Source organism: Phasianus colchicus, chromosome Z (assembly GCF_987193195.1).
Source record: "Phasianus colchicus chromosome Z, bPhaCol1.hap1.1, whole genome shotgun sequence".
Taxonomy (NCBI): domain Eukaryota; kingdom Metazoa; phylum Chordata; class Aves; order Galliformes; family Phasianidae; genus Phasianus; species Phasianus colchicus.
In genome coordinates, this window is record NC_143476.1 from 56,033,465 (window position 1) to 56,319,309 (window position 285,845).

The following is a 285,845-nucleotide window of genomic DNA, read 5'->3' on the forward strand; positions in this document are numbered from 1 at the left end:
GATCATTTAAGAAATTGTATAGTCTTTTTGTACTACCTGTCTGCAAGCAAAAACAAGACTTCCAAAGTGTTTTAAAAATTTTCCTGAATGTTTTGAGTATGATTCCTTTGAACAAATGTAGCATGCAGATTTTCTAAACACATAATTTACTGAACGTATCTGAATTCTGTGGAACACTTGTTCAGTGATTTTTTTTAAAAAAAAAAAAAGAAATGAATGTTTTTCACAAAAAGAGAACACTGAAAATATATTTGCTTCATCCACTTGGCAAAAAGGAAGGCAAAAGGAAAGGTAAGGATTTTGAAATACCTCATTTACTTTTAGTTGATAGGAAAATAATCTCTTGCTGATTATGACAAAACTACTCTTTGTATTCTAAGAGAATAAGCACTGAAGTGCTAAGTTTTATAAAGCAGATATTTGAGGCCTGTATTTAGCAGTGTTTCTCAGGGGTCAGTGCTGGGTCTGGTCTTGTTCAACATCTTCATCAGTGACCTTGATGTCCATCCTCAACAAGCTGATGATATGTAAGACATTATTCTTTTACATCATTGCTCAAAGCTTGCTGGGGACACAGATGAACAAGTCCAAGCAAGTCCTGAGCAAGGGCTGCGAAATCCTTTGTTTGAGGGGCACAGATGGACTAGGCCAGAGGCAACCAGTCTTTTGTGTGGGCTTATCTCAAGGAAGATGGCCATTTCAGGGGATGCTGCACTTGACTCTTACCCAAACGCCCACGCTGGCAGAAGAAGGATAAAAAGGAGACTTAGAACCATGAGGTTAGGTTTTCTGGCAACAGATTCCTCATGAAAAAGAAGAGGTTTCTGACATGAGAAGCCTCACAACCTGCCCCTCTCCCTCCTGGACTTACTCTGCGCTCTACTAGCATTCTGAAGAAGAACAAAGGTGTCTGCCATCATATTCCTCACTACGGAATTCCTGCATGCTGACGGACTGTCCTGGGCCTGCTACCTGAGTCCTGCTGCTTCCTCCTGGACTGGGTCTGCAACTTCTTCCTGCTACCTGCTTGCTGCCCAAGCCCAGCCACGCTGCTGCTGCTCTCCCCCTGACTTTTGCCTCAGATCTTCGAAACAGCATGCAATGGGACTGCTGCTGGATTCTGGTGATTATCCCCACTTCACGCAATCCTTGCTTCTTTCCTATCTTTTCTATTGAGCTCCTTCCCTCCTCCATCTCCCTGATTTATTTATAATAAACTGGTTGGACCAACATTTGAACCATTGTTTCTTAATCTCACACCAGGTATGTTATATTAAAAGAACCTCCTCTCCCTTCTATAAATTGGAGCAAGACATGATACAAAGCTGAAAGGAATGGCTAACAAATCAGAAGGCTGTGTTGCCATTCAGTGAGTTCTGAATAGGCTGGAGGGTTGGACAAAGAGGAACCAGATGAGGCTTAATAAGAGCAAGTGTAGTGTTTTGCACCTGGGGAAGAATAACTGCATGCACCAATGCAGGTTGATGGATGACCTACTGGAGAGGAGTGCAGAGGTAGACCTAGGGGTCCTGGTAGACAACGGATTGGTCATGAGCCAGTGGTTGCCAAGAAGGTCAAGGGATGCATTAAAAGGAGTCTGGCCAACAGGTCAAGGGAAGAGATCCTCCCCCTCTACTCTGCCCTCACCATGCCTCACCTGGAGTATTGTTTCCAGTGCTGGGCTCTCCACTATGAAAAAGACAGGGATCTCCTGGAAAGAGTCCAGTGAAAAGCCACAAAGGTGATCAAGGGACTGGAGCATCTCCCTTCTGGGGAGGAAAGGCTGAGCGACCTGTATCTGTTCACCCTTGAGATAAGAAAACTGAGAAGGTGGTTGTAAATATCTAAGGTGCAGGAGACAAAGACATAGTCAGACTCTTTTCATCATTGTGTGGCAACAGGACAAGGGGAAACAGCCACAAACTGAAGCATAGGAAGTGCACAAATGTGATGAGATCATCTTCACAGAGAGTGTGATGGAGCACTGGAACAGGCTGTCCGGAGAGGTTGTGAATTCTCCTTCTCTGGAAATGTTCAAGACCCTGCCTACCTATGCAGCCTGCTGTAGGAAGCCTGCTTTGCAGGGGAGTTGGACTCAATAATCTCTAGAGGTCCCTTCCAATCCCTACAATTCCATGATTCTGTGATATTAGCTTGATAGCATCCCAGCAGTGGGTTATGCTGTTTTGTTGCAGATTTAACCCCCATGCCTTGAGAATCTCTGAAAGGACTTTAAATGCATTTCCTTAAACTTACTAAATTTTCCCTTTTTCGTTAACATTTTCTTCTTTCTTCTTTTAAAGAGTTTATCTAGTCAAGATTTATCTGGATCTTTAAAAAGGCTTTATCTAGTAAAAAAAACAAAACAAAACAAAACAGAGACTCATTCCTTATTTGAGATTTAAAATACAGTTTGGTGTTTTGTTACACATCCTACTCTCTTTTGGTTAAGTCATTGCATAAGAATAGCTTTATGTTTGCAGAGATGATCACTTTTAATGAGCACAGATGCAATTTTGTAGTGAGAAAAATAAAAATTTGATTAACAGCTTTAGTGAAGAGAGTTTACATTGCAAACTGTTTGGTCTAAGATTTAGTAATTTAAATTTGTCCAATTAAAATATTTTGATTCCTGTTCTAGTGATATGAGATAATGGCTTATAGCAATTATTGACTACAGATTACATATTGGATTATTTTTTTCTAATCTAATTCCAGGCAAGAGAGGGAGAGAATGCTATGGTTACTCACAATGATTTTAAATGTTGAAGTATTTAAAGCTCTGCCTGCAGCCATGAAGAGCTGGAAAGGGGCAGACAAAAAAAGACAAAAGATAAATGATAAATAGAATTTATTGCAAATATCATTAGTTACTGCATGATGTAAATGTACACATAATAATAAAGACCTTAGAGTCTTTTATTTATTAAAATTAACCACAAGGTTTGGAAATTCTTCTTGCCTGTGGAACTTCCAAATAAAATAGCCAATATTTTTTTTAGTGTGCGTACTTGTGATATTACCCACATAAAGACGTGAAATATCTTCCAACAGCCAAGAACAACAAAAAAGTTTCAAATAAACTGTTATGTTCAATGTACAATTTCTTTTTTGCTGTTGTTGTTGCTAACATTTCAGAAGATGTGACTCACAGCTTTCTGTGACTATGCATTGCAGCTGCAATATTCTCTTTCAAAGGAAAAAAAAATCTAATGCTAAACACGATAAATTGTTCAGATCTCTGAATAATTTCAAGACAGAGATGTTCAGATGCTCCCTGGGCATTTAGGGATCTGATATTTATTTTTTCTGTGAATTACTACTGTTAAAGCCAGACATCTTTTGGTTCTTTACATGAACTTAAAATCTTCTAATAATGTAAATACAAATAAATACTCAACAGTGAATGCTTTTACTCAAATATGATACAAGTTGCCATCAGAATCTGTAATCTATGGTACAGTCTTATCACTCAACCTTTAGGCAATAAGAAAAAAATTTTTTGTCATACAAAAAATATCTTTTTCATAGTTTTGCTAACAAAGATGCATGATTTTCCTGTGTAACGCTGCGATTTAGGGAGATGTCTCTCCTATTTTAATTTACAATCATTATCCCTTGTTCCATTATTATTAGAGCATGTAATAAGTTGGTCTCCATCTTGTTTATAAGTTCCCCTTAGATACTGAAAGGCTGCAACAGAGCCTTCCAGAAACTTTATCATCTCCAAGCTGAACATGCTCAGCTTTAAAAAAAAAAAGTGGAGGTAAAGTAATTGAATCAAAGACTCAAAATATAAAAGGGCTGGAGAAAGGATTTACAGAAAGGAAATGAACTTTAAAACACTTTCAGGTTACTTTCAACAAGTAACCAACATCTTTTCCTAAATGTGGATTTAATATTGAACATTGAAAGGTATAATATCAGATCTTGTCTGTTAAATCCATGTTATTTTATTAATAAGATGTCAATCAACTAAACAGAACTAAGCTAGAAAGCACTGAAAGCAAAGCTTCATAAAACGGTGACTAAAGGTCTTCACTTAGGTACATTAAGGAATAAGAATAAATATTTTATTTACAGTCACTGCACCTTGATGCTGATCACAGAACATAAGAAACATCCATCCTTGTTATTGTTATTCATGTTAGCTATTACAAGATCACTGCCTTTTCAGAGAAGACATTTGTTGTTGAAAATATTATTGAAAAATATGTATCACTGTAACAGAATAATTTTAGCATGCGGACTCTCTCTTTCCCATTCATGATGCAAAACAATTCTGCAGACTTAAAGACTAAGCAAAAGACACACAGAAATTTTTCACTCCTGAAGGAACTAGATATCCTTATTAAGGCCTCTATGTTTCATGGAACCAGTCTGCTTCATAACCAGTTTGTTACTCTCACTTATTTTAGCAACCTTGAAAAACTATTCTTTTCTCCTTTGTATGAATCATCATGTCACAAAGAATATTTAAAATTAGTTTCTTCACCTTTTCTAAAACAAGGATGTAATGCATGGCCTTGCTTGCAGGTAGCATCTTCTTTTTTCTAGGGAAAATTCAGTGTTTTCTTATATGAATGTCTGTGGCAGGTGTAAAATTCTCAAATCAATACTTCATGACAAGCATTTCCTTGTTTTTTGTAAAGCTTGTTCTAAATCTATGGATGAGGCAAAACCCTAGAGTACTGAGGCTTACTTTTAGCTTACAATCTAGTGTATTTCTGGACTGAAGTGTGTTCACATTTAATATTTGAATATTTCACATTTTTAAATTTCTATACTTTCTGAAAATAGATTAAAAATCTATTAGATTTAATCTATTATAAATAGATTAAAAATCTGTACTTTATGTATTTTAAATTACAAGAATCATTGTATCCCAGATGCATACCTTGGGATCCACTCTTAATCCATTTGTCCACTCAGTTAGTAGCAATGCCATTCCAGTTTGTCTTCTAGGAAAGACCTCCCCATGTGCTTATTGCAATGCAGTTATCTCTTGATTCAATTAGCACTGTTTAGTGTTTGTACACAGAGAGCTATGCTGATGCTGGCGAAAGATTTTATTGATCTAATGTCCTATCACTATCTGATAACAAATGCTTACAGAATCAGTACAAGAATTAAGTATGAAATGAACTTTTCTTTAGTTTATCCCTCTAGCATGTGGCAATTGATTTATAGACTGTATTTGGCAGTCTATATTTAAAAATGTGAAATATGCAGACCCTATAGTTCCACAATCTGATTAAATGGACTTTATTTTGTGTGTGTGTATGGTACCACAGACTTGTGGTATACTGATAAACTTATTTCTATGGTACAAAATGGACCCATTTTATACAGAAAATCCCCAGTAGAATTGCATTTATTTTTCAGAAGACAGTCTATTGACTGTAGAGTTGTTATTTATCTTCTGAGTATTAAAAGAAGTATCAAAGCCCAAAGTATGGACAGCTTAATAAAATCAGAACATAAAAATATGACTGTCTCATTGGAACAAGTAACAAAAGTTTACAAATGAACATGCATTTATCCTGTGTTTCTACTATCCTGTCATACTAAGGATCTGTTCCAGCCTGGACTCTCTAGATGTCAATACAAATTTACACCAATAAATTCACTGATCAGATCAATAGCATATATTCTTATACAGTAATAAAATCCTGGTGAGTATCTGGGGAAAAATATGGAGTAACAGTCTTCCCTATATTCCTCAAATTCATATTTGCATATGTATGCATAGGAAATATTTCTTCACCACTTTATTATTTTAATTCATATTTAGTCTTTCAGAATACGATAAAACTCACTATTGCTGTATTAGCCAGAAGTGGTTCTGCAATAGGAGTTAAATTTTCTTCATAGCAAAATATTGCTTTTCTTTTACCTCTAGAATAATTTCCCAAAGTCTTTAGAGATAATAACTCAACTTCTGAAACGATCAGAGTTTCATCATGCAAAATCAGAACTCTTTGAGTAAGCATAACTCAGTTGCAGAGGTCAAGCCATATGCAGTTTTTAAATATAGCTGACTCCAATTTATTAAGAAGTTATGTTTTCAGCAAACATGTTTGAGGAAAAGAAAAAGGTATTAGAGGTACTTTTGCAAGCTTTTAAGAAAACAACCAACAAAATACAAAATATTTTTTATTTTCCTAATAACATTTTCCAATATATATCTTAAGTTTCATGACATTTTGACACAGCTAACACATTTTTTGCAATATCTTTAAAAGCAAATAGACAGATGCATTTTTTTTCTGCTGGAAAGTTCCATCCCACAAAAACTGAAGCACATGAATTTGCAGATGAAGATTTATAATAAACAGAGCAGAGTCCTGCACTTCAAGGAGTTTTTTTGTGAGTCAAGACCACTCCTTTCTCCTTCGGTGTCCTGCATCTTATAACGTAGCAGAAAAGGACAGACAGCTTCCTTATCTGTAGTGGGGAGGGCCTCTGGGCATTCCTGGCTGTATTCCTGGAAAGCGTGGGTGCCCAGGTGGATAGCCTGGTGCTGCATATCCTCGTGGCCCCGGTGGCCGAGTCACAGCAATGGGTGGGGGAGGAAGGTTTCCTCCTCTGCCCTGTGGTGGATAGTGGCCATTCGGGGCAGCGCCTGGATGCTGTGGTGCCTGAGAGGAACTTGCTTCCTGTGGCTGACCTGTTGTTTTTGCTTCATTGCTACTCTGTTCTTTCTTGTTATCTGAAATGTGTTAGGAGAACAGAGTTAAGGAATGAAAATATAGAGCAGAAAACCTCTCTGAGGGAAAATCTGCAGCACATTATCTATTCCAGAACATGATGGAAAGTCTAGGGCCTAAAGCACCAACAGCTGTGTGAGCTATGAGTAGATCTGCTCTGCCTTGTGGCCAGGCTTCAGGATGAAGTATATAGATTAAAAGGTGTCATGGGGTACAAACAGAAGGAACAGGGAAACCACAATTCACCCTTGCACAGATAGGTTATTTGAAGGAAAAACACAAAACCCAAGGCAGCCTGTATCACATCAGGCTGTGGAAAAGAAAATTGAAAGGCTGGAGGCAAGAATTCAAATGAAAGGAGAGGATGGAAGCAAATCTGCACTCAAAGTTGCAAATTAAAACCCTCCTTGCCTGCTCCACCCCATGGGTGCCTCTTTACAACAGGTCTAAGGTACTTGATGTGCTTGATATATAATGTTCAATTTATTTCAAGAATCTAAGGAATAGAATGTGAAGGGCTGTCTCTAAAGAATAGTCACGAGCAAGTTAAAAGCTATGGGTGATGAAGACTGATGCAGCAAAGGGAGCCTTGCGATCGATGTCTACTACAGGCCACCCAACCAAGCAGAGCCTGTTGATGAGGTCTTCTACCTCCAGCTACAGCAGGCATTGTGATCACAAGCTCTTGTCCTCCTGGAGGACTTTAACTAACCCAAATATGGAAAAGTAGCATGGTGAGCTGTAGGCAATCCAGGAGTCTCCTGGAATGCATTGAGGATAACTTCTTAAGTCAAGTAATTGAACCAGAGGTAATGCAATGCTGCACCTGTTGTTCACCAGTGCAAATGAACTGATTGGTGACATCAGGATTGGAGGTTGCTTGAGCTGTAGTGTACAGCCTATGGCTGAGTTCATGCTCTGGATGGACATGAGACAGGAAAAGAGTAGAAACAGGACAGCCTGTACCTCAACCAGAAGAAGGCTATGATCCACTGTGCAAGTATTCCTCATCTTGAGAAATTCGAATCTGTATTTACCTTGATTTGCAGTAGATTCATCTTGCTTGCCTCCTTTTTGCTTTGACTGTGGTGGCTCTGTCTCAAATGGATTTTCCTCTTGTTCATTTGATTTTTGCGCCTTTTGTTTATTTCTTCTTTTATTTTCTTCTGCTTGCTAATGATGGAGAGATAGACAGGGCATCTTTCAGTAACCTGAATGTATTCTCTAACAATTGTAATAAACAGAAATAACAATTCCCCATTCCTTACACTTTGTAGTTTCTTTTTAAGTTCCAGGTTAGCTTCCTTGTAAGACTTGGATGTAGCATTGAGATAATAAATACTCAGGCTAAATTTAAAGAAAAAGAATATATCTTGTTAGATAATAGTTTAAATGCAAAGATTCTTGCAAAATTCCTATAGCAATAACTATAATTGTGCTAATACCAAAACTGTATTTTTCCTCATTTATTAGGCCTAATCAGAAGAGATATTTTGACAGTGAACAATGAAATATGAAGAAGGCATACTTATCTCAAGGGAAATAATAATAATAATATTTTAAAAAACAGAAATAAATATGGCAGCTAAGGAAAATTCTGCATCAAGCTATGCCTCACTATGAGGCATGTTCCAGAGACTAAAGTTAAATAAGTTATTCAATAAAATTTAATTACCTTATATCACATACTCTAAAAGTGAATAAACCATATTTAGAAGAGCTTTAAAACTAATACAACAGACAAGCTCAAGTGCTGGTAGAAAAATAGCCAAAATCATACATTTTATTTTTTTCTCTAAATCACAATCCTATTCTATTAAACAATATCACTGCATAGTGACTTTTCACTTTTTAATGAATTGTATTTCTTTCATAATAACTCTGTGAGATGATTATTATTTTTTACTATCTTAATTAGTGGAATTCTGATACGAAATCTTTTACTGAAGTAAGCAGTAAATAATCTTCATATCCCATTTTCACTGCTTTTCCTCTTTAATCACTTCCCTTCTCCCCCCCAACCCCCTAAATTTTATTTTTATTTTTGCCTTGGCCCACAGCAAGATAGGAATTGTGCTCAGAATAATTCATTGGGAACAAACTGTATAGTTCAGAGGACAATTTAGGCTCTTTGCTTTTCTAGCTAAGAGTAAAACAGGATGAAATACTAAGTGAACCTTCCTAAACTTTCATCTCAGAGTCTCATTTGTTTCATGTAAAAGCCTTCTGCAATTTTTGTTCCATTCTGTAGTGTTCTCTGTGTTTCTGGCAGTTCCACAGTGTAGGGTCAAGCCCCTTTCCATTTCTACCTCAATAAAATCTTTGAGAAACACTATTCAGGTTCATTATTCTTTATCTGCTACAGACCTATTAAAAATCCATAACAAGAAATTGAACATAAGAGAATTTTAGAAATCTACTTGGGACTGGAACATCTCCATAGTATATCTCCCTAACTCTCTCTCTCCCTTCAATTCCATCTCAAAGGGTACAATTTTTATCAAGGAAGGGCTCTGGCACTCAAGATCAGACACACTGAATGTTAATGAGAAATAGTTCAGCTTCTTGGTAGCCATCATTCTAATAACTTTGTACTGAACTTGTTAAGGATTTATGAGATGTAGTTCTACCTCTTGGACAAGCTGATCAAGGTCACAGCACTTCAAATCCCATAACCCTTTGTATTTTGATTAGGGTTTCTCCATTATACTAGCAAAAGCAAAAGCAAAAAATAAAAAAATAAAAAAAAAGGTAAAAAGTAAAAAAGAAAAAAAAAAAAAAAGAAAGCTGCGGAACAAAAAAAAAGAGAACATTGTCTGTGGAAAAGTACATTAATTATGACCAAATAGAAGACTTGAATTCTTCATCACAGGAGAATCAGTACTCTAATTATGTACTTAAGCAATAAAAACTCAGACTAAAAGAAAATGAACAGACTTTTCATTAAGTATTAAGCAAGATGTCAGTTAATATTCTATACGTACACCATCAGTAATATAAAAGGTAGGATGAGTCCAGGGTTAGAGGCATAACCAAATACCTTCCCAAACCAAGAAGGGAAGTCATGCTCCAGAGTTTCTGATATGACTTCAAACATTCTTGTTTTCCCACTATTAAACAGAAAATGTGAAAATATGTGAAAAATGAAAATATTTTGGCAATGTTAATACAGTAGCAAGCACATATAAATTAAACATATCACACCAAATCTGGGTAAAAGGCCAAAAAAACCCTGCATTTTGGCATTATTTAAAACTTAAAATTCTGTAAGCATCTTTCACACTAGAACCCATAATAGTCTTCTCCGTAACTTTGCCATATAATGCGGTTAATGTAGCAGGTCCGTATTTTCCAGGGTTTTCTCTCATACACTTCATGGGTATAATACTGTTTAGCTTCCAGCTGGCAGGCATCTCTCCAGTCTTCCAAGACCATTGCTAAATCGTTGATAAAAAAAACCATTAACTGCTTCAGTACTTGGATGAATCCTGTCAGGCTCTACACTGTGACTCAAATAGTAAGAAACCTTACTTTGCACCACTTGCTTTGTTATCATCACTTCTGTAAAATCTAAGCAACATTATGTCTCAGTAAACTTTTAGAATGTCATGCTATTATCCCTTTAGGTCACTGTGACAAATGCAAGTGGCTAGATGAATATACCAAAATAAACCAAAATCAGAATTTCACATATTGACGGTTGTGTGCTCATTAAAATCATATGTCATGCTAACTACCAATTAAAGATGCTGAAAATGGTCTTGAACTTTCCAATTGAAAGTATGGCTATATTTAAACTAGCTTGAATAGAAAGCACACATTTGCACTCATGCGGCATGCCTAAGTATTTAGAGAAGACTAGTGAATACAGAGGTCCTGAGAACTCGAGGAGCATATTCAGGATCCCAGTGGAAATAAAAGAGCATGAAATATAGTGTCAGCTAGAGGTGTCATAGCAGTCAAAGACTGTACCACTACTTTGAGCTCAAGCACACCAGTATACATTCTATCATGCCACTATTACAGTGATACATAGACATTTACTGAAAATCACCACCCTCAAGCCAGAAGACCACAGTGGCATAACTGTCCCCCGCTCTACTCCTCAAGAATAATTTCTGGCTTAATTAGAGCAAGAACAACAAATATTTACGCTACAGCTAACTAAAAGAAAAGATTTTCTGATCTACTCTCAAAAAAAAAAAATATTTTAAATCATTAATCAGTTTTTTTGGATTCCAGCTTCAATAATTATTATAGTAAGAAATGTCACACAATAAAAGTTCAGCAAATCAGGTGCTAACACTTATTAAGGAAGCTTATTTTCATTACTGGATCATTCACTGATGAGGCAGTACATCATATCATTAGCAAAAGATGTACATAAAATGCAAAAGACCTGAAAGGGCCACAGTCAAAAGATGGTGGAATGGAGACAATGGTGTACACAGCAGGCAGTGTAGAAAGAAAGAGAATGAAAAGCAACATGGCCATGTAGAAGTTGTTTGATCTGGAGGCTTTGAAGACTCTCTCCTGGGGAACATTGCAGCACATCACTGCCCAGCATTGCAGGTACATTGAAGTATGAAGTCGGAACACATTGATTGCTGGGAGACATGGAGCATAAAAAGATCCCATCCTAGAAAGAAAAGCAAAAAAAACACAATCTCACAACATTTTCTGGTAGAACTTCTGCCAGGATATACTGCCTGTTCTCTACTTCATTCTGCTTTGTATTCATGTACACTGCACATTATTTCATAAAACTTGTTGACACTTTTTTTTTTTAATGGTCTTGTCTCTCCTTGCTTTAAGAAATACTGGAGGCACACGGACAGAATTCTCCATATGTAGTTTTTGTTTCAAAATTCCAAAATCATCTTTCTCTGCAAATGAGATCACTTAATGAAACGTTACTCATTCTTACCTGGTACGGTTAGCTTAGGTAGTATTAGGTTAGTCTAGGTTGTATTATATAAACATGGACAGCACAAAAGCCAAGTATTACCATAATAATCTAGTTTATTATATTTCTTAATATTCTAGCACCATTTTAGGAAAGAATTATTGTTGCTACATTGACTACGTCCGGAGTACAGAGACGTCATTTCAAAGTACATGATATTAACATTTCCCTCTTCTTTTCATGTATATTCAGTGAAAAGGAAAGATAAAGGCTTTTCAGATATCATTGAAGACAGAGAGCACCTCATGGCCCTACCCTTTACCCACATGGAAGTCTGTTGCAATATACTCTTCAATTTCAAGAAGATTCTCAGTAATCTATATTTTTAGTAATGTATATTTTAGTTTTTAGGTATAACACTTTTAACAGGTAGACAAAAATTTGCCAATAGCTTTTTGATACAGAGAAGACTTGCAAATGATTCGTATCCCAATCATTTTGTAAATACACAGGGAAAGAGAATAAAGGAGCTTTTCATGGTCTATCTCATCTACAGAAATAATACACACATACATGTCTCATCCCTTCTATTTAAGTGGCAGTTATAACTGCACCTGAGGCTCTTTTTATTATGTTTCATATGAGCATAAATTTGTAAAAACTGAATTTGTGACACCAAAACAAAACAGAAATGAATGTATCCTATGTACATATTAATGGTAAATATGATTTTGGCAGTGAAGGTTCATTACTGTTTGTTCAATTTTTTTTGCCATTTTGATGTGTTCAATTCATCAGCCTGTAAGAAGCAGTTAGCAGGAAGAAAGATTCTATATCAAAATGACATCGGAAACACACAAGTCACAGATTCTGTGAAGCCCTCATTCTACTGAGAGTAAAGACAGAGCCATTGTAATGGTATGTGAAGTGTCCAGCTCAGCCCAGAGAGCTGCCTTCAGCTGCAAACCTGTACTCAGCCCTTCCTCTGCCACCACATCCATGCTGGGACCTGGCCTGAATCCAGGGACCACGTGAACCACCAAGGATGTATTCAAGTTGCTCAAGAGGGACAAGCTTCTGTGGCTGGACACTGGGATGAGGAGCCTGAGCAGGAGAGGTGCAGTGGGAGTGCATGGTGCCAGCGAAAACTCACTTCCCCAGATGCTGGAAACTGAGCACTCTCCTCATTTCTAGCAGTGCCCAAGGCAGGACTATGCCTGTGCATGCACAGGAAGGAGGGTATGTACAGCTCTGTTCATGCTGCACAGGCAAAAAATAAATAAATAAAACAACATCCTGGGAATTATAGATGTGAGAATTTTTACTCAAGCAAAAACTGTAATTCACAGAGTACTGTTAAAGGCAAAAAGCTAGGCTCTAGCAAGAATAGAGAAGTCAGCGATGCTTGAGGAGGGCAGTTCTGAAGAAGGCACAGCATCTAATATGAGGATAGATGTTCTTTACCCCTGAGCTACACTCCAAGAATGGGATGAAATTTAGATCTTTCCTCCTTGAGGGCTACTCACTACCACTGTAGCAGAAACATTTGATGCACACTCACGTTCATACAGGACATATTTAAGGCACTTTTGCACATTATGCATTGGAACAAACTAGAAGATATTTCCATTTCAAAGCATTCAAATGACTGGAAAACAATCAACAGTAAGACAGGATTTCACCCAGCCTTTTACTGCAAAACTCTACAAAAGTCTGATGCATCTAGTCCCAGAATATCAGCACAGAACTAGTTTAGAAATACTCCCACTTATTTCCCTGTACTGGAGTACTGCATTACACTGGCATCAAATGAAATCAGTGAGACAAGATTGGCATTTCACAGATTCTGTTAAGTCCTGCAGTACTCAGTGAGTGCTGATGCACAGAGGTACATTACAGGCATAGCACACATTGCCACACTTACCAGATCATGCCTTGATTAAATATCAGTCCAAGCACATTCCCACTTATATCAAATTCTGAATATGATGGCTGAAAGAAATAACACAAATGTTTTCATTAAATTTGCTCAGAAGTTTCTGAGATGATTTATCTAGATTAAAACTGTCACTTCCAACAGCAGTGCAATACTTGCACTGTGTTGTAAAGATGTTCATTGCATATTATCAGTGAATAATGAGACAAATGAGGATGGCTGAAGGCCAACAGACAGACTTTAATACCGGTTGCAGAATTTTATTGATGATTGCTTTTGGCTCTTTGCTTAGAAGAAGATGCTAGTGGAAAATTAGATCTCTGGGTACTGGATAAATTTTAAAACAATAATACATATTTTATCCACTGGAGTGGACTCAAGATTTGGTGGTCCGCTCTCCCTCCCTCCTCTCCCCGCTCCCCCCCAAAAAAGGGGGCTGTTAAAATTTAATTCCTTTTCAAATTATAGAACTATGTTTATATTTTAAATTTAGAAATTGCACTGTTGAAGAATTAATTAATTAATTAAGTGCCTAGTGTTAGATTTTAATACGCATAGCAATTCTAGGAATATAGGGTACTTCACAGAAATAGTGTGAATATTCACATGTTAAAATGTATCAAATCTATGTGTTTTAGCACCTGGGGTGCATACTAGGAGCAGTGATCCACCATGTACCCAGTACAGCAGAAATGTAATGCTGGCTTCCTAACTAGTCATTCATGTTAGCAAGTGTCATTCACAGATTCCAGTGACATTTCCATGTCTTCACTCACTCTGTTAACCAGTCTCTCTTTAATTCATGAACATTTTCAAGCTGCAAGCACTGAGTACACTGAATATGAGCAACAAATTAAGTACACACTTATCAGTATGTACGCATGTGAGTGATGATCTGACAAAGACAGTTAAAATAGCAAATCAGATACTTACAAATCCATATTCCAAGTCCCAGCACCAGCAGTAATTGAAAAACCTAACAAAGACAGCTCTCAAGAAATCACCAATTAGAATTGTGATATATGTTGTCATTGTGTCAGAGACTGTCAGCCGTACAAATTCCTGTCAAAGCAATATTTTCTTTTAAGAATACATGTATGCAACAATAGTTACAATAATAATAAAACACCAAACTAGTGTGTAACTGAATATGCTTCCTCTGCTCAATTTGGCAAAGACTCTCTTCTCCCAGTCCAACAACTGAGAAATCTAGGAGAAAGACTGCCCTACATTTGTTACAGATATCCTCTGCTTCTTCTTATGCTCATAACAAATGACATTTCCCAGAGCATGATTAGTCTGAAAGATGTTTTCAGACAATACTGCTTCTATATAAGAACTCTAAAACCCCTTCTGATTACTATAACTTTGGGGAGATTCAAAAAAAAAAAAGAAGAAAACCCTGCAATACTTATTCCTCTTATTTTATTTCAGTAAGTTCCACTAAACTCTACTGTATCAGGGCTTACCCTAATTGCCCAAAAAACTACTATTATTCTCTCTGATCTCAAAAGACATAGCAAATCAACACAGTAATGAAACCTGGGTGTTCTTAGCTAATCATTCCACATCAGTGAAAAGAGTTCAGTGTTTGTTTTCTTCCCGCCTTTCTGCTCCCTGCTGCCACTCAAGAGTGTACATTGTAAGTGAGGAGACTGCCACAATGAGGGAGCAATAGCAGAAGTTGTGATTCAGTGGTGAATTCAGTCTCATGGCCAGGGAAAAAAAAAAAAAATAGAAAGATGATCAATCGGAGAAAAGAAAGATGTTGGGAAATTCTTTGTAAGTATCATATTATATGAATACAAATAATTATGAATCAAATAAAATGAGTAGATTTACTAAACTGATGTTCTTTATTTTACATGATATTACTTGGCTAAAGATAAAAATGCTTTCTCAAATATACACTCCTAACAAGAGCTGATCTCACATATTTCCTTGTTGAGATATTCATCAGTCTGTTCTAAGTGTGTTGTCTTCAGAAACTGATTTGGTTTGATACAAACTTTAATCAGAATTACTACATTAATTAATTGTTACCACTGATCCAACTTTTCATAGTTGCAGGCTTTGCAAGACAGAGATGAGATTAAAAAAAAAAAAAACAAAAGAAGATGAAGAAAAAAAAAGAGAAATCCTTTTCTGCTGTTAACTATGCAGAGGGATCTCCCTACCAGATAAAATTCAAATAAATTAAAATAGCTCTTTCTGAGCTTTGCAGCTTGGGAAAAAATAAGTCTTAAATCTTCATTTCCTCATGTTTTCACAACTGAATTTAACTTGTCAGCAGGAATAAATAGAAGTTTGATATGATTTCTTGTAATAGACTATGTTTTATTTTCAAATATGAACTCAAATTAGTTACATTACCTGGCCTACCATTGTTTCCCAACAGGGTCCTCTGGGAACATCTGCAGGGTCCACCTGTATTGGAGGAGCAGTTGAATTTTCTGGAATAGTGCCATTGTATAGACTGGCTTCCCATATTGTCATGTTATACTTGACTATCTTTTCCTCTTCCAACTAAATATTTAAATTAATGAGGGAAAAAAAAAAAAAAAAAGGAAAAAAAAAAAGATTATGAGGTTATACTACCAACTTTTAATCCTTTCAAATCCAAGACTCCCTCATCTTTCACTGATACATCTGTGACACAGCCATAAACAGATATCTTTGACCTGCTGTATATTAAAAATAGTGAAGAGAAGTAAATAGCTTGCCTTGAGATTGATTTCATCCATTAGGGCAATAATGAAAGTGTAGAGATTGCCAAGAAAAAGAGCAAATATGCGTCCGAGCTGCCATCTTAGAGCTATTCGAGGATGGTAGTTTTCCAGAGAACTGATTACATCAAATAAGGTTGGACAGAACATTCCCAAAAGTGACATGACCATGTTTACCTAGGGAGGTGGGAGAAGAAAAGAGAAAAAGTATTATTATTAATTGTAGCAGTGAGTATATTTTCAGTGCTACTTTTCATTTGGTATTTGGTTGAAATGAGTGAAGAGCAGAATACACACCGAGAGTTGCAAGATGCTTTCACGAAGAACAAAGTGAAAACTTACTTATGATCTACTGTAGACAGATATATGGAGGCTTTTTTTTTTTTTAATTTTATATTTTCCTTCAATCTCAGAAAAAAATCAAGTACTAGATTTTTAGCTACCACCTATATTTTAAGCAAAATTCTATCAGAGAATTTAGCAAAAATTATTAGTTATGTGAAAAATTTCTTTAAAAATACAATGTTAAATTAATGTCTGAGACATCACCCATATACTCACTGAATAAGTAAACAGAAATTAGTCCTGATGCTTTCTGCATATATTTTTTTATGCCTCTAACAAGATTAATTCATCAACATATATGTATGGGAATTGAATAAGTTCACTGAAAGCAAACTGAGAAAAATAAGCTTTAATAGAAAGTTTGAAATTCAGCATAGATTGTGTATGCTACTGACAAGGGAGGCATTCCAAGGATCTAACATTCTTAAGTGACTGATAAAATGTATTGCAAATATGCTTGAGTCTTTTGGTGAAATAACACAAAATCTAATTGACTGTATCAGTCAAAAATGAAAATCAAAGAAGTTTAGAAGTTCATTTTTAAATTTCAATTTCAAATAACATTTCCTTACCAAAATTTCTTCCTTAAGGGACTATAAAAAACCAAGTAACTGAAAACATTATCTCAAGTTAAATCACAAACCTCTGTGGAAAACACAAAGATTCTCGGTATAGATGACTCATATTAAAGGCACTGAGTAAAAATAAATTTATTTAGTCACAAAAAAAAACTTAAATACATAAATGTCTTCCAGTTGCTCTGAAAATAACATCTCTTAAATATCCTGGAATCCACTTTTCTAGAACAATTTAATTTTTAATATGGTCTTACTTTCCTGATACCAAGAGAGATAAGATGTGTTTTTGTTCTCATAAATAAGAACATAATATGGTAACAGAAAAGCACTATTTAACAAATAAATTCACTGTCTTTTTGTATTTTCACACTCTTACAAATGCTAATTTTCTGAACTGGGCTTCTTAATTAAAATAAGTAAATGGTTTGATGTATTTCTTTTGTTGTTTTTGTTGGTTTTTAATGTTCAAGAACAAATTTCTGGATTTTTATATTTCTATTCCATATTCATAGGAAATCATACTCCACACACTTCTTGTAGCACCGCAGAAGAAGATTTTTTGATTACAGTAATCTACTCTTTCATCTGTATTTGGTGCTATTTCTGATACTTGGTTTGGGGTGGTGGTGTTTATTTTATTTATGTTTTTAAAACTAAAATTTCACAAAGTATCTGTTTCTAACACATACACTCTCAATCATCATTAAACAAAAGACTTCATAAACAGTATGAGATGGCTGGAAATGGCAAACCTGCTGGAGACAACTACATCCAACACTGCAAATAATGAATTATTAAGACACAAAATCATCATAACTGGCTGAGTATCTAAGTTATTATTAGACACATAATGCTGTCAATTTTAAATGCTGGAGAGTGGAAATGTAAGCATATCAAGAGATGCCTTTGGTCACACTTGACCTAGCCTAGACCTTGGGCCTAGCCCAGTTGCAAATGAGGAAGAACAAGAAAAATGTCTATGAGTCTCAACTCCAACTGGGACTCCAACTCCAGTTTTCACTTGAAGTATTGCTTTAGTCAGGTTTGCTTTTTTTTTAATCTTTAGTAGCTCCCAGACAATCTGTCTTATCTTAAACAGTCTTCCTTCAGACAAACATAAATTTCAATATTCACAGTATTGGCATCCATCACCCATGCATTCCATTTCTTTTGCTTTTTTTTGAACCTTGCTCCTACTTGACTCATTTGTTATCCCCTACTTCCTTGATTTTGGATGATAGAAGAAAATATGGCCTTCTTCTATGGATAGAAGAAAATATGGATGATGGAAGAAAGTATGGTCTTCAAGTAGTTTTAAATATAGTGTTTGTTAATGTAATTGAAAATTAAGAAGTTTCCTTGTTGCTGTACTGTTGGAAAGGCAGGAACAAATCACTGGTTTTCTTTATCATTCAATATTTTGTATATTTTTATTATGTTCTGCTTTTCTTCTTATTTGTAAGAAGTAAGAATATTATTTCTCATTTTCTTTTTATCTGCATTGTCCCATGCCTTGACTGTGCTCCCCACCTCAAAAACATTTCTAGTTCTGGGACAAAGACATTAAGATAAGAGATGAAACAATGCACAGAAACCTGTAAACCTGAGAAGTGAGAAATGAAATGATTACAGCCAAACATGCAAGTACTCACTGAAAGAAAATATGGAATATTGAGCTTTCAAAATTAAAAAAAAAAAAAAAAAAAAAAAAAAAAAAAACCTAATGGATTCCACATTGCAAAAGTTTAAAAATTCCTAATTTAGTTTCACAGGATGTTATCATTATATTTTTTAGTTACTTATAGAATTTTTCTGAGTAGAAGGAAATATGTCATTCATTGAATTTTATCATTTTAGTTTGATTTCAGAAGGGAATGGGTTTATGTTCTGAACTTCTTGTCAACTTCAAGTTGAAGTGCTGGAGCAGATTTTCTTCCACTGTTTATATCATGGACAGTTCCACTGTGAATGATGTTTTCTGTGATCTGGAAACTGCAAGCTGGATGAGTGAACGGTGAGGTGGATTGAGAACTGGGTGCACTGCAGGACTCAGAGGGCTGTGAGCAATGACACAGTGTCAAGCAGCTGGCTGTGTCCACCAGGGGTCAATACAGGATCCAGTATTGTTTAACTTACTCATTAGAGACTCGGATGTGACATATTTCTTTAAGCAATACAGTTTTGTACATGACTTTTCCAAAAAGGGAAAAATAAAGTAATTTTTTTGTCAACTGATTAAATCCAATTTAAGAAGGCCCATTTTTCTGCATTTTAAAGGCAGATTGCTGAAGTTTGTATGTCAATTTCTGTGTGAAGTTTTGGTGCTCTAAGTTAGAGAATGACTTTCTTCATAACATCATCATCCATTCCCATCTGCTCTGTGAGGCGGGCATTTTTTTGCTTTGCTGTAAATCAGAAATCAATTTCACACTCTCACTCAGAGCTTTAAATAACAAACAGCTAGTTTTACAACATACATAACAATGTGTTTGTTAAGAAAGCAAAGCCTACCCAGGTTTTTATACAGCACAGCTGACTTTAGATGCTTACTGTTCTGTTACAGCAAACACAATCATTTTCACTATTTCTCTAACAAGCAAAGCTCCATTTGCTCTAGATGAAAGCAGATTAAACAGAAGAAAAGAAAGACAGTGGACTCCTAGACTGGCAAGTGAAGCTAGAAGGCATGTTTCGTTACATTGCAGGCTTGTATCTTTGAAGCCTCAGTTAACTTTGGACATGGTCACATACAAGTCACTTTCCTTGTACAAGTCTCAACAGAAAAGCAGCACGAGAGCACACTTCTTGAAGAGATATTGTGAGACCATAGCGTAGCAAGAAAAATAGTTTTAAAAGCCCCTCCAAAAATAAAGGTTAAGTCCATAAAGGAAAACTGAACATGAAGAAGCATTTGAAAGAACAAACCAAAGAGTATTCCTTTCATGAATTGGGAAGCAGAGAGACTAGAAGAGTTCTTTTGTTACAAATTTACCACCCCTTATTACTTACTTATTACAAGTACTTAAGTTCTCAAGGGGAAAAAAAAAAAAGAAAGAAAGAAAAGAAAAAGAAAAAGCAACATGCAGAGTAAAGGAACAGTTTCAAACCACATCTATTTCAGAAATGTGCTAGCACGAACTTCATTTCTTTCCCACCACCCGTAGTTCTCCAGACCTTCCAGGGCAAATTTCTGGGATCTTCTCACAACAAAAAATATGAGGTAGCCACTCCCAGCAAGTGTGCACAGGGCTAAGAAGTTAGCAAGCACCCTCAGGAACCGAGTCAAGTGAATATTTTCCTCCTTTCGGCTCTCCTGCTCCTCCACAATAGCTTCCTGCGCTTGTTAGAAACAAAAGAATATTATCAGTACTTTAATGGTCAAGACTCTACATTGCTTATCCAGTTAGAATTTAGTTAAATAAGCTATGACAAAGCAAATGCACACCTGGGCATCATGTTTTCAGGCAAACACATATTGTATCAGAAAATTCGTTTTGGATCTTTATGGACTCTGGGGTTTGGGATCCCCAGAACCCACTTTGCTTTGATTTAGTGTATCCCCGCTAATTCTCATTACACCTTCACTCATGTTTCAGTATGAAATCAGCACTGTCCGCTTACGAGGTGCTGTGAGATTGAGTCACCAGCAATGCACACATGGTTAGCTGCCAGAAAAGGAACTGTCACACTAAAAAGAAATGCACATTTGTGATAGAACAGCAGTATGAATTGAAAATCAGAAAATGAGGAGGAATGAAAAGGCTGTTTACACTTAGAATTGCAGGAAAACAAACAAACAAACAAACAAACATTACACAGCTTCAGACTGTAATATGAAATGTTTGCCTAGTATATACCGTTGGCCATGACTCTGCTGTAAATGAAATCTCCAACTTCCTGCTTTTGCCAACAGAAAGACTTTTCTCTCTGTAATGTCTTCATGAAAAGGAAGTTTGGTTACAGCTTATTTTGGTATAGATATCAGTCATATAGAAGGGAAGCTGGATGCCTGAATTGTAAGAATTTTTTTTTTTTTTTAATCTTGGTTCCACTTTTCCTACTGCACATGTTCATTATGTAAAGGAAAGGAGATTGCAGAAGTTCTTAAGCAAAACCTCAAGAACATCAGCCAAGTTAAGACTTCACATTTTCCTTGTTGGCAAAAATTACAGTAAATGTTCATGAGTGTTTTTCTCAAAAATAAGTCTCCATCTCAACTGATTTATGTTCTTCTCCAAATGTCATAGCTGACTTTCACAAGCAGGCACGGAAGTCACACAGACATTCGATGCTTAGTATTTCGTGTCTGTTTTCCAAAGACCTCTTCTTTCCACTTACCTTACATGCAGATAAATTTTATGCCTACAGTTGGGAAGGTGGGCAGTATGGAGAAACAAACTGGTTATACCACTGCTGCAGAAAGGAACAGTGTTGTGTATGATAGGACATTATATTCTACGCTTGGTCCTTCAGTTCCTATTGCTGTTTAACATCATGACTGCAAATCTAGTGTCCTATCATTGTAACATGTTGCCAGTGTGTTCTCCAAATGTTATTTGAAAGCTAAATTATCATTTACATGACATACTGGCATTTCCCTATATAGAAACACTTTATTTAGCATTCAATAGGCAAAATACTTCCCCTGTATTGTTTTTGCAGCATTGCATCTCACATAGCACCCTAGATTACCCACACAATGACTGCTGAAATCATCATGCACTTCAAACTGAACAGAAGCCTGGCAAAATCTTATATTCTACTGCAAACCGGGCTACATTTCATAATTGATTTGAATATAAAAATTTTCTTATGAAAAGTAAGTATACACTCAAAATTTTGATGAAAATTCTTATATGATGAATAGCCTGTTTTTGTTTGTTTGTTTTTTGATATTGCAGTCTTGTGGTATCTCTTGAGTAGCAAGAGAAGAATGAATAAGCCTTTTTTAAAAAGTTTTTCAGGCATAAGCATGATAGAAACCAGGAAAAGGCAAGGATTATTTTTTCAATATGATCATTTTTCTACAGTTAGTTTTGCAGTCACAGATGACAGAAAAACAGGATGGAAATGCATAAAGACTCAGAACCAGAGGCGTATAGAACTGCCCACTTTGGTTAAGCATCTAGGTTCCAGGTAGTTTATACTTGGCCTTAGTTCCATCTGATTCACAATAATGTGAAAGATAAATCAAATTACATCTCTCTAGTGATCTTTGTTTTACCTTAAAGCTGGTAGTGATAGAAGCAAACTTATTATCTGCTGTCTCAGGATTGCCAATCAGGTAGTCCCAGCTTGTGAACATTTTCCAGCTGAAATTAAAGCTAGTATCATCCCCACCACCGTCTTCATTTGCATTCCTTGCCATTCTACAAAAATCAGAAACATGCAGAAAGGCTCTATTAGAGCTAGTTTTGCTCTGTATGCTTTTTAAATTCCACCTAACGCTCTAATTTTATTCTGAAAAACATATATATTATTATTACAATCAGTCATGAAAAAAATCTGCTTTAAACAAGGGAAAACAATAGAGATTTTGATATTTTTAGAGAATTTATCAGATAAAATGTACTCATTTTCATGAGAAAAAAAAATCAATGTATCTCTTGAACATCTCAAAGGAATTCTGCTGAATAAGAAACTCAAACACAATGTTAGGTAGATCGCTCAAAGAGGAAGTTGCAGTAGATTTGATTAGAGACTTCATTAAGAGGAAGAAAAGAATTCTAAAATAACCAGTCAAAACAAAATAAAAAAATCATTAATAAAGCTCTTAGGCTTGTCTCTCATCACACATGTATTTTTAAATGAGATTTGTAACAGTATCCACAAACATCAAATTCCTTCTTTATTGATTTGATTTCATCTTGACTACTAAATTTACTCATTTAATCTTGGACATTGCATTGATTTTTTGGTCAGGGAAATGCAATCCTTTTTTTAAAGCTGACTAATGTAGTAGATTCATTTTGTTAATATCAATACATAGCATATAACACATTTCTAACTGTTCAGTGAAATGCATACTCTCAAATAGAGAAATAGAATTATAAGTCAGGGACACAGCAAATGCTTTGGAACTGGCATAATCTAATACCAGTTTGTTGTTGTTGCTACTGTTTATTTACAGAAGGGCGTATTATGAAACACTCTTGATAGGATCTGCCCTGCTGCTGATTTTAGACTAAGGCAATTTTAGACTAAGCTAATTACTTTTAAAGACTTCCTAACAAACTAGAGAACAATCCTGTGCTCAGAATGTCATTTTATTTGAGACCAGAAATGTTTCCATATTGTTTCCGTAGGATGAGTTGTAGAGTGAAGAGTAATTCTAGGTGTTTCCCCTAAATATAGTAACACCACTTATACTCCTCACCAACTCTTCCATCCAGATGTCAATTAACAGGACAGCACACGCGTTGCACTACTTTCTGGAAAAACAGCAATAATCAGTAGATTGCAAGAACTGCTCTAAAGATCACCTAATAATAGACCAGCAGTAACATCACATGGCCAGAGGGAAGGAAGATACTACATACAGCATGATTTCCTTCTGTTTTGCACTCAGGAATTCTCTGCTAGAATAATTTTTAGTTTTAGTTTTTATTTGTCTGCGTGACTATCAAATATTACTCTCTGAAACTTAAACTTTTCTAATCTTCACAAATACATAATCAAATAAATATTTTGAAAGATGCTTTCAACCTAAATTAATTACTTTTATTATTGAACAAGTTTTTTGTTCGCCAAAATACAAATGTGTAATTGAAGCTTTTTTTTTTTTTTCCTTCTGGAATGCTTTTGCTTCTTCCCTATGCAAGAAACCATGTAATAGTTGAAAAACTGAACATGATTTAATCTAGTGCTTTTGAAAGTGGAAAATGTTGGCTACATCACAGAACACTGGAATATTTTAACTGTGGTTTTCTTTAAATTGACAAATGTCCTTGAATCCTGACCTACAATGCTCCAATTATTCCAACCTAAGAAACTTCTAAATCTGCATTTCTAGCTAATGACATTTGTTGGGGTAGGTGATCACTGTACTTGAATCAAGGTTATTTACACTATATTTACTAGCAGCGTATCTCCTCTGAAACTATTAGAATCATCACTGTTTATATAAATAATACTGAATAATAGTGAATGAATATTCATCTAATGCTGCTCGTAAGACAAAATTCATGTCCAGAATTTGAGAGCCAAAAGCCTAATTCCTCACTAATTGTACTGCCTAGGCCCAGTTTCACTCACACACATGTTTCCCATTCATTTAACTTTATGTTTACTGCATTTTATTAAGCATAGTTTTCCTGAAGAAAACACTGCTGGAGATAATTTTTTTTTCAGGACATTAAATCTTTACTATGATCAATATTATTCTGTGATACTACTGTGTAAATTTGACTTAACTGCTATAGACTTGTGGACAGTCATTTATTGCTGGCTATATAGAGAGAATTATTTTCCACATGTTTCTTTCTTTTTTGCCTTCTTTCTTCTTAAAATAATTTAATTCACATAAGATATCACCGAAAAAAAGAACAGTTGAGTTTCCTGAATGTTAACTGCCATTATGCTAGATGCAGAGCATTATGAAAATATGGTCTGACGGTTCTGTTCCTTACTTTATGCATTCATTTTACACTTTGAAGTTGCAGGAGGAAAGTACTGGTATTTCAGTAAGGATTTTTCCTAGTGACACAACACTGAAAGACAGCTGCTGCAAAAATAAATAAGAATGGGCCCAAGGAATTATATACGACTTTAACAGAATTCAGCTTTTTCTTGCATTTTTGCTCCAATGATTTTGCATTTGTCCTGCTCTTAAGACTGCTACATTCCAAAGTGTATTTTCTGAAAGAAAGTCTGAGTGATTAACATTCATATTACTTGTTTTTATAAATGTGAACTTACGTTCGAATGACAATCATAAAGCTGTAGCCAATAGTTCCAACACCAACAAGGAAATAGGAAAGAGGCATCCTGAACTTGAGCCATCCAATTGTCCTCTGGTTATTGTAATAACCATAAAAAAGCACAGAATACTGTGCAAAGCCCTGAAAATTCAACAAAAAGATGTAGCATCACACATCTGTTAGATATGCACATAATCAGAATCCTACCAGTATCAACATGATGAAGCGTTATTTTCAAGTGTGTTCAAAATGGCCATAAGCATCACGGTAATAAAGCTCACAGGAAGTAAGAAAACCATTTTTGTAATATTAAAAAGCATATTTAATGTAAATTTTCAAATATTTTACCTTTAGAACTTTTCACGGCAACTCTATCTACAATAAAAAAAAATTCATCTTCATATTTTGTTTTATAAATTACTTGCAACAGAAATGAAATATTTTTTGCTTCATTTCCACATTCTTGCATAACTTATTTGACATAAAATGCTCATGTAACTTCTTTGTCTACTAACACTCTTTTCTGTTCACTGGGTGATCATTTAATATGTTAATTATATGTTATATAACTACATTTTTTTGGATGATTATTCACTATGTGAATTCACTACCCACTATTTTTAAAAACACTTAGACTCCAAGGCTATACAGTGTGAGGTAAGCATAAGTTTCTTTTCAGCAGTTAGGAGATTTTTTTTTTCCTAAAAGCAATGAGAATCCCCTTCTCTTCTACAGATCAGTTTGCTGATTTTTCAGAGTAATTTGTAGCACATGGTTAACTATAAACAATTGCTGGTGTCTAAAATGATCCAAATAAATGAGGCTTTCTGATAATCCTCAGGTTACAGCAGGAATCTCTTCCTAGAAGACTGTATGCAGAAACTTTCTGACAGCAGCTCACCATGGCTACAGCTCCAGCTGAATGCAATGAATTCAAGTCAAATACAGTGTTCTGTCAAAATGCAATTGGTGGACAGATCGTTTTGACACTGATTCAGTAATCTGAGGTTTCTGTTAGTTGAAGGAGCCATTTACTTCCCTTCTGGTATTCAGTATCTCATACTATTTAAAAGACATCTCTCCCTTACACAGTGTAACATGCACTTTGTCTATAGTAGCTCTTGCTACAAATGAAATGAATCATGGTATAAACTAAAAGAAAATAGATTTAGCAATTATTAGCTGAAAATGAAGTATATGCCATAAATAATTATTAAATAAATAAATTATATAAAATAAATAAAAAAATACTCATAACTTACTTAGTAACACTCCATAACTGCTACCAAATCAAAGACTGCTTAATTGAAGATATCACTGTCTTCAGGCAGCATTTTTCAATCTGACATTCCTCGAGAAAATTCTTTTTTACCCTCAGTATTTGAGAGGATTCGTTCCTTTCACTGCCTTATTCAATTTTAATTTCCATTGCATTTGCTCCTTCTGTTAACTGCTGCTTTTATTTACTAAACTTTCTACGTAGCTGTCAAATCCTATTTCTCTCTGCTCTTATAACTTCCTCCTCCTTCTACCATCTGTCTACATTCATCATGTCTCAGCTCTATTTATTTTTAAAACTTTATTCCTATTTGCTGCATAAGCCTCTTTTAGTCTGTATTCTCTGTATAAAGGTTTCAACTCACTACACAATTCATATTTCTCCAATAGCTCCCTGACATTTTAATATCTGTTTAAAATGTCATCATTATCTAAATTCCCAGCTACATGTCTAGACATATTCTTCCTGTCATTCAAGTATGTAACTCCTGATGAACTAAACATAATGTCACCTTATGCAGTAGTCATTGGAAAATATTATACAGATGTTTTCTTAGAAAAGTAATGTTCATTCACTTCTATCTGTATCTATACAAAGAGGGACCATAAAATGTGGAATTAGTAAAGCAGAAGTCATGTGATCACTTAATATATATTTAAATCAAAAGAGAGTCAATCAATGTATTTTCTACATATTATTACATTAGTTTAACATACAGTGTTTTGCAATTAACAAGCCTGAAAGACTTTGCTCATAAATGAGAAAATGTGTTTATCAAGTTAAGTATTTTCCTGTGTTTAGTGGTCTTATTACCAGATTCTTCTTGCACTATTGGCTGAATATTTAAAATAAAGCCAAAAAAGAGCCAAAATGTGAAGGCATTGTAGGCACTACATAAGACTACTGAGCTACAAAGAACCCTGAGATCTAGACGTTAGAAGATTAAGGATCTCTATACACCTGAACCAGAGTAAAAAATGGTAAGATTAAGGAGAGGCATTATCATTCTACATTTCTATGTCTTTTTTAGGGAAGATCAGAGATGGTTTAATGCTGGATAAATCCAAAATTTTCCTGTGCCCTGATGAAAATGCTCATTCAGAGCTTAGCTTCCAGCACTGTTCCATGCCACCAGCACAGGTGGGACAGGATCTCAAAGACACCAAAATCACACAGAGAGGCTGTTTCTAAACATAAGTCAGTATGCTAATAATTGGATGCACTGAGCTGTAAGTTGGAGGAATTTGCACTTGAGTTTATTTCCCTAAGAAATTAGTTTGGTTGCAACAATCATATTTGCGTTTTCTATTGCTGCTAAAGCTAAAGTGCTAGAAGATACATCTTTATAGTATTGGTGCTCCTTAGAGAAAAGGAGTGCAGCAGATTGAGGTCGATTACTCACTCTTATCTCAATAGATGCTGCTTCCATCAATATGAAGGAAAATCTTAACTAGACTCACACCATTTCACAGGTGAAAAGTACCTTTCATTGACCACTGTCTATAAAGAACTCTAACAACCCTCTAACTAATGTGCTGCAATACAAAATTTATGATCAGCCGACTTTATACCAAGTTGGATCATCTTTATACAAAGAGGAGAACTGCAGAGACACATCATATGCAAAATTAGACTAGCTGTTTTCGGGATGAAAAAGGAGAATGACACCTTTCAGAATAAACTGCTAAATACAGATGATCAATTTCATCCTTAATAGACCCTCAGTATATAGAGATGTAGATCCAATACAGAAAATTTTTCCAGTGAGTCTTTGTATTGTTTAAAATACTGAAATGTCTGAGATTTGTCATAAATTTTACCTCTGTGAAAAATTTATGCTCAGAATTTGGGTAAAAAATGAAATAAATTACTTGTACTTCAATTTTCTCCTGAAATATTCCACATTAAATCTTTGAATATTAAATAATGAATCCAAAAAAGTCATGTGAATATGCATCATTGTAAGATTATGCACTTACACTAAAATCCCAAAGAGTAGCAAAGTTCATAGCCGTTGCTTCTTCAGCTCTTGGAACAGTTTTTCTAGGTAAAGAGCCATATGGCTTTCCCATCAAAGCCTAGAAACAAGAAATGATAGCAATTTACATTTTAAAGCAAAATACCAACAAAGGGAAGGGATAGTGATCTGTCAGTTCTTAGCAAGACTCTCCTTGTGCTCCTTAGCGCCTTAATGAGAATGACCTACTTCCCCACCTTCTCACATTAATATTTGAAACTATTCCTAAAGTATGCATCAACGATATTTTCTACATTTAAAGTGACATTTCACAAGCATGAATGTGTTACCAAGATATGTCACAGTCAAATGCAATAAAGTTCAAATTCAAAGCAGAGCTTGTTTTAAAGACAAGACCAAAAGATTAGTTTTTCTTGTAAAATGGGATTTCATTGGTTACTTAATTGAAATACGTGGGAAGATGCAAGGGATACCATTTTTGGATTCTGAGTCCCAGTGTTCTGGCAAGATGCCATGAGTATACATACTCGTGGGGTACTTTCCAGATAACTCTCTAAAGACAGCCTTCTACGAAGAAAGTATGCCTTTATAACTTTGGTACATCTTAATAGTTTTTAATGGCACATAAAGAGATTACAAAATTATTTGAAGGTCAGGTCCTATGAAATGTCACAGCAAAGACAGAAATTCACACACCAATCTTCAATGAAAATTTTTAAAAAATCACACCTCAGGAATCATTACAAGTCCAAACGTCAGCCCAAAGAGAATCATGTTTATTCCATACATCCAGCGTAAGAATATGAAATAAGATGCTACCGATGAGCCAAAGTGACCTATGAAAATGTAAGATGTGAAAAAAGGGAATATCAGTTAGTCTCTATATGATCCTTTTCCTTAAGATGAAGGACTTATCTTTCCAGAGAAAGAAATCCCTCTCTTCACAATCACAGCTTATTCATGTCATTGCTTTTTGGCAGTACACACATTTATGAAAAAAATATTTTTGTGGAGGAAGCACAGGATGAGAAAAATTGCATTTAAAACCTCCAGTGAAAACCTTAAGAGCTCACTAAGAATTGCAGTCACTTCCATTGAACCAGACTGATGTGCTAGTTTCACAAAAACAAGGTCAAATATCCCACTACTTTTATGGTTTTGTTCCTCTCTCTGTGTTTTAATAAAAGTATATTTTAAAAGTTAGGTTTTGTACATACATTATGTGGCCCAGGCAAGCCATAAGGTTGGACTCACATGGTCTAGAGCTCTGCCTGTTTCATGAGTTCTTTTGGGCCAGTCTTAATATCCTCATTCTTTTGGGAATGATTTCAGGAAGCAGAAAGCAACATGGAACATGGTGAGAACAAGGTCCTTATTCACTACAGTGGACAGCATAAAACTAAGCAGAGTTTAAAATGAAGTTTTATTTTCTAGGGCTTATAAACTGCAATTATCTTTTTCTTCCTCTTCCTTACTCTGTTTCCTTATTACTTCATTTCTTAATACTAAATGATGGTGGTGATTATCACAGAAAGGACAACTCTTTCAAGATTTTTTGTGTGTGAACAGTGGTGGTCCACCTATTGCTTGTCCACAGGACGAGAAGAAAAGTCTCTATAATTTTTAAATGTGTGGTTAATGCCAGTCTGCATTCAAAATATGAGTGCTGATCTGAAAGTAATGCCTCCTATTTTACTATGCTGGCCCACAATGTCAAAGACAAACAATTGTGGTATGGAAGTAGAGGTTGAACCAGGGGAGGTTCAGGTTGCATATTAGGAAAAATTTCTTCTCCAGAACAGTGATCAAGTGCTGGAATGGGCTGCTTAGGGAAGTGGTTAAGTCACCGTCCCTGGAGGTGTTCAAGAAATGTTCTTTCTACTAAAGGACGTGGTTTAATGAGAAAATATTGGTGGTAGGTTGACAGTTGGATGATCTTGGAAATCTTTTCCAACTTTGCTAATTCTGTGATTCTATGATTCCATGATTTCCATCAATACCCTGTTACTTTTTGTTGCCATGAGACAGACGGCAACAGAAGGGCACTCTGACAAAACAGTGTCTGACATGGAAGTGAGCATGAAGCAAAGGTTTGTCATTGAATGATGCCCACTGACATTCGCTGATGCTTGATGGACATTTATGGAGACCAAATAGTGGATGTGAGCATGGTGAGGCAGTGGGTGGTACGTTTCAGCAGTAGTGACAATGATGTGTAAGGCAAGCCACAGTCTAGATGACCATGCACAGATGTCACACCACAAAATGAAAAGTGTCTCAGTAAGTTAATCCACGCAAATCAGCAGATTAAGACCAGGGAACTGTATGGAATTGAATATCACCTTCAATGTGTTGAAAACGACTGTGGCAATGTTGGTACATCAGGTGGGTCCTACAGATCAGGGTCTTGTTCTCAAACAAGAACAGAAAGAACATTTTATGGAAGTCAATCAGGGCCTATATATGAGTGCAGCATGCAGACTCCTGTTCATCACAGGAGAACAAGTGTAGTTAATGGTGGTGGCTACGTTGAAAAACAGTGTTCTGTTATTGTGCTCCTTGTATCTCTTATAGGAGGCTTTACTTTCAGAGCAATCATTATATTCCTGCATTAATTCTAATCTATAAAGCAAAGACTGATTTGAGACAAGTCATACTTTCTTATTCAGCTGCAAGTTTTTAGAAGGACTGAAGAATATGAATTAGTGTTTCCCAGTGGTAAGAATATTCTACTTTCTGCCAACTGTTAACAGTTACTGCCTCACCTGCTTGGAATTCTTTTATAAACAACTCATTTTGAGACCAGAAAATGAAAATTGTCTTCATGTAATAGCACAGAAATGACTTATGCTTAAAAATAACTAGTTAGAAGCTAACAGCTAAGGAGGTTTGCTGAGTATTAACTGCTCCCTCACATGAATGTATTCAGACAGATAAGGAAGTTTCCTAAAAAGAGCATTCTGCATGTAGATGACAGGCTTTTATTTCATTCATGAGCTTTCTACTTACATTTTCTATTAGTTAGGATCAACACTCAGAAACAGAGTTTGAAGTTTCATAAATTTTAACTCTTTTAGGTGCTGCTGACATCACCTACTGCATTTTGTTGGTATTTATACCTCTGTGCTTAATGGCCACTTTTGAGTTCAAAGAAAATAGCTCCTAGCATAATATTAGCACTTACCCTGGAGGATTACTTTAAAATTTTACCTCTGGTTTCTTTGGAATAAGAAGCTGTTTGTCTATTTATAATTCCTTGTTCCTTCTGTTGGATAGAGCAGATGCTACTTAGAAACATTCATTTTCATGTATGTTTATCTAGTGAATAAAATATACCAGATACTCTTCTGATGGTAAAAAATTATCACAAAATAAATTTTAGTGTGAACTTGCACTACTGTGTAGTAATATGGAAAGCAGTTGTACAGACACAGTTCTGAAGCAGTGAACTGTGCCGATGCATTTTGTATGCATTTTATATAGTGCATCAGGTTTCTAAGACTGGTCCAAACAGTCTATTTTGCCTGTCACAATCTGACATTTTGCTGCATATTTTACTGTACTGCCTCCTTCAGAAATGAGCAGTTGAGTAGACGGTGGTTGACTTCTTCAATGCAACTACATTTTGCCACAAAACTACAACCCATTGGAGCTGATGTGGCTGAGAACTCACAGGCACAGCGGTGCCTAATGATGATATCTGTATGCTAAGCATTGATTCTGGAGTACAATCCTAGTGTTTGACCGCTTTCTTTCACCTCTCCTCATTCTTTTGTGCATTCAGAGGGATCCAGTGTTTAAGTGCAAGGTAACTTCTGCCAACAGGATTCTCTGAATTCTTCAATGTGTTTCCTTTAGCAAGACCTGTTATGTACTTAAGTCAGTAATATTACTGTTGTTTCACAAGTAATTAAAGTTAGCCTGGAAAGAGAAAGCCACTGGCACTGTGACATAGGAGTCAAAGGGCAACAAGGTCTTTGTTCAGTTTGAAGCCATCTAGAAGCACATTTCCCCCTGCAAAGTTGCTTCTGCTGTGTCTTTAACACAATTGCACTGCTGCAGACAGCAACAATTAAGAAAATTTAATTTCGTGGAGTTCACACATACCAGCTTGAAGCTGTGTGGAATATATTCTGTATTTGATTTCTAATTAAATCTGGAGGTTTTGACCAGAGTTTGATAACAAAATAAGGGTTTTTAAAAGTGATCTCATACTATCTGCTAATCCGAAATTTAGACTAAGCTAATTCTTGATTCAGCATGATGGGAACTAGTAGTAGAATTATCAGAATCAAGCAAACGGTGATTTAAAACTATTTTAACTATTTTCTTATTAAATATATCAGACTTGTACCCTTGAGCCTTTTTCCAGGCTACATAGTTCTGGATCCAAATGTAGTATAATTGTACTTCTTCAATTACTAATATTCAGACAGAGGATTGTTTCTGAAAGTAAAAGCAAGTTGCTTTGACAATGAGATAAATGAATTAAAAAAAAAAAAAATAGTAACAGAAAAAAAGTAAACTTTACAATCTTATCTCCTGAAATTATGAAAAAGTGTTATCCTACCATGATTTTGAGAGCTTCCAGATGACAGCAAAAATTCTACTCATTGCAAATGAAAACAGTATATTGATACAAGAGCAAGAATGGAGAGATCACCCCTTTCTACTTTTGTATTCATCGTTTATAAGGAAAGAGAAATGCAAAAAGCATTATTAGCAGAAGAGCTTGTATCAGGACTCCTTTATGGAAAGTAGTAGAAACACTGTTCACACAAAACCTCAAAATGTCTATTACATGCCCAGATCAGTAAATTACTATGTGTACCTTGCTGCTGAGTTTGATTTTTACTATAGCAGCTTCTTCTAAACTTCACTCAAATTGAATATGTAATCTATTCACTAGTCTGTACACTAGATGTTAAGGACATTATGAAAGTTCTCAAGAATTATTTTGCTGTCCAAAACTCCACAAAATTCACAATTTCTCATTCCCTATTCTTCTGCTGTTCTGGCAATTACTTTTAGATGCAACTCAGAGTTCCTTCAAAAGTCAGGCACTATTGCAAATTCTCAGCTCTATTTCATCTGCAGCAGGTCCTCACTCAGGTACTCATGAAGTCAGATTTCCTTCACAGAAAGGAATACAGTTTAAATTCATCACTGGAACTCTCAAACATAACAGAAGTACTAATCATACTGATTTATTTATATTTATGGCTAATACATAGTGATGTCCAAGACCACTAGTTTTCGATCTTTATAGATAACTTTGCAACACTTCTTAAATAAATCTAAAGATTATAAAAAAACATCATAGAAATAATTATGATATACAGACAAAATAAAGTGGAGGCAGACAACAACTAAATCCCAATATCTCTTCTCCAAGTTTAACTTTGATACTGGGTCTTATTAGCTGTAAGGTGCCTAACATTCTCTCAAGGATATTTTGAACAGGTTAAAAATCAAATTTAATAATTATTAATGAAAGAAGAAATATTCATGTACCTGTATGTATACCTGTATGTATGAACAAGAAGGTATTTCTAAAGTACTGTAAAGTAATTTAGAATTTTGGCATGCATTAGAGATACGATACTAGATAGTACTTTTCATTAGCATTCACAAATACTTACTTTCAATCTCTTTAATTTTCATCTCCCAAGGTATGCAGGCTGTCTTAAAATTCTCAAAATCTCTTTGGAATTTCATCCATTTCTGAAACGTTCATAGAGTTTAAAAAAATCATTTCTGATACCTGATGTTCAATTTCCCCTTGAGCTAACTAATATAACCCCTTAGTCATACATACAATTCTTTGGCAGAACACACTGCAGCAGAAGCACTAGCTTATGAAAAGTCATCTCTTTTTTTTTGTTCTGAATATGTCTCCCACTGCCTTTATGTAAAGTTCCTATTTCTTCAGCAAAAAAATGATTAAATAATCCCTTCCTTTCATGACATTCAGTTTTTGGAATTGTTTCTAAGAATTTAATTTGTTCTTTCCTTTGCTATACATAATTCAGATTTGGAGCTCAAGCTGTGTCATTTAATTGCAATTACTCTACTCACTACTTTATCTATCGGATAAGTGGAACTTCTATAATTGAGCTTCTTGTGCACAGCTGAGTTTTAAAACCTAATCCCTTTAATATTAATGTTAATGTTAATAAGATGTGACTACACAGCTGCCCGCACAAAAGCCAATCTACCTAAGGGTAAACCTGGATAGATAAGTAGTCCTGCCAAACATTTGTAGTATTATTCCACAACAGCATTTTATTTTGAGCAGGAGTGTACTTTAGAAGTGAATCTCCCAAACCAGCCAATTTACCTGATTCGCTTTAAAGATCTATCAAAGTATAAAACTCATATAAAAATATACTTTAGAAGCGTACTAATCCATATCCACTGCTGCTGTGTATTTAGTTCATGGAACCACACAGGACTTGGATCAAAGTAAAACTGACCAGAACACATATAATGTGGACATGGAGTCCTCAGCAATGATTTTTCAACCTCTCAATCACCCTCCTACAGTGTCACATAGCTTCCTAGAAAATATCCGAGATATTGTTTATGTTTTTACTCAATGGAGGTGCCTCTGGTATTTTTACAGCAGGCAAAAAGGCACTTTCTGATTCTCAGGATCAAGGGAAAGACTAGGCTTAAGATCCAGACTATAGAGAAACATCTACACCAACAGAAATTTTTTTCAAGAGATGTGTCCAGATATGAGTCTTTATAACTCTAGCAAAACAGTTAATTTTTCTATTGATAGAGTCTCAAACACCTGATAAGCAGATCATAAGTCCCAATCAAACTGTGAGCTTAATTAGAAATTGTTCCATGTGCAAGCAGAGGAAACAAAAGCATAAAAAACCAGATAAAGACAAGAAAATTTGTTTTGAAAAATGAGTACATATAGCAGTCCAAGGCTCCACTTTTCTGTTACATGAAGTTAGTGAAGTAATATACTTACCTTGGTCATCATAACTTTGTAAGCATAGAACTTTTTTCCCTTTCCTTTTCCAAGAGCACCTTCAAATTTTTCAACAAAAAGCTGTGCTTCTCTGGAAAATAAGGTAAAAAGAGAGGTATCAATGATTATGTTCTTTTGTTTCAGTACTTCCCAAGATTATGCAGACTACTGAATTCAGCTTTCACTCTTTGAGTCCCATCTGAGCACTCTCTTTCCAAATGCTCACACCTAAATCCAGCTAAGGTATCAGGACTAGTGCCAATTCTCCTGATATCCTCAGGATTACAGCAGGCTTTTTCCTACCAATTTTCCGTTTTGTTGTTGTTGTTGTTTTTCTTTCAAAGATTTGGGTTGGTAGAAGGAAAAACTGTTATACATTTAGACATGAATCGCAAGACAGCAACTTTTCCTCCCTACCCACCCTTTTTTTCCCTGTGGCAAAACGCACAGACAGACTCAGAGAAAAAAAAAAAACTAAAATAGCCAACCACCACCTCAGATACACAGCCACACATACCATCTCTTCACCACTTCAAAGTGTTCTTCAGGATCCTTTTAAGACTCCAGAGATCTCTTACTCTGTGCTGCTGGATCTTGGCATCTGATTTTTTTTTTTTTTTTTACTTTAGCTGATTCTGACATCAAATTGAGCCCTTTGCATTTTTCAAATCACCCAAGTTCTTCTCAGGTATTCTGGCTCACATCTCATTCTTTCCTTTTGACTCTCAAAAGACTTGTGTCCTTACTACTACTACTTATCTCAAATAAGTGTGAGAAAACAGGTTCTTCCTCTTCAGGAAAAATGGCCAAGAGTCCCATTTAAACACACGTTCAGGATTTAAAATCTTATTGTACCATCTGGAGAGATATAAGGCACTGTTAACAGCAGGTGGCAGCGTCTTCACAAAGCTGCACTTGCAGAATCAATTTGGACACATACCTACCGATCCCCTAAGTCACCATATCATATTTCTCACTTAAGAGTAATACCTTTTACCATCACTTCTCAAATAATCAAAACAGTGGTCTATTTCAAGAAAAACTGCTGAAATTGAAGCCTACAGATCTGTAGAAAGCCTATGCTTTAAGTCAAAAACTACATAGAGTTATAATGCAGAACAAAAAGATTTCAAAATATAGGTATTGGGGAGCATTTCATTCATTTGTTTTGTGTTGTTGTTGTAATTCGTCTTTTTAATGAAGCATTAAATTAGAAATTTAAAGGGGAAAACAACCAGTAACACTTTAAAAATCCTCCGTATTGGACAGTTTGCATCTGTAGCTGAAAAAGGTACTGAACAACAAAAAAAAATCTACAATGAAATTAAGACAGAAAAAGAATGAATTTTATGCAATGTAAATCATAGAAAGACTTACTTTAATCTCAATCAAAGCCTTCTGTTTTCTTGTTTGATATGTCTTATTGAAATTTTTCTTTAAAATTTAAAAAAAAAAAATTATGTCTCTCTGCTCCCTGGACTCTCTATCGAGCAACTTTTCAAGAGTTTTAGTACTATTTAAGCTTTTACTCCATTTCTGACTTTCTACAACAAATGAAAACTAATTTTTGACGCGATGATCCAAATCTCAAGGACTGACGTTGCCTGACGTCCCTGAGCATATCCTTTGTTTTCACTTTGCTGGTGGCTGAGATTTTTCTGTCTTCTCTAACACTGTCCTATGCCCATTTGAACCTGATGAGGTTCAACAAGGCCATGTGGAAGGTGCTGCACTTGGGCTGGGGTAATCCCAGGTGCTTATACAGACTGGGTGAAGAACCACTTGAGAGCAGCCCAGCAGAGAAGGACTTGGGGGTCCTGGTGGAAGAGAAGCTGGACATGAGCCAGCAGAGTGCCCTTGCAGCCTGGAAGGCCAACTGTGTTCTGAGCTGCATTAAAAGAAAGGTTGCCAGAAGGGAGAGGGAGGTGATTGTCCCCCTCTACTCAGCTCTTGTGAGGCCCCATCTGGAGTACTGCATCGAAACCTGGGGCCTCCAGCATAGGAAAGACACAGAGCTCTTGGAGCAGGTCCAGAGGAGGGCCACTAAGGTGATCAGAGGGCTGCAGCACTTCTATGAGCAAATGTTGAGGGAACTGGTCTTGCTTAGCTGGGAGAAGAGAAGGCTCCCCAGAGACCTCATTGTGGCCTTCCAGTTCTTGAGGGAATGTATAAACAGGAAGGGGAACAGCAGTTTACAAGGGTGGATAGTGATAGGGCAAGGGGAAATGGCTTTAAACTGAGATAGGGGAGGTTTATGTTAGATATTAGAAGGAGGTTTTTCACGCAGAGGGTGGTTAATCACTGGAACAGGTTGCCCAAGGAGGTTGTGGATGCTTCATCCCTGGAGGCATATGAGGCCAAGCTGGATGTGGCTCTGGGCATTCTGGTCTACTGGCTGGCGACCCTGCACATAGCAGGAGGGTTGAAAGTCAATGATCTTTGAGGCCCTTTTCAACCCAGGCCATTCTATAATTCTATGAAAGATGATTGAAATAACTTTTTCTGCATGTCATCTCCAAGCAATTGGAAGAGAAGATGGTTATCAGGAGTAATCAATATGGATCCACCAAGGAAAAATCATGCTTAACCAACCTAGTAGCTTCTGTGATGTCATCACTGGCTGGGTAGATGGAGGGAAAGCAGTGGATGATATGTTCCTTGATGTTTGTTTTTTAAATACAAGACATTTAACAACGTTTCCCACAGCATCGTTCTATAATGAAGTGTGAGACAGATGAGGTGGGCTAAGAACTAGCTGACTGGCAGAGCTCAGAGGGTTGGCATCAGCAGTGCAGAGTCCGGTTGAAGGCCTGTAACCAGTGCTCCTCAGGGGAACACCTGGAACTCTTCAGCCTGGGGAAGTTTGAGGGGCATCTTACCACTTTTTATAAATATCTGAAGTGCAGGAGTCAAGTGGGTGGGGCCAGGCTCTTTTCAGTTGTGTGCAAAGACAGAACAAGGGGCAATAGTAATAAACCGAAACACAGGAAGTTCCATAAAACACATGAAAAAATGTATTTACTGTTGGACTAGCAGAATGCCAGAACAAGTTGCCAAGATAGGTGGCAGAGTCTCATTCTGTGGTGATACTCAAGACCCATCTGGATGCCTACCGAGCTGCCTGCTGAAGGGAACCTGCTTTAAAAGGGGATTGGACTTAATGACCTCTGGAGATACTTCCCAAACCCTTCTGTGATTCTGTCATTATGCAATTGAAATAAATGAAATTATTCTGTAAAAATCTTGGAAAGTTCAGCAACAACACGACAACATTCAGTCAGGGAACACACTTTCACTGTATTTTTCAAATCTCTGCTACATGTTCTTTTTTGTTAAGTATAAACCAATATGTTATTTAATTCAGCTTTCTACCTTGATATTTAATCCTCCTCACTTAAAAGGCCTCCATTTATACATCCTAGTAGGCTTTTGCCACACTTTGTCATTTTCTCTTTTTCTTTTATTCTAAAAGTAGAATGTGAAGAAACATGGAATAATCAAGCAGTATAAATTAGTCTGAAACCCATAGAATTCTTTTAGAAACCCCAACAATTACCAAAACCACACACATACACATGCACACCCCCTTGGAAGTAGTGCAACTTTACTAACATGAGGACGTGTCAAAAGCAACACAGGGCAACAAAACTGAGCTTTGTAATCGCTGGTATCATGTGTTATAGGTAAATTATCTATATCACAAGATAGGCCAAAGTGTGCCCTGTTAGCTAACTGTGAATTTAAAGAAGCTTCAGAGTAACCTTATTAATTGAATTACAGACACAAGGAACTTATAAATGTTGCATAGAGTCCAGCATTATTGTCCCAGAGAAGCCTGAGCTAATTATTAATAAGAGGTGTGGAGTTACAGCTCCCAAAGTGCTAGGTGTACGGTACTTCGAGCACTTCAGTGTTGCAAAGAGAGGATAAATTACAGCACTCAGAGGTTGCTGCTAATGAACAGGATTCAAGCAGATTGCTCACATTTTTCAGTAACAGTTCAGGAAGGTCTAAAAACTCATTAAAAACAAATGTTGTATAAATATTGATCACCCAGGACTTTTCCAAGTCTAAAAAGACTGGCTTAAAACTGAATGTCAAACAGCTGTTGCTGGGTCCATCTCACTTGAAAGCAGTTCAGCAGTAATAATGAGCAAATTATAGTGTTATTCAATACCCAGCTGGCCTTCAGGACAGCCAGGCTGTCCTCCAAGACTGCCAATATGTCCATAGTAAGGCACATGAAATACAGATTCATTGGACTGCAAATAGCACATCCAAAGTTACATATAGTGCAACTTTATTTATAAGTTTGTATATGTAGATACACATATATAAGGAGGTGCATGTATATACATATATATATCCTTGGGTTTTCTATGCTTAAAAAAATATTATATTTTCACTTGATCTGTGTTGATGTGTTCTGTGATGAAATAAATGACGCTTTAAAAAGAAAGAAAGAAAGAAAGAAAGAAAGAAAGAAAGAAAGAAAGAAAGAAAGAAAGAAAGAAAGAGAGAGAGAGAAAAAGGAAGGAAGGAAGGAAGGAAGGAAGGAAGGAAGGAAGGAAGGAAGGAAGGAAGGAAGGAAGGAAGGAAGGAAGGAAGGAAGGAAGGAAGGAAGGAAGGAAGGAAGGAAGGAAGGAAGGAAAAGTATAACCTGTCCCCAGCATATAAAAATAAGAATGCTTTTCTCCTTGGATTATTTTAAAAAACTAAGTTCTCATAGTTCTCTGTATAATCTGTATTTAACTGGAATTTCTTTGAGAGGCCAAAACCTTTCAAAAGCCAGTTGTAATTTTTCTTGTTTTGATAATTGTTACAGTTCAAAACTGGAGTCACTGATGGAACATTTCTGGATTCTTGTGTATAATCCTCTGTCTATATTATAAGCATCTCAATAAACTTCTATACATAAACTGCATAGCTATTAATAATGTTTACTATTTTACAGCACAAACATTTGTCTATACAAAGTGCAATGTGCTCTAATGAGGGGAGTACTCCAGACCCTAACACAGCAGCTCAGCTTTTGAACCTTCCCTTTCCTTCATACTCATGCAAAACCCAACAGGGAGAATGCACAGATAGATGATTAAGTTCCCAAAATCAAACCCTCAGCTGTAAATTGGGATAGCCTTCCATGGAGTTCTTACTCCTTGCAATGCTAGAAGCTATGGCCCATTGGTTTTATCTTTTGTATCTTTTTCTAATTCAAAAATCTTTCTAATAGTTTAACACCCTCTGTCAAAATCTCAGCATCATAAATAACAGCTGATGGTTGTTATAATCTAATGGCTCTTATAATCTATAATCTTATAATGTAATAGCTCCAGCTACATGAAGGCTGTCAACAGCAAGGACTACTACATCATCTGCTCACAGCCATGCCTACTAATTAGGTGAGAGAAGCAATGCTATTTGCCACATAGCATCCTTTCATTCCTCTCCATGTCTTCTCTCCCTTTTTCTCATCATCAGACTTACTGAGACCTAAACATGATATCTGAAGATCCAGCGAGGGTCAGAATGTGCTGGTACAGCTCAACTCCAAACGCCAGAGGGACACTCTGCTATAGAGGAATATCATCAGTCACATTTCTTCAGAGAACAGGCAGAGGCTGTTGAAATTCATCTTTCAAGGCTCAAGGATAAAAATTAGAAATTAGAGCTAGTCTAATTGTGTACTGCATCCCAATTAAGAATGCTATTTCAAAAGTGAGTGTAACAGTCAGGTTTTGACTGAAGGCAACAAAGCAACCAGTTTTGCTTCTATGTTCTAAAATTAATTCCCTAATCACACAATTCTAGAAAAAAGAGTGAATTAATGTAGCCTTCATGTGTGTCACCCTTATGGAAAACACTGAACATTTAATTCCAATGCTTATTTCTTTAAAAAAAAAAGTAATAACATTTTTTTTACATTTGAAAAATAAGCTGGGTTTGAACCAGAAAAGTGAGCAAGTTGTTCAGTCTTGGAAATACTTAAGCAAAATGTTTCAACAATTTTTATTTTTTTATCACTTTTTAAAAGCAGGCGAATTAGTAGAAATTGAATAATTCCTCAAAAAAGTTTTTTGTTTTTTTTTTTCAAATTAACTTTTCTTAAATATATACATAGATAAAGAACAAAAATTCATACATAACCTTCATAATTCTCTTCCAAAATACTCTGAAAAGTATTTTCTTGTTTTATATTGTCATAAATATCATTCCAAGCAAGCACGGTTTTTCATTCTTTGAAAACAACAGCTACTAAAAAAATGCAATCAGGAAGTATTGTTTGGCTGACAACAAGCACTTTTCCTTTAATGTTGAGAAGAAACCTGAGTTTCTTTACTGTGGAAACTGAAAGACAAAGAATCAGGAATTCTGTTCTTCTAGCATTAAGTAGATAGGACATTTTTTTTCTGTGCATCCCATAGTACTCAAAAATCTACATAGGGAAAGAACAAGATGACAGTCCCAGGTGCTAGCTTTTCTTTATATTTCTTTTCCAAAAGTTTGTATTGATAGTATAGGAGTATACAAAACTCATTAAGGTACTTAGAGTCAGTTTTTGTCCATTTTCCATATATATAAGAACAATGTCAATATATCAGGCTATTGATTATGAGACTACAAATCTGAAACAAATATATCAGTATACTAAAATATGTTAATACATGTGCTCATAATTAATAAGATAATACGAGTAGACTAAAAGAAGCTAATCTGAAGAACTGACATTTTCTCTTAGAAAGCATTCTCTTCTAGGGCAAATAAAGTAAAGTGCCAATAGTTTGTAAGCCTACTCCAAAGAGGGCTATAGCAAAATCCAGAAGAATAAAAATATTGTTTTACAGCTCCTGTAGAAGTTTGTTGAAGAATAATTTTTACTAAAATAATCCCTCTGATGGTGACAAATAAAACTAAATGCAGGCCTTGTCTCCCAGTCTAGATTTCATGAATATAATAGTATAAAAGTTGATTAAACTGGTTGACATTTGGATAGAATTACTGCCCATGTTAAATGTACAAAGCCAAATTCACACTGAATATTAATAAAGAAATAATTCTCATTACTTGGGCAGATAACAAGAATAAGATTTTGAAAACATGTTATTGGTGTAACTGGGAAAGTCCACCTCATAATACTCAAAAGCTATGCCATTTTTCAGTCACTGAGGATGACTAGAAGTACTCGTCCAACTACAAACATTTCATAGTAAGGTAGATTTTTAAGGTAGGAAAGGACTAATATCCCGTCTCCCTCTGAGCTGGGAATGACATAGGCTGCAGAAGTTCACAAATAGATAGCAGCTATTCTAAAACATAAAACACACAAAAATGTTTAAGACTTCTGTCTCTAGTTAGTCACTATTTACTCTCACCGTAAGTACATTTACTAGTTATCTTCTGTTTTTATGTCATATAAACAAACAGAGAGAACCAGCTGATGGCACTGCTGGAATAGGATAACTATAAAAACATAGGCCCTCTACATTGGCACAATAAAATTCTAAGATTTTAATTTTATACACGTTGGTTCTTTACTTACAGACTATGCAAAATATAGTAACTGCTGTCTGATTATATAATCTGGTCACCTAATTCTCCTGAAATTTCCCTGACTTTCATAATACTTCCACTTTACATCTCCTAGGTACTCGATTCTCTTTTGCTTTGTCCCATGTATTCTTTTTTCACAACATGCCTTCATTATGTTCATTTGTAAACGTTTCCTCCCCAGAATAATTTTACTTTACAAAAAGAAAAAGTCATAGACCTTCCACAACACTTTTCATATGCTCTTTCATTCCATTCATGTTTTCTCACCATATCAAAAACCGTCTGGAGGAGAGTATTCTGTTATTCTGTTACTTGTGCCTAATTCAACACAACCATACATTTTGCTAATGTTTGGACAGTACTGCAGTGAATGAGTTATTGAAAACAGAGTACAGCAGCTTTGGCAAGAGAATAAAGTTCGATTTGTTAGCCCAGTTTCTAGTGATTGGTGAAAATATAACTGATAATTTAACTGAAATTTAACTGACATTTTTGCACTAATGAAAATGTAATGATAGACTTGCTGGCAAACTTATAAGTGGCAAACTTGAAAATGCGTGAGAAATCAAGCTCAATTTTCATTCATGTTTCCTTTTCTGTAACTCCAAAAAAATCTATTCTTCTCTAGAGAAAGTTAGAATAAAAAGAAAATTCTTCTCTCCTCACTACAATTACCCTGTGTTACTTCTTAAGTTGCATCATTTTTCCTTAAGAAGAGGTTAAACTTATCATTTGAAGCAATTGCCAACATAAATTTAGCAAACATAGAGAACAAAAGATAATAGAGGTTTCAAGGTTAATTGTGTCTGTAGGTCTAGAAATAAAGTGAAACTTCAGAAAAATACAACACAGTACATAGAAGAATGACAGATAGATATTATGAAATTCAAACCATACTTTAGAACTGACAACTTCTTTTTCATCTTCCACGGCTTGTTTCGTAACGTGGCAATTAGCTTCTTTTTTTCTTCTACCTCTTCTTTCAGCTTGGCCAATTCCTCCTCAGTAATCGGCTCCTCTTCAGAGTCAGAACCAGAGCTTCAGACAAAAATGGGAATAAAAAACATCACCAAAAATTAGGAAGGACATAAGTTTTCATGGAGCACATACATGGTATAAATTCATCAAAATTCTGAGACCCATAACAATGCCTTCTCTGTTGCACTGAAGGGAAAATAGACTCACTGTTAATTTTAGTATCAACACAAAGGCTGCACTGTGCTTCACCAGCATTACACCACAAGCAGTCACACTACAGATGAAAAGCAGCAGTCATTCTGGGATGCATCCTGCAGGAGTAACCAGCCCTCTGGGTCCAATCCAATTCTGCAAATGAGGACTATAACTGGAGCCATAAAAAATGAACTTCCTCACCATACTTCTGTGTGCCTCAGAAGAGAGGAGACAGGTTTAAACACCAGTTGACAGTCCATCACCTAATCAAAGCTGTAATTTTTCAGAGATGGGAAAGATTCAGAAAACCACATGGGTCTGCTTTTCTGTGAGCAATCTAATCACATGCAGTGGCATACAGCACATCTCTAGCAACAAGTGTGACTTCTTATGTCATCAAACAGGAAAATAATAAGTAAGAAATCACCAGAATTTGATTTCCTGCTCTAAAAAGCTAACAATGATGACTACCACAAACTGAGCTCTTAGAAAAAAATTTGATGCGTTTCTATTTTCTGTTGTCTTTGCTTTTCTTTAATGTTTCGAAATTTTGAAATATACTACTTAAAAAAAGTTTCATGTTTTGTTTTGTTAACAGTAATTCAAACTTTATCAAGTCTCAGAATCAGTCTTCTATGACATTCAAAATCCAGTGTCAGAGCTGACTCACTATGTAAGCCAAATAACAATATAGTTTTAAGTCCTCTGGAAACCTAAAGAACTTTTTCTTCTGCTCTCACTGAAGACAAAGACATAGTCAAACTTTATGTGATCTAAAGAAAGTATCTGAATGCATTCTCTCTCGTCACAAGTGCTTGGCAGCAAGAATATTTATGAAGTTTCAAAACAAAAGCAAAAATATTTGGTAATGTAGACACGTGAATTTCTCATTATTCATCTACCTTAAGGTTTTATAAAATAGACAACATTACATCAAAAACTGCAGGAGGATAATTTAAAAACTGCAGGCATACAAAAGTAAATAAACGGAGGTGAGAGACTCTCAGAGTAATCAGATGTAGCAACATTAATGACTCAACTGTTATTTACTGAACATTAAGAAGTTGAATTAATTGGCCTTCAAATTTCAGGATTCGTGTTATGAAAAACAGCTCCACAGAAAATATAAATCTAGAGATATCAAGATGTTTCTGAAGAATTTTGATACAGACATATATATGGTTGTTCTAACGTTGCGATGAAAATGTGAATAGGCCAAATGGATAAAGTCAGTAAAAGCATACATACGTACAATTATACAATTCTAATGCATTATAAAGAAAAAAGAAAAAAAGAAAAGACAAAACAAGTGATGTATTTGAGAAAAAAAAAAATAAGAAAAAAAACTCCTTTAGGAAAAGCTTTAAATCCTTGTTTTTTACAATCAGCTGTTTAGCATTACACAAAGCTCAGTACTGAGAACTTCCTTTGACAGAAGAAAAGAAGATGATAGCAGAGCTATGCAAAATTGAAATATACAGATGTACAAGGTTGCAGTGAAAGTAAAGGGAAATATGGTGGGCAGGTGTTAATATAGTTATCTTACTGAGGAGAGGAAGCCATGAAGAACACAAGCATAGTTATTAAAGGATCTTTTGCCCATTGCTCACTACTGCTTTATTTTCCATTTTTAAGTTTCCTTTAGAGCCAGAAAAGTATTCAAAATTCAGGCTTTTTTACCCATCTTTAAGAAATCTAATTGATTTTATTTACTTGGGTTTTTCAAGACTCTTTACAAAACACAATCAAACTTTGTGCAATTGTAACTCGTTTAGTGGTTGAACACTATGAGATTCAATCCAGGAAATTAGAATTTTGCCTTCTGCAAGCAAAAGTGTCAATCTTTCAAAAAAGGCAGTGTTTCACACTTTTAAAGGGTAGAAGAGATCACCATGACCTTCAGGCTAACACAGAGCAGAAAAGATTGCTCAATAATTCCAAAATAATCCTTGTTTTCCTTGACTCCAATTCAATATAGACAGGGCATCTTTTCTTAAGTCTGTAAAGCTCTTGAAATCAATGACACTGCCTTATTTTATTATACACTTGATGAACATGTCTGTAATATTCAGCTGTGTTCTGGTTTTAGTCTTATCTCTTTTATACGGATTTAAATTATATTTATTACTGTAAAAGCTATTTTGTAGAAGTAATATTTTATTTTATATATTTTATTTTATATATTTGGATATTTTCAGGGAAAAGAGCAGTAGGACTCTGGAGTGGTAACTGAATAAATTTGACTACTTTTTTCTTTCTGTGTGTGTGAGAAAATTCTACTGCTTAATGATAATCCCCATAACACCCCTTGGCACTTCCTAGAACCAAGAAGATGCCGTGCCAGTACTGCCTTATAATTCTATGTACCTCTGGACTCCCGCAAAAACTCTGTATCTTCCAATAATTCAACTAAACTCTGATTGATTTGCTCAGAGTAAAAACAGAAATGCATAGACTAAGAAGAATATAATATTACTTTTCTACTTGTAGCTTCAACAGTTACTACCAGGTACACTAGTTATTGGAGACAATTAGACAAGTCAATGAGGAACAAAAATCTAGCTTTTGAACCAAGGAGTATCACAGAAAACAACAAATATCACAGATCCTCACAAAGAGACTATATGGAGTAATTTGTCAAAATATCTTGGGGATGATATAGAGAGGTCCTTCTCACACCCCAGTAAGAGATATCAATAACTGAAGTGATCATGAAACAACTTCCATAGAATTGCCATAGAATTAAACCCTGAAACTCACTATAGGACGATCAAAACTTCAAGCAGATTGAAAAAAAAAGAACAAAAGATTTAGAATATGTATAAGTACAAAGTTCATCTAGGATTTCTTTAAGCAGAATGATTAGTTTATAAAGAGTTATTTCTGACTAAGGGGAAAGGCAGGATGTAGGAAAATGGTAAGCGAAGCAGAATCCACTGACTTCTGATACCTAGCCAAAAAGTATCTGTTCATTATTTGTGGACAACAAAATCCATAGAAACAAGTACAATATTCCCCTATGGGAATCTTCTGTATTCTCTATATTAATTTTACTTTTTATTTGTTTTGCTTTATCTCTACTTTTGGCTATTAAAAAAAGTACATCTTACATCAGTAAGAGTGGTGAGGCACTGGAACAGTTTGCCCAGAGAGGTGGTGGTTGCCACATACTGGAGAAATACCAGGTCAGGTTGGACAGGGCTCTGAGCACTCTGATCTAGCTTCGGATTTTGTTCATTGCAAGGTAATTGGACTAGCTGACCTTTAAAGGTCACTTCCAAATCAAATTTATATGAGTCTATGAGATACTTTCAGAGAATACTTAGCTTTTACTATGGTAGGTCCTCACAGACTTGTTAGATGGGCTACACTTCTGTGCTCACATCATTCTCTTCTGTTCTAAGATCTGCAAATCATTCACGTGAACAATAGTTGAATAGATCACCATCATTTTTCCCTTTGTTGTTGTTTTTTTTTTCTTTTTCTGTTGAAAATCCTTTTAAATATTCTTGTATTTACTATCACATAATTTTGTCAGCTGGTCCTCTAAATGTCTAAGAATATAATGTTCTTCCAGTATCTTCCAGAGCATCATCAGATTTTCTCAAAACATGCTGTTTACTTTCAGAAACAATGTGTTGATCTGGATAGAAACTAAATTCTTCAGACTAAACATGTGTATTTCACATATGTTCAGAGTATTGGAATACAATTAAAAACATCATATCTTCATTTAAATTTATATTTTAAGTGGCTTTTTTAAAAAATTAACACTCAGTAAATGCTTGCAAGAGAAGACAACAGCAATAAACAAAGGAAGATGGATTGGCAGATTCAGGCCTGTTGCTTATGTGAGTACAGGAAATTGCACAGTGGGGAACAATTGGCACCACAGAAACAAGCCAGTACAAAGGAAGATTTTAGATATTCTTGTAGGGAAAGGAAGTAAACTAGAAGTGTACTAAATGGGAACATGAACAAATTAATGCAGCAGCATATCTCATTGTATTTTCTTTTCCTTCTGACTGCTGCTGTGCTCTCTATTGCTGCCTTTGGGAACATAAACGGCTGTCGCAAGTGCTGAATGGAGGAAAGAAGACTTCTGTTCCTCTCCTCCGAGATAAAACATGCTGAGCTCCATTAGCTCTTTTGTACGCTGTTCTCAGGGACTGTTTCCTCAAAATAGGGGTATGCTGCCAGAGAACACCAGGATAACAGAAAAAGAATAAAAAGAGTTTTCAGAAGTGTTCTGCGTCAGAGCAATTTTCCAAAGACCCCAGATTGCACTAAATGCTCTGGAAAAGTGATAGGGAAATTTTCAGCGGGAGTTAAGTGGTAGACAAACTTTGGAAAATTTTATCTTCATTCTTGGTTCTGAACTCTTAAAGTTTTCATCTGTTACAAAAAAAAAGCTAGTTCAAGCCTGGATAGGAAATAAGAACTTGATCTTTTGGAAAGCGTCAAGAATTTGATTCTGCACTGGAAATAGAACTAGATCCTGGGATTATGGAAATGATTGGTTCTGGCTCTTGATTTGGTTTTGGTTGTTTGGTTGCTTAGGAAAAAAGTAGGAGATTTCACTCACTGTCACTCTGTCACTTATTCCTTTCTCTGTCACTCCAGAGAACAGCTCAAGAATGTGGGACACTTAACTACAGTAAGGGGACCCCAGCTGAGGTTTCTGTTCTGCTTTATGAAATTTGTCTCTAATGTCGGGATACTGGTGGTGTCAGAAGTGTCTGTATGGTCATTTTCAAAAGTTCCACCCTGGACCCATGACAGCCCTGGACCACATTTCACTGTGGTGGATTTGGCTCTATGGACAGTTTCCACTTCACTCAGTCAGAATTTCCTCACTCCAGAAAAAAAATAAAAGAAAATAAGACCTCCTTTTCAGCTTTGGCAGGGAATCATGCCAACCCTTGGCATTTCACAGCTATAAATGAAAACAGGTTTTACATAAGGCAACAATTGTTTTATATTAATACATATATATATATATATATGTATAGAATTACCCAGATCCTGATTTCTTTTTGTCCTTTTTCTTCTTGTTGGCCTTTTCTTTCTTCCCTTTCTTATCAACCTTTTTGTCCTGTTTCTTCTCATTTTTGCCTTTTCCACTCTTACCCCCTTTTTCATCTTCCTCTTGTTCATCATCTTCCTTTGATTTTTGATTTGCCTGGTTCTTTCTGGCTTTTGTAGGATCCCCCTCAGAATCACTGCCCTCATTTCCTGCTCGGCCCCGTCCTCTCCGGTTTCTCTGCCTGCGTTGCCCAGCTCTCCTTGTTCCATCTTCATCATCTCCATCCTCCTCACCACCATGCCTGGCTCTTCCTCTTCCATGTCCCCTTCTGGTTCTCGGTTTTGCTCTCTTCCTCTCTTTATCTGTGACAGAAATGAAAATATGAGGGAAGGTAGTATTTTAGAGAGAGAGACCTTCCCTCTTTCATTTAGATAACTGAACGTGGCCTCAAAGTTATCCACACCTACTGACCTGCTCCTCTGTCATTTTCTTGATTCTCAGCTGCACTGTCTTCTTCATTGTTGACTTCACTGACATCTGTAATTAGAAAACGAAAGCAAGTGCATGTGAAGTATGGATTAGTCAATAGGAACAGGGTGTTTACGAAATTACCACATTGTGCTCCATTACATCATTCCACAAATCCAGCTTTTTGAACAAGGAGAACAGCTTTCAAGAAATCAGATGAAAACAGAAATAAAAAAAGTTTTATCTTCTTTCCACACTAAAATAAGTAAAACTGAAAGTGATGGCACTGAGAACTTAATCTTACAGAGCAGATATGTAGGACAAGAGGACCTAAAAAAGGAACACTGTAAGCAGCAGCACCCTGTAACTGAAGGAATAAATGAAGGAAGATGAAGATGATTCTCAAGCAATTCTCAGATTTTCTTGGACGTGAAAGATAAGCACTGGCTGAGATTAAAGATGAAAAGAGTCATTAAATGATTTGACAGAATGGAGAGCTATTTGACGAAATTTTATAGCTGTAGCACTGCTGAAGAGTACAATCCCAGAGAAAAGAAGAAAGTTGCTCTCAGATCTTCAGTTTCAGCAACCAAATCTCTGAGCATATCATAAAAGTTGACACAGCTCTCTTGTATTCTGTACATGGTCCTCTTCTGTCCCTCAAGAGATGACAGAAATCTTGGAGACTTTGGAGGGAGAGCCTACTTACAGAAGCCAGTAGTATTTCTGCAGAGATGTCCTTGTTTTGGAGTGAATCCATTGCTTATGTTTGTTAGTCTCAACAAGTTCAACATGAGAGGTTGTTTCTGCTGTTTATCAGTATCCAAGACAGTGGATCATATATTTATGGAGAAGAAAAACACTCCTCTCTATCATGTCCATTATATCCATCATATCATATTCATATCATAATACTACATATTCCATATCATGTCACTACCAAAACTGGTAGTTCACCAGCAATGTACCTTCAGAAACAGTCCAACTAATACCTGAAAAACTAGGAGCTGAAAGGTTTTCTTCAGGTATCCTTGTTTAAGTTTGTAGGTGTGGAACAGCATGCCAGTGGAATATGTAGAGATACATGGCAGTAAGAGATCAATGACAAAGAAATCATGCCTTGAACAGAAGTAGACAGCTGTCATTAGGCTCCGATATAGCATGTATGTTCAGACGTATATGCTTGATATGTATAAGTATGTATAAGCCATCCCTCGTACAGACAGGATATGTGGCGTGTTGTGATCTCTGTGCTACAGTTTTCAGACAAGAGCAAAGTACAAATATTTTCCTTCTTCATTCATGCATAAGTCTTTTGGACTCTTCTTTACATTCTGTCTTTCTCCACCCATTCTCTAGTTACTTTTATAGATTTTATGAAGCCACAGAGATTAACTGAAAAATTATAAACAAACTGATTTATCAAGGAATTGTTACAGCTGTCAGGATCAATTTCTTAGTTCTATCTAGTATCAAAGAAAATATGGAAGACTGAAAACAAGAAAGAATCTAGAGTATTGTTTTACTGTATACAGTAACATGCAAAGTATTACTACACAGAATTTGACTGGCATTTTAAAACTAGGACTGATGAAGAGAGCTTAAGTTCCTTTCACAAAACATTTTATTGTAATTACAATTACTATCAAGTCAACAGCACCTGTACAATATTTTTTTTAAGACAACACAAAAAATGTTATCATAATATCATCGGTGGAATGTGAAAATAAGTGCTCCTTTGTTCTCTCTGGACATATGCCTTCTGTTACTGACAGTAACTAGATCTCCATTAGACAAAGATCATTACGTTGCTATTGAAAGTCTGCAAAGATGACAACAGGCACTTCTGAAGGGATACTCTGCATGCCACAATGGGGCATGGTTTTTTATTTGCAGCTAATGCTTTTGCTGATCTTCTGTAGCCAAAAAGAGATTCCCAGGGAAGCACTTAAAGATACAAGATTGGCCTCACTGCATATTCCCCAAGTACATACAACAAGCAATCAGATGGAGGTTTATCATGCACACTGAAATGTGCATTACCAGCCAAAGTGTGTCAGGCTGGAACTAACATAATATTGACATAATAGTGACATTAACTATGAACTATGTAATACAAGATTAAATACAGCCTAGTATAGATGTTGAACTTTAATTAATTTTTAAATTTTTAATTAATTTTCTTCAATTAATTTTATCATAAGGGTAAAAAATGTGATAGCCTGAATCAAGTATTTCAGAAAAATTAAATGTGAAAATAATCGATTCTTGAAGAAAGTATCAGGCATGCTGTTAGAAGGGAGAATAGTGAGGCCTGTGTGTTTAAATCTTTTTTTCATAAAAGTTCACAGACACAAAAATAATAACAAGTTTTCACAGAATTGAGAAAAAAGAAAAAAAGAAAAAAAGAAAAAAAAAAACAACGTGGAATTAAATGAGAGTGGCTGTTTCCCCAAAATGCGTCTAGAAAAAAACAACCAATGATAATAGATAATCATGTGGCTAAAAGAGTAGAGAGTACTACAAGCATCCAAAGAAGCATCCAAAGTACATCTTAAAAAATTATTTTATCTCCAAACTTCAAAACATTCCTGTCTCCACAGACCCATGCTCACCTACAGATACAAACATACCCAATTTGTTTCTGAGCTTACACTGAAAACAAAACAAAACATAACAAAAGAGCCTCCTATTCCTTTTATGATAAGTAGACAACTATTGTCAGCTGTTCTGAGACTCAATGGTATGCACAGTGCTATGATTCACACAAAAAGCACTTAAATGTTGCCTGTGCTGCACTCAGCTATAAAGATTTTGGTAAATATTCAGAAAGAAAAATGTCTGGGGTTTATCACTCTCTTTCTGCTGTATATATGAAATGAGAGCTCTCTTCCAGGTTGTGGGGTGTCATGCTGGAAGCATTGCACAGAATTTATTTTTGAAAGGCAGAATTCAGACAAAACTCTGTGTTGCATTGTACGTCGTGAACTGTGTGATAAGAAAAGCTGAGGCTCAGAGTAGAACTAGAAGTTCAAGAGAACAAAACTCACTAAGGAAGGGGGCAAAGGTTCTTTGCTATTCCTCAGGTCAGGTCTTGAATAGCATGTATGCACGCATTCATATAAGCTACATAGCTATCCAACCCTGCACTCACATTGCAGCAATCTCTGAAAACCTGCAATTCAGTATTGTATTACCATCCTATAGGAAAAACAAAGAGCACAAAAAATGCTCTAATTAAAGTAGGAATGTAGAGTCTTTGATGCAAAAACAAAATCATCACTGTGTAGGATCCTTCTAGGTGTACAGCTTGTCTTCTACATTTTTAAACGTATCCACATGGGATCTTACTTATCAAAAGTTCATCAAAGCATTGACTGACATACATGCTGCAGCAATATCCAGAATTACTCGAGGTTCCAGAAAAGTGTTTATCAGACCTTATTTCCTCACAGTAGTAGCTCTCATAGAGCTCATTTCAGGTAATTGTGGTTTGAGTCAGATAACTTGAATTTATAAGAAATCAGAGCAAACTGTTGCTCAGCTGCCACATTTTCTAGGATACTGCATCCAACCCTGATTAAATGTATATTATCAGGCATATTTCAATCTATATTCCATAACTCCCTATGCTCAAGGAAAGCCAATTGCTTACGGATTTCTTTTACCTAAGAAATCTAAGGGAAAGTTTGTCATTATTCTAGACTAAGGGCAACAGAAGTCTGATTTGAGTAAGTTATCACATCTCTTGAAGTCTTATTTATGTTTTGAAGTATAGCTAGATATGAGACAGCTAGAGTAGAGAGTGTACTGAATCTCAGTTCAAAATAATATAAAGGTCAGAGACAGAACAGTCTCTGACAGAACATACAGTTAATCTCAGAAGACAGTTCAGGAGAGAGCATAGAGTGCTGGCTGGCAAGGAAATTAAGGGCAGAATTCAATCTATAAAACCATAGGAGTCTTTGTTGTGAAGTGACCAACTAGCATAGTGAGGAAATGTTTTATTCTTATCTTCTCAAGTCCTTTGCATTTCATTACCAGAGGACATCTGCCAGATCTCATGCTTTTCTATTAGCATTTTTTTATGCCACAAGGTTGCCTTAATTTCTCATTATGAGAGTGATAATGATTCTTGGAACTACTCCATAGAACATGGCCTGCTATTGTAATATTGCTGCTTAAAATGCGACTGTGGAAAACCGACTGCTGCTAAGCAATTCTGAGTATCCATGCCTCGAAAAAACATCAGTGGAGACCTGTATATGAATCTAAAAATGTTATCAGATTCTTTGCCTATTTTTTGTCACAAAATAGATGTATATTTATTAATTAATTGTTAAGCCAATTAGATGGATCATATGCAGATAGTGTTCTGCAAGCAATTACTATCGTATCTTCCTCTCAGCTTAACCAAGCTGGATTTTTTCCAGTGACAGAAAGATAAACAGCTAATCAACTGGGTGACTAAAAAGCAGAAATAGAAGCCATAAGGGACAGCAAACTCTTGTGAAATTTCAGACAAAAAGAATAGGCACATCTGTATAAAACTCAGTTATTGGAATTTACATAATTTCCATAATATTATTTCATGTAAATAATGCAGTTCCTCACAATACTTCTGAGAGGAAAAATATCTCTAAAAGTAACAGCTGTAAAGCACACCAGAAATAATAAATCAAGAACTTAAGGAAAGTCTACGAAAGTGTGAACTGGTACAGTTATCTACGATTTGAGACATTCATATTAGAGAGCTACTGCTCTCAGTGTAACTCCAAAATGCAAGAAACAGAGTTTGGTTGAAGTACAAGGCAGTATAAAGCCTGCCTACAGTCTTACTCTTTCTCCCAGTAAAGGGTGTCACCATCAATGAACTGTAGAATACCCATGGCTAAATACCATAAACTTCAGCCAAAAGTCCAGTTCCATTTCTAGCATTTAAAAACATAGTAAAAAGAGACTGAATGTATTTGTTTCATCTTTTTATTCCACTCCTCACATCATCACATAAGTTTTTCATACATCCCCAAGTATGCCTTTCAGCAAAAGTTTAGACCCTTGGAAGCTTTATATTTTAATAAGAGCCCAGTCCCATACTTGAAACACCAGATAGATAAAAGTTGCACAGCCAACAGGAGCTAAGGAAAACCAACAGATTTCCATTGTGATTTGGATAAAAAGTTATTGACAAGAGAGCTGAGGTTTAACAATAATGAACTAATTGCCTCGGAAGACAGTGGGCAAAGTCCCTCAGTATGTCCAAGGCTGCTGATATGCAAAATGTTTTTTTGTTTTGTTTTGTTTTGTTTCCAAGCACCTGTGTATCTCTTGTGCCAAGTTAAAAAAAAAAAAAAATTATTTGACTAATCTGATAAATATTCTTGAGTATATTCTTTTTTTTTTCTTTTTTTTTTTTTTTAATACTATAACACCTCATCAAAGGCTAAACCAAGATTCAGATTTGATGGAGTAACAGAACTTGGAAATGGTGAATTTTAACAAATTACAACTGCACCAATACTGAAAGCTTAACAGCTAGCATGTGAAATTTTTCTCTGGAGCAATCTAGAAAGACTGGGAGAAACAGAAGGGTTTTATAAGTATCAATCAATGTATTCCAAATTCAATTACATATAATTTATATCTGTCATTGTCTGTATCACAGATGTGGAAGCACAGCATTTTATCGTGTACAAAAAAAACAAACCAAACCAAACCAAACTGAAACAAAACAAAACAAAACAAGAGGAGTACATGTCAAAGTCCAAAACCATACATCAGATTATTTATTTCTTGTCTAATAAATATCATGCTTCTACTTTATTTTCAGATTTGTACCAGGAATCTGATGTAGTGTTAACATTGCAGTCATATTTCCAGACTTAAGGCTTCTTTGAACCTGATTGATAGTTCAGAATTGCTCTCTGCTCACTTCTACAGCAAATAAAAACACCGTAGAGACAGCCAAGTAAGTTATTTGCATCTTTCCAAAATGGCTTAACCTTAGGCCTTTTTAATGACTTTCTATTTCCTGCAATTAGATTCTGACAACTAGGTGAAACATAGTTCCTCTTTCCTATCTCTATCCCCAACAAAATAATTGCCATGTTTTATAACTAAAAGCATTTTAGTATTACCTAGATTCAGAATGTTATTATTAGGAATTCTCATTAGCTAAACAAATTATGAAAAGCAAACATAAAGAATCTGCTTGGAACTTGATAGGTTGTATATGTTCATGTTCCTCTCATGTTCTTCATTACATTTCATTAAATAACAGAATCAACAGAGTTGCCACTACAAGATGTAAAATTATTTAGATATTCAAACATTTTTGCCAAAGCTCAAAGCCTTCCATTTGTATTTTAATTCTTGGAGGCAAACGAGATAATAGTTACATGCCACGTATTGCTAAGTGCTAAATTTAAAGTCTGAGAATGGCTTCAGAAACACAGGAGAGAGAATCCTATTTTGAACATACCAGATTTACATCTTGTATGAAGTGTCCTATATAAGCAGAAGCCAAAACCTATTGTTGAAATTTTTTTTTGTTTCAGAATTCATTTATCTCTTAGTTTTCCAGCAACTTTGTTTGAGAAGGAAAGATAATTTCATAGTCATAGCAATGAAAAGCAAACCTTCATACTGCCCTTGAAAGTATCCCAGAATTTTTTTAAAACTAAAATATGAATTGAAACACAGACATTATCAATAAGAATTGCAATTCTAGAGTTACTAGAACACTTAATATTTGAGACCATGCCTGAATTTTTTCACAGATAGAGTTGTGTATTTTCTTCCTGTGGATTAAAATAAAAGTTACTGTCTGAAAAAATATCAGTAAAAAATATGTCCAGCGGTAGCTCTGAATTGATTAAGTAAAACAATAATTCATATTCAGTCACACAAGCAAATATATTGCTTATTTTTCTGCATCTAAACTGCCAATGATGCAGATACTAAAGTAGACAGAATACTTGTAGTATCAAGTGAGGGAGACACCAGAAGTCTGGTAAAGCTAACTATAACTAGTTTTAGCCCAGTCAACATTTGAAAATTACAGATAGGAACCACAGGGGATAAATCATTTTATTTTGATTTACATCTATGAATTGCTCGTTGATTGGTAAGGAAAAATGCCAAACGTTTTCTAAATGTTCTGCTGAAACAACAGAATGAGGTAGCATAGATTAAACAGGTATGGAAGGCTGGCAATATATAATCCATCTGACTACAGTCTGCTTTTCCATTTTCCTTTTGAGCTGTACTTAAATGCTACAAAGTGCTAGAATTGTTTCTCGCAGAAGGCAGGGGAAGTAGATAATTCAAAGAAGAACCCCTCAGAAAATCATCCCCTTCATGAAAGCATAGATAAAATTTTCCAGGCCACTATCTCTGTGGATGCACTTCCGTTTCCCTCCCTGGCTTGACTATGGGCAAGTTTTCATTGTTTTCATTGAAGTCTTTACTTCAAGTACTAGGACAAGAATATTAGATGTCCAATGCTTCGCACATGTGAAATGACAGTAAATGATACTGATCTGACCTCTTTAGGTTCTGAAATGTGATTTACTTAACTTATTCATTCATTGTACTGTTATCATGAGTCTATATAGAACATGGATTTATATGAAAAAAAATAGCCTATATTCAAGCAAGAAGAAAAATCTTACTTATGCTGATAAATATTTTGCCTACACTACACTAAATTTTGTTTTTCTTCTTTGATAAAAGGAGCTCAGTTAGAAAGTACTGCTTGGAAAATGTCAGTATCGCTATTTGTGAAAAAAAAAAAAAAGGGGGGGGGGGGGAAAAATGAAGATGCTCATATAGGAGGAAAAAAAAAAACATTATCACCACTAACTGTACTATGGGTTATATTCTGATAAAATTCTAAGTCCCTTCTGAATTTTTCTACAGAAGCATATCTTATTGTACTACTGTTTCATATAATGAGTGTGGATTAAAAAAAAAAAATAAAGCACAAGCACTTTTGCATAGCTTCAGCCCTGGTATTTAGCAAAACCTAGCAAGAACGAATTCATTCATGTTCTAACATTCTGAATGTCGTGCCAGCCTTATATTTAAAAAAGACCAATATTCTTGATCCTTCCTTTGAAAGAATGGTGTTGTCCATGAGAATTGAAACACTTCCCACATTAACAAGATACTTTGCACTCTGTCAGAAAAAAATCACATCATTATAATCCTACAAAAATGTTTCTTGTATCCAAATCATTCCAGTATCTGAACAGAATTATTGTTAATGTTTTATCTTGATTTTAACACTAAATGTTGAAAGGAATGAGCGAAAGAGCCATTGCATTCATGTATCTTACAGAAGCCAAACAATACCCTAATTTCCTCAATCTTTCCATCCAACTGCATATAAATGTATAATAAGTAACTGGACTGTGTTTGGACTCTTTTGATTTACTAACTAGTGGAGAGCCACACTGCTATCCCATAGCTAACCAACTTACAGCAAAGCTGTCTTCGAAGGGGAAGTAAAACACACATTTGAACAAAAGATGAAGAATTACAATAAAAGCAATTTTGCATCAAAAGAAACAAGAGGAAAACAAAACTTTCACATTGTTGAGCTACATGCAGAAAAAGAGTATATGCTTCATATATATAATTATAGTTGTAATTACCATTTCCTTCATTGGTGGCTGGCTTTTCATTTTTAGGCATTGTGACTGTATTTCACAGGGCTGCTCCAGATGCCACCAGTATTGGAGACTGTCTGAAGGTTGAGCGGTCTGCGATAAAGTGCTATCCACATCAACTTTGTCCTGTCTGTCACTGCACGGATGGTGCTGGTGAAGTTTCACCGACTGAAATATAAGAAGATACTAATTTCCTAAGTAATTAATCTTTCATGAATGTTTAGTTTACTACTTAGGTTTTGCATGCTAGGGTCAAAAGAATGGAAGAAGTTGTTCATCTTCTTATTACTGAAAAAAAAATTAAAAAATTCTGCAATGTACTCATCTATGACTAACAGCAATGTTTAAATGTAAAAGTGCACTGTTAGGCACAGATGTTGCATGGTGTTCACTTGGGGAAACTTTGACACTGTACGCAGGTCTACACTTCAACAGTGTTGCATAAGGAAGACTGCATACTAATGTTTTTTTCTTATGAAAAACAACCTTTGTTGTAGATACATATTTAGATGGCTTATCTTTACCAAAAAGAAAAAAAAAAAAAAAAGAAAAAAAAAAGCATCCTAAAATACATTTACAATAGAGCAAATGGAACTAGACACTGATATATCTGTTGGTTTGTATTTGCATCACTGGATGTAGAAATTCCCTTAAGATTCTCTGCTTTTCCCAGTATACAAATATTAATGCAGTATGCAGTATGTATGTGTATGCAGTAACAGATTTACCCTGACTCACCATGGACTTACAACACTAGAAAGTCTTTATGATAAACAAAGCAAACATTTTATTAATGAGATACAAGTCAGGCGTGGAAATAAAAGATTAGAAATAACGTGTTACAAGTATCATCTTTGGAAGAAGGGACAGGCAACTTCAAGATAGTACAAGAATGTTGCAAAAAGAAAATCAGAAAGGCAAAAGCCAAGCTAGAACATAATCTGGCTACTGTTGTGAAAAATAACAAAAAATGTTTTCACAAGTATGAAGGCTGTTCTGAAAGTAATGCTTCCTATTCTATTATGTTGATCAGCAATGTCAGAGGTAAATGTTGGTGGTATGGTAGTAGAGGCCAAACTTTCCAACCAATATTTTCTTACATTTTGTTGCCGTGTATTTTCCACAGAAATAAACGGGAGGGATTACTTTTGGGACAACCTACATACATAAACAACAAAAGAATGCCAAGGAGAATCTCCATTCTTTATTGCATGTGGCAGAGAATATTACCACCAAGGATGAGGAAAAGGCTAAGGTACTCAATGCCTTTTTTTGCTTTTGTCTTTAACAGTCAGATCAGTTACCCTCAGAGTACTCAGATCCCTGACATGGAAGACAGAGATGGGGAGCAGAATAAACCTCCATAATTCAGGAGGAAACAGTTACCTGCTACTCCAACTAGACTATCACAAGCATTTGGGACTCGATTAAATCTACTCAGGAGTACAGATGGAGCAGGCAGAAGTGCTCGCCAAGTCACTTTCCATCATTTATCAGCAGTCTTCATCAACTGAGAAGGTCCCAGAGGACTGGAGACTCACTAGTGTGACACCTGCATACAAGAAGGATGATGCAGGAAATGACAGGCCCATCAGCATGACTTCAGTATTAGGGAATGTTATGGAGTAGATCATTTTGAGTGCAATCACATAGCATGTGTGGTACAACCAGGGGATCAGGTTTAGCCTGCATGGATTCATGAAAGGTAGATCCTTGCTTGACCAACCTGCTCTCCTTCTGTGACCACGAGACCTGCCTGGCAGATAAGGGAAAGGCTGTGGACATAGTTTGCCTCAACTTCAGCAAAGCCTCTGGCACTGTCTCCCACAGTATTCTCCTGAAGAAGCTGGCAGCTCATGGCTTACACAGGTGAAGTCTTTTCTGGGTAAAAAAAAAATGGCTGAGGAGCTGGGCCCAGAGTGTGGTAGTAAATTGAGTGGTAAATCCAGCTGGGGAATAATCAAAGAATCACAGAATCATAGTCATATGTTCTGTAGGGGTCAGTACTGGGGCCTATCTTTCTCAATAACCTTATTGATCTGGATGAGAGTATTGAGTGCATCCTCAGTAAGAATGTAGATGACACCAAGCTGGGAGGAAGTGTCAATGCCTGGGAGAAGGAAGGCCCTACAGAGCAATCTGGGCAGGCTGGATAGCTGGGCTGAGGCCAGTGGGATGAAATTCAATAAGACCAAGCCCCAGATCCTGCACTTTGGCCACAACAACCCCAGAAAATGTTACAGGCTTAGGACAGAGTGGTTGGAAAGCTTCACACAAGAAAGGATAACAGGATGTGGGTCAGTAGCCAGCTGAACATGATCCAGCAGTGTGCCTAGGTAGCCAAGAAGGCCAAGCATCCCGGCTTGCATCAGAAACAGCACAGCCAACAGTACCAGGGAAGTGATTGTCCCCCTGTACTTAGCATTTGAGACCATACCTCAAGTACTGTGTTCAGTTTTGGGCCCCTTACTACAAGAAAGACAGTGAGGCCCTGGAGCATGTTCAGAGGAAGGCAGTGAAGCTGGTGAGCAGCCTGCAGCAGGTCTTACTTAAAAGGAGCAGCTAAGACAACTGGGATTGTCTAGGCTTGAGAAGAGGAGGCTCAGGGTAGACCTCATCACTTTCTTTAAATCCCTGAAAGGAAGTTATAGTGAGATAGACATCAGTCTCTTCTCCCACATAACTAGCAATAAGAGGTAATGGCTTCAAGTTGTGCTAGGAAGGTTCATGTTGGATATTAGGAACTAATTAATCTCTGAAAGTGGTAAGGCATTGGAACAGGATATCAGGGCGGTGGTTGAGTCACTATACCTGGAGGTGTTCAAGAAAGGTGCAGATGTTGCAATTAGGGACATGATTTAGCAGGCATGATCAGTTTTCATCTTCTTTACGCACATCAGTCTTGCAGAAAAATAAATAAAGACCCTAAATTTAATTTATCTCTATGTGACAGCAATCAGAACAATATGGAGTTACTGAATTCCATAACAACTGATAGAAAAAAATGGAGACAGGTCAAGGGAACTTTGGCTCATTTCTTAAAAACTTCATTGAACAACATATATATATATATATATATATATATATATATATATATATATTTAGCAAATATGCCACACTTTTATTTGTTCAAATCTGTACCTCCTCATCAGGGAAAATTTCTACACAGTAAAAATGCAGTTGCATGCACAATACACAAAGGCTGAAGATCAAATCAAATAATTATCCCTTTACCATAGCCAAAACTGATAAAACACCTGCAAAGAAGGAAGAGTAAACATATTCTTCCTCATATCATTAAATGGTAACTTGTTTGATAGCCAAAGGAGACAAAGTTGACATCAAACAATGACAACATAACTATGGTTAGTACAAATATTTGAGTTCCGGTAAATTTCTCAGGCTCAATTTTGCTTGTAGTCAGCATTTAAGTTATAGTGACATAACCTACTAACTGTAAAATAACCACTTTCCTGATGTTTCTGCCCATCTGTCCACTTCTGCGCACTGTCAAGGTGTCATTCTAGTAAGATGAAGATTTTGACTTTCTGCAGTTCAAGATGCATTTTCCATTGATTTCCATGTACACTGTAAAACCTAAGGCAATAAATAATTTTCTAGGAGACCTTTTCTACTGAGATTACTTTTCAGGATGGAATTCTAAAATGCTGTTTTGCTTTGGGTGCACGAAATGCATATCCTGATCTGTTGAATCAGATGGTAAAATCAGGCAGTTCTAGAAGTGGGTATGAAAGCAAGCAGAAGTCACTGCACTGCTACTGAAAAGGCCTTTTTTTACTATGTAAGGTAATACCAATACCTGCATTGATCCTTCCCTAACCTACTGCATCCAAATGAGTCAGACAAGCCTGAACAGCATTAATGGTAAGTCTGCACCTAACATCCTCATTATCCCACATCGTTTCACAGCTCAGTGGATGGTTACACAGATCATGTCTGGGAGCAAAAGGAGACTGCAATGGGAGGGCCAGGGCAGAATGCTGGTGACCCCAGGAGGGTCAAAACATCCTTAAGGGACACAACCCTACCGTATGTCAAAAGCAGGGTAGTGGTGGAAGCACCAGTAGTCCCTGTTGAGGCTGGGCAGGCACCGTGTCAGGTGACAAATCCCATTAATTACAAATCCCATTAATTAATTTCATGGAAGAAACATAAAAGCTGGCTTGCACCAATATTGACTCCCAAATTAGCTTTTCAGCTCCTGAACACTGATCAGGCACTATTGTGTAACAGAAACACAAGTAACCTTGCTCTGATGCCACACTGGTATTCATAGAAAAAGAAAAAAACACAGCTACTTCATAAATTGACATGCAGACAAAATTTGTGTGGGTAGAGGTCTCTGAACATCAAATGAAAAGATAAATCTAACACTTGAGCCAAACATCTGTATGAAATTTAAATAAAGTTTAGCATGTATTTTTTCTGGAGCCAATTGAGGCTTTCCTAGCATTTCTGAAATAATGTATTACAAATATTCTTGAAAATCTGGAAGCTGAACCAAAAGAAAAGCAGCTATATTATTAACTGTATTTAGGTACCCTATGCTCTACTTGTAGACACTATAATTGGGTTCAAGGGAAAAGCATTTGAATCATAAAATCACTGAGGTTGGAAAAGACCTTAAAGATTATCAAGTCCAACTCTATGGACCTAACTCTATCCTAACTCTAACAACCCTCCACTAAATTATGTCCCTGAGCACCAGATCCAAACAGTTTTTAAACACATCCAGGGATGGCAACTCAACCACCTCCCTGGGGAGCCTATTCCAGCGCTTAACAACCCCTTCTAAAGAAGTTTTTCCTGATATCCAACCTAAACTTACCCTGGCACAACTTGAGGCCATTTCCCTTCGTCCTGTCACTTGTCACCAGTGAGAGGAGACCAACCCCGCTCTCGCTGTAAGCACCTTTCAGATACTGGAAGAGAGCAGTAAGTCTACCCTCAGCCTCCTTTTCCCCAGACTGAACTGTCCCCAGTTCCTTCAGTCTCTCCTCGTAGGGCATATTCTCCAAACCCTAGAAGTCTTATGAAAAAAAAAAAAAAAACCACCACATTTTTAAGATTTTCTAACATGGATCACAAGAAATCAGGGTGGTATACATGGTTTAAAGGAATTTACCCAAACTGCTTTTGATCACTAAATCTGTGTCACTTCCATCAGTTAATCAGAATCAAAAACAGCTTTAAATTCAGGGAGAAAAAAATGCCAAATGAATTTGTTTTTATAAAGAAAAATATTTATTAAAGTTTCTACATATCCATGTTCTGTTTTTTAGATCAGTTCTGAAAATGTGAAAGCAGAAGTACTTGGAATTTTGTATGAAAATGTGTACATAAGTTTCCTTCAGTGATAATGCTTCTTTCTACTTCAAATTCTATTCTTGTTCTTAACCTAACCAAAATGAATGTCTGGCTGCATGGTCATGAATACAGCAGCTTTCTTCAATAATAACATCTGATATGACACACTGCTACTCTGCTCATAGCACCTGCTACACTGATGAAAAGGCACACTGCCTCAGATAATTGTTTTTGCTGCTTAGCTGCGGCTTCAGTGAGAGGAGGATGGAGGAATTCTCTGTAGATTTACACGTTGGTGCAACTATTTACTGCTTATTTGTTATGAGATTTGGAACCAGTGCTTCTTACCTAATCATTACATGTCTTGAAGTATTTATTATTAGTATCCTAAGAGCAACTGGAGCAGACCAAAAGGGGAGAACAGAACTTCTAGCCTGCACAGATTGCTTTAGACAGGATACGTTCAGGGGCATTAAAATCCTCAGACTTCATGACTCTGCAATCCTCAGTGCCATATGCAAATGACAGATTAAGACCTGCTAAATACTATACCCACTCAAACTACAACGAGCATCCTACAACAGACAAAATTTACTCAGAGAAAGTACCATTCACAGTGTCTATTTTCCACCACAAATTTCACTGCGTTTTTCAGGCAGCTTGTTTGCTAAAGACTGAGCAGGCACAGGTGGCGCAGCTCAAAACTCTCCTCACACCTGTGCACGCCAGAGGAATTGAAAGGTTGTAATCAGCTTTAAGCATTCCTCCCTGTGGACTTTCACCACAGCATGTTCTTGGAGCAGACTAGTCTACAACTCGTGATGGCATTAAGCGCCCCTTGCATTCCCTAGCTAAAATCCATAACCAGCTCTGGTTCTTCTGCTGACATAGCAAATGACAACTGCTATAAAAGTAACAATGATCCATTTTATTTTGCAAGGAAAAGCATCGAGCAAGAAGCACTAGAACCAGGTTCTAACATGGTTAGGAAAAAGAAGTAAAACCTTAAATATGAAGCTCCAGCAAAGTAATACAATTCTGAGGTACAAAAGCAAATTCAGCATAATGGTTGAGAGCGTGCTGTCTTCAGCAAATGAAGCGGTCTATTCACACCTCTTTGCTTCACAGTGCTTGGAAAATCAAGTGGATATCATACAAATGAAATGCAGGAGACTAGGAAAGTATAGTGCAACTAGTAGTTTACCCAGTGACAAATTCTGCAGCTACCAAATGAAAGATTATTGATAGTACTGCCCATGGTCTTCCAACACACTCAGTCAGAACCTTCTCCTAGGAGAAGGTATCCTGAGAGGACAAGGTTAAACAAGAAAAGTATACTGACAGCCCTTATGTAAGTTCTGGGAAAAGTTCAACATTAGAAGAACAGAATTTTCCCATTAGACTGGAAAAAAAAAAAGCATAGCACTGTAGAGTCATTTCAACTACCAGTAAGGCAAACTTCCCGTTAAGACCCATTATGTTAACTGAAACATACGAGTGAAAAGCTATTTTAACTTTCATACGCATTCAGCATTAGTTTTCTGAACTGACAGGCCAGAATAGAGGTCAGTGTCAATGATAATTTCAGTTTCTGATATGTGGACATCCCTTCATTTGTAAAATTTTTTGAAACTATGAACCCCATTCTCTACTGACTTCTTGAATAGCTGCTGAACAGCGATAATTTTAATAATTTGGCAAACCCAAAGATACAGCACAATTTTCTAACAGTTTAACTGCAAGATAGGAGTTTCCTCCATTATTGCCGATGTCTTGAGACGCAATCCAATCTTTCAACTTATAAGGGAAATAAATATACGCATATTAAGGGAAGATAGCTAGCTTAGCATAAAATAAAGTGGTTTGAAAGCAAAATTTGAAAGCCTACAAAACACAAATATGCAGAAAGCAAAAATGACTGGAAATATACTAGTATGCTCCAACCCTAGATATACAAAGTTGTAGCTTGAAATAAATGCTTATAACCATAAAATTACTTTCTCATTAAAACCAAAGTTGTAAAGCTAAGCCCATAAAGAGAATGATTTGCAATATCAAATATGTTTATGAAAAGAAAAACAGCAAAGGTAGCAGAGAGTAAAGCTTGTCTTAAAACTACTATGATTCTGGCAAAACAGAAATCATCAGCTACAGAATTATAGAAATTATAGAAAATATATAGAATATATATAGAAATATATAGAAAATGTATAGAAATTATAGAAAACTACCTAACTATGACCTGCCAGTGAGCTTTCCAGTTTACATAGATGTTGAAAGATGAAGACAAGTTTGGAAGATTTTTTCAGATTACATCCTTTTTCCTAAAAACTGCAGCATTGTGTCATCATTTATCAAGGCAAGATCCTTGAAAAACAGCTTCCATACCTAAGCAGAGACAGTTCTAGCACTGCCATGATATGATGCCACAACCAAAGTTTTAACATCAGAAGTGATGCTCATGCTCTAAATTCTGTGTCGGATTTTCCAACCATCCCCCAGAGGAGGCAAGGCATTTGAATATGAGGCATAGAGAGGACTTTCTTTTTTTTCCTTCCCAATGTTTCTTAATACTTCATAATGTTTTGGAGGCTTCACTGCTTCTTTCTGTGTCTAATGTGCTTTGTCACACGTTTTTGACTAAGGCCACTGTGTCAAACACAGAGAAAGAATATGTGTACTTCTCTATTTGATGCAAAATTCACCTATAAATTCCAGACCTCCACATATAGATACACATATCTGTCAAACTGCATTAATTGACTTGCTTAAATATTCCTGATTTCTGGAGAAGTAGGGAAAGATTCTTAGTTTATTATTTCTGTGATTCTTTGACTATCACAGTAATGAAAAGTGTCTTTACACAACTAGGATATCAATCTGTAACAATGTGAAAAGCTAGAAACACGGGCAATGTTGATGAATTATTTCATATAAATAGCCTCTAGATCTGCTACCCTATGCACAAATTGAGCCTTTGCTAAATTATTTCTATTATAATTTTCTGTAGAAATTCCAGAAAGTCCAGTCAAGTCCCTTGAAAAGCTGCAGTTTTAGCTCCTACCAGCAGATGGCAATACATTTGATCTAGTCATATGTTAACACAAGAGACCCATTCACCACGAAATCTGCAAAATATTATGGTCTTACTACTTTAGAAAGCTGATTACTCAAGCAATAAAAACCAGGGAGAGTGGCAGAAGTTCACATTAGCATGAAAGACCTCTGTTGGCTGGAGTGATGGGTTGACAAGAACTACATGAAGGTCAACAAGTAGCGCAGAGTCCTGCTTTTGAAAACGAACAACCCCAGCCACCAAGACATGCTTGGGGCCACCCAATTCAAAGACAGCTGTGCAGAAGGGTACCTGATGGTCCTGAGAGATATCCAGTTAAGCATGAGTCAGCAATGTGACCTTACCACTAGGAAGGCTAATGGTATCTTAGGTTGGCAAACTATTGCAGGCAGATCAAGAGAGATGATTCTTCCATCCTAATCAGTATTAGTCAGGCCACACCTGGAGTTCTGTGTTCAGTTCTGAGGTCCTCAGTAGAAGACAGATATTGCAATACCAGAGAGAGTCTGACATAGGACCATTAAGATTATGAAGAACTAAAGCATTTCTGCATGGGAAAAGGCTGAAAAGTCTGGGACTCCTTGGCCTGGAAAAGAGAAGTCTCAGAGAGGATTTCACCAAATGTCCATAAATACCTGAAGGGAGAATGAGGCTGGAACCAGACTCCTTCCATTGGTGCCCACTGACATGATAAGATGTAATGGACATAAACTGGAACACAGGAGGACAAGTCTAAACATCCAGAAGCATTTGTTTAATAGGCAAGTGACTGAGCATTGGCATAGGTTGCAGAGAGGAAAAAACATTCCACAATTCTGTGAAAAGAGATAGCATGATATTAAACCATGTTAGTCTTGTGCCATGTCTTTTCATTACTTGTTCAGATTTCAATTGATCTGTCATTTGGAAGGCAGAGATTAAATGTGATTCTTAGCTGATATGACAGTGATATAAATAATATCCTCACCATTTTCAGTATGTTTGTATGCTTAAAATGAAACAAATATCAGAACAATATCCAGACTGCAGTTAACTGCAGGAGATAAAAACTCTGAAGATAGTCAAATTCTGGTGTTACTTGCATATTGCATTTTTTAGTAGATGTTTCTAAGATTAAATGGACACCAATGAGTAGAAAATACACTACTTTCAGATGTTAACTAGAAACATAAGCAAGAAAGATGCATGCACTTGAGACCAGCTATTCTTCCATCAAAGATAAAAAGCAGGTTTTGAATGACAAATAAATTCCAGTTTTTCTCTAGAATCAGTCACATTAAATTACTTAACTGAATCGTCCTTCCACATCTATGACTATTACTCTAATCATCACCATCACCTTTGAAAATTTCTATTTGAGTATATAGAGGTATTAGCTGTTTTCCAGTAGCTATGTATACATTGTTTACATACTTCACAAGAGACACTTGAGCTTCTATCCCAAGATATACCTGCAAAAGGCAGCAGAAAAGCAGAGATAAAGTGATTATAACAAGCAAGGAAGAGGGATGAAGAGATAGGTTTGGTGTTTGAAGCCTGGTTTGATGGCTTTGTAGAGCAAAGAGCTGGGTGCGGGCCTCTGTCCTAGGTGTAGTGGGAGATAAGGGGATCCTCCATGGAGAGCACGGTGAAGAATCTACCTTGCAGTCTTGGATAAAGGGATCTGCACCACCAAACTGAAAGTTGTTGTGAAGAAGCGGATGTGAAAGTACTTGTGAGAAAATGAATTAATTAATTAATTAATGACATGATAAATATGTATATATGTATATGTATATATATATATATATGTATAGCTGTAAATATGATATATGTAAAGTGCCAATAAGTGGCACTCCAGAGTACATAGCATCAATACATCTTCCTGAAATTTTCAAGGACAGCTAAAACTTGCTACTGTACATACATACAGACAGTTGTGCACTGCTCTTTACACACAGGAAAAGTTTGAATCTTTAGGGATGTTGCAAATGCAAGTGAAGGAACTGAGCATCTCCATACCAGTACATATCAGGAGCCCAGAGATGTCTAATCTGCACAGGTAGCCCCCAGGACTTACCATTCTCGGAGGTCAGCTTCCGCCCACTGGCACTGGAAGGACCTTGCTGCCTTTATCCTTAATGCCCTGGGCAAGCTGCAAAAGTCAGTCAGTCAACAGGGAAGTCATGCAGGCCATTTAGATGCTAATACAGGAAAGTGGTTTACAAAAACAGCAGACAACTGTTGTCTGAATACACAGACCCTTACTAGTCTTCCGAGGATTCAACTTTTCTAAGACCTCTTCATTAAAGACTTATTTTACCAACAGTAATGGATTTAAAACTACAGCTGACCGTGTTTTTGATTTTGTTTCCCATGAGTTGAGATGTATCAAAATGGTTCAAGGGGCAGGAGTGATGCAATAAGGATGTCACTTGCAGTGCCTGGACATGTACAAACCTGGAGGTGGGGGACAGCACTGGAAAAGCCAGAAGATGCAGTAAAACTTTCCAACGAACCAGTGAACTTCTTCACTGAAGAAATGAGCACTGAAAATCTCATGAAATCCAGATATTTCCTTAATATTACGATTCACACAGTAGCTAAATCCTAAACTTGAGGGTTCACTTTTTCAATGATGTTTGGCGATAGACTACTTTATAAAATTATTTCATGTCCCAGCCTCTTTTTGTTTTGGTGGAGATTTTTTGGTGGGGTTTTGGGGTTGGTTTTGTTTTTTATGTTTGTTTTGTTTTGTTTGAGGAGAGAGGAGCATTTGTTTTGTAACGATGAGGTTTTTTTAGAACTTTAAATTTTAATTTTCATATTCTTCTAATTATGAAGAATAGTTTTCATTGTTTTCAATGTATGTAAATACAATACGTGAATTTAAGAAGCACAGCAGAGGTATGGAGACAAAGCATTTTTCTGGAGCCTTTCAGAAAAGTTCTGCAAATAAAGTATGATTAAACTATTCTTTCTTCTAGCACAGAGTGGAATAAAAGTTGTTTCCATTAGTCACTATTTGAAACATGGTCTAAATCTTTCAGAGATACAAGGTATTTGATGAAGGGAACTTAAATGCATTTTCAATGGTGTAAACTATAAGTGCCTTAAAGAACATATTCCACCAAACTGAGCAAATGAAATCAGACTTTCGTCATGGGAACGAAAGACATGAAGTTCAAAAGCCTCCAAGCCTCAGTAACATTTCTATGATATTCAGGACTTTCAATTAAGTCTGCTTTGTATTCATATTTATGGACTCAATCCCCTCATCCAGGTCATCAATAAAGACATTGAGCAGGACAGGCCCCAGCACTGATCCCTGGGGAACACCACTTGTGACCAGTTGCCAGCTGGATTTAACTCCATTCCCCGCCCATCTCTGGGTCTAGCCATCCAGACAGTTCTTTACCCAGTAAAGAGTGTACCTGTCCAAGCCATGGGCTGCCAGCTTCTCCAGGAGAATACTGTGGGAGACAGTGTCAAAGGCTTTGCCGAAGTCTAGGTAGATTACATCAACAGCCTTTCCCTCATCCACTAGGTGGGTCACTTAACTATAGAAGAAGATCAGAATGATCAAGCAAGTCCTGCCTTTCATGAACCCATGCTGGCTGGGCTTGATCCCCTGGTTACCTCACAAACAAGGGGACCATCCCTCAATATGATCTGCTCCATAACCTTCCCTGGCACCGAGGTCAAGCTGATAGGCCTTCCAGATCCTCCTTATGACCTTTCTTATAGATGGGAGTCACACTGGCAAGTTTCCAATCCTCTGGGACATCTCCAGTTGACCAGGAATGCTGATGGATGATGGAAAGTGGCTGGGCTACCACCTCTGCCAGCTCCCTCACCATCCTCAGGTAAATCCCATCTGGTCCGATGGACTTATGACAGTTCAGGTGGAGTAATAGGTCTCTGAGTGTTTCCACCTGAACCTTGGGGGGTTTATTATGCTCCCCATCCAAGACTTCCAAATTAGAAGCTAGAGTACCCTGAGGATAGCTGGTCTGACTTTTAAAGATAGTCATAAAGAAGGCATTGAGAACCTCAGCCTTTTCCTCCCCATCCAAGACTTCCAAATTAGAGGCTAGAGTACCCTGAGGATAGCTGGTCTGACTTTTAAAGATAGTCATAAAGAAGGCATTGAGAACCTCAGCCTTTTCCTCAGTGTTCATGGTCCCCTATGCATCCCGTAAAGGATGGAGATTCTCATTAGTCCTCCTCTTACTGTCAATATATTCATAAAAATGCTTCTTATTCTCCTTTACCCCAATGGCCAAGTTGAGTTCAAGATGGGCTTTTGCCTTTCTAATTCTCTCCTGCACATCCTCTTTTCTGTAAATCTTTTTCTGTAAATCCTCTTTTTCTCCTGGAACCTCAGGAAAAGCTCCGTGTTCATCTATGCCAGTCTTCTTCCTTGCTGGCTCATCTTACAGTAGAGGTGTACAGGCTGCTACTGTGCCTTTATGATTTCCTTCCTGAAGAGCATCCAGCCTTCCTGGACCCCTTTACCCCTCAGGACTGAATTCCAAGAGACTCTCCCTACCAGAGTCCTGAACAGTTCTAATCCGCCCTCTGGAAGTCCAAGGCAGTGGTTTTGCTGCCTCCCCTACTGACTTCATCAAGAATTGAAAACTCTACCATTTCGGGATCACTCTGTCCAAGACAGCTGCTGACCACCACATCTCCCACCAGTTCTTCTATGTCTGTGAACAGCAGGTCTAGTGGGGTACCTCCCCTACTAGGCTCTCTTACCAGCTGAGTCAGGCATACACTCTAGAAACCTCCTAGACTACTTCTGTGCTGCACTGTTTTTCCAACAGGAAAGTTGAAGTTCTCCATGAGAACAAGGACTGGTGGTCATGCAACTTCTGCCAGCTGTTCATTTTAGGCACTTCAAACTCACTTAGTGCTTACTATGTAAGCAGATTTTCCTGGTAAGTCACAAATGATCTTTCCATTGCAGGATTTTAGCACATCTCTATTTCTGATAGATCATTGTCAGTTTTCTTAAAAGTTGTTATGAAACTTTTGAATGATACGAGTTTCACTTGTCTCTTTTGTAGAACAGAACAGGAAGCTGAGCAGAGCTAAAAACTGAGGCTCTGCTTCAATGTTATTCAAACTCTCTATTCAAATTCAGGAGTAAAATACAGGACAAAAATCTTGAAATAGCGCATTTTTCTGAGCTATACAAAACCCTGACATCAGCAAAGAAACCTTAGCTATCATGAGAGCAGATTAATTTATAGGATCTCCAGTTCTACAAGCCAGGGCAGAAAAACTGTGGTCTTACTGCTACTATATTAGTATTCTGATCAGACCAGGTAAGGAATGCAAATAAAACCAAATAGCAGTGATGCATTTTGGAACTCAGTATAAAAGCTTTGTTCAATTTGGATATAGACACAATGAAAAATTTTGCATTGCTCGTATTTCTTCCATCCCCACTTTTTGTTAGTAGCCAACAATAACACTGTTACTCGAGAAATTTATTTCAAAGTTTTATTCATACTCTTAAAGTAGTTCATCTACAATCATTCAAACATTAACATAGATAGTCCTTATCAGTACTTACAAATACATCCTTTAAACTTTAAATGCTAAAAAGCATATAAAAGCATTTTGTATTTTGTAATTTAGACTTAGCATTTCTGAACAATTGTGGCTGGCATATATTAATGAAATGATGAAGGGTTTTTTGTTGTTGTTCTTGTTTTTTGTTTTCTTGTTTTCTTTTGTTTTGTTTTAATTTAGACCAAATTCTATACACATATTACTGCTTCTTACTTTTCTTAACTCAGAATTAGCATGACAAGATTGGGCTATGCCTAGGAAATGGCTGCAATTAATGTGTGTTGCCTTCACCTTCAGTCAGAAAAAGAAGTTCAAAGACAAACAGAAGTGAAAAATCACAAAGAAGAAGATAGCTGAAACTATTCATAGGAATAGACAGAAAAGTGACCTCAAGTGTTTCAGACTTTCAGAAATCCTGCTAGTTTTTATCTACTGATCTTTACAGTCCCCTGAATGATCTGAGAGTATCTGGAGAGTATTCTGAGAGTATCTGAGAGTATTCTGGACTTCTTCATGGAGAAGGAACTGAGACTTGAGACTACTATCAGTGTATTGGGTGATTTTAGATTGTACATCTCAACTGTCTGTGCTCTTGCTTCCTCACTAGTTACATGGAATTACCATTGCCTTGAGACCTACTGAAAGAAAACTACATAGATGAAAGCTGGGTTGTAGCACATTTGTTACAGCAAGCATTTCTCCTTCAAAAAATTAGCAGCCTTGTTATGCTGGTGCAGACTAAGCATGAGAATTTTATAGTTCTTTTGTTTCTTTTATTTCTACTTGTGAATTCTATTGCTACCTGCTATTGGGTTTTAGGAATTAACTGAAGCATCCAGTACAGTAATATTGCAGGGGTTACTTATTGTTGGTAGTTTTATGTGCTGTTTTCTTTTTCATGAGCTTCTTTGTGTGCTGAATTAAGCCTTCAGAAATTATAGTCACTTCCTGTGGGCTACAAAGAGACACTGATGAACAGAACCGGAAAACTGCAGCAGTCTGCCCAGATGACCAACAGAAGCCTTGGATCAGATGATTATCAAAGCACATGCTTGCACGGGAGCAGCCTCATCCATCAAAACACTTAGCCATTAGATGCTTAAATGACTAATCTTACTCCTGCTTAACAAACAGCATAAACATGAGGTGTTTCATTTTCAGCAAAGGCAATGCTAAACCTCTCATGAAGAACAGATCATGTCAAGCCCAACCAAATGCTCCAGAGTCCCCAGTTCAAACAGTGGAGATTCATGGAAGCCTTCCCACAGATGATCGATCTGGCACAGTTGTTGCAATTCACTATTTGACTACTCTGGTTTCACATATGAAACTCCCCTGAAAACTGTTTTTACACTTATAAAAGTAATGCAGCACTGAGCAAATTTCATCTCTTTTGTGAATTTTTTCTTATCTTAACATTGTACTTGGTTAAAATCAATGATAAACCTAATATAAATTTCTCTCTTCTTTTCAGCTTATTCTCTTGTAATAGCAATCTCTGTTTTTCTCCTTTTGTTTTCCCTCCTATTTCTTGCCCTGATAATCTAATTAAAAACAAAATAAAACAAATGGATTATATGTTCTCAACACAATATATTTTGATAAGATTGAATATTAACAGATTTCATTATTGAAAGATCTGAAGAAGCTGCTTAATTAATAGGGCCTGTTCAATCATAAATTACACCTTCAAAGGAACCTTGCAAATTTTAATTGTTATGTTTTACATGTACGGCCTAGTGCAGTTGCTCAGGCAGAATGATGAGTTTGAACAGGCAAATAACCAAGAAAAAAGTATATCAGTTAATTTTCACAGCTAGAATTTTAAAGTAAGGTAGACTAGTTCTCTTCTGAAAAGTTACTTTTGTACTAATCTGTTTTTTCTTTTGATTTGATTTGTAAAGTCAAATGTCATTAACATACTCAGGTAATAAAAAAGAGAAAAATATATGCAAAATCACCTACAATGTACGTAGGTATATTTCTGCTTATATTTTTACTAGCTATATTATGTCACATAATCAGTAATCTCTCTAGCTTTTTTTCTGGATGAAATGGTTCTCCATAAACAGAATATTAATCAGTGTATTTTGACTTGGTTAGATTTAGTATTATTATTGGCAATTATGTTAGTTTGTTTTGCGCTAGCCATTGAAAGGCAACTCATTCTTATACAAATACTATGTGCAAGGCTCCCAGGATAATTAAATCGCTATTGTCAGTAAAATCAAAAGGATGCAAGGTACACAGACAGTGTAATATTGCCAGTGATGGACTTCTGTATGGTCTTTAATACCTTCCCACACAACGTTTCTTGCCTATAGATTGGAGATAGATGGATCTGATGGATGGACTATTCAGTGGATAAATAAATAGGTGGATATATCTAAAGTTATCCACATACAAAGAATTCCAATCAATGGCTACTGTCCAAATGGAAACTAGTAGTGAGTGGTGAGCCCTTCAGGAGCATTTTGTTAATGATGATGGGCCAACTGCACTCTTAGCAATTTGCAGGTGACTCCGAGCTGAGTGATGCAGATGACACCAAAATGAGTGGTGCAGGTGATAAAACAGCAGGAAGAGATGTCATCCAGAGGGATCTGGACAAGCTGGAGAAGTGGGCTGATGATCACATAATGAGGTTCAACAAGGCCAAGAGCAAAATGCTGCACCTGACCTGGAGCAATACCCATTATCAGTGTAGTATAGGCCATAGACTGATTGACAACAGAGAAAGACTGATTGACAGCAGAGAAATACTGATTGACTGTAGAGAAACACCTCAGTGTTTGAAAAGCTCAACGTGAGCCAGAAGTGTGCTGTATCAGAAATGTGATGAGCTGGATTCTGATTCTCCCCTCTACTCCATTCTTGCAAGACAACATCCAGCACAAGACAGACTTGGAACTGTTAGAGTGAGTCCACGAGGCCAAGAAGATGGCTGGTGCACCTCTCCTACAAAGAAAGGCTGAGGGACCTGGGCTCTTGGAGAAGAGAATGCTCTGGGGAGATTTTATTCACATTTTTCAGTATACAAAAGGGAGTATGTAAGAAAGATGGAGAAAGTGTTTTAACCAGGATTTGTAGTGACGGACAAGATGTAACAGTTTTAAACAGAAAGAATATAGTTTTAGTTTGGATCTAAGGAATCAATGTTTTACAGTGAGGATGGTGAGGAACTGGAACAGATTCACAAAGAAGCCATGTATGTCTCCTCCCTGGAAGTGTTCAGGTCCAGGTTTAATGGGACTTTGAACAACTTAACCTAGTGAAAGATGTCCCTTCCTATGGCAGAGTGGTTGGATCAGATGATCTCTCAGCTCCCTTCTGGCCCATACCATTCTGTGATTCTATGATTCTATGAAATCATATGAATCCTCAGTTATTTCTATGCTCAAAAAAAAAACCAACCCAAAGTTATGTCTTGCTAATTAGCTGAAAGGTCTAGGATAAAATTATAACCAGGATTTACATTGTGCTATGCCTGCAGTTTCTTATGGAGTGAACAATCTAGTATGTGAGGTTTGTTTTGTGGCAAAATAAAATAAAATAAATAAAATAAAATAAAATAAAACTTTACATCATAGTTCTCCCATTATTTGTGCTCTTTTATCGTGAGCCAACATAAAGAGCACTACAACTGTAAAATGTACTTCAGACTAATTATTAACTTGGGACAATACGCCAGTTACAGTAATTAACTGCATTGATCAGTGCTAGTTATAAAAATTAACATGTGCTATTGTTTACACAATACCCAGTGATTTAAAATTTGAAGCTGTCCTTCCTGTTTTTAACGTCACTGCTCTGTCCTATGAGAGTTGTGCTATTCTTGTAGACAATGCCAAGTCTACCCACGTTATTCACTGCCTCATGATCTAAGAAAAGATTGCAATAGACTATCAGTGCCCTCCCAAAAACCTTAGGTAAATCCATTTTTGGTGACCAAAGACCATGTAAGAACGGTTTCCAGAGAAACCACATATATAAGGTCAAAAACAAATGTCACTAGACACTGTTTTTATCCTTTGGAGAGGGCATACAGCATAAAGGAAGATATTTGCTAAAATGCAGAAGAATAGCTGGTGAGTTTCAGAAAGGATGTTTATGTGTTTGGGCACTTAATCCTCACTGAAGTTAGTGGAACTTAGTCAGTTAGAGGCAGTTTCCGATGACATCTTACTTTGAGCACCCAAACATTGAGCCACTTTAAATCAACGTGTACTTAAGAAAGCATTGGCATCAACAATTAATATCAGCCTCCACAATGAGTCACAGCTACTGAAATGTGTGTGGGAAAGCTTGCTGCAAAGGCAGAGACTGCCTCTGGAAACCATTCCACCTACACTTTTTATTTTAATTTCCTCTGATTCCACAGAATTCCCAAAAAATATATACTACTAACCACTTGAAACTCTATGCTAAAGGTCTATACAGAATTTTCTGAGTTAAAATAATTTTACATTACAAAGGCCAGCACCAAACTGACAATAGTCCCACCAGCAATGTTATTATTCGTTGTCCACAGGCTAACACTTTGGAAAGTCTGCTCCACTCTCCTCCTCCTTTTTGTTCCCTTTGTGATAGTCTTCACTGTTCCAAGAGTTAGCAAGTATTGGACTGCAACTATAAGACACTGGATAGAGCCATGCTTGTTCACATCTGTAGCTGCAACCTGCATAGCTGGACAGCTCAACAGATTTTTACTCTGTAGATGTTCCAACAGATGACCAGTAAGTGAGGAGGAGAGTTACCAAAGGAGAAATATTTTATTAAAAAATCGAAATTTACAAAGTATGCAGGAAAATCAAAGTCCTCTAAAATGTTTGTCATCTTCAAAAGCATTCCTAAGCCATTTTTGAAACTAACACTCTGCAGCTTATTTCAAAATATGTTAGTACTTTTGCATCTACATAAATATGAACTAGATGAGAGGTCTATCAAGCCTAAAACCTGCCAGCAATGCAGCTCTCAGCATCATTAGGGAAGGCAAACATTTCTGGCTCTTGCCTCTTGAACTTTCCTTGCAGCTTCTAACTCTCCTCTTTTAACAAAACTCCTAATTCTGGCATGGTTTTGGTGTATTAACCAATCCTCAGGGGATTTTTACTAATTGAACCAATTCTTCAGCTCATTACCTTGGCCACACCCTGACTGTTTTCTGCTAGGCAAAGCTCAGCTCCTTCGCTTGTGCTGAGTCCAGCTCTCATTTTGGAAGGGAGGACAAACAAGTGATCCTGTCTGACTCATGACATTCATGATTTTATTGACTCCACTGCACATCCGCCTGGGCTTGAGCGCTCAGGCCTGGCTTACTTCAACCACACACTTCTAACAGAATTGAGGACCATACTTGTTTGCTTGCTGATAGCTCGATGTTGAGCTGCTGTAGAGCAGCACAGGGCAACATAGACATGATAGGGTGTACCTCTACTCTCTTCACAAACATTAGCTTCCTGAAAGTCTTTAATTTTTTAAGTAGCTCATTTAATTTGCATGTAGAGTTGATAAGGTCTAGAGAATAGCTGTCAGCATAGGTGTGAAAAAATTTTACATGCCTCTCAGAACCTATAGGAAAGCTAGGGAGGGACTTTCTATGAGGGCATGTAGCAACAGGACAAGGGGATATGGCTTTGAACTGGAAGAGGGTAGATTTAGACTAGACGTTAGGAAGAAATTCTTTACTGTGAGGGTGGTAAGACACTGGAACAGGTTGTCCAGAGAGGCTGTGGATGCCCTGCCTGGAAGCATTCAAGGCCAGACTGGATGTGGCTTTGAGCAACCTGGTCTAGAGGGAGGTGTCCCTGTCTATAGCAGGGGGTTGGAACTAGATGATCTTAGAGGTCCCTTCCAACTCAAAGCATTCTATGATTCTATGATTCTATGATCTCTGCACGGCGGTATGAGCAATTCCTAAAGCAAAAGCCACACATTTCCACCAGGAATGGAAAAGTCATATATTATTTGATTGTTTATTTATTTGCTAATACTCTATTTTTTTCTTTCACTGATTACTAAAAAGGAAAGAAAAAAAAAAAAAAACATCTACTGAGCCCAATGAACAGTGCTCTTTTCTTTTGTAAGGGGTGAGGGGGAGTTTGATTTTCTGCATGCAAAAAAAATAACTAACGCAATCTACTTCACACTGCAACTTATCTGTGCTGGCACTGTGGTTTTCTTAAAGCTCCCTTCTGAAGCCCCAAGCTGGAGCATGCTGAGTAGAAATGTTGTCTGCTTTTCAGGGTGCTCCTGCTGCCAACCCTGCTCTCTCCCACCCAGTGCTACACAGTGCATCACTGTGGCTCTATTCAGCAGGCAGCTTGTTGGACCTTCTTAGGGTGAAAGATGTACTGAGAGAGATGGCAGATGCATTGCAATAAGTGATCTCTCCTTCAGCAGTCTCTGACCTGCACATCCCCAAATCCATCCAGTTCTCCTGTGTTCACCTGGACACTGGTTTGTGTAACAGTCAGGAAAGAGGCAGGAGACACTGGAATTATCTCTACACTTAGGGAATGTTTCTAGTCATATACTTTAGGCAGCCCCTAGCTCCCTCGGTGCCAGCTAACTCTGTAGCTAAGGGCAACAACGCTCCAAAAAATGTACTCACTCTCTGTAGATCACAAAACCTCTCGTGACACATTCCAGCCAGCAAAATGCAAAAACATGAAGCTTAAAAAGGCCCCTCTCCCTTTGAGTGGCTTTCACCATACATGATAAATAAGCATAGTCCACAGTTCCAAAACTGCGTGTTTAACCAGACTGGTTCCAATGGTGAGGTGATGGCACAGCTGCCCAGAGAAGCTGTGGGTGCTCCACCTCTGGAGGCACTAAAGGCCAGGTTGGATGGGACCTGGGCAGCCTAAGCTGGTGGAGGGCAGCCCTGCCCATGGCAGGGAAGTTGGAACTGGATTTTAAGACCCTTCCAACCTAGGCCGATCTATGATTTTATGATTCTATCTATGAAAATCTTTCTAGCAGAAGCTGCTGCTGACTGCGGTAAACAGAAGGCATTAATTTCCTGCAAGACAAAGACAAAGCCACACCGGTGGCTTCTTTTTCTTGTGAAGTAAGACACATTCTGTTAACAGGTCAGGTTTTGCCTTAGGGCATGGCAGCCCAATCTTTTGGCTTGCCTGGGCCACACTTGGCAAACAGGAACTTTAATGTATATAAGTAACAAAACTTTTTTTTTTTTTTTAATTAAAATATAAAAGCCAGAGAACAACAAAAACACAAAACTAGTTGGATGCTTGACATTGTTTTTGAGAAACTGGTGCACCTGGCTGGTTCAATGGTAGTGGTTATCTTTCCTAGTGAGTTCTCAAGATGCTCGTCAGAGATTTCTGATGAAATATTACTATTCCTGTGTTTCATCCTTGACAATAATTGTTTACAAATGTACATACTTCCAAAAAAGTGGTCACATGAATAAGGTGTGACTTTGAAGTGAAGGATATTTTTCTCTAGTGAGAGAGGTCTGGTAATAAGACGTGATTCGAACTGCCTTAGAAGAGGAGTGGCCAGCAGGCAGAGGGAGGTGATTGACTCCCTCTACTCAGCTTTTGTGAGGCCCCACCTGGAGATCCATGTCCAGGCGTGGGGCCTCCAGCACAAGAAAGATGCAGAGCTCTTGGAGCTGGTCCAGAGATGGGCCACTAAGGTGATCAGACGGCTGGGGCACCTCTCCTATGAGCAAAGGCTGAGGGAACTGGTCTTGTTTAGCTTGGAGAAGAGAAGGCTTCCCAGAGACCTCATTGTGGTCTTCCAATACTTGAAGGGAGCATATAAATAGGAAGGGGAATGACTGTTTACGAGGGTGGATAGTGATAGGACAAGGGGGAATAGTTTTAAACTGAGACAGGGGAGGTTTAGGTCAGATATTAGGAGGAAGTTTTTCACACAGAGGGTGGTGACACAGTGAGACAGGTTGCCCAAGGAAGTTGTGGATGCCCCATCCCTGGAGGCATTCAGGGCCAGGCTGGCGGTGGCTCTGGGCAGCCTGGTCTGGTAGTTGGTGACCCTGCACATAGCAGGGGGGTTGAAACTAGATGATCATTGTGGTCTTTTTCAATCCAGGCCATTCTGTGATTCTGCAATTCTATGATCCTGATTCTGTGATCTAGTTTTTCACTGATTAAATGTCCAACTGTAACTCTCTACGCACCATGTGAAAATTTGCAAGCAATGTATTTATGCTGACTGAAAACAGAGTTGCAAATATTCAAAAAAAAAGGTGATTTTTTTTGAAATCTTGAAACATATTCTCAAATTTCTTTATTAAAATGGAAAGCATAGTTGTATATTTTTCACTCTTCATAGGACTATGTTTGTCCAGTGTATCAAAATGCATGACATTATCTGCCATAACTCAAGCTTTCCATAATTTGTTTCATTTCAAAAACTGTTATTTACCAAAATATAACAGAGATTATTTTGACTTTGAAGATGCACTTTTAAGTCATTTAAATGAGCAGACAAACCCACTAATGCTAAAAAAATGCTAAATCTGTGAGCCATTTTTAATCTTCATGATCTGGCACAAATTTTCATTTTCATTCCATTATTGCCTTGATTTCACTTTTCAAATCATAAAGCCTTTTTAGAATTTTACCCAGACATAGACACCTTCATTCAGAAAAGCAAGTGATGACCCCATAATCAGCATCCATACTTTTAAGGAACTCCTAGAATTGGTGATGATTTGGTCCTCTGGACCTTATGAAATTCACAGCTTTGATAACAATTTGCATGAACTTATCCATATTTAAAGCTTTTGCACATAAATCTTCTTGATGTCTGATGCAGTGAAATTTCATCAAATGGGAATTACCTGCAGAAACTGTATCATCTCATATTAATTTTATAAGTCCCTCTTTTTTCTACTGTGCACCAGGGCACCATCAGTAGCTATACCAGATTTGTTGACAAAGGTTAAAGAAAATTGCTTTAATATAATTCCTACTGATTCATACAGATCAAGAGTTTAGTTGTGCCTTTTAATGGCACCAAGAAAGCTGTTTATACAGTGATATTCTATTCATTATCAATACCTCTACTGAAAATGGCAAGTTGAGCTGTATCTGTAGCATCAGTGTTTTTGTCTATCGCCAAAGCATAAAATTTAAAATCAGCTTTGCTCGCCAATTTTTTTTTTATAGATTTTCCTGTTTCTCCAGTTCACCTCGTTATAGTCTCATGAGGCAAACTGATTTTAGAAAAATCTTTTTTTTTTTTTAACCAGGACACAGTATTTGTTGTGCTTTCTTTATACTGTTTAACAAATTCACCATCAGAAAACAGTTCTGATTTTTTTGTGATCAGATCACCTAACTACCCCTTATAACAAAGTCCATTTAAGTTCTATTTTTTTTTTTTTTGTTGAAATGACAGATTATTTTACAGTTCTGTTATTTTGTCTTTAGAAAACATTCCTTTATATCGATGCTGTTGCATCGAATTCAGCAGTATGTTTCTGTATTTAATGTCTTTTCAAATTGTAATCTTTGAAAACTGACACAATTTCCTTGCAAATTAAGCACAGTGCCATATTATTTGTCAGCACTCTAGTGCACCTTCCCCATGTCCCAGGGCCAGGGTGAGCCACTTGATGGGCAGATTTGCTGCCATGATGATGCAGTATTAAGGGTGCAGGCCGCAGTGTGAGCAGTGCTGGACCGCATGCAGCTGTGGGTAGGTCATGGCTGCCTTAGGGTATGAGCCTCATCCCCTTCAGGGATCCTCTTTTGTAAAGCACAGTTTCCTTCATCCATCCGAAGCAGCCTCAGTCCAGCACGACAAAGTAAGCCCAGCGAGTTTAGCTGCAGAGCAAAGCACTGTTGTGTTCTTAGCTGTCACAAACACCTGTCTTCGCTTTAATCCCCTTCCCTGGGCTGCTGGTACTTGCTGCTGAGCACTGAAAGCACGAGGGTGGCAGCTGGATCCCTCTTCGGGCACACATGGCAGCACGTGTCAGGTGCTGGGCAGCTGCAGGATCAGAGTGGGACAAGTCAGCTGCCAACCTCCTGTGATTTCGAATCTGTCATCTAGTGTCACCTGCTTATACTGCATGCAGGGGAGAGTGAAGGGAGGTAATCCAATACAGACCAAAGAGAAAGCCCGGGAGATGTAGAAAAAAAGCTGTCCTGATCTGTAGGCCTCCAGACCACCTCTTGCTAAGCACAGATCCATCTTTATCGCAGTCTTTGTGCACAACTGGTTGAAGCCTGCTTCTTTCCTGCTATGCCAAAGGGAGGTGGGTTACCCTGAGGATTTGGAATTTGAAACTTTGCAAGGCTTCCAAAATCACTTGCTGATGCCTAACTATTTTAAGAAAGCATTTGTTGCAACAGCTCAAATAGGTACATGCTTATGCACAAAAACAAGTCTTCTGCCTATTTGTTTGTGTGCACTGATCTTGCAGTTCTGCATGCATCAAGGCCTCACAGTTCTTCTGAGAGTCTAGCCTGAGCCCCCCCTCCAGCTCAGGGTGCACTGAACACATAAATCTTCAAGCTGTCACAGAGATCAACTCTATGCTCAAAAACACAGACCCATTTACCTGGTGAAACTTCTCAAGCCAAGTGTTCAATCAGTCTGTGTTTTTACAGCTAAGTCATTGTGGAAGGAGGAGTAGCCCTGTTCTCAGGTCTGCCTCAGAATTTCAAAACAAATAGTAAGCAATGTGAGACGTGACTCATTCATGTTATTGCAGGGTTTTTTTTTTTTACTGACGCAGATGGTATAGAGAACGAAAATAGAAAAAGCAGCACAAGCTGCTTTTGCATGACTTCTTAAGCCTGGTGACAACAGGAGCTTCTGCTGAGTCACCTTGCTGTATCTCCCAGCTAGCACCAAGCAGGCCTCTCCCACCAGACGCTTCCCCGTACTGCTCCTGGTTACTCGAGAAATTAATCAGACAAACGTCTGCACAGCAGCAGCAAAGCCTGAAAGTCATTTATTCTGAGGAGAAACCTGTAAATGACTTTAGCAGAGTCGGGACTCACAGCTGCTTTGCCAGAGTTTCATTTCTCATTCCCAGCAGGTACGCTGAGTAAGGCTGCTTGGACTAGTGAACATAGCAGGCAAGTACGCAAGGAAATGCCAGGTTTCCTCCTGACCTATTTTTGAGCAAGGAAAGTGTCTTTCCCCAGAGCTGATATCAGATGATGCTCCCAGTTAGCTGCATATTAAGTAAACAAGGCGGGGGTGTGGGGTGGGGTGTGTGTGTGCAGGGAGTGGCTGCGGAAGTAAAAAGTTTCTGCTTTCCAGTCTGCTATGACTGTGTTAACTTCATGTTTCAGCCAAAGCTGAACAACTGCATAAGCAATATGCTAGTGCTCCCTAGCAGAGCAGCTGTACAAAATGGGCCCCCTTTCCACCACACCAGCTTTACACCTCTGTCATTCCACTGATTTCAGTCAAGGTAACAGTAGGATTCTTGGTTTCAGCATGAAAAGCAGCTCTGTAGTTTGGAAAGATCCATAAAGAAAAACAGAAAAATTCAGTGAAAAAATGTGCTTGAAGAAGCCTTCTCATAATGTTCTTAAAATACTTCCTGATTTCATTGAGACAAAGCTGACAAATACAGCAAGATGGCATAAGGTGCTCAGGCACAGACGTAAGGGGCTTACAGATATGTACACAGTACTCTGTAGTTCAGAGTCCACCTTATCCTTCAGACAATTCCAGTTGTCTCTCATCAGCAATGTAAGAAAGCTGACAATGAGTAAAGTAGTTGGCATTCCTGAGTGTGCAGAAAAAGAACATCAAGAGGTTTATCTCATAATGTCTTCCATCCTCCCTTTCAATAAATGCAAGAAAATGTGAAAATTAGCAAACCATACTACTTTGCAGTTTCAAATAAGTAGAGTTTCCAGTAGTAAGTAGTTAGGTTTCTGCTTTCTTTTTGCTCTCTCACATCATTCTCCTGAGAAGATCTTCCAACTACTAGTCCAAAACAGTTCGCATTTTTCTGTAAAATATCCTACCAATATTCTACCTATAAAAAAAATTGAACTACACAATTCTGTATCTTCCTGTTATAGTTTTTATCATGTCTCAGTTATGGAGGTGAAATTACCCCAGAAATGTAAGCTAGTGTTAAGGCTGTTTATATTGGAAATCATGTAAGTTTCTGTTGCTCGAAAATATTCATGCAAGCAACTTGTCACCATCTGACAAAATGGTGTGACCCTCAGATAGCAGTTCAAAACAGCTTGTCATACCCCTTCCAGACATTCTCTGGAAGTCAGAATGATTTCTGATTATAATGGCCAGAATTACTTAGCAATCTCATTTATTAAAAAAACAGGCACAGATTTGTGCCTCTCTCCACATGCAGCGAAATGAGTAAAAGCTTTTCTCTAGGACTTGCACTGCTTCTACTACTCTAAGATTTGTGTCTTGTGATGTACAAGGATCACACAATCAAATCTGAATAAAACTAGTCTAAATGCAATGCTTTATGACATCATATGTGTGACAAAACAGACTTATTAATCATGAAACAGAAAAATTCTTGGCAGGGTTTCAAAGCTACTTCAGAAGTTGTTAGAAGTCAGTGTTGAGTCATGAAAGGGAGAAAAAGTCAGAGACAATAGCAGCACTGCTCAGCTATGTTAATCATTCCTTTAGTATGCTATGTGGTGGACAAAAATGGCAAAGAAAAGCAGGTAAAATTAATGTGCTACATGACTGCTAGCAGATCAGCTCTCATTTTATAGTTTGCTGAGAATATATTGCAGAGATGGCTTTTTTTTTCTTCTTTATTTTTCTCTTAAAAGAAGTTACAGAGATGAATTACAGGTTGTTAAGTTTTACACAGCACGAATAGTCTTCACGATTACTACGTTTTCTCTATATTTCTTGAGGATCGTCCATTCCAGCGATCACGTAACATAATAAATTGAATGTATTGATACATTTAATTATATTTATTGAAGTGCACCATGTTAATTTGGCATTTTGCCCATGCTTGTGTCTGTGGTGTGTAATACCATTTTTCTCGACCTCACTTGAGGAGAGGAAAGAGAGATTATTTCCCAGGCAGGTGGAAGTCTGTCCATTCTCTTTCCGCTCACAAAGACAATAGATGCTCTGGCCCCCGTGAAGAGACCTGTCTTCCAAAGATAGCACAGAGACAATGGGGCACACAACCACAATGTTTGAAAAAATCCTGTTCACTCCTGGTTACACTGGAATATGTCTGCTGCAGTCTTGTGAAGTCTGTATTATCTACTACCTTCACCATACAGACAGACAAAAAGCTATAAGGAAATGACACAACCATGTATGTCAAAACATTTGAGTTGGATACTCTCAGTTGACAGTGATATGCAGTTACAGTTATTCAGGCATACTGGGATAAGAATATATGCAAAAAGTAAGAGCCTCTAACAACAATACTGGTGCTAAAATAAATGCTCATCAGGTTGCAGTATAAATTTCCGTACAAATATGGCTTTTACTAACTGATACGTCTTTCTTCATTCTCTAGATCTATTCATTAAAAAAAAATTTGGTATGCAAATGTATTCATGACTGACTGGCTAAAGGACTACATTATTTTTTACATTGTTTACTTGAGTTTTATAATGAATGATATAAAATTAATACAACACTGGAAATGTAATATGAGTATATACCACAAGACAGCATCAGTAACAATGAGCTCTGATCTCCTAATCTGACCCTGTGAATTAGTCAGTACATGTGCTGAAGATGTGTACATGTTTCTCCAATTGGTAAAACTGATAATTTCATAATTTCAAACTGATAAAACTCAGTAATTTCAAGTAAGTGATTGTCTGAAATGTCATATATATATTTTTTAAGTTGAAGTGTTAAGTTATTTGCAGTTTAGGTCTTTTTAAAATATATACACAGGACAGAGAGAGAAGCATAATCTCTTGATAGGGTGTTATTTATTTACTCTGCAGGAAAGAGAACTGTTAAAGAAAAATGATCATGATAATATTAGGAAAGCAAAGCAGCACCTTAGAAAGTTTAAAAAAAAAAGAAGAAGAAGAAGAAGAAGAAACAACTTCTGAGAGAAAGCTAGCATTGAACAATAGGTGTGTAAAAGCTATCCTTTCTTCATCCTCCATGAAGCAATAAAACAAGTTAACACATCTTGATGTGGTTCTGGATTAAACAGACATAACTGCTGTTTTGCCTTGGTTTTGTTGTTTTTTTTTTTTTAATTTTAAGAAATATTTTAAACAACAAATAACAAAATTGTGCAGCAAACACAGCAAAGTATCAAGCTGACACAGAATGAAACAGGCTAATACTAGCAGCAGAAGTCCATGCACTGCCCATGGCTGTAACAATCACCAAACACATTACGCTTCCTATTCAAGATGAATCATTTATATCCACCTTGTCTTTATAAATACTTTCAAATATAACCTCCTTTTGATTGCAGATGGCTTACCAGGTCTGAACAATGCTGAACAATGCATCTCCTTATAAATGCTGACAAGAGAATCTATATTAATAGAAAGAGGCCCAAGACTGAACTCCTGGTTATTACTCTGCATTTAATTTATAAGCCATTGTGTTAACATGAGCCACTTGAGCCACTCAGATTTCATTCTCAGCTTGGCTGACTATAGCAAGTAGAATTAAATATGGCATGAGGACTGCAGGAAATTCACATCATAAGGAGATGGTTTATAAATTATAGAATCATAGATAGAAGGGACCTTAAAGGTCATCTAGTTCCAGCCCTCCTGCCATGGGCAGGGTTGCTACCCACTAGAAGGAAGGTTCTATATGATATGGAAATACATACGTATGGAAGGTTCTTATTTGATTATCTGACTCACAGATTCACAAAAAGATAAAAACCCAAATAAATTAAATATTCAGCTAGATTACTGATATTCTGTTTGAAAAGACTTCCCTGAAGAGCATTCCCTTGTTAATTTCAAAATCGGTTTAGCCAGCAGAGTGACCTAACTTCTCCTGATATGGATACTTCACACCTCATGTGATCTCTTCTGCTAGAACAAGCCCTGGGGTGGTAACCTTTGCTAGGCAGATGATAGCAAAAAAAAAAGCTGCTAATGATAATCTCATCTGGCAGAGAAACATTCAGAAGTGGTCAGTCCACACTATTGCTGACCCATAGTTCAGTGTTTAAGAGGCATTTGAACAACACCCTCATTATTATGCTTTATCTTTTAGTTAGTCCTGAAGTGGTCAGGCAGTTGGACTTCATGATCTTTGAAGGTCCCTTCCAACTGAACAATTCTATTCAGGTCTTCTAAAGAATGATGAAGCCTGAAGCTGCTGGATGTGAATGTCATGAGAAAAAAGAGTCTCCCTGATCATATAAGCTCATTTCCTTTAGACGCTTATAGATTAGCCACATCCTTAAACTAGATCATAGAAAGATAGAATCATAGAAAACTTAAGAGCTGGAAAGGACCTTGTAAGATCATCTATTCCCAGTTCTCTGAATCACAGAATCATAGAATTGCTTAGTTGGAAAAGACCTTAAAGATAATCAAATTCAACTAAAACCGAACCGTACTACCCTAACTCTAAGAATCCACTGCTAAATCATGTCCCTGAGCACCACATCCAGACAGTTTTTAAACACATTCAGGGATGATGACTCAGTTGCCTCCCTGGGGAGCCTATTCCAGTGCTTAACAACCCTTTCTGTAAAGAGGTTTTTCCTGATATCCAACCTACACCTCCCCTGCAATGAACTGGTATATCCACAGCTAGACCAGGTAGCCCAGCACCTGGTCCAGCTTCACCTTGAAAGTCTCTTGAAAGAGCAAGGCAAAAAAAATTCTTAAGTCCTCAACCTTCTCTTTGTCTGCTTTTACCAGCTTGCCTATGTCACTCTGTAGAGAGGGATACACACTCCTGGACTTTCCTTTTCTGGTTGAGGTACCCATATAAGCCTTTCTTATTCTTCCTGGCATCCCTTGCCAACTTTAGTTTAAGCAGGGCCTATGCTTTCTGACTCCATCCCTACACAGCCTAGTAGCTTCTCACCAGCAGATCAACTTCTGACAGCCTTACTCCTAGCAAGAAAGAAAGCTCATTTACTATTCCAGTTCCTCCATTCATGCCAGCTATTGCCCACTGGACTGAAAAAGTCACGCAGACTCACCAGGAGGTCAGGTTTTGCTCCTAGCAGCCAATAACTCCCCCACTAATATATAAGAACTCTCAAGTGGTTACCAAGAGTGGTTACTACTCATGGCAAACTCCTGTTTCCTGTTTTCCTGACAGCACCGTTAACCCAATATTGTCACACAGCAAACACTCTAATAATCAAGGAAGCACACAGAAATTATAATGATATTCCACTGTAACTCCACTGTCTGCCTTCAGTTCCAATGTGTTGCTCCTTCCAAATGCCAATAGCTCATCTCACACATTGTGACTTGTCTATAATCATATTTAATCTATCTGGGAACTAAATGCATGAAGAAAAGTTCATTTTTTCCATGTGCAAGTGTATGCTAATCAGGGGAAGACTGTTCTGGAAAGGAATGCATACTGTAGCAGATGAAAAATGCAATCCACTGTGGGCAGATCTTATTGCCACAAATGTAAAAGGCAGCATAAATAATTAAGACTTTTAAAACTACATAAAATATATAATATATAAATACATTATATTATATATATATATATAAAATATGTTGTAACGGAAAAATATATATGAATATTGGAAATCAAGCAGACAGCAGAAGTCTTTCCTCTGACAAGGGAAAGGGTAGGAAAAAACTACATCCAAATCGAAATAGAAGAGCATCAAAAGCAGTAGGCAGCTTTGAAAATATCTGGGAAGTGGCTTTCGATTACAGAATGTCACTTAATTGATACCAAGCAAAGAACTTAATTTAGATTTGTTTTCGATAAAAATGGCATAACACTGCTGTTGTCATTTGAGGTACAAGCTAGGTTAGGTGTGGCAAAAGACTTTACTGTAATTCCTTTTTTTGTGAACAGTATTTGGTTTTGAAATTGTGGTTTCTTTTTGAAAAAGTAGCTGATTCTTGCCATTAGCAGCATTTTTTCCATATCAATTCTATGCAAAGTGACAACTTCAATGTTTAGCTTATAAGTACTTGTCAATTATAATGTTAAAAATGGAATGAATTTACCTGCTTATATCTGGAAATGACAACTGATAAAATAGCGGCTTCAATAGGGCAGGTAGAATGGTAAATAGTCGTGTCATTGTCTTCTGACTTTTGGATCTCAGCAGGAGGAGAAATGTGCTTTTTGCTAATTACATAGAAAACTCTAGTCTTCAAAAAATTAAAAATTATGAGACTATAAAAAGTGCTCTTGCATGAAACTGTATCTCCCTGTATTAAAGAGAAGCAAGGAGTGCCCACCTGCTTTTTCAACTGGTTAAATAATTATCAGAACATTACTAATCTATTGCATTTTTTTTTCCATAGATTTCTGATCTGACCACAATATCTTGATTGTGTTCTTCTGGACAGCCATGCAATGTCTATAAAAAGCTCAGCGAGGTCTCAGACTTCTGCAGTGGCAGGATGCATAAAGAACAGAAATACTGATGCACTGGGAAATTATTCTCACTTTAACTAGTACAAGAGAGGAGAAGATGTGTCCCAGTGACCTTTCCAGTCCCTGGACTCCAACTTGGATCATGCTCAGAGTTATTCCTGTCACTCCATAACCATGGGAACTTCCCACGTATTACAGAAGGCTTTGGGGCTATTCTTCACTTCCCCATCCCTGTCAGTTGATTACCCCTGCCAGATCCAACATGATCTTTCGGAGCACGTGAGACCACTCCCCAGCATTTGCGGCCTCCTGATTGTGTCTCCTTATGACAGCTTTCCCATGCTTTCTACTGCTCAATTTGCCCAACAGGATTTCAACCAGTACTACATTTGATTAAATAACATTATTTCACCTACATTCTAAAGTTAGAGTCTCACTGAGAATAGAATAGAGGAATAGATTTCTTGATACACACTGGCCCAGACAAGTCTTAATAAAACAACAGAAAGTATTTGTAACTCTTCTGACTACTTTTTGCATTCACTGGCAAAAATAAAAGTATGTTCTTTCATTTTAAACCTTACCACCACCACTCTTTAATCTTGTTCACTGTTTATGTAATTGAGTTCTTATCTTGATGCCCAACACCAAAGCATCTGATGTCTCACAAGGATTAAATTAACAATAATAAATCTCTCATCTTTCCCATCAGGTAGAAGTTAGAACTTGGTTAGGAATAATTTAAGCCATTGTTACTCTTGCATTCCCCTCAGGCAGCAAACAACTCTTGTTGACTGAAACATTAGTAAACAGGAACATGATGAAACAAATCATCAAAGTGAAAGAACCTGGGTGTGAAACATGAAGCATTTATAGAAATGGATTAGTCATATCTTGGAAATACATCAAGAATTTGGGGAGAGGGGCAGAAACCTAGAAAGGCCAAGAGGTAGTCAGATCTAGCTATAAATAACTTCCCTGAAGACAGCTGACTAATATATAGTGCATAAGTTGAAACTTCTCTGTTTGTTTGAACCCTGAGAACCCTGTATGGGTTTTTCCTGGTCAAATGTCTTGGTGATGGAGGAAGATATAAGTGACAGCAGTTATCCTCCAGTTACCACACACCCTCCTGCAATTTTCCACCAGGGCTGGTGTAGCAATGGCTAAGTAAAGTGACCTGTTCCTTCACTTCAGGGAAACACATAGGTGGTTCTTTCTTTCCTCACATTTCGGTATCGCCTCATCACTATTTTCTTCACTGATGCAAATAAGTACTTCCTTGTATATATGTGAAAATTGCATTCTAAAACTTGTTAGAAGGAATGTTTTAAGCAGTTTTTAAAAGCATACTATCTAATTACTTTACCAGTACTTTACCAGTATACCTCTGGGTGGTGGGGGTTCAAATGTCTCATCACTGCAATTCATTCTTCTGCAGATACTACCTTTCTTTTAACTTGTCTCTATTATAAACAGTAAACATTAGAACTGGGCACCAGCATAAAAGTATTTCATAGCATTAATTCATCTCTCACATCCTGGTACTAAGGGTGAACTCTAATTGATACATCAAATTATTCAAAACTCCTGTTATAAGTTTTGTCTTCTGCTGTAGCACAGGTTACCTGGGACCAGTCTTCTGATTTCTGCCTCACTTCACAACTGAACTAAGACGGAATTCAAATTAAATGCTGAATGAGTTTCATTCCAGCTATGTAGGACACATCTCTGCTTCCTAAGACCAGAACATCTCAAGATACATTCCTCTGCTACAGAGGATGCATATTTATTCATGCAGGAAAAATCATGACCCAGAAGACATAGTTTTAATGGGATGGGGATGAAGGTTGTATGTAATTGCCTGCTGAAGTGAGAATACTCTGAGTTCAGTGCACAGCAGGATCAATGCAAAACCTCTTTTTCACACAAACTCTCTTATCACTTCGGTAGTGACTTCTTTCCTTGACTCTTGTACTTACACGTATCAGTATAAAGAAGCTCACTAATGCCCATTTCTTACTGGAAGAGAAAGAGGAGAACACAAAATTTGATATTTTTACAGCTGATCCACATTTCCAGCTAAAAAATTCCCAAAGTATTCATTTACAGTGGCGTTTTCTCCAAATAAAAGTATCAGTGTCTGACTTTTTTCCATAAGAAATTATGAAATGACATTTTTCTGTTTGAACTACAGTTTTGTCATGAAATCTCATTTGAGCATTTCTGAACAGCAACCCACAGGAGTTCCAGCATAGCAAAAGCAATGAAGCGATCTTTGAAAAAAAGATGTTGTTTTGGACAGTGAACAGGCTCTTCAACAACATCAATTACAAATTAGCATTCATCACAAGACTGGAACTTTGTTATTGCTATTTCAAGGGATAGTATCAGTATTAGAAAAATATCAGATTAATTTGCATAAAGTAGGCTAATTCAATGGGTTGCTCCAGAAGGAATATGATAAGGCACAAGCAGGTTTTGACTACTGATTAACTAAGTTAACATGACATATTGTGTGTGCATGTTGGATGGGGATATTACTCTTTATGAGGTATTATGAATGTGTCATATCTGCAGTAGTAGTTACTCATCTCTGCTTGCAGACAGCCTGAAAGTACTTGCTGTTAGGTGTATGGATCGATTTAGTCAGCACACCCTAATGCATTATGAGGAAAACATTGTCATACAGTGTGCTGGTGACTCAAATATTGCAGTTCAGTGAATGAATTCTGATTTATTTATTTTTTAGTCATCTTCTGTTCCCTTGTGTTACAGTAACTTCAACTTCTCAAAAAACTGGAGCATGAGCTGGAAAACTGTTTGCATGATGTGGCTAGTATTAGCCCTGCATCACAGTTCTGAGTTTCTCTCCAATGCTTTTTGTGTAAAATTCACAGAATAAATGGATTTAGCAGCAATCTGAGCCTACAACATCACATTCATTAGTATTTTCTGTTTTTTATCCCACAAAAGTCAAGCACTGTCATCTGGATGCTGCTCTTTATGTATCAGTCTGCAGTCACTGAACTGAACTGAAATGCTGGCAACCCTTTGCCACATAATGCACTTGGAAGGGTAGAAGGCAAGAACTACACCTCTTGCCTCACATCATCGTCAGTCTTATTCTCCAATCAGAGACAAATCACAGCGCTCACAATTTTAAGAATACTTTTCATTTCCACTGACAATATAGAGAAACATCACAGAATCAGATTGGTAGAATTTTTGTTTCTATTTCCTGTGGTAGGAGAACACCCACATTTCTATGTGGTTTCAAAACTACTGAAAAATTTTGTATAAAATAATTCTAAACAAAGTCAAGGCCATGACCCTATGGATCCTAACAGATGTTTTCTTTTTCTTCCTAAGAGCCATATGTGAATAAAAAAATGCCGGTCCTTACAAAGACTGGTAGCTAAGAGCAAATTAGCAGTCTTGAAGTTTTAAGACCCTCAAAATCATACCTGCAGATAAAGAATTTGAGACATCAGCTAGAAATGCAATTCTTCCACTTCTGCAGAGAGCTCCTACAAATTAGTTTGGCTTCAGGAAAAGCACTTTCCTTCTTCTTGCTGAAGCAAGCTAAGGCTAGAAACTGAGATGCCCCTGTTCTGGAGCAGCATTCCAGGAGTAGGCATTCCAACACCTTGGAGTCCTTGGCCTCAGTGCCACCTGCAAATAGGTTTATCAGCAGCCTCTCTTGTTAGTTTGAAATTTATAAGATATTTTTGCAATGGATCTTGATGAGATTTCACCTGTGATTCATATGCTTTTCTGAAACAGTTTTGAGTTTCAATGAGTTTTTTTCTTTTTTTTTTAACAAAGCTCATATTCTCTGGTTTTTTCCTAAACAGTTTATCTCCTCGTTTTCCTGCCTATCTACAGAGATGAGGGTTAACTGAAGACTTAGATAAAGGCATTTTTAAATTTTATCTCAGTATTTTCTTGCTGTTCAGTTTCTCTGTTTGGGTCTATTTTACCTAGTATTTTTCCTAAGCATGAAGTATGGATTAGGACTCCTTAGTGTTCACAGCTGGACAATTTACACTGCAGTCTAGAGCATCATTTTTACTAAATCTTTTTAAATAGGAAAACTGCTACTATAGCTAATTGAAGATGGCAAGTAATTTCTATCAAAGGGCGAGCTCTGTTGATAGTTCATAAGGCCATTTTAGAGGGTACGACCTTGCCTTTATATTTAGTAGAAAAGCTCTGGATTTTGGCAGACTTCCAAAAATATTTAGGACTTATGGAATACTTACACCGGCTGAAAATGACCTCATAAACCCCAGTTTTGTTGTGGATGAATTGCAAAAGAAGTGTTCCAATTATATAAGTGGAAAGATATGACTGAAGAGGTTTTCTTGTAAATTTCATAATGCTTTTCAATACAAGCAAGATGCTGCCAAAAATGCTTACCTAATGTTCTAGTTCTCATGTACTCTACTACACTGGGGACTACTAAAGACCAGTAAAAATTAAAACAAAACCAATAAAACTCTGTTCTCAAAAGTTATCCCATTAAAATCAACAGCACTCATTTCCAACGATGTTCTATATTCGAAAATGTTTTAGAGAGATTGTGTTAAAATATCAAAGCAGAAGTAAATTATTAGTAAATAAAAAGCCTCAATATGCCTTCAGTATTCCACAAGATTACCTGAGTTTTAAGATGTAGCCTTCCATTTTGCTTATGGGGTAAATTATTTCCAAGGATGTAGTATGTAGAGGGACACCCATAGATCCACAAAAGAAAAAAATCAGAGAAGAAAAATAAATACTTCCTTGCAAAAATAAGGGAGTTATCACGTTTAATTTTTAAGCACAGATCTTAGTTAATATTTATTGATGTTTTGTTCCTTGTATAGGAGGTTTCTTTGCCTGGTTATTTCTCATCATTCTCTTTTCCTAGATGAATTTGATTGAAATACTAACTGTAAATGCTTGGAAGGTAATATGTACTATCCAGGTTTGGAATTAATAAGAAAACCCATGAAATTTAACATTTGTATCTGTTGTGAAATGAATAGAAGAGGTAATCTACAGATATTAGAGCTTACAGAAGACTCATGAAACTAATTTCATTCCCAACTAGAAAAGCTGGTGGCTTGATGGAAGGGTAGGACAGAAGTCATCTCCAGCTTAGTGACCCAGCTAGCTTCTTTTACTTCCTTACTTGCTCTTTATCTACTCAAACACCACATCATAGCAGGATTGTATGAGCAGCAGAGAAACCCTGGAACTACAAAGAAAATACTCTTCAAGCATACACATTTTCTTAATATCAGCAGACTAGAATTTCTGGAAGTGAAAGAGAAGCATTACATGGGAAATACTGAATTATTACTATATCAAACTTAACCTTGTCTTCTTTTGTCTCAAATGATGCAACACTACCTGTCTGTCTGGTATCTCATGTTAACAGATTAAGAAGTGTACTACTGATGCCAGTCCAAAGATTCAGCGTATCCACCCAGGGAGACATGACTAGAGTTATGCTGCACAGTACCTACTGCATCACATCCCACACTGAGCCTTAGGGGCTTTTCTAACAGGTGGTTAGGAAGCTGTGGTTGGACTTGCAGACCCACAAGGTATCTTGTAGATGAACATGGGGTGGCAATGGCTTCTTTGAACTCTAGGTGCCTTCTGTACAAATGGCAAGTAACTCTGCACACTCTTACAGACTCTTATCTCATCATATGACTTAATCCTTTCTTCCTTATTCCCAGATTAGCTTCAGTGATCCAAAAGATTGCTGTTTCTTGCTCTCATTACATGTTAAAATACATGGTCCGGTAGAGCAGTCCATGCTCCAAATTACAGCTTTTATTCTGAATTTCTGTATCAAGTTTGGCCACTGTGTAACAGTTTGGGCACGCAGGTACCCAAGATATACGTCCAGAATCATGCTTCATTTTACAATAAATCTGTAATTCCTGGTGTATGCATTTAGTATGAGAACCTTTGGTATTTCTTACAGATTTTACAGCTGTTCAAAGAATCCAAGCAATTTTGTAACTGCTTAGAGATTTCTGAATTAGTAGGAGTAACACAACAGGGCTTGTACAGCCACTTGGCTTACAAAGTACATCACCATCCTTCAGGAGGGAGAACAAGTTCTTAAAAAGGTGAGTTGTTTTCTCCCTGGTAAGTATTTACTGAAAACAATCAATTTGTAAAACTGTACCAAACTGGCTGGCAGGGACTTTCCTCTCCCTGTACTGAGTGCTGACTGATAGGATATGAATCATAAAAGTTAAAGACAGAAAAGATCTATTAGCTCATCTGTTCTTCTCCTTCCAGGACAGACTTATTCTCTGTCATATATCTGGCACTGCTTTCAAGTTCTTTTATGAAAGATCTTCACACAGCCTCCCACCATATCTTTGGCATTCAACATACGTAATGGATATCAAATTAGAAAACATTTGCTTGTGTATAACTTTTGCCTAATTTCATGGCATTGCTTCCACTGCACGCCTGGCAACTTCTCAGTATGTTTGTCTTTTTCCACTCGCTTTCAATCCTGCCACATCATTCTTGTGTCAAGTGCAACAACAAAAAACCATATTTGCAAAACTGGCAGTTTTTAGCATCAACAGTTTTCAAAGCAGCTCTGAACAATACTCCGGCTGCTGATGTGAATGGAGAACAGCTATTAGAAGGAAAGGCAGAATTACACTAAAGTATAGGAATAGACCTGCTAGTGGAGGCACAAGTGAACCATTAATGAGGAACAACAGGCCTTCCTGCATGTAGCTACCTCTCATGCAGTCTGTTCATGAAATGCTAAGCAGCAGCTAACTGTAATACAAACTGAAAGACTTCTCTGCCGGGGCAATTCTAATGAGTTCTTAACATGTCATATTCATCACTGGGCATTTGTATATGGTGGTTACAAGATCGTAAGTAGCTTCCAAACATAGCCTTTCTGTATAAAGGACATTCTATTATTATTTCTACTTATTCTTCAGACTGAATTTGAAGGTCCTGCATTAATACCTCATTTCAGAGCATGACGGTTGCTTAAAATGCTCAAAGCCTGGGTTACATGACTAGAATTTTGAGGTTGTGTGCTTGTATTCACTACCTCCCTTCCTTCACTCCATTTCTTCCACTACAAAGGTGACAGTATCAGAGAAATTACATTTGTGACAGTTGTCATCTGCTCTGAGGTGATTCAGCTTTGACTTAACTGATATGTTAAGATGTCTTTATCTGGACAATAACTGTCCTACCTGACACATAGGAATGTAAGAAAAGAAAAAACAAACCAAGCCTAATTACTCCAGGAGCTAGTTCCTAGATTACATGGTAACCTCGAGGAGAGCCTCAGAATGTTAGCTCTTCATCTTCTGATAGTGCCAGATCACAGCCTACCCACTAGTGCCAGGCAGCAGTCGGAGCATGAGTAATACCGCTTGTTTTGTTTCGAAGAAGGGTCATTTTAGTTCACCTACTTTTGGGCTTGCTTGTTCCATAAAATATACTTCCTAGGGCTCTGTTCCTCCTGTTTGTGATTTTCTTGAATCAGTTTCTTCTACTGTCTTTGAAATATATGCAATCTATCATCACTGCTGAATGTCTGTCAATGCAGCAGTCATCACCAATACTGAGCAGTGTCAAGAAATTAGGTTTCATGAAGGGTTTTCACTTTTTTACACCTCAGTAATCAGTAATTTAAAATTTCCATTTTTTTTCTTTTTTTTTTCCAGGAAGAAAATTTTAACACCTGTGAAGAAAAGGGACATCTTGGTACAGTGCAAATACCTTAAAATCATCTCTTATTAATGTAAAATTTTCAGCTGTTATATTGCACTACATTGAAGACATACTGTAGACATAGCTAATAATTGGAATGAAACTCATTTCAATCTTTTAAACACAGTACATTTTCAGCCTAAATAGCAAGTGGGAAATGTGTATATGATTCTAATATTTTCTGTTGCATTTTTAAAGAAGTTCCATTCAGTAAAACAGGCTTCATTTCTACAGAATTCTGATATACTTTTGCTGTGCCTTTTCAAACATAAGTCTTGCCAGAAAAAAATAGTCTTGCACATTTATTTTTGTTTCATTCAGTCTCAGTAAATGTCAGTCCAGAAGCACAGCAAGTATCTTCACATTTTGTTCCTTTAATTTCTAACAAAGTACACCATATATGTACAGTGGAGTTACCCGGGGAAACTCCATCATATTCTAAATATCAGTATTTTCCAATTGCATTTAGAAGATTCAGCACATGCATAAGCCTCTTGTGCACACCTCCTCAAAATAAATTTTACTCAAGAGAGAGCTTCCTGGTGCTGTGCACCAGTTAAAAAGCTGGAAAAAGTTGTGGAGCAAGAAGGAAAGTTTTCTAATCAGCTCTGAATGGAAGAGGGATGCTCTGCTGCCACTTAAAAGACACCTGTGCAAAACTGCCTGTAATATTGTACTACATTATAGAGATTTCTCATGGTTTTAAGTATTAAGCAATGTTTATGTTTTAATAATAGTTCCCCAAGGGACTGTGACAACTACTAGCGTTGACAAAAGAACTGCACTGTCAGCTGTAAGAAAAGCTCAGCATTAGCACAGAGCCAGCCAGCTCTGATGTGGTAGGGTGGACCCAGCTTCTAGTTCTTTCTACAAAGAGTACTTTTTTAAAATGACATATTCCTGAGAGCAGAGTATAACAGCCTCAGAGAAGAAAACTTACCTAAGAGGTGGGGTACTTGTTGGTTTGGTTTGGGCATGGGTTTTTTTTGTTCATGTTTTAGTTCAAGGAAGGACAGTAAAATGACAATAACTGTCCTATCTGACACATAGGAAAGTAAGAAAAGATGTGTCCTACCTGACACATAGGAATGGAAGAAAAGAAAAAACAAGCCAAGCCTAATTACTCCAGGAGCTAGTTCCTAGATTACATGGTAACCTCGAGAAGAGCCTCAGAATGTTAGCTCTTCATCTTCTGATAGTGCCAGATCAAGCCCTGAATGGAAGTAGCAGAGCATCCCTCTTCCATTCACAGCCCTGTCAAAGGACAGGACTTTTGAAAATGTGTTCAGAGTTAAATAAATAAATACTTTCAGGATTAGGGCTGACATCGAATATGTCAGATATGTCTGATTTTTAGGCGATGTATTTCTCTTTCCTTCTTGAGCAGAGCTACTCATTACTGCAAGATCCTAATTGTTACACGTGCTCTCATTTCCCCAAGGAACCTCAGAAGAAAGATACATGCAGTCTGTATGTTGTGCAAAATTTAATAACAAGGCAACAACATATAACCCCGCCTACATAGCTTTGTGTGAAGATATTGTAGAGAGAAGATATTTAGCTTGATCCTCCATGCTCTGCCATTACAGTCTGCACACATACCCTACACACATGTAACAGCTGCATTACATTTTAATATTTCTATTTGTATTCTGGTAACGACAACAGTATGCTTGGCATTCTCTCACTGCAAACAAAGACAAGACATTTCTAACAGACACATACATGCGCACACACATAGTCTTTCATACAGTTTAGGAAAGGATTGAAACTGCAGCCTAATGTCATGTACGGCAAGCGACTAAGTAGCAGTGAACTGTAAGACAAAACATAATTCTGTCCTGCAATAGACAGTGTGGCTTGTCCTTATTAAATTTTGGATTCCACTAAAAACGTGGGGAAGACAATGAAATAAAGACAGAAAACTGCAAGCAGAAGAATGGAGCTTTTAATCCTAGTTTGAACTCACATCAGCACCTCAGCATTGGCTCTATTAGTGTTCAGAATGGCAGCCTTGTTTTACTCTCAGGCGCTTAAATTATCAGAGCTGCTGTAGGAAAAGAATTCTGACATTTGCACTGCAACAATGAAGCAGTGAGATAAATGTCCTTCATTACCCAGCCATTTGCCAACAAACTTTCTGAATTGGTGTTGAGGGAAATGGCAGTCCCGTGATGGCGTTCAGCAGGCTTTGTTGCCTGGCCTCCATGCCCTTACAACTTTGTGACTCTGGCCTTTAGCATTGCATGGCTGCACACAAATCTTGCCTGCCCATAGTCAGGCCATAAACTGGAACAAAACAAGAAAGACATTGCAAATTTTATTTGACATAATTAGATTTTGAATGGTAGATGATTCAAAGTATTTTTGTATTTTTTTCCTTACCACTGTGGTAATGTTGTTAGACTTCACTACCAGCTTACAGCTGGAGTGTCAGTGCAAAAAACAAAAAAAATAAAGAGTACTGCCAGACTGTTGAATGTTAGTTCTAGTGTCATTCTGGCTTTTGGATCATGTCTATCAAGTCAACACCTCTCTAAAAGTTGGTCTAAAGCTCTTGCAGTGAAGAAATATAGCTCATGTTTCAGTGACGTCAACTGAAGTCAGATCAGTGTACAGAAAAATTTGGAGCTTGTTTGCGGTCAGGTTGTGTGAAGATGTTTAGGTGTACCATCTAAGCAAGCAAAAATCCCAATGGCTTTCATTTTACAGTGAGTTAATGCTTTCAGACAAGGAAGGTTTCCTCTGATGGCTTCATTTGTTTGTAATGCTGCTGACCTCCATTCACTGTGGCATTCTTCTGGGAGACCATGGATGTGGGCAAGGAAGTAACCAAGGACTGCAGTTCATTACCACCATGCATCACACTGAGAAATCCTCAGCTCTCTCATCTTATAATCTTACTATTTGGAACAGCCAGCATCCATGAATAGCCATGACCACTACAGAGGCAACATGTGTTTCAGTCTGATACTTAGACACACAACACACACTGCATGTGTATTTGTGTATTTGTATATGATGCTGATCCCTGCAAGCTGGCTGCAGTCCAAGCATTGTGCTAGCCAACATCTATGACAGTGGTTTTACTGGCCAGTCACATTCCTCTGTCTCATATGGAGCTGCTCAGGAATGAGAACAAGAAAAAGGGCAAGAAAGAGGAGAAGCAAGAACAATGCTTAGAATAGCTTTCTTTAGTGTACTTTTGTTATGGGAGTGATAGAGGCACTGTCAGTGAGAAGCACTTAGTGCTGCAGAAACAAAGTCATGGCTGTGTAAAATGGAGACCCATGTACTTCAGCAAGAGAAACATATACACAGGAGACCTCCTTCAAGTACCCAGAGTACCTGGAAGTTCATGATGCTGAGTTGCTGCCTGCAAACACAAACCAACACAGAGCTGACAGCCCCACAAGCAGAGCTGCTGTGATGAATGTTGACACAACTCCTAAATACAGATATTGTCAGTGACTCACCTTTCACAGTCTTCACTGATTATTTGGACATCACAGTCTGTTTTTTTTTTTGTTTCTTTTTTAATCTTTTTCTTTTTTTTAATCTTCTGAGTCTTTTCTCTTTTACCATAGTTGACGAAGACTTTTGCATACACCAGGAACAGTGCAAAGCTGTTGCCCACTAAAAGCAGAACATGGCTTTAGGAAACAGTGATCCCCGGTGTTCAGTATCAACTTCAGAATCCAATTTTGATGCAATCATATTTGGCTGCAGTATTGTCCACAGCAGCATAGGAAGCACAGCAGAGAGACAAAGCTATCAATTTTCCAGGCAGTCTGAGAGTACTAAGAGATGCCACCACCTACAGGAGAATTGCCAGGGACACAGTATCAGGCATGTCTCCTTCATGAAAGAGGCCCGTCTATAGTACGTAGGCTTTGATTAATGTATTCGATCACCTGTCCTAAGTAAGGGGATGTGGTAGAATTAGCCAAGACCCATGCACTCCTGGGATCACTTCTTTGCTGCAGCTGCATGCCTTATTGAGGGCGCTGTGGTATAAAAATGCACTTATTGACAAGAAGGTAGTAAGCATACCACTACTGTGGCCCACAGCTTAAATAAACATTGGCTGTTTTTGTAAGGAGTACCATCTCAAATGTTTTGTAAAAATGTGTTTGTTTGTTTTTTTAATAGAAGGAGAGATGGGTCTTTTGCTAGCAGCATTTTGTTCAGTGGTCAAAAGGAGAAAATCGGACTCCATTTAAACAGTCTCTCTCTCTTGCCTAAACTGCAACATGCTGTGCAAACAGTGGGAGATTGACCTCCAGAACCACAGACATCTCAGCCTGGAAACTTTAAGTTAGACTCACAGTCACTCACTGCCTCTTCCAGCCCTCTTGAGAAACCCAGAGGCTGAAGTAGTTCAGCATCAGCTCTATGTTCAGAGGAATCAAAGCAACTCAGCTTCTGTGGGTCACTGATTTCACTATGGAAGAAACCACCAGCACCAGTTAAGACACTTTAAGCTATATTCCTTGGAGGAGACACAATCATTCAAAGAACTGTAGAACTGTAGAATCACAGAACTGTGGGATGGAAGGGACCTTAAAGACCATCCAGTTCAAACCCCACTGCAGTAGTCTAAGATCTAGATCACAGAGTCAGGATTTGGAAGGTAAAACACCAAGGACATTTGCTCTGCAGTAAATACATGATCTGAGTTACACTTGCCTCAACTCAGAATGGTATGCTGTCCACACAGGCTGTCCACACTGTATGCATCTAGATGGGATATCAAAGACATTTCTCATAAATATTGTGCATTATACATAAAACTATGAGTTTGTGTGTACTGATGTAGTACCAGTTCCCATCAAGGGTCATACATAATACATAAGAAGAAAAATATACACTTTGAAAAAAAAGAAAAAAAAAAAGAAAACCACCAAAACAGTGACAGAAAAAACACCTTCCTTCTTTTTCCCAACTATTACTGGAACTTATTTGTCATAGATTGTTACTGGCAGCTGTTCCTCAAACATGGGCTTTTCAGAGTTTGTTGCTGATAGAATTTCATGCAGTCCCATACTGTACCTAGTATAGACAGTCAGACACCAAAGATAAAGAGGTAGAAAAAAAGCAACAAGAAAGCACACTTTATCAGTTTACACACTTTGTTTGTTTACACCTTCTCCTGTAACTACTTTCCAGTTCTGGGATTACAGCAGTTTTCCTTCTTCAGCAATTCTTTGGTTTTGCCTTGTTGCCCTGCTGCTTTTAGATTATCCCCTTAACCTAATCCTCTTTCCTTTTCACTGTGTTCACACAGGTTACCAAAAATTTGTTAGCAGATGTTGTGCAGTGTTTAGCAGCAGTCTTCCTAGAAAGCTTTAATGTCCTTTTAATGTAGATTTTCTATAAACAGATAATAACATCATAATAACAACAGCAAAACTAAACACAAAACCCAGTAACTGTTAGTTATGGTTAAACTAAGGTAATGTGCATTCACGCAGATTCTATCCTGGTTGTGGGCTGTGGGTTGCGGGTTGCATCAAAAGAAGCGTGACCAGCAGGTCAAGAGAGGTGATTCTGCCCCTCTATTCTTCTCTGTTGAGATTCCACCTGGAGTACTGCGTCCCATTCTGGGGCCCTCAACACAAAAAGGACATGGAGCTATTGGAGTGGTCCAGAGGAGGGCCACAAGACTAATAATAAGAGGGCTGGATCACTTCCACAATGAGGACAGGCTCAGAGAGTTGGGGCTCTTCAGCCTGGAAAAGACAAAGTTCTGATGGGACCTTATAGCAGCCTTCCAGAACCTGCAGGGGCCTACAGGAAAGCTCGGGAGGGACTTTTTATAAGGGCATGTAGCAATGGAACAAGGGGAAATGGCTTCAAAATGGAAAAATGTACGTTTAGACTAGATACTGGGACGAAATTCTTTACTGTGAGAGTTGGTGAGACAATGGAACAGACTGCCCAGAGAGGCTGTGGATGCCCCCTCCCTGGAAGGATTCAAAGCCAGGCTGGATGGGGCTTTGAGCAACCTGGTCTAGTGGGAGGTGTCCCTGCCTACTGCAGGGGGGTTTGGAGTTTAAAGATCCCTTCCAACCCAAACCATTCCAGGATTGTATGATTCTATACCAATGCTTGAATTCTACCAAATAAATAGAAAACATATACAGAAGTCACCAGGTATAATCCTAGAACAAAACGATGGGTAGCTGAGCTGCTCTCAAGTACCTCACTGTAGATAGCTCAAAGGCTTGTTATGTACTGGCTGTGGGTGACTGACATTTGTACTAAGGATTTTATCTAGAAATTTATAGGTCAACCAACACGGGTATAATTATCTCCAGAGAGTTAAAACTGCATAGATTTTTACATGAATACTCTCTTTCCTAAGACTGCTCACATGGGAATTTATTCAAGCATAACTACTGCACTATAATGAGAGCAATATAGTTCTACTGGTATAAATTCTAATCTAGAAAGTCCTATCAAAACTGCTACAAGAAACAATACTTATTCACCTTGATTTGTTTTGCCACATTCCTCCACTTCCATTTTTGTATACAGGAAAAGGAAAATGCATGCATTATCTGGATAGTGCAGAAGAGACTTTTTTTTACGTTCTCTGGTATAGTATATCTTTCTGTGTCAATAGTAATCGCTATAAAACTTCATATCAGTCATATGGTAGCACAATGTGTCTCTGAAGCCAGAAAATCAAAATTCAATAGAGTTTGTTGTTGTTGTTTTTGAACCCCTCAAAAGGCTTGACAGAAATCAGTGAGCTACAACTAAGGGGAAAAATGGCAAATTTCCCACTCGCACTAATTAAATATAATCACAGATGACAAGTAACTGTTCCCCTGAGGGGCTTACCAAATCTGTTTGAAAGCATTTAATCTTATTCAAGATTAAACCAAAGTACAAGCAGTTCCAAAAGGCATCAGAGATAACACAGTCACTACTGGGATATTAAACTATAACATCAACTCTCTGACATGAATCAATTGATTTCTTATCTGTCTAGTTCTCATTGTGATGATAACTCCTGTTCATCCCAGTTCAGCACCATTCCTCTCTTCTGCCTGCATGCAATAATTTACTCCTTTCTCCACAGGCAGCAACAAACTGAGGAGGTGAAACAATGAACTTTTTCATGGAAAGAGAGAAGAAAATGAAGTGCCTTTCACTGAAAGTCTTTTGCTCTTAGTTTCTTTTCCTAAGACGATGGCTGCCTACGCATTTTCAGAGAAAGCTGTAGCAGCGATTATTAAAGTTGTAATGGTCAAAGAAGATATCCTTTTCATAGAGAAGTTCTTATCTACACAATTTCAACATTGAAAGAGCTAGACTTAGATCAGTTGTAGGCTGGTACTCATTTATAAGTACCAGAGAATTTCTGCAGGTAAATGTAGAGATTTGACTCCATCTCTTCATGCGTGGTAGCAGGCCTCCACACTGCAAGTTTCTGCACAGGAAGGACAGTTGTCCAGGCCCCTGAGCTGCACTACTGATGCTGGCCATGCTCACACAGCTCCAGAATTCCACTGGCCTGGAACGGCGGGTGAAGCTAGTGTGATTCCCAAAGCCTGTTCTTCTGGCCACATAGTGACCTCCAGGCTTCGACTCCTGGTTCAGGCCCACTCCCCACTTGCACACACACATGAGAAAGCCAACACAGCCCCACTATATGTGCAACATGTGTTGTTAGGTAGATGGATGCACTGACCAGACACAGCACCACATCACCTTACATGGCATTAGGCTGGGCAGAGCTCTTCCTCTTACCTCAGAGCTGCCTGCTGGTCTGCACAGCTGGACCTATGCTAGTGATGTTGGTATCATAAATAACCCCCAGTCAAACTAGGTAAAACCATAAAGAAGAGACCTAGCCAAGTACTGAGCTTCCCCAATACTGCCAGGTGGTCTCTCCCTTTAGGAACCTACCTTATTAATTAGTAAAATCAATGGAGCTTGTGACTGGTAAAAGAATCTGCTCCCATGGAGCAATTTGTGACACTGGAGCTGTCTTTTTTTCTTTCAGTGGTGCATCAGGAGGTCAAATAATAATTTCCATAAGGATTCCTGGATTTTTTTTAATAGGATCCCAACAGAACTTTATGGTATTAATTAAAGCTGGTAGAACTGAAATCTGTATTCCATCCGCTCAACCCCAAAGATCTTTCTTTCATGAAATTTTGATTTAAAAAAAATGTTCTTATTGTTCCTCTGAGTCTTTAAATATGCCTGCCCTTCTTCAAGAAGACAGTCTTAAGCTGTCTCCAGGGCTTTGTTTAAATATTATTTTCTCCTCCAACATATTCTTTTCATTAGAAAAATACTTTGTCATTTACTGCATGGTCTCTTCCTCTGAGAGGTTCAGCAGCTCTTGAAAAGTGGGAGTGCTTAGCTTCTCATAGGGAAAGCATCCCTTAGGGAGCACTGACAGGGAACTGGGAAAAGACTGAATGCAATTTCCATTCAACTGAAAAGCAGATGAATAGCTGCCCAGAGAACAAAGGCTGTATGAGCTGACAGTGAACTGACACTAATCCAGTATTATGAGCCTGGAACTTGAACTCCACTTGGAGCATCTTCACATTTGTTTCAACCTCTCCGGCTGGAAGAGGATAGGAGAGAGCCTTATATTGTATACCATTCAGGAAGAGAGGTCTATGGCCCAGGCTGATTTACATATTTCTTGGTTTACTGCTTAGCATTTTAGGAAACTTAAGTCACCTGAGCTGCTACACCTATCAGTTACTCTCTTAGCTCAAATATGTGAGAAGAGTGTTATAACTCCTTATCGCTCTCTAGAACTGATATGAAAGGTGGTCAGCAGAGCTCATAACAGTATGATTTCTTCAGCTAAAACAGTGACTTCCATTAAGTTTTAAAAATTTAAGGAAATTACATCCCCACATTTCCTCCACACCACAAGCCAGATGCTAGATAAAAGTTAATAATACAGAGTGTGATGCTGAAAAGTTCACAGATGTCAGTGTTAAGGAATGCAAGATTTTGAGAAGAAACACATACAACAAGTAATTAAAGCCTTTAGTGTAATGCACAATCTCAAGGAGCCTGAACTAAGTCCGCCCCAGCAACCCTGACTTTTAAATGCCATGTTCACTACATTCAGGTTTCTTTCTCAGAGGTTTCTAGAGTTTGCTTGTGGCTGAATGGACAGCATCATTTCTTTAAAAGCCTGTTTTAAAAGACAATTTGAAAAACATGTTCCCAGAATAATCAAGCAAAATACTGTGATCACAGTGACCATGAGAAGGCACATCCATTAGCACTTGGTTTGGAATTTCAAAAAACAACACCACCTTCTTCCTCAAAACATGCGTCTGACTCTTAGCTCTTACACTGAAAATGTAATCTAGTTGCTGGTACTCTGGTACTTATTTAGCAGATCCCCACAATAATAACAATATCATGGAGGCTGGGAACTGAAAACATACAGCACAAAAATGAGAAAGTGATCATGAAACAAGAAATACTGCTGAAGCAGCATTGCTGAGCCAAGAGAAACCCTGCTGAAGATGATGCACTGATCATTTGCAGAAAAATGTGTTAAAAAAGGATGCTAATGTTCTCCAGTGAGTGATAAGCATTAGCAAATATACAGTTCCTGTCCATTTCCCCAACCAGTAAGAGTGAATTTATGTGTGGATTAATCATGTCCTGACCCCAGAATCAGAATAAACTGTAAGGTTTTATCACAGTTTTTCATTTCAATGATATAAATAGCAATGCTTGCTGAACATCCCAAGTACGTATATATACATATTAATATACTTTTAAAAATAAGGGTTGGCCTTTGGGGAGATATAGATGAAAAATGACAACATTAAAATCTGAAGTCTTAGACACTCCAAAATTTAATCTGGGTTAGTAATTTGCATTGCACATTGAACACACACTGACTCATAGTAATTACTGATCTACTTAGACATAATTTGCAAATAGGTTGCATATTAAAGATGAATTTTGCAGCTGATTTGTTCTCAGCACTTTAGAGACTTTGAGAAATGCATATTTTAATCATATAATGATTTCTAGTAAGATGGTCCACTGGATTATTTCTGCACCAGCTCCTGTGAGTTGCCAGATAACTCATATGCAGGGTGTGACCAAAAACCCAAACAGCCCTTTTGTCATCCTTGTTTCACCATGAAATACGCTGGCTTCTCCTGTTTTCCAACTACAGACTCTGATTCTTTGTTAACATGATGTAATTCAGAACATTTCTGAGCTCAAAATAGAAGAGACATTTTACATTCTGTAGTGAGAAGAAGAAATAGTTAGATACAGGAGAGGAGCTTGATGTCCAGACTGGAAAGCAGGGAGAGGGTAGCATGACAAAAGTTCCCAAAAAGCGTTACAGATGTGAGAGTACTAAGTTGTATCTTTTTTTTCCAAAATACCACAGCAGGTAAAAGGGAGACAAAACAAGCAACAAATTATACAAAGTCTACTGTCCACATTGTGAGAATTCATTTGAATTTTAGGGGAGGGACAGTGTCCAGACAGTGGCATCAGACCAGAAGTTGCCCAAAGGCAAAGAAACACAGCCAAGTGCCCTCTGCATATCCCTTCTCAGCACCTTTGAGCCTTACAAGCAGCCAGCAGCCCTTTAGTCTCATTTAACGAAAGCCATCGTTTGTGACCACAGCCTCTCCAAAGTCACCAGCCCACTGACTTGGCACAAGAATTACAAGCATGACTAATTTCAGAGAAACAACCACAATCTTTGCACAAAGGGTGATGGGAGCCTGAAGCATGGAAAGCCTTCCACCACATTTCTGCCCAAATACAAACATGAGAAAAGCCAGTGGCATAGAGACATGCACAGCCCTTGTCTGCTTTTGTTCACACAGCACACACCATCACCACCTGCAAGTTGGAGAAGGACTTGCACATTAAGACTGCTCCACCAGGCATCAGGCATAAAATGCTAATTCCTGGACATTTAAGTGCACTGAAGCTGTAAGAGAAAGCTGGAAACCAGTGGTAGACTTGACTGTAGGCTGGCTCTGTCTTCATAAAGGGAATGGTAAAGTAAATCAGTAGTTGATTTTCCATAAAAGTTTTCAAGCCATAAGCTGTAACATTTTCATGCAATATGGCTGATATTTAATTTCACTGTATTTCTGCTAAAGGCTGCAAAGTCACCATCAAGTTCAAGTATAGATCCTTCATACTAACATAAATGAAAGCCGACGCATTAAGTATCTGTGTAAAGTGGCAGACTTGAGATATCTGTACTGTGGGAGGGGGACCAGACTGGATTCATCAAGACCTCCTACTCCCAACTACTGCACTACAGAGAGAAAATGATAGAAGATGGTTAAAAAATGCTCAAGCTACCATACACAAGGGAAGCAAACTCCCTCGCAGGCCTTGGTCCACGTGAGGAGGCAGATGCCTGAGCCACATCTCTGCCTTCTCATGTTCCTATTTTCAGTAAGGATGTACAGGAGAGCCATCTTAGGAAACTTCCATATAGCATCAATACAAAGCCTCTGGTGCAATCCAGAACACAGAGGTTTCATTTGACCTGAGACATTTTCTTTACAGAGATATTGTTAGTATGATAATTGAAACTTTTCCCTACTTACTCTTATCCCTGTTTGTATATCTGATAACATACCAAGCACAACTGTATGCCTCTATTGGCGTCATCTTTATTACCTAACATCAGTTATACATCTGCTTTAGGACCATCATACAGATAATCTTGAATGAGATCACACAGCATTTGTGGGACAGCAGAGGGCTCAGGCTCAGCCAGTACAGGTTCATGAAAGGCAAGTCCTGCTTAACCTGCTTCAGCTCTTTCAATGATAAGTGATCTGTCTGATGGATAGGAAAAGGTGCTGATGTTGTCTATCTAGACTTCAGCAAAACCTTTGACACTGTCTTCCCCAGCACTCTTCAAGACCCATGACTTGGACGGGTACACTCTGTACTGGGTACAGGAAATGGTTGGAGGGCCAGGCACACTGAGTGGTGCTGAATGGAGTTATATCCAACTGGCATCCAATCGTGAGCAGTGTTCCACAGAGGTCTGTATTAAGGCCCATCCTGTTTAATATTGTTACTGATTACCTGGATAAGAGGATTGAGCCCATCCTCAGGAAGTTCACAGGCGACACCAAGTTGGGAAGAAGTGTTGATCTGCCTGAAGGTAGGAAGACCCTACAGAGAGATATAGACAGGCAGGATCAATGGGCTGAAGCCAACGGGATGAAGCACAACAAGACCAAGTGCCAGGTCCTGCACTTTTGCCACAACAATCCCAGGCAACACAATACACTTTGGACAGAGTGGCTGGAAGACTGTGCAGAGGAAAAGGTCTGGGAGTGATAGCTGTCAGCTGGCTGAACATGAGTCAGCAGTGTGTCCAGGTGACGATGGCCAATGGCATCCTGACTTGTTTCAGAAATAGAGTTGCCAGCAGGAGCAGGGAGGTGATCATCCTTCTGTACTTTGCTCTGATGAGGTTGCACCTCTTGTACTTGTTAATTTCAGGGCCCCTCACTACAAGAAAGACATCAAGGCCCTAGAGCGTGCCTGAAGGGCAGTGAAGCTGGTGAGGGATCTGGAACACAGGATGGGGAACAGCTGAAGAAACCAGGATTGCTTAGTCTGGAGAACGCTCAGGGAAGACCTCTACAACTCCCCTGAGGTTGTGGCAAGGTAGGGGTCCGCCTCTTCTCCCACATAACTATGAGCTGGACTCAAATTGTGCCAGGAGAGACTCAGGTTTGATATGAGGAAAAATTTCTTCTCTGCAAGAGTAGTAAGGTGCTAGAATGGGCTGCCCATGGAACCAGTTGCCTCTGGAGGCATTCAATAAATTTTTACATGCTGTACTAAGGGACATGGTTTAGTCAAGAAATATTGGTGGTAAGAGGATTGTTGGACTAGCTGATCTTGAAGGTCTTTTCCAACTTTAGTGATTCTATGATCTTTTTGAGACTAACAACCTGATGTATGTTTCTTTTGATTCTTTTAATGATTCTGCCAATTTCTTGCTCACACTCTTCTTGTTCCCCTATTGTTCTCCTTGGTTACAATTTCATCAATAATTGGCTTCAATACTGCTTTCATCATTACAGCTTTGATATTAATAAGTATGCTGGTCAGATAACTGAGCTATGCACTTAAGTCTCCAGTGAAGCACATCTTCAGACTAAATTCTGGATGTCAGCATATAGTCCCCATTTGTACCTGATAAGTTGCCCCAAGGAAGAAACAAGCCAAATACATTCTGTTAGCTGGCAAATGCAAATGTTTAATTAGTGGGTTTACTGGTAAGAGTCCCACTGCCTCCATGGCCTCAGCAGTACGCAGGGGCCTGGATCTTCTGTCTGATTTCTTGTGTCCCCATGCCAAATGGCAGCACTTCAACTTTTAATTTTGGTTTCGGTGAAAGACCGTGCTGTTCCACAAACATTAGGAAAGTACTTCTACTCTCTCTTAGTAGGTCCCCTACTAAGTGAGGGGGGTGTTCTGGTAACGGGGGATGCTGAGAAGGCGGAGATACTGAACACCTTCTTTGCTTCTGTCTTCAGTGAAAAAGCTCCCCCTCGGGAATCCCAGGCCAAGGTGGTTAGTGAGAAGGTCTGGGGAATGGAAGACTTCCCTTTAGTCAGGGAAGAGGTGGTCCGAGAGCGCCTAGGCAACACCAATGTTCATAAATCCATGGGACCCGATGGGGTGCATCCACGGGTGCTGAGGGAGCTGGCAGAGGTGATTGCTGAACCGCTCTCTATCATCTTTGAGAGGTCTTGGAGAATGGGGGAGGTGCCTGAAGACTGGAGGATAGCCAATGTCACTCCGGTCTTCAAAAAGGGCAAGAAGGAAGATCCAGGGAATTACAGGCCAGTCAGCCTCACCTCTGTCCCTGGAAAGGTGATGGAACAGCTTGTGCTGGATGCCATCTCCAGACAACTGGAAGAAAAGGAGGTTATCAGGAGTAGTCAGCACGGGTTCACCAGGGGGAGGTCGTGCTTGACCAACCTGGTAGCCTTCTATGATGTTGTCACTGGCTGGGTGGATGGGGGGAGAGCAGTGGATGTAGTCTACCTTGATTTCAGCAAGGCATTTGACACTGTCTCCCACGACATCCTTATAACGAAGCTGAGGAAGTGCGGGATAGATGAGTGGACAGTGAGGTGGGTTGAGAACTGGCTGACTGGCAGAGCACAGAGGGTTGTCATTGGCGGTGCAGAGTCTGGTTGGAGACCGGTAACCAGCGGTGTTCCCCAGGGGTCGGTGCTGGGACCGGTCCTGTTCAACATCTTCATCAATGACCTTGATGAGGGGGTAGTGGCCACCCTCAGCAAGTTTGCTGATGATACGAAGTTGGGAGGATTGGCTGACACGCCCGAAGGCTGTGCTGCCATTCAGCGAGACCTGGACAGGCTGGAGAGCTGGGCAGTAAGGAACCAGATGAGGTTTAACAAAAGCAAGTGTAGAGTCTTGCACCTAGGGAGGAATAATTCCATGCACCGGTACAGGTTGGGGGATGACCTGCTGGAGAGGAGCTATGTGGAGAGGGACCTGGGTGTCCTGGTGGACGACAGGTTGGCCATGAGCCAGCAGTGTGCCCTTGTGGCCAAAAAGGCCAATGGCATTCTGGGGTGCATTAAAAGGAGCGTGGCCAGCAGGTCGAGGGAGGTGATCCTCCCCCTCTACTCTGCCCTGGTAAGGCCTCATCTGGAGTACTGTGTCCAGTTCTGGGCTCCCCAGTACAAAAAAGACAGGGATATCTTGGAAAGAGTCCAGCGGAGAGCCACAAAGATGGTGAAGGGCCTGGAGCATCTCCCCTATGAGGAAAAGCTAAGTGATCTGGGTCTGTTTAGCCTTGAGAAGAGAAGACTGAGAGGGGACCTGATCCAGGTCTATAAATATCTAAGGTGTGGGGGGCAAAGTGGCGAGGCCAGACTGTTTTCAGCAGTGTGCGGAGACAGGACAAGGGGAAATGGCCAGAAGCTGGAGCATAGGAAGTTCCGCACCAGTGTGCGCAAGAACTTCTTTACGGTGAGGGTGACAGAGTACTGGAACAGGCTGCCCAGGGAGGTTGTGGAGTCTCCTTCTCTGGAGATATTCAAGACCCGCCTGGACGCCTACCTGTGCGACCTGGTGTAGGGATCCTGCTTTGGCAGGGGGGTTGGACTCGATGATCTCTGGAGGTCCCTTCCAACCCCTGTGATTCTGTGATTCTGTGATATCGTATCTCCATTCTCAGAGGGTATTCAAAGAAGATTAAGACTGCAAAGCGAACCTAAAGAAAGTGCAGAGTGTCAGTACTCATGTTAACATCTGCAAACTCATTACAGTGAAAACACCTCCGTCTAATAGAGCAAGGTTCCCCTTGCATAAAGCCTACTATATCATACTGCCAAATCACTTTTATTCCAGAAAAGTATCTCAGGCACTAGTATAATAAAAACCTACCCTTTTTCCCCTTACAAGTGAAAGAAGCTAAGCTGATGAAAACACAGTTATACAGACTTGGAGAGCCTGTAGCACAGTCAGTCTCAGATAGCAGCACCAAGACGTATCTGTAGCATAAATTTGCCCCACAGGTATAAAATCCCAAATTTGGTAGGAGGCCACTGAAAAGCAGGGCCTTCACACTAGCAGTTGTACAAATATTCCCCTATTGCTTGTATTACTTTCTGCAGACTACAGCAGTGAAAAATTTGAAAAAAATCCCAAGTATAAAGCTGCCAGTTGTAAAAAATTTAAAATTATATATATAATTTTAGATTATTAGTTGTACTTTTGCAGTAAGTTTCTTTTCAAGCTAACAAAATCAGATTTCATGGAAGTCATTTATCCTGATCTTTGTTTCATATTTTATGAGCTGTAGTAATTATTTTATTCAGGACGCAGCTCATAGGTGCGTCTTTAAGACTGCCTGTCTTTAAGTTCCAGTCACAAGAACAGAAAGAAATGTTTTAAATATTAAAAAACACTATTTGGTGTTACGTTCTACCGTGCATTTCCAACGTTTAAGTGATAAATCAAATGAAGTGGAAAGATCTTAGTGATATAACCCACTTTCTTCCACAAACTGCTTGAATAAGAGAGAAGGAATAGGGCTGAGATGATATTTAGTTACTTTCTGAAAGCCACAAATAAGAAACGTATCTGATCATTTGATCTCTTCCTATGGAAAAAAAAAAGTTAATCTCATACGCACCTTATTAGAATACATGGAAAAGAGAGCTTTCTTCAGTGTGTAAAAAAATCTTGCACAACTTAACAATGAGATACTTACAGTAGAGTGAAGGCCTTGTGAAAGAGCACTGCAAATGTACTAAAAATGCTGTCATAGTGACTTCGTGGACACAGAACTGGATGAACAATTAAGGACCTCAGTTCCCACAGGGCTGAGAATCCCAGTCCTGAAAGTTCTGTGAAATCACTGGTAAATTCCTCCATGGACATCTAGCTTTAAAATCTTTATTTAGAAACTTTAAGTCTTTAAAAAAAAAAAAAAAAACACAACAAAGTCATCTTAAAACCAAGTGATAACAGGAAAGTTATCAACAGTAGAAACCTCACAGAAGGAAAAATTAAAAAAATAAAATCATATGTGCTTGAAAGAAGTAAGTTGTGCCCAAGAACTTAAAGTCTAAGACAACAGAAATATAAGTAGCATATTCAGGATGCTTAGATTTTGTGCAGAAAGAGATAATTATAGCTTGAAGAATGTATACTTCCTTGAAGTTCTGGTAAGCAGTAAAATATTTTTATTAGATGGAAAAATCTGTATGACACAGCTTTATTAGTTTTATTAGTTTTATTTTTTGTTGAAAATTTTATTAAAAAAAAAAAAAACACAGGGAATTTCAGACCCCAGATGACAGAGTATGCAAGATTACTGATAGGTGAACTAAGCTGAAGTGCTTGGAAGGTATCAACAGTGCTCAGTGCAACAGTGCTCAAAATGTCTATTAGTACACCCAGACTGAATACCATCCCTCAGCAAAAATTCTCCCTACCTCTGCTGCTTTTAAGCTCTATTTCCCTTTTTTTTTTTTTTTTTAATTATTCCAGATCAGAATGTGAGGGAGCATGCAGCATTATCCAAAATGGAAGGATAATCTGGCAAATAAATCTGGGAAGACAGCTCTGTCTGTAGTGTGCGTTTCCTTCTGCATCATCATTGCCATATATACAAACCCAGTTAAATAGTGTTCTTATTCTTTTAGAATATTTGTTTATATCTGTATCAAAGACTACCAAAGGGAAAGGTATATATAGAAACTGATGCTGTCAAAGACCTCAGAAGGGTCAGGAACACTTGACAAATTTCATGGTGCAATGGTAACAGATAAATGAAGTCTGTAAGCTCATGGTACTTTGCAGTGTAATGACAGAAATGCCTTCTCTGCTTTGCCAATTGTGTATATTCACTGTGTTTCAATCTGCATCTGTGGCAGCAGCTGCAAGTCTTCCCCAAAAAATATCTTACCTCTGGAAATGAAACGTGAGTGACAAACTTACAATTTAATGAAAATTACTTGCATTTGTCTACACTTCCAGTACTGTCAAAGCAGAGTAAGTAAGCAAAGAGTTAAAAGACTTGCCAAAACAAGCAGACTGACACTTCTGAACAGCTCGTGACAGAAAGATCATCAGGCATGGTTTTAAATTCACAACTTAAGTAAACATCCTCTAAGGCTCTTTAGCAAGAAGAATGCTACATGCATAGAAAATGCATGCAAAAAAATTTGTTTGCAGAAGTCTGAACTGGCTACTACAAGAAACCAGAAGCCATGAAGATAGATTAATTCACATTCTGGTTTCAATTATCTGCTGCATAGCTATTAGAAATACTTAAGTAAATATTTTTGAAGGCTTTTATGAATTTTGTCTAGATTGCCTGCTAGGTGTCATACCCATGATGCCTTGAAGGAAACATTAAACTTATGTTCAAGGTGTAGCTTAGAATACCTTTGCCATATTATCCATTTATTTTTCTCAGTCAAAGTACACATCAACCAGGTAGCTTCTCTTGAAAGTTGTGTTTTAACCTCAGTGAGAGCTATAGCACAAATACCAGGAGAAAAAAAAAAAAGAAGAAGTGAAAGTGAATATAGGCATTACATTTAAATCTTATGTTACCAATTAATTAAATGCTATTAATGAATAACTATGTGGTTACAGGGTAGTGCCTTTTAAGTCACCTATAGAACTATACAAGGTACTACCATGCCATTTCACACAGCACACTGCATCTTACACATGCCACAAAAAGATTTTAAAGGTCAGAATAATAACCACAATCTTATGACAGTATTTATACTTTAAAATTAAAGAGTATGTGTACTTTTGTTAACACTGAGAAACTCTTCTTGTAGCACTTTCTGAAGGGAACAATCTTGACAATATGGGCCAAATCTTAATTTGATCTTAGCTCTCTCAGAAGAGCACACATAATATGGAAAATTAGGTTTGCAGAGAGAAGTTATATGTATACTGATCACTTTTCATCCAGTTTTTCAGGCAAATACTTATGGTTGTCATCTTTAGGCATCTGAGATCTGAGTCACAGCTCAAATAAAGGGATTTTAAATCCCCAATATTCAAATAGTCTACCCTCATTGCAAAAGGCTATAGAAATACCATAACAGAAGTTCAGCTCTAACTAAAGCATACTGTTTCTATTTAAATATATACGCTTCTAAAGCATCTCAATATTTGTTGTGTTTATTTAGTTTATTTTGAGAGCACACAAATACTGCTTTTAAATGATTCATTCTCCTTTGAAGTCAATTTTTGAAGTAGTGGACCTTTTCTTGCTTTATCACATTTAACAATAATTATTTACTTTGGTCTGTAGATTACATTCATTTTTGTTCACCCATATCTAGTTTTGAAGTCAAAATATCATAAATAATATATAATGCAAATAATGCTAGAAAAGATTATAATAATACAACTAACTCTTAGAACTGGATTCTATCAGTAGCTCATACCACAGAAGACGTATTTCAGCAGAAGGTTAGCATAACTCAAATCCTTTGAAAATTTCAATAAGAAGTACATTTTCAAAGACCAGTAATTCTGAATAATGAGTTGTATGATGAATAGCATTCTCAAGTTATCAGGACTCTTTTCAAAGACTATATTTCTCCTTTTATATAAGAGTTATGCCTTACAGACTTTTAAATGTTCCATCTTAGTCATAAAATAAATTTGGTTTCTATACATACAACACCTTGGAAACACATTAACTACAACTTTGCTAGATTGCACAGGTCTCCATATGGCAGTATAAGCTTTTTCCTGTCCCATTCATTGATCCAGTAATAGCTTCAAGGCAAAAGAAGTCTGAGAGCTTTTTTCTGTAAAGGATCTAAGCAGCTTAAAAGGGTACATTTATTTTATGCCTCTACCAATCCATACTCTTCCTTTCTCTGTGGAAATGTACCGTAACTGAATTTGACCCAATACTATGCTACTAACAAAGTTCCCACAGAACATCACATGACATCAGAAAGTATGTTCTGAGCAAACTCAATTATCCCTAAATTCTTTCCAGCACCAGAGAAAACAAAAATAGCAAGTCCCTGAAAAGTCCCATGAGGAGAGATTTAAAGTTTTTTAAAGTTTCTGAGGGTCCTATGATTCTTTGATTCTAAGACAGTCATAGATCACTACCAGTTATATCTCTACCAAATGTCTCAGAGGTGAGCAAATTATAACCCATATCCAAACTCATAAAATCAGAATCATTTGAGTTGGAAGGGACCTTTAAAGGTCATCCAGTCCAACTCCCCTTCAATGAACAGGGACACCCACATCTAAACCAGTTTGACCAGAGCCTGGTCCAGCCTGGCCTTGAGCATTTGCAGGAATGAGACTTCTACCACAACTCTAGGCAACCTGTTCCAGTGCTTCACTATCCTTACTGTAAAAAAAAAAATAAAAATAAAAATAAAACAAACAAACAAACAACAACAACAAAAAAAACACATCTTCCTTATACCCAGATTAAATCTCCCCTCTTTAAATTTGAAACCATTTATAGAATCCTAGAATCCTACAACAGTTTGGGTTGGAAATTATATTTAAGATGATCTAGTACCAAACTCTTGCTATAGGCAGGCACAGCACATACTGGATAAGGCTGCTCAAAGCCCCATCCAGCCTGGCCTTGAACACCTCCATGGTCCCTTTGTCCTATCACAACAGAACATGCTGAACAGTCTGTTCCCTTCTTTCTTATAGCCCCTCTTTAGAAACTAGCTTAAAAAAAAAAAATCAATTTGTGAAATGATAGAAAGATGGCCTGCCCCAAATGAAGGCCTTGCCTTATAAAAGGATCTTATTATCTCATACAGAAATGAGTAATTTCTGTGCCCTGATGAAACGATACTTCATATTAGATGATATATTCTCATATTGGTCAAGAAGGGCTACTTTGCTACTTCAACTCAATGAAGTGTATTACAAGGCAAATTCTCCACAGAGCTGGGTAGACCAGCAAGTTCTGTACAACTGCACAGGCACAGCTGAAAGAAGGTACCATTATGAGAACAAGGACACAAATATGCTGTATTAAACCTGAAAATAAACCCGTTTTCATAACGCAGTTTCTTCGCTCAACTAAAGCCTCCTATCTCATTATCTGTCACTATCCTACAGGAAAATCAGACACGACTGAACAGTATGAACAGTTTGTCTTTCTGTCCTACTAAGAAAGAAGTAAACAAAAAAATAGCAGCTAAAATTTTGGCTATAATTTGCTAACACCTCAGCATGACATCTCTAAAAGTGTCAGCATTGCCATAATTCCCCTCTCAGTCCAGCTTACAGCAATAGTACATAGAAGCACCTTCAACTGTGATGTAATATGAATTAAAACCAGAGATTTACTACATTTCAAATGCTAATGTTTTTTAATCACTGTTTACCAGTCATCATGCAGCTATTCCAAATCTCTACAGAAGTAACTAAGACCAGAATTATGTCCAAGACTATGAAAAATGGAAGAAGAAATACTTAATGGTTCTATACCTATCAAGCCAGCTGAGATGAAGGTCCATCATCTATGCTGATGAACATTTTAAAATGTAACATGCTCCTTTTTCATAGAAGTTATAGGCAGCCAAAACTGAAACACAAAATATGAAAGAGTGGGATACAAAACATGAAACAACTAGGTGTTTTGCTATTGGACAAGATCAGCAGAAAAGTCACAGACAACTAGTTAAACTAGTTTACTGAAGTTTAAAGCAATGAGATAATAATACAGCAAAAATAACACAGTTAGGCAATGCACTAACCATTACTAACCATACATGAGGATAGTAACAGTGATTAAGAAAGATACATCACCAATTGCCCTAATACCTTACCATCATCCAGATCTGCAGTTGCTGGGGAGCCCTCGTTGCAGCAAGAATTTGGAGAGCCTTTCCCAGCAACTCACATATACGCTTTGGGACACATGACTGGAAACTGAAGTAGAAAAATTACGACATAACTTTTGGTTTTTTTGTAAGGCAATAGCTTCTGATGAACACTTCTGGAAAGTTATAGTTTTGCGTTTTCATTAAAAATATATCTACTCATGTTACATTCTACAAATTGCATACTTTCTATATTTAAAACATGTAGGCTTTAAACAGACTGAAATACAAACAGCATATCCCCAGCTCATACTGCATACTCATATTTCTGCACATCTTAACTGCAAAGGCGAGCAAAAGAAGAATCAGGAAAAGGTTCAGAAGACACAGACAAGTGTCCATTCTGATCTGCTTAAAGTTGAACAATCAACAATTAGTATCACATGAGCACTGTTCATAACACACGTGAGTCTTGCTTAAAAAGCTCCAGCGTTAAGATATTCTTTCAGATAACTAGATACATATGAGAACTGAGTTGCTTCTTGACACGTAAGAGTTTAGTCTATGAACACCATGAAATTCTTTTCTTGCAGTGGACAAGACTTGATGGGACGGACATAGTTCAAATCAGGGGTATCCAAACATTTTGGTCATGTACCCCTATTAGAGAAAGACACAATATCTAACACACATCCTATATATGTATACTTATGAAGACATTTCTGAAGTTCTAACATTTTTCTCCTGCACCCTAAAAGCAACACAATTTGGAGACCACTTATTTTTAGATTATATGAGTGACATAAACACTAGAGGTGCTCTGGATGACACAGACACTTAGGCTTCTTCAGTGCTGTGCTGTAGAAGCCATTTCAGCGTAGAATTCTTTAATACTTGTGCTTGGATTCAGTTTGCCAACCACAAGTATAGGCTATCAAGCTCTACAGATTAGATTTTACCTTATGATTTTGATTTTAAAGGAAATTAAGTTAGTAGCCACTAAGCAAGCCATTGAAACAAAGCTACCTAAAGCACCATCAAAAAGCAGTTCAAAAGGTTATTACAGTATCAAATGACTCATGTATAATCAATGAATATAAAGATGTTATAATTATGAAATAAACCAGAGTTTGGCTAAGCAGATTACAATAACAAAAAGAGAATAGACAGAATGCTTACCCATATCCTGGGCTCGCTGCAAAACTCCAGAGGAGGGATCTCCAGAAGAGATCCTCCCCCTGGTAGACAGCTCTTAAATGTGTCTAGGAGAGGTGAGGCCAAGCTCCATCCCTTCCGGCAGCACAGGTGAATTGCCTTCACCTGTGCTCTGTGGCTGACTCGTTGCTCGCCTCAGGTGATCAATCAGAGGTTCTGGCCTCAGCGGTTCCCATACAACTCACAAGACTTAAGGAAAAAAAACGAGAGACAACGGCATATTGTGAGATCTCACCCAAAAGGCAGGCAGGTTATTCAGAATAGCCCACGAACTGATATATCTCTGGGAGCTCATAAGGTTCTGAAAGTTGAAATGAACCCAGAGAAGACTGGGACACCATTAGTGCAATGAGTGAGGGAAACTAGAAATACTGCTTAGGATCAGCACTGCAAGCCAAACTGAGGCACTCATCTGCCACACTCAGCAGTTCACAACTCTGCATGCCTCAAACCAAGGCCTGCTCTACAACTCATAATAAAGAGCTGAGACATTTTTGTCACATCAAGGTTTTGTTACACCAAATGATAAACTTTCTTCATTTTATTTATATTAACATAACATTGTCCATGTTAGAGCTACCCAGGATTTTAGATTAATATAAAATAGAGAGCAGGATTTTCCTGCAAGTCCATTACCACTGCTGTATAACTCAAAGAAGCATCTGATCAAGCAGCAGTTAACAGATGTTCAATTTAATAATTAAAGCCTGAAAGAAACCTGGGACCTGATCAGCTGAGAGGTGATGGCTTTTGCCATGCAGCACTTCCACTGATCAGAGTTTAATGAAGACAGGAGACTTACATGCTCAAACAAAAGTGCATGCAACAAGCTATTTTCACGAAAGCACTCTGTCGTGGGACAGCTCACTTTACTGGAGTGCTGTGATGGATGGACAGAGTGAGATGAGCCCTTCCTGAAAAAATGGCAGAGGAGATGCAGATCATCCCCTGTGGGAAAGAGTAGCTTAGACATGTGGGGCTCAGACCAAAGTAAGAGCTCTCAAGTCAGGCTGGAGGAGGGTCACCAAATGTGGTTGGAATCTGCTACAGATCACTTACTAGGTAAGAGAGCAGATGCAGCCATCATTAATGATTTTTGGAAGTCTCTGTCAAGCACCCACATCCTCATCCCAACTTTTAACATGTCCAAACACAGCCCATCCAGGAGATGTCTGAAGGGTGTTATAGGTTATTTCTTGTCATACAGGCAGTAGGTGTGCCAGCCAGAAAGGACACACATGCTGTAGTAACCATGGAATACTAGAGTCAGGTTCCTGAGAGGAGCAAGGGAGAAAACAGAAGATAGAAAAAGGAATAAGAGCTATAAGACAGAAGAAGGTGTGTGGGTTTTTTTTGTGGTATACACCAGCAAGCAACTAAGCATGACACAGTCTTTCCCCCAGCACTCTCTCCCCAGCTAGAGAAGAGAACTGGAAAAAAAAAAGACATAAATAGAACTCACAGGCAGAAAGAAAAACTACTTACTAAGACAGAAGATGATAACAGAAATAATGGTAATAATATGAATACTAACATGTTTACAAAGTAAGTGACGCATAATGCTCACTACCCGTTTACTGATGCCCACCCAGTCCCCGAGCAGTGGCTCTCCCCAGTCCAACTCCCGTTGGTCTTACAGTCTGGCAGGATGCCAGTTTGGGTCAGTTCTCATGGTTCTATTCTCTTCGGCTCCTAGTGTTCCCCACTGGCAAGACAGTACAAGAAGCTGAAAATGTGAAAAGCCCCTGGCTTTGTGGAGCACTGCTCTGCAGCATCTAAAATGCCCACCTGTTATCAACACTGATTTTTCTTCTAAAACCAAAACATAGTATCATATCAGACTACTACAAAACTACGACAGAATCAACTCTGTCCCAGTTGAAAACAGCATACTGTTTTAGCTACTAATGTACAATGAGGATATTTGGCTGAGTGGACTTCTTTAAAATACTCTCTCTAAGCAAATCCACCTGCTTTCCCAAATATGCACAGCTTACCTGCAGTGCCAATGAGTAGACAAACATGAAGTCCAAAACTACTCCCTTCTTAAGTTGTGGCTTCTGAAGATGGAAATACTCTTCTGCCATCTCAGCTCTTTATTGGATAATGTACTGGAGTTACTCTGGTCTCCTTTTAAGGTCCCCAACATTCCAGATGAGTTAGGAAGTAGCTTACAGCATTCTTAATGTGCTAAGCTTTTTGAGTTAAGTAAAATGCATTACTATTTCATTATTCCTCTTTTTTTTTCAGTTGTGCTGTGGTTTGCTTTGAAGAAGGAGACTATGATTCAGTCACTTAATACAATCAGCAATTTAAACAGAAAGTTCTCTTACATATTGGGGAAATGCTTCAGCATGTTTGCATTCAGTTTCATAAGACACTCAGATCCTGTTGGTAGATTAAAAAAAAAATTATAAAGAAAAAAAATTGTATTATCGGGGCTATCTATTTCCTTTCATACCCTGAGCAGAGTAGTCAGACCTGAACAACTAAAGGAAACAGATGGACCTGGAAAGTTTAAGCCTTGGAGGAAGAAAATCTCCGGTAAATAAAAATGCTTAGAGTCACAGAGGCAATTGTTCCATAGCTTGTAAAAATAGCCTCCCAGCTCTGCAGCTTCAGCAGAACTCCATATCTAGTGATGTCAAACTCTCAAATGCCAATGCCATCTCCTGTTTTCCATGCCTACTACGTTTTTTAAATCAACTTATATACCAAAGTTAATAACTGGAAGACAAGCATGCTTGCAAAGGTCCTTTGTAGCAAATTCTCCCATTCTTCTGAGACTCCTTATCTCTGAGTGGCTCCTCGCCACTGAGACAAACTTTGCTAAAAAATCTACTGAAAAACCACTCTGTTATTCAAGAAGAAGCCTTTCCTGGAAGAAGCCAAAGAAGTTGACAGTTTTCATCTGAAATTGTTATGTCCTCTGCCCTGCCATACTATGAGAGGTGGTGATTGCTCTCCAGCACTACTAGGAGATCAGCTTTTACTTTGATATTGAGACTCTAAAAATCTTCAGCTTTTGTCACAAAACCTCTGCATAGGACAAGTAATACATGCTTCAACTTCCTTTCCCACTTTTCCCCTCGAAGTGATGAAGTTACTCACCCCTTGAGAGCACTGCTTTCAAGAGTTCTCTTCTTCTGCACTGTAAGTCAAACAGCACTTACATTTTTTCCTCATAACAGATGGAATTATTTTGTACTACTGACATTGAGGCCAGCCCAAATGTTTCAGATAACAGAGGAGATACTCCAAACACTCATCACTGTTCTGTAGCAATAAGACTTCTGCAGCAAACGCAGTGCCAGTAGCCAGTGCTACTTCTGCAGAGTACTATACTGCAGCACAGCACAATTCCATCTAACTGAAAGCAATACGTACCTCAGAAGATTCTGGGCCTCAGGAGACATCTTTCCCACAAGCAAGGAATATCAGCTTCTAAAGGTATGTCAGGCCAAAAAAAAAAAAAAAAACTGTATGAATGTAATGCATTTTCCACAGTGCCATGCATTTCAAACCGAACCATATTCTTCGGGTTAAGTAGTTAAGCAAAGGCCCATAAATATATCTAATATACTGATCTCCAAGTATCTCAGTATAGGTGGAAGCTGCATTTAAAGCTGAATTGCTCAGAATATTTCTCTAAAGCTACTTTGTGTTGTACAGCTGAAGATCTATCTCCAAGTATGTAATGCCTGGATGAACAGAAGTACTTTCCCCTTCATAGACTTCCTTAAAAAAAAAAAAATAATAATTTTGCCCTTAGTTTACAATGATAGAGCAAACAACGATGGCACTCAACCTCCCATATGAGGCATAACTACCCTGTGCTGCTCTCTACGAGAGCAGGAAGCCTAAAGAAATAAGATTCTCAGAAACACGGCATTGCTGAGGTTGGCAGGACCTTTGGGACCACCCGGTCCTACCCCTGCTCCAGCAGGAACACACAGAGCAGGCTGCCCAGTCTTCTGGAGACCTCCGAGAAAACCACAGCCCCTGTGCAGCCTGCACCAGGGCTCCCTCGCCCACAGTAAGCAAGCATCTCTTCTGCTCACACGGACTTTTTATTCTCTTTCCTTTGACTTTTGTCCCAGTCCCACAGTGCCCACAGCGCTGCCACCCTCCCTCCCGGCTGGATGCCACCTCCTCCGTTCACGAAGGCGCAGCAGCACCCAGCAGGCGCGGCTGTGCTCTCGTCTCCCTGGAAACACACGCTGGGCGCAAGCCAGCACAAAAACGCGTTATCTCGAGGTCCGATCACGCACAAATTCACCAGCCAGGACCTAAATTTCAATCCCTCCGTGCCGGGAGGTAACACGGGAGCGCCCAGCAGCTTCCCCCTTTCCGAGGCGGGAAGCCCACGCGGGGTCCCCAACGGCCGCCCTTCCTCCTTCCCGCCCGCGGCGGCGGCCCTCAACCTGTGACGTCACCGCCACCCGCCGGGGGGCCGGACTCCGCGCGCAGCGGCACCACGCGCCCAACGCACGCGTCGGCCGCACAAAAGCCAACGCAGGCGCTCTGCCGCACTCCTGCCCGCCGCTCTTCAGTCCGCTCTTTCTCGCAGGAGTACGCATGCCCCGACAGCATGAGGCGGAGTCGAGGGGGAGAAGGAAGGCGAGGGGAAGAGGGAGGAGCCGGAGCGGGAGCCGGAGCCGAGGCGAGGGAGCGGGCTCCGCCTCCTCTCCTTCTTCCTCCTCCTCCTCCTCCTCGCCGATCCGCGACTCCCGCCTGCCGCTGCTCTCCGCCCTCCCCGTGTGCAGCGTGCGGCTCGCCTCCCGCCGGCGCCGCCGCCACGACGGCCGCGGCAGCCGCGAAAACAAAGGAGGGAAGCGGCGGCGGCTCTACGGCCCGCAGTCCCCGGACCCTCACTATCGCGGCAGCGCCCCGCAGCCCTCTCCGACACCCGACGCGGAGCTTCCGGCCGCCGGCACCAGGTGGGTGGGCGCGGGGAGGGCGGCGGGGCCGGCTCCGAGGGCGTCTCGCCGGGGCCAGGGAGGCTCGGGCCTGCCCGCGGCGGCACAATGGGGGGCGCGGGGCCGGCGGCGTCCGGGCCGTGACTCAGGGCTTTGCGTGCGGCTCGGGCGAGGGCCCGCCCCCGGGGTTGGCCTCCGGGCCCGGCGGCCGCGGGGCTCCTGCGCGCCGGTACCCGCGGGGAGGGGGGCAGAGCGGGCAGGGAGAGCGCGGCGCGCTCCGGGCGCTCGGCAGCGCCGGCCTCTTTGTGTGGCGCCGCGCTGGGCCCGTGCCGTGCTCCTCGGCGGCGCCGCGCCGCCGGGACTTGGCTTGTTCTTTGTGAACGGCCGTCCCCCGGGCGGCGGGGTGCGCAGGCCAGCGGGCCCCGGGTTTCGCCATCGGTTTGAAAGCGATCTCTTTGGGGCGCTGACGTTAAAATTCGAACCGGCGGAGCGCGGTGTCGGGACTCGCAGCGGGACCTCAGAGCTGGGCCGAGCCTCCCCGCCCCGCCGCCCGGCCCTGAGCGACCGCCCGGGGCGACGCGCGGGGTGAAACGGCGCTGCTTCCGTGCTGCGAGGGCGCGGGGTGAAGCAGCGGCACGCCTCGGGGCAGGGCTTACCCCTCCGGGAGGCAGAGCGAATTTTACTTTTCCGCCCCTCCAGAGGGAAGCGGTCCGGCCGTTGTAGCCTCCTGCCCCCGAGGACGGGGGCCTTACGGTGAGCTGTGAGGCCCGTTGTGACACCCGCCGTGTCTGGGGCTGAAAATGGCTGTTGGGGATGACGAGCCGGTGATGCTGCGCCTCCCTGATTGAATTTCAGTCTTCTCGCTCTCTCTTCCTTTAGAAAGGAAGCCGCGGTCCTGTTAATCAGATTTCATATCTTCCTCTCGCGGTGGGTGTATGCGCGGCTGCCTCGGCCTTGTGGGCTGTACGGAGCTGTCAGCCCTCGCAGATATAAATAGAAGCTGATTTCAGAGGCCCCTGTTGATGGGGTTTTGTGTCTGAGCCTCCAGCTCAGCCTGTCACATTGCAGCCTTGTGACAGGCGGAAGCTAATGCGCTCACCCATGTGACCTGCGCTTCTGAGAAATATTGAGGAAAGCAGTGCACACGTGATGGCATTTGGAGCTGGCTTTCCAGAGGAGTGGAGCTGTATCTGTAGGAACACTTTAGTTAGCTGCTGACATTCTTAGGTGTTCCAGTAGGGAGGAATTGGAGAAGTCTGTAATTTGTCTGGTTTGAAGATCTTGTTTTTTCTGTTGCTGGTTCAGAACTTGATAGAGCGAAACTTAGCGTACTGGATAGTGGATTCTGCCTGGTAAGTGTTTTATAACTGTTTGCCTAAGTGTGTGATAAATGAAAAGAAATGGTTAGACCTGGACCTTCTTCAGAAGCCTGAAAAACACTGTTTTTTCTATTAGGGGTGTGTATTTCAAATAATGGAAGAAGCTGCTGACCAAGCAGCTGTCAAGGCTTGTTGTTTGTAGTATTTTAAAAACGGTGTTAGCACCTAAAGCTGGATACTTTAGGTGGTAAAATATGATTCACAAGACGAATCCAATTCACAGCTTGACTCTAATCTGAACTGGAGCATGTCAGTTGAGATTGATGGTGGCAGCATATTTGGTAGTGTTTTGAGCTTACCTACTTAACAACAGGGCAGAAATGGGCTCTTTATTTGTTTTTCTCTAAGCGTAAACCTAGAATGTAGATGAGAGGTTTTAGATTTGCATATTTTAGTCACAATTTGCACTGACTTCCGTGTCTGACATGTAGGGCTGTAGAAATGCAGTGTTGTTGAGTGTTTTATCAAAGTGTGAAGTTACGTTCTCCTGAAATGACTACCTGTACCAACGAAGCTATATTTTTAGCTGGGGAAAAAAATCAGGTTCCATAATCACCTGCAGGAAAAAAAAAAAAATTATCTCCTGTTTTTGAATTACTTTTCTTTTAGAAACTTAGTTTAATTAGGCAAAGGCTGCTGTCAGCTGCAGTTAGCAAGCTATTGAATTTACTGAGTTTACTAATTGCCGTTTAGCATTTATTGTAAAAAGTGTTTTTCTGTGCAGCATTATGCTCCCAGCGTTCTTGAGTTCTCACAAGCTTCAGCTGTGAAGTATCTCTTATTTGACTTTTCCTGAGTAGGAAGGCTGTCATCTAGAGAAGGCATGAAAATGTCTCCACATGCTAAGTATAGTGCTTCTAAATCCTGTGAAGACAAGTGCAATATTCTTACATGTCCTCAATTTGTATTAGGTTGCTTGATTTCAGTGCTCAAGTTTTGTTGCCCCTGCAAATCAAGGGTTTTGTTTCTGTACCAGTTTTTCTGCTCACCTTGCTTTGCTGAGGCTTACCAACAGGGGAAGTATTGTTATTCGTAACTACTGCAGTTTGCGTTATGGAGTTAGGTATTGTCTATTAGAGGGTTCAGAAGTCTTGCTATAACTTCATTAATACAAAGAACTTAAATGGCTCTTATGAAAAGTGTCAGCAGCATGATGTGTACTTGGGAAAGCAAAGTCAGGTCTAATCTTATTACAGCAGTACTGTTTAGATTCTGTTGCAGGGGCTGTTGTGCACTTGTTGTTGCCAGTTAATACTCAGTATCAACTTTCATACACAGCCGGAGCAGTATTTGACGCCTTGTTTTGGAAACAACTTCTAAAGATACAAATACATGTTTTAAATGGCTGTTGCCTATACTTCAGGGATCTTTATTGTTCTTTTCAACAAATGGACTGTGGAAGTCAATCCTGGTAGTAATAGAATAAATGTCAAAATGTTGCAAGATCAACATTATTGGAAAAAGTGGGATGGTTCTGAATGGGATTTGGCAAAATAAGCTGCTAGTTACCAAAATGGTACAGCAAACATACGTAATGATGTTACTTAGCAATACAACTGCAGTATTGAATGGCTCATTAATGTCCATGAATCTCTTTTTAAGAATGCTGATATCATTTTATGGGAGCGGGGTGAGCAGATGTGCTTTAATTCTGTAACCCTGTAATTGATTTTGGTGACATGTCTGCTCCTAATGCAGTTCTTGCTTTTATTTACAGCATCGAGATGACTCAGGAGACAAACCAGACCCCAGGGCCTATGCTGTGTAGTACAGGATGTGGATTTTATGGAAATCCTAGGACAAATGGTATGTGTTCTGTTTGCTACAAAGAACATCTTCAACGACAGCAGAACAGTGGCAGAATCAGTCCAATGGGTAAGAGTTTACAATATTTCTGTTTTCTTCATTTTTGTTTTATTTTATTTTGAATTAAAACGTACAAGTGACGAAGAGGAATCCCATAACAGGTTTTGGGAGAACTTCTGAATGCTGTATACTGAAATAATGAATTTCAAAGAGTATACTTCTTCAAAACCCAGTAAAAATAGGAATGTGTTTCTGTGTAGTATGTTGTGATCCACCCTTAATTTTCTTCTCCACTTATTTCTAGTGTCAGTATATTCTTACATGATCACTTACATGATATTTCAGTTGTTAGTAATATAGTCTGTCTTTTTAAGTAAGAAGTAGTGTGCAGTATAATGAATAATGTATGCAAGTTCATAACTATATGCAAGAATATTTGACTAATGTATTCTACAACTTGTTTATAATGACTTCTTAAATTCTTGTTTTGTAGGACCAGCCAGTGGTTCAAATAGTCCTACCTCAGACTCTACATCTGTTCAGAGAGCAGATACTACTAGCTTAAACAACTGTGATGGTGTTGCTGGCAGCACATCTGAAAAATCAAGGTAAGATTAAAGTATTATTTTGAGTTTCAGATGAGTTGTGAGTATGTAGCAAGTTAATGATTGGCAGTAACTTTGACCCACTTCACTGAATTTCTTAGGTGCAGAAGGCATACCTGACAGTGCTTTTCTTTATAAATCTTTGTAAATGTCTAGTGGTTAAAATGTTTGGTGTTGTACTTCTGCATTTGCAGTTTATCTGGAGAAGTGTTTGCTCCATATTTGACTATTTTCTTCTTTGGGGAACTAAAATAGAATTAAAATGTATTTTGAAGATAGTAGAAGCAGGAATAAGGAACGTGCATTAGGACTAATTAAACAAGTAGTCTATTGATGGATTTGGACATTTTAAGCTTTTATTGTGTACTTATAACTGATGTAAAATTACATGTTTCACTGTACATGAACAGAAATGTGCCTGTTGCCGCTTTGCCTGTAACGCAGCAAATGACAGAAATGAGCATTTCAAGAGAGGAAAAAGTAACACCGAAAACAGAGGCTGAGCCAGGTATGTTTGCAGAGTAACGCTGGGTGTGCTGGTGACTTAACAGAAGTTGACAAAGGAGACATCTCCCATTATGATGGTGGTCTTCAGGAATTGTTAAGAAAGTAAATGATGTTTTCCCTTGGAATCAAGGAAAAATGACTGGTGCTAGAGTATAGCTTTAAGTTGCATGTTCAGTGTTGGTTAAAAACAAACTGACACCTCTAAAGATAGTTCTGACTCCCAATCCTTTTTTTCTTTTTTGGCACTCTACAATTGCATTTAGGGTAAAGCGGTCAATTTTGAAGTCAAAGATTTCTATGCATAATCTAGCAACACAACTCCTGCTGACTCATGGTAGTCAAAATGGCTTGGTGGGTTTAAAGAATGGAATTCTTACAAATTCTGTTCTACAGACAAACAAGAGTGGGGGAAAGACTGACAAAAACGGTTACAGGTTCTTTAAATAGTTGAGAAATCAGTAGATATAATTAAAGCATTGTTCTGTGGATGTAGGATACTTAAAGCTGGGAATTCATCTTCAAGTAAGATGTTTTGTTCTTGCACTGAAAGGTTGTAGCTGTAGTGGTTAAACTTAAAACTGCAAACTGCTTGGAGGGAGGCATGAAGGAAACTGCTTCCTTAAGTGCAATTGAGTGGTTGAATTCATTTATTAATCTACTTGAATGAATACCTTAATGCATTCATTCTGTACCTATGTGTATCCCCATTTTTTTAAGTAACAGTTATGAAGTATTCTTAAAACAAGCTGATAATTGGTAAATTTAAGCTGAAGATAAAATTAATGTTTTTCACTTATGAAGTCAGATATAAAATGCAAAAGATGCTACTCAGCACTGGATAAAAGTGATTTTTAAGTAGTTCTGGCTTTGCTCTAACAACTGATATTGCTCATTTTTTCTACATAGGTTTTTACCGTTTGCAACTGTTCTTGCTGAGTTGAGATTCTGTGGCAAGAGCTAAAGTCCATTTTAAAAGTGTATTTCCTCTTGTTCTGTACAGAGTAGGTTTCGTTACTAATATTAATTATAACTAAAGTCATCAGAAGAGTATTTTTTTTACATAGCTTAAAAGCTCAACTTTGGTATTTATGAACCTGTAGTGCTTTAAGATTTCCTGCCTGAAATGGTGTCAAGCAAGGCAAAGAAATGCATAAAATGGTAGCAGTGGTGAAGTACTAAGTGAATTTACTCTTACTGAAACTGCCAATAGTAGCCTGTCATTTTGCCATGTGTAACAGACAACCTTCAGTTTCAGACCCTATACCTGTTTTTTTCCTTTAACAAGTGAGTTATATGATAGCTGGTGTCAGGGGGGAGGGAAATCCAAAAGCAGCTCAATATACTGTTGTATTTTTTCTAAGTAATCTTGCAGGTTGAAAGCAGTAACAGTTGTTGCAAGTTGTTGTGGAGATTGGTGAGAGAGCTGCCACAGAACTTAAATGTTTCTGGGGAAACTTCTAAAACAAAACTGCCTACATTAGTATGCCTTGCAGCCTTTCAGTGCTTTAATAAGATTATTATAAAGATAGAAAGAGACATTGTAAAAAGTTGGGTATTATTATTTTAAACTAAAAAAGAGTAGGTAGAGGTTAGACGTTAGGAAGAATTCTTCAATTTGAGAGTGATAAGGCACTGGCACAGGCTGCCGAGAGAAGATGTAGATGTCTCATGCCTTGTAGGCATTCAGAGCTAGGTTGGATGGGCCCTGGGTAGCCTGAACTGGCAGCCCTGCCCTTGGTATGATTGTTGGAAATGGTGGGCTTTGGGGTCCCCTTCAACCCTTTCTGTGTGTTTATAATACCCATAAGACCTTCTGTCTCATGTGCAAGAAAATATGGCCTAGGCTTCAGAATCCCTGTTGAGTCTGGACTGGTTGCATTTTTCCTATCTTCCTTTTTCCAGTAACATTCAGTGTGTGATCTCTCCTCCTGAGGCGGAGTTGAGACGGCAATACACAATAATTCATAACAACAAAGCTGATACTTTCTATGAGTTGTAACTGTCTGAGATAATACCACAGTCTTGAAGTCTAGTTATGAATACAGTCTGACCCTAGAAACTGAATTTATAATTGTTTACAAGTAGTAGTATAGAGCATGAACAATATAACCTTCAAATAAAGTACGTCTCTCCTTTTAACATTTTCAGTGACATAAAGTTGTGTTCTTTTCTGCCAGAACTTCATTAGGAAGAGAAATTTTCAGTGTTTGCTTTGCAAGCCAGAAAGCTATAAATAATTACATTGGCAATTGATATAATTTTTAGCAATGTGTATTTTAAATTAAGAAGCTGCTGAAATTTGGAACAGTCAAGCTTTACGGGCTTATCTTCCTTTATTTTTGTTTTAATTTTTTCCCCAGGTTGAGGTTGCAAACTGGATTCTCATTCAGACAAATCAAGTTTTAAAATAGTTGTATCTTTACAGTTGAAGGAAAAGATGCGTGCCAGATGTAACTGACCCAGTTGGTTGTAATTGACATATCTAGCAGACTGTATTTTCTTCTGACCTGTAATTTTGTGGTTCAACTCTATTTCGTATTTGAACAGTGGCATATATTGTATAGTTCCTTCTATGATGAACTACTCACAAGTCAGAAATCTAAAGGCCTCTGTGTCTAAATTCCACTTTCTAAGTGGGCACTATTTACATAATATTCATAGGCCTTTGACCTGCTTTTTACACTTAATAATAGTAAGGATTGAATTATAGTACAGAATTTAGCCAAAGCATTCTAGAAATTATTCATAGCTATTTGTTTTTTCATTTTGTTCTTTTCCTTCTGTGGATTACAGGAATTCAATGCCAAACCTAGTTGAGTTCTTTCCCTCCTTTGTATTATACTATCAGAGCGATATACCAGGAATTCAGCAAGTTGGTGAGGCATAGCGTAGCCCTTCCTTATGAAACCTGTTTTGTTCTAGCAGGCATGCAAGTACTAGTAAAAGTTACTTACAAAAGAGAAAAATGAGTTGTATATTAGGCATAAAAAAAAATCTGTTTTGAAAACACGTATATTTAAACATGTTATTTCAAGTTACAGTATGTTTTTAGCATTTTTTGTGGTTTTGTCTGTGTCTTTCCATGGTTCAATTATAAGACTCCTGTCAAGCATCTGTTACCAGACATGATTGGCATCAGCATGCATGTTAGTGACTTAGCTTTGCTTTGTTTTTAATGCATTAGTAACCCAATTTTAGAGAGCAGAGTATGATGCCACAGCTATGGAGTAGTATGGTGTGTAATGAAAGTGAATGCGAAATTGAAATGTCTGTGTTCTCATGGAATGTATTTTAAAAATACTCAAATAACTGCTAAACTACGGCCTAATTCCATCCATGTTGCAGGCTGTTTCTGTTATTGAAGTAATATTTAATGAGCTTCAGAAGGCAGTGGAAGATGGTGTTTGACTCGTCCTCTGATGTACAAAGCCAATATGATTTTTTGATGTTATCTTGCATTCAGGTTCAGACCATGTTACGAGGGTTGCTCTAACTTAATTGTAGATCTCGTCAGTGTGTATTTGCAGGTAATAGCGTAAGATACTCAACAGACTGCTTATGAGATATGGTAGGTTTGAGATGATAACTATGGTACTCGTTGGATTTTTATGCTGTAATAATTGCTTTGTTAGTTCTGATTTGGTTTTGCATGTTATAATATTTAACCATGTTTTTAATGATAGCAGTTTGTTTGTAATCATTAGTAAAGTCATCTGATACAACTTGCTTTCAAAAGAGTCAGTTTATCTTCATGTTACCCTTGTCTACTGTAATATCTGTAGATAGCCCTGCTTTATATAATTCTGAAATTGGATTGGCTTGAAGTCTTGGAAAATAGAACTGAGGGCCCAACCAGCAGTCCTGTGCTTGTTGCTGATAGAATGCTATTTTACCTTCTTAACTGAAACGTTTATGGTAGATCATGTCTTCATGGTGACCAAATTTAACTGTACTTGTGTGATGTGTAAACCAGGATGTCTTTACACTAATAAAATATTTAAAATATTTTATATGCTTGTTAGTTGGGCGTGTGGGAAATAAGTTATATGCTGCAGAATATATTCATTCTCTTGCCTGTGAAATTAGAAGTGAAGTTTTGTTTTTCATTTTTTGGCTTCTAGATTGCCATAGCAGTTCTGGTTTCTGAAAAATAAAGCATTTACTTTCAAGAAGCTTGACAAAGCATAACAAGGACTGTTCATCTTTTCAAATTCCAATTTTATATACTAGTCCATTGTGTTTAAAATGAAATAAGAGGACTTGGTAATCTGCAGTTTCTGCTCTGGTACTGCAGATGTTTAGTCTGATTACTCCAGACTTTACATCCATTCTTACCTATTTTGGTTTTACCAATTCTGTGTTGGCCAACGGAATTGGTTTTATGAAGTCAAGTTAAGATATTTGTATTTTTATGCTTTCAAGACTGACTTTGCTCTTCCAGCATGTTTATGATAGTTGTGCAATTTGAACTGCTGGAATCCTGTGCTGTGGTTAACTTCTACTAATGAGGAAATAAGTTTCTAAAATGTTGGTGTTAGTTGAGTCGCCTTTTTCTGGCTACTTTTAGTATAGGGAGGGTTGAAGAACTGAAAATTATCAAATGAATACCTTTCTGTGTGAAAAATCTGAAAAATAACTATAGTAGGCATGTTCTTCTGCAGCAGCTATGTTTGCATAAGCAAAACTACAGTCAATTTTGAAAATGCAGTTGCTACAGTGTTGTTTTTGAAAAAGTCACTAAGGCTTAATAGCTTGATCAGATAAGTGCTTTGTTCTCTTTAGGATCTGTCCATGTTTGGTTGAGTAGCTGTTATGCTGTAGCATGTGGCTGACTTCATTCATCAGTAGCATGCTTTTTGTGAAGATGCGTCTTCAGGTTATACATGGAAAAAGCTTTCCCAGAGTCTTGATGCAATACCTGCACTGCTGGGTTTTTTTGGACACCCCTAATACTTGGATTATGCTACTCTTTATTACCTCAGGAGATGTGTGGTAGATTTCTCTGTGCATGATGATAACGCAGCTTGTAACAGCCACAGATAACTATAACTTTGGTCTGAAATGATTAATAAGGTTCACCCAATTCTGAAAATCTGTTATTCCCAAGTTTTTTCAGCCTTGTAAGGGAAGAATTGGTCTGATAAAATTCAAGTAGAGTAAACCTGATCAGTTAGCTGTTTGAGCCAAAGCTTAGGGAGGGAAATGACCACAGTGATGGTGATGGCTTTGTGCCAGCAGGAAGTCAGCTAAAATGATAAAACATCTTTTAGTAGTATGGAGATTAATTCATCCAAACAGGGATATTGTTACTGAGAAAGCTGGTCTGCTGGTAAAAGTAACCATGTTTTTTCATACTTGATTGTATTGCAGTTATTTGAAGCACTAATTATTTTTGGATAAATAATACTAGAGCACTTGCCTGATGGTGAGGGTCCTCCTTTTCTGAAGGAAAGTACTTCTAAAAGAAATAAACTGTATGTTTCAATTTGAATTCAGGGAGCTCTGCCCCATTTATTAAGTCTTTACTGCCTTTTCTCTGCGTGTTTTTCCTTCTTTACTGAGCACATTTTAGTTGTGCAGGAAAAATACTGTTCAGCAGCTTATTTAGGAAATGGGCCTCTGCAGTTTCTTAGGACTATTTTCTTCACTTCCTGGTTCCTGTGCTGTTACGTGGCAGTTGTGAGCACTTAGTGCAGGTTCCTTGAGCAGAGAAAGAACATCACAGTTACTGCAGGTACCTTCACTGAGATGGATTTGTTCTCATTTGCTTCCTTGTGAGCATGTTAGGCAGTGATAAAGGTTGTTTTTTTATTCTTGCTTTAATTTTATCTTAGTGCATGCTGTGAGTGACTTCAATTATTTAGGTCATTCTTGATTTGCCCCTTCTTTTATCTATTTTCTCTTGCATCTAACTGGAACAGCATGTAGCCTCTGAGGGCTCATACTGTGAATTGGTTCTCATGCAGATGAAGCTTCCCTCTGGCTAGTTGTACAGCAAATTGCAGCGTGCAGAAATATTTCTGGTTCCTCTTTTTTTTCTGTCATGGATTACATTTATCATTACATTTTTAAACAAATTAACAGTGTAGCATATTTAAAAGGAGCTTGACTGTGTTTTTTGGATGCTGCCCGTTTTTTTTTTTTTAATGCCATACTGGTGCTTGATAGCACCCAAGAGTTGTATGCTATTTGTCATATCAATGTACTTTAACCTGTTTTGGTCAGAAGCTCTTACATGGATTGACTGTTACCAATTATGGCTTTCTTTGGAATTGAAAAATAAGCTCAGAGCGTCATAACTGGAGATCTAGAAAATGTTAATAAATTATAAATACAAAGAAGTTGTCTCAAAAAACAGTAGCAGAGGTTACTCCAAAAAGTACTGACAACAATAATGATTCTAATGCAAGTCCTGTAATATTTTGTTACTCTTGGACTAAGCAACATACCAAACCCTTCACCATTTTTTTAGAAAAAGATCTCTACAAGACAAGAAATATAGTAAAGGGCGTTTGTAAGTTATTAGGACTATTAAACAAATGTTTAAGAAAATATTAGCAGCTATTGTCTTAGTTATAAAATCTTGGAGGTTTGAATAGTGAATACTTCTTGTTACCTCTGAGGATTAGAACTTGTCACTTCTAAATCTTTCTTAAACCCTGGTCAGGAATTCACAGCCTGTCTTCTAAATTGTAAGGCTTCCAAGATGTTGGGGATAATAGTGATCTTTTATTTTTCATAATGCATACAAATATGATAATATAAATGAAATTAAATAACAATTTTTTAAAAAATTGTAAAGATAGGAAAACAGCATAACTCACTCTTTTGTGTCTGAAAAATCTAAATTCTCACAGGAAGTAAAAAATCTGAACTCAAACCTCACTTGTATGCATAAATTTCATTACAAATATGTTTTTAAGGTGAAGTGTTTTGTAGTTTGTTCCTTGTATTTTAAAATAATGTGTATCATCAGACAGCTGGGAGTTCTCAGGAAAACTGTGCTAGGAATAGGGTCCATTGGTTATATGTGTCAGAGATGGCATTAAAATATACATTCTGAGCTTTCTTCCATGAGGGTTGTGTATAAATAGAGAATATTAAAGCAACAACAAAAATACTTTTTAATTTGATGAGAATAATTTTTTAAAAGAAAACAAACAGATTCATGCAAGTTCTGTGAATGACAGTTTTTTTGATAACTTGAGTAAAATGTCACTGACTCATTTTTCACTTGTTTCTGTCATGAACAGAAGTCAACTTTTGCTACACCTGCTTGCACCTTAAAGCCAAGTGCAGCACAAGAATACAAATACTTAATGTGAAAAATCCATACTTCATTCTTAAATTACTGAAAGCGTCTTAATAAGATTCTTTTGTATGATGTGCTTTATAGCAGTGTTCTGGATCTGTCCCAAAATCAGTAGTTTGCTGTGAGTTGTCTTGGTGAATTGTTTCAGGTTTTTGTTCTCTTGATTGCAATAGTATATAGTGGCAGAGTAACCAGTACTATGACAGTGACATACTACTGACAAATTCATTTTTTATCTAAAGTATGTTCCAATTAATTACGTTTTCTGTAGGTATCATCTCTGTTCAACTACTTTGCACGTGATAATATTTTTACTATTTTTAAAAAAATTTTACTTGATTATGTGGTTGTTTTTAGTATTGAGTGTACATGCTACTCTGGGTGTACATTAAATATACCTTAGATTTTGTGACTAGTAGAACTGTAGAGAAAATCTGACCCAAAAGGGGAACTTGCAGTGTACTTAAGAATCTTTGTGGTTTACTTTTTCATAGTCTAGTCTGTGCAGTACTTCAGAAAGCCTATTTAGAGTCTTAAGTGGGAAGTAATCTTTCAGAAATGCATGCTTGCTACTGTAGAGTTACATATGGTCATGAAAAGGAAGAAATTTAACCTTTCTATTCTTTCTTTGCTTTAACAGTTGTTACTCAACCAACCCCATCAGTTTCTCAGCCTAGTACTTCACAAAACGAAGAGAAAGCTCCTGAACTTCCCAAACCAAAGAAAAACAGATGTTTCATGTGCAGAAAGAAGGTTGGCCTTACAGGTAGGCGAACACTTAGATGCTGAACAGATCTGTATTAATATAGTTGCCTCTTAAGAGATTTAACATAATGAAGTTGATCATGAAATCCAAATTACTTAAAAATGACATGTTTTGGAAATGTTTTTTTAAGCCTTTGTATGTCAGAAGAGTCAAACATATGACTTTCTTCTGTAGTAACTAAGCCATTAACTTAGAGCTTACTTAAATACAAAGCTTCCTAATGATGATGCATGTTTTTCTTTGTGCAGGATTTGATTGCCGCTGTGGAAACTTATTTTGTGGACTTCACCGTTATTCTGACAAGCATAACTGCCCCTATGACTACAAAGCAGAAGCTGCAGCAAAAATCAGGAAAGAGAACCCTGTGGTAGTGGCTGAAAAAATCCAGAGAATATAAATGGAACTGCTTATGAAAAGACTGACTTTTTGGTTTTGTTTATAATATATCCTAGGAAAACATTGAAGAGCAGGTGCATGGCCATTTTCCTTTGATGTTCTCCAAAGTTGTTTTGTTTTTGTTTTTTCAGTCTTGTCTGTCTTAATGATATTTCAGAATGTTTGGGTGTTTGTTACAGGCAGGATTGGATAGGTACAGTCCTTGAAAATGTGTATGCCCTCCTTAGAATATAGCTGAATGATTAGAAACCTGCACAGGAATACACATGCACAGAGAACAGTCTCTTTAGCTCACGTGTGCCAAACAGCTGTATGCTATCTGCATGTTTGCAGCAGATCTGCCTTTTGAAATGTCTGAGGTATATAATCTTTGGCTAGTGTTATGTGCCTGTTTTGGAGAAGGATACATCAAAAAGGCTGGCAGTCTACTTCTGTCATTAAATATCTCATTCTGGTTTTAGTTGCAACACTCCATTGTTTTCTACCAGAATTTAAGCTATGTAGAGAGGTCTGCCTTTCCAGTAAGATGAGTGTTGGTGCCATATTTAAGAACTTTTCAGTTGCATTGAGGAAAAAGAAGACACTTGTGAGAACACTGTTTTGGAATCAATTATATTAAGTTTAGAACTATGAAAATTATTCATGGCAAGGAAGTGTCCTGTTGGGGTCTTACAAAACAGTCTGCAACAGAACTGTCTGCTTTTTCTTGCTTAGCGAGAACTGTTGTGTAGCACAATGTTGTAAGATTAGTTCACAAAACACAGGTTACATATGTTTTTAGACATACCAGAACAGCTCTTATCAAGCAACATGTATCTGAGTAAGTTGCTGAAGTATTAGAGCAGTTTATCACATGCTATTTACATTCAGTGTCTTCTGAGTTCACAACAAAATATTACCATTTTTTTTCTAGTTTTAATGTAACGGTTGCACCACTTTGCATGGAAAACCATACCTGACATAGCTACTGTAGACTTAAGTGGTAGCTGGAACCACTCTCGAAGGGCTGCTTTATCATTTTTAATTGTACTTGGGTGTAGGACTGTAGTGTTCTTGGGTGTATTGCATGGGCTGCATTATCTACAGCATTGTACAATAACAACTCTAGAAAAGGCAGTATACTTCACTGATGCTTGTCTGGTAATATCACTTCTGTGTTATAATGGAAGGTTTTTTTGTGATGTATGAAATTTGTGTTTTTTATATAAAGTACAGTTTAGACTAGTGTTGTGGTAATGCCTGTTCTCATGTGTAAATAGTTACATATGTACACAAGATACTACTTTTGAACTTCTGATTTTCATTGCAATGTTCAGTCCTAGTTCTTATTTCACTATTAAAAAGTATGTTTTTGCTTTAACATTGTTCAGTTAGTAGATATGCAAACATGTACAGATAGTTCATATTTATGTATGGCATATAATCACACTACTCAGCAGCTATGCTTTGTTGTATTATGTAAATAATAAAAAAATGTACAGAAGGAAATAATTTCTTTTGTGATTGTTCATTGGTTTTAGTTACTGCTGTAATCTAAAAGTGACCTTGTTGAGATTGGATGTGCAATTAATAGCTTTGCTTAGATGTCCTCTTTTTGCTTAAGCCTGACTGTATCTCACTTTAATTTGGATAGACTGGCTTTTTTAACATGCTTCTCTCACTTCAGCAAGTCTTAAACTACTTGATGGACAGATGCCAGCAAACTGGTGTGCTTAGAGAGAGGGAACTGTTAATGATTATCTCCAAAGATTGTAAGCTCTTTTTTTTTTTCCTCCTAGAAATTGTATTTCCAGTGATCTGTGGTAGGTAATAGAACCACAATAATGACAATGTCATTCAGCAGACCCAGGCAGGGTTACTTTCAGGGCTGGCATCTGAATGGAGTTGTTAAATAAGCCAGATTTATCCTTCTTCATTAGAAAGTGCAGAACACAGAGTATGTGTTAACTTGAAAGAAGTCTTCACTGATGTGTATGATGTATAAAAGTTGCTTATGTTAAAATTGAAGAATGCGCCTCCTAAAAATCAGCTAATGTTAATGTTCATGGAAACTTAATACTACAGTATATGCCATCAATATGTGAGCAGTAACATGTTCTGGGACTCCATTTCTTGGAAAGAATTTTACAACTTAATCAGGGAATTGCTTTAAACCATTTTTCTACCTTCTGTAGGAAATTAAATACTCCAGATGCAGCTTCATTTGTGTGTGTGTGTGTGTACATATATATTTAAAGCTACAAAGTACCTTATAACTGGGTGTTTGAAAATAATGTCTGTACTATCATGGTCATGTCTTGAGTATTTTAAGAAAGCTGGCCAAAGACTAACCATGATAATACCACTAGGAGATTACTCTGTTAGTCTCAGCCTTGCTATCTGTTTTATCATCTGAATGAAGGCTTTATTTTGGGAAGGCTTGTTGAAATAACTGATCTCAGTAGATCTGTGAATGAAAGTATGGAATGAAATATGCCTTGTAGGATCATGAATTATATGTAAATGCCCACAAGTGGAGTATGAACATGTACATAAAAGTGTAAGATCCACTGAGCTTTGTTCTGTGCTAATAACATATACCATTCTGACCTGCTGAAGAGGTGCTCTGAGAAGGACTTGGGTGTCCTGGTAGCCCACAAGTTGGCCATGAGCCAGCAGTGTGCCCCTGTTGCCAGTGGTATCCTGGAATGCTTTAAGAAGAGCTTAGCTAGTAGGTCAAGGGAGGCAGTGCTCCCCCTCCACTCTGCCCTGGTGGGGCCACACCTGGAACACAGTGTCTGGTTCTAGGTTCTCCTGTTCAGGAAGGACTGTTTGAGAAAGTCCAGCAGAGGGCCACAAAGATGATCTTGGCCCGGGGTATCTTCCTTATAAGGAGGGGCTCAGAGTCCTGAGGCTGTTCCATCTGGAGGCGAGGGCTGAGAGAGGATTTTATTAATACTTATATAAAATGCGGAAGTTAAGCAAATGGGGTCAGGCTTTTTTCAGCAAACCCCAGCAAGAGAACAAGGAGCAACAGGCACTAACTGGAATGCAGGACGTTCCATACAAACATGAGGAGAAACTTCCTCACTGTCAGGGTGACAAACCTGGAACAAGATGCCCAGAGAGGTGGCATTGTCTTCCTCTTTGAAGAAATTCAAACCTGCCTGGATGCTTTCCTGTGCAACCTACTGTAGGATACCAATTTCAGCAGGTGGGGTTGGACTAGTTGATCTCCAGAGGTCAGTTCCAACCCCTATGATTCCATGATTTACAGTTATTTAGGAGTCCTAATTCCTTTGAGCACTCTAAACACCCAAAGGTGGAGAAAGTTGTTTTAAAAGAATATGTACTGCTAACTAACTGGTTTGTTTGCACCTAAATTAGAATACTCCTAAACAAATATCAGTATAGAATCACCAACATTGAAAAAGACCTCCAAGTTCATATAGTCCAGCTGTCCACCTTTCACCAATATTTCCCTCCAAAACCACTCTTCCAGAGAAGAAATTTTTCTAACATGAATCTCCTCTGGCACAACTTGAGGCCATAAACCTCAAACCAGGCTGGCTGAAGAAGTATGCATATAAGCACAGACTTGCAGATTTGTTCTCATCCCTCTATCTATAACCATGGAGACTAGTTTATATATTCTTAAATAGCTGACTCCTACTGCACTGTCGTTTAGTTTTAATGCAGTGGTATTAAAATACTTTGAAGAAGAGTGTCTTCTATGATATTTAAACACAAGCCATCCATCAAAGCTGCTCTCGCTTGCTCTTTTGGTTTAAAGCAATAAATTTGTATGAATAGTATAACACCATCACTTCACATGAAATTAGTTCTCATTTAACCTATGGCTGACATGTTTCTAACTTACGCGTAAGCATGCCATTCTTGAAAGAATCTCCTGACATCACCAACTCATGTACTTGTTGATTAGAATGTTTTTTTGTTAGGGAATAAAGAGAAACATACAAATTCATAAAGCCTTTGGTAACTAGAAGAGATTTGGTGATCTTCAGTTTATTAAACATGTGTCTAGATGGCATTGTGGCTGTGGTAGTGTGTGCCACAAGGTTCTGCTGTTATCTGAAAGATAAGCTCTCTATGGTTTGTTTCCAACCTTCTGCTGTAAAGATGACTTGATGAGCAGCCCAAAGACTTGGTTGGTTTTGGCTTTTAAGAATACAATGGATTTCAGAAGCCCTGACTACATCCTGTAATCTTTCTGGTACTTAGTCCTTTGAAAATATATTTCAAAAATGAATTATTCATCCAAACATTTTGGAAGGTCACTTGTTCACAAGTGTCAGGGCATGCCTTATATGCTTAGCACTTGTCACGTTTATTAGCACAAGAAAGGTGTGAAGCTGTTGGAGTAGGTCCAGAGGAGTCCACAAAGATGATCAGAGAGCTGGAGCACTTCTCCTATTGGGACAGGCTGACAACAGGGCTCATTCAGCCTGAAGAAAAGAAGGCTGCAGAGAGACATCATGCCTAGTACATAAAGGAGCATGCAAAAAAGCTGGAGGCACTCCTGTCAGGGAGTGTAGTGATAGGACAAAGGATAATGGCTTTAAACTAAAAAAGGGTAGACTTAGATTAGGCATTAAGAAGATTTCTCTATGAAGGTGGTGAGGCAGTGGCACAGGCTGTCTAGGGAGGCTGTGGATGGATCCCTAGAGCTGTTCACTTCCAGGTTGGATGAGGCCCTGGGCAGCCTGAGATGGTGGGTGGCAGCCCTGCCCACTGAAGAGGGGCTGCAACTGAGTGGTCTTTAAGGTCCCTTTCAAGCCAAACCATTCCATGAGTCTATTACTGAGTTGACAGCTTCCTAAAGGAGATGTGTTTCACTACTGCATTTTGTATTAGATGATGAAACACAGAAGAGACATAATTCTTAAAGCAGTAATGCAATAATGTGATGGAAAGTACAGTGATAGTAGCAGGGTGGCACAATCCAAGGCTGCAGCAAATGAGAGCAAGCCCAAATGCAGCAGCTGTGCACACAGAAACAAAAGAAGAAAAACTGCTCACCTTTGGAAGACCTCCAGTAGGCAGGGATCTCCAGAGAGATACCCTTGCCTCCACTGCCAACCCTTAAATGAGGTCTGGGAAGACCCACTTCATGCACCTCCCCTGGGTTGCCCTTTCTTCCCACTGGGTGCTCAATGACTGTTCCAGGCAGTGACTTAGCATTTCCTCTACAAGAGCCATTTCTTGTGGTAAGTGTGTAGTATTGTTTAAAGTTACATTCCCCATGTTGATGGTATTTTGGGTTAAGCCTCCTAAATAAGATAACTGTATCTTTATTAATCTCAAAGCCATGCCTTTTTTTTTTCCTTGTTGTCTTTAAAATCAGTTTGCAGTGTATATATTCCCAAGTGTGAATAACACCTGTTATCACAATCTGATATTTAGCATAGAAAGAAAATCAAAAGTAATTATGATGACTATATACACTCTTGCGTCTAAGTGCAAGCATGCAGAGTAGAACATCTTGTGTAACTAATCCTGACCGAAGTCAGATTAAGTCTTGTATTTAACTGATTCTACAGGCACCAAGAAGGGTTCTGTGGGGTCAATGTCCTCCCTTCTGCAGACATTTCACACTGAGGTTACCTGTAGCCTATGCCAAAAGAAAATATTTCCACAGCCTGGCTATTGTGTGCGCCTCCTGCAGAATCCACAGGCTCCAGTCAGGATATCTTTGATGCTAAATAGTTAGTACTGATGTTGGATGCTGGTACACAGCTGAGAGCATTTCACAGTTATATTCCTGTAGAGAAAGTTCTTACTTTGTTTTCTGCTTGCTTCTTTAATTGGTGTGTACGTATTTTTTAAGTATGTGCGTATTAAGAAATTCTACATTTATCATAAAAAGTTACTCATTTTTAAAAATTTTTTGGAGCTAATACTCCATGTCTCAAAGGCCTCAGTTGAACAGAAACCTCTCTTTTGCAGTTTGTATACTGTATTTTGAAAGTGACCACCTCTCCATAAGGCTTACCTTATCAGTGTAATATGACCTTTTCTAGCAGTAGACCAGGGACATGTTTACTAAATGAACCACCAAGACTAGGTCTCTCATGAAAAATGTTTAAATCCAAGGTAAGAGTTTAGAGGCATTGTGCAACAGCCAAACATACTTACTTAATTGGACTCAAGATACCTCACCTGCCAGGCACTCCATTTCCTCTTCCTCCAGCTACTTGAAAACGTGGCTGCCTCTAAGTTAATGTTTCTCTTCTCCAGCCCTACAGCCAGAAAGCTGCATCATAATTTAGTTTACTCATAGGGAAAAATCTATTTTAAAATGTTTACATCAGGGGCTGTTTTAGGTTTTTGAGCTTGTTTTGATCAGGCTGTGAGAACTCTTGATGGTACACCACTTTCAGCATGCTATTCATGGTTCAGGTACTTTCAGATTCTTTCTGACGGTACAATAATGAAATCAATATAAATAGACAGAACATAAACCAAAGGATAAACTGAAGCCATGACTCAGGACAGGACCCTTCTCAGAGCAGACCTTTTCTTTCAGCTTCATTATTCCACTGTAACCATAATGATTCTCGGGCCTTTTATCTAAGGTACATCCAGAATCTGAAAGCCATAAAAATGCCAGGCAGATGTATTTAGATATGTGTATTTGGACTCCTCCTTAATGGTTGATTTCAGATTTAATTGACCTGCACAATTGGCCTGTACAATTTATTTCCTCAGAGCATTCTGGTGATTCATGAGTTTCCTGGCGTACTCTTTTGCAAAAGTGGTATTAGAAGCTAAAGCCTACCCCTGCATGGCAAAAACATAGGTGGAAAGATGCTTGCTACAGGTCAGACATTTCATCTTTGGAGATGTGCTATGTCAATGTTTTTGCCTCATTGCTGATTTTACAGTATAGAGAGACAGGATGAAGACTTACTGTGAATCTTCACTTGCACTGTCACTAAGATTGGAATACAGACCTGAGGAAATGAGAAGCAATTTAATTCACTGTTCATTGTTCCTGTTTATCTGTTCTTTACCACAGTGAGCAGTTATATTTACACTGGTTAAAAAACTGCTAAAGCCACCCATCCTGCCTCCACTTTCTAGAACTGACTCTTCTGAGTACACTTGATACTTCCCTGAGTATCAAGGAAAGTCATTGTCCTTGAACAGACAGCATTTTTACTGTAGATTTGAAGTTTAGTAGATCAGCAGGAATTTGGACATGTGAGGAACACAACAGCGATTCCCAAAGGAGCCCATGAAGTTGTTTGTGCACCATTTCTTTTGGCTTTGGTAGTGCCTTTGGGACACCAGGTCAGACTAAGTTTAAACAGGATTAAACTAAAGTAGATTTTCCTGAGTTGTATTTTAAGTTCCATGGAACTTACATGAAAAGAAAGTAGGTTTATGGCCCTGGAAAAATCCTGATCCCTTTCAGTTTAATTACAAGCTTCACTGTCTGAAGGAGACTTAGTTCCTGTGATTGCTGTGGTGGACTTGTCTGATGGACAACATCTGTATAGATTTGTGCTTTTCCACAAGAGGCCCATCTTCTGACTGAGCTCATAAGACCCAGGACTTGGATCATTTTCTGGCTGGACATCACCAGTACAGCTCTTGGAGAAGACAAGTGGATTTAGCGTGAGGAGGAGGAAGAGACAGACAAGAGTTGAGACCACTGCAACAGGCTGCAGTGGAACTGCAGTTTCCATTTCAGTGCCAAGATGAATTGGCTGGTAGCTTCTAGCATATAGCAGTGATGCGAAGGTTGCTATTTGCCAGCATAACTTCAGGGTTTGCTAGGAGAGACTTGTTCTTAACATGCAGGCAGCAGAAATGAGTTTACATTTGATTTAAGGTGAGATTCTTGGAGTACTATTTCGGTCTCTTATATGTAAGTACTGGACAAAAAATCAGTGATCAGCAGTGGGAACAGTTCACTGACTCCGCAGCAAGATTGAGTTTGGAAATTATTTGATGTAAGGAAACAGCCTCAAGGTCCGTCTTAATTTACTCAGCATTTAATGTAAGCAGAGGCTGTTGTGTTTAACGATTCGTCATCTGGTGGGGGTGAATCACAGGTCAGCAGAGTCATCAGCCCTCAGTAAACAAAGGCATTTAACTTTCCTACACAAATATCTGCTGGAGAGCAAAGGTTACACTGGTAAATAGAACACTAGTACTTATACAGTCCCTTCCTTGATTCCCATAGCACATCACTGGATGACGCTCGCAGGAGTGCAGGGCTGAGGTACAGTTCCAGGGTAAGCCTGGATACAGCCCCTCAACCTGACTCCCGCCAAGCCCTGTCATTGTGTGCTGCCCCAGCTGCCAGACTCGTCCATGGCCCCAGCCTTCCTCCCTCTCCACACCAAGATATCTGCAGGGCATTTCTGTGAAGGCCAGAATCCCCGCTCCGCTGTGCCTTGGCATGCTCAGCAGCACATAACCTTGCTGGCATGTGCTCCCCTCTGCTGTCACTCCCATTTTCCCGCACTTGAGCAGTGCCTACCAGAGCCAACTTGCTTGCAATTTCCTCAAAGCAGTGCATATGATTTGTGAAGCCACTGAGTGGGATGGTTTTTAAACAGCAGAGGCTGATGATCATACCAAGAATGTATGTTCACAGAGCTGATAGGTACTGGCGAAAGAAAGCGAATATATGACAGCCAGCTTCTAAGTATAAGTAGTGTGCTGTTTGGGGTTGGAAATAGAAGGCTATTTTTCAAAAAAGCTGACACAAGAATATCACTGCTGACTACAAGGCCTAAGCAGTCAGGGTAACTTCTACTTTTTTCTGCTAACTATACCTTTTTATGGGTCATGTTTCACTAACACCAATCAGAGTGAAATGTCACTAGACCCAGAGCTCACCAACCCAGAGGAGATCATTAAAGAGGTTAAGACTGGAGGCAGTCTGGATTGTAGTGACCATGCCCTGGTTGAGTTTTGTGATCTCAAGGAATATAAGCCTGGCAAAGAGCATAGTCAGATCCCCGAACCTCATGAGAACAAAGTTCCATCTGTTTAAGGAATTATTGGATGCGATCCCTTCAGAAACTGTCCTTAGAGACAAAGAAACTGAGCAGAGCTGTCAGCACTTTAAGGACACTTTTCTGAAAGCACAAGAGCTCTCCACCGCTCCACATAAGAAATCAAGCAGAAAAGGCAGGAAATGGACGTGGCTGAGCAAGGACTTGCTGAGGGAAGAGAAGGAAAAGTACAGGTAGCAGAAGCAGGGATGGGTGGCCTGGGAACAATATAGGAATGTCATCTAGACATGGAGAGATGGGATGGGTGAAACCAAGGTGTGGATGGAACTAAACTTGGTGAGGGATGTTAAAAATAACAAGAACAGATTCTTTAGGTACATGAGTCAGAAGAGACAGGCAAATGAGAGTGTACTCCCCCTGATAAATGAGACAAGAGAATTGGCTTCAACAAAGATGGAGAAGGCTGAGGCACTCAGCAACTTATTTGACTCAAGTCTTCACTGGCACTTGTGCTTCCCACATCTCTCATGTGCCTGAACCTTTAGATGGGGATCAAGGGAGCACAATCCCTCCCTCTGAAAGACTGGAGTAAGTCTGAGAATGCTTCATAGGGCTGAATGCATGAGTCTGTGGGACTGAACAATGTGTATCCCAGTATCCTGAAGAAACTGACTGATGTCACTGCCAAGCCACTCTTCATCATATTTGAAAAGTCATGGTTATCGGGTTAAGTTCCCAGTGATTGGAGAAAGGGAAACAACATTCAATTTTCAAACAGGGGGAAAGGAAGATCCAGGAAACTACAGACTGATCAGTCTCACATCTGTGCCTGGGAAGATTGTAAAGCATGTACTCCTGAGAGACATAGTACATACATATGATCCAAGGCAGCCAGCACGGCTTCACCAAGGGCAGATCATGCCTGCTCAATCTGGTGGCCTTCTATACTGGAGTGACAGCATCAGCATACAAAGGGAAGGCAACTGATGTAATCTACCTGGACTTCTGCAAGGCCTTTGACATGGTCCTAACACCACACCTTTATCTCTAAATTAGAGAGATATGGATTTGAAAGCTAAACTATGCAGCGGTTAAAGAATAGGTAGGACTGTCATAGTCAGAGGGTTGTGGCTTTACAATCAGGTGGACGCTGGTCATGAGTCGTGCTCTCCAGGAACGTGTCTTGGGACTGGTACTCTTCAACATTTTTATCTATTACATAGACAGCAGCATTGAGTGTACTCTCAGCAAGTTTGCAGATGACACCATCCTGAGTGGTGCAGTTGGTACAATAGAAGGAATGGATCCTATCCAAAGGGACCTGGAATCATAGAATCATAGAATCACAAAGTTGGAAAGGACCTACAAGATCATCAAGTCCAACCGTCCTCCCATTACCATTACTACCACAAAGTACTAAACCATATCTCGTAGCTCCTCATCCAGACGCCTCTTGAACACTGCCAGGGACGGTGACTCCACCACCTCCCTGGGCAGGCCATTTCAGTGTCTGACCACTCTCTGAGAAAAAAAGTTTTTCCTTATGTCTAACCTAAACCTCCTCTGGTACAACTTGTGACCATTTCCTTAGGTCCTGTTTGTTGCCCTTGAGAAGAGGCCAAAGACAAGCTTGAAAAGTGGGCCCACATGAACCTAATGAGTTTCAACAAGGCCAAGTGCAAGGTGTTGCACTTAGGTTGAGGCAGTCCCAGATATGCGTACAGACTGGGAGTAGAACACACTGAGAGCAGCCCTGCAGAGAAGAACAGGATGAATTCATTCATCCTGATGATGAGCCAACACTGTGCTTGCAGCCTGGAAGGCCAACTGTAATCAGAAGAGAGGTGTCCAGCAGAGAGAGGAAGGTGATTGTCCCTCTCTGCTCTGCCCTTTTAAGGCCCTATCTGGAGTACTGTGTTCAGGCCTAGGGCCCCCAGCACAGGAAAGATGCAAAAAAAAGGATAGTAGGTCCAGAGAAGAGCCACAAAGGTGAGGGAGGAAGCACCCCTCCTATAAGCAAAGACTGAGGGAGCTGGGCTTGTTCAGCTTGGAGAAGAGAAGGCAGAAGAAAAGGCTCTGGGGAGAACTCATTGCAGCCTTCCAGTAATTGAGTGGAGCTTCTAGGCAGAAGAGAAACTGACTTTTTATGAGGTCTGAAAGTGGTAGGACAAGGAGGAATGGCTTTAAACTACAAGATGGGAGATTTAGTTTAAATGGTAGGAAGAAACTCATCTAGAGGGTGAGGTACTGGAACAAGTTGCCCAGGGAAGCTGTGGATATGCTATCCCATGATTTATTGGGTGGCAACCCTGTTCATGGCAGGGGGTTGGAACTAGGGTGATCTTTAAGGTCCCCTCCAACCTAAGCCATTCTATGATCCTATGATCATCATTTCAGCTGTCACTTTGTATTTTTAACCAAATAACATTTATCTAGGTGCAGCAAGGTCAAAACGGCTATGCGAAATTCCCTGCATTTTCCCAAAATTAGTGCTTACATTTGAATGCCTGCTATTCAAACACCTCTTTTCTGTGTGTGGCTCTGTTCTGGATGAGAGCTGGATCTGAGCGTCCTTATCCCTCCTTGCTTTTCCATCTCATCTGAGTGCTGAGAGTAGAGAATCAAAGCTCTACATTTTTCAAAGACCAAGTGCCTTTTAAAAACCTTTCATGTACACAGTGTTACAGCCACAAGCACAGCGTATAAAGTTTGGGGTTTTTTTTTCTACTACAAGGACAAAGCCTTTTGCAGCCCACAAACACAGTGAAAAAGCCACCTCAGGAATCTGATTCAGCTTAAAATAACCTGTGGCTAACCAAAGCCTTGCTTGTGCCATGGCCTCCCTACAGATACATCTGAAGATGATTGCCTAGAGTCAGTCCTAGCACATCCCCAGTTTCAGTGCAGAAGAAGGACTGGCTGCAGGAGCCCCATGTCTCAGGCTGTGCTCCCTGTCCATACCCCTGTCCCATCCTACAGGGGCCTCTGCAGCCACAGCGAGGGCTGCGCTCCTGGCAGAGCACCAAGGGCTGTGTCTGTACCTTCTGCTGCACTGAGGCCAGGCAGGGATCTGGCAGTGTGTGACAATGGCAGCTGCCAAGTGCCCTGTGAAGGGGCTGAGCACTTATTCCCATTGTGCTGCCTCAGCCAGCCCTGCCACACTGTGATACCAAGCTGAGTGGTGTGGTTGACACAGTTGAAGGACGGGATGCCATTCAGAGGGACCTCGAGAGGCTAGAAAGGTGGGCCCGGGTGAACCTGATGAGGTTCAACACTGCAAAGTGCAGAGTTTTGCACTTGGGCCGGAGGAATCCCAGGCATCCCTACAGACTGGAAGGAGAGGTCCTTGAGAGCAGCCCTGTGGAGAAGGACCTGGGGGTCTTGGTAGACGAAAAACTTAACATGAGCCAGCAGTGTGCCCTTGCAGCTCGTAAGGCAAATGGGATCCTGGGCTCCATCAGAAGAGGGGTGGCCAGCAGGGACAGAGAGGTGATTGTTCCCCTCTACTCTGCTCTTGTGAGGCCCCATCTGGAATACTGCGTCCAGGTCTGGAGCCCCCAGTACAAGAAAGACAGGGAGCTGTTGGAGAGGGTCCAGAGGAGGGCCACAAAGATGATCAGGGGACTGGAGCACCTCCCCTATGAGGACAGGCTGAGGGAGCTGGGCTTGTTCAGCCTGGAGAAAAGAAGGCTGCGGGGTGACCTCATTGCAGCCTTTCAGTACATAAAGGGAGCCTACAAAGAGGAGGGGAATCAACTCTTTGAAAGGGTGAGTGACAGCAGGACAAGGGGAAATGGTTTTAAGCTGAGGGAAGGGAGATTTAGGTTGGATGTCAGGGGGAAATTCTTTACGGAGAGAGTGGTGAGGTACTGGAACAGGCTGCCCAGGGAGGTTGTGGATGCCCCGTCCCTGGAGGTGTTCAAAGCCAGATTGGATGGGGCCCTGGGCAGTCTGGTCTAGCATTAGGTGGAATGGTGGTGGCCCTGCATGTGGCAGGGGGGTTGGAGATTCATGATCCTTGAGGTCCCTTCCAACCCTGGCAATTCTGTGATTCTGTGATTCTGTGATAAATAACCGAAAGCTGGAAAAAACACTTGAAGTTGGCTCGGCCAGCATGGGAGCAGGAGGGCATCATCTCTGCCAGTACTGCTCCAGCCCTTTCACACCCCCATGCTCACCACAAGTGCCAGGGAAGACTGAAAATATCCAGGGAATGTGGCCTCACTTCTAACTGTGCACAAATGTGGGCCACTAAGTCTCCACAAAGCTGCACACACTGCTGTAAGGCTCACTCCAGTGAGCTAACATCTCTTTATTTGATTTCCAAGGTAGTGTTCTGCTTTTCAAAACAATGAAGACAGAATTTCTTTATTGTACAATTATTCCTTGTAGATCCTCAAATTTAGCCTGTGTACAATGGTGAATTGTGAGAGGTTGAAGCAAAATGCAAGGGGGACAACAAGAAAATAAACAAGAGTGCTAAGGAGGAAGGGATTTCTTGGCAGAATAGAGGAGTAATTTCTTTTTATTGTCTGTTTTGTGATTTATATGTCAGGATTTATATGTCATCTTTAGGTGATCTGAGATGCAGTAGCAATTAATAATAGCATTTGTTCTATTTTTATGATGACAGGATATACTGTTAATAAAAATCTCAAAGTTCAGCATGCAAATCTCTGGTTTCACGTTCAGTTGTTACTGTAATATTGAAAAGACCACGATTCCCTAAAGGTGACGATCCCTTGTGAAATAAATGGGCAAGAAGAAATGCAAAGGTGAATGCAAGAGCTGTTTATGCCACTGAGACACCACATTAATCAGGCTTGTACTTTTTTTTTTTTTCTAATTCTTAGCCTGTGCATGTGTGGGCAGTGGAGGAATCTGCTTATTAAAAACCTTTTTGAAATCCATTAGCTCAGCCCCCATATTTTAAAGTTAAGCATATGTAGAGACACAGTGGACTCAGTGAGTCATGATCTCAGCAAACACAGAAGCCAGCTCAGTGCATTTACCACTGGTATCGCTGTACAATCAGCACTTCAGAAGCCTGAAGAAATAGCAGAAATATCCAATGCAGCCACTAAGGGGATATTAGAAAGCAAAGTGTGGCTTTCTTTGCTGAATGGGAGTCCTCTTTATAAACATCTTCCCATGCTGCTGAGTCTGGAAGTAGTTGGTGAACTTATGCTTGCAGAAATGTTTAACCCCTGCAACACAGGACGAACTTTGTTTTGGAAGCAAGAAATGTGGAGTTTCACTGCCTATCCGAGCAGGTTTTTTAGACTTGTGATAGCAGACAATTACAGCTGTTTTTCCTACAAAGAGAGACAGAGCTGGCAGGTGAGACCTTGAGGTGCATATCACTATCTCCCCTCGTAGAGGATCAGCTGCCCCATCCAGCACATCTCACCAGTGCTGAAGTGAGGAAAAGCAATGGGATGATTCTCATTTTCTTGCTTTCCAGTATAAAATTAAGAGTAAGTCTTATTTAAAAACCACCATAACATTGCAAATAAATTATTGGATTTGGTTCTGCAAATTTTTTCCACAGGATCAGCTGAAATTTTCATGGTCTTTGTGTGCATGAGAAAATCAGGGTTGTAGGGTAATCTTAGATTTAGAAAATGTTACAAGCTCTTACCCTTATATACTACATCATGCTGTTCACCCATTCATTCCACATTCCTTACCCTGGTATCAGAATGTTACTGTACTTGGGAAGGCAATTTAGAAAACAAAATGTTATTGTTCTGAATGCCTGTACAAGCAATTATAGCGATTTTGAATAATGATCTAGAGGGGTACTCTGCACTTCGTGCTTCTACTTGTAGTCAGGATGCTCTGTGGGTTTGCTGAGGTTAGAACTCAAACCTTGTTGTGGTTTGATGCAAGGTTTGAAACTTGATCCAGAAACAGAACCTGCATAGTGTCTACAGGCAAAACAAATCTGGAAGGATGTGCGTATGATGACACACTGCCAACTATGTCATCTTCTTCTCTTAGGTCTTCACCTGGAGGATAAAATAACCATCCTCTCCCTGTATTCCTGTTCCATTGGAAAGGATCTCTTTTGAGAATTTGATTTTACATACATAAAAGCTAGTGGAGATGAAGGAGAAAACATCATCCTCTTGCCTCTCCCTTCTCTTTATCTGCCATGCATATAGCAGCTTTTTCCCCAGACATCACATGTGGAGGATGAAACTATGGACAGCTGATTCTGTTAATCTTTTCTTGTATCAGGATAAGGACATTAGCTGCATACTATTTTTTCTAAAGTCTGACCAGCTCTGCATCTGACGCCGTCCTTCAATGATGTCTAATTAGGCTGTCTACAAACCATGGCTGGCTGACAGCCAGTGTCTCTGTGGTAACAGAGACAGCAGCCAAACAGCAGGCAAACCCTAGGTTGTTTCGCCCTTTCACAATATGTACAAAACGTTCTGCTGCTCTCAGGTCTATGAATGTCCTCTCCTGTTTGGGGCAGGCAGAACTGCCCATTACTGCATGTGTTCTGTGAAACCATTACAGTCCATTTCATGTTCGCAGTCCAGCTCAAGCTTTCTCTGTCAAACCGAAGTGCAAAACTAATAAATGAAAACACTGTTTTGATAAATCCAAGACAAAATGATAAAAAGTATCTAATGTTCCTAATTTTTCTTGAAACCAATTTCAAGAACAGTGATGCTCAAGGTAAACGTGACATTATTCACTACAGAATGCAGTCCAGGTACCAGGGGTACAGATGACACCAGGGGTAATCTATAGGCAGCTGATTTAAGACAAAGAGAAGAAATGACTGTGTCACCCGGCACGTAATCAATCGGTGTGACTCACAGTCATTGGATATGACAGAAAATGAAAATATAAATGGTTTCAGGAAGGAATTACTCAAACTGAGAAGCTAATTCAAACTTTCCTGCTGCAACGTTGTCTTTAAAATTCTTTGAGGTCCTGGCCAGAAGCAGGAGGGGCTACCAGGAAGGCTCAGGTCACACTGTGTCACTGGGGGGTAATGTCTGGGGTGTGGTGTGGGAAAAGATGGGAAATCTCAGGCAGGAGTGGGAGAGTGTGGGGATGCAGAGTGACTCTGAGCGGGGACAGGGCGGACCTGAATGGGGAGAGGGTAGGCCTGAGGAGCCCAGGTCTGCCACCAGCACTTGCAGAGCAGAGTGCTCTGAGAAGAAGCACTCAGAGCACCCAGGATGAGAGTTAATGGCTTTAAGTTGTGCTAGCAGAGGTTCAGATTGGATATTAGTTAATATTTATTCTCAGAAAGAGTGGTCAAGCATTGGAACAGGCTGCCCAGGGAAGTGCTGGAGTCACCATCCCTGGAGGTGTTCAAGAAGAGGCATCAGAGGACACAGTAGGCACAGGGATGGATTGATGATTGGTCTAGATATCTTAGAAGTCTTTTCCAGTCTAGTGATTCTATGATGATTCTATGATTTTTGTCACGGAGGCCACTACACAACCCATAGCATGCAGTAACCTCCCACTGCTGGCACATGAACTAGATTTATAGCTTACCCAGAAGTGACTATTCATGTTCCAATTATGGGAACTGAATACATTGCATAAAACATATTTTGAATCAAACTGGGATGGAGTGCATTAACAGTTCGTTTTGGCTTTTCCTCACTTGCTGTGTTGTTACATCACCACAAGCAGAGCTCAGCAGCAGCAGCAGCAGAGTGGGGTGGGCTTTGGCAGGAGCTTTGGCGCATGCCAAGGGCTGCCACATTCCAGGCACCACCAGGGCCAACTGTAAGTGATGCTATGAAGCACTGGGTAGATGTCATGTGATAGAGTGGCTGGGCAAAACAGTCCCAGGTCTCTTGGCCTTTCCTCATAAGGAAAATGCTCCATTTTTGTAGCCCTCTGCTGAACTCTTTCCAGTAGTTCCCTGTCTTTCTAGAACTAAGAAGGAGGAAATGCTGGAAAAAAGCACTTCCATCAAAAGACATTTTTCCACCAGCAAATGCTTCATATTGAGCAGCTCTACGCAACATATCACAAGCAGGGCAATCACTTGTCTCCTTCTTCAGAGAAAAGTGCAGCTGATGTTGGCTGTGTGGCAGCATCACTTCCCACTTTCACTATTTGTACTTGCAGCAGCCAGAGATGGGCACTGTGTGGTGACGGAGAGCTGAGCAACTCTGCCTATGCCTTTCCCTGGTATCCTCTCCCTCTGCAAACCCCCTCCACCAGTCCATTACCGTGGAGGGCCAGAGTGCTCCACACCGCACAGTTTGTACACTGCCTTTACAGCCCCTGTGCCTGAAATCACCCATCAGCCTAATGTGGGAACGTGACAATGAGGCAGTGTCATTTCTTTTCTTACTCCTGAATTTTGCAAAGTTTCAGTTTTTACTGGATCCATCATTTTTTTCCCTCAGCTGTGCCTGGATGCATGCATCTCCCACTGCTGTTTACTAGCGTAGGCAGAAACAAAGACTGCCCCTGCCAGCTTTAACAGCAGATGCTCTTTAGTTAAGCAGGGATTAATAATGCTTCTAAAAGCATATTTAGAATAAATTCCATTGTAATCCATTCTTCTTTCCTGTTGGACTTCATCTTTCTTCTTTGAGGTTTAAAGGCAGAATGTTAGTATCAAAAAAAATCCCTCCTTGAAGAACACAGTCTCACCAGATAAGGAGGACTACAACAGCTGACTTTCCCTCATGGAAAACTCATGCTTTTACTGGATTAGGTTTTGGGTTTTATGCTTCCCCATTACAGAGATAGATGTCCATGTACAGCAAGGGACATGCTGCTATCACTCCAGTGGCAGAAAGTTTCCACCACGCTTCCTAAGCCAGACATGGAAGAATACGACCAGCTCCTACTGGCACTGCACCCAGGGGTGAAGTGAGAGAGGACATGGGCTTCCCCAGGCCTCACAGCCACGGCACAGCATGCACAGCTCCTGCCTGTTGGTGGGCACCACTTGCTTGTGATTTATTATCTGGTGCCACCAGCCACCGTTTGACTTCATTTACAGCAGTCATTAATCCATAGAACACTTCAAAGGAGACTTTTACCTCATCATATTTCCACAGTATTAGTAGCTCAAGTCAGAGTTTTTCCTCTTAGAAATACACAGCATTAATTCTTCTGACAGAGCCTAATTTGGGAGTGAGTTATCTCAGCTGTGACTCTGCAAAGAACTTCCCCGCATTCACAGGCTGTGATTAAGCAGTCTTTCAAGGCAAAAATAATATAAAATTACACTTCTTGGCACTGTGCTTGTGATGTATGCCGATGAGGAAAGGATGGGGCACCCACCCCTTCTCCCGCTCCTTACTGCTTGCCCCTCTGTCCACCACCATAAAGTAACATCTCGTTTCCTTTCATTTGGATTGCCAAACCAATTCCAGGCACCTAAATTACATCATCCATTTGCATGAAAGACACAAGAAATCACGATAAGCACCAGTTCCGAGCAAACCTGCACCTGACTGCTACGCAGCCTCCCGAGGGGCAGCTTGGCCACAACACACGGCACCGAACCGTGCACCCCCCTTCCCTTTCCCCTTCCTCCCGCCGCCGCTCCTCCCGCACCCGCTGCTGCCGGCGCAGAGCTGCCTCGCCCTCTGCCGGGCGGCGTCGTGCGCTGCACATCTCGCTCAGTTCGCCTCCACCGTCGCTTTTCTTCTTGCGCTTTGAAGGGGAGGGACTTCTCTCGCTGTTTACTCTGCACAAAAACAAAACAAAACAAAACAAAATAAAACAACAACAACAAAAAAACATCCGGAGGAGGGGGGAAAAAAAAAACAAGAAACCAAAATGTCAGAGCAAACCTGAAATACTGACATTAAATTTCCATCCGTTTGCTAGTTTTTACTCAAGCGCAAAACTCAGATTTATTCAGCAGCTCTGTGCCTGGCTCGTGTGGGAGAACAATCTCAAACCTCACATGACACCGAAGAAGGACTTAGTGCTGACGTTACAAAACTACAGACTTTGTACCAGAGCTAATGGGAAAGTTTATATTTTTTTTCAGTCTCTAAAAATCTCTGTTAATATACATTTAACATATGAAATACTCATGATATGTGTGCCCTTATAAGCTCCATCTTAAACATTTTGTAGTAATGAAACATAAAAAGTCAGTACCGTCTAAACTTTCTGCTCTGTCTTAGATTATGATTTAAACAGGAAATTTTCCAGAGAGAAAGTACTGCCACTTCTCTGCTTGCTTTCCCCATGTAATCAAGAACTGCTAGCATCACTAGAGGAAAATGCGTAAGAGAAGCCAATCTGTCTAAGCTAAATGAAAAAAAATAAAATAAAAAAAAAATTAAGTTGTTCCTTATTCTCCACCCTTCGAAAGAAAAGCCATGACAATGTAAGATTGCTTTCATAATCTTAGTGTATTTAATGGTAAAAAGTTATAGGCAGTGACATAGGAATGTGGTGATGGGAGTGCCAAAGGTCCACCTGACAGGACTGAAAAATGAGGGGCAAGAGGGTTGTACACACAGTGGGCAGGCTCATTGGAAAGACAAAGGCCTGTACATTTCTGTAATTGCACTACTAGTGTTTGGAAAGAGACAGAAAAGCAGCCAACAACAACAACACTACAACAACAAAGAAAGAAGGAAAAAGTCTATTCAAACTAAATGTCTGTTAAAGTAAATTTAATAAACTCAAACTGTGTGATTTCTGCTATGTAACTTCATTACCAGCATGAATCTGAATGTGAAAGCAAAACGCTGTCTCCTCTGTGAACTAATCCTGAAGTAAGAGCAGGCACAGCCATGTCTTTTTAGGAGAACAGATTATCTTTTTAAACATTTTGGCATTACTTAAATTCAGATTTACTGGGACATCTGGTATAATTAGCATATGAGGTGAAGGGTCTGTGAGTCTTGCACAACTGTGCTGTGCTAAGGGCTAGGAAACAATACTGGCTTCTTTTCTCTTCATGGGATGATGATATATTCTGGGCTCTGATATTTAGTCTGTGATGACTGGAAATATATTCTCATTACTATTCCATTTCTTTCCATTTATGTAATGATTTTACTCCAGTCTTTCATAATATTCTGCCAGTATTTTCTCACTTGTTAAGATCATGAAGAACATTCTGGATAGAATAATGTGAGGGAAGAACAAACATATCTTTAAAGTAGAAAATAACATAAATTGATATGTATCAATAAATTAACAACAGAATTGATTCAAGGGATGAGCTTTATATCTCAGCATTTATGCTATCTTAAAATTTTGTAATAGAAATGTATTTTACAGTCTGCTTCAAGTCAGTATTAGCTATGCTGACACTAGCAAGAAATACTGTGCTATATCAGCAGCTCTGTACTGCAGAACAGATATCGCTGGGGAGCTGACTTCTGCATTATGCATTTTGAGCATTTTATTGTCGACTAGCTTCGGTCCAGCCCTGTGGATTCCATGTCCGTTGAGTATTATAGGTGCAATTCTAACATAGCATCATAGAATGACTTGGGTTGGAAGGGACTTTGAAAATCACTCACTTCCACCCCCTGCCATGGGCAGGGTTGCCAACCACTAGATTCGACTGCCCAAGGCCTTATCCAACCCCAGGGATGGGGCATCCACAGCCTTTCTGGGCGACCTTCTCCAGTGCTTATCAGCCCTTAGAGTGAAAATTTTCTTTTTAATATCTAATCTCAACCTATCCTCTTTTAGTATCAAATCATTACCTCTTGTCCTATCACTAACAGTTTATGTAAAAAGATGGTCTCCATCTTGCTTATAAGCTTTCCCTTCAAATACTGGAAGTCTACAATGAGATCGCTCCAGAGCCTTCTCTTCTTCAGGCTGCACAAGCTCAGCTCCCTCAGCCTTTGATTATAGGAGAGGTGCTCCAGCCCTCTTTGTGGAGGGTTCCTCTGGACCTGCAACAGCTCCACATCCTACCTGTGTTGAGGGCCCCAGGCCTGAATACAGTACTCCAGAGCAGAAGGGGACAATCACCTCCCTCTCTCTGCTGGCCACCCCTCTTTTGATTACAGTTGGTCTTCCAGGCTGCAAATGCCCACTGCTGACCCCCAACTCATGCTCTCTGTGTGTTCTTTTCTGAGTCTGTTCATGTCTGGGATTGCCTCAGCCCAAGTGCAGCACCTTGCACTTAGCCTTGCTGAACCTCATTATGTTTATGTGGCCTCACTTCTCAAGCATGTTCAGGTCACTTTGGATGGCATCCCTTCTTCCTGCTTTACCAACTGCTCCAAGAAGCTTGGTGCCATCTTCAAACTTGCTGAGAGTGTTCTTACTCTCACTGTTCGTGTCATTGATACAGACATTGAACAGCACTAGTCCCAAGGAAGATCCCTAAGGGACACTGTAAAGTTCTGTAAAATGTAAAAAGTCCAAAACTATTTCAATGTCTCAACCACTGATCCTTGCTTAGTGAAGAATGAACAAAAATTTTGTCCTTAGTTTGCGATCAGAACAGGGATCCACAAATGCTTGCTGGAAAGGATACGGAGTACATTTGAGAATGAGCTACCTTAACCTCCTGTGCAAATCTGGGGAAGTTCCCCTGTTGCAAGAGATGCCTGTGTGACCAACGTGATAAGTGAGAGGCTCTCTACAGCTCCTGATTAAAAGTGATGAATCTCTCCCTTTACTCTTCAGAAACTGAGTTTGTATGGAGAGTATTTCTTAGCAGAGGATATTGTATCCTGAAGAGAGAAAACAAAGCTAGGGAGTATTTGGAACTGGAAGGTTTCCTAACCACTAATGATAATAGGCAGCCCTGATTTCTGATTCAAAGCGGAGCACATTGAGCAGGTGGCCTTGACCTGGTGGAAAGAAGAGAGTCCATTCACAATTAAAACACCTACTGCTGGTCATATTTTAGAGAGTATGCATAAAACCCCATGCCTCCAATTAATGTGTGATTGTCTGCTGTTTCCTTGGTAGCCCTCTTTCATGCAACACGTAGTAGATGATGCATCTTTGTACAAGGGAATTAGTTAATACTTTAAAATCTTTGCCAGTGCAATTACAAGATCACATGAGGACAGCCTAGCCATGGAGATGGGAATGATCCTCTGATATTACATGGGGGGAGGTAGTACAGTAATTGTTTAACTATAGGAGAAAATGGGATTTACTAGCCAGGGAGAGACAAAGCCTGAAGCAGACCTTAGGAGAATGGAAGGGAGCAGTGACATGAGAACTAGGCCCCTGTGCAATTCCTGATCACTGGCTGATGAATCCAGTACCTCCTCCCTATAATCAGAGATACATATTATGGATAGAGGGCATTTCAGAAGGAATTCCCAGTGAGATTATGGACAGTTTACTCACCTTCAAACTGGAGAAACTGGTAGAAGCCAGAAGCAAAGCAGAAGAAACTAAGTTTCCCCCAAAGGTTGTCCTCCCCGATCTTATAAGCATGGAAATGTGCTTCTCAGGAGGCAGACCTGATTATTCTGGGTGCACTTGAGTCAGGAAACCCTTCTCACTGTCTCCAGTAAGTAAGTGGGGGACAGCCAGTGGATATTCTTGACAAGACTCATAGAAAATAGTAGAGATGTGTCAATTATCTTTCCTCTGGGATTTTTTAAAATTCTTGGTACCTTTTTAGTAGACACCAGAGCACAGGTGTCAGCCTTACACAAAACTGTATAGCTGCTGACAAGAAACTGGGTAACAGACATGTTTGGAAACGCATCACTGTTCACTGACTGTTGCCCGCTGTGCATTGCCACAAGAGCTTGCATGTATCACTCATAAGGGGGGAGCAGAGTATACAAGTACACTGATGATGTGTTGATTGGAGTTTCTAACACTGCAGTGGTATAACAGACCCAAAGAGACATAATTACACACTATGAAAAGCTGGGCCTCCACACTCCAGCAGAGAAAGTACAGCTGTTTTTGGAAGTAAAAATCCCAGGTATCTGGTGAAGGAGGAAAACTGTGTGTATTCCCTCCAAAACCGTAACCATGCATGAACAGATGAGAATGCCTGAAAAAAAGAAAAAGTTACAGCCTGCTCTAGGCTTATTGGTATTTCAGAAGAAACACATCCCAAACTTCTACATCATTGCCTGTTTTAACACATAAAAGAACTAGCTGGGAATGGGCCTCCATTCATGAGAAAGCCTTAAAGTTGCTCACTTTTGAAGCCAGAGTGTAGCAGGCTTTGGGAACAAGACACTCAACTTGTCCACTTCACACTGCATGTGATTTTGCAATCCATGGATCATCAATATGTGGCTACATGGACCTAAAAGTCCAACCACACTACTGATGTGGAGAAATGCTATTCAGCCTGGGGGAAGGGCCTCTCTGTGATTAACCTAGCAATACAGGAAGCTGAAATTGTACAGCAACAGCCAACCAAATTAATGCAGCTCTTTAAGATCTTAAAGCTAGTGTGAGCCATAGCCCTACCCCCCCAAATGGGAGTAGTGCAGTCTGAGACTATGAAATGGTACGCACAATTAGACTATTACTGCCACTCACCAGATAGAGGTGGGAACACCTAAGATATTTAAAAAAAAGGAACCTCCAGTGACCAAGTAGAACAACAACTTCCCCCACACTTTTATGAAAACTGCCCCTTCTCATGAAGCCTGCCTAAAAAGTTGTTTATTTACCAATGCATCCTCCAAAAGGGAAGGAAAAGTATGGAAATACCAAGCAGTGACCCAACATATTGATACAGGGGATAACATATTGATACAGAAGAAGAAGGAAGTGCCTAAGTAAAAGAATTAATAACTGTGTGGATTGTAGTCATTAGGGAAGCTGAAACTAAAGAACTGGTGTTTATTTACACTGACTTGTATACTGTGTTTAAAGAATGCTCTGAGTGGCTACTTCTATGGGAAGTTAATGGGGAACTTTATGACAGAAGGAAAATAAATAAACTTTCCATTTTGTGAAAGTAAGTACTCTTTTGATAGGATGAGTTGCTGCACACCAGCCAGGAGACCAGCCAGCGCATTTTCTGAATAATCAGGTAGACTTGCTAACCCACTTAGCAGTGGTATCTGTGGAGAGTAAAGAAGAAAAGTGAGAGCATTTACTGGAATAGTTGCGTGTAAAATGAGGCAACTCAGGAATTAAGGATTTATTCAAAGATACAGTCAGTAGAGGATGGTCTGTAACCAGAAAGTTATGCGATGCCATTATTTCAGCATGTGTTGTATGTCACATCTGACTGGGAGAATACAACCCTCTTAAGAACTGACCACTGCCTGTGAAAGATAACAAAGGGCTGTGGGAAACTTGGAAAGTAGATTGTATCACTCCATTTCAACTTTCTGAAAGGAAGCAATCCTTATTAGTATGAGTCAAGATAGCGTCAGGGTTGACCCAGGCCACAGCAGTCTTATGGGCCACAGGAGGTAACAGCAGGAGAAGTCTGGATGTGTTTTAGACGGTTACCCATATCCAAAACAATCAGATAATGGGAGTCAATTTACTGATAAGGTTGTTCAAGAGTGGGCCTGAGGCAAATGGATTCAGTTAGTATTCCACACCCTCTATTACACCCAAGTGAATGGTATTGCGGAATGTGCTAATGGGCTCTTGAAATGAGCTCTGAAACCCCATGAACACAGATGAGCACAGTGGGTATCAGACACAGACAGAAGAGTGAATAGCCAGTGGGGAATCAATGGTTGTCCACAACTCATTGTTTTACTTAAATCCTCCTGTTGATACTCCTGGGAAAAAAGAGAGAATAAAGACTCAACAAATCAATTCCAGTAACCCGGACAGCCAGTTCTGGTAGAATTATCTACTACTGGAATGGTCCCTCTAACCCTTAAAAGTCCTGTTAGTTCTTATGCATGGGTAGAAACTGATGGCCATGGGAAAAAGAAAAAAAAAAAAAAAAGTATCTCTTTTTAATTACTGCTACTATTATCATCATGATTATTATTGTGTTTCCACAGGTGCAGAACTGTGTGGACTTGTTTATCCGATTATGAGGATTTTAATTGTAAAAGGTATATTGTCTTTTATTCTTTTTTCCCTTTCCCCTTTTGTTCACTACATCTGGATCACCAGTGTAGAAGAAGACATAGATACCCATGAGAATAAGCAACGTACCAAATCTCTGAGCCACAATGTGGTATAAAGTCCTGTGAAAAATGTCCAAAAAATGTTTCAATGTCTCAACCATTGAGGCACTGCACAGTGATGAAGAATGAGTGGAAATAATATGCTTAGTTTGCAGTCAGAACAAGGAAAATGAATTTCCTCAAAAGGGTATATGATGCATCAGAGGATGGACAGTTCTAATGCTCTCTGCAAGTCTGCACAAGTCCCACTCTTGCAAGATGATGCCAGTGTGACCAACATGATAAGGAACAGACTGACCTCCTGCCTCAACTGAAGGTAAGGATTGAAACTACCTTTTCCCCTTCCATACACACACAAATGCTGAATCTCTCTTACTCCCATCTTCCATGCAAGTACCAAAACATCCCACTTTTTGCAATAAATAGGAGCACTACAAATCAATGGTCAGGTGTGCACCTGTCACTTGAACATTACCAAACTGGAGACTATGCTGGAACCAAAGGTAATGTTCTCGATTTTCGTTCCTTGTCTATCCAGTCCCTCTTTTCTCTCTCCCTAGAGCTCACTCTCTCTTTTTCTCTATCTCCTTTCCAGTTATTTTAGAATGTAATGCAAGGTATATCATCATTGTTTCTCACCAATAGTGTTAGACAGATAAATATACATATATGTGTAAATATACTGTATGTCTTGTGCTAAGTATCATACTGGGATATAAATAAAACCTTAGCTAATTGTTCAGTGTTATTTCACCTTAATTGAGCCCAAAGAAATTTGGAAACCTCAGTGACTTTGATCCAAAGGGTCGTGACAGATGTCACATGTCACTGGCCTCCACCTGGACTTAGAGTTGTTGGCCATAACCCTCTGGCTGTGCCTATCCAACCAATTCCTTATCCATGTAATAGACCATCTTTCTAATTCTTTTCTCTCCAATTCAGAGATAAGGATGTTATATGTGACCCTGTCAAAAGCCTTGCAGAATTTCAGATTGGTCACAGGAAGGCCGATGCTTTCCCTTACCCACTGATGCTGCACCTCCATCACAGAAGACCACCACCAAATTAGTCAGGCATGATCTGCCCTTGGTGAAGCCATGATGGTTGTTTCAGTCACCTCCTCATCTTATATGCGTCTTAACATGTCTTCCAGGAGGATCTGTTCCATGACTTTCCCAACAGTCCATAGTTTCCTAGATCTTCCTTTCTACTCTTTTAAAAAATGAGGGTGATGTTTCTCTTTTTCCAGATACATCGTCTATTTAGTTTAAAAGTGATGCAAAGAGAACAGAGAAATATAGATGGCTGAAAGACTCTGAATACTCACTCCTTCTCTGAACTAAAATGCTAATGTGGATGCACCCACTGTCTTTCAAAGACAGTTCCACATGTAAACAGGTGGACCAGTTTAGAGAGTCATTCCGTATTAATCTTTTTGTGAACAACAGGAAAAGTCCTGAATAATGTCACAGTACATCACAAGCTTGCTCATGCAAATAACTGTGTTTTTTTAATAAGTAAGTGATAAATTTGAGGTCCTAAGCAACTCATTACATTTTTACATAGGCATTTATCTAAAGGTATTGTACAGCATAAAGTTGAGGTGTATTCAGCTAAAACTTGAATGCACAAATGTTCACATATGCTGATCAGAAGAACAGTATTACTAAGTGGAACGTGTAGTAAACAAGCAACAGGAAGTCTAATAGTCAAAAGTTGGCAAAGTTCTGTCCTTATAATCCTCCTTTGTCCCAAGTTACTTTCATCTCTTCTCCTCAAAAATAGAAGCTTAGGGAACAGTTTATCCAGCAGCTAGCTGGAATTGATGTTCTTTAAGAAGTAACAGAGGAGCCATACAGTGGTGGGAGGTTGTGATTTAACTCTGGCTTGGGATTAGAGCACTGTAGTAGCACTTCCAAGTTCTCAGAAGCAAGATAGCTATTTCACAATTGTACTTTGAAAACAAAATATGAAAGGAAGAGGCATTGCTCAATTCTAATCTGTATTTCATGGCACTTCTGGACATATTTTTAGGCTAATTCCTAATGAACAGTTTTAATCAGAACCAATGCAAGAAAACAGTCACAAGCTGATTAATTTGGAAGGATGACAGCCAATTACAGAATATTATCACAGGGAAAGCAACCTTCTTTTTGCATTTTGATTATTCTCTTAGCTCATGAACTATAAGCCTATTGAGCTCAGTTATAAATGATTCAGTACCAGATCCCAAACCAGGATAGCCATGGGAGCAGGCATGAAAATTACACTAGTAATATGTTCATGATTATTCAGTGACCATTTCTTCAAGCTTGCAAATTCTGTGTTCAAAATACATACTATGTCTGCATCACAGTCACTAAAGTGAAACAGGTAATTGCAGCCTAAGATTTACTGACAACATGCCCAAAACCTCTCACATTTTCAAGCAGGTTTATCTGTGCTGTGCTCACATCTGAAGTTTACACTGCTTTAAATAGATGTGTCAGCTAAAGTCCTAACAGAGTATTCTAACAAAAACCTGCTATTGTCCAAACTGAAATGTTAAGTACCAGAATTCCTATGCTGAAAGTCTAAATGGGCTCTTCTATTAAGAACATTAATCTACAAAACAGTTTCATTTTGCCTTTCCTCTATAGTTTGCATGACTTGTGCTGGTAAGTTGGTTGAAGAAAATAGAGAACAACTTTATTTCTTTTACACGTGATGTTGCATTTTGTTGATAATAACCTGTACATAATTTTCAAAACTGTAGCATACAATTCCTCAGTGTGTAATTAGCGGTTTTCCTATGGGAATTTTTGTTTTAAGGAAATATGCTCCTGGTATGTTTCAGACACACTATTCTATTGTAGACATTTTTATGGCTAAACCTTGTAAAGTAGGAAAGTGAGGAAAAATAAATGAAAGGAGATGTGACCTTGTGCTTGCTGCCAAGCACAAGAAGAAAGTATTCCAGTATAGTTTGCCTGTACACAAAATAATAAAAATGTTGCAGAAGCACTTGCTTTGATTTATCAAGACAGAAAGTCTGGTATTAAAACTACAATAAATGCTCGAAGAGTTCTGAGTCTGGAAAAAGTCAATTATGTCAGATATACAAAACGTGTTTACAAACCTCTACAATGGGTGTGTCTGAGTTCCCCAAGGAGCAGGTACACTCTGTGCTTCTCTTACACTCTGCCATGTATTACTGTCTTCATTGTAAATTTTTACCTTGCCACCTTCCTTTCTGTCCTCCAAAGTCAAACACAGAAACAGATGAAGGCTGGTGTAAACACAAGGCCACTTTATTTTGTCTCAACAGTACATAAATACCCATTTAGCACAGTCAAAAACAAGCAGAACAAAGAAATAACGTATACCATTTTTCCAAGTACACTGCTTTTTCTTGAAATTACACATGAGCACAGCAGGTAGGAGGAATTCAAAAGCATAACTCCAGGTAGGCATTTTTCAGAAAAGAACCAACCAGAACCTACAAACAGGTGACAAGCTGACAAAATCAAGGACCAGAATCAGAAAAGCTTACTCCGCTAAGATGTCATCACTCCTCTGAGGAAAGAAGGCTCATACTGAAGCAATGGTTGACAGTCTCCCTGCTGCTATCGTCAACAGCTAAGGAGAACATGTAACCACTTTTTAAAACCTCCATCAGCAAAAGCTTTTAATGGACACACAGCCCAGCTCCAAAGCCAGAGATCAGAGATCAGCCAGATACAGAAATGAAAAGCTTAGTTAACAGAAACATTGGTCCCTTCTACTGAAGGCCCAGTTTTGTATTCGAAGGTGCCTAGGCGCTTGTGGCTAAGCAAGGCTTTCAGTGGCTCAAGTGTAGACCAAGGTAAAATATATTTCTGTTTATGTCAGCTGCTCACAGTTTACGTTCTGGTCTTGGCTGTGTTTGTTACCAGCTGACTCAAGCCATTAAGCCAAAACACTGAGCCCACAAACTGCGTAAGTGTAATAAATAATACTTTTCTTATGGACAGATCTTCTAAGTTAAGTATTAGGTGGGTGGCTATGAGATTGCCTTTCAAGCCCAACTGCACTCATTCATCATAGCTATTTTCCAATCAAAATAAAGTCTGTGAGAAATCACAAACCAAATAAACAAGTCTAAGTCGTGAGCAGGGAGAAAGGATGACTCCAGGCATAATTGCTGCATTCACTTCTGCACAGATCACTGCCACTGCAGAAGTCACAGGGGTTGAAACACACCTCTCCAGCTTAGGACACTTTCCAAGAAAAAAAGTTTTTTATTGAAATTTCCTGGAAAATATCCTCTAAAAGCACTGTTCAGACTTTCGAGGAAAATAACTGTTTTTTTAACCTTACACAACATATTGTTGCTGATACCCTTTTGGTTCCCTAAGAACTGTTTTTGTTGCTGTTTTCTATTTTGTAAAGAGAGCCCAGCAGATGTCATTTGCTGGCTTCTCTGTTGAAATAAGCAGGAGTTGTTTTACACATATTAACAGGGCTCAAAAATAAACTTTAGGACAAAGTTTCTAGTACATGTGAGATCACTGTTAGGTAGTGAACTGACATTTCAAGCTGATTGTGCAATTTAAAATGTGCTGCACTCTCTGTGTGTTCTGAACTTCAAAACAGCCTGATAATTGAATCAGCTTACTTGCAGGGACTCCAGTCATACCAGAGGCTTGTATTCCTGTGCTGTTGAACTCCTGTCATCATTGCACCATGAGGCGTGTGACAGGGGATGTTGCATGAGGTGCTCCCACTGGTGCTCCCCCTAAGGTCAGATACTTTAGTAGTGCCGAATGCCAGATGTCTTCATGTTTCATAGGAAACATGAAGATAAAACATAATATTGTATTAGGTTTCTTCTGGAGTTGTTGCAAGTAGCTTTAGTTTAAATCTTGAAGTAGAGAGGAACAGCATTACAATTAGCCATGGTAATTTGGGGCTCTTAATATTTTAGCATATAAATAACTGGCTCCCTTTGGAAATCTGATCTGTTCCTGTTCCTTGATGACTTTCTGAAGAAATCAACTCTGTGATTTAACAGAACTGTGCCTGAAAAATTTTCTTCTTTCCTTAGCATTTCCCTAAAACTTCATTAACATGTACTGTTAACAACTTTCTCTGATCTAGCTTTTTCTATTTGGTATTATTTTGCATTCTGCTGCCTTTTCAAGTTATATTTTTTCCCAGTCATTTCTCAAATTTCCCATGTGCCTTGAGTTTTCTTGAATTCCTTCCACTTGTGCACAATCTCCTTAGAGATAAGTTGCTCAATGCTAAGCACAGGACTGCACATAATGCAAGACTACTTATTTATATCAATCCAGTATTATTTTTAAAAGCTGCCCAACTTATTGTCTGTTACAGATTGTTCATGGAAATGCTGGAAAAAATTTTAAAGATTTCTCTGAGTACTACTGCTAATATAATTTCATATTAAAACTGAGATATTCTCTGAAAGAATTTAGGCATTTTGTTTTTCAAAGCATGCATACTCTTCTTAAAAGTATAATCGAGAAGAGTTACAGTCTTTGCTCAGTAGACTTGCAGATATATAGCAAGACTAATTTTTCTAATCAGCATTGCATAATCATAATTAGAATAAAAAATTATTCCTCTGTAAATATTTTTTTTTAAGCATAACATTGCTATTCATGTCAGATTTTATAAAACCATTATAGTTGTTCCATTCATGAGTGTATAATCAGGTACAGACTTATAAGCAGGGTCATTTTAACATCTCTTTTTGAAATAATTTCCACTTACAATAATGAAAATGCTCAGTACAAAGAACAAATATACTTTTTTCCCCATAAAGCTTTCTGATTGCATAAAAACACAGACTAAATATAAACACTAGGTCAAGCCAACATTTTAAAGTGCAGAACTCCACTTGCCACACATGAATAATTCAAATAACGCTGCATAATGCATAAGCGATACTTACTCGCATTTCATTAATAATCAAAACCTGAAGTGACACAATGAGATCAACATATAATTCAAATACACTCCATTTATAATTACTAAGTGCTCATCTGAACATAGAACACGTTAAGCATATTGCCCCAACAAGCAAGCTTTTCACAAATTACCCTTATTTTTTTCTGTCTGAATGGTGTGCTGACATTGAACACAAAGACACATCAAAAATAAAGATCCCATACACAGTCTGTCGAGAGAACTAATGGTGACTGACATCTGGAAACAGCTGTATGTACATTTTTCCAGAGGCTCCATCTTGTGTCAGTAGCAAAATGTCAATTTATGCTGACTGAAAATTATCCTGATGTTTTCTTCTACTTAGTCTTATCCCCATAGTGAGTGGTTGCCTTATTTTTATTGTTTTTATTTTTATTTATTTATTTATTTATTTATTTTAAAGAAGGAGGAGAAAAGACGTTGCTTTGATTTGTCTTCTACGCATATGAATATGGAGGGGGAATAGTGTAAGTCATGTCTTCCATTAGTTTTTTTGTTTGTTTGTTTGTTTTTGAGACAGTAGTGATGCTTACACACCACTAATTGAACACTGCTTCTGCTTGCAGTGTGGTTTTGGTATACAACAAGGAAGTTTCTCTTCCTTGGTGGAAACTATGCTGGAGGTGCAGTCACACACACCAAATACAGCCTCTAACAGAGACTGTAAGAGTCTGAACCAATGACCTGGCTTGCTTCAGACCACATATGCAGTGGAGTACAAGGAATCAGACTATATGCAGGCATTGGTGCAGAGTTACAAGTCTCAGCAGTAACTGCTGTCACCTACTGATATTCTCCTACTGCACCAAGCATCTCTACAATCTCCATGCAGTCAAAGAATACTGGGGGCTAATAAATACTTCACAGCAGGATCCTTCTCCAAAATTGCTTCAGAGAAGTCTGACTACTACATCCTCGGTATCTCCTAAAACCAGACTCCTTCCATAAACTACCTCCCATGGAAAGTCCTGGGTCTACCTCAAAGGAAGTTTTTTTCTGGCATTACAGAATTTTTACATTCAATTCTATTTAGATGCTACTTTTGAAACTACCTTCCAGTTTGTTTGTTACATGGCTGTATCAGTTCTTCTACTGGCTCCCTCTAACCAAATTCAGGTTTGTCACCAGCAACATTCATACCAGCTGCAGGAAGCCCATGGCACTACTACTTGGGCAGAGCTCCTCCCCAAGCTGCAATTCTGGAACATCGATTCTCTAAGTCTGGGTAGTGCCTGGCTACCAGACATCAGAAAAGCGATAATCAAGAAGCTGAATTCCTGCCTTGTGCTGGAATTTAGCAAGAGCCAAACTCTCACAACATGCCAATATTCAAATCCAAAAGTTACTCCCATCAGATATTCTAGAGAGTCCCTTTGTAATTGGGGCACCAGCAGTTTGGTGAGACTGTTAAAGCTTTTTTTCTGTACTCCTAGTTTGCAAATAATCATCACCTCCCTCTCTCCAAATCTTTAAAACAAACACTGAATCACATTCTTAATACTACCACAAAATAGCAATAAAGTCAGGCACAGCTTAGACTATCACTAAAATAGAAGTGTTGATATAATTCATAGCTCTGGAAGCAAAGTACTATAGCATGAACATACATAGTATACAAGGCTGCATCATCTTTCTCTGTCCCAGAATACATTCCTGCAGGAAAGCCAAAGCTGCAAACCATGCAACTCCTTAAGAATAGTTTCAGACAGCAACTGGAGGATTAAAACATGTCTCTCACAGATCTTTGGTTTTGGAATGTAAAATTTGGTCAATTAATTAAATTCATGTCAAAATTCATGAGGAAAAATGTTCCCTGAATCAGGAATCCGAGTTAAAGAACTGCAGGCTGTATTTGCAAAGAAAGTGTGCTACTATGTAGGTTATAGGGACATGTGAAAAACAAAACTTTTGTGACACCCTGATGGACTATGAAATCTCAATCCTTAAATCTCTAATCCAAAAGCCTTAGCCATGATTGAACACAATGGAAACAAGGAGTGTAACTCAGCAAACATATGGCACAGAGTGATGCTGTGTGAAGTTACCTGAGCTAGCTCTAAATGAGCAAGCAGTGCAGCTGCTTTAGAGTGGCATATGCAAGCCAACATACCATGCTGTGCAGTAAAGCTATTCCATGACAGCAAAAACAAACAACCAAAGAACAACAAAAAACAACAAATAACACAAAACACTGAAAAAGATTCCAGGTATTTTAAGTGCCTAATCTAGGTTATGGTTCTACTATGCTGTCTCATGTAGTCATAACCTGAAGAGTGCGTAAGCTCCGACGAAGCTTAAATCAGAGCGAGTTGTTAGGGATATCAGACCAAACGTTCCCTAATACAGACAGAAATTTAGATGTTCATGCGGTTACCTTTCTTGTTTTAGGAGCACAGAGAACGGCTGTGCCTTTATATCATTAGACAGCAAGATAAAGGTGTGAAATAAAGCTCAGCAAAATCAAAGGTGTTTGAAGCAGGCCATACTCAACAAGTATGTATAGCAGGTAGTGCAATATTGTATCCACTAACACTAAAATTAAAGCTTTTATGCTTTGCACTGCAAAACAAACAAACAAAACAAAATAAAATAAACAAAAAAAGAACCATAATAAAGAAACAAGAAGTATCCCCATTCTCAAATTAATCTTGCAATAAAAAAAGGCTGTAATAACAAGTAGGAAAATAGACTTTTTAAGAACACAGACCACCATGGTTAGAAGGGCACGTTTTTTTACCTAGCATTGTACAGGGCTGTAGTTTCTGTTCCAGCGTTGAAAGAAAAAAAACACATTAGAGCTGAATAGTTTTTTTCAGTAAGGAATTACACCTCAAGTGAACAGCCAGAGACAGCCTGTTTCTGGCGGGTTTTGTTTTAAAACTGCCCACTTCTGCTACAGAAAGGAGAAGGGGAATTGTTATCACCGTCTAAACAGTCAAGAAGAAATGAATTTGATAAGGTTCTACAAGAGGCTGGAACAGAGGAAGCACTCTTTCTAGTCCTGAAGAGTCCATTCATTTTCTGCCACAGAGAAGCCCACCCAGGCATCTCTGTACTGCTTTTGGGTTATTACAAGTTTCATTCAGTGGTTGTTTAGCTGAAGCATATTCAGTCAGGTGGATAGAGAAGTGGTGGAAGATTGGGCTGACTGCTTCCAGGTGCCAGAGTGACATTTAGGAAATGCTACTTCAGCTTACAGCGTCACAGAATTGTGCAGTCTTTCTGCACTCGCAGCTGTTTGACCACTTGTGTATTTTTTACTTGCTTCTTCCACCAGTTCTATTATATCTGACTACTAATGACAAATCTGAGCTTAATGATAATTAGAACTCTTCGTTATGTATAGATAGATACTTTGTGTTTTAAAATAAATGAGTATTTTAAAATTAACCACATAAACAAAAATGAAAAACATCATTAAATGACCCAAATGCCACTATTTTTTCCATAGTTGGTGATAATATAAAAGAAATTACATTCTTCTGTGACATTCATTATTTGCAAAAATGATTTACTGGCCATTTTTTTCAACTAAAATAACATACAACAGTGAGAGCTTCCTTGCTCTTCTTAATACTTTCTGTGGTATTACTGAAAGAAACACCAATTGTTTATTTAAGTAAGAAACTTACCAGATTTCTTCGTCAATGCACATGTCATTTTTGCAGGCAAATTTAGAAGTTTGTTTCCTTTTAGAACTGTGACAGAACACAGGTCACATAATTCCTGAAAGGTCTAACAGAATTTTTCAAATTTGCAAGATTTAAAACAGAAATGAGGTGTCATTCCAAATAATCAGGCACTGTTTTAAACAAATATTTTCCAAATCAGATACAGAGTAATCAGCAGAACATTTTGCAGAAGGGAAATGGATTTATACTGAACTTGAAAAAGGAACCACTTGCTTCCCAGCCACGTACACTTCAGAAATATTCCGGTCATCACCTGAAATAACAGTCAGAAGAGAGATTTGCACATAAATCTCTGCACTGATTTAATTAATTAATTAAAATGCTGCAATCCCCAGGATCAGTTTTCAGAATATATAATTTTCAGTTACCTAAATTCATTTCTTAGAACTGAGAAAGTGTACTTCCCTAACGATATTTCACCATACATATCATAAAGATCAGTGGACTACCATTGTTTCTTTTAAGACATAAACACAGCATCCAGCTGCTGCAGTTATGTCGTGTATTTTGTATCTGTTTATGTTTTGCCAGTGGGCAGGGTCAGCACAAAGGCCACAGACAAGTTAAAAAAATGCCTCTATCTTTTCTTAAGTTTAAAGCAATGAGATAGTAAGTGAAATGATACAGCAAGAATAACAAAGAACAAGACAACACACCTAACCATTACTACACGAGGATAGCGACAGGGATTAAGAAAGATACATCACCAATTGCCTTAATACTTTACCATCATCCAGATCTGCAGGTGCTGGGGAGCCCCGGTTGCAGCGAGGATTTGGAGAGCCTTTCCCAGCAACTGGGAGCACCTACGCAGTGCATCCATGCATAGGTGAGGTCTCCAACTCCGCTACAAGAGGGTCCAGCTTTTATATAGCTGAATGAACAAGTTTACATGAGGATTAGGTAGAAACATCTGGTTTCATTCTCCCTCTGGATTCCACCTCAAGCCTGGCCAGAACTCAAAGAGGAATCAATGAAGTTTGTGTACAATTAGGCCTTGACTCTATGCTTCTAAACAAGGAAAGTTAACACATCCTCACAACGCTTTATCTAAGCTACATCTCTTGCTAACGAGATGTTTTGTCTAAGATACATATTTTGCTAATGATCATAAACATCTTGCTAATGATCAGACAAGGATGGCATATAACGCTGTGTTATGAGATTCATCCAGAGGTAACCTTTGATTCAAGGTCTACCATTAGGCCTTTCTACTGCAATTCAGCAGACACAAAACCTGCAAATACACATTTATACATAGACAGTTGTTGCAGATTGTCTCAGCTAACACAGGTATCAAGTGGCAGTACCAGTCACATACTACAAGAGCAAGTGGCTTGCATAAGTCATTTGTTTTGAACTGGTGATTGGCAGTGCATAAAGAAAACCAGTGCTACTTTATTGCGAATCACAATTTAACTCATGCCACAGATGAAGATAACTGTGGCTACAAGTCTGGCAGGTAAGCTTGTGTATCTGCCCATGCCAAATTGCATACTTTACTACGTCAGAAAGAATTAAGATTATACTGTTTAATTTTTACTAAGCTGGTATAAATGAATGTAAAGCAACCTCCACACTGTGTCAAAGATCAGAGACACATGCAATAACACAGGAGTATTTTGAACTTACCTAGATAGAGAAACTTCTGGAGATAATCCTGTGAGAAAAAAGAGAAAGACATTCAGCAAACCATATTTACAGTCCCAGATCAAAATTATTTGAAACTTGAAACAACTGATAACAATAGTTTTCCTAAATATGCTAATGAAATTAAAACTTAAGCTTAGTCTACGCGTTTCCTCATAAATAATTTTCATTAAAGAAGCTGTCGTATTTGTCAGGAAGAAAATATTGCACAAGTCTGACAATATAAACAAAAATATAAATAAAACAACATTTTAGAGCTCTCCAATTCATTTATTTATTGAAAAATAAGACAAAATTCTAAGCATTTTTATACTCCTAAGAACTGATAACTTAGCTAAAAAAGTTTAGGCTGATATTAACAAACACTCATTCTGGAACTATTTGAACTAGGAACAAGATTTCAAATAACAGAATTTAATCTGAATTCTTGTAGCTGAAGCAAAGTAAGAAAAAAATTACTTCATCCAGTTATGTATTTGTTTCTAAGTAAACAGAGACAGTGATAGCCTTCTGGCCTCATCAGTAAATTCAAGTTTCTGCTGTTCACTGAATTTTTTTGATCATACAAAAATTTGTTTGAGAAAGTGTCCCCACTGTATAACACAAAAGGTTCTCATATGTTGCATAAAAGCTGTGCTTTGAATTCAAATTAGCTATCTTTAGCTCTTCCTTAAGTAAGTATACAGTCCTAGTGAAGCCATGGTAATTCAGCCTTTATCTGGGAACAGATTGCCATTCTTGAGTGTGAATTCAAAATGTTAACTAAGTTGCTTTTCCTTGATGGCAGCGCTTTGGCACTGTAAATAGTGAGCTCTAATGATCAGCCAGCTCTAATAATCTGTGCATTAAGATGCTACATGCATTTCCTCTCACACTGACATACCTATGCCTGCCACTGAGGACAGTAACCTCCTAAAAACACCTCTGCACCTCTTGGGCTGAGCTACAGACAGCAGCAGGGCAGTTCACACGATTCTTGTTACTGGAACAGCCGCAAAGAGGCTTTCGTACTGGCTGTATCACAGACCTTTGCCACATTATTTCTAGTTATTTTCTGGATCATTAATCGTGATCAGATTACCTCGAAAGTATCAGCAGAGAACAAGTCAAAAGGGCTGTCTGAGGCCTTAGTGTTGATCAGCAGTGCATCAAATTCTTTGCCAACCTCGAAGTTCCCAATCACATCATCCAGTCCTAGAGCTGAGAGGGAAAGCAAGCTTATACACAGATCCTCAGTGCAAGTCTCTTTCTGTTACATGGAAGCATCTGAGAACTTATCTCGGGTGTTTGTGATTAAAAACAGAATATAAGAGTTTAGGCGAATGCATGGAAAAACATGGAAGTAAGTAAATAAGTAGGTCAGCAGTATTTTTAAGCAACTTTTCCTTAAAATCACATGTATTTTGGTGAACTTGTGAAAAGTATCTGTAAAAGAAATCTGGGAAACAATTGAAACCTTTCTTTTAATTTTTGTTTTTTGAATATTCTCCTCTAATTCTGTGTCATTGCAGATCCTATGTATAGACCACTAGCTGTTAAAAGCGGAATAATAATTACTAACAATGCAAAAATACCGAGGTTCTAAAAGAGGCAGTGAGAGGAAGAAAGAGAAATAATGATGTACATAATAACATCCACCTTGCTAAAGAAGCCTAAGATCTAATTGCTTTTGTTTGTAAAACAGCTTAAGTATCTTTGGCAGGTTGTACAGACATGTTACAATAGTAGATAAAAACAAGCTGTGTTGCGAGGATGACCAGGAGTAATTAGTAACCAAGAACAATATGGTGAGAGAAATGTTGCATCCAGATATGCTGGTCCCATGCCCAGCTGTCTGGCTTGTTTTACAGTCTGTTATCCAGCTTTGTTAATCCAAGCATTGCTGCACCCTCTGCTTCTTGGTTGCACAAGCACTGAAAACCCAAAGTGAAAGTGAGTACAGAATACCTAAATATAGACATTTGAGGCTTATTGGAAATAATTCAGGATAGCCTGAAGATGTTAAATCATCTGCATATTCAATCTGCTTTTCCAGTATTCAGGAGTTGAACCAAGTTATCAAAAAGGGTAATATCTGCACAGAATTTGCCCACTTGTTTTCAGATAGCTCCTGTCTGACAGAGGAAATTCAGTTTTAAGTAGTGCATGCAAGAGCTTCACAATACATTACAAATGTTTAAACTCCTCAAAATGGTAAAATATTCTGTAGTTTCCACTACAGTGATGTATCTCTTTATGTTTGTGAGCAGAATGCAATTTTTAGAATAAACACAAGAGGGTGACAAGCATTTAGACTTTCAGTAATCAAGTTATGGCAAGAAAAAAATCTCATTTAAATTTCCCCAAATTGTACTTATCCATGCTACTGGAAGGTTGTATGAATAATTTATATTCTACCCTTGCAAGTGATAGAACAGTTCAAAACCAATACATAAAACAATTTTTCTTGTAATCGAAGAACCTAGACAAAAAAAGCATGAGAGTAAATAGGAGTGGAAGCCATCCGTGAGTCTTTCTAATTGGCATGGCAAAGTTATGAGCACCAATGATTAAGGGCTAAGGATTTTTCAAAGAAAATATACTGCCCTAGAAAATCATTAAGATGCTTTTATTAAACTGTTAATATTTACAGAAACACATTACTGTCACAACTGTGGTATTGTTATGAGACATACGAATATATCAAAGCAAATAAAGTTTTGAACTTCACTCTGGAATTAGGAAATCTGTGAGTTTCGGCCATCTTTTATATACAGAGACATCGTATCAAAAACAGGGGTGGTTTTCTATGTATATTAATAAAGAAATTTATTCTTACCTTGGCTTCCTCCTAGAGTTGCTAGTCGAAAAGCTTCTTTAAGAGTTAGTTCTGCGTCACTCACTTTATTAATTTTAAGGGCGTTAGATGCTATCACCGTTTTTCTGATAGCATCAAGCATAGAAGCTGAATATCCACCAGCAACATCTAGAAGGGATCAGAAACTTAGAAACAAGCTGCGGGAATAACTTTGGTAAATTATTATGAGCTTTGCTTAAGTGTTACAAAGTGTAAGAGGTGTTAAATGCAAAAAGTGTAATGCTATGCATTGTCTTTAATTGTGTGATTCCTAAAACGTGCTCTTATATACAAGGTCAGGTAAATAAAGCATGATGCAGAACAGAAATCAAAATCAGAAAAGCTGTTATTCGGGCATTGCTTACTCTTTTGAAAGGAACAAAACTACTCTCTCTCTTTTTTTTTTTTTTTTAACCACCTCCAGATAGTGATAAAAAGTAGGTCCACAAGTTGGAGGCATGCTGACTTTCAATATAAGTAGGAGGGTATGTTTTTATGTTTTTTTATGTTTCAGCAGGACAAGGGGAAATCGTTTTAAGTTGATGGAAGTTCAGGTTGGATGCCAGGGGGAAGTTCTTTACTATGTGAATGGTGAGGTGCTGGAACAGGCTGCCCAGAGAGGTTGTGGATGCCCCATCCCTGAAGGTATTCAATGCCAGGTTGGATGGGGCCCTGGGCAGCCTGGTCTAGCATTAAATGTGGAGGTTGGTGGCCCTGCATATGGCAGGGCAGTTGGAGATTCACGATCCTTGAGGTCCCTTCCAACCCGAGCCAACCTGTGATTCTTTGATTCCTTTTTTGTGTCTTACAATGATTTCTACAAGAGATTCTTCTTAAAGCTACCAACCTGTGCCAAGGCCAACCTTCACATTGTGCTTCAAAACATTTTTTACATTTAAGATGCCACTGTGCAACCTGGAGTGGAACAAGAAATGTTTTCTGTGAGATATATACAGTGGAAGGTTGGTTTCTGCAATTTAGTAAGGGGTAAGACTTAGGGCAATTTCATGAAAAGGGTTCTCAGAGCACACGTGACAGATCAAGTCTTCTAGATTTTTTCATTCATAAATCTGGATGACAGATTTTAACCATTAAAAGTAAAAGCAAATTTCCCTAACAGAAAGGTTTAGGTTCCTAATAAAATAGTTTTAGTGTTATCTGCTGAAAATGAACTCTCAGCACAACCGTGTGGAAAGTCCAAATATGGTGTAAAATATACTCTAAGAAGGTGGGAGGTCACTTCACAAGTGCCAGTAAGTCATGGCAAACAAGATAATACTGATTATATTAAAAGCAAACTGACATTTTAACAATTAGTACAGTTCCCCAGTCATATACTATCCAGTATCTCATTTCTGTTAAAATAACTAAGACTATGCAGCACCTTCCCATTTTGCAAAAATATGTAAATATTTTTGGGGAGAGGGGAGCTGGCCTGAATCTACCATTAATAAAAAGTTTTAAACAAGAAATATTCATATGTATGTGATTATGCTCAAAGATCGCAAGCCAGTCCAGAGTAAACTTCTTACTGTTGGATAGAGGGAACTATGTGAAAAACAGCTCTGTCCAAATGTACACCATTATCTTCTTTGATTAACTTACGAAAAGTTAGAACTGGGGCAATGTGCAACTGCAGCTCCACGAAGATTAAAAAGTCCCAGCTCTTCTTCAGAAAGATGACAGGCATGAGCCATCACTGTCTAAAGAGAAAGAGAATCACCAATTTTACTCAAAGAAGCATTTACTTCAGTGCCCACAAGTTTTTGTTGCACTGCTTTCAGTAGCCAATAAGCCATCTGTTACCAGCAAGGGAAATAAATGCACATTTTGTATGAAGCTCCTGAAATCAAGAGGGGAAGAGCTTTCACTAGCATCAGTAGGCTTGACACATCGCTTCCTCAGCTTTTATTCATTTACTTATACAAAAAGATAAGCTGCTACGGTGTTTTGTGGTAGCTGTGATTATCACACAGCTGCATGAAACGAAAACAAGAACACCGTACTCAGCATAACACTGTTGCAACTTTATTATTTGTATTCATAGCTACCACAGAGATGAAGTATTGGAACTAGAATTGCAACGATAGAAGTGGAAGACTGTATATGTTGAACTCTTAATGCATGTCCCATTGTCTCTAAAGTTTTGAATGAAGTAGACATCTGAAATATTCTTTTAATCAAACTAGCTCATTTGCTACGTGTCTATGTTTGTTTTCTTGCCCTACACTTCTGATTTTAGAAATAAGTATATTTTGTATACGCAGAACAGAGAAATATGAGATAGTATCATTTAACAGGACATAAAACAATTATTAGATCAGCCTACTTCAGATTACCTCAAATGCCAAATACCCACTCAAAGAAAAGAATATGATATGGCAAGAGCTGTTGGGCCTTTCAGTGTAATGATACAAATGACAAGTGCACTGGGACTGTTTTCACTGAGCATCTCCTAATGGCGCTGTATCTTTGCCTTCTTTACTCATTAAGCTCAAGTGAAAATCAGCTAGCAGGGAGAATAGTCACATCTTAAGTTAAGGATAAAGATTTGGTAGCTATGTCAAAATGCTGTCATTTTGTTTTAATTGAGATCACTTATATATATAGTCTGGAAAAAAGGAGGGTGAGGGAGACATCATCATCCTCTGTGACTATCTGAAAGGAGGCTGCAGAGAAGGTGCTGGTCTCTTTCCTCTGGTAACAAATGACAGGATGTGAGGAAACAGCCACACATTGTACCAGGGGAGGTTTTGATTGAACACTGGGAAGAATTTCTTCACAGAGGGCATGGTCAAGAACATGAACAAGATGCCCAGGGAAGTTGTGAAGGCCCCATCCCTAGAGTATTTAAGAGACATGTGGACACTACGCTTTAGTGATGGGAATTGGTAGATCAGGTTGACGGCTGGACTTAATGACCCTGATGTTTTTTTTTAACCTAAATGATGCTACAATTCTACGAAATATTTGAGCCACAGCCCTGAAAAATTAAAAACAAACAAAAAAATTTGCTATCTTAGTCCTTATATCTGGGAAGAGGTGAGTGCTGTTTTTTATGCTCGTATTTAATAGGATGCTTCCTCAAAGAACAAGGAGCCTAGCATCAAAAGGCACTGGTAACCCCAAATTTCAGTAACCACTGGCAGTGCTGTAAATATAAACATTTGACAGAATTGAGACTCGCTTTTTTCTGGCACAAGTATTTGGCTCTACCACACTGATGCAAAAAAAAAAAAAAAAAAAAAAAAAACCATGGACAGTGTGATGTAACAGAACAAAATTAATACTGGTTTAGAATTTAAGTAGCTTGTACTGATTTCTCAGGTAAAAAAGACAGTAAATACCAAATTTACTTGTAGAAATTTTCAAAGACAGAAAAGGGAAGTTCAATAATTAATCCCTATCAAGTTTCCAGCTTTCCTTCATGCCTTTGAAAATTTTAAATTTTAAATATGAGGAAAATGGAGTACTGCCAAAGAATTACTAATCCTATATTGCCAGTAGTACCTAGTCTCCTTCCAATCCTACTGCTGTCAGTCCTCTTACGTTCCTTGAAAACAGGCACAGGGAACACAGAATCGTAGAGTCACAAGGTTGGAAAGGACCTACAAGATCATCTAGTCCAACCATCTTCCCACCACCATTGCTACCACAAGCTACTAAACCGTATCTCATAGCTCCTCATCCAGACGCCTCTTGAACACTGCCAGGGACGGCGACTCCACCACCTCCCTGGGCAGCCATTCCAGTGCCTGACCACTCTCTGAGAGAAAGAGTTTTTCCTCATGCCCAACCTAAACCTCCTCTGGTGCAACTTGCGGCCATTTCCTTGGGTCCTGTTTCTTGCCTGGGAGAAGAGGCCAAACCAGTCCTCATCACAGCCTCCCTTCAGGAAGTTGTAGAGTGCAATGAGGTCTCCCCTGAGCCTCCTCTTCTCCAGACTAAACAATCTCAGCTCCCTCAACCGCTCCTCATAAGATCTGTGCTCCAGACCCCTCACCAGTTTCGTTGCCCTTCTCTGGACAAGTTCCAAGGCCTCAAATGTCTTTCTTGAAGTGAGGGGTCCAAAACTGAACTCAGTACTTGAGGTGTGGCCTCACCAGTGCTGAGTACAGGGGGATGATCACCTCCCTGCTTCTGCTGGCCACACTATTTCTAATGCAGACCAGGATGCCATTGGTCCTCTTGGACACCTGGGTGCATGTCGGCTCATGTTCAGCTGAGCATCAACCCCAGGTCCCTTTCCTCTTCACAGTCATGAAATTCGCATAAATATACATCGATGCTTCTCTCCCCTAATTTAAGATAAAGTGTGTGTTTGCCTAAAGTTTCAGTACCTTCATTAACACTTGTGCAACCTGGGAAACAGAAACAGTTTACTTTCTCCCAGATGCCACTGATCTTGACACAACAATACAAACTTTCCAGGTAACCACGATTAACCTGCATATATATTCTACATGGATAAGTCTAATCTATGTTGTGGAAGCTTATATGCAGCTACCTTGCTGGTAAGCAGCTTGTTTTTATCATACAAATCAGTGTAACTCTGATAGGCAGGAAACATGTTCTCCACAACTTTGAGTTCTTCTTCAGTCTCACTTATGTGACTCTGTAATAAGAAAATAAGTAACAGTGAGTTCTTTAAATAGCATTAAGCCTGACATTTCAAATTTCTTAGAAACCTGCTGCTGCTAAGCACATTATGATAGAAAATAATCTTTGTAAAGCCTATTGTTAAATATAGCCCTTAGGCTTTTATTTTCATTGAAGAGATCCAAGTTCCATTTGTTCCTTTAAAACCCATTTGAGAACATATGCCTGGGTAATCCATCCCAGTAGTGTGGTAACATAGCAAACCATCAGGTGTTTGGCAGATGTTTAAGTAGTAAATAAAACGATAGTTATAACTGTGAAGTAAAAAAAGAATAGCAGTGTACCACAGAGTGGATTTTGGGATCAGGCTAACACAGGATATCCTAGAACATTAACAACTTAAAGTAAAAAAGATGAGTAATTGAGACAGAAGGATCAGCAATTCTCTTCTATACATCTGCCCTGTACAGAAAGAGTAGATGGCAGAGAAGCAGACATTGCAACCTTGGGCAAGAGTCAATGACCTTTACCAACAGAAGGGTTGCTCTAATTCACAATACTTTGTGTCAGTCTGCCAGTTGATATTCATCCAGGGATGGAGGAATTGTGCATCCGTCAAGCTATGAGCATTCTAACTTGTTGTGAAGGTCATAATGCTCTTGTACAGTATCATTACAATTTTAATTTAAGAAGAATTTAAAAGATGGAGTTCAAGTTAAGGATGTAATTCAATTGTCTTGTGGACTTTTAAACTGACTGGTCTTTTTAGTTTCTACCCACAACATTTATACTGTAAGCAGAGTTCATGACTTACCTGCACATGGAGATCATGAGTTTGTGCGAAGTCACCAAGCGCATGCAGCAAATCTTCTGTGCAGGAAGGGCCAAAGCGGGGGGTTATTATGGGCAGTACCCTTGGATACTGAAAATATTAAAAAGACATGATTGTGATCCTACATACGTATCAGCAACTATAATTAAGACAATCTCTGCTGCTCATTCCTTACTTTATCCTTGCCAATACAAATAAAACTATAGTCATTTTCTTATTTTTATCAGAAACTTCAGCACAGGAAGAGAATCAAGGTTTCTCTGAAAACAGTTCACAGAATCACAGAATCACAGAATCACTAAGGTTGGAAACGACCTATAAGATCATCCAGTCCAACCATCCACCTGTCACCAATGGTTCTCATTAAACCATATCCCTCAACACAACATCCAAACGTTCTTTGAACACCTCCAGGGTCGGTGACTCCACCACCTCCCTGGGCAGCCCATTCCAGTGCCTGACCACCCTTTCAGAGAAGTAGTATTTCCTAATATCCAGCCTGAATCTTCCCTGGCGAAGCTTGAAACCATTCCCTCTAGTCCTATCACCAGTTACACGAGAGAAGAGGCCGACCCCCAGCTCGCTACAACCTCCCTTCAGGTAGTTATAGAGAGCAATAAGGTCTCCCCTGAGCCTCCTCTTCTCCAGACTGAACAATCCCAGCTCCCTCAGCCGCTCCTCATAAGGCCTGTGCTCCAGACCCCTCACCAGCTTTGTTGCCCTTCTTTGAACACGCTCCAGGGCCTCAATGTCTTTCTTGCAGTGAGGGGCCCAGAACTGGACACAATACTCAAGGTGCGGCCTCACCAGAGCTGAGTACAGGGGAAGTTTTAATGAACTGAAGTTCTTCTCATTAGAATTCTCTCCTCATGTGATTTTACCAGACTTCAGCAGAATCACTGGATGTTTCTTCATATTTGCTCACATTCCACAGTTCAGTATTCATTATGAGAAATGAGCCAGACGAATAACCAGACCTGGTTTTGAGTCCTTCATTTGTGAGCACCAAAGAGGTAGAAAAGCAAAACTGCAGTTATGTAAAGCCAAAGCCTTTTCTTGCTTGGTCCTCTCCTCTCACCTTGCAGTGGACCAAACTGCCCCTAAAGTCCCTATACTTAACAGATAGGATGATCAGTAGCACCACAAGATACACTGTACAATAGGAAACAGTGGGTACCTGGACTACTTTGCTCTCCTGGATTAAAATTTTCATGAAGAGTTAGACAATAGTTTTATAATTCTACCTTAAGAAACTGTCAGTACCTCCCTTTCTTGTGCACGTGGAACCAGCAGAGGAAAGCATGTGGTAACTTGGCTTGAAGTTTCTTATAACATCTCTCAGACATAAGAAGCTCAAGACATCTGAACATCAGTTTACTCATCAATACAAATGATCTAGGCATTAAGCCTGAGACATCTATCCTCAAATAGATGTAGGTAGATATAATGGTGTAGATATAAATGACAACAAATTAAACCATCAAAAACAAAAGACTGATAAAAAAGTAGTATTCCTGCTTGTAATACTGGAGTATCAGCCTGCGTCTATCTTCTATCCACGCGGTAGAAGACGTGGTGACACAAAATACTACTTTGATAATGGATTAGTAACCGTGCTGAAAAGACATTGCTTTCTGTTACCGAAAACTTCTATTACTCATCTACTTATGTGCCAGAGACCTGGGGACTGACTTTCACCCTTCTTTACAGGAAACTGTTCTCTGCCAGATGCTTAACACTTTAAAGTGAATAAAGAACATTCACAGAACATTACTTTTTTGTGCTCTGACCATACAAAACTGAATTTGTGCTTGCTATAAGTCAATTTCATAGCATCGCAACTAGCAGAACACTTTGCAGAACAATGACTTCCCTGCTACACAGAAAGGGCTGCACATTTATTGTCATGAAGTCAGTAGAATTTGTCAACAGATTAACTACTTCCTGTTTGCACACAACATTTTCTGAATACAGAAATCAATAGGAAGGAGAACTCTACTTACTTGTCTTTCCAGTAGTTCTCTAACAAACCTGCAAAAGGATTGGGAAAAAAAAAACACCTATAAATATCAGCTGTAATCTGTATAATAATTTATAAAAAATAGAGAAAATATTTACTTAAATGTTCTTTAGAACACTTCACACATAGATTAACATTTGGACCAGAATCTCAGATGACATACAAAGGCGCAGCACAACCAAGTCAGGACAGTCACAAGACATTATTCTATTGGGAATTTGATCCTGAATATGCAAAATCTTCATTCACAATAATATTAGACTAGTAGTAATTACTTTGAGTTCTCAGTGGAAACAAAATACATTACAATACATGCATTGAAAACATATCTGGACAGTGCTGCTGCAAATTTAAGAAAAAAAAATCTTATCTATCCCAGAATTAAATACGGTCTGATTTTAAATACTATTTTTAATAGACGCTGACATATTTCATATGTTGCTTACAATAATTGTAAATATCCTCATTCACTTACAGGACCCTTGATTTTCTGGAAATGCTTGTACATCAAAGAAAATACACAGTAGATTTATTTCATTACGTAAAAGAAGCTACTTTGGGGACACCTACAGAAAGCTACAAACTGCCAATATGGATAGTTAAGGCTGCCCATGGAGCAAGATGGGGCAAATGAAATCTTCTCTGGTTTTGAAGAGAAAAACATCTCCAAACTGGACAGGGTCTCTAAATTTTTACATCACAGATTTTAGTCCCAAAACCCCATCAAGTTAGTCACAACAAATGTTAGATCACATTTCTCTTCAGGTAGAAAAGAAAATGATGTAGGAGCTAGATTCACAACACTGATACTGGTGCCGTATCACCAACTGGAAATGAGAGATCTATGCTCAGTTTCTGTAATGAGCAAAGGAACTTCCACACCATTGCTGGACTTCACCATGTGAATGGATGTTTGTCTGTCTTTCTTCTTATTGATTCACCTGATATGTTAACTAAATATTCCCTGTATCAGAAACTGGAATACAAGCATCATCCAACACCTCGTGATGGTTATTTTCATTCTTTTTCACATTGATTAAATGTCAGCAGCATTATTTTGAAAATGAAAATCCTAGCCATAAGTAATTTATACTTTGTTGGTATACATACTTCTCTATAAAGAAATAACCTCAGGTTCAAACATCTACTGTAAAACAGGTATGGACATGAGTCTTCCTCCTCAAAGTAGACCATTACCAGTGGCACATGCAGTATTCTAGCTTTCATTTCATCAACTTTTTATTCAAACTCTTCAAAGCAGAAGGGAAGATTGAAATGAAATACTTGGAATTGCACATTTCCTCCATGCATAAAACACAAATATTTCCACAGGTTAACTGCAAAGAATTGAAAGTTTTCTGACAATGTAAGAGATCACATTTCTTAGTTTGTTTTTGTTTAAGAAACAAAAACTCTCCCTCTTCAGGAAAGAGCTTTCTCCTCCTTCTAAACTTGTATTGGTTAGGTTCAGGCCTGATTAGGTAAGTACTGACATATGCCAACGGGCAGACATTCTTCAGAGTATCTCTGTGCAGTACCTATGGCACACTCTCACCCAACGCTGAAGGACATCAGTTATTAACAAAACCACACAAGAATGGAGCGGAGACATGAGACATGTACTTAAATGAGAGCCTTTTAAAGCTCATTCTGAATCTTTAAAAATGGCACAACTAGTTCTGCCACTTTCAGGCCCATTCATCAGTACTGACAGTATTACAAAAAAAAAAAGAGGGATTTAGGAAACAAAAGCAAACATGACTAATATTACAAATTTCGAAATGTCTTCAAATACAAACACCATTGGAAACCTATTACTGTTTTTAACTTTTAATAACACTATTCTAGCATGATTTGCAAAAACAAGCTAGCAGTTTTACTGAAGCACTGTAAGAGATTTAAAATAATGTTTGGTAATTTCTCCTACAGCATGGTCTTTGAAACATGGTTGCATAAATAGTAGCACGAGCAAACTCATATTTCAGTGTTGTGAGTCTAGGTCCAGCAAAGACATTTAAGCATTTTCACAAAGTGGACACAGAACACAGAGGAAGGCTGAGTCAGCAGGCACCCATGCTTCAGTCCCGGATTCCCCTCTGAGCTACAGTAAATCCACCATGCATACTGTTTCAATTTGATTCTCCTGCATTCACTCAGCTACAAGTTAGGGTGGTTTCAATGGCGTCACACTGTAAGAAAAGCAGAACTTGGAATATCTAAAATTTGGAATACAAAAGCCGATTCCTACCACTTTAGGAATCAAACTTTATTCTAAATGGAAAAGTAGATATATCAGAAGTTAACGGAGGCAAAGGAACCAATTCCCTAACCCAGCACTCCTGTCAGGTCACATAACTTCTCCCCACAGAGATGTGAAGAGGATGTAGAAGGCAAGCCACAACATAGATATGTCCTTTCCAAAACATGCTGCTGCAGCTTCTCCCTTTGGAAGAGTCACAGAGAAATTGCATGCGCAGTGCAGCATCTGTGTAAGTATTGAATCACCAGAACTGTGGAAAACAATACTGCAGGAAGATCAGTTCCTAGTAACAGTTCCTACATCTGTAAATCCCTGATCAGCTCCATGCTCACTTCTCAGATGTATTAAGAAGTCTTATTTCCAAAGGCTTTGCCATCCATTTAATCATCTTACCTTTCCATCTCTTGGACAGAATCAGCTGTAGTCTCTTTGTAATGTGGCACAGCATCATTTATATCCATACAGACCTTGCCAACAAATGCTCTTTGCCCAAATTTATCTGTTGAGATGCATAAGAAAATAAAACTCAAAACTACTGCTTCTCTATAAAAACTGCTACCAAAGTCCACATTGAAATCAAAATAGTAAATTTCACCCCTGAGAGCTTCACTTTAAATGAAGAGAATCCATGGTGTTTTCTTATCTTTAAGGTGGGGCTATACTTGTAAACTTTAAACCCAAAATGAGATAAGTAGGAGTTCTCCCTTTTCATGTTAATATCCAACTTTGAGTTATAATTGAGGACCACAACCAGAATTCCTCACGGCAGTGAGAGAAGATGACTGCTGCGAAGCAGAGGATGAGAAACTCATGCATCAAGGTACTCATGGATCATCTGCTCCAGCAGATGAGCACTTTGAGCTGAAAAAGCCACAAAGAGCTCAACAAATCTTCTCTCCATAATAAAAAGAAATGAGGGTCCTAACATGCCTCCCACTTGCAGCTGGAGCTACTTCTAGCCTCTTTATTGGGATTCATCAATACCAGGATTGAGAAGTCAGGTGTAACTCGTAGCTCGTAAACACATTTCTAAATTGGATTTCTTTTGCCTATCTTTTAAGTCTGAGTCGTAGAATGCATTGGCTTCAAATTCCTAGGTTTCCTACAAAATCAGGAAGACTGGGAAATATTTGGTGAGATTCTGATTAAATCACTTTCTTACAGGAGATGTCCTTCGAGAAATCCTGCAACAAACATAAAACTTCCACAGAAACAGCAGCCATCTGTGACTGTGAACAGAAAGAGGGAAGAGATGAAGGGTGTGTAGGAATTTTTTATGCTGATTTCTAAATGAAACTTCCGCGTATCGGGAAATTGAAGCACTGACTGCACCTGTTGTCATTCAGCCCTTTAATCCTCAACCAGCAAAAAGGCTGGAAACAGCAGAGGACTGCAGCTGAAGAAAAACTCCAGCATTCGTTACTCATGCTCAGTCAGCAGCTGATTTAGGAATGAAGAACAGAATGAAAAGCAGAGAGAGAGGGAGCAAACAGTAGGAGAGAGATAGTTAAGTGAAAGGTAACTGGGCTGGATTTGGAGACATAGGATGACAGAAAAAAAATGAAAAAAAATCAATTTTGTTGAAGGTCACATCCCTTGCTAATTTGAAACTGCCAAGTTCTGTTTCCTTTAGCAGTCAGCACATCCTTCCAAACTCACTCCTGCAGTCTTACCTATGATGTCAGCCAGAAGAAGAGAAGTATCTGTGTAAATTGTTGCAAAGTAGCAAGCTGTAGTGGTGCCATTCTTCAGAGTTCGTCTCTATAAAAAGAAATCAGTTTCAACAATTTGGAAAAAAATAGTCTAGCTGTCAAAATGCAGAACTGCCAGTCTGATTGCAAACTGCAAGAACATTTGGTTATTGTGAAATCCTGCAAGAATTACAGTCAAGTAAAAAAGGGAAGGTAAAATATAGCTTTTTAATTCCATAATCACTTTTTAGAGTCTGAGTTAAGAAATACAAAAACTCCTCTTCCAAAGTGATGTAGGTCTTCAACAATTGCTAAGCCCATAGAAACCAGTCTTTCTTCATTCAAACTGAAAACTGAATTCTGATTTATGTCTAGTTTGAACTGTATGGAGTAACACAAACAGCCAGTTATCTATGCTATTTTCTCATTTGGAAAGGCTCTCTATTTCTTAAAGTGAAGGAAAAATTTTCTAATGTTAGCAAAGCAAGAGTCTTGGAAGAAAGTAGTAGTTTTTATTTTGGCACTTTGTGTGGCTTGAAAAAATAGTCAATTACACAAAACCCTCATCCCTGAACCCAAAGTAACAAACTCCAGGGTAAAAGTAAGCTGAGAACTGCTCAGAGAGGAATTTAATTATTTATGTAATCACACGATTTGAAAGTAGAGGATATTCCTGCTCATATTACTTTTGGAAGACATAACAGCAGATGAAGACTCATTTAAAGTTACGTTAAGTCATTTATAACTTTTTTTGATTTGGGGACTAATGCATGGTGTATTGACTTCCTATCCATAGTAAAGGATTAAATTGGATTCTGGCTAGAATGTAATTTGAGAATTCTTTCTTTACAGGATAAAAGGTGGGACACCCAATGTAATGCATATTTTAAGATTGGCTGCAGTTAATTAGTTACTTTCTCAGCTTTTGAAATCCAAAGTTCTGTGTTTGTGGATTTCTAAAATGATTGTCAAGTAAAGACTAAAACTTTCTTTTTTTTTTTTTCCTGAAAATATCAGCAGGAAGAATTGGCTTTTCCCAAATTTGAGGCATCAGAGGATGTTCCAGCTATAATCCACCAAACTTCACTTAGTTTGTGTGCTTTTCAGAGTATAGTGATCATTATAAACAGAATATTGTTGTTTTTTTTTTTTTTTTTTTTAATTTTCAGTATGTTTTAATTACAACCTCAAAGGTACAAAGACTCATATCTGATTCCTGCAGATTTAGGCTATTTCTAGTAATTGAATATTACTCTAATCCCCAAAGCATGATTAGAGTCCGTTAGAAAAATATCACAATCTTTACATTATAACAAGCTGGGATAATTTTCAAACGTATTCATTAGTTTAGTCACCCTTAACTCTTGTTAACTTTTGGTCTCAATTCATGAGGAAGTTCCACAGCATTACAAATTGTAAAAAAAATCACATTTTTAAATGCAGCACTCAGGCAGTGTAACTTCTAGTACATCTTATTTAGGCCAGTTTCTTTTTATGTACTTTTATCTTATTCTTTGTTTGCTGCCTTTATAAGCTAAACAGACCAACAATTTTTAGCCTCTCTTCCTATTTTCCCCTGTCTTTGACCTTCATGCTTTTCTACCTTCACTTCATTCTGCCCTCCTCCTGCCACTTTGAGCTCTGCATGAAAAACTCAAAATAATGCCGTGCCACTGATTTATAATAGAACTTCACTCATTCATATGTCTTTTCCAGGACCACAGCTGAAGACTCAGAGGGCGTTTTACTAACCCATGGCAATTATGCCAAAGTTACGCGCGAAGTAGTATTCATTCTGTCTTCCAACCTGATTAAGACTGCAGAGAATCTCTGAGAAGATGGCTCTCAGAGTACCTTTATACCTTGAGCCCTTTTATACAGGAAACTATTGGACAGGAAACTATTGGACAGGAAACTATTGGTTCCATAACTGAGATTATTTCGGCAACAAAGGAACACCAAATTCTGAGAACATTAACTCTATATATAGCTGGATATCTTTCTGACACACTTGGCCATGACGCTCTGCAGACCTGCAAGTATTCTGCAGAATTTGGGCACAAAAACACTTTTCTGACACTGCCCTACCTACTTGATATAAAAAAGACAAGTCTAGCCATTGTGCTAATGCCTCTTCAGCTAACTTTGAGCACTCACTGGCAATTCTTTTCCAGGTGGAAAAAAAAAAAAGGTTACTAAATATGCTGCACAGTGAGCACTTGATCTGTGCTGACATCACTCCATCTGAACTGATGCAGACTGTAACACTATGCTGATGTACATAGCTAGAAGGCAAGATCACCTCTACGTTTTATGTAGCTGAAGGCATCTGTGCTTGCTTCTAGATTTTATGATCAAGTTTCTCTTAGCTGCTTTTATTAGGGTAAGACGACACAAAGCCATTTTTTAGAGATTTGTGTATTTCAGATTCACTCTGTTATTATTTTGACAACACGGTTTCATAGAATTAGACAAAGGCAAGGCAGCTTATACCAGTGAAGTCATTTAATTCTTGTGAAGATATTTCAGTCTACATATTAAAGGACACTTTCCAGTTATATCAGAGAATCAGTACTCTGTGATACTACATCTCCGCTTATTGTTCAGTGAGTGGAATTTGATCTGAAAGCTTCTTTACTACTCAGAACCAGCACAGCTCAAACACAGCTTATTTCTATGTGCCACAGTACCAGCAACAGACTTCATCAGCAGTGAAAGGTATTCCTGCTGCAGTGATTTAAGCTGTAGAACTTCCTCAGTTGCTCCAAAACACCCCGGTATTGCTGGCAGTGAAAATTGTCTCCTCCTTCACCAAGAGTTTGCACAAGATATATTCATAAAACAGAGGATTTATGTATAAAAAAAATAATCTCTGATTTTTTTGTTTATTTGCTCTTACTTTGTCTGACTATTTCTGAAAGTACACTGAAAGTACTCATCAGTATAGGTCACTATACTCAGATATGAGAAAAGATGTTTGTTAATCCATTGTGTGACTAAAGGAACTGTCAGAACAAGACTGGAAGTAGTAGGAAACAATCTTGGCTGGCAATTAGAACAGTGTGTGTGTTGTCAGTTTTATCTCACTTTCATGACATTAAAAAGTGCTATCCTATCTCTGCTGACCTTCTGACTTATGTGTATTTTAAAATACGAATGTGGTCAATACGTACAACAGTTTGCAATACTTACAACAACTCTGGTGTACACTTCTTCTGCAAAATCACTGTCTTTGTATTTTGCCTCTGTTGGGAATGTGTAAGTAGTCAACCACTGCAAAAGAGGTAGATCTACTCTTGTACCAGCAAATAAGTACTGAGGGGCATGAATGTGGGTATCAACCAATCCCGGCATGAGGAATTCGCTGTGGATAGAAAAGAAAACTCTAGTAGTAAAAAAGGTTCACAGTTTTTTTCAAGGTAAGTAGTTCTGCTTTAGGCAGGATGTTTAATCAAAAGCCACAGAAGCAAGACACAAGTAGAAATTAACCTTATTCTTTCAGCATCAGCATATCCACTCCTGCTACAGCCTTACTCAAGCTCCTTTTTCTGTACGAAGTAGCTGACTAACTTTTATACAGAATAACAGTCAGCTACCTGACAGGGAAGCAATCTGGGGTTAGATATTAACGTAAGAGCATGACAAAATCCATTTGTGTTTAATATTTACCCAGACTGAATACTAAGAAGTAAAGGCTAACTGGCTTTACGATAGCTAACATTACTCCACTTGAAAAAGATTCAGTCTTGCTTCCCAATATGGATGTATTTATAAAGACTCATTTATTAAAATGTTAACTGCATGCGTCCCAGTTTTCCTCCACTACATGTACCTGTATCTATGAACCTATATATGTGCTCAGTCAAGAATTGTCAAGGTTCAGTTGAAGAACAGACAGTGTATCTACAAACACAGATGCAGATGTATCTGAAAAAAATCAGTCTTCAGTATCTTGACAGGAAAGGCATCTTTGCAATGAAAGTGTATAAAGTTTGTTGCCATGAATACTCACACGATAACAGGGATCAGTATAGCAATATCATTGCTATAATTATTTTGTTTTGTGCTGGAACTCCATAGAGGATAAAATTTTTCCCAGCCTTCCCTCCTTCTCCCTGGCTACTGAATGATCAGTGATTTCAACTCTTCATAATTTCCCTTCTTTGTGTTTCCCTGTATGCTAGAAATGCTGAAAGATCTTTCTCAGTCTGATCCACATTCCCAGAACCTTCCATTTTCCCCAGGCTATTTCAAGTGAAGAAAACATCTCATGACTCATATATTCTGTATGATTAGCGTTCCAACAAAGCATACAGATTTTTCAACAACTGAATTCTAAAGCTACCCTGCAGTTCTAGTCCCTAAGCCATGCCTTGTTTACAGCGATGCTACTGTAAAGCATGGTGATTACAATCCAAAACTTACTAGGAAGGAGAGGAATTGCATTGGATAAACAACAACAAAAAAACTCACAGTGCAATACAATGAGAAATATGAGGATCTCTTTTTACAAGGTTTTAATCCTCTAATTTTATTAGTTTTTATAAGGAAGTGTGTCAGAGCTCAAGCAATTTAGTTTTGTATCTGAAATGTCACGGCTATCTACATTTATTAAGTTTAGAATTTCAAGCTGGTTAGCAAGGCACAGCCCCCTGCTCAGAAAATGGATGTGAAAAAAAAAAAGACAACCAGCTGAAGGATGATCTTTGTCTGATACTGCTGTATAAGCCAAAGAGATCAGGCATCAGAACTAAATATGGCATTTTGGTCTGTGCAGTACGAGTCCGCCAGCAGAATTCAGTCATGGCTGCAGTCTCAAACTGGGGAACGCAAAAAACACGCAAGCAGACCTTGCACTCCAGGTCTCGTGCAGGATGCAGGGAGCCCTTCGACTACAAAGTTCAACAGAACTGAAAGGCAGTTTTGCCCTTGAGACAGGATTTAACATGTTCCTTGCCTGAAGTCATTCACATGAACCCACACTACTTTGCTTAGAGAGTGAAATGTATTTGGTGCGGTTGATCTAAACAAAACACATACTGATGAGTCAGTTCTCTTATGTCAGACGTTTTGAATCCCCACTTCTTGGCCAGTTGCTCCTGCTGATCTGCTTGCTCCAGAAACACAATCTGAAAGGAAGGCAAAAATAGTGATATAACTAGAAATCCCACGTTATCTTTAAACGATAGTAAAGGAAGTCATATCTTACAATGGATATACAATTAATAAGAGTGATGTTTGTGTTGAAATATTTAGCCTGCCAGCTATGATTTTCAGCTACCTACTCACAGCCTAATGAACAAGCTTCTCCAGTTGTTTCTAACATGTAAGAGAAGAATGAAGTAATACACTGCACCTATACCTGTAATCTGTATTACTCCCATGTAATACTCCATATATTACAACCTACCATGATGCCTGTAGTACTTAATTACTTTGTCCACGATTGCCTAGCACTGTGCTAAGTATTTCCAAACTTTCTGCTCATACCTTCAATGATGTTTATTTTATTTTTTAAGAGCATGGGAAGGTGAAAGAAGCTAGAGGAAAAAAAAAAATCAGATAATCCTTTAATTTTACAGAACAGATTAAAAACATGCCTAAGGTCTTTATTCCTTAAAACAAACAAACAGACAGACAAACAAACAAACACACCAAAAACCAACCCTCCAGTCTCAGGTTACTCATTCCCATTTTGCTCCCAGAGCGCATTAGCTCCACTGCTGCTGCATTTCTGTTGCCAGCTAAGAGATTTAGCACACTTTTATTCTATTTTCAGATTCTATGGTATTTTAATCTAAAACACGATTCTTGCAGGCTGAATTCTCAGCTTTTCAGTTCTCTCATCTGACAACGCTAGGCTCAACAACTTTGCAAGAAACAAGGATCAGGAGCCCAGGCACTGGGATTGCTGCAACAAGCTCCAGGCAGGATCCAGGTTTCCATGGTGCTGGATGAGCAGAGGACCCCACTGCCTCCTCCAACAGAAGACAGTATATTCTGGGATTTCAGAGCCTATAAATTCTTGCCAAACCACAATTTCTGCCTAAAAATAACACATAGTCTTCTGGGTCCCATGGTCTAAGTAAGAGCTTTTTTCTTGAAACTCAAGACTGATCTAAGACAGATATAAGTTTTGAGGTTTTTTTTACCTTGTCTAAAGAGCAGGTTTAACTCTTTTAGACAGAAAAGAAGCTATTAATATCATATCATATCAACAAATATCACACCTGAAATAATTGCAAGGCTATAGTCCATTACAGGTTCACAAGAAGCAGTGTCTTTTTCCTTCTCAAGAAGGATGTTCAGACCCTTCAGCCAGTTCAACTACTCTATCTGCTGAGGGATCAGAATACAGACCTACCGAAATTTCCGATGAGCAATAAAGAAAATGTCACTCAGATGCCAAAGTAAAAATGGATTCAGAATGACTAATGTTAGTGCTGCTAAACCAAAAAAAAAAAAAAAAGGCAAATGCTGGAAATGGGCGTTGCCATGGAAAAGTGACTATTACATGCTCTTAAAGGGCAAATAAATAAAACACACAAATTGTGGAAGAAATAAAAAAATAATAATTCAAGGGACTGGACAAGTGAAACCAGCAACTAATCCTGACAGTCAGTTCATTACTGCCAAATACAGCAGTGAATGAATAACCAGGACATCTGTGCTCTTTTCAAACAAACTTCCCAATAGAACTGCTCGTTTTTTTCATGAGATATCCTCCACTGCTTTATGAGGCTTTTGTTTTGGCCATCTTTCTAACAGTGAGTTGCTTAAAGTCTTTGAGATCCCAGACTTGCACATTCTCCTGAGTATTTGCTTGTACATTCAATACAGCTGCTATGATTTACTAGGAACCAAACCTTTTAACTAGTTCTACACCCTATCATTGTAAAGTCAAGAAGAAATTCTGTGCCAAAATCACTACAGAATAAGAAAAGTGCACTGGTAAGACTTTGAATTTCCTCTTGTGAATAAGGAAGACAAGGACAGTAACCAGTAATTTGGAAAGGTATTATCACAAAAAAAATCAGGTGGATCACATACGTAGATCAACAGCTGCTAACAGCTGCCAACAGCTGCAAATCAACTGTGATGTGCTATGTGATGCATCTAAAGGATCAGAAGATGATGAGCTGAGTGGTCCTCATCCTGGCAACCAGTTCAGCCTGTTCTCTTAATTTCAGGAGATGTTCAAAGCCCCACACAAAATTAGCACATAGATGGCCCAGTTAATTATGCATTAACCCTGATATAGTAAACCCTGAATACCTCCAAGTGTCACAGTGTGAGTAAGTTTGCTACCAAAAGAGTGGGAAGTGAGTTAAACTGCCCTAGGAAACTTCTTCTTCTTTTTTTTTTTTTTTATCCAGCAGTATCTGTGTTTGTTTTGGCTATGACACTGAGTTGAACACGAGCAACAGGCAACAGGTCCCTTCTTCTCTTCCTCCCACATCCTTCACATCTCTCTCTGCGGTCAGCTGCTGGCACTAACACACAGCTGTTTCCTGCCTACAACCATCCTGTTGTCCTATTGGCCTCGCTGAGCTGCTGCCAGCACTGTTTAATGAGGCTACCATCTTCAGCAGTTTGATGATTACAGACGTGATGCCTATTGCTTATGTAGTTCTCAAAACTGAAATACAAGGGTAGATGAGAGACAGCAGCACTTATCAGACCCTGCTACTCAAAAACTCAGTAGCCCAAAATGCTAAGAAGGATGAAGCAATGAATTCCACGTTTGTTTTTGACTTGATACCTTCCTTCCCTGGCAGCCAACACACACCACTTGCTATGCCATAAGCCACATTGTAATTACTTGACAATAGCAACACTTATTCCATAACATTTGCTCCTTCTAGGCTTTCAAAGGGAGCTTTTATCCTGATACTTGTTCTACTTTCTTAATATTTTACTCAGCTATGTTATTCACACCAATGATTTCAATGATAACTCAGTCTGCTTTATTTTCCTTACCTTGACGAATGTTACTCTTTCTATTGTGCTGCTCTGCAAACCACTTAACTAAACACAGGCTTATTTTGTTAACCTATCATAACTTGGGTGTGCAATCCTGACAGCAGTGCTTTCTTTGCTAAAGCTCCCTTTTCATCTGCAGGCGAAGCAAAGAGAACTGACACCCTATCTGTGTCTCTACAGCCGTGTCCCTGTGTGCAGGAGGGGACCAGGCAGTACTCTGTGCACTGGTTGTGCACTCCTGCTGCTGTGATAACAGCACCTGGCTGTTTACAAAAGCTGTTCACCTCTTCTGAGGTCATGCAAAGCTTTTGCATGATGGAATCAGCAAAATGAGGCAGTTAAGTTTATTTAAACCTAGTTAAACTTAATTCTTTGGAAGCAATAGCAAAATAGTATTGGTGTATATCTTGACAATAGAGGTAAAAATCTTCGAACCACTATAAAGCACATCTTCAGTGATTACAGTGGAAGTTCTGCATGTGGCAAAATTATGATAACAGGCTAAAGGGTAACAAATTGCACTGTGTCAGGCCCCGGAATAGTAAAATGTCACGAATTCTCAAAAAGAGAAGACTATAAAAGTCCTTATCAATCTATTCTGGTGAAAGTTTTCCTTTTGGACAATAGTGTTTCACCAGATTTTTTCTTAAACAACGGCATGGGAATGCATCAACTTATGCATGGCAAACACATCCAGTGTATCCTTGTTCACCAAGAGAAGGGGAGAGAGACTCAGAATAACAGAACTGTAGGGGTTGGAAGGGATCTCCAGAGATCATCAAATCCAACCCCCCTACAAAGCAGACCCCTACAGCAAGCTGCACAGGTAGGCGTCCAGTCAGGTCTTGAGTATTTCAGAGAAGGAGAGTGACTCTCTTGAGGCAGAAATCAATAGAGCCTGGTACACTGATACCGTGTGTGTTTTTCAAGAAAATCCTTTAAAAGCATGAATTTGCTAGGAACATAATATAGTGACCTTTTATCAAGAATTAGCACTAACAGAGCAAGTTTCTGGTTCCTGCACTCAATTTACACAAACCAAACCTTTATTCATTCAGTTCTGTTGGTTTAAGTTGACATCTCCCAATGCTTAGTTCTCTATGTTTTTATTGACCTCCTATCCAGCTTCTCAGGGACTTTACTATACCCTGTGCCAGACTCGGAATAACTGCAGGGGAGCTGTCTTGAAAGTATTCATGGACTTGTGTGGATGGTGAATGAGAACTGCAGGAGCTAACAGTGTGTATTTTCAATGTATTTCAAATGTTCCCGAAGCCTGATGCAATTGTACAGTCATCAGAAGGAAAGAAAATGACTTTTTTCCTTATACTTAGGGTTGCTACATGCACTGCTAAATCTGGGGGAAATCGCTGCTCTGCTTAGGCAACATGAAGCCAAGTCTCACCGGTGACACGGCTGAGGGCAGCACAGTTTCCTGCCGGGACCGGCCCTGCGCTATCAGTAAGTGTTACACTCGTTTTAGACGCGGTTTGTGCCATCAACGTGCCCAGCAGTACCGTTCCCCTAACTTTTTACGGGCACATTCCATGTTTTTTCTTGTAACAAGAAGAAAAAGACCTCTCTGTACAGGGGGGACTCGGCAATTATCTACAACCACTCTTACTGTTCTGACACAGAGAATGACAAACTCACCTGTAAGACTGAAGGAAAACGGAGACCAGCCGAGCACAGCCCCGCTCCAGGTGCTCTGGGAACACACGGCGCCCCGCAGCAGGTTGGGGCTCCCCGCGGACACACTGCTTCGTCCCCGTCCTCTCCGGCTCCCCCCAGACACCGATGCTTTCCCCGAGGACCACCACCCCCCCCCCCCCCCCCGCGTCCCGATCGGACCGGTTCCCGTTTGCTGACCGCTCCCGGACGGCGTAGGTGCCTGCACCGCCCCTCGCCTCTCACCGTGCCGCCGTCGTCAACCCCAAGCAGGCGGCCGTGCAGGATCTCCATGGGCACGTCGAGGCGGGAGTGCACGAAGGTGCCCCTGAAGACATGGGCGAGCGGTGGGCGCTGCGGGGAGCCCATAGCGGGGACGGCTAGGCGGGTACGACTGCCGCTCCGGCCAGCTGCTTCCCACTGTCTGCCGCTGCCGAGCGCGGCTTCCTGGTGCTGTCACCATCTCCCCACCCCCTGGTGACTTGCCCCTCGGGGAGGGGTTTCGGCGGCCCCCGCCCCGCGCCGAACCCGCATCCGACCCGCCGCCGTGGAGTGGGGGGGAGTCAGCGATCGCTTCCCGAAATTTCATCGGCAGAGCCTCGCGGTCCAGCTGGCACCTGTTGCACTGAGCCCGGGGCGCTGGCAAATCTGTTGGACTTTTTCGAAGGAATTGACCTGATTTTAACTGCGACAATCGTTAGATGTGTATCTTGTGTATCACTAAATGGCGCTTACCGCTTCATTCTGTACTCAGTTATCAAAGATAAATCTCTCATTGATTGTATCGCCTGCCCTCAGCTCCTGTGCTGCTTGTTGGTAGGTACAGGAGCAAGAAATAGATACCAGTCCAGGTACCTGAGCTGCCAAGCAGCAGCCAACTGCCTTGTTCAGTGGAGGTGGCCTTCCGGGTGTGTGAAAAAGGCTACAGAGAAGCAAAAGGCAGAGATGAGTCGATGTTGTGAACCCAGACAACTGCACTTTCAGGACCATAACCTAAGTTGAAAAACAATACAAACATATGTTTATGTTTATGTCAAACTAAAAGAGGGGAGATTTAAACTGGATATAAAGAGAATGTTCTTCAGAATAAGGATGGTGAAGCACTATTCAGAGATGTGGTGGCTGCCCTGTCTCTGGAGTTTGAAGATCAGGCTGAATAAGTCTCTGAGGGACCTGATTGAACAGTAGGTGTCCCTGTTTGTTGCAGGGCAGTTGGACTAGATGGTCTTTAATGGTCCCCTCCCCTCCCTCAGTGCTATGATTCTATGATGCTATTTGCTAAGAGTATCACTAGTGAGAACACTAGAATAAGGCTTCATGGGGCCAGGGTGTTGCATGCCAGGGTTAAGGCAATGAGTGTTCTCTGAACTCCTGTCAGAAGCCACCCTGCTCCAACAGGCACACAGGTGATGAATGAACTTGGCACCCAGGCACTGGCACGACTTGTGTCAAAGCTGCAATTCTAAGTTTGCCATTAAAGACCTTTACCCTTTCCTCTGTGCTGACAATGTACAAACTCGCAGTAGAGGTTATCTTTTCTGCAAGCTTTTCAGATCAATGGTGGAAGGAGAAAAAGCCACAGTGGGAAAGCACAGGATTAATTTAATTTTGATCTGCTGTGGGCACATCATCAGCATTTATCTTGCCTTCTTTTGAGCAAGAATATTTTAGGCTACCATTAAGCAAGTTTAAAACCATGTGAGTATACTGAAGCCAGATGAAGATCCTACCTTGACTTTACTGTCAGCAAGCCATAAGGACTGTCCTAAATAAAATGGACTTACATTTGACATTGTTAATTTCCTGTGAGAGGTCTTGCATTTAAAGAAGAGAGAATGAGGAGGAAGACACAAGGCATCTTTTCACTGTATTTCTAAGCTCTTTGACCCGATAAGCTTGCAAAACAAAACAAACCTAGTTAATGTAGTTTGCAAAGGAAATTGGCATGATAATCTTTCATGCAATTCTGTTTGCTTTGAAGACTATAATACTTCATGCTTCCTTTAGCAGTGGAGTAATAAATGGAAAAGAAAAAGAAAAAAGGAAAAACATGAGAACTCTTTTAAATTAGAATTTGCAAAAGCTCTCTTGCAAAGATGTTACTGGGGATGATACTCCTGGATCCATTAAGGCTGCAGCTGAACCTGTCTGTGTTCCAAGCTGAGCCCCCAAGTGGAAAAAATTGCCTTTTGTTTTATGAAGGACAGTAAGTGAGCAGTAGACTGTTCTTGCCACTGAATGCCAAAAAGTAAAGAGAGAAGAGCTGAGAAATGGGTTGAACAGAGACTGAGCCCTGCAGAGGTGAGTGAAAACTTTTACCAGCAGTGGCCACTGTTTGATACAACCTGCCTTTTTTTGTGACAGCAGCTTGCCCTGTTTTCCAAGACCTATTGAGGCCAAGCTGCACGTTCTCCTTATGCTGCCCTTGGTACTCATGTGCTTTATTTGAGCTGCATTGAGCTATATATGGATCTGGGCTCCACAACCTGAGCTCTCAGGCTGGCAGACATGGGCATGCTGCTGTCCAAAGCAATACTCAGCTGAACTCAATGCACGCAATAATTCAGTGCTGCTGGGAAGCCCTCACTTGCCTCTGATTGGGATATATGCTGTTCCTGAGCATGAGACTGCTTCAGCCATGGTTTCCTGTTCGAGATCTCAGGGGTTACCTCCAGGTACATGACACAAAGAGTACACAAAGCAGCTTCAGAGAGATTTAATCCGGCCTACAGTTAATGAGGAGAAGATATCAGAAAACAGTTTGTTCCTTTTGTATATTTAGGGAGAAAAGGTAATAACAAAAGATTTATTGACATAAGCAGGTTCTAAATCCTATGAATTTACATCATTTTGCTGTTAAAAGAAGTAGTGGGATCTTTTGCTTTTTTCAGCCTCAGCATGAGAAAGCCTACAAGACCCTTATGAGGGCAGGTGGAAGACTGAAGATTTGGCCAGCCACTGAACAGTGAGCCATCCTTCCAAGATGCTGTTAGAGGACTACACTGAAGTGTGTTTGGTTACACTAGGCTAGGCATTCCCTGCTGGGACAGAAGCTGACTGCTGTGGTGTGATGCTTACTTACTAATCAAGCTATAAGATCTTCATTTATGTTGTGAAATGGTTAAGGGTTTAGAGAGAGAACTGTCTAAAAATTATGAAGTACTTTGCTTAAGAAGCATTTTAAAATAAAGCTTAGCTTTAAAAGCTGTTTGAAATCATCATGCCTGGTTAAACATATTCATGTTAAAGTACACAATCACTGTACTTTGATCTAGTGCTGTTAAAATTACCTGTCTGACAATTCAGAACCTTCTCAGATGCTCTCTGTCTTTTGAATTGTTGTCTTATAGTCAACCTTGGAAATTCATCTGAGTCCTGACACTGAGAAACTTAAGATATTCAGTCAATGTTCATCTAGGAGCACAAAGACCGATTTCAACTGAATTAAAATCTTTATTCCCATTAACATTTACACTTTCTGAACTTTTGTTTCACTTAGTGAACAGTGCAAAGCTAGATTTCAGCAGCTTGTTTCAAAGTTTTGGGGGACATAAAGTGATCCTAAATATCCGAGAAATATGAGCAAATGAAATTTGTTTTTCTTTCTGCTTTCAGAAAATAGTTAATTGGGTACATGTCACCAAACAAAAGCTTCTGTTTTTAGGACTCCGCAGCAATAAGTGCTTGCAAAACATGAGCATTAAGGACATAAAAATTATTGTTCTGGTGTGCTTGTTCTTATTTCATGTGATTGTGTCTCGCTCCAATTTATAGGAGGAAGAAGAGGTTCTTTTAATATCTGTATACCTGCTGGCCAGATTAAGACACAAATGAGTCAAATGTTAGCCCAACCAGTTTATTACAAATCCTAGTTGCTTAGGGAAAGGGGGAAGGGGTGATGGCCGATAGAAAAGAGATAAAAAATAAAAAGCAAGGAGTCTTTATAGAAAGCAAGAGAGAGGTACTCACCACCGTGGGTCAGTTCATAGCAGGTTTTCAGGAATCGTCTGGTCACCATGAGGGATGGGAGGAAGCCAGGAAGCTTTGCAGCAAGCAGGCCCCAGGGGGCAGTTCTTCCAAAGAGGTTTTCCCCTCTGGGAATTCTCCTCCAAAGGTTTCTTTGGGAGTTCTTCTCCAATCCTTAGTTTAGTGAGGGCCTTTTCCCACATTTCTCTGTTTTTTTTTTCTTTTTTTTTCTCTTAGTGTGACATACGTGGCCCAACAGATAAGCCAGCAGGGAGTGGTGCCTTGGTTGCCATGCACAAGCATTATTGCCTTTTGCAGTGGTCAGTTCCTTCAAGCCGCATCCCTGAAAAAAGAAGACTGCTTGTCCCACTTCTGCTTATCTTTACAACCATGAGCAGAGGTACTGTGGCACAGTTACACCCACCACTTGTCCCCCTAGATAATTTGCAGTTGTCACTTAGAGTCTAATCACCAGAAAGGCCTCATGAAGCAAGCTTTGAGACAAAAAGAAAAACAGTTTTCTCTTTCACAGATTGTCAAAATGTACCCCGTGTATAATTTGTAACATAGCAACTAAGTCAATGGCAAAACAAAATATAATTGATTTATCTGCTACTGACTGATTTTTCTGCAAAAATTAAAGTGCTGAGTGTGCAACAAATACTTAGAGCTGTTCAGATAAAGAGAGAAGTGAAGCATGACAAACATCTGCTCTCAGATATGTGCAGTATTAAAGATGGGAGCTGAGGTTAACCTAGTATTGACTAATTCAAACACTTTGTGTTCCCTGAAACATTTATATAATCAACATCCATTTACAATACTTTTCTAAACCTGCCTAAAACTGAAAATCACCCCACTCAAGAAGAGTAAGAATATGGATAAGGTCCCGTCCATTGCCCACCCACAGGGATGTTGTTCCACGTGGGTCCTGGGCTGAGCTCTCATCCCTGGGTCCTCAAGTCTGTGTGGGCTTGGGAGGGCCGTGCTCAGACATCTGCAAGGAAGCTGTAGCTACTTTCTGATGTCTTACACCTCAAAAAGAGTCCAGTACTGGCATAATACTGTCGCAACGCATCCCATGACTAGAATTTAAAGATCATACTTGTCTTGCCTTGTCTTTTGATACACAAGGGCTGCTTTGATAGTAAGGTCTCCTATTTTATTATGTTAGCCCTTGACATCAGAGGAGATGTTGTTTGTATGGCCACACTGATTTTTATGAACACAGCATATTGGCTCTTGTTCATTGCTGGCTATGGAATGCATATAGTGACTGTGAAATAAAGTGTTTTGTGGCTGAAAGTATGCTCTATCAAATATTGTTACTGTGCTCTTTATGTCTGTTGTAGTTTCCATGGAAATAAATAGGAGGCATTACTTTTGGAGTTATCCATGTCTATTTATGTGAAGTTCTGATTGACTATATTTGTCTTAACACTAGTAAGGATTTTCTGATTTTTTACCAAGGCTTGTTCCTACAAAGACTTGTAATAATTAAGTGAAAAGCATTCATAAGAAAGCCAGAAATACTACATGACTGTCAGTAAAATTCTTGTGTATCAGTAAAGCTCAACATGTACTAGAATTACAAGTATCAGTGAATGAAATGTGCCAAAAGATTTTGTTGGCAAATATGTTTTCCATTTGTACAACATGGACAGCATGCATCAATAGCTTTGCTAGACTTTACTTCTGATTGTACTAAGAAGGAATTGAGCAGAACATAGATATCTGCTATTGTAATGGAGGCTTGTTGGGAACAAACTGGACCAAGACTACGTGTCTATTTTCCCCTGGAAAATTCTGCCTGTGGAATGCCATTATCTGATAAATGCAACAAATATAACGAGAGAACAGAATCAGTCAATTTATAGACATCATTATAAACCATTGTAGTTAACTGTTTTACTTGCTAGGCTCATTTTCAAGCTCAAAACCCAAAGAGCTGAATAATATACTTCAAGGTTATATCAGTGATGCGACTTTTATCTGACTTCCCATTACTAGCAAAAGATAAAACCCTTAAGACATAGACAAAAATAAATTGTCATAAGGAATTGAAATCAGCAATTCTTACTGGCATTCTCTTTATGCTGCCCACACAAGAACATCTCTCATTTGCTCAAGAAAAGAGCAAATGACTTCTTCCGTCTCTAACCTTGCCTGACAGTGGTGACTGATAATCCTGAGGAGCTTAGTTCTTCAATTCCAGTTAATGATGGGAGTAATTTTCTTCTGGAGTGTTCTGCGTTCTGTGAACAAAAATGAGTAATTTAGCTTAGAAATGTAAATAATAATATAGCATCCAAGCATACTCCTGTAAAATTACTGAATTATTGCAACCTGTTGACTAGCAATTGCATTCCTAAGCTGTACAAAAGATCTCTTCATGAGTACTAGATAAGTAGAAAAATCATTCCAAAAAGATTTTCTGATCAGGCTGGAGGAAGTCTACTAGAAATATGAAAATGATACTGCCGTGCTGTTATCTCATAACTTTGTCTGGCCCCAAAATTAAAACAAACATAGATATGCTGTGGGAATATAAAAATAAAAGCTAAAATTTCAGTCATTGAATTCCAGTGGTGATAGTGGCTGAAAGCAAATATAGTAGCTGAAAAAGCAAATATATTCACTCATAGGTGCATAGCTTCGTGGGTTACCAGCTTGGGAAATTTAAGGGGTTTTACTTTTGTGTTCAGTTGTCTGAAAGTGTAGTGTTTTTTTTTGTTTGTTTGTTCATCCAGAGAAGGGGATTTCTAAAGTGACGTGTTCTTATTTGAGGTATACTGCATCTCTAATTTCCTCTTAGAGAGGAACAGTTCCTCTTAGAGAGGCAGAGGGAGAGGGAAGGGAGGGAAGGAGGAAGGGAGGAGAAAGAAAGGAACTTACTGATGATAACTATTACATAGATGAGTATGTCCGTGCTGTTTACCCACATTCAATCTGAAAAGTTGATAAGATCCCTTTTGCCTCCCAAAAAGCAATTATATGCAGTGAGTGGGAAAAGGTGGAATTTTCATCACTTAGATGTTGGCCAAAATGTGTTACTGTTGGCCAAGTGTTTCACAACCTCACATCTTCCCTTGTAGGCTTTTTCAGGATGCTGTGTACTAAGAAGACCTACAACCTCAAGTAGTGGTCAGGAGCATCTGTTGGGATCATGATGTGTTAGAAAGCATGGTTTACAAAGGCTGCAAAAGAACAGATGCCAATAGATCATTAATCTTTCCTGTATTCACTTTTCCAGTCCTTTATTTCGTGTGTGTGTGTGTGTGTGTTTTGCATGTATGCATTTTTCCCATGTTTTCTTCTGGGTTTTCACTGGTGTGAAATACTCCTATTTTACCACGCTCACTGACTCATTGGTATGAAGCACAACTACTACAAGTGTATGCCATACTGGGACTTTTAGTCAGTCTGTTCACATTGGTTATTTACTGTACTGAAGATGCAAATTTCTTAAGACTTTTTTTTTAATGCATATTTGTCTTGTGTCTATACTTAGCAGTCAAGCGGTATCCATCCTGTGGATGTGTTAGTGTGATTTCCCTCTTGGTGTCAGAGAATCCATGACAACGTTCTATGAGGAAAAGCACCCATTGTTCCTCACTTGCAATGTCTCTACAAGATCCTCCAGACGCTTTACCTCTAAATACTTTCAGCAGGATTCTGTTAGTAATAACCAGGAAATATGCAGTGCAGAAATCTGATTTTACTTATCCAGCACAGACATACTCAGCTGGGAATCAGCTGCTAGGTGTGGGCATATTGCATGTACCTAGGGGTAGCAAATAGCATGAACTGTGTTGCTGATAATCAGAATTCACAGAAGTATCAGAAGGTTTCTCCTGAAACCAGTGCCAAGGCAAAACAGTCCTGCTAGAAACACAAAACCTGTGGAGGAGCCATACTGACTGCAGCATTATGAACACGTGCACAGCATACCACCACAAAGCAGATTGACATGATGTGGAGACCTGTCATGGCAGCCATGTCTCTGCGATAAGAATCATTGCATCAGTACTCCTTTTTAGCAAAATATTCTTCTGCTACTCCTGTCATTCTTTATTTTTTTCCTCATGTTTTATAGACCTGCCTAGTAAAAAACATATTTACAATACTGTCTTTCCATGGCTCCTGTTTACCATAGAGTCTTTCTATTGCTTAGGGATTTGTTTTCAAATTTGCTTGCTGGTATGCAGCATTAAAGGATTTATCTGATTTATATAGTATTTTCTTAGACTTCCTTAAAACATGAAGTAAAATTCCCATTTTTCCTTAAAAGAATGGTTGTCAGCTTTTTATGTTAGCAATGCTAAGAGATTCCCTTTTTATTTCAAATTTTAAGTTGAAACACACTAAACTTAAGGTTCTTGCAGTATTATGCATTATAATATACTTCCACACTGTACATATGTTATATGCAGCTAGACTTATAGGAGTAAAGAAAGTATGATTGTAATGCTCTCTGACCACCTGTGCATAAAAACTGCTCTTAAAACAATGCATCCTATTTTATTATGTTGGCCCACAACACCAGGGGTGGATGTTGGTGGAATGGCAGTAGAGGTTGGACCTTCCCACCAGAATTCCATTGCATTTTGTTGCCATGTGACAGATGGCAGCAGAGGGGCACACTGACACAATGGCATCTGACGTGGAAGTGCATATGAAGCAAAGAATTTTTATGCATGAATTCCTCCATGCATAAAAAGTGATACTCATTGACACTCATCAACACTTGCTAAACCTTTATGGAGACCAACCAGTGGATGTGAGCACAGTGAGGCAGCAGGTGGTGTGTTTGAGCAGTGACAACAGTGACAGTGTGTCACCTCCACTTGTGCTGATTTTTCTGAGCACAGCATGCGGACCCTCATTCATCGCTGGAAAAAAAATGCATGTGGTGGTTACTATGTTGAAAAATTGTGTTTTGTAGCACAGAATTTAATATATCAAAAATTGTTAGAGTATCTTTTGTCATTTCCATGGAAATAAATAGGAGGCATTACTTTCGGAGCAGCCTACATAAGCTGCGCCATGAGCTTATGCATGTTTGAGTATATCTCTAGGAAGATTTTGATATATAATTTGCCAATAATGTAAAATTCATTATGACCCTTAATAAGAAATGCCAAATTATTATTACTGCTAATTAGATTTCATGTCAAAAATAAATAAATAAAAGCATGTTATTTGCAGTCTGAATTTTTGTACCCCGGATTCCCAGACAAGCAATAATTTTGTACTTATTAGAAGAGCCCTCTATGAATGCTGTGCTTTTAGACTCTGATCAAGCAGATTCATTTACTTTCCCTTGACAAGCCAAATAGATAGTGCTTCATGTCCTTTTACTTTTAGCTTGTTTTCCAGTCCAATTCTAATGGCTCTTTTCTGGATCATCTCTGCTTTCAATGTCTTTCATGGACATCGAGAACTGGACACAGTATGCCAGAAGCAATCGTGCTAATACTAAATGCAGAGGTTATGTAATGTTCCTATTTATACATCTGAAACTAGCATATTTGTGATTTTGCTCTTGCTACTGCACTGGGAAGACATATTCACTCAAATATTGATCACAATCAAGCCTATGGTATGATTAGCAGCTGAATAAGTACACTCTATGTTCCTTATTCCTTAGCAAACACTATGTTTGTTTATGTTGAAGCACAGCTTATTTCTTTGAGACAAGGTAGTAAGCTGTTCAGATCAGAGAACTGTACTCTGTCATTTACTACACTCCCATCCTTCCTGTCTGTTAGGACCTGTATCAATGATGATTTTGCATTTTCTTCCAAACGGCTGATAATAATAGCATTAAACAAACCACAAGGATCTGAAGAATTGCAGGAGGTACAAACTATAATGTACTTCTGCATTTATAGAATGCTTAGATATCTGTCTGGTTTGTAATATGAGCTGCTGGTCAACAGCAGGCTGTGTATGGTATGCCATTCTGTGTTTTAACTGAGAAAATGCATTTGCTAAACATTCAACCTCAAGACTTTTTTCTTAATTTTCAATATTCTGAAAACAGATTTTGCTTTCTATTTTTGCATTTTGTCATTTCACTGCAGCAATTTTTATTCAAAAACACTCACAAAAAAGCAATAAGAACATTGGGGTTATTGGTGGGGTTTGATGCTGTTGCTGTTTTTGTTTCATCACTTTTTGATACTCGTATAGAAGAGCAGAGGGATCTCTACTACGGAGCATTTGTGTGCATCAGCTGGCACATACTATTAAATGTCAGCTCAGAAGTGCTTTCGGTATCCACCAAAATATCTATGGAGTAACCTGCCAAGCTGTTACAGATGAAGCAAGTTAAATGACAGCTCATAGTGATTCTGAGTGCCAGGGTCTGTTTCAAGCCCCATGGAAGTAAGGTTTCTCACACACTCACTCCCTCACTTCCCAGCACTATGTTCCCAAAGTCCAAACTGCTCCAACTGGGAGATCACCACTGACCCAGGATGGTTTGGCTGAGACTCTTGCCAGCTCCTACTGAATGCTGCCCACCTCGACTGCTGCTAGCTAATGGTGCAGGGCATCCCTGGAGCTTGCCTCTGCACATCTCTCTGACCACCAGATCTTCCCCCACTTCCAGGATGTTTCCTTCATCCAGGATCCTCAGCTGCTCATTTCCAGGGCTCAGTGGTCTGTGTGCAAGAGCAAGGACCAAACTCTTAATGGTTTGTTCTGTCTTGTGTTTCTTTACCAATGGGAGGATTCAGGAGGTACCTCTTTTATTGTAGGTCAGGTGTTACCAACATATACTACTGTCTTCTCTACCAGCTGCAATTAGCAAGCAGCAGGCTTCTGATTGAAAGTGCAGAAATTCAGCTTTGGAAATCTCACATGCACATTTCCACCTGATTATATTCTGCCTGGCAGCACTCACAGCTAAGATGTTTTTTTCACACATGGCACAAGCAAGATTGTTTTTTGTGATTCAGAAAGATTTTCGTGACTCATAGGCCCTTTTGAGATGTAAGTGTGGCTCCTGAAATAGTAAGCTGTGACAGAAAGGCAAAGCAGGCAAAGTGGCTTCTTTCCTTTGAGAATCTTGATTCCTGGTTAGCTGTTCACGCACAGCAAGTGCTAAAGTGCTGTATTTTTGTAGGTTTTGAATTAGATGCAACTGAGAAAAAAATCTAAGCCTTCAAATGGTCTGCTTTCCTCTGTCCTCCACGCAGTCAGCAGTGGAGAAAAACAGCACAGGCACCTACGTGGATTATCTGTGAATGCTTCATTTTTCAGGGGAGGAATTTAACTAGCTGTCTTGTCAGAGCAAGAGAAATGGATCACTGGAGTAACAGGCAGCTGGTAAGAAATGTGTCTCCTCTATTGTTTGAGGAGGACATCTCTTTGACTCTACAGCCACATCACTTTTAATGTGTCTCTATCCCTCACCTCCCAAGGCAGAACACCTGCTGAGTTGAGGGAGAAGAAAAGAAGCTCCCCTACATTTCTAGGAGGACTTCTTTATCTCTCACAACATCAGTATTTATTTCTAGTTTTTCTTCTCAACGTGTTAGGATGTTAGAATTTTACCTTTTGCTTTTTGACTGTTCTATTTTCAAGAGATTTAAGTAAAGCTTTTTTCTTGCTAAGAAGCTGGAATGTGAGACAAGTAGCTCGTAGCTGTTTCAACAGCAGCTGTGTGCCACCAAAGGACCTCAATGCTTGGCCAGCATCACATACATTCCTCAGCCTTCAGTGGAGTTCCTGGATAGATGGACTCTAGGATAAGGTAGGAAAGATTTAGAAGCTGTAATATGCCTGGACTCCAGTACTGCAGCAATGGTTTATCCACTACACCATGTGGAAGTAGGTTGCCGATATCCAATGGAAAGCAACTATCTCAAGCAGTTACTGACCAAACGATTGCTTATCTGGGATCTGGGCTGATCCAGAGACATGTGGTTGCCAACATTAGAGGGATTTAAACAGGGGAGTTGCCACATTCTAGTAAAGACAGACCTGGAGTATCACACCAAAAGAACAGTATAGACAAGTGAAATATCCAGGCAAAGTTTCTGAGTGGAGAGGTTCATGAGCTTTCCAAGGTGCTTCTACTAACCACATGAGGTGAGTGGTGGTCCTTTCCAAACTCCAGCCTAAAAGCATGCCTGGTTGCTGCGAAGTGGAAATCCTGTGTACATTTGGAAATCCAGATGCATGCAGAAGATGACTGAACAAATTAATTGGTAGTGACTTTCCCATAGCTGTGTAACTGCAAAAGCATATTTAACAAAAATAGTGCTTTATAATGAAGGCTGACTTCCACAGGGCCAGCGTCCATCACTGCTGTCCTGGTTTCAACTGGATAGAGTTAGTTTTCTTCCTAATATCTGCTATGGTGCTGTGTAATGGATGAGCATAACACTGACAACACACCTCTGTTTTGGCTGTGGCTGAGCGATGCTGCACAGAGCCAAGGACGTTTCAGCTCCTCACACTGCCATGCCAGCAGTAGAGGAAATGGTCAAGTGAGGAATTTTTTAATCACAAAATGAAACTGCGGGTGGTTACAGGCATCTGTGCTTTGGGCAGGATGATAGGAGAAGAGAGACACAAGATTTTGTGTGTATTGGTTATTTTATTTTTGAAAGAGACCAATTTATTTCTCAGGGAGAAGACTCATAAAGAATATTTATATTGTCAAATAAGTTTGTACGGTGAAGGACATAACCAGAAAAGCCAACTTGTATTTCATGTTCTAGGCAGCTTAATTGAAATAGTTTTGAGATTGAGCAGATCCAGATAGTGGTTAAAAGTTAAGCAACTGACCAGCTGAAGATTGTATTAACACTTAACGGCAATTTCAGTTCCCATGCCTTAAACAAAAATAACACTCACAAGTATACACTAAGTAACTCCTAACCCCCTAACTTTCATTCACTTCCCACATGCAGCCACCTGCTCTGTTCAGAACTCATTTCTTTAAATCATGCTCAGATGCATCAGCTTAAATAGCCTTGAGATTTATTTTTTTCAGAGTAATAATGAGTTATACACTTTTACAATTTAAGTCTGCCTGCTAATAAAATACCTAATTTCACAAATGGCATAGCTAAGGTTGTACGTAGCACTTAATTAGTGCTTTCTGAGCTGTTCTTTTTTGTTCTTTCTGATTCAAACTCCAAAAATTACATGTTTCTCTTAGCAGCAACTCCTGTAGAAAAAAAAAAAAAATGTTTTAATAAAATTTGCTTATCAGATTGCTAGTAAATGTGTAGAAGTTATATGGAGAAGGTTCCTATAAGGAGAATGTAGAACAGCTACACAAGCCCTATGGCTTCTACCACTAGAGGATTTTAAGTGATTTATGAAGTTACTGGTTAAGAAATGGAAAGTTTTCATTTTGCATCAACAAGATGGTTCAAGGACTGTGTATTAAGACAAAATTGAGGTCATTGTGCCCTGTATGATGGAGTGGTCTCCACAATTATTAGTTCTTTCATCAGTTAATAAGTTGTTCTTTCATGATCAGTATGTTGCCTTGGACTCAAAAGCTACAGCAATTTCTGTCATGTCAAGATCTGGCTTCAAATCACATGTTTGTTCCCTAGCCATTTCAAGCCCCTCATTACAACAAACTGTGGTTAGATGAACTTTAGATTAGGAGACAGAATTTTTTTCACTAACTAGAGGAGAAGAGGGGAAGGAAGAAGAGAAAAAGCTACTCATGACTTACACATGGGAAATAAAATCTTTTTTTCTTATTAGAAGTTCCAAAAATGAATGCAACTCTTGCAGTGCAATTCTTTCAACTGCTATGCACCTTTAGCAATCACAGAAAAGGTTTATAAAGACTGCATTTATTGGATTTATGGATGGTATAAATAGTACAATGAAGAAGGACCAAATAAACAAGCTTGCTTTTTTTTTTTTTTTTCTGAAAAAAATCAACCCTGCATCCTTGAAGAAATGGATGGAAAGTTTTCCTTATTAATGTACTTTCTTTCTCCCTCAGAACTCTAGATATAACTGCTTCTTCTTTCTTCCCCGGTTAACATCTATATAGCAAGACATAGATATTTGAGGAAATATTTTATGTTTGAAATACAGTGTTTGATAGGTTAGGGAATGCTTTCTGCAGTAACAAATCACCCTCTAATTACTGAATGTATAATATATGCTTCCAAGTCATTCTTCTATTTCACACTAACATCATTTTAAATGTGTTTTTTGTTTTTGTTTTTGTTTTTTAATTTAGCTAACAGTTTGAGAAGCATCAGTGGGTTTTAATTCAGCTCTTGGTAATAGGGAAAGTTAGTCCTCTTAAGTCTTATATCAGGTCATAAAAAAAGTTATGCTGAACTTCAAAAGGCTCTCAACATTGCATATGTACTAGATACTGACACTCACAGGCCATCTCACTTCGTAGGTTGGTGTTTAATGGAGCCAAGCTGACTGCCACTAGTTGAAACCAGGGCCTTTTATATCCAGTCAGTCCTCCTGAAGATTTATTAAACACTAAATGTTGCATGTATATTCAGGAATCTAAATCATATATTTGGATCCTTGCCTTCCTTCTCAAATCAATATGTTTTATTGAGTCATGAACTTGCTTTTCTTATTCAATATAAAGAGAATGGAAAAGCACTTTGCCATTTACTGTCTCTAACTAGATGGAAAGTCGTTAATGCTGCTGGGATGTTACATATTGACTATCACATTCCACGATCATCCACTGTATACAGGGAATCTCAGAAGGAAGTAGCAAAAGAGACACTGTGCATAATATAAACCCTAAGTATTCATACATTATGCAAGTATTTCAGTAATCCATCTAGCACTGTCTCTATACAAAAGAATAAGCAGCAAAAATAAATTGAAAAAATCTTTTTTTGTGGAATAAAAAAATAATTAGTTGGTCTTCCATTAGTCTTGGGAGTTAAAAGAAATTGGCTTTTGCTTGTGATTTCCAGCCATCCAATCTCTTTGTATAAAAAGTAAAAAAAAAATTACAATAGAAATAAAGGTTATATAGCTCAATATGTGCTCAATTCAATAAAATACCTTATTTATTTCTACACAAAGTTTATACATGACTGCTTTTGACATGTCCGACTGCTGATCTCCTTTGAAGGTTACAGCTGACCTATACTGTGTGTTTACATGACTAGCTTAGTCATATTTTAATAAATGTTCAAACCAGCAGGACTCAGTATGTGAAAGTTATTACCCTTTTACAGAATCACGGAGTCACAGAATCACAGAATGGTTGAGATTGGAAGAGACCTTTGAATGTCATCTATCCAATCTCACAGCTCAAACAGGGTCATCCAGAACAGGATGACCAGGTCCATATCCAAGTGGCTTTTGAAAATCTCCAAGAAAGTAGACCCAACAACCTCTCTGAGCAACCTGTTCCAATGCTCCACAACAATATAGAAATGTTTCCTGATGTTCAAATGCAGCTTCCTGTTCTCCTGTTTGTGCCCATTGCCTCTTGTCCTGGCACTGTGCATTATTAGAAAGATCCTGGTTTTGTCTTTTCTACAGCCCCATTTCAATTATTTATAGACTTTGATGAGATACTGCTTGAGCCTTTTTTTTCAGGCTAAACAGTCCCAGGTTTCTTAGTCTTTCCTCACAGAAGAGGTGCTCCTGTTCATCACTTGTCACTGCGGGCCTTCTGTGGACTCTCTAGCAACAATTCATCCCTCTTGTACTGGTGAGTCCAGTACACAACCTTGTACCCAAGCTGTGGCCCCACCTGTGATGAGTAGAAAGGAAATAATAACCTTGGAGGGGAAAGTAGAACAGTTCATGTCATTATTAAGGAACAGTGGGAGGAGTTAGCTCATAAATTTAGGAGTATTGTCATGCTGCATACTCAATGGCAAATCCCAGTTAAGATCTTAAAGACAGATACTTCCTATTGTCTGCTAAATCCTGGGGTAGTTTTGTACTTGTTTTTATTTAGAAACACTAAGCTTCTTCCTAATATATCTAGAACTGTTATCATTCCAGATTTAATTCTATAATAATGTAAAGATTTATTTTTTATAGTAACATAACAGGAAGGACTTCCAATTCTAAGGATTCTATGATTCTATGATTGTGCAGACATCAGCCATCTGACACCACCTCATGAAGTTCATGTAATATCAATTCCTGTCTTCAAGCTAGCTAGGATTCTTTAATTTAATCTTTCTTTAAGGGAAAGGCTTTGTCTTTTAATTTTTAGCATTATTGTATACAAAGACATCTCTTAAATGAAATGATCAAGATCTCTTAGTTCTGAATTAGAATTCTTCATGTACAGATACAATTTTCTCCGTGCACCAGTATGATGAAAACACAATGATTTCTGTTAATTATTAAATATAACAGGAATATTTGACTTATCTTTTTTTTTGTTTCAATTCATACAACACTAAAACTGTAGGTAGGTATCCCAGCTATTATTACTGTATTGCTGTTTATGCTGTACAGATTTTCAAATTTAAACTTTTTCATCAATACTCACCCATTTGTATTTGCTTCAGTTACTACAGGGAGAACAGTAATAGAGATCTGAATATTCCCAAAACATTGTATCCAGATAAAAGGCCTCTGTAACTCAGTACTAGGTTCCTAACAGCATGTATAGTTCCAGAAAGAAGCATGATGCAAGGTGAGGTGGAAATTTTTGTGCTCAGTCTCCATTATTAGAGATGCTATAGACTGCCAGCATTCAAAAAGCTACAGTAAAGGGCAGAGCAGACAAGATTTCATTGCTACTGCTCAAGAGACAGCAGATTTGTGAATTGTGAATGAATTCGGTATTGTGTATATGTGCAGTGTATGACATGTGTGATGCCATTATTTATCTTACACTTATTAGTAGGCCATACATATTATCTTCAAATTTTATGTAGTAAATTACTTCCATTTGCTTGAAAGAAGGTCACTGAAGAAAAACATTCCACTTTTTTTTTTTTTTTCCAATTTCTTAATACCAAAGCACTCAGAGGCTAGATGAAAATGGATAAGTCTCATAAGCATAAAAGTGCATACTAGCTGGCCATGTCTTTCAGAGACTGCACTAAGCCTGTTTTATGCTGCTGCTCTCAGAGTTGCAGTGCTGTGGCTACAGATGTGCGTCAGGCTTTCCATCTGTTTTATCCTTCTGCCTTGTGCAGAGGCCAAAGAGACAGAAACAGGTCCTTTTTTTATTTGTTTAACTGCCAGAAGGATAAATAGTTGCAACTGTTAACATAATGAACATAGAAACTGAATGGACCCAGAGCCATTTTGTTTGGTCAGCAGTGTGAGTTTCCATGACAACAAAAAAGGTTAACTAGTCAGATTTAAATAAATTGTTTTCATAAAGACGTATTTAAATAACCATGTAAGGAAAACTGAGCCATGTTCCCAAAAGATTTCATTTGTCTATATGTACAAAAAATTCAAACCCAGATCTGGCCAGATACTTCATATCATTCAGGTTCGTAGCAGCAATGCTCTATTAATGAAATATAACAGTGCTTATCAGCTCATAACAAACTTTTCCATGGCTTATCCTTCTTATTTATTGATCGTATTAATAGGTTGCTTGAATGAGAAGAATTGGAAAAGGGGCAGAGAAAGGAGATGATGGACAGAATTGAATTGAAATCATATTTTTAAATGGCTTTGCTCATGTTAATCTGTACAGACAGTTTTCTTCCATGCTTCTTCTGCTGGGGAAACTTTCATCATGTCTCAGCTACCAGAATTTCCATAGTAGTTGGAGTCTCATACCTTCTGGAGAACAATTATACATAATGTGAGCCATCTGCAGTGTCAGCCTAATGTCAAAATCTGACCCTGCTGTCACTCCAGTGATAGCCTAGTTTTGTAAATGCCCAGCATGCAATCTAGCCTTTCTTGAAATAATCAGTTCAGTCTGCAGTACTGCCCTTATTACTCTGCCAGCATAACATTATTCTACACAAGGCCTTTTAGCACTGTTGTCTGCTTTGGATGACCCATGTCAGTGCTCATTTTGATGCAGTGTTGGGATAAATGGCGAAAAAGTTTGGCAGAAAATAAATCCCATTGTGTTCCTGCTTGTCTTCAGGTATCAGGAAGGCTGCGAGTGATTGAATTCTGGAATTCTGAGTGACATTCAGTTTGGTGCAGTAAGTCTGGTTCCATGAGTTGAACTATCCCAATTACAGACCTGCAAATAATGCAGTGCACCCTCAACCTAGTTGCATTTGACTAAACTAACATACACCCCCAAGGGCTTTGGTCAGGTTCAAAGCTAGATGAATGGTGTTGCTTATTGAAGTAACAGAGCTGATTCTATCGAATTGCTGGTGTTAGATATGTATATACTGCATGTGCAAGTACCAAGAATATGAATATACAGACAACTGCAAACACATTAAATTATGAAATAACTCTATAGAGCTTTCTAACTTTCCCAGGGAAGCTCTCATTATAACAAATTGTGAGAATTTATCCAGTAGGTATTCTTATGGAGTAGAGAAGAGAGGCTCAACCCATCAACTGAATCCAGTGGTGTGTCCCTCATCTGCAATGGTATCTTCCCTAAAATGCTTCCTCTTTTAAGCCATTTTTATGCAATTTTCTTACTTTCAGGCGGAACTTGAGTGACTCTAGTCATACATGCATTGTTGATGTAAAATCTTCTTGCTTTGCTTTTAAAGACATAAGTTTAAAAGTTCAGAGCACTTGCTCAGTGTGGGGAGGTTGCACCTTGGAGGTTGGTAGCCTTTGGAATGGAGGTGTGTTTTGGTATCGTAATGAGGTTACAATGAGCAAAGTTCACCCAGGGACATGTTTCTTATAATTAAAAAAATAACAATAAAAAAAAAAAAAATTGTTGGCTTAAGTAAAACTACGCAGTTTATCAGTTTTGTGGTACCACCTAGTTCCCATCTCTTCAATGTTACCACAGTAACACTGGTGTAATACTCTGGTGTTGCCAACTCCAAGGCTGCAGGTTGTGTTGCCTAGGGAACTATCATAAAACAGATTCTTTGCACACTCGCAATACTCTGCCCTGGAATTTTCCTCAACCCTGTACCATCTCTTAAGAGAGAGACATCTCAACAAGTCCCCTCCAATAGGGAAGATCACCATTCCACATCCAGGAGTTAACCAGATACTTGCAAGGTCCTGCTTGAACATCTACATCCAAGTTTCTTTAGAGGTATTTTTTAACTGCTTTATTGGTCATTTGAAACTGAACAAACTGAAAGCATTGTATGAGAGAAGGCATATGAAAGCACTGTGAAAAAAAATCACACTAGTCTTTCCTTCGGTATAGGGTAATTTTGTGTCTAGCCTGAGTCTCTTGCATCTCAGCTCATGCTGCTGCCTCTCCCCCTCCCACCTCACACCACATGCAGAGCTCACTGCCTCTCCTCCATCCCCTCCTGATGATGCTGGGGCTGCTGCTGGGTGCCCCCATGGGCACACCTGCAGCCATTTCCCAGATGAACAGGTCCCACTCTGCAGCCTCATCTCACATAGAATGGCCTCCAGCCCCACTGCCCTGGGACCTCCTCTCCCCTCCTGCCAGTTTGGAAGTGTTTTCCCCCACAATCTGCAATGTCCCAACTCTGATATGAGCTCTGGGGAACCATGGCTGGTGCCTGGCTGGAGCTGCAGCAGGTCTCCTCTTATCCCCGGGATTTTACTGCAGAAAGCAGTCAGGCTGGACAGGCATGATTTACTCTCACTGACTTGTGCTGATAGCTCCCAGTTGCTGTCTGCTCCTTTCTCTGCATGTGGGCTCCTTGAACTGGGACTGAACAAACTGAAGGGAGACTGTCTGGTTCCCCAGGTTGGCTTTTCCCTGTTTCTGAAGGCAGGTGGGACATTTGCCATTCTCCAGCTATTGTGGACCTCCCCTGAACTCCACAGCATTCCAGAGCTCATGGAGGGTAGCAATACAAGGGCGTCCACTCACACAGGTCCCAGAGACATGTGTAACTCCAGTGCTCCTGAGCAATCTCTGGCTCAACCATCACCCCTGATTGCTATCTTCTCTGCTTTTTGAGCAACATCAGTAACTACCTAAGCCCAGCAGACCTTGTTAGTGATGACAAAGGCCTTATCAGTGTATGCTTTAAGTCACACATCCTATCCCACAATGCACCCACAGTTTGCTTGATCAGCCTTTTATGACTAATGTAGCAGTAGAATCTCTTGTTGCCCTTAACATCCCTTCTAAATCTCAGATGCAGCTCAAATTTGGCTTTTCTGACCCTATCTCTCCTTTCCTCAGCAACATTTTGTGATTCCTCCTTTGTAGTTTCTCCTTGGCTCTCATCCTGTCTGCTGCCTTTTTGCACTGGAGCTAAGCTGGAAAATCCCACAGCTGGCTTCCTGAGATATCTTGTTTTCCTCAGAATTGAACATTCTTGCACTTGGAGTATGCCTTCCACAAAGGCAAGCTAGATTTTCTGGATTCCTTTGCCTTTTGTAGATCCTGCCTATGGAATTCCACATACAAGTTCTTTGAATAAGGTAAAGCATGGTTGATTTGCAGTATCTGTGCTCTGGCACTCACATTCCTGCATATGGGAAATAAAGGCTATTAGTGCCAGGTACATGTTTGAGTCCTTTTTTAAAGGCTGGACCAGTGATATTAACTGCAAAAGAATGCCATCTTCATAAGATTTGGCTTCTCACTTTTCTGTTCCTGGAAGAAAAGAAGAACACGTTCTGTTTCTGAAGAATTATTTTCTGTTTGTTCTTTTCTTTTTTCCTATAAAATCAGTCCAATTTGCAGTGAAAAACGTGTCAAAAAGGAACAGCTATGCAGAACAGTAAGCCCAGTCATTACTTCCAATCAGGAAAATATAAGTGCAATTATTTGTCCTTCACAGGAAATTTCTGTGAAATAATCAATCAGCTAATTTTCTACTATTATCTCTGCTGTTTATCTAGGAAACAGATCTGTGCTTTATACTCTCTGGATGGTCTGACGTTATATAGCCACTGTTTAGATAATGTTAATTTCCTACAATTGAATAAAAGACACACTGAACTCATGTAATTTGTCAGACTGACATTGTCCTCCTTCATTTTATTTTTAACACAAAAGCAGACAATCTTTGGAAACTATCACCTCCTCCCTGTTTGGAACTTCACGAATTAGCATGATCTTGCAGTCTTCAAACTTTGGCTTGGGGAAGGTAGAGTGGCAGAAATGTGGGCCATCTCTGAAGATATTCAAAAGCTGTGTGGACACAAGCTTGAGAAACCTGCTGTAGGTGAACCTGCTTGAGCACAGGTGTTGGAGCAGATGGTCTCCAAAGGCCTGTACCAACCTCAGCCTGTGATTCTGCTATATTCTATAATAGGGTCTTTCCAGGTGTCTTGGACCAGGTGAGGTTAGAAAGGCATGTGCAGTAAAACCAAGGACAATTTTTTTCTTGTTACAATACATGAAGCACATGTTTCATGACACATGGGAGCTGTAGAAAATTAATGCTATTGATAAAAGCTGTAAGATGATGAGGAATTAGTTGCAGGAGAGAGAACTAAGGACTGAATTAATAGATCATCTTTCAGGATAGAAAGATGTCAGCACTGGAACTAAAGTTCTGTTTCTTTTCTTTTTATTGCTTAATATTTCCATTTAGCACTATTTCTCAGAAATTGTGCCTGCTGATATTTGATGACAATTAAAAGGAAATATGATTCGTAAAAACAGAAGTTTAAATTCAATATAGTTTAGGACTACATGAGAAGGAGAAGATGATGAAAAGTAGAATGTTTATGAACTACTAAAGTGCAAGAACCATGAAAAAGACATAAATGAGCATTGAATATGGCAAGAGATGTGTTTTCCAAGAGGAACAGGAGCACCTTAGTGATACTGTCTGGAAGGACCTTGACTCTACATACTGATCATCAATTTAAAGAAGGAAATTCTCATACAACAAACAAAATTTAAATTAGATATATGGAAACAATTCTCAAGAAAGATGATCAAACATTGTAACAGCTTGTCCAGGAAGGATGGTCTCCACCCTGGAGACAGGCAAGCATCAACTGGGCATGGTTCTGAAGCGTTTAATCCCAGTGGATTTTGCACTATGCATGAAGTTGGATCAGATGGAACTCACCATTCCTGTCCAGAACAGACTGTGCTGTGCTTCTGGAAATGGAGACCATCCATTAAAAGATTATGACTGACTTGGCAAACTAAAAATGGCAGAAGTTGAAAGCTGTGATTTTGTCCCATTTTTGTCTTACCTGGCTGTTTACTGTGGAGCATCATATCTCAGTTCAGCTGTTGCCTTCCAAGGAGTCGTCTTAGTGGGAAGCATGAGCACAGAGCCCAGGGGAGAACAAATGGAGACAGCTGACATGGTCACAGCAGTTGTACAGCATGCAGCCCTGCATTACAGCCTTGCTGTTGCTGGTCACAGACCTCATGCTTTGTGCTGACCTTGGAGGTCTCAGGGCTCACACTTGTCAGGCTTGCAATGTCTGAACTTTCTGTGACAGGTAGCTTTGTTTTACTTGATCACAAAAGGAATTTATTTGAGTGTTAATGATTAATTTGTTTTACTTCTGTATAGTAAAACCTCAGTTTTATATGGATAGTAGCAACAAGCATTTATTCCATGCAGAATTAAATTTTCACCTCTGACATAAAAACATAGCATAATGAAATACAAGCCTGGTTGTATAGCAAAAGTGTTGAGAAGTAAGACACAAGATGTGGTCCAAATTTATACAGACATGAGCTTGGCACGAGGAACAAAACAAAACAAAACAAAAAAGCAGAAAGTGACATAAGTAAATACCACCATACATAGTACATTTGGGTGTAGCAGGTTGCAATGGACCACTGAATACAGGTGTAAAAGCACAGTAGTAGTAAACGTACAAATTACCTCAAGTGGATCTTGCAGAGAGAAATTAGAAACCAACAGCATCAACCAGGAGGCTAACATCGTCTGGTATTGCCCCTTCTAGGGGCTCAAAGCTTTTGACTTCAAGACGCAGAGGAGCATTGGAAACGTGAGCATAGCACCAAGAAAACAAGAGTAGTGCTTACAAACCATATATAACAGTTTCAATTGTATTATTACCAAGAATCTTTTATATGGAAGTTTCCAACTGCAATATTATTCTTTCATCTTCTGTAATAATTATATCTCCATGACTAATGGTTTTGAATTAGGCTGTTAAAATTTCCACTGTCCCAGTTAGATTTTTTTTTTTTTTCTTTACTTGTACATAAGATATAATTCCTCTTTGGCCATAAACAAAACTTTGAGAATAAAGTCCAACTGGCTGCAAGGGCACAGTGGATGAACACATCTCAGAGGGTCATCATGTTGGCCACTGCAGGGGTGTAGTGGGGAAATAGGGTCTTTGCTTATAGCTGTGCTGTAACAGTGCTGATGTGGTGCATGGAGAGGTACCCAGCGTGAGCTGGGGTGCAGATCATCAAGCATCAGCACTCTCCAGCCTCCATTAGGCAACTTTTGACTTTTTCTCTAGTTCTAGAAGCAGAGTCAGAGAAATGTCTCAATAAATCAGCATGATTGTACAAGTATAATTGTATTATTCAGAAAAAATTACAGTTAGACCAGCTAGGCTGATTACCAGCACTTCTGATAGCAATAGTTTTCAGAAACCAGCTGGAAGATTAAATTATAATAATGTAACCATGGTAGTCAAAATACTGTTCATACTCTGTTAATTTGCTGAAAGATTTGAATATCAGGGCATAACACTGGAAAATAAATCTGTAAATGCTGATAAAACAAGCTGTAAATGACATTGTTTGTGGGAAGAAGGTTTGTTCCTCAGATATTCCCAGAGGTAAAATACCTCCGGTTCCTGACAACATAAGCAGTGGGCTGAGATAGTGGTTAACCACCTGTGGTGTTATGTGAATTTTGGTGGTGCAGCAATTGTTACTGTTATGTGAAAGTGGAAGGATGTGATGGGATTGGGCAAACAGCAACTTGCTTTTATTCATCTTCAACTAAGTAGCAATCCATCAACTGCTAAAAATCAAACACTAATCAAATACAGTGGATTAATTCCTATGTATCCTATTCCATGTGCTTCTTTTCTGGCACTGATGTTCACAGTCTTTAGGTCTCTGAGATGAGAATCTCCTGGCTAAAATATCTTTGATGAAAGAAAACAGAAACAATTTTGGCTAGTTTGGTCCAAAAAACATTGTCCTTTTATTTTTGTAGATAAGAAACAATTCACTGTGGCCCTTCCAGAAACATCTTATTTCTTTGCCAGAAGATTAGATGGCATTTCCCTCCAAAAGTCACGTCCTGAATGTCCTTGCCTTGCTCAGTCTCACAGTATGTCTTGCTGTAAGGCAAACAGAACTAGGTCACTACCAGGTCTTGATGATATGAGAGAGTATTCCTTCATTAAGAAAGGGTGTTGAGCCATGCAGATGTTTCTGCTGAAGTGAGGCTGTGACTTAGTTAAAACAATTTGAGACCAGTCCAGATCCAGCCTGAGAAAAAATAAACCTTTGTCTAATTTGAAGCTTGTATTATGGTCAACAGATTCTGTAGAAAAGAATAAAAGCTTTCCTTCCTACCAACACACGTTCTCCAGAAATCTCCCACAGTCTAAGCTCAGAAGAGCTTGATGAAAAGCTAAGTAGAACAGGAGCATGTGGAGTTTGCTTAGAATCTAGCACACATTTTCTGTATTTATATCTTTTTTCTCTGACTCATTCTGTTAAGTGTTCTCTCATCAACCAGCCATCTATGTTTGGTGGAGAATAAGATACTCCCATTAATTCAAAGACTGGTGTTGTTCTTATGTTATTAGATATCAAATAAGGTCAGGAAGTATAGTTAAAATATATTCCACATCTTAGAAAAAGGTATCTTACAGTTCCTAAAAATTATTTCACCTTTGTTCAAATGGAGGGAGGAGACCTGAGTAAAACACGTTTCTCCTCTATGCAGAATGACTAGAACAGGGGATTTAAATTGTCACGTATTTTAACATCATTTGAAATTAAGGGAATTGGTTTAGATATCTTTTGACAGATGGCATACAACTGAAAAGCTAAATGGCATGTATGTTTTCTATTCACATTTCTGAAAAGTGAAGAATAAAACAACACTGTCATCTCCAAAGCAGTCCTTGCATTACAAACCAAACAAGAAACTGTTTTTCCAGGCAGATGGCTTCTCTTACCTGGTAACTTAAATAGTGCTGTAGCTCAGTGACAAGTGCTGCAGGGGGAAGGCTTAGCTGAAGTCAAGAAATGAACCATCATGAAGCAGCAAGTATTTGGAGAGATTATCTTCATTTTGGGGCTGGTAAGCTTTGGAATACTTCCAAAAGAATGAGAGCTCAATTTACAGCCGTTATTTTAAACACCACTCATGCATCTCCAGGGTAGTTTTGTGCATTGACAAGGGGAAGGGATCACCCAACCAGCTCTGCTCCTGCTGCGTGCCCAACCACCTGCTCTGCTGTGCCCACTCCAACCAGCCAGTGCTGTATTTGCAACACTCGTGGGTAGAAGGAAGGACAATCTTCCTCTTTATCCTCTTTATCCAAAAGTCTCCAGTCCCCCCCAAAACCACACTGATCTCCTTTCCTTCCCAGACACAAAATCTTATTTCCTTCCTTTCCAGTAAAGGAAAGATAACATGCTGTGTTCCTATTAGTTAAAACAATAAAACTTAATTTTTACCCCTGGTCCTGACTGTCTCTGTAACACCGCACACATTGTGTGGAATTTACAACTGCTTCAGGAAAAGATCTTATAGCTAGCAGGATCCTTTGTTCATTGCTCACCTTGCACCAAAATCCAGTAGTAGGAGCCCTCCCTAATTCTGGTGTTAATGCATTTGCAGCCCTAATGAGATGAGCCATTTCACCATTTAAATGCAATATAGATTAAAGCAAGAGGAAACCTTGATTTCCTTTTTTGTTTTTCGGTTCAGTGTATATTTAAATGCAAGCTCCCTCCTTGTCTGAGGCTTTGCTTTGTTCAATGAACTTTAGTCCAGGGTGAATTTCTCTGCTTTTCAAAAAGGGCTATACTGAAATGGCTTGAATAAAATGTGTTGTGCATATATATACAAGAAAATCACCATGAAATCTTCATTCTAATCTCATTCCCAAGGGTTGCTTTTTTTTTCTTTTTTTTTTTTTTTTCTCTCCCTCCCTTCCAGAACTTTAAGGTAGTTAAAGACTTGAAGTATTCTTTGAAAAATTACTTTGGAAAATGGAATCATAGCTAATTTCATCATCATATTTCTTCTGCCAAGGTAATTTCAGATAAGTGATACTTTGAGAATAACTAACAGAAACTGAAGAAAAAAGTGTATGTTTGATGTTAAGATAAAAGCAGTTTTATAGAAAAGCCCTTTTTTACACTTTTCCAAGAGTTATAGTAGCAAGAAAAAGAAGGAAGGTATTTTCCCATAACTGGATCTTGGCCACTGAATTATTCCAAGGCCAGCTAACCAGGAAGAATATTTGCTGCATTAGTTTTGTTAGCCAGAGACGCATAACTGGAAACATTCGGGTGCACTTTCTATAAATGTTTTTATTACCTGTTATAAAGATCAGATATCCGATTCTTCTCTTGCTAAGTGAGAGAAACTTTGGAAACCAGCTCCTTCAGCTGCCCGCTGCCCCCAGCTGGCGGCTCTCAGCACATCATCTTCCTTCTGCCCTTTGCTCAAAAAATCCCTCGTCGCAACGGTGCTCCTGAGGTGCTCCTCGTGTCAGGCACAAACCTACTGAGTGCCCACTAATCCCAGACGTCTGTCAAAAATGAACTGGCCAGCTTGAAAGGTGTACCGGTGAGCTCCATGTGTTGAGGCACCAGCATTGCTTGGGAAAGGAGCGCGGGCTCACTGGTCATGCAGGTGTTTTTATCTTGTACTTTGGACTTGTTTGGTCAGCTTTTCTGCAATTTACCATCAGAATTCCCATGTAGATATGAGATTAGAGATAATCTGCTGCATGATACAACAGCTCCAGTTTAAAGCAAGGATTGATTACAACAAGTTTTCTGTTAGCATTGAGTTGCAAAGCAGCAAGTTTATTTTGGCAATGCAATTGTTGTGCGGGGTGAAAGAGAGCAAAACTGTGAACAATGACAATTGCAGAGTCTGTGCAGAAGTTAAGCTTTTGCTATCACCATGGTTACTTAATTCTAAGCCAGAAATAGGGAGGGAACACATTGTTAATTTCCTGGAAGCAGCCCATCCCATTGAAAAGTTGAAATGTTATGTTTAGAGTCAGCCTCACCTGGCTTTTAAATCTATTCAAATGGATGAGCCTGCTTTAGATGTGGGGAAAAAAAGAAAAAAAGAAAAGGAAAAAAACAACAACACAGAAATTATTGTTCCTGAGCTCAGAACTGATAACAAGAGAAAAAGAAAACAAGCACAACCAGTTGAGCCTTTTTTTTTTTTTTTTTTTTTTTTTTTTAGTTGACACAAGAATCATTTGATTTCTTTTTCTTGTGGTGAAATATGAATCCAAGAAATTTTCTACACCAAGTGTCGCAAATGGAAACAACCTACACTATACAGCAATCCAAAGAGATAAGCTAAGATACATTTACTGATACACTACGGTTGTACATAATGACATATCAAAGCTTAATTGTAAATAAGGCAGTGACTGAATAAGAGTTGAGGTGGCTGTGTACACTTACATATTGACTGCACAAAGGGTAGGGTAAACACACTTATACAGAAGGCCTTCCCATTGAGTCACAACGTTCAATATGGATCCCTTTCTTTTCTAAACTCCTTGAACCATGCAGATAAGGAGCCTATGTGCAGCTGGATCCATATGTAGTCCCCAGGCTTGGGCAATGGTTTATGTGTGAGGGATTGTATGAGCACAATCTAAGACACAACCTTAGCGAAGCTAACAAAGCTTACAGTCAATCTAAGATGTGATCTTAGCAAGGCTGACCAAGCACAAAACAATCAATTGGTCACTTACTGAGGATCTCTGTCAGCAACTTGTCCTGACATTAAGGTGTAAAGGATCTTTGTTTGGTCATAACCTCAATAAGCATCACTTCTTGAGAGATGATTTTGTCTTGCAGCTCACTACCATGAAGGAGAGCTCAAAGGGGCTTTTGGGCTGCTCACAGTTGATGGGATAAGATGATTAGATGTTGCTTTTTATGTTCACGCTCCATCAGTTCTTTCAGACCCTGCCCCCAACAGTCACCCTAAGTTTGAGACAGATTTGTGGTTGTTAATCTGTTTTAGCAAGAGGTCTATTATTACTGTTGCTTTGTCTTCCTGTGCAAGACCCTGTGTGCAAGGCCAGGTGAAGGATGGAGCAGAGGGAAGGAGAGGTGGGAGCGGGGGGAGCACACTGTCATACCAGGCCACAAGGACTCTTTAAACTTGTAAAGCTTCTGCTGCATGGGGCATTTTCTAGGCTTCTACAGTGATGTGTTTACCCTTGGGCCTTTCAAACCAGAAAAAAATCGTTAGTAAATATGTTAACATCTGGAAATTATGATTAAGAAAGTGTTCGTGAAGTATGAATAAACATTGTTTCTGTTTATTAATTTATCTCTCTCAGCCAAAAGAAGGACTTTGAAGGACTTTTTTTTTTTTTCCTCTTCTGTCACTTGCTCAAATTCTAATCAACTCACTCCTACTTAGGAAGAAAAGGAGGTGGTTATTCTTGGAAAGGAGCTTCCTCCCACCTTTATTCTTCTTGAACTTAAGAAATTCCTTGACTCCAATTTTTCAATAGCTTCTGGAAATTCCTATCCAAAAATTGAAAACAATTAGATTGAAAAAGTTTTAATCAAGAAATTGAAAGTTTCAACCAATTCATGCAAGCACCAACAGCTTCTTATTGCAATTGCATCATCAGCTTATTTGCATGCATTTGGGGTACCTTCCCGTTATGAATGTCTGAAACTTAGTACTGAATAATGTTGTCATCTTGCTATATATTTTCCTAGTTAAGAAACATTTTACAGAGAAGAACAAATTGCCTTTAACTACTTCTTTTCCAAACAGCCATATCATATAAACCATTTCCTGCTAGACCATGCTGGCAATATGCAGGTTATTGTTGCACAAAATGATGCAAGGCAAAAATGTTCTAGGTCTGTAGAGAGATATATTTTCTTTTATTAGATAAAAAATCAGCAATTAACCAATAGGAATGTTTTCCATTTGATAATCAAAATTGATTCTCTTATTACATATTACTATATTTAAATCAGGAAGAATTTGCAGAAAGGATTTTTCTGTCTTAAGTCCCATTCCTACAAAGTCATATAATATTTCTTTACAGACTATGACTTGCTCTATTCTCACGCACTTGAGTATTGTGTTCTGTACACAGTTTATTTATGTGATGACCTGTCCTCCTACCCGCATGTCTTCTTCAAGACAAGAAGCACTGTGAATCAAACTCAGTTATCCCTTGAAGAAAATCTTCTTAGGGAAATCAAGGAACCTAATCAACAGAACTGTCCATTTCAAAATGCATTAAGAATGGTGAGATACCACCAAATTTATTTTGTGATAATAAATATTAATTTTACCTAATTTTCATATCAACAATTTTATTTGTATATCTAAGCTAATTTTGACACTCTTATGCTTTCCTCTACAGAACAGAAGCTGAATATTGCTGGTATAACTAACCCAGTCACCGCATTAAGTACAGTTAATGCAAGTGACTCATGAGTGGAACTGAGAATAAAAATGAACATTTTGTCTGCTGCACCTTCTCTGAAAAGCGAAACAGCAAGAAACTATCTTCTGTTTTAAGCAAGTCTTAGACTTTATAATGGTTCAACTTAAAACACCTTCCAACATCTAAGAACACTGATGCCCACCCCCGGTATGACGATACAAATATAGAAATACTTTTCTGCTGTTGCCATAGAAATGATTTTGGATCACAACAAAAAATTATTGAGGAATTTAGAGAAGATTTGACTGATGCTATTAAATTTAATCTACTTTGCTTTCAGTGCACGAAATTCAGCAGAAAGAATAAATCAAGCCTCTCTGCGTTAAACCATCTATAGGGGATGGTGAGGACTGTCAGGACAATAAAATGTTGTACAGATTGTGACAGTGTCCCTGCTATCCAGAAGGACCTTAACACGCTCCAAAGGTGGGCCTGCAGGAATATAGTGAAGTGCAAGTTTTACACTTGGGCCAGAGTAACCCCAGACACGTGTACAGACTGGGAGAAGAACTCCTTGAGAATAGCCCTGTGGAGAAGGACTGGGGGTACTGGTGGATGAAAAACCTAACATGAGCCAGCAGTGGCAGCTTGGAAGGCCAATGGTATCCTGGGTTGCATCAGAAGAGGGGTAACCAGCAGAGACAGGGAGGTGATTGTTCCTCTCTACTTTGCCCTCATGAGACCCCATCCAGAGTACTGCTTGCAGGTCTTGGGCCCCCAATACAGGAAAGATGTGGAGCAGCTGGAGAGAGTCCAGAGGAGGGCCACGAAGATGATGGAGCACCTTCCCTATGAAGACAGACTGAGGGAGCTGAGCTTTTTCAGCCTGGAGAAGAGAAAGCTTCAAGGAGACCTTACTGCAGCCTTCCAGTATTTAAAAGGGGATTATAAGGAGGGGAGTCAACTTTTTACAAGGGTAGACAGGAATAAATGGAACAACAGGGAATGGGTTTAAGCTCAAGGAGGAAAGGTTTAGATTGGATGTTAGGGGGAAGTTCTTTACAGAGAGAGTGGTGAGGTGCTGGAACAGGCTGCCCAGAGAGGTTGGGGATGCCTCATCCTTGGAGGTGTTCAGCACCAGGTTGGATGGGGCCCTGGGCAGCCTGGTTTAGTATTAAATGTGGAGGTTGGTGGCCCTGCCTGTGGCAGGGGGTTTGGAGCTTGATGATCCTTGGTGTCCCTTCCAACCCAAGCCATTCTATGATTCTGTGATTCTGTGATTCTATGATTCCATGTTTCTATGATAGCTGGATAGCCCATGAGGGTGGTAGGGATGTCTGGTCAGCAATAGGAGACAGTCTCCTTCTTGGAGATCTTTTTATCTGCCACTCCCTGAAAAACAGAAAACATGGCTAAAATAGCAGAAACATCACACTCCACTCTGCTGCCACATTTTGTACCATCAGAATATCCATCCTTTGGCTCAGCTGCCATGGGACTTGGCTCAGAAATGAGAATTTGCTTCAGAAGCCAGTATTTATTATATCAGTTTGTTGGGCTGGAAAGAGGTTTAAACAAAAGTCTGATAGCTGAGGCCTCTGAAGCAATAGCTCTTCCTCTGTGACAGCTTTACACCAGAAACATGGCTAGTTTGAATAAACAAGGTTGTTACCATTTGTGAGCAAATACCTTTGTGAATCACAACATTATGCAACATTATGCTAATACTCTGCATGTCCATGAAGCCTGCTCTGTGGAGAAAAAGTTGTTCTAAATGTGTACAGTTGAACAAGGCTCCATAGTCAAAATAATCACTGGCACAACACAAATTTTAAAATGCAAACTTCATAGAACACTAGATTTAGTACCAGACTCCCATTGATTTTTATACAGTTTGGATTTGTAACAGGAAAAACCATCCGTACCTCCCAGAATAAAAAATATTTTGCTGTGAAGCCACAGACCTGTCATACTGATTAAATAACATATCAGTGAATGCTCTTATGCACAAAGCTTATTGTCAGAGATTACTGACCAGAATATGAGATTAATAATGAAAGGAATAGCAAAAGATCTCAGTAACTGGACAGTAAATAGTTCTCAGATTTCTAATCTCAAGCACTTATGTTGTAACTTGTCCTGCTCATGACCAGTCTTGCATGCACAATTCTCCAGAAGGCACACTCCCACATGATTCAGGAACTTCTAAAGTAGAAAATACAAACTACCTCCCTCTGTAGACTCAAATATCATTCTTTGATTCTAAATATTCAAACGATGAACATACAGAACATTATGGATATTTTTTTCCGGAGCCTTCAAATACATAACTAATGTGGAATAGAACATTATTCATCTTTTTGTTGTTGTTCCCTTTGCTGTCATTGTTGACATCTTTCTTTCAAGAAAGGATTTGCTTTTCATGAATTTTACTCCATAGTGTAGACAGCAACTAACTTTCACTGAAATACAGGCATTTCATCAGTTTGATATACATGGATCCCTGTGTGCATGCTCACAATTTTTCTTACAGATTTGCTAAATCTTTCTACCCTGACATACAGCTGCTCTTCTGCACTTTATCTACTAACAGCTCAGAGGTTGTCCTGCAGAGCAGCTGCTGAAAACTTGCTCAGTGGAATGTCATCTGGTGACAGCATTTTACATTTCTAGATTCCTTCTGTCCCAATAGTTCTGTGCTGGTTTTTTAAGACTACCAATGAAATTCACAAACTGAGGTTAACATACCCCATTGCTGGAGCCACACAAGGCCAGGTTGGATGAGACCCTGAGCAGCTTGAACTGGTGGGGAGCAACCCTGCCCATGGTGAGGGCTTGGGGCTGGATGGGCTTTGGGGCCCCTGCCCATCTAAGCCGTTCTGTGATTCTGTGATAATTTATATGTCATTTGTGCATTGATTTGATTTTTAAATTCACACAAGAGGAGGCTAGATTTCTGAATGAGGACCTTAACACTCGTTTTAAAAATTCACACAAATTCACACGTTGCCTATGTGCAGCACAACAACTAACACTGCATAGCCCGGGCTGGGAAGCGTGGCCTTCTAAGCGTTCCCTAAAAGCAGATTCCAAATCAAAAGCAGAGCTCCTGGCTCAGTAGTTCACAGTTAATCCCAGCCCCTCTCCTGAGTGTCTTTAACTCCTCACTAAAAGTGCAGAACAGCCACACCTTTCTGCACTGGTCAGGCAGTGCCTTATTATTGTGAGACAAAATCTGATGAAAACAATGCACTTTTAAGATACACAGCCTGGTGCCTTGAGGTCACCAGTTGTTTTAAAGGCCTCTATCACACTTGGTACAAAGCCAAAGTGCAAGCCAACCTTTTCACTTTGTTATAGTGACACCTGGTGTCGTAAGGGAATTTATTCTGGAGAGGAATGTTGACAGCAGCACGCCAGAAAGTCTTGCCTCTTTTCTCGGTAATACACTCCATACCACCAGCAAGCATATTTGCTGGCTTTTGGATGTAATACATATACATGTATATATGTGTGTATATATATATATGTATATATATATATATATTTTTTTTTTTGGTACTGTTTTTCTTGTTCTGCATTCATTAAGAAAATATATATTTCTTATATAAAAGGTTATGCTTCATTTTACACAGGCTACAAAAAAAAAAAAAAAGCTCTGGTAAGGAATTGGTTAGGATTTAAGATTTTGGGATTCTAATGACACTCTCTTGCTGAGCTGCCAGCTGTGAAACTTTACAGATCTTATAACCCTCATGTACCTGTCTTATCTCACACATTATACTCTGGATTAGGATCTGCCATTCAGGTTTGTGACCTTGTCATCAACAGAGTATCAAAGCACTCCTGTAAATAAAAACATGCAAGTCAAACAAACCTCAGTCAAGTCCAATGGACTATCTTGATGTTAAATCCATTAGAAAAGACATATTTAACCATCAGTATATATTCAAGATCAGTAAATCAGGTTTTGTAGTCACACAACTTATCTTTAAGAAGGGGCAAAGCAGTCCAGATGGAGAATGACATGACTCGGTGGTCTTGGTTATGAAACAGCTTTGTACAGAACAGAACTTTGCTCATTAGTATTAACATGCTAGACATGGCTTAAGTGGATAGGGAGGAAAGTGGTTAGGGGTGGAAACACCATCAAATTACAGTAATAACTCTGTATTTTGCCACTGTTATGGCCTAGTTTCAACTTCAGGAACTGGATTAGTAATTCTTTCTAGGTGATTTCTGTTTGGGCTCCGGGAGAAAAATTACGCTGCAGAGTAGTTTCTGTCCATTACAAAATTGCTTTCATTTTCACCTAAAATCAAGAGAGCTCAGACAGGAACAAGGTATTTCTTTCCTCACAGCTTGCTTGCAAATCTCATTAAGAATGCCAGGAGGCAATAAACACTAACTTGTTGTCAGATCAATTATGCTAAAGCAGTAGGTTATTATTTGGATTAATTTCCACATGCATTAGAATGACAGCTGGAACCTGTGAAGATGAAGAGAGGCGGCTGTGGGCTGTGTGAACCTCTGTATTTCCATACTCACAAGCTCAGCATTGTGTTTATTTCAGCCAGTGGCTTTTTCTTTGTTTTTCATCTCCACAGGGCGTTTGAACAGACCTGGCTCGGGAACTTTGCCTGACACCCTTAGATGTTTGGCAGAGACCCTCTTCTCCATTGAAAGGCTAGAGGCATAAACACCTCATTTTGTGTTCTCATTAGTAGTGAGCCAAACTTCCCCCCTCAGTGGGGAGAAAAACACACACTTCTAATTCTAACCTCTAGAGAAGAGAGGTCCAGGCTGCCACATCCTTGGAGTGGCAGGAGACAAGAATGGCCAATGGGACACATTTCTGAAGTGTGCTGGGTGAGTGTTGCTGCCCTTTTTGTGTCACAGCCAGTCAGCTGCTAATGGGATTTTTTGAAATAATGCACAAGTTAGCCATCCCACTTGTTTGGCTTCCACAGTCCTCAGAGAAAAGTTAAGCTGTGGGGGAGTGAATGGAGCAACTAGCTGAATAGAGTGATTCAAGATGTAATTCTGTTCTGATGCAAAGGGATCATAATGTTACAAATGATCATAACTATTTATATTCAAATGCAACCCAAGCTAATACAAAGACAGTAGAGTGTAAGAAAACTTTCTGCTGAAACAGTAAAAATTCTGTCATTCCATAAATGACATAGCTCAGAGATGTCTTAATCCTTTCCCACAGAAGAATATTATGTCATAATGGCATCAGATCTTGACAAACCTAGACATTTATGTTAAATTCCTCATTAGTTTGTTCTTTTCAGAGCACAGAATTACACTTCCATAGCATATAAAGAATATATAAGAATATATTATGCCTTTTCTCCAAATGATGCAGGTACAAGCTTGTTCCATTCTGGGTGGTTCAATCATTAACTTCTTTTAAGAAAGACTCAGCCGCTACTGATGAGTTGAGACATTACTTATTGCCAGTGAAATTCTTTAAAATCTCTGTCACATAAGCAACAGAAAATCTGCCATTGGTGAAATAATAGGTTTTACCTTCCCATGGGTTTTATTTTTGCTTGGAAATGAAAGGTTTAGGGTTATTCTGCCCTTCTCTACTATAACAAGAAATGCCATAGGGTCTTTTTATCTCTTCCTCAAGAAGCTCAGCTTCATTTCACTTTACATACACCTCATAACGTCACTATTCCGAAGCAAGCAGTTCACTTTATGGCTGTGGCATCAACCATGTTGTTGCTACTCAGAATAACCTGGAGAAATGTAGTTACAGCTCAAAGGCTGTATCAATTCTCATTCAAGCTAGCAATTTGCACAGTGCAGAACCAGACTGAGAAAAAAGGAATAAGAAATGAGGAAGTCTGCGATAGAGAGCAGTTCAAACTGTCACATAATCACCCTGCAGTTCTTGATTTAACAATTGTTACAAGTTTCACTATTGCTACACTTAAAAGCACTTAAACTGTGGTTAATCTTTAGTGACTATTTTCACGCGCTATGTCACACTTGCTCAGGAAGTATGTAGGAAACAGCAAGAGAAGTGCTGGGGACGTAAGTATGACAAACTTGAGCCTCAGAAATGCAAGCTGTCCTAAAAAAGAGACATTTAAAGTGAGTGCTACTATTCAGGAACACGCATAACCATCTCATTTTTGTACAAAAACATGGTCTTCTGTGCTGCAGTTGCAACAGTACATAAATGAACAAATAAATAACCAACCAAACAATTTGGTACTGCTTTCAAAGCCCTTTTAGTTATGTAATTACACCAAACTCTTTAATTTGGTTTTCTAAAACTCCGTCAATGGTGAATGGAAATATGGATGATACTCAACTGAAATTCAAGTAAAATTCTAATGTATTGTCTACGATTTATATTGTATTGTGACTTCAATTTGTGAAGTTAGAAATACTGATTTGCTAACTTATTTCTGTAGGAAAAACAAACAAACAAAAAAGCAAACTCCTCTGTGATTTTATCTTAACTGTTTTAAAGAATCCAACAAAAATATCCATTATGTGAAACATGGTAAGTATTTCATTTCTAGCCCACTACAGGTGATTTGTCTGAGAACACACTATCAATTTATACGCAGACCTACTTCATTTCAAATACTAGTATGTTTTCTACTGTTTTGACAAGAACCCCACTTTACATACTCACTGTATGTGATGAGAGCATATACACAGAACATGTATTTTTCATACATAGCTTTGTCCTCTTAAAAGCTTTCAGATAAAAGGCAGGCAGAAGAAATGAAATGAAACATGGTGACAGTGTGTATGACCAGCACCCTAAATATCTTGTTATTAAGAAGGTCTCCTTATGCTACTTAGAATCCTTTCCTCATTAGCAGCTTAAGTCAGAGAGATGCTTCCTATAAGGAGAGGCAGTTTTGCATTTTCTGCCGGAGTCCATTTATTTGTGACAATTCCTGAACAAAGAAGACACATGTAATTGTAGGGCTAGAGGGTTACTAGGTGGCTCATTTTTCACTACCTGCTATTTTTTTTCCTCTATTTTCCTTGCTAATTCTATGATTTGCATCTCAGCATCCAAGTACATGGCCATTATAGGGAGAAAACTACTCACCCTCTTCTTAATTAACCAGTAGTCCTATAAAGCTTCAGAGGCTGGTGTTATATACTTTAGAAGAATATACATCAATCAGTAGACAAGAGAACAGGCCAGCCCCACACAAAACTAGGAGTAAATCATCGGCAATGCTTTTTATATCACGTGATACTTGAATATGTTTCAGAGATACCAACAAACTTTGACAAAAAGGATTGATAGGAAATAGCGCTAGGAAGCAGCAGCATACAAAAAGGACTCTCCTCACGCTGCAATGAATCCAGATTCTCTGAACACATCCATATATACAGGAATTTTGTTTTCTGGAAACCTGATGAAGTCAACAATGACAAGTTCTATGATAAGCATTTCCCCTTGTGAAGTGAGAATCGTCTTGCATGCCTTACACACATATCAACAGTCCATTATCTAATTAATTACTATCAGTGATGAGTCACACTAAATGAGAATTGATAACACTAGTAAGGACAATTAGTTAACAGGAATCCACTTGTATCAGCAGCTCCACCACATCGTCTTTATTCTTCAGATGACTAATTATTAACATCTATCATTCCCTTCTTCAGTAATGTATTAGGCATCTACCCACAATGCTCAGTAAAATTCCTGAAACCCCTGTCAGTCATCCTATACAGATCACTTAAATATCATCTCAGTATACTGTGTCACGGTGATAGCATTTCCCCTCTTGCTAAGATTAAAAACTCACAATATTCCTTTTAAAAGAAGAAGTACAAACCCTTCAAAATCTCTTTTTAAAAAAATATTTTAAAAATCCAAAGATGATTCCTATTGTGTAACTACCCTGGAGATTGTCTCAGAAAACATAAAGCCTTTTCAGATTGATCAAAGAATGGCTTGCGTTGGAAGGGACCTTAAAGATCCAACCCCTCTGCCATGGACAGTGTTTACATCCACCAGATCAGGTTGCACACGGCCTCATCCAACCTGGACACCTGAACACCACCAGGGATGGGGCAGTCACAGCCTTTGTAGGCAGCCTGTGACAGTGCCTCACCAGTCTCTCAGGAAAGAATTTCCTTCTAGAAGTTGATCTTTCATTTGATTTTCTCACCAAAATTTTTTTATCAAAGATCAGTATTTAAAGAGGTTCTGTTTCTAGAGAATTCTCATTTCAACAAGCACTTCACACACACACACACACACAAAAAAACCCTGCAATTCTGAACTATTGCTTAAGTCTTATAAAAATTATATTTCTCTATAATTCCAAATGTATTCTGACTTCTGTCCAAGAATTAACAAGAAAACAAAGATTGCTCTTTTTATTCCCATGTTTGAGGTATCTGAGTAAAACTTCTTTTCTCTGTAACAGCGAACATACATGAACACAGAAGTTTTACAAGCTGACTCACACCACCATTGTATGCTGTTTTAGTTGCAGCAGTCATTTTCAATAGTGCATCTTTTAACCACAATTAAGTCCAACGACCCAACATCAAGAGCTGTCTCCAGAGAGTGTCTCCAGCCACCACTGTAGTTTTGCTCAATCCCAGCAATTTCATCATGGCCTTGTAGCACCAGTCTCGTAACATCTTGTCATACTAGTAGCATCAACTACCCAAGTAAACTCTGAATAGACAATTTGTTACGACATGTAAATATGTTAACTTCAAACTATTTTCTAACACCTTTTGTTTGGTTGCTCTTGTTGCTCAACTTCTCTTCCTCCATACTGATGGATTGAACAGTGACTTTGACAAGGCAGCCTTTCCCCTTTATTTACTGCCAATTGCACAAGTTTTCCTATCATTTCAGGATTTCCTTTCACTTTTGGACAGAAGGCTAGGTCATTATCAGATTTTTCCAAGTGAAAGAATGTTTCCCGTATGTATATCATTCTGAAAACTCACATTTCCCCTTCATAGAGCCCCTCTCTGCAGCTGATGCCAGATTACTTATTAACTACACCCCAGAATCACCATGCATTTGCAGTGTCTGCTGGGGATGTTCCATGTTTACTGTCTTTACCAACGTCAACTGGCAGAACAACAGGCAATGTCACACAGAGACAGACGTCACTGCTGACCTGGTGGGAGGACATATCTGTCAATGCAGTGTGACCTTCTGACCATCTTTTAGTCTCTTCTAAACACCACACTACTTCTTTTCTACTGCTGAGCATCTCTTGGTGCCCTGCACTTTAACTAATCGACTCTTCCAAGCCAAGCCAAGCCATCAACATTCCATAAATTTTAAAATGATGAATTTGTTTTTTATTTATTGAAATTGAGTGAAATAATCTGAGTTGATCACAAAACTAGTTGTTTGGCTTGTAGACAACATATTTAAAATAGAGAGGAGAAAGAAGGAGACTGGTTGTTTTGGTCATAAACTCTAGTGCTTTATGATTGCAAATAAGCATAAAATGATACTCAAATAGTTAGTAAATGTTACACTTTGTCTCAGTGAAGAGCTGCAAGTCTTGACATGTTAACAAGAACAGAGAAGACCATGATTTGCAATCGCTTGGTGCTCACGGTTATCATAAAACACTTTGCAAAAATCAATATATGCAGAAAATGCACATAGAAAAATTTCTTTCTTCAAAAGCAAGAGGGGCAGCACAGAAAAGAAACAAGAATTAAACCATGCAGATTACTAGTCCTTAAAGATAATTTAAAAAAGATGTTTGGGATGTTAGTATACAAACATACAAGAAGGTTAGAAAAAATAAATGTGATGTTTTAATGTCCCATGAAAATAAATAAAAGTGAAAGACAAATCTAAATAAAAGATGTTAAATAGCATAACGCTACAGGCCTTATGTGTAGAAACAAGCACATAAGTAGTTAAGGAAAAAAAGTATGAGCTCAATGCTAGATGACTGATTACAAGAATTTTGCTGTTGTGTATTATTAACAATACTAAATACCAATGCTGTCATTTCAATTGAACAGGTTGTGTGTTCCTGACCACTCTATATCTTAGCCCTCCGTATCTTGATAACCAGATTTTCTTTGAAAGTCAGCTACAGTGGAGACATGGTGGCTATCCGTATCCAAAAGAAATTCCAAAAAGTTTCAATATTTCCACATTTTGAAGGAAAAACACAAGTCAAAGTCCCTCACAACTGTCTTGAAGAAGAAGACAGTTTTAGAATATTTTTTTTTTTTTTTTGCTATGCCTGGTACTGCAATTCAGACAGAACACCAAACAAGCTGGTTAATTTTTTAGTGGTCAGTAAAAACTATATTGTTTTCTGTTCTTGCATTAAGCCATTTAATAAACAAGAAGCACTTCTCCTGCATTATTTGTAGACATGGCAGATGACATAAAACAAACCAAACCATACTGAATCCTGAAGTTCATTTCAGTGAATTTCTTCTTAGAGCTTAGTCTACATTGAAATAATCCCTACAAGGAACTGAAAAACAGGAAGACTATATATCCTGCTATGTAATAATACAGCATTTGAAATTGTAACTTATTAAACATAATTCTATACTAGCATCCCTGCATGACACTTAAGTGTTTTTGTATTAGAGGAAACTACATTGTGTCTACATTTGAAAGAAAAGAAAGTGTGAAACTTATATGAAAAATTCTAAAGCTTTAAGCTTTCTTTTTTTTTTTTTTTTCTTTTTTCCATTTCAAAATATTGGTAAAAACAAGGTCACAAATATGAAATGGATATTGATGGCACTTAGGCACTCTTTCCATGGAAAAGAGACAGCTGGAGTAAGAACAATGATTACTTGATATTTCAGTAATGACCTCTGGAAGCTCATTGACAAAAGATGCAAGTTCTTCCCTCAAAATCTACTAAAACTGTTTTTGTTTTTTTTAAATGACAGTACTTTTTATTTTTTTTATTTGAACTACAGATGTCAATGTAGTTTTTCAAATGGCAATACAACAGTTGTGTAATACTGGATTTGTACCAATAACACAGTGAGGAACATCTATACAAGAAATAACTGTACTTAAAGATTCAAACTCTGAGTCTGTTTACAAGAAATTCTGCTCTTATTCCACAACAAGCATCAAAACACACTGTGCCTGCCAATACATGAAGATTTTAAACGTCAGAACAGGTTTTCAGAGCAAAAGTCATAGGAAAGCACCAGTCTATCACAATTGATTGTGTACAGTTTCCTCTAGAAACTCAACTTTTTGGATTTCTGTCCTTTCAAAACTCATACTTTTAAAACTTTCTTCAAGCCTATCAGAATCTTCTTCATTGTCTGTACTACTGAAGTTTGTGTCAAAATCCAGTTCATCCTCCAGTCCTCTCTCCTGGCCGTTTTTAGTAGTCTTATTCTCAGTTCCATCTTGTCCTTTATCAATCCTGCAAAAATCAGTATTAAGTTAGCAACTATTACTTCTGTAATTTATATATAAGTATTTTAAATAAGAATGGGATGAAGGACACAACAGTCTACCTGGGATGGTAGGGGAGGGAGAAGGGAGAAAATAATCTAAAATTACTTTTATGTTGAGTAGACAGTAAGGGAAAAGAGACTAAGAAATAAAAAGAATACATATTTATGTATGATAAAATCATAGAATGGCTTAGGTTGGAAGGAAACCCAAGGATCATCAAGTTTCAACTCCCCTACCACAGGTAGGGCTACCAAGTAGATAAGTACTAGGTCTGGTTGCCCAGAGTCCCACCCAGCCTGGCCTTGAACACCTTCAAGGATGAGGCATCCACAACCTCTCTGGGCAACCTGTTCCAGCATTTCACCACTCTCTCAGTGAAAAACGTCCTTGACACCTAACATAAATCTTCTCTCCTTTAGTTTAAAACCATTTCCCTTGTCCTCTCTCTATCTACCTGTGTAAAAAGTTGACTCCCATTTACAATTTCCCTTTAAATAATGGAAGGCTACAATGAAGTCTTCCTGCAGCCTTCTCTTCCCCAGACCAAACAAGCCTGGCTCCTTCAGCCTGTCTTTATAAAAGAGGTTCTCTGGCCCTCTGATCAGCATCATGGCCCTTCTCTGGACCCTCTCCAACAGCTCCACATTTTCCCTGTGTGCCAGGACTGGAGGTAGGACTCCAGCTGGGGCCTCACGAGAGGAAAGCATCTCCCTTGTCCTGCTGGCCACCCCTCTTCTGATGTAGCCTAGGATACCACTGACCTTCCAGTCTGCAAGCACACACTGCTGGTTCATGCTAAGTTTTTCACCTATCAGGACCCTTAAGTCCTTCTCAGCAGGGCTACTCTCAAAGAGTTCTTCTCCAAGTCCGTATACATAGCTGGGATTACCCCAACTCAAGTGCAAAACTTTCTTTTGTTGAACCTCACTGGGTTCACACAGCCCCACCTTACAAGTTTATCAAGGTCATTCTGGATGGCATCCCTTCCTTCTGTCATATCAACTAGAATCATAGAATCTTAGAATCACAAGATTGGAAAGACCTACAAGATCATCTTGTCTAACTGTCCTCCCACCACCATTACTACCACAAGCTACTAAACCATATCTCCTAGCTCCTCATCCAGATGCCTCTTAAACACTGTCAGGGACAATGACTCCACCACCTCCCTGGGCAGGCCATTTCAGTGTCTGACCACCCTCTGAGAAAAAAAGTTCTTCCTTATGTCTAATCTAAGTCTCCTCTGGTATAACATGCAGCCTCAGGTCATTTGTTGCCTGGGAGAAGAGGTCAAACCCCTCCTCATCACAACCTCCCTTAAGGAAGTTGTAGAGTGCAATGACGTCTCCCTGGACCCTCCTTTTCTAGTTCAGACTAAACAATCCCAGCTCCCTCAGCCGCTCCTCGTAAGACTTGTGCTTCAGATTCTGCACCAGTTTCGTTTTCCAGGGCCTCAATGTCTTTTCTGTAGTGAGGGGCCCAAAACTGAACACAGTACTCAAGGTGTGGCCTCACTAGTGCTGAGTACAGGGGGATAATGGCTCCCGCTGGCCACATTATTTCTAATGCAGGCCAGGATGCTGTGGCCCTCTTGGCCACCTGGGCACACTGTCGGCTCATGTTCAGCCAAGCACCACCCAACACCCCCGGGTCCCTTTCCTCTTCACAGTCATCCAGCCATTCAGCCCCAAGCCTATAATGCTGCAAGGGGTTAACTGGGGCCAAAGTGCAGGATCCGGCACTTGGCCTTGTTGAACCTTATCCCATTCACCTCAGCCCAGCGATCCAGCTTATCTAGATCCCTCTGAAGGGCCTCTCTACCCTCAAGTAGATCGACACTACCTCCCAGCTTGGTGTCATCTGTAAATGTACTGAGGGTACACTCAGTCCCCTCATCTATGTCATCAATAAAGATATTAAACAAGATAGGCCCCAGTACTGACCCCTGGGGGACACCACTTGTAACGAGTCGCCAGCTGGACTTAACTCCATTAACTGCTACCCGTTGGGCATGGCCCTCTAGCCAGTTCCTTCCCCAAAGAAGGTTATACCTATCCAGACCATGGGCAGCCAGTTTCCCCAGGAGAATAATGTGAGAGACCATGCCAAACGCTTTGCTGAAGTCTAGGCAGACTACATCAACAGCCTTCCCCTCATCTACCAGTCATAGAAGGAGATGAGGTTGATCAAGCACGACCTGCCTTTCACAAACCCGTGCTGGCTGGGCCTGATCCCATGCACACGCCATGTGATCTCACCCAAGATGATTTGTTCCACAACTTTCTCTGGTACTGAGGTCAGGCTGACAGGCCTGTAGTTTCCCAGATCCTCCTTACGGCCCTTCTTGTAGATGGGAGTCACATGAGCAAGCCTCCAATCCTCTGGGACCTCTCCAGATAACCAGGAATGCTGGTAGCTGGCCATGAGCAGCTTGGCAATCATCTCCCTCAGCAACCCAGGATGAAGCCCATCGGGTCGCATGGACTTGTGACAGTCCAGATGGAGGAGGAGCTCTCTAACTATCTCCACCTGAATCACCGGGGGTGTATTCTGTACAGCATTCCAGACTTCCAGATTAGGGCGTAAAGTGATCTGCCTTGGTGAAGCTATACTGGCTGTCTCAGATTGCCTGCTTGTCCCTGATGTTCCTTAACATATCTTCCAGGAGGATCTGTTCTATGATCTTCCCAGGCACAGTGTATATATGTATGATTGCATATAAATAGTCTGACTAACTAGTTAACTGCTGGTGAGCTGTCACAGACTAGTAAATTATATAGGATGCTCGATAAACGTGACTTATTTACTAAAAGAATAAAAAAAGAGGAAAGCCTGCTAAAAGCACTGCAGTAACTGTGCTCAGTATCAGCCCATCTTTATTTCTGTTCATGGTAACTGAATCATCAACTGACACACAAAATGCGAACAGTAAATTGGCTTATGCATATTTTACGATGCTCTATATTTAAATCTATTCCAAAGTACTTTACTCCTAAGGAAGAAATGCAATCTTCTCTTTGGTATTAAAATAAAGTGTCTTATTCGAGTAAGACTTATTTGGCCCAGCCTCACTAACATCAATAAGCATTCCACCCTGGTTTCAGCAGAAGAAAATGAAGCTGATGACTTCTACTGATTCCTGTCAGGATTATTCAGAATTTGGCATGAAGTGTAACAGTATTTTGTATGGTTTCCAAACAAGCCTTATTAAAAAGGGAAAAAAGAAGCACAGTACTGAAACTATATAATCTATGAGCTACTTACGGAATTACAATTTCTTTTTCCTTTCCGCATTTGGCACAAACTTCTAATTTACTAGCACATGGTCGACAAATAATATGGTAAGGATCTTTCACAGCTTTCTGGAGGCACTTCACACTGTGAAGAGAAAGAAAACACAATTACTTCTTTCTTTGATAAGCATTTATTAAATATTCTGCATTGAAAAACAACATACACAACACAGAGAGCCTTTAAAAGAGGAACTTCTATAGTCCAGTTTCATTCTTTCATATTAAAACTAGAACTGAAGAAGAAATATTCAATTAAAAAAAATTCTTACTTTAAAGTGACAAAACAAATCTTTCAATTCATTTCAATAAGTTATTTTGCTTTAAAAGCTGCATAAATTATTCATCTGGCTTGCCAATAAAAGAAAATAAAAATACAGTATAAGAAGGTGCATAGATTTTTACAGTCTAAAGACAATACAATGTCTTTTTCTTGAACTTCTCAGAATATTAATAAAACCAGTGCTGGACTTTGCTTTCTACAAATCCATGCCTGCAAGGAACTTTATCCTATACAAAACCATCCTAATTTTCTAGAGGTTTTTGGTTATTGTTTTCAAATATGGTAGAACTCTGTACATCAAATAATTTCTGAAATGCTATGGCTTAATGTTCAGCTGACATTTCTAATGCCTTGTATTTTTGGTGAACAGAACCCAGAATTAAATAACCCCCAGTAGGTAGCTGTCTTAAAATAAGTCATCCTTGTTTGGTTCTTCAGGTACTCAAAATCTATCAGGAAAGCTTTAGTATACAGCATGTAACATTTGATATGTAGACTAACAAGCTAAAGACGAACATCAAGTATATATCAATGTCTTGTAAGACTGTAGCATATCTAGCATGTCTTCTCAGTTGTGTCTATTGCACTATTAATGCAAGCCAGTTTGTCTTTAATAGTTTAATATTTAAATACCTAAAATAAAATTAAAGGCTAAGTTGTGGTTGTACTAAAAATCATAATTTTAAACGAGGTTAAAAAAATATAAATAAATTTATATACATAAGTCTTCAATTTCCATACTCTGTGATGTAAATATTTCAGTTTCTTAACTTGAAAGTCATATTTTTAAAGTATGTAATGTAGTTATTTCATTTTGAAGCTTAACCAATTGAAATTCTTAACAGCCTAGGTCTTTCAGAACACTGGCCCAAGCAGCCAGGATAGAATCCAATGGCTGTAGGAACAAAGAAAAATCACAGCAGAATTACAGAGTTAAGAATGATATGAAGTCTAATCTACTTGTTCAAAACTAAGATGACATACTTAGTCAGAAGCAGCTGTCTTGCAATGCCACTTTTTCTATTCCTCATGCTTCCCTGATTTACAAATCTTTTTGGATGTTTTTTTTTGGTTTTTTGTTTTTTTTTTACCTTGGAGGTGGGTAGAGAGAAGACAAAACAATCAAGCCTGTCAAGCTCCATCTAAATGACATTCCTTCCTTCTGCCATATCAACTACACCATTCAGCTTGGTGTCATCAGAAAACTTGCTGAGGGTGCACTCATTCCCACCATCTATGCCATTGATAAAAAATAGCAGTCCCAACGCAGACACCTGGACAACACCATTCGTGACCAGCCTCCACCTGGACACAGAGCCATTGACCACAACCCTCTGGCTGTGAACATCCAACCAATTATTCATCCACCAAATTGTCCACCTTGATGTTCCTTAATGTATCTTCCAGGAGGATCTGTTCCATGATCTTCCCAGGCACACAAGCGAGGTTTATCAGCCAGTAACACTTCACCTCTAGTTGGTGGTCCAACATCTGATCAGGAATTTATCCTCAACAGACTCCAGTATTACTTGTATCGTGCCACGTTGTTTTCCCAATAGATTTCCAGGTGGCTGAAATCCCCCTATCAGGATAAGATGCTGCAAGCACAATACCTTTTGTAGCTGAAGCAAGGAGGTCTCATCAACAACTTCTTCTTAATAAGGCAGCCTGCAATAAACCCTGACAATCATATGTCCGTTATTGTTTCGGTCCCTGATTTTAATCTACAAGCTCTTAACCTGGTCATGGCTGTTTCTCAGAGTCAGTTGTTTGCAGTCTACCCTCCTCTTAACATAGAGGGAAACTCTATTGCCCCTCCTACCTTGCCTATCCCTTCTAAAAAGATTGTAGCTCTCAATCATAGTATTTCAGTTGTGTGATTGGTCCCATAATGTTTCTAAGACAGCAATTGGGTCAGAGTTTTCTAATTGTACCACAGTTTCCATCTCCTCCTGATTATGCACAAACCATGCTGCGTGCATTGGCGTAGAGTCACTTAAGCTGGCCTACTGACCGCATTACCCTCTCATTTGTCCCAAGTTCCTCTGAGACAAATCTGAGGTTTTCCCCTGCTGCTTCCTAAAGTGAAAGTTTCCAGCTCTTCTCTGTCACACAGCAGCACATCTCCTTCCACCAACAAATTTAGTTTTAAGCTCTGACGATCAGCCCTGCCAGCTTGCTGCCTAGGTATATTCTTTTCCGTCCTGCTTAGTTACATCCCAACCAACATAAACATGTCCAGTTTATACAAATGTGCAACCTAAATCATAGACTCAAAAGACCTTAGTGTGACACCATTCATTCACAAACTCGTCCATTCTCCTGTCTGGTTCCCAATATCCAACGAGGAGGACTGAGGAGAACAATCAATGGTTTACGGGCTGGTTCAGTTCCGTGACTAGCGGGGCAGAGGGATTTCGTGAATTCACACCTCCAGAAAAGGGAAACAGGGGACCTCAAACTAATTAAAAACAGCAGCAATAATCTGAGGAGAAACAAATGAATTTACTAAATATGATATCGGAATGCAAGATAATACACTATAAAACAATATAATTAGAGTTGAAGTTAATAAATCAAATATAATGACAGCGAGTGTCTGAAAGGTGGATAGGCCTCACCTCTCACTGAAGTGAGATGCTCAGTCCGCTTGAGCAGCGCGGAGGAGAGCCTGACATAGAAGGGAAGGTCAGATGACCTACCAAGGCCTTATATCTGTTCCCCCTCAGCAGATATGATAACAATACAGTGAACAGTCTTCTGGGGAATGTAGTTCTCCTTCTCTTCTGGGTACCTGGAACTGGAGCATTAGCATTTTAACTCCCAGTGGACTACATGATGTTATGATGTGGAATACCAATAACAAAAATCATAAAACCATGACAAGAACACTACCTGTGCTTCCACTCCCTTCATCATCTTTCCAAGGGACAAAAAGTCCTTTTTAACATTTTTTAATTTCCTAGTTGCAGCCTTCTGTGAGACAGTTTGAAAGAGCAACAGCAGACAGTAGCCCTCCAGCTTTTTCACACCTCGTAGCCTCTTCTGGATTTCCCAGATGCAGGCTTCTGGAAGACAGAAAACCTCTCAAGTGATTATCAAGGCAGCAAATGGGGGCCTCAGTGCTTCTCAGTGCAAAACCCCTAATCACTAAGATGCTTCGCCTTTTTTTTTTAACTGCACTGGTTCTAACTCAGATTTTTGGTTGGACTATCTTAACGTGGTTGTTCCTCTCCAGTTCTCAGCTGCTGTCCAGACCTTCTTCTCCTTCCATCCCCAGAGCTTCACATCTGTTGCTTGAGGGTATTTCAGGGGCAACAGAAAAGCTTCTTCTTCTGGCCTGAGCAGAAACAAAGGTCCAGTCTCCCTCATTCTGAATTTTTTTTGCCATCTGACTCCTTAAGGCCAGAAGTCTGCTTATCATCTTTCCCTTGCTGCAACTTATGACAGGGTGTTGGTCTGGCTTCTGTTACTGTATGAGACTAAGCATCACAGCCTCTCCAACTGCTGGATACATCTCTGCCTGGTGTTTTCCTCATGCAACCTGGCCACCAGCTCAAAAAGTTCATCAAGCTGGGCACACTTGCACCCATGAGACGCCACTCTGCACTCAGGCTCAAACTTCTGGGCAGCTCTGTCACTCCTTGGGAAGTCCATCCAAGTGCACACATCAGCCTGGAAAGGTTGTGATCCCTCCTTCATTTAGGCTTCTACATCAGGCCAACTGCTGTGGAGGGTGGTCACCATGTTTCTCAATAGAGTGCTGCTCCCTGCTGTAACCAGATGAGAAGAAAGCAGACCGCCTTGTGCTCTTGCTGTGCTCCTGACCTGTGTGAACTGTGCACCACACCCTTACTGCCATGCCATGCCCATCTGTGTGATCTATTTGTCACCTGTGAAAGTTTTCTTCTTTTTGAATTTCTACGTATTGTAAGCATAACCCAGAACTTTGACTTTGAAAACTAGAGACCTCTACATTAAGTACAAAAATTTTTTCTTGAACACAAAAGGATGAAACTGTTTAAAAACAAAATATTTTTGTGTATGGTTTCATATTAAAAAGTAAAACTTCATGTAAGTGGCAGATACAGTATGAACAGATAATCCTTCTCTTTCAGACTTAAGAAAACCAAAATTAATGACACAATCATTCAGGAAATTATGCATGTGTTCACATAACCTCCCCAAGTGGTTCAGAAGCATATATTTCAGAAGTATGTAATTAAGAACAACATACAAATACAGAAGGAACTAGTGAGACAAAGCTGATTATTTTATGTACCACATCCCAGCTACAATTTCCTTGAGTTTAGAGTTTCATTGCTGCAATGTTAGCTGCATCTGGAGGCACTGATGAAAGAACCTCTACAGATGTACAATTCTGACTTGCTACAAGATCTGAGAAAATCACACTATAACTGCTTCACTTTAACTCTTTTTCTGGGAGGACATACTGACATGTTTTTGGAAACTTACAGGTTCAGAATAATCATTGAGAATATTAAAACATTTCAACAGTGAGGAAGGAAGCAATTGCTTTGCTATGTTTTCTAATATTTAAGATAAAAGCACTAAAGAAATTGAAAATTAATACAGTATTTTGATTATTGCTGCAGACTCCAGACTGAAAAACATGATATACGAGTAGTATAAGCTCACAGCATTTACAAGTTTCCAAAAACAGAATATTCTCCAGAATGTTCACAAACAATACTGCCAGTGATTAAGACAAAGTGATTAAGACAAAGTATCTGTACTCACCATTTTTTAGGTTTTGATAGTAGTTTATACTTGCTGAATTTTACCCGCCACTCCAAGATACCTTTACAATGCTGACACACTCCATCATGAAGTTTAGAATTTATTTTCTAAATAAATAAATAATAATTAGAATCGGAGAAGCTTTCTTATTTTTATGAGTATAATCTTGCTTAGAACACATTTTTACACACCATGTGATTCATACTGTATTTAGAAAATTATCTGATGTTAATATAAGCATTTTATATATTTACCACTAATTATTTTCTTTAGCAGAAAGAGTGGTGAGGTCATCCTCTATTTTGAGGTAGTCTTTAGTATTACTAACATAGTTATAACATTAACATAAATAATAGTTATAATATGAACTATGTTCTTATGTTATTTATGGTATATTGTTATTTTATTATTATCATTATTATTATTATGTCTCTAAAGTAGAAATGAACTCTGAAAAATGCTGTCTTTATTTGGAAAAGATACTTCACAAGACTTAACATTTAGCTTGTTATTGCTCAAGATACTTCTATATTACAGGCATTCTCCAAAAGCAATTTTATGATGTTGGACAACAGTATCAGAGGTGGATGCTGGTGGTATGGCAGCAGAGATTGAACCCTCCCATCAATATTCCATTACATTCTGTTGCTATGGGGCAGATGGCAGTCGAGGGGCAGTCTGACGAAATGGCATCCGACATGGAGTGTGTATGAAGCAAAGGTGTGGAACTGAATTCATCCATTCGGAAAAAAAATAAACCCTCTAGCATCCATCAACATTTGCTGGAGACATCTATGGAGAACAAACAGTGGTTTTGTAGCTGAGAATTTACTCTACCAAATAATGTTTTCGTGCTCTTTGTATCACCACAGTTTCCATGGAAGTAAATAGGAGGCATTACTTTCAGAGCAACTTGTGTACACACTTGAAATTAGTAGTCTCACAAGTCTTTTTGAGACCACAATAAAATGGAATTGGCATATTTGCTGGCAAACCATTCCATGTTTCTTTCACCATAAACTTCCCCTATGAAAATGTAGTACATTTTTGCACTCAAGTATCTACGATAATATAAAAAAAATGACAAAATGATCTTTTAAACTACAATAAATTTACAACATAACAACAAATTTACTGTAAGATCTTCTGTAACTTTTTGTGTTTAGTTTGATTGGCAATATGAACTCTCAATGGTATGGTTTGCACAAGGCAAGTTATTCAGAGATGGTGAACAGGATCAAACCACACTTGCCTTAAAGACCAAGTAATGAATACTGGTTCACTCAACCTACTTTTGTATCTTCTCTAAACAAAAACATCAGCAGTAATTACAATCATTATACAGTTTTACATATGCATAACTATGAAAACAAAATGTTAACTGCAAATAAAAAATAATAAAAAGACTCTGTATTTTGAAATGAAAGATTCAAAATGGTATTCAAAAACTGTAAGTTGGCCAAAAGCACATTTATTGCTTAAAATATCCAAAAGTTCTTTGGGAGAGATTCTGCATTAATCAGTATCTGGCTTTATAATATTCTGTCAGAAATAAGTTTAAAAGTTCACCTATGCATACAGCAGCTACTGAAATAATTTCTTAGTTTTATGACCTTATGGAGCTTCTTACTACTCCAGGAAAGTCTACTTCAATTAGATGGAAGTTTCAATTAGAAGAACAAGTCTAGCTTTAAACACACAGTATCTTAGTCCATGCCTAAAAAGGTATGTAGTATAGGAAATACTACATATGACAGTCTACTATGGGATTTGCTTTGTAGTGTTTCCATTTTTACTCAGCTTCACCTGTTCAGCTGCGGCACTTCTTGTCTGGAAAGTTAAAAGACAGAGAACTTCTTTCAAGTAATTGAATACTGACTTAGCATGTTAAAAGAAATAAAAGACACCATACTCTCCCCTCTTCAAAAAAAAAAAAAAAAAAAAAAAGATTTTGTAAAATGCTTTAATAAAGAAAGCTCTGACGCCTGCTATGTACTGGCAATGAAGTTTGCAAGGAAACAATCAGACAACACAGAAACTATCTGAGAGAAGAACATCAGTGCTAAGTTCTCAGTAGATACCTGTGAAAATGTTGCCAATCAAACAGATCAGCTTGATTGTGCTCGTTCTTTCAAAATGCATGCAATCTGAAGATAAGCCTTCTTTTCAGTACTTAACTCACATAAAGATTCCAAGCAGGATAGCCTTAATAAGCTTCTAAAAATGTGCAAATAAGCCCAACTTCCCAGTTCTCCCTCTCGCTATCCTTATTTGCATTAATTAGTAATGCAGGAGGGAAAACAGACACAAAGGTCATTTGTATTCACAAGTATGCTTTACTGTAATCAACTACTTTTGGTATTGTCAAGGCAGAACCCATTAAACTTCAAAACACTGCAAGAGTTCACACTGAAGACAGCTGAAATAACTCCTAAAGAAGCTGCTAAACACCTTATTTCAAAACAAGAGTTAGCTTCCTTGCTGACAAACGCCTAGTTTCCAATAATGTGTCATACTATCAGTGCTGGGGACAGAACCCTGTCCCTACATGACACAGGGATTGGCTCAGCGATGTGTAACACATCTGGAATTTAGGAGGCCATGCTGAAGGCGTGTGTGGCATAAACAGTGCAGAGGAGTAAGCCAGGCTTTACTTTCACCTCTCGTTTGAAGGAAATTCAAAGTCTGTAAAACAGACATCTTATTTCAAATGCTACTGAATGATTTTTATGGTACAGTGAAATGCATATAATTATCATTAATAGCACTTCTTCTCCCTCCCTCCCCCGCCTCCCAAATCTCACATAGCTCCTGAATATACAATAATCTTCCAGTCATTAATTTTCCATTTTATTTTTTATAAAACTAAAAGGCAGATCATGCCGAATTACAAAGATGTCTTTTCACATTGGTCATACGACAGCACTCAGAATGCTAGGAAATGCCTCTTACAGCAAGACCAAGGACCTGCCACATGGCATACATCCCAGCTTTGTTTTAAACAAGGTCCCGAGTCTTATCTGAATTCATTCTGAAGTCCTCCCTCCAATACTCTTTAATACACTGTTTTCCCACTGAAAAAGGGCTTCAGTAAAACATGAGTAATACACGAGAAGCTCTAAAAGTAAAGTAATTCCATTTCATATCTATATATAAAGTCAGTCAACATCTACCAGGTACAGAGCAGGTTTGTGTGTTTAGATTGTTTTTACACAGTCAAGTTTCAACTATTCCACTTTCCTGATTCAATCAGTCTACTCCACACATTCAGGACAAAGCTATAAAGTAAGTACATTGACCAAAACACCAAGAGCTTAGACTCTAAAGTCATGAAGAGAAAGAAATTCTGTGTTACTGAATTAAATTTTTACATATCACACTGAGTCACTAAAAGAAGAGATGCCTATCACCCTGACTAAACAAAGCTTCAGTGAGAGTGGCAATGAAACTGTAGATTCCCTAGGGGAAATGAAGAAAAGATATAATTTAAGTACAGAGGACTATGCTGTAAGAATGAAGGTGGCTTCTGCAGAAACAGATTTTTGAGTCACAGTAGGAGTGGTAAGTAAATACAGCAAGTCAGGAGAGCTAAGGGGCCAATTTCATTTCAAACGATGGAGTGCTTATCTGCCATTACAGAGATACAGTTACAGGAAGTATGCAGGGATGCTCCTGCTCCTTCCGCCAATATCAAATGTAATGCTTCTGTACTGTTCTTTTCTCAGATAAGAAATTTAACCAAAGTGCAAAAATGAGACTAAAGATAAAATAGAAGAAACTCAAAATCGAGATAATTCCTAAGATCAGTAACAAAACGAACTCCATTCCCAAACTTTCCTACCCCATTAATTTTGAAAATACATTTGAAATTACTTTCAGTCGTATTACTAACAGCTCTCCAACAGACACGTAGCTGATAAGCAATAAGAGGACTCTAAAATAAGTAGCAAAGAATGTTCTCAAGAATCTAAGAAGATTTAACACCTTACTGAATAGGAAATTTAATACTTTAATAAACCTTAAATGCTCTATCGTAATAGAAGCAAAACACTCTTGGAAGAAACATGCTGTAAATGCTGTGGTATTACTGGTACCAGAAAAAGACACCACATTTGACTATAGCTACTTTACTCATAACTTCATAAGTCCTGATCCAAGGCCCCTGGACTTATCAACAGTCATCTATAGGACTACACATTTAACACAGGAACTAAAAGAAAAATTCAGAATCTGCTCAGAAGTTAGCAATTGGAAGAAAGACAAGATTTTAAGTTTTAACTTCATCCTTCTAACAGGCACACATACAGCACAGTACAATTCTCTTCTTCAGAAGTGTCCTTTATTTTTTACTCAGTTTCAGCACTGCAGGTATGGGGTGGGATGATTAATCATTGGCTCACCATATCTGAATGAGAAACCAACTCTAACATCCTTCTACTAGCCAGCTGATTTAGAAAATCAAATGAGAAGGATGGACTGATGTAAAAAGCAAATTAAGCTGGCAGATTTACCCAGTTAAACCTTAATTTGTGTTTGTCCTCTAAGTTTATCTTGCTCAGAAATAGTACCTGATTTTTAAATTACTATTACTAAAACAAGCTGTTTTTCAAAAGCAAAGTAGACTTGATGAAGCCAACAGAATTGTGCAAAATTAAACATTTGAATCATTTTTCTTATTATTTTTTGATTCATTGAGAAACATGTAAGATTAAGTTCCCCTCACAAACAGGAAGAGAAACTTCCCTTCTATCTCAGCCATAACATGGAAATTAATAGTAAAATAAATTTCTCTGTTGTTTGTTTTTCCCATTAATATTCACTCTTGTATGTGTCTGTTACATTTCACATATTCAGACTTCTTTCCTTTCAACCACTTAATAGTTTGCTTTCATCTAACAGTATAAAAAACCCAACAATATGACCTGAAATAGGATTTCAAACATTTTTATTCCATTCAATTTTTATTCATTTATTTATTTTTTAACTCAGCTTTCACTCAGCTTTCTCACACACAACAACATGGTAATGCTTAATGCTTCTGGTCTGAAATGTTTTTCTAGGTGTGAAAACTATTCAAATTAAATTGTTTCTGTCACAGCATTTTTTTACTTTCATTTCCCTATTTTACTTACTAGCTCTTTCCTCTTCCCCTTTGCCATACTTCCTCCAATATCAGGATAGCTCATTCAATGCTTGCAGTACATCTGCACGTTCTCCAAAGAAATAGCAATTATGCAACATTGGCATATATAAACAATTTTGAAGTATACAGTCACAAGACATTCCATGTGCAAATAATATACACACTGTCAGGTCAACTACATCAATAAAACAGCATCCTCACTATGCTCAAGTAACCCAACATTAAAACATTTAACAACCTGCCAAAAGCAGTTCAGAAAGTATTAAAGTAAACACATGTGCCTACACCTACTAACTTAGCTCACAAAATAATTCCTAGCTGAAGCTAGCATTAAAGAAGCAGTCACAAGGAAGATGTAATAATGGGGTTTCAAAGATGCCTCACTGTCTGTCTGGAAGTTTCTAATTATGCGTGCATGCACGTGTGTTTTGATTCACTGCACTGACAGCAGACTTCTACCACACATCAGTGGCTTATTCTACTACAAATCAACATGGCATCAACACCACCCAAAAACTTTCTTGTCATAAGAAACAGGAGATACTGATTGGATCAACAAAGCTGAACACAACATTTCTGAGCGACTGCATTCTCAGAAAAACAAGACTCCACACTATCTCTAGTGCACAACTACAAAGTAGTTAGAATAGAATAGTGTAAACTAACAGACAGAAACTCTGTCTGTCTCCCCAGCAAACTTCACTTGCTCACATACAGTATATACTGACTTTAAAAATCAACATCTTCCTTTTAAGCCCAATTCCAAAGGGTCTTCTTGATCTCCAAGACATTTAGCCTTTTTTCGCATCAGCAAACGGGTTCATAACAACTTCATTCTCCCAGAACGACCATGTATCTCAGAACGTATGAGATTGCGCATATTTGGAAGAACGGATAATGTGCATGTGTGTGTGTGTGTGTGTCTGTCTATCTTCACTGCAGTCTTAAGTTACAGTCCAAAATATACGTTAGGTTTGCTTCTCTTCTACCTACAGGAAAGACTGTATGGTAAGCCTGAATTCACTTGCAAACTCAGAACAAAAGGAATAGCTAGAAAGCAGACTTTATCCTGCCAAGTTGCCCTATGTTGCAGCAAGACAAACTCCAGCAGTGTTATCTGTCACTTCCATTTGGCTACCAGTGTACCTATGTCTTCCTTTCTGAACTTCTAAATCTCAGTCATTGACTCAGCAATTAAGCCTCTTCCCTGTGCCTTTCAACAGTCTTGACCAGTGCCTCAATTAAAACAAATTATCTATACAGCCAGCTGAAGAAGTAGGTAGCATCAGCATAATGGTAAAGCTGAAGTTCAGAGTTAATAACCTCTGAAATTTTGGAAAATCTGGATTATCATCTGGAGTGTAATTAATGAGGGGAAGAAACTGAGAAACAGATCAGTCATTTGGGTGTAAATATGAATCATTTTGTGGCCTACCATCTCATTACAATGGAGTTCTAAATGTTCCTGTTGAATATTGCTTACTTTCATCTCTAGAATTACCTTTATTTCCAGTTTCTACACTGTTTTAAGTAATAATAATAATTAAGAATGTATGTTTATATAACATAATGTATATTCCCCAGCTCAGTGTCACAAGCAGTTGTTCCAGAATATACTAGGTAAAGCAATTACCCACAAACAAAATTCCCAGTTTCAATAACTAACAGCAGTGTGTCTTACTCTGTCCGGCCCTTCCTTCTTCAGTTCATCCTAGCATGCAGGCTTTCCCAGCACTGTCGTAGGCAGCTATCCAAGTATGGGTCAGAGGTAACATGCACTGTTTTCACCTCAACCAGCCTATCCCAAAGAATGCAGGTAGTAGGGCCTGGTCATTAGCAGAAATACAAGCGCCCCTTCAGCATGTTCTACAAGTAATTATGACTAGTCTTTAAGATTAGAAAATGGATGCCAATTCATTTCAGATAGAAAGTATAAAACTTTCAAAACAAAACAAACAAGAAACAGCAACAAAAAATGATGACTATTATATTAATTTCCTCTGCAGCTACTTCTTCACAGAGAAGATTAGAAATAGACATGAAAATAACTACCTCAGCTTCAACCACAGTACAACCTGAAACTACTGTACTTGATATCCAGCATTGCTAATGCAGCGCACACATGCAGAAAGATATGAATTTTAAGCTAAAAATCATTCTACAGACTAAAGATGGCATTGAGCTGTACTATGTACAACAGTAGCCAAAGACAAGCCACACACTTAAAATAGTAGTGATTTACTGGAGATCCACCCACTCTCAGCAACTCTCAGCATTCTAACCTAATGAGCCACTACGACACGGAAAGGAGGAATGTCCCAGTTCCGTGTCAGTCCTCATGATCAAACTGCCACTATTTCTTCCTTTGTCTCACTACAGCTTAGATGTCTGTGGTCAATGTGATCACTCAGGACCACACGAGTACATAAAAATGACAAGATAAGAGAAACAAAGCTCCTTGCCAACATTCAGTATGTGTGGTATGACATTAGACACCACCTAAATCTTGTCAAATCTCTTTTCAAATTTCTTAAATGGTAGAATCAGGCCTAGTTATCATTATAATAGCCTCTGCGTATTCTTTATTAAAAGAAGACAAAAATTTGAATTTGTATACAAAAGTACACCACAAGAAAACAAACTTTCTTTCCCACTACCCTGTAATAGGAAGCAGCTTCTTCCCTACATTCAGCAATCTCCAAGAACTGGCAGGTACAAAGAGGAAGAAAGCACTTCCTTGAAAAAGAAAGACATAATTCCACATCGAATTCAATTCCTACATTGAATCTTGGCTGTGTTCAAATGATGTTTTTTTTTAAATATATATTTATTTAAGAGCATGGCATTATAGAACCAGTTCTCTCAGATATCAAATATACTAAAAAAAAAAAAAAGGAAAAAATACCTAAGTGTATTCTAAAGAGATCATTTCAGTTACAAAACTGAACTCAGTTTCTCTTTAAGGACTTTTCCGATTGACTTGCTCTCCAGGATATTTCATAGGGGTACATACAGGAAAACACATTTATCTATACAGTTGGAGATCACAAAGTGACTCATACAATTAATAATACTGGTGATGCTTGGAGCAGGTAAACAGCCTGTTCAACTTGCATAACCAGTCCTACAAACACTTGGAAAAAAAAAAAAAGAAAAGAAACCACAACCCTTTGGTGCCAGTGTTTTGACTTACTGGTTTATTCCCCTCCTCTCAATTCTTTTTGACAACCTAGCCAGGTTACTTACAGGAACTCTGACATAACGACAACAGCACTACATATTCCTCCTCCAGAGTGCTCAACTTGTGTTTTGTTTTATTCACATTTCTCAGTTTCATAAGGCGTTCTGTCATAAGACCAAACACTTCACTGCAGTAGTGCTACTGCTCAGCACACTGACTGGTCTTCATCATCACAGCACTATTACGTTGCCACAGCTGCAAGGAGACAGAAGGTGTTCCAGGAATACATTGTGAACCATTTCCTTTGCCTTTCTTGGAAACTAATTAAAAGACAACAGTGGTCTTTTGTAACAATGGTGTGAAAGTATCAGACCACGGCCGATGCCTGCAGCAGAGGCACTGATGAAGCAGCAGGAGGCACCTGTGTGGAGCCATCTCCAAGCACACCTCCGGGTTTAGCCTTAAAGCAAACATGAGTGCCTCCTCAGCTGTCTCAAAAGCGTGACTTGTCGCGTGTGGGGATGATAACTGAAGTGGTCCAAAATCAACTCTGACAACGCTGAAATGCCAGAAATAAGGTGACACGGTCGAGATCTCCAGTGCGAGCACCTTTCCAGCAGCCGCGCTGCTAACCCTGCAGACAGCTCCGCACTCACAGCGCAGAGGACAACGCTTTATTTCAAGCTTTCCTGTCTTACGTGGAAGTGACTCGATGAGCACTTCTCACTGTGGGTTCCAATCGCCGCACGAGGCCTCAGCTCTTGCCGCCCCGCCCCGCCTCTGACCCCGGATGCCTCCCGGGCCTCCCTTCAGCCCACACGCTTCCCGGCGGCGGGCCCGAGGCCAGCCCCGACAGCCGGCCTAGGCCCAGCACTGCGCCTACCTTCAGCCGCGCGCTGGTGTCGTACTTGTCGTTCTTGAAGGCGCGCGCGTTCTGATGGCGCTGGGGCCGCCTGCGCGCCACGTTCCCCTTCTCACAGCTCATTCCCCCGGCAACCGCCGCTGCAGGCCGCGCGTGCCCCGGAACCGCTCCTCCCCCGACTCACTCCTCCCATTGGCGGAAGCAGCCGTCCGTTAAGCTCGCTCGCCAGCGGCGATTCGCCGTCTGGTCACGGCGTCCCGCCCACCCGCTCTAAGGCGGATCCCCTGCGGTCGGAGCCGCGTTGCGGGCCGTGCTCCGATTGGCGCTCGACAGCCGTTGGTCACCGCGCGGCTGCGGCCGGCTCCGCCCCGCTGCCCCTTCGGCCGCCGCGGCAGCCGCCGGGTCAGATACAGCCGCTCGACGGGGCGAAGTCGGCGCCGCTCCCCTAAGCCGTTCGGCGAGAGGCCTCCGCCGGCCGCGCGTCTCCTTCCGAGTGCTGCGCGGGAGGCAGCGGGCACCGCTGAGCCGGCAGCCGCCGCCAAGCCGTTACTCAGCACAACCGACGTCGCCGCGCCCGGCGCTCGGACGGCGGCGGTCGGGAGCGCGCGGGGTCACCGCTGCCCAGCGAGGGGGAGTCGGGAGCCCCGTGCAGGTAGGGGCCGGGGGGCGGCGGGCCGGGCCGGCTGTGGTGGGGGGAGGGCGGGAGAGGGAGGGGCTGCCAGGCAGGTGAGGCGCTCCGGGTGGCTGCGGCGAGGGGCCGGGCGGGCGGCGGCTTCTCCCGTCGCTCCTCCCGCGGGGTGCTGCGGGGCGGCCGCTGCCCCGCTCACGCTGGGGGCGCCTTTGTTCGAGGATGGAGCAGCTGGCCGCTGCCGAGCTGCGCGTCCCCAGGCCCCGCACTCTTAGCGCCTCTGTCAGCGCTGCGAGCTGCCGGGAGCCGGCTGGGGAGAGCGGGTGCTGCGATGAGGCGACTTGCTGCGTTTCCTCGGTTCCTGCTGCTGCCGGCGAGGGCGAAGCCGGCCTTAGCCTTGCTCTCGAGCGGTGATCGCTTAAGTTTAACGCCTTCAGCCCGGAGGCAGCCACTCGAAAACACACGGTTTGCTTGTTTGTAACCAGTGTGTTCTGAACTCAAGTTCTGTTCTCATTATGCCTCCGTACGGTTTGGTTGTTACTGTTGCTTATTTTTTTCTCGAATATAATTGCGTTGGTAGGCTGGTATTTTTTATTGTTTTTGTTTGAGAAGTGCTTGCGGGATTAATAAGCGACTTCACAGAGTATCTTGGATTGTTTTTCATTACTGAATAAACTTCCTCAGTGTTATTTTCTGGACCTGCTGGACGTTCATTCTTAATAGCACTGTATAGGACGGCTAAACTAATTTAGCTTACTTGTTCACCGGTTTACTTAACGTTCTGTTCCTTTAGGTGTTGAACTGATACATGTTAAATTTGTATTCAAACCCTTCTTTGTGTAACAATGTACACAGGTGTTAACGTTACAGTTTCAGTAACGGTTTGAACTTCAGTCTTCATTGCTTTGCCTTCAGTGGAAGAGAGAGGGAAGTTACATTCAAGTACATTATTTCAGGACTGCATAATGAAAAAATAATTATTCATTAAAAAAAAAAAAAAACAGCACACCACAATGTGAATATCTTGACTGTTGCAAAGTTAGGGCACCAATAAGATTTACCAGCTGGCAGTAGTGCTTATGAATTTGACTTTATTCTTTTGAATTGTTCTTACGATGTAAGCAATTTAATCTAAATACATATTTACATTAAATCTGTAGAATTCTAATTGTAAGATTTCTAGATAAGTGTTTGTGTGGGCTGGACTTTTGAGGCTAAGATGCTAATATGTAGTAAAGTACTTCAAGATGTGAATAATTGAAGCTAATCTGATTTACAGAGAAACAAGAACAGGAATAATTGCTTATATGAAAGAACTATGTTTTCATTATCCTAGGAAGAGCAATATAAATATTTAAGGTGTACTTTCAGATTAGGTGGATTTCTTCCCCTCTTCTGTCAGCTTTAATCATAAGGTTAATTGCTGAATTTAACTACTGCCTGTAGGCAGTTTTAAATTTTCCTTTTTGTTTGCTACTTTTTAATTATTGTTGTTATTCATGAGAGTTAGATAAATTTCATAAAATGGTCTCCCCTTTCTTCTAAAGGCTCTTCTACAGAGAGCAGTCTTGTCACTTCAGTCTGTTTTGTTTCTTCATCCTTCTTGGAGCTGTAGTAAAATTCATGCATTACTGTTCCTTCCACAGAATTTTTCTATTGTATCTGTACCATGAAAACACAATATTCTTCATTTCTAAAGGATATTTGCATTTCTCTTACTACATTCTTTTTGTTATTAGTAAATTCATCAGCATTAGGAACTGTGTTTGCAGGGCAGTGCTGTCATCTTTACTGTTATGTTGTTGAAATGTGTTATCTTTGTATCTGGAGATTCTAGTGTTGTGAGGACAGATTTTCATCATGCATATTCAAAAGCTGTTAGGTTGTGACCTAGGTGATCTCTGCATATGTTAGTCCCATTACTCACCTATCCTTGTGGTAATTTCTGATGGGAGTTGATTTTATCCTGGTTTTAGTGATAGAATTCACGTGAAGCATACTCAAGCCTTTTTCTTATTGGTTTGGTATTTTTTCAAGCAGTATCACCTACGATACTTGAGAGTTTCGTAAATTATTAGGTTTCAGTTGTACTCTTGATCTCTAGATGGAAAACTTGAACTGCTTTTGTGAAGACTTGGCAATGCTAAATAAAGATTTACTTAATTTTTTTAAAGTCTTATCTTAATTCCTGTGTTGGGAAGTCATTAGGAAATAATGTTGAATGTCTTCCTAACATTTAAAGCAAACTTTAATCACTTCACTGAAGTATCTAAGCCGTATACCTTCTGAGGAAGGATAATGTCTGTTTTAATTGAAGTTACGGCATCATGTGCATATCTAGTAGCCTGAAATGCTGATTCAGTTGTACTTTTAAACAGTGATATCAGAATTACACTGTGCACCCTGGGGATTCTCACATCCTGGTTCCATTCCAGATCCAGAGGTTAAGAACACACTCATGTGAATACAATGAATGACAAACCAGTTCCAGTATAATGAAAACATTGTTTGTGTTTAGTTGGAGGTATCTTCCTGAGAAAGACCAATAGGTGTTCTATGACACGTTTCTTCAGTTAGTGATGCTGGGGATCTAATTTTTTCTTCAGTTTTTCCAAGTAAATACAGCAGCAAGTATTTTCTTCAAAGCAAAGGCTGTTGCTGGCCATGATTCAAATGGAGAATGGCTCAGGAATAAGAAACTGTAGTTTCAGTAAAGATTAAATAGGCATTACATAAAGTCTACGTTACAGTCTGGTACAAGGAGAGAAATGATACTTTATCCATTTTCTTCCACACAAATCATTTGTCATATGTGGCACCAACATGTATTTAGCACATTTAAGCTATGCTGAGGCCCTGTACATCCTCAGCTGATTATCTGCAATTATTGCAGTAATGTGAATTCCACAGGCCAGCTAAAATTACTACAACAGATAGCAATACTTTGAAATCTTATTTGTAGTGTTGCAAGGCTGGACACAAGAGGCTGTTTGTACCTTAGTTTTGAAGGTACCACTACATTTTTTCAAATGAAATGAAAAATGCTTCCCCCCATCATAAAGCACACTGTATTATCTAGCTTTGGCATTCAAATTTTCTGAAGTGAGAAAAAATATTCAATTTAATAGTTTTTATAGAAGTAGAGTTGTGATTGAATACTGAGTCATTGGTGGTGTTTGCAGAACTGAAAAAGCCCCTTGAAGTATTACAACAACTGTTGTCCAAAGACTGTGAATATGAGCTTTCTGACTAAGGTGAAGAAAGTGGTTCCTTTGGTGCTCACAGCTGTGAGAGACATAAAACAGGAAATAAATATTTACCTGATCTTGTGCATAAGATGTTCAAAGCCTTTTGAGTGTCTCTGGACCTCTTCTGTGGTCTTTTCCTCTTGTCTTTACTTGCATGTTGAAAGTAATGTCCAATAATGTCACTTGAAAGGGAGCAGATGAACAATTACAAGTTTAAGTGACTAATTTGCTTATTGCATTAATACATGAGTCTGTTTCCTTAACTGGTAGGTTGTATACTCCAGGTCTGTTCATTAAGAGAACTTACCTTTTCATGGGAGATGATGGCCCCTTTCTGCCATCTCCTGTAACTGGTTATGTTGACAACTCATGCCTAAGAATCTGTGATTTCCCTCTGTTTTGAAGAAAACTAGAGACTTGGGATAAAAACACCTTTTGGGGAGGAAAAAAGGACAACCAACCCATTGTTTTTTGCTCCACAAGGAGCAATAATATTTCAGAAATGCACATCTTGTTTATTAATTAGACTTACTTGCTGTGATTTAGTTCTCAACAAGTGTATTCTATGATTGTGTAATTCTATATGAATGTCACACTGTACCAAGGGAAGAGACCATTCATACAGTCAAAATAAGGCTAACTGTTCAGCCATCTGTATTCAAAAATCCTTACAGCAATGCCCTATAAAACTTTTCCAAAGAAGTTTATACAAGTTAGAGAACAGACTGAAATGTGATTTCAATGTTGCCAGGTATCATAGCTAGAAGTAAGACTTAATTGTTGACTGACACAAGGGAATTGTTGCCTGAAACCACAGGAGAATGTGAACATTAGAAGCTGGCTTTCTGTTGTTATTCCTGTTTTTAAGCTTGACTCTAGCTGTCAAAGCTGGTACATGAAATTGTAGGAGAGTTTCTGTTTGCATGACTGAGTGGAGCATGAGACCTGTAGTGGAGCTGGGTGGAAAAGTTCTTTGAGATAAAACATCAGATGTGTCCACAACAGGGAAGTAAATACTTATGCTAGGTGTGCTGATGTACTTCACAGTTCTTGGCAGATTCTCTCATTCTCCTACCTTCAAGGGAAAAGTACTGTCACAATAAAAATTTCTTTTCCTGTTCCTTCTCAGCCTTGTAAATTAGGAGGACTCAGTGTCTCTTTATCAGGGCGGCAGTGTCTTTTAACTAGCTTGCTTTAGGTCTGTGTCTATTTTGCTCTTTTTCAAACTCCCTCTTCCCTCCCTATTAAGTACTTTGAATTCATAGTATAGGTTATATTGCTTTGTCAGTTATTTGTGTTAGAACAGTATGTCCAGAGTGCTTTTGTTAAAACATGGAATAAAAAGTCATTTCTTTAAGACTGATAATATAATCCCAATTCTGATGTGCAAAATGGGAAACTTAGTTGATAAACACTTTAAGGGAGTTGAAAATGTTGTCAGACAGAATGTAGAGCTAAGAATAGTTTACAGCTGGATTTCAGAAGGGTGAAGGTCTGAAGTACTTGCTAGGCAGTAGAAGAATCTTTTTGACCTTTGTGCACTTCTCATACTGATGATACTGTTTGCAAGACTTCGTGACTCAAACTGAGAATGTATTGTCATTATATGGGAAGTATATTATCAGTTTGTGGCTGTAGGAGTGAATCTATGTGATCTTCGTATCCTGCAAATACTGCAATGTATTTTAATTGCTCTTTATAATGTCAATTTGTCAAGGGAGTCAGTGTTTCTGTTGCTCTGAAGCAAGTAGCCTCAAAAGAAACTAAAATTCATGCTTGTTCTTGGTCTAAGCAATCATATTCCAGTTCTAGTGTCTGGCAAGGCTTAAGAGTTACCACTCTTCTGTAATAATGTAGTAATTCTAAAGATGCTACTAATAACAAAGGTGTTGCATAGAAATTTACGTATATACTTAAACTTTTGCTTTGTTTAAACTAAATTTCAATGTTATTTTCTCAAGAGGTTGAACTTACAACTTCACTGAGGTTTTTCTTTTTATGTCACGTTACAACTAGAAACTGATACCATTCTCTCTTCCTGTTTCAGACTAGAAGATGAATAATCTTTCCTTCAGTGAACTATGTTGCCTGTTTTGTTGTCCGCCATGCCCAGGGAAAATTGCTTCCAAACTGGCATTCTTACCTCCTGATCCCACATACACTCTGATGTGTGACGAAAGTGGTAGCCGCTGGACTTTACATCTCTCAGAGAGAGCAGACTGGCAGTATTCATCAAGAGAAAAAGATGCTATTGAGTGCTTCATGACTAGAACAAGTAAAGGTAACAGGATTGCCTGTATGTTTGTGCGTTGCTCACCTAACGCCAAATATACTTTGCTCTTCTCGCACGGAAATGCTGTTGACCTAGGTCAGATGAGCAGCTTTTACATAGGACTCGGTTCACGGATTAATTGCAACATATTCTCATATGATTATTCTGGATATGGTGCAAGCTCTGGCAAGCCAACAGAAAAGAATCTGTATGCTGACATTGATGCTGCTTGGGTGGCTCTTAGGACAAGGTAAGACATTACAGCATGCTTTCTAAATCACTGTGCTTAATCTGCATTGGTAAATGAAACAAAAATGCTGTTTTTGGTGATTAATTTATTCATATCAAAGTAGACTAGTGATATAGTGTAACAAAGATAGTGTTATTATTGAGCAGTATCAGTATTTAGCACTGATATCTTGAGAAACTGAAATGGGATGAAGTTTTAGTAAGGTGTCATCTGTTGTTATTTGAATGTTTCAAATACAGCCCTTACTGTCCTAGTTAAGGATCCCCTTTATTGACAGTATTAGAGGAGAAGAAAAATCCATAGTAGATTTCCCCAGTCACAGAGCTACTGGTATAATGGGTAAGAGAAAACAGAAGTTCATTTTTCAGATATTTAATGATCTTTATGAGTGTTCAGACCTCCATTGTTTCAAAATTCAGACTAGTAGCTACAGCATTTCCAGAAGGTAGGAAGCTTTTTGTTTTATAAAGAAAGCTGTTTTAGCAAAGTACAGTATCTGAGAGAGGAGGTAATTAATCTACATAAGTACTTCATGGTAGGAACAAAGCCCAGGAATTTGAATCACTGCTGTTAGCACAGATTAAAGCTGGATAAGGGAAAATAAAATCTCAAGATGGGAAGATGCTGTTTCGAGAGCCTGTGTTCTAAGCCTTTACTTTAAGATGGTAAAACAGTACGGTAAATACTACAGATACATTCTGTGATACAGGTAGGAGTCCCAGCTACCAAATACATAAAGCCCACTTCTTCAACTTGACAGCACTTTCTTGCCATGAGTTGTTAAATTTAAAGCAAAACTCTTGTTTTATGAATACTCAAACTACAGAAAATAGATTTAAATTAGTGGGTAATTGTGTCCTTACCTGCTCTCACCTCATCATCTTTGAATAATTTCTGTATGGAAAACCTAGAAGGAAATACAATGGCAATTTGAGTTCTCCACTCCATTCTTAAACAGTATCTCTCCTAATCAAATAAGGTTATAGCTTGTAACAATATCCCATCTGAATATATCACAGAATGGCCGGGGTTGGAAGGGACCTCAAGGATCATGAATCTCAAACTGCTCTGCAACAGGCAGGGCCACCAACCTACCCATTTAATACTAGATGGCTGACCAGGGCCCCATCCAACCTGGCCTTGAACACCTCCAGGGATGGGGCATCCACAACCTCTCTGGGCAGCCTGTTCCAGCACCTCACCACTCTCATAGTAAAGAACTTCCCCCTAACATCCAACCTAAATCTTTCCTCCCTCAACTTAAGACCATTTCCCCTTGCCCTGCTGTTATCTACCCTTTCAAAGAGTTGATTCCCCTCCTGTTTATAGGCTCCCTTTAGGTACTGAAAGGCTGCAATGAGCAGAACTTCCCTTTTAGGGAAGTAGAGGAGCATATGACTCTTAAATGCATATTCCTTCCCTTTTACTTTTATTCTTTCCCTTTTACTTTCCTTCTATTCAGGAATGATTCTGCCTTGAGCCTATTTGCTCCTGTGAGATGTTTTGTGTCAAAACTTTGTGTAGAAATATTTAAGTATCTAGAGCTAGATTTTATATTTAGGTATATAGTGCCCAATTTGTGGGTTTCTCAGACATGAACTTAATTTTTTTCGTTGACTAAAAAGTGATCATTATTATTACTAGTTTTCACTTTCTACTTTCAACAACTTTCCAGCTGCTAGTCCTGATTTTGCTTTTGTGTTTGAATACTGAGTGGAATGCAGTGAAGTTCAGTACATGACTCTGGATGTACTAGTTCATACAATATGGTTGCCAGTGTTCTCTTGAGCCCTGAAGCAGTGCTCAGCTGCTCTTTAGTACTTAATATCAAGACCAGAATGCAATCTTTAAGCATTTGCTGCAGTGCTGATTCACATTTCTAGTGTAGTCTGTTCTGTCAGTGTTACTCTGGTATTGTCTTTAATGCTTTATGAAATCAGTGTTCTGTAAAAGCAAATTAGTTCTATGGGTTCTCTGTAGGGTGAATGTAATTTCTTTGAAGTTCCTTTTGATAGGAAGAGTCTGTGTCTTGCAAATGTAGGCTTACAAACCATGCTTCACTGGTTGTGTGATGGACAAAGAAAGAAATAGAGAAGTTACATCTGCTGAAGGTTGATCACAGCCACTCAACTTCCTCCATTCTTTTTTCTGAGAAATGGGATCACAGAATCCAGCATTGAAAGACTTGGGAGATGGAGAGGTTGGCTTGATCTTGTTGAGTCTCAACTTTTCTCTGGAAAGGAGAAAGAAGTATCTAGGGTAACTGAAATTCTCATCATTCTACAGTCTTTAACACAAGTAACAGTTTTGATATGTTAGTTATTTATTGGAAGAACTTTCCTGATGGTCACTGCTTTCCTGCAGGGAATAGAAATAGTCTTTGAAGTAATATTCAGGGTGAAATTAAGATGAGTACAACACCATTTTCTCAAAAGAGGTTCTTACAAAGATGTGAATATTATCATGCATGTAGATGAATGTGGAGAACTATTTTGCAGTGGAGCAGAAAAGAAAAAGAAAATGGAGATTCTGAATTTTCCTTGTTATTTATCTGCTTTCAATATTTCAGTTGGACTCAGTAGCTGTCCTTGTGGATGCTGACTGTGAAAGATGGCAAGGTGATTCACTACCATGGTGTTTAGGAAAGATGCACAGCATTGCGTATTCATCTTCATGGCACTATATAAAAGCCACAAGTGAGAACATTCTTTTTCTGACTGTCATAGCTACAAAGTGTTGAAATGCAAGTAGTCATTTTGGGATACGCCTATCTTCTGCTGCTCTGGTCTCTGAATGCCTTTGATGACACATTAGAAAGGGTGGAAAGGTTTAACCAGCCCCAGGCAAATGCATGGCAAGTGGTGCTCATTCAGAAACCTAAAGACATGCCAAGGTTGACTCATAATGAGATTTATCTTTAAGAAGTCAAGCTACCTTACCACTGTTTCATACCATGGATCAAACAATATTTTAAAAGCTGAAGGATCTCACTGTCATACTGATGTGTCAATATAGAATATTCACAACTCCAACTTAATTCAAATCTACTCTGATGGCTGAAAGTATTGTTTTGAAAAATGACATCTTACATTTTTCATTCAAAAGTGCATTCTCTTGTACTACTTTTGGCTCACATTAGGAGAAGGGATATTTCTTTCTGTGCCTAAACTTACAGTATTTCTAGGGAGATTGCACTTCCGTTTAAATTGATGAGCAGAAGTGTCCTTGATTTACTGTGGTGATAACATTATCAATAGAATGAATGTATGAGTAGCATTGTAAGGTCTATAAAAGGCCAGATAAAGAAGGTAAGTCTTGTTGATTACTACATGCATTATCAATGCACTTGCCTCTATTAAAACTTGTTTATTTCTCCCTCTCTGGCAACATTGTATGTTGCATACACAAAGAAAAGGTGCGTCTGAGTTGAGGAAGAGTTTTAATCTCATGAATTTAATTTTTGGCCTGGAATGTTGATAGTTAGGGATGTTTGTGTCCTTCATGTTCTGCAATTTGCACCTGTAATTTAATGTGTTATGTACATAATGACAAAAGGTTCTGAAATGTGCATTTAAAACTCCCTTAGGATGTTCTCCTTATTTCATCTGCCCAAGCAGTGCTGTCAGTTGGGTAAGTCAGTGTGGTATTGACTTAACAAACAGTAGCCTCTCTAGAACATCTATTGCACCTCTTTGTTAGTAGGAACCTAAGAGATATTACTGAAAATGAACCCTTTTAAGGTTGGTTGTACCAATGCTTTGTTTTGTAAAGGGAGCAAGCCTTCAAGATCAAGGGCAGTACTTCAGAGATAATAAGATAACTGTTTTCTGTCTCCCTTGAGTGTATCAAGGGCAAAATGGCAGATATTCCAGGGGCCCACATTGCACACCATAGTAACTTCTGCTTATTTTTTAGTTGTTAAAGGTAACTTTAACCTTGCAAACTGCAAGATTTCTATGTCATAATAATGTGTATGTTAAATAAAAAGAGTAGAAAAATAAGAAACTGTCATTAAGATAAGTGTAGAAAAAGGTATTATTTACAGAAACAAATATAAAGGAAACAGTAAAGCTGTTTTTGCTATAGCACTTTATTAAGGTTGTCACAAAGGAGGGGAAAGAATATTTTGTGCTGTTTAGAACACGAGTTCTTTTCTTACCAGAAGGTGAGAAAATTAGGAAGGAGTGATCAGGCTTGCATCTATTACAAGGGACCATCATTTGTAGGCTCACAGAAAAGTAGATAAGGGTGACTAATAAAACCATGTGTTAGGTTGGATTACTAGTACTAGGAAGTGGTATAATAATACAGGTAGTGGTATACTGGCTTGTTTTTTTCTGTCCCTCCTCTGTCCAGTCATTACTTGTCTGACTATGAAGACAGCCTGCACAGAAGAGCAGAAAAGTAGCAGCTCTATTCCCAAAAGGGGTTAGTACACTTTCCTAAGGTAGTTAGTGGAACCCAATGAGGGCAACATGTGGCTGAAAATAAAGTAGGAAAGTACTGTTCTCTTTGGCAATATCACATAGTTTAGTAGTGACATTAACCTATACCTTTAATGTGATGTGTGTGAATGTTAGCAAACTTGTGAGCAGGGTTAAATCTACTTCTGTGGAAGTACTGCTCATCAAGTTCCATGTTTTCTGTGAAGGTAGTCCTTGGGTGTATAAACTTAAAGGATAAATCAGATGTTGAAAGGAATTGAAATCTCAGTTGCTCTGGGAAAATAATGTTTTGGCAGCCTTTGTGCTGCGGAAAATGTCTAGATTTTATGCTAAATTCAGTCCTGAGTAACTTCTCACTGAGGAAGGCTTCTTTCTGTGAGAATGTGCATCTCTTTGCTACTGTTTTCATATTTTTTTCTGAAGTCCATTATGTTGATTGTGACCAAAAAAAGGCCTCACAACTATCACCACCAACAACAAAAAAAAGTCTGTCTAAATGAAGTTGTCTGTGATTTTGTTAATAGATAGTAGCATGCGTTACTACTGTAATCAATGTAGTGAGTTTTCAAAGATGTCAGCAGTTTTCACAGCAAGTGTTTGAGCTATTGGCTCCTGAATAGGTGCTTTCAGCATATAGCTCTATAACTTTTCTTTCCTCAGGATGGCCGACCATTCTTAAGGGACTGTATTACTGTTGCATTTGCTCTTGATTTCATACTTTTCATTCTGGAGGAACAGGAAATTAATTTTTACTTAATTCATAGCAATAAAAGAATCATTGAATAATGAAGTTATTAACTGTTCTCCCGAATTAGAACTTGGACATTTAATAATTTTTTATGAAATTTCTTGGAAATAGTATAGCACTGCCAAAAGGAAGTGCCAGTTAATTCTATGGATAAGGGATTTACTAGCAGCCTTCTTCTCAGAGAACTCTTTAGTTTTAAACTAGAAGGTGATGCTTTTGAGAGAGAAACTGAAGTATGTTTGGACTCCTCCTTTTCTCACAACTTTTTTTTGAGGAGTGGGAGGTGAGGAAAGAGTGGAGAGGGGAAGGGGGAAACTAGAGAAACAGGTACCACTGATACTGTTCTTTGGATCTCAAGGGACTTTTTGCTTATTTTTCATACCAGAATATTTGAAAGTCTAACTGTTTTGAACTGCCCCTACTGGTTATAGGTCTAACTATTTCTGTTTCCGGAGTGTAAAAGCTGTTTGAGTGTGCTGTGACGGGAGTCTGGCTGTGGTGCTGAAAAGGTTTACTTTAGTCCGAACACAGTAAGCACTATTCCTGGAATACTTTTTGTAGCTGATATTTGGGTCCAAACAGGAAGAATAAATGCAATGGAGAATATAATGTTTATTTTTTGCTTTAAAACTTTGTGCAGTAGTCTTCATCTTATAGAGTCTGATACTGGTGAAAATGTATGATGGATTTGTAAGGTGGTGTTCTGTGATAATGTACTGCACAAATTTGATGTCACACTAATAAAACAGTGTATCACGTATTTAATGTGACTTTGTTCTGATTTGTAAAAAGGATAGAAGGACACTGTATTTTCAGAATGCAAAAATGTGCTGTTTTAGGAGATCTATTCTGTTTTCAAGTGTTTCAGTATAGATCAAGAAATAATGAAAACTCTACATCTTCTTTTACATTTCAAAGCATTAATTCATTGCTTTGTAGTTTGTTGGGATTCTGAGAGTCTTCTTACAAGGAATGCTAGATGTTTTTTTTCCTCTGAGAACTGTTTTGAGGGGGTTTGCCAGTAATAAAACTGATGATTAAGTCTCGGTATTTTAGAACATTTAATCTGGTTGTACTCTAGAAACTCTTTCTAGGGAACATTAAGTTTTCATGGTATAAATAGAGACTATGCATGTCTGTGCTGACTGTTTTGTGAATTCTTGAAAAGTACTTGTTCTACAGACATCTGTTCATTTTTTACATAATCTTGAACAATTTCTTGTTACCTTAATATTTGTATTTCATGGAGTTATGCTAATGGATCAACTTGAACTCTGAGCTTGGGTGTTCTTAGCTTGTACAGATCTCTCATCTTTTGCAGAGAAGATGCATATGTTTATTATTGAAAAGGTAATGGCTGAACCTTCCTTAACTTTAAATGAAAGCAGTTGTCAATTCCCCTAGGAATTTTGCCAGACACTAGAATTGCAGTATGCTATTCCATAGCATTGTTAGGCTAGTCCAGTGTAAATTAGAGAGCTAACAAACTTCTGATAATACATTAGAATGACTTATATTTTGCTTTTGAATGCAGTGCTGTATCTCTTTCTATTTAAAGTACTTCCTCTCCTATGTAAACTACAGGCTTCCATATAGACAGTTCTGCAGATCCAATCTGTGATAAAAATGTTTTGCTGGTATTTTTCAGCATATCAGTACTTATTTTCTGCTGTGGGTTCTGTTCTTGCCAGCATAACATTTTGCTCAGATTTTTCTAGTACTGTTGTGCTGCTTGGCCATCAGATCACTCTTGCATCCACATTACTGCAGGAAAATACGTTAGATTTGATCTGGATAGGTGCAGCTAGATGTTTTTTTTCCTGTAACTGAGGTAGACAAAAGTTGTGAAACATTTTTTTTTTGTCTTAGAGGGAGAGGAAATTGACTTGAACTTTGTAGTGCTTATTGGGATATGTTAATGGTATTAGCTGAAGTATTCCTTTTTCTGACCTGTATTTCAAATAGATCAGTCAGAAAGAAGCATTTCACTATTACAGAGAATATGTAGTATTTTGGACGTTGTCTGTAAGGGCATGACTTATCATTCATGAAGCTGAATGATGTCACCATCTTGCAGTTTTTACCAGACAACAGTCGAGTAAAACTGACAACATTTTTTGCATGCTTGACTATCCTCTAGGTAATGGTAACTATAAACCTAGTGAGGCTCTAATAATTCCTGTTGTAGCTCCACAGGAGTTACTAATAAAGATACTCAACTAGTATACAAGTTGTAACAGCATTCTCAAGTCTATGCTTCAAAATCTAAAGCATTCTTTCTTAAGGCAAGAAATGTGCTGTCAAAACAGACTAAATCTTCCTTTTACTTCAGTGATGAAAGTAAAAGTGATGATCTAAAATATGCTTTCTTGTTCTAGCTTCAGTTTTATCTTCCTCAGGAAACTTTAATGTATGGAGATAGTTTGTTTGCCTTTTTATAAATTGTTTTTGTCTATTTCCCTTTATATGCCTTTTCATTAACTTATTTGATCTTCTAGGTACGGAATCCGCCCTGAAAATGTGATTATATATGGCCAAAGTATAGGAACAGTACCATCTGTGGATCTTGCTGCTAGGTATGAAAGTGCTGCTGTAATCCTACATTCTCCACTGACATCAGGAATGCGAGTAGCTTTTCCTGATACAAAGAAGACCTATTGCTTTGATGCATTCCCAAAGTAAGTTGTGGGATTTTTTTTGCATGTGTTTTTTTCCAATTACATAAGCTTCCCTTTAGAGAAGTGGGTAATATGATAAATTCTCAGGATGTTCATTAAAGGCTTAGAGGATAATTGGAATAGATAACAAGAAACACTTTATTTGAAGGGGTCTATAGAACTTCTTAAATCTTTAAGGTTTTTCACATCTCTAATTGTTGCAGTGGATATAAATGAAAAGTGATTAGTTTTCCTCTGTGTAACCCTTAATACCTCTAACAACAATGAGCAGTTCTCTTCTGGCAAGTTGTTAATCTGAGTAACTACAAAGGAAGCCTTCTGCATGTTTTTCAATAAGTATTAAAGACTGGGAAAAATGGGCTGTAGAAAATTCCTGTCATGTATTTCAGAACTGTGCCAGTATTTTACCCTTATGAACTGGTACACTTGGCTCAAAGATCTGATTACAAGACTTAACTTTTTCCCCACAAAAACTTAAACATAAAGAGCCAAAATTATTTTAGTTCTGAAAAGCATTGGTCTTTTTTATTGGAAATCTCTGAAATAGTAATTTCATCTGTTCTATAACTGGTTCAGTATTTATTTCAGTAAATATTTTTTAAGCTTCATGTTTTTAACAAACATAGTAATCAATATCACTTTTGGATTGCTCAGTTATTCAGTCCTACTAGTTTCTGGGTGTGTTTGTGCTTTCTGTTTAGCTTAAACGTGCTGCTACAATGGTTTCCAGAGTGTTGATAGGATCTATTTTTTTATTTAAACAGTTCCAAAATTAAATAGTTAAAACTAGAGTATGTAATTAAATTCAAGAGTTTCTGGTCCTTCAAAGAAGTTATAATACAACTGACTGCATTCATAGAAACAATCTTTTTCTTACAGCATTGACAAAATTTCTAAAATAACATCTCCTGTGTTAATTATCCATGGGACTGAAGATGAAGTAATTGACTTTTCACATGGCCTAGCCTTATTTGAACGTTGCCAGAGACCTGTAGAGCCACTGTGGGTAGAAGGAGCAGGCCATAATGATGTGGAGCTCTATGGACAGTATCTTGAAAGATTAAAACGGTTTGTGTCACAGGAACTGGTGAATTTGTAATTTCCTTTGTATATTTACATGCTGCTTCATTTCACTGCAGAACTGCACACCTTGATAAGTACATAACATAAAACCTGAAGGTTGTGTTTTCAAATCAGGTTGGTTGCCTTCATTAGATGTACAGGTAATGATTTGTCAACATAATTAGTGAAGGTTTTGATGCCAGTATTATTAACTGGAATTGCATCATCAGTCAAGGTTGGCAGTTCAAATTACTTTGTGAGGTTTTTCTTTACAGATTAAAAAAAAAAAACAAGTACTGTATGAAATTTTAATTATATAAAATCAAATGCTGTAAAAGTGTTGCCAAATGCTCTAGCATATTAAAAACAAGTTTATAAATATTTTTTAAACATCTCAAAATGTACTGTGACTTACTCTGTTTCTCAGATGTAAATTTAAAACCAGACTTCTAAGCAGTTGTCATGTAAAAATGCAATAGCCATGCAATTATTCATGTATGTAATAAGAATGAAGCATCACTGGAAATGACCTGTGCCCTGTTATAGAGGGAGGGGATCAAATTAGGTCTTTCCATATCTTTTTATATCTGTTGTGCTTAGTTTTACTTCAGTTGTTCTGTTTTGTCCTTGTGCTGTTTTATAACTTGAAAGGGACAAATTTACTCATGCATCTTCTTAGCTGCCCTAATCTTGCCAAAATAATGTCAAAATTGTCATTGTTACAACTTAACGATCGTTACATGATTGCTACTGAGGCCACTAAGTACTACTTTGAAACAAATAGGACATTTAGAATCTAGAAAGCTTTTTGGACAATGTAGTTTTAAACACTGATTGTATAGAGATGCAGTGTTTCAATAGGAAGAACCTGGAAGTTTATTTAACTTTGTAATAAAACTTGAAAGTTTGCAGTTTGTTCAGACTTACTTTTGGATGTTTAGTGTAAAAGTTATTTCATTTTTAGTATTGTATGGAAACTATACTTATTGCTCTCTCCTAGACAAGAGTGGGAGGAGGGGCAAGAATGTTGACATTTTCCTGTTAAGTCATACTAAAATAAACTTTGTAAGTTGCCTTTCCTTGAATGCATTTTGCTTGAATAAAAATATGAAAAAAAAACTATATGTAGCCTATTTGTAAGATGGGTAATCTGAAAATATGCACTATGCTTCTAATTTTAAGGCCTTATGTAGTTTAATTGTTCTGCTTGTTTTGTGACTCAGACTATTGTATAATGTAGCATTATATTGTGAAAACTTTCAGATGTGTTGATTTAACAGTAAACAATATTCCAAGTACTTGTTGTTCTTCATTTCTTTTCTGGCTTTTCAAAAAAAAAAAAAAGGAAAAACTGAAAATTAGAGTAGTAAATGACAGTTAATTTTATTGGCACATCTCTTTTTATGAGCAACTACTGCTCTGACCACCTTCCCACCTCCATGTCTCCTTAATTCTTACTGCTCCCACCTGTTCAACTTACAGTTTTCATTATAACTTCATTATAACTATTCTTTGTGGAATTCAAGGTTCACTTTGAAATCAGTTGTGAATTTCTTATGCTCTCTGGTTGTTGTTAAAGATATTTAAGCTCATGCTAAAAAAACTTTGTGCCTTTCTGATCAAGCATGATTTAATATGTTCTGGACTTCAGACTGGTAGTCGCACAGTAATATTGGTTGTAGATTTCCATCCTGGTCCAGGATTGAGTTAGGAATATGCTTAAATCAGCTGAATTGCATCAGATCTATTTATGTACTACTTACAGTTTGATTTCAGTTTCTTACTGGCTTTCAGCCACTCCAATTTTGATGGAAATATTTCCCTTGAGTACTTTTGTTTTTAAAGAGTTATGTCTGTTTTCAGAGTCTTCAGAAACCTGTAAAGAATGTAGAACTGCAATTAGTCATACAGATTGGCTGCTAGTAGCGCAAATTGCAGGCAAATAATCAAATGTCATCACAAGAACTATCTGACTGTGCTGGTAAATATTACAACACCCTGTAACTGAAAGGACAAAGTAGGTGCTGTAGCCACTTTGCTCATGTCTCTGTGCTCTGTTGAGACAGAACAAAACACTAGCAGTGTTTTGTCTTCAGTAGATGCAGCTGTGCCAGACTGCACTGGTGAGTAAAGGTTCTGGTGTCTTCAGGACTGCTTATGTATAGTTAATTATTGCCAGTTTGTTCTGGTTTATATTTTACACCAAAGTTTTTCAGGTTGCAGCCAACATTGTATTGAGAGTTATGCTGTGGCAAGAGATCATTGGTATAAGGCAACTGAGCTACTGTAGCTTAAAAAAAAACATTTGACATGGTGGTTTGTCTTGAGTTTAAATTCTCACTTTGAGATTGACAATGGGCTGTTGTTTTATTATAGATGCAGTTGTCTCATGATACATAAGAGTTGATTCAGCATTCATTAATAAGACAATGTCTATATTTTACAGAAAAAGAAAAGCGCATTTCATGTCCCACATGGTCTTACACTTCTTTGAGCCAGACATTAGACAGTAAAGTCTTTTCAGTTCTGGAAACTTGACTAATCAACTTTAAAAACAACTTCATTTATGTTAAACTGTGACTACTCTCTAAGGATGTGGTCTCCTGGGGGAGTATGTGCATTGACATGAAAGCCTATGCATTCTTGTTCCCAATTACAGACAAAAAAAAAATTACATCCAGCTATTTGATGTCTTCATGTAGCAGAGAAGTGATCTAGTGCATATTCACTCTTATGGGTGAATTTCAAATCTGTTTTATTTTTATTTGTGAACTTTTTTAGTAGAAAATTGTTCACATTCACTTTTGTGCTTTTAATTGGATGCTGTTTTGTCACAGGGCTAGCTACTCAGTTTCTCACTACTGTCTGTTTCAGGTCCTGTAGACATAGTTTCTTGGTGTATGGTCCAGTGTCTTGATCCCATTATTAGTGGGAGTAGGGGAAGGAGGAAGGAAGATAACATCTGAGGATAACAGAAGGAAAACATCCTGCATAAGTAGAAGACCAATCTTAAAAGTCTATCTGTAGAGAAGGAACTGAGAAGGGGTGGAGAAGCTGACCATGATATAGCAGTGTAGAACAGCATCCTGGGCTTCATTAGGTAGAGACTTGCCAGCATTTCCAGGGAGGTGAGCTTTTCCTGCCATTTAGTGCTGCTGTGACAACTTGAGCACTTAACTCAGTTTTGGGCAATGCAAGCAAGGTATGAATGTATCAGAGAATGTTTGTATTAAGGGTATAAGTGGACCATCCCTCACAACAGGAGAGCCTGAGAGCTAGACTTTTTCAGCCTGGAGAGAAAAAGCCTGGGAGGCTCTTATCCATGTGTATAAATACCCGATGCATGGGAGTAGCGACAACTGAGAGGACAGCCAAAAAAACACAAAACAGGGAAATCAACCTTTATCTTTTTTACTTTTAACTTTTCATGGTGAGGTTGGTCAAACACTGAAACTGATTAAAGGAGCTTGTGGAGTTCCTATATTTAGGAATACTTGTCTGAAGCCAGCTCTCAACAGCCTGCTGCAGTTGATCCTGCTCTGAGCATGCGTGTCACACTAGGTAATCTCAAGAGATCTGTTGCAATATTGCTTGTTCTGTGGCTTTGTAAAGTATGGTTTGCAAATCCTTTACATAGTTGACACTACGTACATTTGTGCCTCATCATCATACACCACCTCATAAATGGAGATTTGAATTACAAGAGTTATCTTTACTGTCTCCCAGTTCTGATGTTTCAATTTTCAGCAGCAGGAAAGCAAGACTTCTGTAGAAAAACCAAAAACCTGAGACCATTAGTGGTTGATAGGCTGTTAAGAAAACTGGTTCTAAAGCCTGAGATTATACCAAAGACAGTGTCAGAATTTGCATTACTACGTTACTACTGAAGGATAGTTGAAAAGCTGAATGTTATATACACATATATACATATTATACATGCTAAAAAGAGAAAAGTGCTTGAAAGATGCCTTGAAGAATCTTCTTTTTGGTATTTCTGTCACAACAGTTATCATAGGACTTTTGTGCTAAGTAAGCAGTTGAAGGGTCTAAATAGGGATAGTGTTTTTTAAATCAAATTAGTTGGTCAAATTAGATAATAGCATTTGTTCTAATTCACTTGAATAATGTTTCTAGAATTCAAATAGTAGTTTGTGCTCTCGCTGGGGGGTGGGGGTGGGGTGAAAAAAGCTTTTTATGAGCTACTGACTCAGGCTTGTTTTTTCTTGAATAGTCTGGGTAACATTTGACACTCTGGTCTTCAAACGTTAGTTGAACGTACAAACTTACTGAGCTGATATAGTATTGAAAGAGTATCATTTGTAAAGAAGCAGTGTTTCCCTGTGAAGAAATAATATTGTATGATGATAATGATAATACATTTTCCTTTTCATTTTTCAGGTGACATCTCTTGCTCTTTCCTTCTGTGGAAGGAAATAGAATTCTAGCTCATTTCAGATAAATTGCCAAAGGAAATGCTTTAAAAGCAGGGTAGAGAAAGAATCAATATGAGAATGGATTTCTTTGCCAGAGAGAAAGGAGCTGACCTCAAAAGTTATCTCTATTAGGTTTTCCCTTGAGGTGTTAGTAAGGTAACTTAACACAATCTATTTCAAAATAATAGAAAGCCTCAAAATGGTTTTGCTGCCTAAGAAAAGGTTTTGTGGTTGTACTGTCATACTAATGACAGTGATTTTTACAGTCATTTCCAAATGTTTCTTGCTTATTTAAGACCATAAAATAAAAATCAAGTAAATTCCTCTTTTTTTTCCAAAAATAAGAAACAAGTAAATTCCTTTTTTCCCCCTTTTTGATGTAGTATGTAGCTGTATGAATGTGTTCTTATGTGAATGAAGTATTGACTCGTTTCTGATTACTGCTTAGTCAACAGCTGAGTTTTCTCTTTTTCTATGAGGTTTGTGAGAATGTATACCTTTAATAGTACTTCTATTTAAACTGTCACCTTGTCTGTAGGAGCACCTTGTCTATAGGACTTTGCTAAGCAATTAGAATAATAAGTAATTAGAAATGACTTCAAAGTATACTGTGTGTATATACTATGAGGTCCATTGTGTTTAAGTATTTTATGAAATATGTAGTTGGATTCAAAAGTACTGCGTCCTATTTATTTTCATGGAAACTACAACAGATGTAAAGAGAATAGTAACATTATTTGGTAGACCAACTTCTCAGCTACAAACCACTATTTTTCAACACGGTCACCACCATGAACTACACATTTTTGCCAGTGATGAACAAGAGCCTGCATGCCGTGCTTGTAATAGTCTGCACCGGTGGAAGTGACCCTCTGTCACCACGGCAGAAATGCACCACACTCTGCCTCACTGCGCTCATGTTCACTGTTTGGGCTTCATAGATGTTTAGCAATTGTCAATTGATGTCAGTGGGTGCCATATTTTCTGCCTGGAAGAATGCAGTGACACGCCTCTGCTTCATATGCATTTCCGTGCCAGATGCCATTCTGTCAGAGTGCCCCTCTGCTGCCATCTGTTGCACAGCAACAACATGTAATGGGACATTTGTGGGAAGGTTCAGCCTCTACTGCCATACTGCCAACATCTGCCTCTGGTATCATGGGACAACATTATGAAAGAGGAGGCATAAATTTTGGAGCATCCATTATAAATGGAAATATTCACCTTTCTGTATACTGGTGTCAGTTCACAGAAGAATCTAAGTTAGAAACATGTATTATGTATGTATAATTTCAAGAGAGTCAGTTATGAGTATTTATGACAGCCAGGAATTTGATTCTTATTCATAGCAAATGACTTAACAGTCTGCACTTCTCTTCTGTGCTTCTCTTTTATAGTTCATAGGAGTTTGGTTTGGTTTTCCACATTATACAGTATGTAGTTCTAATTAAAGAAGCAATTTCAGTTACAATTACAAGAGCTGATCCACCCTACTGTACTTCCATAAGGCACAGGCAGCTGTTTCATTTTATTGTATTGCAGTTGCATGCAGTATACGGACTGCATGTAGAGCTCCGGCATATATATATATGCATAGTGAAACCTTTACATTAAGCAAAGGTGTGAATTTCAGTTTTGTTAGTTATTCTGCAGTGCCCTGTAATCTTACCCTTCTTTCCTTAAGCTTTGTCATACTTACATGTGGGTCAGAAATGCAAGCAAGGCAGCAGCTAATAAACGGGAGGTGCTTACTTGCACTAAATTCACTACAAATATAAGAAATGCCACATTAATCAGTTGTCTGTCTGTCCCAGAATTCTGTCTCCAACAATGGTAGTCAGAGATGCTATTTAGGAAGACCATACAGACCTTCTTAAGTTACTGAACAAGAAATATTTAAGGGTTCATCCAAACGTATTTTCTTTTAGTATTTGCTTATCTTCTGTTTGATTATCTGCTTATGCCCTTTCAAAATTTATTGATGCTATTCTGGCAGTGGTGGCAATGAATCCAAGAACTTCATTGCTCACTGTAATATTAGCAATTCCTGTTGAAATCTATTTCCTACAAGTTGCAGTGAGTGTTGTTCATTTCTGTTTTGCAGGAGTTGGTAAACAACAAATCTGTCATCGTTTTGCCCATCTTACTGTCAGCAGCTTTCTCTCCATTTTTCTTTTATTGTCCAAATGATTGCAGATACCCTCTGTTACATCCTGCTTAAGAATTAGTTGGTGGAACTAAACAGAGAAACTGCATTGCTGGACATATAGGCACATGCTTTAAAATTGCTGATGCTTATAAACTCTAGAATTTGGCTCTTGTGCATTAGAGTTCAATATTTTTATTAATATATATATTAATTAAGGTACATATTTATTAATATATATTCATCAAGGTATATATTTATTTTAAAGCTTGTTAGGGAAAGGAGATGACATTTATGCTGTTAGTATTTCTTCAATGCCATCATTCAGAACAAAAATAGTGTGAGAAGGGGTATGTCAGAAAAGGAAGTGGTTAACTTCAAAAGCACCATGATTTTTAACACACTGCTTAAAAGCAGAAAAAACAAGTGTCAGCATATACTTTGGAGATGAATTTAAGTGCTCATCTTTAACTTGTTAGCGAAGCTATCTCATATACATACTGTAACATTTTGATATGATTGATATGTAGATTCCTACAGTGACCCTTACTTTTAATTCTAGGAGTACGTAAGAAAATAAAAAGATAAATCACTTAGTATCTACATCAGTATTTTCTGGCTTACACCTTCTTGTAGATGATGATTTCTTATGCCACGGCACATGCTAAAACATGAAGGAATGACTTTCTGAAAATGACAGCAGCAGAGAAGCAGCTAAATAAATAATCTCATACGTAAACTAGCTGTGATCTTTGATCGCTAAGTTGTGTGTTGCCAGCCTGCTTGATGTAAGTTCCCACTGTAGCAGTGCTGTAATTGAAACACAGTGCTCTGGCATGTAATTGTCACCCGTTGAGTATAGAAAGTGTCTTTCAGCTTACATTGTCTTTTCCTTTAGCTGCAGCTCACAGACACTTCTGTGCAGATTGTTATCTGCTCCCTTTTCTCACCTGTTGCATCCTGTCTGGCTGTCGCTCTGCTGGTCTCAGTGCTCCATAAGCATCCTCCTAAGAATCTCCCAACCTGCTGCCAGCTGTGGCTGTGCCAGGGCTCACATGCTGCGTTTTGGTGGTGCACAGAACTGAGGCAGGAAGGGACTTGTTGCAGCATGTGGTCAGCTATTCCTGTTTTCCGATATGTGGTTTGTTGCCAAGAGAAAGGGTAGCCGGAAGGCTAGAGGAAACAGAACACCACAAAGGCACATCTCTACTCCTGCGCATTTCTCTTCCCTCTTGTCATGGGGAAAGAAAATAACAGGAAAGAGAGGAAGTGGAAAATGTAAGGTCCCCCTTGAGAAAAGAAAAAAGGTCAGGGTTGCAGGGTGGAAGGAAGTAGGCAAAGGTAAACAATGGGAAGGCCCAAAGATGGGTCTGCAGACAAAGTGAAAGGGGGTCTTGGTTAGGTGCAGGAGGGTGAAAGGTTTGAATAAGAAGGGAAATAAAGGAGATGTCAGGAATGGAGAGGTACTATGGCAGAACCAAACAAAAAAAAAAAAAAAAAAAAAGAAGAAAGGGGGGGAGTGGGAGGAAAGGAAAAGGAATTAAGAGCTTTTGTCTGTATAAAATACAATATTTTTGAAAATTAAACCAGTCCAGTTGTGACTAGAGAAAGTATAAAATAGAAAAATGCCAAATACACTTAGAAACAGAGAAGTAGAAGGAAAATGCAACAAGAAGCAAAAAGAGGAAACAAAGGGGAATTAATTTACTTTTTTCCTGATCCTGTATTTCATCATATGTTGAGAGGGTGATTTATTCTGATTGAAGTGTTTAATTGTGGTGCACCCTATACTTTTATTTGTTGATACCAATACTGTACTATGGAGATGCCACTGGTCTCCAAGCATTTTGCATTATGCATCCCCGTAAGAAAAATATTTATGAGGCTACACCCCTAATATATCTGTATCTATTAATTCATAAATCATGTAAATGCCCTGCTTTACTGAAATATTACACGTATTATAAAAATATGCAAAAATAAAGTTTTTAAAAGGGATGAGGTAAAGGTGATGTAAATTTAAACCTAAATTGATTTATTAATGGTACAGAATACATTGTTCCTATACCATACTAGCATGCACCCCTGTCTCTGATATTTCAGAGACCACTAGGCTAAACCAGTAATGAAATGCCTAAAGCTTAATGATGAGATTGTTGACATTTCTGGTGGCCTGGGTGACATCAGAAGATGCAGAGCTGACTTGGCTCCTCATGGTAATGGATTCTGAGTCTGCAGTCATGCACAGAAACTGGTCCCAGTATAACTAGATAGTAAATAGAAAAAAATATATATGATCATTCAATCTGATCAGATTTGAACTTTATAGATTCTTGTTTTATTTTTACAAACTAAAAGGACCAAAAATTACAGTTTTCCAGAAATAGGCACAAGTCTTACTGAAGGCAATGGTTATGACTTCAGAAGACCTAGTCCAAATTAGAGAATTTTAATCTATTTAGGATCTTTTGTATTCTTACAAGACTCTCCAAGCGCAATCTGTAAATTCAAATAAGTTTAAAAGCCCTTTGAAGTAGACCTGAAATCAAGCTCTGGTTGTGCAGATAAGAACAGACTTACTGCTCCAATAATAACTTCATCTACATACACTCAATCTTAAATTTCCATTGTGTTTAAAGTTACATTAATGAGAAATTCAGAATGTCCATGATAAATCATATTGAGCTTTCCTGAGAAGGGTAAATCTGAAAATACTTACCGTCATTATGTCATCTTTGCACATGCTTTCCTGTGGAAATTTGTAAAAATTGTTATCAGGAGGTATAGTATCAGTTATAGGAAGACAAGCAAAGACTTTTATTTAAAGAACATTTCTTAATTTTTGTTTAATAAAATCTGCATTTAATCTTTACTGATGATCATGTTCTTATGCCTAGACACGGTAATTTTAAGCAGTAATGAACAGTAATATTGATAGGAAAATGAAAAGATATTAAAATAACAGATAAAGGTATTTTTTAGATGAGATTTCAAGTAAAAGCTCTCTAATTTTGTTTATGACCTCTGCTGACATATACTCGAATTGTCGGACACTAATGCATTAAATATACTAAGATGAAGAATCTTTGTTAGAACAAACAGTCTAGCCGATAGAGTTCAGTAGAAAGGTTCTGGCTTTGAATTCTGTAGGAATATAGAAAGTCTATCAGTGCTAGCAGGAAGACTGGAAAATTACTCTTTTAAGGCAGATTTAAACTTGAGTTTCAATACATAATCACAGTTGTATGGGTTTTGTTGTTGTTTTTGTGTTCCTGACTTGCTTGTCATTTTATGTGTTTTTATGAAGGAGTTCATCGACAGCCATTAATTACTTAAACACTAAAGCTAGTAGAACCCAGAAGATGTGTTTAATCTTCCGCAGCTTGACCCTTCTGTTGAAAATATGGACAAAGATTGTAACAGTTAGAGAACAGACATGGGTTTGCACAGTATTGGCTTCAATATACTTCCTCATGATGGTATTAGGCAATTAGGCAATTCCTCTGTGCTTTTTTTCTTTAAACTCATTTCATAAACACAAATCCACCATTCTTTTCAACTTCTGATGAAGTAGTTGAGGTTGACTCAAAGATAAAATTGTCTGTATCCTGTTAGCTATCAGCCATCCTTTAATGGTATTTAATGACTATAATGTTTGTGAGAGAATAGAAGCAAAATGATAGGAAGACAATACTGCATTGTGAAATAGAAATGATACTATCATTTGGATTTTCTTAAAATATACTTTCTATTGAGCTGTGTGTAAATAGTGTCTGATATTTAGTTCCAAACAGAATGCATTCTGTAAAGCTTTGTATGAGAGCTGTTTCCCTGAGGATGTTTATGAGTCTTTCCAACAAGGAAGAGCCAGTGAACTCAAGCCCAGCCCAATCCGGTATATTAAAAACATATGTTGAACCACAAAAAACTTCTGAGTTTATCCCTCTCACTGAAGACCAACAAACCCAGTCGTGGTACTTCTGATTTACCTCTTGGATTTTGAACTCTTAAAGGACATTCAAGTTATATTTTTAAGCACCACCTGGAACACAGGTTAAAAATAGTTGTTTTTTTTTTAAAGAAAGAGTGGATTCTGATGGAACTCTAGTATTCTAGAGAGAGTAGAAATTCTGGAAACATCAAGGCAAACACTGAATTAAACTTCAGGCTGATGGAAGAGGCATGGACTTCAAACCACCAGATATCATGGGCATTTGGGTTTGCATTTCTCCTTATGTGCTCCTATTTGTGAGACCAGCTCTGAATTCTAGGGGTTTGGTGGTGAAGGACAAGGTGCCTGAGGTCATAGCTGTAGGTGCTTTGGGTTACACGGTTTGAAGATCACAGCTTTGGCCTTTGTAACTCCAGGACTTCTCTGGCTCTAAGATATTTATAATCCAGAGAAGATTTCAGTGGAGGATCAAATATGTTGGTGAGTGTCAACCAGATGTCAAATGTAGCTACCTTATGCTTTAGATTTACCAAGACCATACTGAGATGCAGTTTTTCCATTGCTAGAATTATCTAAATATTTAACAGCCATAAACCATGGGGAACTTTTTCCTAGGCTCCCCTTCAGCTCCTCCGCAAAATCTGGGACTCGTCATCTTCTTTTCCAGGGTTCTTTTATTATTTAGCCTTGATACAGTAGTGGCCTTCTGCCACTCAGATCTCAAATACTTATCTAACTTAGCTCCTAACTCAAGAGTACTCTGGGGAAAAAAAAAAAAAAAGAAAAAAAAAAAGCACTTCCTATGAAGTTTCGGGTATTCACAGCTGCATATGAGAAGATCACTTTTTATCAACAAAGTAAGGAGAATGCACGTAGCTATCTGACTTTCTCACTGGTGAAATATTAGAAAATATAATGAGTGCAAGGAACATAATATATAACAGGTTGAAAGTGAAATTCTTTTAAAGAAAGCAGGCAGCTTCATTCTCAAGCATACAATTTCAGGTTGCAGGGGGCATTTCCACTTTTGTTCTGGTTTGTAATATCCAGAGCAGTGGTGGCCAGATATCAGCCATACCAACTTTTTTTTCCCTCTCTACTGGAACAGATCAGGTTTAATTACTAATATTTCCCTTTCAGATGTGACTAATGAACTTCAGGATTAGCACCTATGAGACATACAGGAGCCGTTCACATCTCATACCTTTTGTTGCACCAGTCAGCACCATCTGTTGTTAAGTTGATATGCAGTCTGTATTGTGAAATGTAATAGTAGAGCTGCAGGCGTTCCAAGGCAGGTATTAAGACAGCCTGAATACATTTCATAGAATGATAGAAGGGCTTAGGTTATGTTTGTATAATAACTCACAAGAAATTGTAAATGCATCAAATAGATTGCAATCCCTGGCAGGACAGGTTATTGGTGGTGAATTAAATCTTGAATTTTAGAGTCCAAATAGAGGCAAACATTTCAAAAACATAGATCATTATTACTGAGCAGGCTTGTTGTATCTAGTAACGTGCCACTGAGAACATTTACTATACAGGACCAATAGATCAGATAGCACTGCTGAATTTCAATGGCATTCTGAAATGACTGCATACAAAAATATTTATGTCCATTATCTTATTTTACCTCTCCTTCAATGTTTTGTTTTGAGGACGATTTTTCTAAATGGAAGGTGATTTATGTACTGGCTGGCTTTCTGTCAGTCTGTGATTTGTATTCATATTTCTCTGATTCTGAAGAAGCATTGTCTCTTCCTGGTTACATATGGTGGATAATACAAATCATGACGCTCACTGGAGGTAAGCTGTTAGCAAAAATGCAAAATAAATGGGGAAAAGCCTTCTGCTCTTCCTTCTTTCAGTTAAAATGTATGCACCTCGAAGTATACCAAGTTTAAAAAAGAAGTGTCTATTTAATCTTTTTTTTTTTTAATTAAATTTCAGCTATAAAGTTTCCCAACTTTGTTTTTCCTACTTTTTTATTTTTATGACTTTTATACTCAATTACACCAGAAAGATGAAGTTGCTAAGTAGTGCGCATGTAGGATTTAGGGGTTTTTTTGCGTCCTGAAAAGGGCATGAGTTGAGACGGTAATGTCAGAGTGTTAGCCTTAGATAAGTTAAATGAACTAAAATAACAAACTTCCTGATAATCTCTATAGCTGTGGAGTAAGCAATCCTTTCTTCATAGGAAGACATTTGACTATAAAGCATCCATAGCTTTGCAGTATTTCACTCTTTACCCTCTTATGTTGGCAAGATTGTATATCTCTGAGGGTTTATGTTCCAGTCAGGAAGTGTTTCAAGGAGAGGACCCAAGTTTTAGCCAGACTCAAGCAGCTTTTTGCTCTCACCAAAGGTGCTGTGCTGACAGCCACATCCTTTTCTGAATGTATAAGTAGTTCTCATCATACACATTAATGTGTTTACCAAGCATTTACGTGTTTGTTTTTCTTCTTGATTCTTTTGTTCTTCACTCCTTAGGATTTGAGTATGGATCTGGTTCACATTCACTAAGGTTAGTCCAAAGTCTGCATGAAACCATCCCTGTGACAAAGGCCAACATAAAGCTGGTATGTTTTTTAGGTCACCCTGGAGTGTTAGCCTGAATCCACAGAAAGTTCTAATCATTGTACTTGCTCAGCTCAGAGTGAGGTTCACAATATCTGATGCCTTATGTTTTGTAAGCAAGGTAAATGCACGCCAGGAAACAGTGTAGTGAAAAACATCAGGGGAACTGGTTCTACAGTCTATGTGAAGCCAGCAGGACTTCTGCTCAGTGTCTATTGTTGCACAGTCATTACTGCAGATTGCCTAAAGGCTTGCTTGTGTGGGGTGTTCTTTTTGGTTGGTTGATTGGTTGGTTTCGTGTCACTGTGTCTTTGTTTTGTTCTGATTGAACCAACTGTGGTGTTCTTTTCCCAGGGCTTAAGTTATGGCTACCTTCTCATCCCCAATTGAGCCCCTGGCCTAATTCAGATGTGGAGAAAATTGCTTTGTCAGATACACACTTTTATTATATTCTCAGCCTGAAGATTCAATTGAGAAGTCATTGTATAAATCTTTGCTCTCAGAGTTTGAGCTGCCCTGAGTATTGACCTGTGTGTTCCTGGCGGCAGTTATTTTTGTTTGTTTTGTTTTTATTATTTCCTTTGGTCCTCTTGTTCCATGCAGCTTACTCCACAGAATTTTGTGGAGATAAAACTTTAACTATAAAGTATTGGTATCAGTCCAACGCATACATTTGATTTGCTTAGTGAATGTACTTCCACGGCAGTAAAAGAAGGTCTGGGGGAAGGGACTGGGGCCAAGAAGCAAGAAAGGAACAATAGGTTGGTAGCAAAAGAAAAAACTTGAAGGAAAATTAAGGTCACCAGAAGAGAACTTTCCAGATTTAGTATTGTCTAGCTTTATGTGTGCAAAGAATGGCA

General features: G+C 38.7%; 5 protein-coding genes and 1 long non-coding RNA gene across 13 annotated transcripts; 2 read left to right on the forward strand and 4 right to left on the reverse strand.

Annotated features, from left to right (window-relative positions):
* Window positions 1-6,214: 6,214 nt before the first annotated feature.
* TMC1 (transmembrane channel like 1) lies at window positions 6,215-58,418 on the reverse strand. The gene is made up of 20 exons (XM_031608765.2): window positions 58,241-58,418; window positions 49,587-49,652; window positions 49,108-49,477; window positions 43,814-43,954; window positions 35,366-35,456; window positions 34,020-34,101; window positions 29,107-29,213; window positions 28,379-28,477; window positions 25,119-25,261; window positions 22,426-22,570; window positions 20,341-20,535; window positions 16,276-16,455; window positions 15,926-16,078; window positions 14,486-14,614; window positions 13,541-13,608; window positions 11,110-11,349; window positions 9,695-9,820; window positions 7,979-8,057; window positions 7,748-7,883; window positions 6,215-6,712 (listed from the first exon to the last, which is right to left on the reverse strand). The coding sequence occupies exons 1-20, from the start codon at window positions 58,278-58,280 to the stop codon at window positions 6,444-6,446; spliced, it is 2,859 nt and encodes a 952-aa protein (XP_031464625.2). The 5' UTR covers window positions 58,281-58,418; the 3' UTR covers window positions 6,215-6,443.
* Window positions 58,419-67,296: 8,878 nt separating this feature from the next.
* LOC116238848 (uncharacterized) lies at window positions 67,297-124,530 on the reverse strand. Of its 5 annotated transcripts, XR_016461454.1 has the most exons (11): window positions 124,372-124,530; window positions 123,470-123,526; window positions 122,416-122,470; window positions 122,080-122,277; window positions 121,142-121,356; window positions 120,047-120,271; window positions 118,874-118,976; window positions 118,533-118,629; window positions 115,464-115,554; window positions 112,626-112,779; window positions 102,254-109,685 (listed from the first exon to the last, which is right to left on the reverse strand). It is a non-coding gene; the product is annotated as an uncharacterized LOC116238848 (long non-coding RNA). The 5 variants fall into 5 exon arrangements; XR_016461452.1 differs by having other exon boundaries at window positions 122,080-122,470; XR_016461455.1 differs by lacking the exons at window positions 102,254-109,685; window positions 112,626-112,779; window positions 115,464-115,554 and adding exons at window positions 67,297-67,474; window positions 68,719-68,793 and having other exon boundaries at window positions 122,080-122,470.
* Window positions 124,531-124,540: 10 nt separating this feature from the next.
* Window positions 124,541-139,263, forward strand: ZFAND5 (zinc finger AN1-type containing 5). Of its 3 annotated transcripts, none has more exons than XM_031608750.2 (6): window positions 124,541-125,022; window positions 128,098-128,255; window positions 128,680-128,794; window positions 129,202-129,299; window positions 137,251-137,376; window positions 137,625-139,263. In XM_031608750.2, exons 1-6 carry the CDS (start codon window positions 124,661-124,663, stop codon window positions 137,771-137,773), a joined length of 1,008 nt encoding a protein of 335 aa, XP_031464610.1. In that variant the 5' UTR covers window positions 124,541-124,660; the 3' UTR covers window positions 137,774-139,263. The 3 variants fall into 3 exon arrangements, with proteins under 3 accessions (XP_031464610.1, XP_031464611.1, XP_089986797.1); XM_031608751.2 differs by lacking the exon at window positions 124,541-125,022 and adding an exon at window positions 125,324-125,754; XM_090130671.1 differs by lacking the exon at window positions 124,541-125,022 and adding an exon at window positions 125,841-126,353.
* Window positions 139,264-166,050: 26,787 nt separating this feature from the next.
* GDA (guanine deaminase) lies at window positions 166,051-198,456 on the reverse strand. 2 transcript variants are annotated; one of them, XM_090131194.1, is made up of 14 exons: window positions 198,229-198,456; window positions 193,372-193,460; window positions 191,524-191,695; window positions 188,314-188,401; window positions 187,034-187,139; window positions 184,364-184,391; window positions 182,343-182,450; window positions 181,437-181,544; window positions 178,535-178,632; window positions 177,777-177,844; window positions 176,912-176,932; window positions 175,175-175,293; window positions 174,076-174,103; window positions 166,051-172,696 (listed from the first exon to the last, which is right to left on the reverse strand). In XM_090131194.1, exons 1-14 carry the CDS (start codon window positions 198,349-198,351, stop codon window positions 172,626-172,628), a joined length of 1,227 nt encoding a protein of 408 aa, XP_089987320.1. In that variant the 5' UTR covers window positions 198,352-198,456; the 3' UTR covers window positions 166,051-172,625. The 2 variants fall into 2 exon arrangements, with proteins under 2 accessions (XP_089987320.1, XP_031464623.1); XM_031608763.2 differs by having other exon boundaries at window positions 176,912-177,058.
* Window positions 198,457-238,258: 39,802 nt separating this feature from the next.
* Window positions 238,259-256,713, reverse strand: CZH9orf85 (chromosome Z C9orf85 homolog). The gene is made up of 4 exons (XM_031608757.2): window positions 256,565-256,713; window positions 247,358-247,464; window positions 242,288-242,401; window positions 238,259-238,988 (listed from the first exon to the last, which is right to left on the reverse strand). Exons 1-4 carry the CDS (start codon window positions 256,664-256,666, stop codon window positions 238,772-238,774), a joined length of 540 nt encoding a protein of 179 aa, XP_031464617.1. The 5' UTR covers window positions 256,667-256,713; the 3' UTR covers window positions 238,259-238,771.
* A 342-nt stretch (window positions 256,714-257,055) lies between these two features.
* On the forward strand, window positions 257,056-273,172 carry ABHD17B (abhydrolase domain containing 17B, depalmitoylase). The gene is made up of 4 exons (XM_031608756.2): window positions 257,056-257,195; window positions 262,467-262,941; window positions 270,633-270,812; window positions 271,692-273,172. Exons 2-4 carry the CDS (start codon window positions 262,475-262,477, stop codon window positions 271,909-271,911), a joined length of 867 nt encoding a protein of 288 aa, XP_031464616.1. The 5' UTR covers window positions 257,056-257,195; window positions 262,467-262,474; the 3' UTR covers window positions 271,912-273,172.
* The last annotated feature ends 12,673 nt before the right edge of the window (window positions 273,173-285,845 follow it).

Bases quoted from the DNA above. Each gene is read 5' to 3' on its own strand.
- ABHD17B (XM_031608756.2), top strand. From the start codon at position 262,475: ATGAATAATCTTTCCTTCAGTGAACTATGTTGCCTGTTTTGTTGTCCG. The intron at 262,942-270,632 runs GTAAGACATTAC...TTGATCTTCTAG, and splicing joins TGGGTGGCTCTTAGGACAAG to GTACGGAATCCGCCCTGAAA. The intron at 270,813-271,691 runs GTAAGTTGTGGG...TTTTTCTTACAG, and splicing joins TGCTTTGATGCATTCCCAAA to CATTGACAAAATTTCTAAAA.
- GDA (XM_031608763.2), bottom strand. From the start codon at position 198,351: ATGGGCTCCCCGCAGCGCCCACCGCTCGCCCATGTCTTCAGGGGCACC. The intron at 182,451-184,363 runs GTAAGTAGAGTT...TAATATTTTCAG, and splicing joins GAGAACTACTGGAAAGACAA to TATCCAAGGGTACTGCCCAT. The intron at 177,059-177,776 runs GTTGGTAGCTTT...GATCCCTTCTAG, and splicing joins GAAGGTTGGCCTTGGCACAG to ATGTTGCTGGTGGATATTCA.
- TMC1 (XM_031608765.2), bottom strand. From the start codon at position 58,280: ATGCCTAAAAATGAAAAGCCAGCCACCAATGAAGGAAATG. The intron at 34,102-35,365 runs GTAAGTATATTA...TGAACGTTTCAG, and splicing joins ACAAAGTTATGATGACCAAG to AAATGGATGAAATTCCAAAG. The intron at 25,262-28,378 runs GTAAGTGCATAA...TTGAATTTTCAG, and splicing joins CTACTCTTTGGGATTTTAGT to GGCTTTGCACAGTATTCTGT.
- ZFAND5 (XM_031608750.2), top strand. From the start codon at position 124,661: ATGCCCCGACAGCATGAGGCGGAGTCGAGGGGGAGAAGGAAGGCGAGG. The intron at 128,795-129,201 runs GTAAGATTAAAG...GTACATGAACAG, and splicing joins AGCACATCTGAAAAATCAAG to AAATGTGCCTGTTGCCGCTT. The intron at 129,300-137,250 runs GTATGTTTGCAG...TTGCTTTAACAG, and splicing joins GAAAACAGAGGCTGAGCCAG to TTGTTACTCAACCAACCCCA.
- CZH9orf85 (XM_031608757.2), bottom strand. From the start codon at position 256,666: ATGAGCTGTGAGAAGGGGAACGTGGCGCGCAGGCGGCCCCAGCGCCAT. The intron at 247,465-256,564 runs GTAGGCGCAGTG...TTATTTATTTAG, and splicing joins ACACCAGCGCGCGGCTGAAG to AAAATAAATTCTAAACTTCA. The intron at 242,402-247,357 runs GTGAGTACAGAT...TTCTCTTCACAG, and splicing joins CTATCAAAACCTAAAAAATG to TGTGAAGTGCCTCCAGAAAG.